This window comes from Stigmatopora argus, chromosome 1 (genome assembly GCF_051989625.1).
Source record: "Stigmatopora argus isolate UIUO_Sarg chromosome 1, RoL_Sarg_1.0, whole genome shotgun sequence".
NCBI lineage: Eukaryota > Metazoa > Chordata > Actinopteri > Syngnathiformes > Syngnathidae > Stigmatopora > Stigmatopora argus.
In genome coordinates this window covers 7851378-8095382 of record NC_135387.1, presented here as the reverse complement: position 1 = coordinate 8095382, position 244005 = coordinate 7851378, and the positions used below count along the sequence as shown (strand labels likewise).

The 244005-nt window shown below is 39.4% G+C and overlaps 9 protein-coding genes, 1 long non-coding RNA gene and 1 other non-coding gene across 19 annotated transcripts; 5 read left to right on the top strand and 6 right to left on the bottom strand.

Annotated features, from left to right (window-relative positions):
• Window positions 1–2022: 2022 nt before the first annotated feature.
• Window positions 2023–11116, bottom strand: nol9 (nucleolar protein 9). The gene is made up of 13 exons (XM_077621980.1): window positions 10482–11116; window positions 9880–10349; window positions 9602–9812; window positions 7781–7911; window positions 7281–7416; window positions 5964–6060; window positions 5790–5887; window positions 4833–5000; window positions 4505–4763; window positions 4317–4431; window positions 4036–4210; window positions 3062–3195; window positions 2023–2291 (listed from the first exon to the last, which is right to left on the bottom strand). The coding sequence occupies exons 2-13, from the start codon at window positions 10321–10323 to the stop codon at window positions 2172–2174; spliced, it is 2088 nt and encodes a 695-aa protein (XP_077478106.1). The 5' UTR covers window positions 10324–10349; window positions 10482–11116; the 3' UTR covers window positions 2023–2171.
• On the top strand, window positions 10943–20273 carry zbtb48 (zinc finger and BTB domain containing 48). 2 transcript variants are annotated; one of them, XM_077622200.1, is made up of 11 exons: window positions 10943–11128; window positions 12982–13633; window positions 13960–14210; window positions 14285–14390; window positions 16831–16926; window positions 17000–17086; window positions 17547–17701; window positions 18512–18624; window positions 18698–18862; window positions 18936–19024; window positions 19972–20273. In XM_077622200.1, exons 2-11 carry the CDS (start codon window positions 12986–12988, stop codon window positions 20188–20190), a joined length of 1929 nt encoding a protein of 642 aa, XP_077478326.1. In that variant the 5' UTR covers window positions 10943–11128; window positions 12982–12985; the 3' UTR covers window positions 20191–20273. The 2 variants fall into 2 exon arrangements, with proteins under 2 accessions (XP_077478326.1, XP_077478238.1); XM_077622112.1 differs by having other exon boundaries at window positions 10944–11128; window positions 18488–18624.
• A 427-nt stretch (window positions 20274–20700) lies between these two features.
• klhl21 (kelch-like family member 21) lies at window positions 20701–31143 on the bottom strand. Its single transcript, XM_077622326.1, has 5 exons — window positions 30942–31143; window positions 24255–25320; window positions 22791–23193; window positions 22607–22679; window positions 20701–22460 (listed from the first exon to the last, which is right to left on the bottom strand). Exons 2-5 carry the CDS (start codon window positions 25279–25281, stop codon window positions 22140–22142), a joined length of 1824 nt encoding a protein of 607 aa, XP_077478452.1. The 5' UTR covers window positions 25282–25320; window positions 30942–31143; the 3' UTR covers window positions 20701–22139.
• A 413-nt stretch (window positions 31144–31556) lies between these two features.
• On the top strand, window positions 31557–31629 carry trnar-ucg (transfer RNA arginine (anticodon UCG)). Its single transcript has one exon. It is a non-coding gene; the product is annotated as a tRNA-Arg (tRNA).
• A 2317-nt stretch (window positions 31630–33946) lies between these two features.
• LOC144082887 (uncharacterized) lies at window positions 33947–44408 on the bottom strand. Of its 3 annotated transcripts, none has more exons than XR_013303582.1 (3): window positions 44277–44408; window positions 35265–35429; window positions 33947–34246 (listed from the first exon to the last, which is right to left on the bottom strand). It is a non-coding gene; the product is annotated as an uncharacterized LOC144082887 (long non-coding RNA). The 3 variants fall into 3 exon arrangements; XR_013303486.1 differs by lacking the exon at window positions 44277–44408 and adding an exon at window positions 39753–39823; XR_013303533.1 differs by lacking the exon at window positions 44277–44408 and adding an exon at window positions 38116–38379.
• A 2773-nt stretch (window positions 44409–47181) lies between these two features.
• Window positions 47182–99746, top strand: syt6a (synaptotagmin VIa). Of its 3 annotated transcripts, none has more exons than XM_077591768.1 (7): window positions 47182–47372; window positions 86302–86707; window positions 89314–89875; window positions 92125–92245; window positions 92791–92962; window positions 93643–93793; window positions 94391–99746. In XM_077591768.1, the coding sequence occupies exons 1-7, from the start codon at window positions 47216–47218 to the stop codon at window positions 94460–94462; spliced, it is 1641 nt and encodes a 546-aa protein (XP_077447894.1). In that variant the 5' UTR covers window positions 47182–47215; the 3' UTR covers window positions 94463–99746. The 3 variants fall into 3 exon arrangements, with proteins under 3 accessions (XP_077447894.1, XP_077447978.1, XP_077448066.1); XM_077591852.1 differs by lacking the exon at window positions 47182–47372 and adding an exon at window positions 70776–70921; XM_077591940.1 differs by lacking the exon at window positions 47182–47372 and adding an exon at window positions 70929–71270.
• A 2567-nt stretch (window positions 99747–102313) lies between these two features.
• On the bottom strand, window positions 102314–109960 carry olfml3a (olfactomedin-like 3a). Its single transcript, XM_077596105.1, has 3 exons — window positions 109738–109960; window positions 108727–109030; window positions 102314–104577 (listed from the first exon to the last, which is right to left on the bottom strand). Exons 1-3 carry the CDS (start codon window positions 109846–109848, stop codon window positions 103799–103801), a joined length of 1194 nt encoding a protein of 397 aa, XP_077452231.1. The 5' UTR covers window positions 109849–109960; the 3' UTR covers window positions 102314–103798.
• Window positions 109961–125074: 15114 nt separating this feature from the next.
• On the bottom strand, window positions 125075–150055 carry c1qtnf12 (C1q and TNF related 12). Its single transcript, XM_077598225.1, has 8 exons — window positions 148827–150055; window positions 136001–136105; window positions 133764–133875; window positions 133515–133702; window positions 128785–128893; window positions 128355–128448; window positions 127329–127407; window positions 125075–125774 (listed from the first exon to the last, which is right to left on the bottom strand). The coding sequence occupies exons 1-8, from the start codon at window positions 149001–149003 to the stop codon at window positions 125676–125678; spliced, it is 963 nt and encodes a 320-aa protein (XP_077454351.1). The 5' UTR covers window positions 149004–150055; the 3' UTR covers window positions 125075–125675.
• A 958-nt stretch (window positions 150056–151013) lies between these two features.
• Window positions 151014–158130, top strand: sdf4 (stromal cell derived factor 4). The gene is made up of 7 exons (XM_077598213.1): window positions 151014–151359; window positions 151758–152074; window positions 153776–153912; window positions 154766–154879; window positions 154953–155111; window positions 155896–156071; window positions 157410–158130. Exons 2-7 carry the CDS (start codon window positions 151764–151766, stop codon window positions 157584–157586), a joined length of 1074 nt encoding a protein of 357 aa, XP_077454339.1. The 5' UTR covers window positions 151014–151359; window positions 151758–151763; the 3' UTR covers window positions 157587–158130.
• An 11815-nt stretch (window positions 158131–169945) lies between these two features.
• On the bottom strand, window positions 169946–188819 carry LOC144090374 (cryptochrome-1-like). Its single transcript, XM_077621866.1, has 15 exons — window positions 188651–188819; window positions 185617–185780; window positions 181509–181617; window positions 181275–181417; window positions 180901–181085; window positions 178204–178292; window positions 176493–176633; window positions 175982–176293; window positions 175663–175814; window positions 174535–174737; window positions 173672–173803; window positions 173483–173593; window positions 172854–172934; window positions 172109–172230; window positions 169946–171297 (listed from the first exon to the last, which is right to left on the bottom strand). Exons 2-15 carry the CDS (start codon window positions 185772–185774, stop codon window positions 171289–171291), a joined length of 1947 nt encoding a protein of 648 aa, XP_077477992.1. The 5' UTR covers window positions 185775–185780; window positions 188651–188819; the 3' UTR covers window positions 169946–171288.
• Window positions 188820–190363: 1544 nt separating this feature from the next.
• tmem81 (transmembrane protein 81) lies at window positions 190364–224136 on the top strand. 4 transcript variants are annotated; one of them, XR_013302191.1, is made up of 7 exons: window positions 193880–194127; window positions 194759–195139; window positions 196136–196251; window positions 196335–196513; window positions 196741–196904; window positions 201508–201562; window positions 201865–202189. XR_013302191.1 is itself a non-coding variant. In XM_077608341.1 (6 exons), exons 2-6 carry the CDS (start codon window positions 194093–194095, stop codon window positions 196867–196869), a joined length of 840 nt encoding a protein of 279 aa, XP_077464467.1. In that variant the 5' UTR covers window positions 190364–190459; window positions 194046–194092; the 3' UTR covers window positions 196870–197051. The 4 variants fall into 4 exon arrangements, 3 of the variants coding, with proteins under 3 accessions (XP_077464467.1, XP_077464469.1, XP_077464468.1); XM_077608341.1 differs by lacking the exons at window positions 201508–201562; window positions 201865–202189 and adding an exon at window positions 190364–190459 and having other exon boundaries at window positions 194046–194127; window positions 196741–197051; XM_077608343.1 differs by lacking the exons at window positions 201508–201562; window positions 201865–202189 and adding an exon at window positions 224023–224136.
• The last annotated feature ends 19869 nt before the right edge of the window (window positions 224137–244005 follow it).

Here is a 244005-nt window from a genome sequence, read left to right as displayed (position 1 = left end):
TATTTTGTGATTATTTATCTATTTATAATTATTTTAGTGATTGTTTATTTATAATTATTATTTTGTGATTATTTATTTATTTATCATTATTTTTAGTGGGCGACCCAGTGGAGAGAGTGGTTAGCGCGTCAGCCTCACGGCTCTGGGGTCCTGGGTTCAAATCCAGGTCGGTCCACCAGTGTGGAGTTTGCATGTTCTCCCTGGGCCTGCGTGGGTTTCCTCCAGGTACTCTGGTTTCCTCCCACAATCCAAAAAAAGATGATTGGTAGGCTGATTAGACACGCTAAATTGCCCCTAGGTATGGGTGTGAGTGTGCATGGTTGTTTGTCTCCTTGTGCCCTGCGATCGGCTGGCCACCATTTCAGGGTGTCCCCCGCCTCTGGCGAGGAGTCAGCTGGGATAGGCTCCAGTACCCTCCGGACCCTGATGAGAAAAAAAGCGATTCAGAAAATGAGATGAGATTATTTTTAGTGATTATTTATTCATTCATTTTCTGAACCGCTTGATCCTCACAAAGATCGCGAGGGGTGCTGGATCCTTTCCCAGCTAACTTCGGGCCAGGGGACACCCTGAATCAGTGGACAGCCGATCACAGGCCACGAGGAGACAGACAACCATTCGTGCACACACTCTCATACCTAGGGGCAATTTAGAGTGTCCAATCAGCCTACCATCCATGTATGTTTTTGGAATGTGAGAGGAAACCGGAGAACCCAGAGAAAACCCATGCAGGCCTGGGAAGAACATATTTCTTTATCATAATTATTTATTGATTATTTATTTGTGCACTTCATGTTGAAGCTTTGAATCTCATTATACTTCTATAATGACAATAAAAGCATTAAATTCAATTCAATATTCATTTTAAAAGAAATATATGGATACGGTATGAATATACGAATTGAAACTAGGTCCATCAGACTAGCAGATGTGCAATATGCACCCTGCATGATTCTGCAAACGACGTGAGGATTCATTGCCTGGCATTTAAACCCTTCCAACTAAAGATTAGTGTGGCTCTTGACAAAATGCCAATGGGCAATAAAACTGAGAGGGTCAACTTGATGGTAATGAGTGCCAAAAGTTCATCTCTGTACTGTTTCACACCAATGGACATTTTGTGATTCTTCAGAAGATGCAAAGGACCTTAACAATGAAGTACTATCAACCTGACTGCTTAAACATATGAGGTATTATCATTCAAGACAAATACAATACGTCACCCAGTGACTCATTGGACAAGCTGCAAGTTATTTGCATCTACAGTTGCCAAAAACTGTAAGTGAAACATGTAATACAACCTTGCTCATCACAACAATGGATGAGGTCAACTCTGCAGCAATGACAAGGCACATTTGGCCCAAACAGTTCCTTGACTAAGATGTAACTAGGTGGGCATTTCATTTTTTTTAAAGTTTAGTATTTATATTTGCCAATATCTCATTATATAATTTAGTTTAAAATTTGTCACCACCCATCATTAACCAGACTAGGTAGAATAGTTTTTTACAAGTACATATACTCATTGTACTTTTACAACTTAGTAACAGTAGTTGAGTCTATCAGCGTTTATATGCTGTCGTAGGCAAAAGCTCAGTTAAAACAGCTAGACTTTTTAATCAAGGGAAATGCTTGGTGCTGAAACTATATGAATTGGGAATGTCATCCAGCATTTTATTTTGCCTCGTAGCCCAAAACTGATCAGCCTGCAGCCTTCTCTGATGTTCTGACACACCGTGGCAGGATTGTGGGTTTGACTGACATTACATTTGTCCCAAAATGTGTGAGCTGTCATTTTCTGTTTAAACATCATTTTCTCCATTGTCATAATTCTAAGAAATTGATTGGCATAGAATAATGGAAATACACTATGACACAGACAAATATGTATATTTTTTGGAAAGGGTTTGTAAGTGCACACCCTTCATTAGATTTGAGCTTTAAATATATTAAGCCAAACTTCCAGAAATAGTCATATTTCTCTTTGCAATGTTTGTCCGAGCCATAATGAAAAAACAAATCTGATTTTTTTTTTTTTAATGTTGCGACATAAATCAATGCTGCAAGCATTGGGATGCCAGCAGTACAAAACAATCAACCATTCTGAGACATCTCTCAAAGAGTCCACATCAGACTTGATGTAAAAAAAAAAAGTGCAAGTCTGAAACACGTCAATGTGTCCCTGCTTGTCCTTGTCTCTGCAGACCCTTGAAGATTCGCAGCTTTCCAGCACCGGTTAGGTCGAAGCTGTAGTCTGACGTGACGTAAGGCAGCTCGTCCTGCAAATTGTTCTGTTGAATAAAAACTGGTGTTATTGGCATGTAGATAGCATTATGGCAAAAAATATGAAAGATTCATGCATAGAAATTGCGATATTATAGATATTGCAGTTTCGAAATTACTAAACTACAATATTTCATGTGCGCTTGACCAGTCCAATATCTGTGGTGCAAATAAGTCCACAAATGTTTGCCCCATTTATCAGTATTCACATTTTATGCTTAAATAAGATATTTAGAAAAAGAGCACTTAATTTATAAAGATGACAACAAAGTAAAGAGATTAAATTTATTCATTCATTATCTTAACTGCTTATCCTCACAAAGGTCAAGGGGGTGCTGAAGCCTATCCCACCTAACTACAGGCACCAGGTGGGGGACACACTAATTTGGTGGCCAGCCAATCAATCGGAGGGCACAAGGAGACGGACAACCTTTCATGCTCACACTCATACTTTGGGGCAATTTAGAGTGCCCAACCAGCCTACACTGCATGTTTTTGGGATGTGGGAGGAAACTGGAGTACCCGCAGAAAACCCATGGAAGCCCAGGGAGAACATCGAAACTCCACACAGTGAGTCAGAGGTTTATGGCAGCAAGTATGACAAATTAATTCCGGTACTAATTTTAAAATTTAATACAAATCAAAATCGCAGTACCTGCCAGAAAAATCGCAATTAGATTTCTTCCTAAAACGGTTCAGCCCTAGCAGAAAGTAAGAAATTTCACTTGGAAGCCAAATATTCCATACTGTACGTGAGTGATAGTAGCAAACATCTGACCTGTGATGTCAAGATGCAGGAGGGCAACGACACAGCTCCAAGAAGAAGACAGTTGACCTTGCGCAGGACTGTGGGATCCAATGGCGTCAACACAAAATAGAGGCCTCGTGCCATGTCGATCCCTCGTAGCACACCTGCGAGATTCAGAATGAACGCCAGAGAACGTTGAGAAATTGATTGCTTAATGGCATTGACGATAAGAACAATCAGAAAAGTGTAGACCTCCACCAATGCTGAAGAAATATAGACAGTCGTAAACAAAGACAGTGATATTAAACCAACGTTCATACAAACAACACATGTCAGTGAGCAAAAGAATCGGACAGTACTGGATTTGGTCACAGGATCAGACATGTCCACCGAGTGGAAGTAGTTACTTAAGAAATTAATGGGAGTAACACATGCGCAAAGAGAGCATTTATTGAAGAGGTACCAGCAGGGCTCACCTTAATACAAAAAATATGATTTTTCGTATACTGCAGAGATGCCAAACGTCAAAAATGTTGAAAAGGAAGTAAGCAGGCTACTTAACTTTCAAAATAATTAAACGTTTTGACAACGTGCAAAATGTAAAACTTATTTAGAACATGACGTTGTGTTTAGAAATTAATTGTCATGCTAAGTTAAAATTGTGAGCCAAAAACGAAAAATGTAATTTTTTTCATGTAAATTGCTGGGGGAAAAAACAAGATTTTTAGGGGGTGGTTTTGATACAAAATGCGTATTTAGCAGTTTGGTAAACTACAGAAGATTCGTAGTATTTGACCGCTCTGTTACTGGTTTCCTCATGTTTGCATTATTTTCACTCGGCGAAAAAATATAGGCATCGGAAATACATCCCTAGTATGTACATATGCAACATACCTGATCAACAAGTATAAATAAAATGAATACGGGTGTATTTATGTATTTGTTCATGTATTTTATACATGAACCGTGAACACTACTATATTAATACAAGGATTAGCTCGTACCCAATCCCACACAGGGGCAGATTGGGGCCCGGGACAGCAGGACAGGACCTCCTTTACTGGTTACCTTCTCTGCCAAGACACAGAGTCCCACCAAGCTGGAGTTGGCAGCATAGAACATGTGACTGGGCGCTATGTCAAAATGGACAGCACCCAACGCCACATCTGTGTAGGGCACCTGCAGGGAGACACTTTTCGTGAGTACTAAAATCTTAACTAATCAATGAGTTGAATTATTTCAGTTTTACTAATGACAAGAAGTTAATCACTGCGAGTCTCCGTACCTGGTACGGTGTGAGAGAGTGAAGCGGTCTAACAGGTCCTGGGTCAGTCGACTGCAGCTGACCAAGGTAGGCCATTAGTGACAGGTCTCGTTGCTCATTGGAACGTTGGTGTTTCCTGTCTCACATAACAAATCCACACGTCAGGCGCCATTGTCGAAGCACTGCAACATTTGAAGACAGGTGCTTACGACGCTCCCTGGCAGCCCGCCCCTTCAAAGTCGGAGTTAACAATCATGTGAACGTAGCCACGGTCCGGGCTGCGTTCTACGTCTGTGAACTCGTCCAGTGCTGTCTGAGCGGGCGGGTGTGTGTGGAAGCCCTGGGCGGTCCTCAGAAACTCAGGAGTAAGGGCGGGGCATTGTGCAGTGCCATCACCGTGAGTTAATTGGATTACATGCGAGACCGGGAAGAAGCGAAGCATGTCCACTAGCAGCTGCAGTCCAAAACCTAGACGCCGTTCCCACCAAACACTTGTTAACATTTACTTCTTTTATAATTAAATAGATTTTGACTGACCTTTAATCCAGCCCATGGTGTTGATGATTATGGGTGTCTCTCTGCTTTTCGAGTGGCTGCGCCACAAGGACTTGAGACTTTCCATGTAGCGGCTTAGGTCAGAATCGCATGAAGCATTGCCGTAGTACACCATGTGGTCGGGGTCACGCTGATGTGTGAACGGGGGGCCTGACAATAGACAAGGCCTCAACCATTAAGTGGCTGCTGGGCTCGTGAACAAAAATTGCACTCATAACAGGCGTTACTTTGAAATAGTATTAATCAAATACAAGTAAAAGTAATACAAAAAAAGACTCAAGAAACGTCAAGTACTAAGTAAATACTTATGTCTGATTTATTTTTTTAAATAATGTAACCAGACAGATGAAAACAAAGGATGTGAAAATTTTATAAATAATGAACCTATAAAAACATAACCCTTTAAGATCTTAAGCCTTTTTTTGACTGTTTTTATTCTTAATTTTTTTTAGGTTGTGTCTGTAGACCATGTAAAAATGGTTTTACATACCCGAAGTATCTTGGTATTTTTGTTTCTTAACACAACGTAATCTTAATTGTTATTGGTAAAACATAACCTATTAAAATAGCATACCGTGCTAACAAAGACAACAAAATAATCCAATTCCAACCGGAAAAATATACACTACAATACACATACTATACGTACCGTCCCAGGAGCATGAGTGCCCTCTAGTGTGGTAGCGTGGTAAAACCACACTTAGAAGAACATTGTTCCCAAAGGTTACTCAAGTAACTGAGTAAATAAATGTACCTCATTGTTACCAGCCTCAGTCCATGTACTTTTTTAAATTGAGCAGTAAGCGTAATATCATATACACAAAGTTAAATCGGGATACAACTTGATACAGGGAATATTGCTTTTAAAGCAACATTTTACTCACAGGACATTGAGAAATTAATGGTATAATTTCTGAGGTGAAAGACAATGAAACTTACCGAGCAGAGGTTCTTTGACAGTCACCAAAGACAAGCAACCTGCTGGGGTGAACTCAGTTTGACCGAGGTCCGCTTCCAAATAGTCCACACTTGTAGTGCTACGTACATATATACACATTGACATACAGGTGAGTGTTTTCAGTATCATCCGAGGATAATGACGATAGCGCTTACTGATTTAGTAGAGTATTGATGGCCATGCGGATGTATGTGGATTTGCCAATGTTTTTGGGTCCGTACACAAGGACGACAGCACAAGCCTCCATGTCTCCTGCAAGAGACACAGGGAAACTAGTCAAGCTTTAACAGAAGAACCAATGTCAGAGCCCCTTGAGCCTACTCAGGGTAAATCGTGGCTGACAGAGTGACATAGATGGCAGCAATACCACCCAAGATGTCATTTTGGGGCACTTTTTTACTCATCACAACATTATGGCACTAACTACTAACAGGGAGCACAGAGAAAAACCAGAGTGAAAATTCAATGCAGCTTGTCAGAAATAATTTTCTGACTAGCGATGTAGCGGCCGCATATTTTTGCATGTGAGCCGAGTCAGAGTCACCAGATTTTGTGTATATGTCAATACAGAGGCCTAATAAAACACCTCAGAAATGAATAGAGGTGGAAAAACTAGGACATCCAAATGTCTTCTCCCCCCATTTTGATCAAAGCCATCCAACATTGAGGCCATATAAGAGGGAACGAGAACATTTTTTTTGCAAATTACTTTGCGGACAAATTACATTTAAATATTTGCTTCTCTTAAATCAACTTTATTTAAAAAAAAGTCCATTGTGATAAATTGAGCTATATGGATTGTGATTTTCTTCACTTTTATGCTCTTTGTTCTGCACTAGTTTTTACTAAATATATAGTATAAAATGTGCTGTATATGTATTTTATAGGCAGCCCAGCGGGCGAGTGGTTAGCGCATTGGCCTGACAGTTCTGAGATCAAGGGTTCGATCCCAGGTCGGTTCTCACTGCATGGATTGCATGTTCTCCCCGGGCTTGCGTGGATTTTCTCGAAGTACTCTGGTTAACTCCCACATCCCAAAAAGATGCGTGGTAGGCTGGTTGAACACTCTACAACGCCACTAGGTATGAGGATAAGTGCGAATGGTTGTCTGTCTCCTCATATCCTGCTATTGGCTAGCCACCGATTCAGCGCATCCACCGCCGGGCTAGTTAGCTGGGATAAGCTCAAGCACCCCCCGCGACACTTGTGATAAGCAGTCCGAAAAGAATGTATACTGGAATATTTGAATTCATTGAATAAATAATGCAATGTGATGAACTGGATTGGATTTCCCATCACATGATCGAGACATCTTTAATTCGGACTATATATTTTCTCATAAGGTTTTAGAGAGCAACAAATCAATAATATTGTGGATCCTTTGATTCATATTCAATACAGTTATTTCCAATATACAGTTGGAGCTACAAAAAAAGTCCAGACTAAATCTAGGCTAGAATTAGGGTTTTTACCTCTGCAGGCACTGACCACTGCGTTAAGGGACTCCCGGCAGCTCGCCGACACCGTCAGGCCCTTGATGTCGCTCATAAGAGGAATTATCCCCAGGCCGTTAAGTGGCGTGTCCAGGATGGCAGCCATTAGTTCTTCCTGTTAACATGAGCCAAAAGGACAGCTAAAGTTGTTAGGAGCAGACTTGGGTTAATTTACATATTGTCACTGTTAGGCATTTAAGAATTTTGTAGCTGATTTTTTGGAGAGGGCACTTTCAAATTCTGTTTTCAAGTGTGATAAAACGTTATTAACATCACCTCTTACAACTTACAAAAAAGAAATTGACTATGTACAGACAGTGTGCATTTGGTACAGTCAAAGACAAAGCTGGGCACGAGGAACCACTCAGTATTTACTACACTACACGCAAGTTTTTGTATGGATGTTATTTTACATTCAACCAGGGTTCAACCTCAATTGCAAAGAAAACACGGACACAACAAGTTGGCAGTCATCTTACCGCAGTGGGGTCAAACAGGATGCTAAGATCAGTGAAGCTCGATAGGAAACGTGTCAATGGCGTCTCCATGGGCTCCAGAAGTATGATGGTGGAGTTGGAAACAACCTTTTTCAGTAGCTTTTTTTGTGATGCTGGAAAGACAGCCAAGGACGAGAATAAAATTACACAGTTGCAATGATGCCCGGAATGCTAACATCTTTGCTTTGGTTTCAAAAGTCAAAATAGACTAACATTTATTAAGTTGTAGTGCTAAAAGTGTTTTTTTTTTCCACTTGAACAGTTTGGAATTTTAAAATGTTATTTTAAACATTTCCAGCATGATGATGTCAATATTACCATGGAAATGATTATTTCCTACTCAAAAATGTAGTTAACCATTGGGTAAAATGGTTATAATACACATGAATTACATATTGACTTAATATTATTATTATTGTTGTGTTTTGTTCTATGTGACGTGCAAGCAGGCATTTTGGTATACAGTGGTACCTCGACATACGAGTGCCCCGACATAAGAGCCATTTGAGATACGAGTAAAATTATGAGCAAATACTTATCTTGAGATACGAGACAAATTTTGATATACGAACAGACAGCGGACACGAGAGGCTGCTCACAAGAACATCATGGGCACTGTCATTCTGGTCGCAACTCCCTCGTGTAATGTCTCTACGAGCACTGGGCGGAGCGTTGCATTTTTTCAGTGTTTTTTTTCCCCGTTAGTCAGTGCGAATGGCGTATATACTACTTCTCGTTGGCAAGCGATAGTGCGTTATCGTATTGTGAGGACATTTGTGTGCATCATTTTGGGAATATTTTGAAGGGAAGAAAGACAAAAGCAAACAATCCTCAAAATGGTTGCATCTGATAGGCAGGGTGGAGGCGGGGCAAATAGAGCCAACCCGGGAGAAGGTATCAAAATTTAAAACAAAATTAGAATTAAGTTTAGTGTTAAATTAGATTAAACTTATTTTGAGTGTGTCTGCATCGTAATCCAAGTTCATTTAAATTTGTTTATGTTATGTTACGAGCGCGTTGCAGTGCAAAAAGTCCCCCCCCCCCTCTGTCCGTCTCTCTCTCTCCCCTCCGCGAAATCTGTCTAATTTTAGTACTATTAAACCACTTTGTTAGTTTGTTAATAGATGGCGAAATAGAACAAATAAAATTGTTTATCCAATCCAATATCCTGTTTTTGGTGTTTTTTCAGAGGGTTGGAACGAAAATAATTTGTTTTTAGTTCATGTCTATGGGAAACTTTTGTTTGAGTTACAAGAAAATCGACATACGAGCTCAGTCCCGCAACGCATTAAGCTCGTATGTCGAGGTACCACTGTATCAGTAACCACATAACATTAGCCATACAGATAGCTTTGGTTCCATCATTGGTTGCCATTTAAGGCAAAAGACGTCCAAACCATTTGAACTGGGAGGGGTGATAGTGATCATGCAATAGCTGACAGCCCTCCAATCACATTGGATTGAATGTCTGTCGACGATAAATGTAGTAAAACCATGATCAGCCAACCATACGAGTCTAAATGGATTTGATGAAATATGCACCACTTTCAAATATGTGCCTACTTTATTATAAGTGGTTACGTATGATATGGCTATATGATCTGACTTCATACAGAGTATCAAAATCACAACATATGTGAGGTGAAGAAGATTAAAATAAAAATATGTGAGGTTAACTGAGCTGTCAATAGCTGGTCACTTCTACCAACCAATGTTGCGTGCTGGCGCAATGCAAGTATATGCTTAACGCTTAATTGATTACAATTTGAGAACGCAGCAATGGCAATTTCTCTATTAAGTTACCTAGTGGAAGGTAATTGCAAAGGATGTCTGCAGCCTCTTTTCTGTGGTCTCGGCTGTCATCGGGACGCTCTGTGGCTGTGATGGTCAGAGGACAAATTGAGGCAGGCGAGAAGAGAGGGTAAGACTGTTGGCCCTCCTCGATGGTGAAGCCCATGACTTCTACCCGCCCATACAAGCAGGTGACAAAACACTTGCCACGGAAACACAGAGCCTGGAGGAAAAAAAGGAGAATGGTGATAATTGAAATGGACTTGATGTTAAAATGTCCTGAAGCCCACCTGTCCTTTTTGCATGATGAGCACCGCGTGCTTCTTCTGATCGTCCCTTTCGGCGCACTGATGAAGGGAATTTCCATCCAGTCGGCGTATACGTCCATCCTCACTGGCAACTTGCATCTTTAGCCCGTTCACTTGGACTGATTGGGAGTACTCCTTCCAGTCCTGAAACTCGTCAGGATCCAAGCCCGTGTCTCCATTTGTGAAGGACTTAGTCTGCGTAACAGTCTTCCCAGACACAGGTTTTGCCTTCTTCTTCTTCAGTCTCTTGACGGTGGGCTTCTTCTTCATGCACTCCTGGTGCTCCTTGATCATGCTTACCATGACAGGATTGGACTCGAGGTCCGAGGGGAGGACAGGAGGAGGTCTGCACCTTTTACGCCGCACATCTTTCCACTTTTGAGAAGCGGCGCTGCCTTTTGAAAGGCTGCTTTTCTTAGCCTTCATTATGCCAATGTTACTCGACTATATAGCTGGTGAATAAGTACAGATGCAAGATTAAGACAATTATTTATTCTTAGGCAAATGCAAGCACGCTGATATAAATCACAAAAAGCACATCACGGTTCAGCGTTTTCCAACCAATGAGATTAAGACAAATTTACCTTCAAACAGGAATCACAGCCGAAGTGAAATTAGCGGGGCGAGCTAATTTTGCATCACAAGATAATGTTCATCGCCTGACACAAAGGGAACTATATAGTTTTCAAAAAGAAAATCTACAAACATAGAGGTTGCCCAAAACCCTCAACGACTACTAAACCACATCAAATGTTTAGTTACGAGTAAAGTAGTGGTTAGCCAGTAGGCTAACATGTGCAGCAGTGAGGCACAACAGCGTCGACCGAATCACAGTGGCCAACAATAAACTTTCGCGGAGTGAAATTATTTAAAGGACGTGTTTCCTAAAACCAAGTGAGACTAGCATTATTGCGGCATAATAAATAAATACAATTGAGATACAAACGATAACTTTGTTGATTTTGTAAATACTATTCAAAATGTACTGAAAAATGCAGATTGAAATGTACCAGTCTATATATACTGATGGGCAACGAAACTTGGCAGGTCTATTCCGGAGTGCGAAACGTCATATCCTTTTTAGGGGCCTACAAAAAGCAAAATAATTCGAAACGGAGCTAGTTTTATGACTTTGCGCACTACATACTATACGCAGTAGGCGAAAAACACCTGAGGTGCGGTTCTTTTGCCGGAAATTTGCATTCAACCGAAAAAGTTCGCCGTTCCTGTGGTAAGTTAAAAGCTCCAGTCGCTTACCAGTCATGCTAAGGGAGCGTCTTGAAAAATACATGCAAGGACGCAAACGTCGAGGTGCTAAGGGTTTGCAGTGCACTATAACATTTACTAGTAAAGCGGGGATGTTTTTCCGTGATAGGTTAAATGTAATTCAGTTACGAGAGATAGTAAAAAACGATAGGAAGCTCGTTACTCTTTTTTTTACCACGCAGTATTTAACAAGAATCACATAATATTTATGATATTCAAATATTTCCTGTAGATTTGGATGAATTGTAATTATTATTATGTTTATGCTATATACAAGGGAGTTCTAGATTCTGATAAATTGTAATTATTATGTGTATGCTATCCAAATGTCTCCTCCTGATTCTGATTATTATTATGTTATTAAAGTAGTAATTCATTTACGACACAGGTGTCAAAATGGCCGCATCATTTTGTGCGATCCGAAAAAGTAAATCATGAGTGCCGACTTTCTGTTTTAGGATCAAATTCAAATGAAGATTATAGATGTAGTATATTATATTTCCTGATTTCCCCCTTTTTAAATTAATAATTTCAATTTTTAAATCCATTTTTTTTCTTTTTGTGTTTTTAGTTCAAAAAGCATTTTGGAAAATCTAAAAATAAATATATAAAATATTTTCTGTTTTTCCACTTTATTGAACATAGTTTAAGAATATTTAGTTTCCTTTTGAAATGAGAAACAAATGATTAAAATACGTTTTCCCTTACTAAAAAAAAGATCAAATAAACATTGTTTTGGATCTATTAAAAAACTGAATATTAAGGGATTTTGATCTAGTTCTTTTAATCCGATTTAAAAAAATAAATAAATATAAATATTATCTAAAATGGTCCGGGCCACATGAAATCGAGTTGACGTTAATGCGGCCCGTGAACTACCCTGAGTTTGACACCCTTGATTTACGTGGATAAATAATTGGTTAAATGATTATTAATAAGGAATTGAAGTAAATGTATGTCTTGAATCATGCTGTTACTCTTATTATATAAATACTTAATAAATTATAATAATATATAAACGAAATGAGCATTATAATATTTACATGCATACAAATAATTACGCCCATGAATAGAACTAACAACGACATTCGTTGACCACTTGAAAATTAAATTACAAATCGGTTTGGTGTAACTTGCTCAGCTTATGTATTTATTCATTCATCATTCATCTTCCATACCTCCCATCCTCAAAAGGGTTGCTGTCGTCTAACCCAACTGTCTTCAGGTGAAAGGCAGACTATACCCTAGACTGGTCACCTGTCAGGCGCAGAGACACAAACATCCACTCATACTTGCACTGAGTGAGAATCGAACCCAGACTGCCTGTACGAAAGTCAGGCAGAAGAACCACTGCACCATCGTGGAGCCCAGGGGTAGGGAACCTATGGCTCTGGAGCCACATGTGGCTCTTTTGATGGGTGCATATGGCTCTGATTTAAAACATGGAAACCGGTGGTGAGAGAAAAGAGTCCCGAACGCACCAATAGGAACGTCACGTCGACACTGTGGCATAGATTTTTTTTTCATTAGTCTTCTGCATTCATTCTCTCATTGATACTTATTGAACTCATTGACATTCATTGATTAGCAACAGCTTAACATTGTTGAAAATAGGAATTGTTTATGGCTCTCTCTTTCAAAAAGGTTCCTGACCCCTGCCTTATGCATTTAGTTAAGTAATTATCTGACTATCAACAAAGTTAGCCCCTATAAATTCATTCACTGCCATTGACAGCAAGAGGCGTCCAACCCACTTAAACTGAGAGGAAGAATACTGTTTTTCACAAAAATTCCTGGTGTTTTTTTATTCTGTTTCAGTGAAATGCGTATAGCTGACCACGCACGGCGTGTCCTGTCCACATTAAACCAACAGAGAGCAGCAGGGAGCTTCTGTGACACCCTGCTGAAAGTGACCGATGGGGTGGTCTACACAGCCCATCGCGGTGTCCTAGCCTGCTTCAGTCAAATCTTCCAGGGGGGCTGTAAAGAAGCCACCTCACCTAGCATGGAGGTCTGCCTTCAAGATTGTTCCAGTGAAGGTGTCAAGCTCCTGCTGGACTTTGTTTACACAGGAGAACTGAAGCTTAATCCGGATGTTTTGGACAAAGTGCAGAATGCAGCGTCCAGTTTGTGTGTCCCTGAAGCACTCGCAATGTGTCAGCGCTTCAAAGACGAGCCCGTGGCTGGGGTGTCTTATCTCAAACGAAAAAGAGGAAGACCAAGAAAGACAAAGTCTGAGATCCCCAGCTCACCAAAAAATCTGGCACCATCTAAAGAGCCGTTAGTTTCAGAGGGCGTCGTTGACAGCGTCAAGGTCACTACCACTAGATTAGGTCGAGTGGTCAAAGGGCCTAGACAGATTATCTGCGACGAGGCTCGTCTCAGTGAGGGAGCCTCGCTTTCTTTTTCAGACCAAGAAAGTGCTAATGGTGAGGATCTGGATAATGAACACCCAACTGGTCAAGTTCAGGTACATAACAAGAAAATTATGTTGGAAGAGTGATGATTTTAGGGCTAAAACATGACAGAGTTGTCTTAATCTTTGGAGAATTCATTGCAAACAAACGGTCGTTAAAAAATATCACTATGCTTGAGGAATACGTTTTTTTGGACTAAATTCTGAAAGGTTGTGTTTTGTATTGTTTTTACAATTACACGGCCGTCTGGGTCAAATATTCATGTGTATTTCAAATATACAATTCAACATCAGTTTTTGAACAAACTAAATTCAGAAAAAAAGAGTTAGCCACATAAAAATCCAAAACATAAAAATATACTTCTTTTGACCACTTGCAGATTGACAAACTGGCAAGCAACATCGACAATGAAGGACCAAATCCGCCCATCCACAACTCTGATGAGGATTACGCCCCACCCTTTAAATCCAATCCCAAAGGTGCGTCTGTGCCAAGAGCTCGTCGCCATCAGCGTAGCACACATGAAAGCGGGGATGGCGAAGCGGCGCAGGTAGAATCGGAAAATTCAGTGCGCTGTCCCATCTGTCACAAAGTCTTCAAGAGCAAATATTACCTTAAAGTGCACAACAGGTTGGTGCCATTCCTCAAATTTCATTGCCCTATTGAGAGAATTTCTTGTCTAATTTTATTTGTCTGCTTCAAAGACGACATACTGGCGAGAAACCGTTTGGTTGCCATAAATGCGGAAAGCACTACTTCAGAAAAGAGAATCTTTTAATCCACGAATTTAGGCACTGCGCTGCTACACAGGTAAGGACAACTCCTCAGCATTGGGGAATTCCTGGAAAAAAATGTTTTTATTGATCTCTTCTCATCTCATTTTCTGAACCGCTTCATCCTCATTAGGGTCATGGGGGGTGCTGGAGCCTATCCCAGCTGACTCCGGGACACCCTGAATTGGTGGCTAGCCAATTGCAGCGCACAAGGAGACAAACAACCACACTCATACCTAGGGGCAACTCTAGTGTGTCCAATCAGCCTACCATGCATGTTTTTGGAATGTGGGAGGAAACCGGAGTACCCGGAGGAAACCCTCGCAGACCCGGGGAAAACATGCAAACTCCACACAGGTGGACGTGACATGGATTTGAACCCAGGACCCCAGAGCTGTGAGGCCGACACGCTAACCACTCGTTCCACCGGGCCGCCCCGTTTGTATTTATTGACAGAAAAATGAAGTTCTATGATTTTTCAATTTGTTAACTCATAGGTTCCATTGACGGGGCTAGATGTCCAATCCGTTTTGACTGGTAGAAGATGGCAGTGAATGATTGCTGTGAGCCTTCCTAGTCAAAATTGATTAGACATCTTGGTCATCAATATCACTGAAACAGGGGCGTCTTAGTATAAATGAATTTTCTATTGTTTTTCAATGGCAGGCAATAAGATAATATTCTTTCCATGGGATGCACATGATAATGTATTGTCTGTTATATATTAATTGCTAATTACACTCGGGTAAAGTTGTGGTCAAAAGTTTACATATACTTTTGAAGAACATAATGTCATGGCTCTCTTGAGTTTCCAGTTATTTCTACAACTCTGATTTTTCTCTGATAGAGTGATTGGAACAGATACTTCTTTGTCACAAAAAACATTCATGAAGTTTGGTTCTTTTATGACTTTATTATGGGTTAACAGAAAAAGTGATCAAATCTGCTGGGTCAAAAATATACATACAGCAACACGAATTAGCAATTTTGGTGACTTAGAAAGTTGTGTCAGTGAAATGAGCTTCATAGCATGGCCTCTTAACTTCTTGTGAGTGATTATCAGTGACTACAGCTGGTGACTTCTCTGAGGCCATTTAAATAGGGATCATTGGATGCAAACGCTACAATGGGAAAGTCAAAGGAGCTCAGGATGGATCTGAAAGAGCGAATCCTTGACTTGAACAAGTCAAGAAAGTCACTTGGAGCCATTTCAAAGCAGCTGCAGGTCAGAAGAGCAACAGTGCAAACAATTGTTTGTAAGTATTAAGTGCATGGCACTGTTTTGTCACTGCTACGATCAGGAAGAAAACGCAAGCATCACTTGCTGCTTAGAGAAAATTGGTCAGGAGGGTGAAGATTCAACCGAAAATCACCATAAAGCAGATCTGCCAAGAATTAGAAGCTGTTGGAACACAGGTGTCAGTGTCCACAGTCAAGCGTGTTTTGCATCTCCATGGACTGAGAAGCTGCCGTGCAAGAAGGAAGCCCTTGCTCCAAAAGCGGCACCTTAAGGCTCGACTGAAGTTTGCTGCTGATTACATGGACAAAGATAAGACCTTTTGGAGGAAAGTTCTGTGGCCAGACGAAACAAAAATCGAGCTGTCTGGCCACAATGCCCAGCAATATGTTTGGAGGAGAAAAGGTGCGGCCTTTAACCCCAAGTACACCATGCCTACCGTCAAGCACGGTGGTAATAATATCATGCTGTGGGGCTGTTTTGCTGCCAATGGAACTGGTGCTTTACAGAGGGTAAATGGGATAATGAAGAAGGAGGATTAGATTCAAATTCTTCAAGATAACCTAAAGTCATCAGCCCGAAGATTGGGCCTTGGGCGCAGTTGGGTGTTCCAACAGGACAATGACCCCAAACACACATCAAAAGTGGTAATGGAATGGCTAAATCAGGCTAGAATTAAGGTTTTCGAATGGCCTTCCCAAAGTCCTGACTTAAACCCCATTGAGAACTTGTGGACAATGCTGAAGAAACAAGTCCATGTCAGAAAGCCATCAAATTTAACTGAACTGCACCAATTCTGTCAAGAGGAGTGGTCAAAGATTCAACCAGAAGCTTGCCAGAAGCTTGTGGATGGCTACCATAAGCGCCTTATTGAAGTGAAAATGGCCAAGGGACATGTTACCAAATATTAGCGCTGCTGTATGTATATTTTTGACCCAGCAGATTTGATCACTTTTTTTCTGTTAACCCATAATAAAGTCATAAAAGAACATCCCACATTCCAAAAACATGCATGGTAGGCTGATTGGACACTTTAAATTGGCCCTAGGTATGGGTGTAAGGGTGCATAGTTGTCCGTCTCCTTGTGCCCTGCGATCGGCCTCATGAGGATAAAGTGGTTCAGAAAATGAGATGAGATGAATATGCAAGCATGTTGGAGTTCATTTTAAAGATTATGCTGCCTAAGGTAGTAGTCAGCAATGTATGTCTATGTTTGAGCATTCAGTGATTTTCATTTCAGACATTCACGTGTCAGACATGTTCAGCGTCATTTAAAGGGAGACAGGAGTTGCGTGCGCACGTCGCCGAATCACATGCCGAGGAGTTGCCCTACAAGGTAGCGCCAATGTTAAAGTGAATAAGAATCATGACAAGATTGCTGACCCTTGTTATCGTTTTCCCCCCCACAGTGTAAAGAATGTGCTGAACAATTCATGTACAAAAAACACCTCATGTGTCACATGATGAAGGTCCATGCTCATCCCAAACCACATGCTGTGAGTTGGTTGTTAGTTTCAGGGTTAAACTCGGTGTGACATTATAGACATCAAATCCATGTGATTGCATTTATATGCACAGCATGGATTTAAATGGTTAGTGCAAATCTAGCACTATTCAAATTTGCACCAATGGATGGCCACCTAGTGATGTAGTGGTTCGTTTGCCTGATTCGGTGCGGCCAAGCGTGTGCTTGATTCCCACTGCTGGCGGTATAATTGTGAGTGCGAATGATCGTCTGTCTCTCTATGTGCCCTACGGCTGACTGGTGACCAGTTCATGGTGTGCTCTGCCTATCGCCCAAAGTCAGCTGGGATAGGCTCCGGCAACCCCTGCAACCCTTACGAGGATACGTTGTACGAAAGATGAATGAATGCACCAATAGAAACAACAAACCCCCACTTGAGTTGTAACTGAAGTGTGTTCATGATGGAAAAAAATAGGACCTATCTTTATCAGTGTACACAGTGTCCCAAAACCTTCTGGACCCGTCGTGAGCTACAAGTGCACGAAGCTTCCAAACACCTTGGGGAAAAGCCTTTCGTGTGTGAGGAGTGTGGCCACCGAGCGTCCACTCGCAACGGCTTGCATATGCACATCAAGGCTATTCACAGGTAGGTAACATCTAATTTTGTCCCCCCCGAATTGTCTATATGTAATGCTAGCCCACATTGAGGACTCGATATACCACAGTTGACTTGATTGAAAACTAGTTGTTTTAGTTGAGATTAAGTAAAGAATACTATGTTTAATGTTTTCGAAGGAGATAGCCGCCTATTGCCAGCCATTTTTGAAAGACTAGCCAACACCTTGATCATGTACATCCCAGCGGAATGTTATTTATTTAAGTAAGGAGACAGAATTATAACTTCCGATGCATAATTATGGAGAAAACATGAATCAAAGCAAAAATGTCTTGCAAAATGACGAAATAGCCGTTGTCAGAAAATATTTTAAGTCTTTTAGATTGTCCCGGCTACTCATCATGCATTGACTACTCACTATAGTAGGTGGCTTTTAGAGAAATGAGGTTCAATGGACCCAGGAAAGGAAGTGGGCTTCGTCCGAGTCTTAGATGGAGAAAGGAGAATGACAGCGACACTTTGAAATTGTGTTTAATCGCTTTCAGTGAAATGAATCTAAACGTGTAAATAATTTAGTATTAAACTGATCAAAGGGCCTTGAATTGAACCAAAAGTGTCAAACTCTCTAATATTGACACATTTTATATGGTCCAATGAAGTGAAACTGGTGATTTACACACTTATAAACTAGGCAAAACCCTCTTACATGCCTACCCGTTAAGAAAAGTGTTAGTATTCCATTTGATGAATTCATACATCTAAGGCAGTGAAGTGCTTGTCTTCCCTTGATCAATAAGCTATCTGTCTTTCTTATAGAAACGAGCGCCCCTTTATTTGCAGCATCTGCGGCCACGCATTCTCTCAGAAAAACAACCTCAACATGCATCTACGTGTACATAGCGGCGAAAGACCCTACCAGTGTCACCTATGTGGCAAAACCTTCCGTACGCAAGGTAATTGCTGTCTGATTGAGTCTAAAATATGAATCTTTGCAACAACAAGACCTGATTCCCTTCCCAATGGTAGGGAGCCTCGAAAAACACAACCGGACACACACGGGCGAGCGCCCCTTCCCCTGCGATCAATGTGAGCAGCGCTTCACCGAGAAGGGCGCACTCCTCCGACACAAAGCCTGCAAGCATGAGGAGGGTCACCCCCACTGTTGCGATGTATGTAACAAGACATTTAAAGGTAAGAATGCTGCCCACGCGCCAGTCGGCGGGAAGCACAAGAAAATCTGAGATCTGACTGCACCCTTCGTTAGCCAAAGAACAACTCCGAGTGCATCTTCGTCGTCATAAGGGAATGAGGAAGTTTGAGTGTGCTGACTGTGGCTACAAGTTTACCCGGCAGGTATGTTAAATGTATTTTGCCAAAAGAGCAAGACATTAGCATCTTAGGTCACGTGTCAAACTCACCGTCTGCCATAACATATAGTCGTGTGATTCAATTTCATGTTTCTTGGTCAAATAAAACTTCTGTCCTCTTCAATTAAGGACTACAAAAGTTAAAGAATACAGTGGTACCTCTACTTATGAATGTCCCTAGATGCGAAATATTCAGGTTACGAAAGGCTTCAATGGGGAAATGTTATCTCTAGATACGAAAGTAATTCATGTTACAAAACGCAGTCTGAAAAATTCAAACATCCTCTTGTAGCAAAATGTATTTTATTTTGAAATTGTCGTGATAGCATTGCTCTCCCATTGGGTGTCTCCCAACACTCTACTAACCTCCCATTGGCTAGAAGGGAGCTGCACCTCCATTATGCCAGACCTGAGGTTAGCGGCACTGTAGGCGAACCTCAGAGCTGGCCCAAGCGGGGTAGCGACCATAGGTAGAGTGCAAGCTCATCCGTCCGACCAAAAGCCCTCTATATGGGCACTTTTTCATCTTTCTCTGGGACAATGGCTAATCAGGTGAAGCTGCCGTTATCAAAGTGTTCATGAGTCTTGCTATCTCCAAGCTTGACGAAGAATGCTTTGCACATTTTAGGAAAATCATGAAGGGTGGTGAAAGGCAATTGTCGTCGCATCAATGCTATTTGTAAACGTAAGATTGTTGTGTTAACATGCAGTAATTTTTGCAAAAATGTTGATTTTTGATGGGACCATATTGATAAAATATTGGGAGTCAAGTATCGCTAAATATCACCATATCGATATATTGTCACGCCGTTAGTTAAAAGTAACATTGTAGCAAACCAATCAATACACTGAATCAAAATGTACTTTCACAAATACAATTTAGGTGTAATTGAAGTTCACACTAAAATTACAGCTGTGTGTTTCCTATCCCAGGCACACCTGCGTCGCCATGCTCAGATCCACAAAAGGATGGAGAACTATAACCCGCGACAGAGGAAACTGAGAAGCCTGGTTGTGGAGGAGCAAAAGGGAAGTCCAAGTGAATTGGAAGCCATCAAATCGGCAGAGGACTCACTGGTTGACTCTCAAGATGTAATCTCTGAGCCCCTTACCATCAAAGACAGCTCCATTGTTGCAGTGCTGATTGAGTAGAGCACAAACACAGCTCGGGGTGGTAGCTAGTAAATCAGAAGTCCGATTTTGACAAAAAATTGAATGAAACAAAATGAAATCAGGATGAATCATGATGCCTTTTTCCTTTAGAATTTTCTTGGCAAAACATTACATGCTTATTACACTTTTCTTTTATTGCCTTCGTATTCCTGTTTTAAGCCACCCAATGGTGCAGTGGTTGTTTCGTCTGACTTGGGTGCAGTCAGTCTGGGTTCGATTCCCACTCGGTGGTGGTGTGATTGTGAGCGTGAGTTGTTGTCTGTGTGGCCTACGGCTGACTGGCGACCAGTCTAGGGTGTAGTCTACCTTCCGCTCGAAGTCAGCTGGGACAGGCTCGAGCAACCCCGCAACCCTTACGAGGCTGCGTGGCACTGAAGATGAATGTTCCTGTTTTATTGGCGAGTCTTCACACACATAGGATCTCAATTCAAAACATTCATTTGTCTCTGTGGAGCAATTTTATAGTTAAAAAAAAAACATGATTTTCAATTTCAAACACTTTGATTCATTTATTAAATATTAATTGAAATATAAAATCTCATGCATTTTCTTTGGAAAATAACAAATCCATAATTAACAAGCGGCTAACCAAGATGACACGCTTAAACCTGCATTCACGTGGATCAACGCAAACCATAAACAGCACATGGGCTGACAGATTTAAATTCACGTCTACTGAGTTGAATTGCAATGTAACAACAGCAAGGTGAGGATTTAACCAAGATTCGGTGACAATTCCAGTTTGGACCACCAACAAGGCACATTCGTTAATAGAAGTACAATTTGCCATGACTGACGTCATATTAACAAGATGAGATTTAATAAAACTTGCCTCTGCCTTTTGCAACCAATTAAAAGCACTACATTTTGCCTCCTTTAGTTAAAGATGCACTAATACAACAGTAAAACTGTTATTATGCACATTGCTAATACATACATCAACATATTAAAAGTCAATTTGCCATTAAAAGCAATTTTTAAAAGGCAGGGATGTGCCATGCATATTATTAAGAGGTGACTAACTTTCTTTCATTGGTGGTGTGTCACTTAACCACTGGGCCGTTTACATTTATGCTCAGTATCAACAGATTGCACGTCTGGATATAAACATTATAGCATGCCTCAATATTAAAGCTGGCGGATGATCATACTTTATCCTCAACAAATACAAACCATTTGCAACGGGCAGTACTTCAGTAAAAGCTGTCATTATTGTGTAAAGATGTGGGCCATGTGGAATTTGTAACAGTTTGTCTCTACATCTACAAATGCAACTTAAAATTAAAATGCAAATTGAAAGCTATGTCGAACAAGTTAAGTTTAACTGTTTTTTTTTCTTAAAATCATAGATTGTAAGTGTCCAAGCCAAAGTGGAAAAGGAACATCCTTATTGTTTATGCAAACCTGAAATACAGAGTATTTTGGAGTAATATGAATGGGAAAGAATTCCAACTCCCAACAAAAGTCGATAAATTATAACATTAATCATCAGCCTTTGTATTATATTGCATCGGCGATACGTTGAAAAAGATCCATATAGTTTTTATGTCTAACATAACCTTATTGGAATTGGGTTTTGTAAATCAGGTTCTGAGCCTGGTTAGGATAGTCACTTGATTGTTCCAGATGCTCAATCAATTACAAGTAACATAGACTACATTGGAATGGTTTGTTGTTTCGTCCTAGAATTCGCCAATGAAATCACAAATCAAATTCATCATTTGGCCTTAGTTCCAGGTAGAATCTTGACAAAAAGTGCATGCATGTGATATTTTCCTCATGCATTCATGCATCTAGATGACAAGTTTTCAGACATCCTCAGATCCTTTTCCAATTCCTTCGACCTTCGTCAGCAGGAGCTTTCATGTTTCAGCATTGTAGTGAGGCGAAGACATTAAATGACAGCACAGAGCTGGGTGAATCCTAATTCAGTGGGCCGCATTCATGTCCTGGATGCTGTTATTCAGGTTGTGAATGGGCTGGTGACGCTGGTGTCGGTGCAGGTGGATAGCGTTGGCATCCGGGACACCGATGGGCTCAAAGACATTAGACACCAGTGGCATGAACTGTCGGAAAATGCTGACGCTGCCATGCCAGAATGTGGGCTGAGGCAGCCGGCCCGTGACAGACCAAGTGCGAGTGGCCGGGTCGTACGCTTCCACAACGTCTGACAGCTCAAATGTACTATCATAACCACCGGATACAAAGAGTTTTCCGCCTAGCACCGCCACACTGCCTCCTACGTGTACCTGAATGGGAAAACAAACAAAACAAACCAAAAAAAGGCATATCAGGACACGATCGCGAAACTTTGGTCATTTCATTTAAAAGCTTTTGGGGGGGGAAATATGATTCAATTCAAATTGAGTATATGAGATCCTAGTTCTACCATTACCTGATTCATTTGACTAATCTTATCCCACTCATTCTTCTGAGGGTTGTAAACGTCGACCTCAGCCGAGTCATCCCTACAAGGATCACATAGGTTAAATGCAGTCCACAGAAACAAGTAACAATGCCAGAGCCACAAAAAAAGGCAGAAGAAACATGTTCTCATATGATGAGTGTTCCTTCCTTACCTAACAAAGAACATGAGCCCATTGAGTGTCACCATTTTCGGGGTATAAGACCATGTCAACTGCCCACAGTTAACCATGGACCAACATTCGCTGTCTGGGTCGTAACTCTGAATGGCCATTGTGTCCTCTTCAGCGAGACAGCCGATGGCGTAGAGGAGGTTGTTGCATGTAGTGGTGGAGCAGTTATCCATGGCGTGCAGCATAGGTGGTAAGGACTCCCAGCAGTCCAGCGTGTGGTCGTAGCGCTCAGTGCTGTCAGGCGCCACCACGTATAACTGACCCTTCAACACACATGAGCTGTGGTACTCGCGCGCATTCAGCATGGGTGACACCTCCGTCCATTCGTTGACACTAGATTTGTAGCGCCAAACGCTATCGTAGAGGCGAGATCCATCAGAGCCACCTACAGGAGGACATAGGAACCAATGCAACAGGTTATTCTGAAGAGTTACAACTATACATTTTGCTTTCTATCACAATCTCCCTGATCTTGGCCGTAAATATGCCACCAAAACACTTCGATGGTAATTCTACGGACTGCTAGAACAAGGCAAAATATTTTCTTGTTAGTGAAATGCTATGGCTGGTAATGATGAAGTCTTGGCAGCACAATGTGTTTGGCAGTTTATTTTAAGCAAATGGAAATTTACACCTGGCCATTGCTATTTTTTCCTCTTATAAAATGGCTAATGCACTCCACTCAGTTGACTAATTTTCCACACCAATGACAAAAGAGTGCTTATTAAAAGAACCCACTCTCATTTATGGTTTTACATTTTCACATTAATTTGAAAAGCCACAACAAATTAAAAGGTAAAATACAACAATGATCTTTCTAAATCAGCTTGGTGACTGCCTGTCATTTTGTTTTTAGCATTTTAGTTAATATTGTGTAGCGAAGTACAAATGAGTTTTGGGCATTTTATATAGACAAAAGGATTAACTATTGCAGCTCTTACACTTAAGCGGCAGTCAGTAATATTTATTCATTAAAAGACAAGTTTCTCAAAGTTTTGACCGAGGGATGTCAAACTCATCTTCGGCTATGTCTCCCAACTGAGGCTCCCATTATTAATTGGCCAACTGAACAAAATGATAAACAACACAATCCCTTATTACCACTACCACCACTATTACTACCAATACTACTACTACTACTACTGTGCCTTATGTGAAACAAATTTTAGGATGGGTCATTCATTGAAACACCTTATACTATGGAAAATACGATATTCATTTTTTTCCCAATTAAAACAAAAACAAACAACACTATCCATAAATGTTCTCATTTTTATTTATTGTTTAATTTAAAACGAAAAAAACTAATCATTTTCTTTTCTTTTATTTGCATTAACTTTCAGGTTTTTTAAAAATAGCATTTTTACAAAAAAAAAGTCAATTAAAAAACCTCTCCCTATTTATTTATTTCCAAACAGTTAAAAAAAAGACTTAGACTAGACTTACCAGTGACATACATATCATTCCCGAGAGCAGCGATGCTGTAGCCACCTCCGAGGTGGTCCGGAAACTCGGCCAGGTAGCGCCACTGGCCCGTCTGCGGGTTGAAACAGTCCACAGTGACCAGCTCATCGCAGTCCTGGTCGCAACCTCCAACAACTACAAGAATCTCGGCCAGGCCGGTGGAAGGTCGTGGGCGCATGCGACTGCAGGGTCTGTCGTGGCGGTCGTACTCGCAGGACTGGAAGCTACGGGCCTCGTTCACCATGCGGAGGCAGGTGGGCGAAAGGTATACCAGGGGGTCGCTCTCAACGTGAGCCAAGAGGAAGAACCTCCTGACGAATGGGAGTCGGACCTGCTGTAGTAGCTCAGGCCAGTAGAGCAGTCTACGCTGGAGGTCAGACTTCACCCAACGCACTGCAATCTGATAAACTGTCTCCTCTTTGTCCACGCAGAGCTCGTCATCAGACACAAACTCAAGAAGCCGCTTCCAAGGCAACCGTTCAAAGTCGGTCCCTTTAGCAAGATCCATCAAGTTTTTCAAGATGAAGCGGCGAGCGCTAGCCGCCAGGTCTCGACAAGCGTAAGCCTCCGCAAAGTCTTGGATTTCTAAGCAGTTAGAAACATCCAGACGCTGTTCTAGAAAAGCACAGCAAGCCTCTTTGACGGACGGGAACTGAAACAAATCTGCCGTTTTCAGAAGAAGATCCACGTTGTCTTGCGTGACCGTCACACGTCCTGTATAGCAGAAGTCTACGAGTAGTCCCAAAAGCTCACCCGAAACCTCGTGCAAAACCACACGGTCCATGATACTCTCCCGGAGTTTGCCGGCGAACATAGCCCGGAAGTAAGTGCTCGCGGCGGCCAACACGGTGCGGTGGCAGTGGAACTCGCGGCCTTCTGCGCATAAAGTCACATCAAAAAATTTCCGCTCTGCACGGAGTTCATGGATTCCCCGTAGCAGGTTGAAGGCATGGGCTGTGTCAAAAAACGGCAAGGTGGACGTTTGCGTCTGTAAAACGGGATTCTCCATCTCCTCTCCAATGAATGTGCTCAGGAAGCCTTTTTACATCTGAAAAGAAAGCCACAGTAGCGCTGTAATTAGACTGGATAAACTACAAGTTGTCATAAAGCTCATTGAAATGAACACACGTCAAATAGTGTTCAAAGTAATGCCAAAAGTTATTTTTTTTAACCCAAGAGTCGTTCACTACAGAGTAGAAAAACCTAGAACATTCGACCGCCTAGCTTGATATGAATACTACTTGCTTCCAAAACACAGGCGTCTCATTTGCGTGCAGAGGCTATAAATACACTAGGAGTGCCCATTACCAATGTTAAGGGGGGTGGTCCACATGGGGCCTTGAGGAAAACAGCTAGCTTGTGTTGACGTAGACCCTTGGGACTGAAAACGACACCCCCCTCATCGCATGTGGTTTGGAGCATAAGTTTGCGCAACACTGATTTTTAACACGACAACGTCCAGTTATATAATATTCTTGTTGTAGCTTGGAGTAATATTATTTATGAAGTCATTCAGACAGCTGCAATAACATTTAATATACAAGGATGATAACCATACATTCGGCTCTCTACTTTAGAGCTTTTATATTTTCATCTTGGTTTGCGTTTGAATGTTTGTTGCTTTGCTGCTCAAATAATTCACGTGGTCATCTCAGGGGGGTTATTTGGACTTTGGTTTAAAATGTTTAACTCACTTACTTAACAAAACTTATGGTTTGGTACTAAGACAAAACAACAAACATCAAGTCGGCACCGAGTACAGAACAGCAAAGTATTTGTCCCTCTTTTGATTTGTTTTCAGCATTTTCATCACGCACAAAGGCAAGTCTTTCACATAGTTGGGGAAGAATTTTAGCCCATCCTTTTTTTCAGACTTGTTTCAAACTCTGTCAAATAGGATGATTTTTTTAGCATGTACCCCGAGTTTGACTTGGCCACTCCCAAACCTTAGTATTATTTTTAAGCCATTCAAAAGTAGACTTGGTGGTGTTTCAGATCGCTGTCCTGCTGGATGATCCAAAAGTGATTGAATTTGAGGGCACAAACTGAGGGCCAGACATTGCTTTCTGGTAGACAGGTTCACTGTTCCATCAATCAGAGCAAGTTGTCCTGGTCCTGAGGCAGCAAATAGCCCTAGGCCATCACACGACCATCAGCAGGCTTTCTTATTGACATGTTCGTTTTATCAAATTGTGTGATGTCAAATCTAACAGGCTTCACACCTGGCAAAGAATAACATTTTTGACACAAGTACCCAATATATGCAATTTTTGCCTTGTGTCTTTCTTATGATAGAGTGATGAACTTCACTGCATCCAGAGGTCTGCAGTTTTTTATGCTACATTCTTTTGTGACCTCTTGGGTGAAGCACCATTGTTATCATTGCACTCTGTATTTATCAGCAGTGGTTTTTACCTGGGAACTCGTCAATATATGCCATTTTTGCCTTGTGTCTTTCTTATAATAGAGCAGTGTTTCCCAACCAGTGTGCCACGGCGTACTATTATGAGATTTAAGTCGTTTTTCTGTTTTTACGGTACGTGAACTGGAAGTTGTTTGGTTTCAGGGGCATCAACTTTTGCCGACGTAAAGTCTCTGAGCACATGACTTATGCGTAATATTGGGAGAAAAAGTCACAAATTAAAATCAAATTTAAAAACGTTGCATTAATTATTTTAACATCAGTCGAACTGAAAGCTGTTCGGGGTCTGCGGACATCAACTTTGATGACGTTAGATCGGTGTAAAAAAAAAATGATTTGGGAATAATTTGAGTGGGATTATTTAATTCCTGATAATAAAACTTTTAATGAGAACGACTTTATAATGTTAATATAGGTGACATAGTTTTCAATTAATATAAATAATAAATACTAATAAAACATTTTAAAAAATTAAATCCTAAAATATAAATACTAAATAAAAAAGAAAGACACTAAAAATAATATAAAGAAGATTTTCAGCTAGTGGTGTGCCTTGAGATTTTTTCAATGCAAAAAGTTTGCCATAGCTCAAAAAAGGTTGGGAAACACTAATAGAGTGATAAACTTCACAGCGTCCGCTGGGTTGATCGCAATAAATAGCGTGTCAGCAAGAAATGAAACCAGTCAAGTGGTCAGGTTCATACAAAATTTTGAATTTAGCCCATAAACAACGTGCACTGACTGATTGCCCCCCCCCATTCATTTTAGAGAAAATTTTAGACTTTTAAAGGCTCCCTATTGGTGTGATATTCCGGAAGTTCCATTTTCGTTGTCAGATAACAGACATGTCTCCAAAAAACTATGGTCTTGGTTCTTGTGGGCCCTTTGAAAACAATACATGGGCTGGCTTTGTTTCTTTTTGAGTAATGCCCGCCCACATGGCTGCAGCACTTGATTTACTATGGATAATGGCACATGCCTACTAGCTTCAGCAAGCACCTTCAAAAGGTCTCTTTGCTTTTGTTTCCCTGGTTGCTATGCCCGTTTCAGATCAAAGAATATTCATCTCTTGGACACAGAACCCTCCTATGGTGGATTGACATGAATCAGGAACCTCGATCAGCCCAGGGTAATATCTATAGCATTTGACCTGTGACCTAAAATTGCAAATTTATGTATCGTATTCTACACCAGATAATGAACAATACAAAAAAATGTTCCATAAATGAGTATCTGTATTCTATTCACAACTTCAACATTAGGAAGATTCCATTTTCATTACATCTGATGAGGAGATTAGAATTCTAAAGCTCAACAAATTGTTATGCAGGGAGATTCAGTATTGTTCTTCCGGGGAACAATTGTTCATCAAATTTGAACCACTGAGTAGTCCAGGCATGCAGCTAGAAAATGAACTAGTACTTGACTTTCAGACAGTAGGGTCACACTTCTAATATTCTCTACAAGGATCATACATCTTTTTTTAAACACACGTGAAGCATCATGAATCACACAAGCAAAAAAAATCCTTGTTAACATTTAGGGATCATTTCTTCTAAAATAAGAAAGGATCTGATTGCAGATATTTGCTTTGAGGTCATTTAGACGCTGCTTATCTCGAGCCAATACCTAACACGTTCCAACCAGGACTTTGACAATAGAGCCAGCACAATACACTCTGCCAAAGATTAAAAAGGATATTTGAAAGGGCAATCCAGACATGGATTCAAGTTCAATCCAATCTACATTGCAAAAACAAATCTCAGAACATGTCAAAACTGTTATGGACCTGGGAAATGTTTTCTTGGTGAAGCCTCTTCCTACCACCTATTTTGCCCATCAGAAAGACAATAGGGCAAAAGTATGGGGAGACATGGTCAGTACTGTTGCAAGAAAGTGTTTCCTCTTTGCACCATTCAAGGAATACCTTCTACAAGATTTTTGAATGTTTGAGGGAACTTTAGTTCATTTCTATACTACACCATTTGGAAATACTGTCGACACTTTCTGTTTCTATTATTTTCTGAAAATAGATTGTGACAGAAATTATACTACATTTTCAGTCAGTGACATCAGTATAACAGCAGTAGTTAGGAAACTCAGAGAGCTATAAATAGAAATCCTGACACCCAGTTTGATGGTTGTCACAAATCCAGGATATTATTTACCTTTTGGAAAGTTCACGTAGAGTGAGTTGAACCTCTCGGAAGTTATACAATTTATTTTGGGAAACACATGATCCAGGTTACATGACTCACATGTTAGTATGATTAATTTTGTTGGATGTTTCTATTCCTCATCCTTCCCGGCAATGTATGAGGTCATGTAAAAACGTTTTAATCTGAATATGCAATTAAGTGAGTCCAGACCTTGCCTGTAATTAGCTGGTCTGCCCTACATATTTTGGGACATACTAACAGACTGTGTGTTAGCCCAGAAGCTAAAATCTGTTTGTGATATTTCTTTGGGTTTCATTCCGCCAAATCCGCATTGGCCTCCCCCCATAGTCAGTGTGGTTATTATGCATTGCTGTTTCTCTGTGGTCTGTAACATTCCTTTGTCGTGTGTTGTTAGTGGTAAAGTAAGTTGACTTGTTCCCAAGTAGGATAGCATCTAATTTTTCATTCAAAGAGATGCAGGTAGCTGCTTCATATTTTGATTTTAAATGACATATTACCATACTCTGAGTATTGTTAGTTTAAGAGTCAGAAAGTTGCCAATCAAGTAGTTTTAGTTGAAGTTCTTTGAGGATTTATGCTTTGACAATATAAGATCTACATGCATCGATGAATGTGAAGGACATAAGCCGTAATTCAGAGGACCTTAACAAAAAAGGATGTCAGATGTAGGTGTCACTTAGGCAGTGGCGACTGGCCATACATGCAAAAACTGCAATGAGTTTCCAACTATCACAGTGGAGGAATGTAGTTCCTGAGCCTTCAGAGCCCAGTTTGACCAGCCCATAAAAAGCCAAGCCCACATTCAGCCCTTCACTTACTAAAGATGAGCACCATGTCACTTGGATTTCTGTAAAATAGTGTATCACAAACAAACTGCACTCTAAATTTTATCTATCCATGATCACGACATCCCTATGAACTGGTATTTTTCATTGATTCTATTTGAAATTTTAGTTTTCATCTTAACGCTGCCACTATCAAATATTTTTGCACTTAATTATTGTACTGATTAATTGAATATAGACTTGGACAACCATTCACACGCAGACTCACACGTAGGGGCAATTTAGGGTGTCCAATCAGCCTACCATGCATGTCTTTAGAATGTGGGAGGAAACCAGAGTACCCGAAGAAAACCCACACAGGCCCAGGGAGAACATGCAAACTCCACACAGGTGGCCCGACCTGGATTTGAACACCCACTGTGAGGCCGACACGCTAACCACTCAGCCGCTGGGCTGCTTGAATGTTGAAAGGCTAAAATAGGTGTTGTGTGGAAGTTTAAATCAAACATTCCCTCTAATCTGAAGGATAAATCGATAATTTTTTACAGCCCAATTTCATTTTTTTCATGAATATAAGTACATATTCAGATTATTAGATATTTACAAAATGTCTTAATTTGATCAAGATAAGTAGAAAATATTTGGATTTTTTTCAGTCTGTGCTTATTTTAAGCATAGTTCTAATTACCAAGTATCTATGCCTCTTACATTCTTGTCATTCCTCCTTGTGCAGGAACTACTTGCAGTTAGTCAAATCCGCGTGCATCCTCCCTTGTAATCGTACAACCATACATGTCCATTCCAGTGAGGAGCACGTTGTGGGTTTGAAGCTCAAATTGCTGATGAAATTCCTACTTAGACCAAAACTTTGCCCCATTATGCACATCAGTAGAACCAGAATTACTGTAGTAAAACTTGACTTCCGATTTAATTATATTCAAAAGGCAGGCTTAGAAATTTAAATGATCGTAATTTTTGGATCATTTGGGGAACAGGGATCGTGATTAAACGCAGTTTCGCTGGTTAGCCAACAGCTATACAACTCATTGCATGTTATTTCCTGACAGGCGGTCTATGACGCTAAGGCGTCTGTGATGCTAATGGAAAAAAACGGTATACATATTTCAGGCTATTGTTAAAAGTTGAACGCAGTTGAATTGAATTAGTATTGCGAGTTGCGTATATATTAAAGCCGTCACGAGTCTGTCCTACAAAAAAGGTTGCGGTCATGCTTACTGTGTATGTCGATTAGGATAAACAACGAATTGAAGGGCCAACTTACCCGTGTTTGTACTTGCCCTGGCTTTATATTTTGAAGGACTTGCGGATAAAAGCCCTTTAGAAATCAAATGACGATAAAACTTTGATGTCGCAGATGCGTTCGGCCTCTTTCGGCGCCATGATAGTGTGAAGTGCCACACGATGCATTCAGGTGCAGCGGGAAAAAAAACTACTTCTACTACGCTGAGGCAGTAGTATTTTTATATTTTTATGTTTTCCCGTGCTCCTTTTCTAGAATGTTTCCAATGATTGGAGCTGAAAAGTCCAACATTTTCGCCACCAAAAATAGAAAAAATGCTATTTAACTTTAAAAGTCGATCCACAAACATACCACTACCCGAGAGAGGTACTGTAATATAGGTAGCAATTTGCTACCTATATGTTAAAGTAGAGTAGGGGTAACAAACTTCGGTCCTCAAGGGAACCTGTCTCCCTATTCCTCCTTCCTTTTCTTCACCTGAATCACATAATCGGGATTGTTCAGGCGTTTGCAGGGCTTAATGATGAGTCTGATGCATGCGTTTTAGAGGGAGCATGGAAAATACGTCCTCTGGAATATCCAGTGACTGTGAGAAGGTATTGCTTTAAATAAAACGATGACTGCAGGTTTTCATATGGCCGCGTGGCCTAATGGATAAGGCGTCTGACTTCGGATCAGAAGATTGAGGGTTCGAGTCCCTTCGTGGTCATTTTTTGGAGGCAAATATGGAAATTACACATTGAATGAGTTTGGTCCTCCTATTTCTTTACTAGCCTGTCACTACAGGAAACGAGTAACTGGTTAATAACGAATTATGAAAAAATAATAATTTCTAAAGAATGCAATTCAATGTGTGCCGTGCACTCTCTTACCAGGAAATTAAGGGAGCCTAGAATTGTGTGCTTCAGAAAAAACTGTTCTTCCACCTTTTTCTTCCTTTAGAATAGAATGTTTGTTAAAAGTAAAATCACCAGGGCAGGGAACTGAAGCCACAACCTCTGGGTTGGGGAACAACTACCCTACCACTCTAAATTCCTTATAAAAGCACATAACAGTCAATAATTTCAAAATCCCTGTCAAATTAACATGATTGATAATGATGATGATGATGATGATGATGATGAAGAAGAAGAAGAAGAAGAAGATAAAGATAATAATGATGACAACGACGATGATGATGATGATGATGATGATGATGATGATAATGATGATGATGAATACAATTATTGATTTAAAAAGGGGAAAATCAAGACATGATATACCTATAAGATCTATAATGTTCATTTAAATTTGATCCTAAAACAGAAAGTCTGCACCTATGGTTTATTTTCTCGGGCCGCACAAAATGATGCGGCGACCCAGATTTGTCCCCCAGGCCACCACTTTGACACTGGTGATCTAATCCATGGGTCTGCTGACAACAAAGCAAATGTACAGTAGGGTTTATTATCTTAAAGTACCTCAATTTGACACGGTAGTTACACTGAAAACGAGTGCAGACGTGTTGTTATGATGCTGTGTTTACACAGTCACCATGTGAATTATTTATATGACAGACCACAGCTGTGAATGTCAATATATCTCCCCAGATACTGAGATAGAACAAAACCCTGACCAAGATCAATCGATGGAGAGACAGACGCAGTGTGGAAAAAGTGAGAACGTTTTGATGACAGTTTTGCTGATGAAGCTGGAATAAGTTATAAAATTTCCAACAGAACAATGAAAAAGTTGGCATTTGGAGAAAAACTTTGATGAGAAATGGAATCAAAACCATGGCATATTTCCAATTTGCTGTCATATCATGGCAATGTATTGAGATTTCTACAATCTGAGACCATGCCCTGTGATCGGCTGACCACCAATTCAGGGTGTCCCCAGCCTCTGGCCCGAAGTCAAGTGGGATAGGCTCCAGCACCCCCTGCGACACTAGCGAGGATAAAGTGGTTCAGAAAATGAAATGAGATGAGATGAGGTTTGCATTTTGTGTTCCACTTATCCACGCATGGGACGCAGGGTTTAGGGGGTTTGATGTTTGGACTGAAATTCCCCCAATAATCACCATGAAGTAACCTAAAAGCTAATTGAAGGTGACTGGTTATTGCCATAAATGAATAAATTGTGACTCAAAATCAACAAGAAGCTATGCAACCAAGAAATTCTGAAGGAAGTGACCCCAAATCAATGGGAATTTATACACCCACATTTACACAATTACAACAAAAATCACATTTTCTTAGGTGAAATTTCTTATCAAATGAAACCCCGAAAAAATAAATAAATCAGTATTTCTCCTCAAGACACTGAGTTTTAAAAGTTTCAAGTTTGATCATTAGCTGCCTGAGCGTGTACGGCACATGTGTCAAAGTGGCGGCATGGGGGCCGAATCTGGCCCGCCGCATCATTTTGTGTGGCCCGGGAAAGTAAATCATGAGTGCCGACTTTCTGTTTTAGGATCAAATTAAAATGAAGAGTATAGATGTATATAAAATTTCCTGATTTTGCCCCTTTTAAATCAGTAATTGAATTTTTTAAATCAAAATTTTCTGTGTTTTTAGTTCAAAAATCATTTTGTAAAATCTAAAAATATATAAAAAAGCTAAAATAAACATTGTTTTAGATCTATAAAAACTGAATATTCTGGTAATTTAATCCAGTTCTTTTAATCCATTTATAAAAAAATCTAAATATTATATCTAAAATGATCCGGCCCACGTGAAATCAAGTTGAGGTTAAAGCGGCCCGTGAACCAACCTGAGTCTGACACCCCTGGTGTATGGGTTCACTCGCCTAAATTTGGTGTAGTGAGGCTCGGGCTTGTGGCGGTATGATTGTGAGTGTGAATAGTCGTCTATCTCTCTGTGTACTATGGCTAACCAGTCTAATGCGTAGTCTGCCTTTCACCTGAAGTCAGCTGTGATAGGCTCCAGGAAACACTGCAACCTTTACGAGGATGCACAGTACGGTAGATAAATAATGAATTTTTTTGTGTGTGTTTCCTATTACAAAATATGAATACAAAAACGTGAAGGTTGACCAGAGTCTCAGAACCATTTTTTATTTATTTTTTGAGCTTCTACTGTTGGTAAGAACACATGGTTGGGCACATTTATGTAACCTGGCCTCATTTATGTGGGGCATCGTAACAACCTACTTATGTAGTGTGGTGAAATAACATGAAAGGTCAAGATGTGCCTTGACTAATTGAATTCCAAATGCATTGTCGTGAGGTCGGCTTTTCCTTACGGCGACAGCTTTCAAGAGAGGCATTCTTGGCTCGCTGAGTGAGTGGGTGCATTATTTGTTGAAGAGCTAAACAGCAGGTTCTGTCAAACAATATCAAACAAAACATCTTTATTTTACTATCCTTGAGTGGGAAGAGGCTCATGAAATAGGGCACATGCTTATTTGGTGAGGCCTTGCTTTGAAAAAGCAGAAAGAACACTATTTTGGGGGCGTGGGGTGGGGGGTATTCATTTGTTGGTTCATTTGCATTCATTGTTATTCATGCTTTCAGATGGTTTCATTATTATTTTTACATGCAGGGTTATTTATGAGATACACAATGCACCTGAGGGCAGATTTATTCAGCCTGTGCAGCTGTACTTGAGAGAGGTTGTGTCTGTGGAAGTGGTGTTTACTAAAGAGTGGCTGCTCAGTAAATAGATTTGAGGGAATATTGAACAAATTATTAACATTCTAAAAATTTATGCTGCACAGATATTAGTTACATTTATTTGCATTAACTGAATAAGTTAATAATAGATTAATCGCAAGGATGAATTAATTGCAAAACCAAACATGTCGTCTGTTCAGCGCTTGGCCAGTTAATGGATTCAACAGGACTTGACATGAGGCCGTCAGTTTGCCTCCAAACAAATGTCGCAATGTTAGTCATGGTTGTCACAAACTTGTTGTGCTCATTCTTGATGGCCCCATGTGGGCGGGACAAGACTGACACAGTGCAACAAATTGAGACAAAACTATAGAGCATGTTTAATATTGACTTGTAGTTTTTTTGGCTTTACTATGTCAGCTTTAAATCTGGATGTAAAATATGTCAGATCAATTCTGACTGGAGCATATCTGAACTAGAGTATGAATCCGGAGTAGATTTTTATGCTTCCACAGAAAAATTCCCATTTCATTCAAATCCCAGGCATAAATCAAAGGATGAATCTTTTCCTGTGCCACTCCTGAAGAATGACTTCCAATCCCATCCTGCTTCCTGTAATAATGACTCTCACCCCCCATCCCACACCCTTAAATCCTTAAATCAATGGATTGCTCTATTAGAATTACAAGGTTTTATGCAGCCACTTCGTATTGTATAGGTTCACTCGCCTGACTTTGGTGCAGGCAGGCATGGGCTCGATTCCCGCTGGTGGTGGTATGAATGGGAGTGCAGATGGTCGTTTGTCTCTCTGTGTTCCCTACGACTGACTGGCGACCAATCTAGGGTGTAGACTGCCTTTGGCCCATTGGCAACTGGGTCAGGCTCCTGCATCCCTTTTGAGGATTGGCGGTAAGGAAGATGAATGATGATGATGTTTTATGCAGTTAAAATCAAATGACCACCATATACAGTCCAATTATCAAATGTTGAATACACATACTGTATGTTGTCATAATGTATTTCAAATAAAGGCCCAACTATTTTGTTAAAAGAGAAAAGCTGATTAATACAAGTAGCCCTTTGGAATGGATGGCAGTAAAACAAAACTAGAACATTCATTGGTCACAACATGGCTATTTTGGGTTAAAACACCTAAACATTATTCAAAGATAATGCATTTTTAATAAGAACTAGTGCAAAGAAATTGATTATATAACAAAATAACTTGGTATATTGCTTTTTTTTTTACACATGCATGGAGCAGTGACACTATCATGTTCTGCACTCGTGAAATTTTCCAACATCTGGTTTGGCCCATGAAAACACAACTTCAAAAATGGACGTCCTCTATGTTGTTTTACATACATAGTAGCTGCCTGCTCCCATTGATTCTTATTACCGCAGCATATAATAACATTGTTACTCCCCTTCTGTGGGATCTTGTATTCATAGATTAAGGGATATAAAAATAGCTCTTCGATAAACTGCTTACTTAATACACAGGCTTCTTAAAATGAAAATACAACATTTGTAGTGGTGCCCTTTGCATCATTTGGAGCCCATTGTGCAGAACCTTCTCTGCTTACAATCTAAAATAGGGATGTCAAACATACACCCTGAGGGCTGGAAGGGGCTCGCTAGGGGTCCGATCTGGCCAGCAGCTTTGTAGCTCATTCATGCTGTACATACAGAATCATATGCTTTTAATTTTTCAACAGGGGTGCCATAAACCCAGAATTTTGTGAGTTGTGTGATTGAATGCATGCACTACTGTACGTAATTTATCCGCAGTTACATTCCTTCGCTCCCTGCAGTAAAACACCACAGTTGGCAGTTAAGGAGTTAACAAGGAGCCTTAAAATGCCCAATTTCAACAGGAAGTAACTTGGAACAGCTGAAAACTTAGCAGACAGCGACTAATGAACAGGAAGCCCGAAAATTCCCTAAAAAACAATAGGAAATGATCCAAAATTGACAGGAAGTGACCTTTAACTACCCTAAAAGGGGAAGGGAGTGACGCAAAATTATCTCATTGCCTGCCATTGACATTGATAGATGTCCAATACCCTTAAACAGATGGTGGATGATCATCTTTTAGGGCCATTGATGGTGCTAGATGTCCAACCATTTTGACTGGGAGGGGCAAATTAACGTTTGTTCATTCGCCCCTCCCAATCAGAATGGATTGGACGACCAGCGCCGTCAATGGAGGCCAGTAAGTTAACTTTTTTTGCCCAAAATAAACTGGTTCGCCCCACATGAGATCTAGTTGGCCTGAATGCGGCACACTAACCAAACTGAATTTGACACCCCCAATCTAAAATAGACTAAAGTCTGCAATTTCATTGTTTATAATTTTTAACACAAGATATGAACCTGGCGGCCCGGTGGAGCGAGTGGTTAGCACGTTGGCCTCACAGCTCTGGGGTCCAGGGTTCAAATCCAGGTCACGTCCACCTGTGTGGAGTTTACTTGTTCTCACCGGGCCTGCGTGGGTTTCCTCCGGGTACTCCAGTTTCCTCCCACATTCCAAAAACATGCATGGTAGGCTGATGGTACATGCTAAAATTGCCCCTAGGTATGAGTGTGGTTGTTTTTCTCCTTGTGCGCTGCGATTGGCTGGCCACCAATTCAGGGTGTCCCCCGCCTCTGGCCCGGAGTCAGCTGGAATAGGCTCCAGCACCCCCCGCGACCCTAATGAGGATAAAGCGGTTCAGAAAATGAGATGAGATCAGATGAGTATGAACCTGATGTAGATTTTAACATTTTGGCTTGGATCAATAGCGCACTGATGCTGACAAATTACAATCAGATAGGGGATTAGTTTAGACCTGTGATTGAGAAGGAAAACTCATTGATTGCTCCTTTGAACTCAGCAAGCTAGCCTGAGTCTCATAACGCCAACAGGTCGATACGATTCTTCTTGGATGTCAAGTTCAGAAGTTGAAAGATGAGAAATATAAAAAAAATAATGCAACCAGTAAACCGTGCGCAATGTGTTGAGAGGAAGGGCTGAAGGGTTTAAAATAAGGCCGCTGATGGCCGTTTGATGCGTACAGAAAATGACTTACACTTGTTATACTTGTCAGCACAATCTAACACTTAGTTGAGATGTTCGAGCAAGGTGTAAAACAGAACTAGTATATGCAGTTGACATTTAAAGCAACACCAAGGAATAATCTGATGTGTAAAAAGCAGTGTCAAAATCAGCAGGATGTCATCGACTTGCCTTTTAGACTTTGTCAGTTTTTTATTGATGGACCAGCAGGTAGGCCAGAACGGACACTTCATGCTAAGAAAAAAAAGCTTTTAACTGATTCATTGTCAACTTTTTTTCATTGAATAAAAATCTCAAAGAAAAATGTGCGAGGCAATAATATGGACTAAATCATGAATGTGGTCACTCACGCTCAATCAAGTCAGCAAAAAAAGATGTGTAAGTGATATTGAGCTATGTGCACAGTGAACTTTGTTTTGCTGACTCCACCACTGAGGTGGAGCGTTCATACCAATAATCCTGCCACCATTAAAATGCTAGCCGGATGAAAAGATGATGAAGAAAAAGCTTATTTTCCTCACATTCCTCTTTCCTCGCTTGCATCAGTGGGCACAGAGGAGGTGACACATGGACAGAAGAGTGTTCCCACTCCAATCGCCGGAGAGACACTAAATCCGCAGAGAGCTGCGGCGCCCCTCAAGTCTAGAGCCGATTTGCAGCCCATTCTTCCTAAAGGCGCTTAGATTTCTGTGGGCGTCCTGTCACAGCCATTTGGCATTGGTGCTATCAAGGTGACAGACTGCTGAGAGAACGCTGGATTATTTCAGAAACATAGCCATGTCAACTCTGGCTGCAACACAACATAACGCTGAAGATCTTGTAATCCACCTCACACTGTATTTATAGGGAGTTTTCAACTGCCACACTAAGTAATACTCCCACATGCATTACAGTGTATGAGCCACTGTCTCCATGAATGAAGATATTTTCATTCTAAATTTGCTTGCCAAACTATGAACTCTGTTATATACAAAGAAGTCGAGCACATTGATATGGATGCACTTAGGTAATTGACAGAAACTAAATTGAACTGTAGTAGCAGTTAAAATGGATTGGATTTCTAACCCGGTTTATGGCACTGAAGAATGAGCATTCACAACCAGTTCTCCCAGTTTAAATGATTCTGATGTCTATAATGGCATGCAACGATTTCAATACATTAAAATAAAATTAAAAAATAGCATTAGTGCTATCACGGCCAATGCCTTTGTGTGTTGGTAATATATTTATCTATCCGGTGGAAAAAAGATTATTGATAAAAAACATGATTAGGCCAGATTTTGAGACCAAGTTTTAAAATTGTTGCCTCATTTAATGTCTGTGATGTTTACTTAGATTTTTTTCATGACCACGGAGTCACTTTCAATTGTTAAGACTCACACTGGGGCAATCCCATCTGGCATTAACTGATTACCAATCATAAAACTATTGCATCACATAAGACAACCAATTAAATTCGTAAAGAGAGTATGCAATTGAAAGGAGGAAAATAAAAGGGGGTCAGGAGGGTAATTTCAAAATCCTGTTGGATTAATTTGCTGATAATAATGCTACATTCATTCAGCCATCTTCCATACTTCTTATACTCATAAGGGTTGCAGGGGGTGCTGGATCATATCCCAGCCACTCAGGAGCGGGACACCCTGAATTGGTTGGCAGCCAATTGCAGGGTACATTGAACCTGCTGCACCACTGGGAATGCTGCTACAATAAATATTAATTTCTCAACATACTTTAATGATAAAAGCCTGACAGTTGAGTAGTATTAGACCAATATTTCATTTTGCTTGTATGAAAATTTCAAACCTTTGTGTAAATCTTCTACCAATTTGAAATAAGATTGCCACGATTTTTCCTGTCATGATACATTTGACTAGACAGTGAAATTGAATAAGATTTGATTCTCCGGGGTTTTTAATGAAAACAAAAAGTAACAATCCACGAAGACTATAAAATAAAATGTAAACATAAATATAAAGCTCTCTCTTACTGTAGTATTAGTGCAAGCAATATTAAACCTTACCCTATTGTAGCTATTCCTGATGTATATTCACATTAGCCATTTAACACTGAGCTGGGATAAATCCAAGTAAGATATCAGTTTTAATCAGTTTTTGAGGGCTGCAACCATGAAAAAAATGTTATAAACTGTACATACTGTAGATCACGAGTGGCCAAGTCCGGTCCTTGAGAGCCCCTATCCAGTCTGTTTTCCATGTCTCCCTCCACCAACACACCTGAATCAAATCATCGGGATCAGTATGATGCTTCTGGACAGCTTGCTGATGAGTTGATCATTTGATTCAGGTGTGTTAGAGGAGGGAGATATGGAAAACAGACTGGGTAGGGCCCAGTGGCGGGCCGTCAGGGCCTTCAAAGCCTTCTCTGCTGGCCTAAGAAATATCTGAATCATATTATATTTTGTCCATCAATACTTATTATTCCAAATGGTCTGGTCTTTTCCCCCTGGTTGCACTGCTTTCAGATGTGTGTTTTCATATTGAAGCATTTAACCAATCACATTTCAGCCATTATCTGTTGCCAAATCTGCCTCAAAGCCTTCACAATCAGTTCTGCGGGCCCTGCTGCATTAAGCAAGACTGTTGCTTTTAACCAATCAGATTTCGAGTTGGCAACGACCACAATGGTTTTTCATAGGCGTTGGCATTTTGCTGGCTGGGACACGTCATTGCTTTTATTGGCTTGCTACAGAGAGTAGGCGGGCCAAAGCCATAGTGAGGCAGCCAGAGATCGCAAACTCCACCCACAATGGCCGACAGAGCAAAACAAATGGATTTTGTTGCAGATTTGCTCACAAAGCTATTTTCCAGACGGACTTTTCCAGAAAAAATGGACATCATTAAGAAAGGGCGGTCAACTTCGAAGCTAGCAAGCCTGTCACAGCCGGGAAAAGGGTGTGTGCGCCACTTTCAGTGCGCTAACTTAGCTGCACAAGTAAATATATTGTTGTGTTGATTTAAAGCCATTTTCAAGACGGACTCTGCCGGAAATATGACAGGACAGGCTCAACTTTCATCATTAGCTTCGATGGCGATAGAAAAGAAGGAAGAAAGAAAGGAGGATGGATATTGTGTACAGTTAAAAATGATTTTTGGTGAGTGTAATATGGCTATATTCCTAAATAATATTTCAATTGTGGGCCCGGTTCTGATATCTGAAAAGCTCCAGTGTTTGTATTTAATCACTAAATGCTGCTAGGAAGTGGATTTTACCCCAGTTTACCCAGTTTAATTTTTGCCGTTTCGCCATTGACGTCCATCGCTGTCTTTTCCCAGGAAAAATCACCTCCGTGGCCTGGTTGTAATGTCTCAAAAGCTCCAGTATTTGTATTCAATCAATAAATGCTGCTAGGAAGTGGATTTTACCTCATTTTAGTGCATTTTTTTGCTGTTTCACGTATGGACGTATATGGATGTATCGCCGTTCATCACTGTCTTTTTACCGGGGAAATGATACTCTGATGTCTAAAAAGCTCCAGTATTTGTATTGAATCAATAAATGCTGTTTTCGGCTGGATTTTACCCAATTTTCGGGCAATGTTTGCCCGTATGCCATTGACGTTCATCGCTGTCTTTTCCCGGGAAAAATCACCCCCCTGGCCTGGTTGTAATGTCTCAAAAGCTCCAGTATTTGTATTCAATCAATACATGCTGCTAGGAAGTGGATTTTACCTCATTTTAGTGCATTTTTTTTGCTGTTTCACGTATGGACGTATATGGACGTATCGACGTTCATCGCTGTCTTTTCACGGTAAAATCACCCCCCTGGCCTTGTTTTAATGTCTGAAAAGCTCCAGTATTTGTATTTAATCATGAAATGCTGCTCGGAAGTGGATTTTACCCCATTTTTGTGCATTGATTTATTGATTGTTTTCTATGTGTCGCAGCTGTAGCTGCGGTAGAGGTTTTATAGCCATAAAATAGTTTTTGAGGGTTGGATTGATACGTTGAAGGAGCTACCAGAAAATGCACGGACCGCCACTGGTAGGGGCTCTCGAGGACCGGACTTGGTCAGCCCTGCTGTCGATGCATGAATTTAAGAATTTCAGGTAAGTGTAAGCGCACCTGTCTCCTTGGATTTTCAGCAAATTTGTGTGCCTGCATATTTCTTTTTTGTACAGCACATTTATGTGGCATGATATGTCTTGTGAAATCAGGTCAGTAGAACCAGTGACCTCTTTCTTCTATTATCTTCAAAGGGAATTATTTTCACATTTGTCGTCACTATAATGCCTTTAGACCTCACAGAAGACCATGCAGATTATATATGGGCATTGAGAAGTAGCCCTTGTGCAACATTCTTCGCTGTATCCGTGTATTATTTCAGCATTTCATTTGTTGATCGCCACGTCAAACCTTTGGTGTATGCACCTGAAGACAGTGACTAACAAGCTGAGGGGTGAATTACAATAGAAAGACGGCAAAGCTCCAGAGACTGGGCTGGCCCATGGGAGCCAGCAAGGAAGTCATGAAGATGGGATTAGCATAGAGCGTATCTTTGAGTGACCGAACCTTTGTCCGGCAACATCTGCCTCTCAAAGATTTGCCTTGCACCACGTCGATTTGCACATCAAAACAAGGTATTGGTTGAAAGCCTGCACCTGCTTCAAAATGCACAAGCATTCACGTTTATGTCTCTTCTCCAGGATGAATCCCAAATGGCAGCAGGGAAACGTCTCTTAAACGCGTTATTAGTTATCGTGGCTATCCAGTTAAGCTCTCTCAGCAGTTGTCTTTATGATCTCATTAATTTGCCATTAGCATACGGAAGCTAGTTTCCCTTCAAGTGCTTGTCGAGCTGCAGCACTTTCAATTATTTAGCGCTAGCTGGGCACATCTACGAGGGATTGTTTTTGTGTTTTTGTGTCATGAATTATTAAAGCCGATAAGAGGCCTGTTGAATCTCAGCAGTTTAATCAATGTTTTAACCTAATTAACAAAGAAATGGGACATGCCAATTGTTCTTTTTTTTTTTTTTTAAATAAGAGGCAGAGGATAATCCACTGTTGAAAAAAAAAACCCAACAAAATGATATAACATTTTGGGCAACACTGATCCTTCTACAGAACCCAGTGAGTGAGTGGAGTGAATGTGTTTGGCAAATTTTCCAAGAGAAACAAGAACAACAATCAAATTCTCCTATAATAATTACTAGACAAAATCACAGGCAAACTAGAGAATAATTACCGCTGATTTTCCGTGATGTTTCCAAAACCAGTATTAAGAGTGACAAAGTGAGATATTTGTTTTTCATGTATTACAGTTGAAATATGCATTGTAAGCATCCCATGCCATTGGTTTAAATGCAGGTGCTAATTTATAGTATCACCTTTAGAGCATCTTTACATTACATTTAATATTATTCACCTTTACTGTATAATATTTACATTATATTTAATACTATCTACCTCTCATCTTCCATATTTATGTTCTATTTAATGATATATGTACTATTTATTTCTTAACTTCATTATTGAGTGAAATCATTTTATGTAATGTTTTGGTCAATTTCATGTACTTTTTTAAAGAATAGTATTATTCAGGGCTTTGTGGGTCCTTTTTTGACAAAATATTGATGAATCTAAAGTATTGAAAATAGTTTTGCATCATAGTTTCATGTACGTTCTGTTTGTACATTGAATTTCATCTATAATATACCTGTCTTCAGTGGTACCTCCACCTATGAATGTTTCTACCTATGAAATACTATTCATGTTACGAAAAGCCTTGATGGGAAACATTTAGTTTTAAGCCCAACCAAAAGCCACTTTTTAAGGTTACCTTTTCTATCCGGGACCATGGTGGAGCACCTCCGGCTGACAGTTATTTGCTGATGTGTGTCATCACAGAGTTTTTTAAAAGTTTTTCTGAGTCTGCCTAACATAATTTAAAGATGTGTCTTTACGTCCGTGCGTACGTATGCTTACTCAGCTGCCAAACATTCTACCTCACCTATGCACACGCTATTCCACCCAATTGGAAAATGTCTTTCCAATTCTTATTCATTTTAATGGCTCTTGTAAATAATTTTCACATCTTTTAAATCTTTATTTTGCATACATAGATTTACATACATATTTCATACAAAATTGGTGTACTTTCATCGTTTTTAAAGGTCTTAGGTGGGAGTATTAAAGATTGTGGAATTTATTATGTTAATTGCTTCTACTAACAAAAAACCCAAGTTACGAAACGAATTCTGGAACCAATTAATTTCCTAAGTAGAGGTAGTACTGGATTTAAACATTTTAGCTCAATGCCTAGTAATGACTTTAAGGGTTCATATATGATGAGAATAAACAGTACAAATGGCATCTATGCATAAATGTATACATGTGACCATTTATCCAGTATGCTACATTCCTAGTGATGTTGCATGTAAACTTGAATTGCATTTTATTTGTCTAGTGATATAATTTAAGCGCTTGGGGGCGTGTGGCAATTCGAAGCCTAGTAGATTAGTAGGATTCGAACTGTGGGCGTAGGTTAGGTTCTCAGTCAATTTGCAAGTTACTTTACAGACTAGATCTAGTTGGCATATACAATGTCCAGTAGCGAGTGTATTTTTTTTATAGCAACACAAATTCCAAGTTCCACTCTCACCATCAATTTAGCAATATTTAGAAGTGAAAAAGCAAAGAAAGTGTATTCAAGAGTCTTACCTCAAAGGCCACAGCTGGAATCAGGACAAAACTCATCTGGAAGCCAGTTAACCAGAACACCTCTAGCCCTGATCTATTTTCCTTAACCAGGCGATATTATTGCATTGTTTGGCCACCAGTGGCGGTTATGAACTAAAATGAAGTTGGTGTCAGGTGCAGCAGATGCAAAGGAGCAGTTGCCTCATTTAAAAAGCTTTAGTTGAAAACAATTTTTATTTGCCTGCTAATCAGGTTCGCCCACATGGAGCAGATACAATCTTCAGAACAGGAAGCACAGCAGACCCCGGTTCCAGCCTTTAAGGGAGACAGTTTGACAAGGGGAAGCCTAAGATAAGCTCTTAATGATCCATCCTTGGACAATAGCCCCTACACCGCCCTACAAATGTAGACAGCGTCATCTTTTGGCCCTGCTTTAATTAAGTTAAAGACTGGACTCAACCAGAAGCTGGTTAAACTCAACCTAATCCAATTTGATTCGATTTAATTCATCGCATGGTTCATTAAATTACTTTGATTAAAGGTTATGTTTAGAACATATATTAAGCGCGGCCCAGTGGAGCGAGTGGTTAGCGTGTCGGCCTCACAGCTCTGGGGTCCTGGGTTCAAATCCAGGTCATATCCATCTGTGTGGAGTTTGCATGTTCTCCCCAGGCCTGCGTGGGTTTCCTCCGGGTTCTCCGGTTTCCTCCCAGATTCCAAAAACATGCATGGTAGGCTGATTGGACACTCTAAATTGTCCGTCTCCTTGTGTCCTGCAATTGGCTTGCCACCGATTCAGGGTGTCCCCCGCCTCTGGCCCGGAGTAAGCTGGGATCGGCTCCAGCACCCCCCGCGACCCTAATGAGGATAAAGCGGTATAGAAAATGAGATGAGATGAGATGTATTGAGCAAAAAGAGAAGAGTTCAAATACATTCCATTGGAATGCGTTGACAGTCACATCAATCAATTTTAAATCTACTACGTATATTGAATTCGATAGATTATACCTCATTGAGCCACAACACGTACTCCTTTTTTGTAAAATAATTTGATGAGATTCCAATATTTAACTAGGGTGCAAAAACTTGTGATACTGGGACTTTAAGTGAGATTTCTCAGCTAAAACAGAAAGTGTTTTGATTTAAAAAAAAGCAAAGCATCTTTACATTGTGGCAAGAGATACTGTTAAAAATATGAAACATATTTCCATAGTATTGTGTTGGATTGCATTTGCATTCTAGGTTGTAAACACCACACAGTTTCAATGAAGGCAATATGTGGGACTTTTTCGCCGTCACAGGTGCTTTACCTCGGGAGACACTTGCTCCATGAGACTGTGTGACCTGAGGGAGCTGTTGTGACCGTCGACTTGAGAAAAATAAGCCCTGTGGTCATTAGGGCTGTGTTAAGATGCTATGTTTGCATCAAGTGGGTTACATCTTTAAAATCACACAGATCGGAGTCAAGCACAGTTATGGGGCACGGTTCAGGTGTTGAATGGTGGGGGTAACATTTTATATTATTTTTTTGTACAGTTGAGGCAGTGCAGTACTGTATTTGTTCTGTCACCTGGGCCACTGTGGTTCATTAATTCTACAAATGTGGTTTTGTGTACACACCAGATACAAATTTTCTGCGTTCTGTGACATACACGAATACTTTGTGAGTGTCCTTCCGTATATTTACTTTAGTAGATCAGTAGATGGACTCAAATTGACTATTTTTTTTCTGTTGACTATTTACTCTAAAAAGAAAAAAAGCAGTACATCTCATAAATGACCTCCATGTAAAAAAAACCATGCATTGTAGGGTAGTTGAACACTCTAAATCAGTTTTTCCCCAACCTTTTTTGAGCTGTTTCACAATTTGAATCTTGTAATAGTACGATCTATAATTTAACGTTCATCATATTTTGATTTTAACCTTGTACTAGTTCAATTTTAATCTCATTATATTTCCTATTAATTTCTCTCTCTCTGAGTTTTACATTGTATGATTTCTTGCAATTTCCTGCGGTATAGCTGACCGTTGCTCACGGCACACCGATGTGCCGTGGCACAGTGGTTAGGATGCACTGTTCTAAATTCCCCCTAAATATGAATGCGAGCGTGAATGGTTGACCGACCAGTCAGGTCGGCTGGCTATAGTTGGCTGAGATAGACTCCTGTAAGGACAAGTGGTACAGAAAATGAATGAATGAATATTAACATCTGGAAAATGAAATTCTGTCTCTATTTTCAATTACTAAACAACTAGACTAGCGTATTCTATCCCTTTCAAAACCCACTTTTACTGATTTTTACACACCAATGAAATGATAGAATCCTGAAAAAGACTCACACAAATCCAGATCTATTAAAATTGAATTTAAAAAATGTAACGATCCCACCGTCTTTCCTAAAAAACGATAATGTCACAAGAGTACAAAGAGCCAGCAGAGCACGTATGCTTCAATAGAAACAAGAGTATGTAGATGAGGTTTCATCATTCATTCATAAGTTAATAGATAATACATTTAAAGTTGATCATAAGCAGCGAGAACAGGAGATTGTACAATACAGTTCAAACCGGAGGCTGAAGCACCACAACACGGCACCCATGACCCATAAAAGGAGATACACGGTCTCAGAATAGACGCATCTTGGACTCCATTCACATATGTTCTACAGAATGGTAAATATCTTACATTACGATCCTGTTTATGACCAAAGTCGTACTAGATGTTCGAAAACCAGGACCACTTTTTTTTTTTTACTTAGCCAAATCAAACAGGCAATTTTTAGAGTTTGCATTTCTCCAATCAGGACTTGAGCTTCACATATGACTAGTTGCTTCCACCTTCCAGATGCAAGGCTCCACTGCATGTGTTTGCGTGCGCGCGCGTTTGCAGAATGCGCATGCCTCGGTGCCCTCTGATGAGCGCACTCCAACCAAGGCTGACGATGCAGCTGGGAGCAGCATGAGTTCGGAGCGAGCGGAGTATGACATGGTGTGTCAGAGAGCCGTGACCCTTATTGTCGACCTCTGCCTGCACAACAGCACGCTGTTGGAGCAGGACACGTGTCAGGACTTCCTCTTCCTGTTGTCCAGCCACAGCGCCAAGCACACAACTCAAGGTATGAAGCAACTGTACAAACTAAATTTGTCTTGTTTTGTCATTTTCTCAGTGTATTATAGAAAGGAACAGTTATTGGTTTTGCTTAGGTTCTGTGTGTCTTTTTTGGAAGAAGTTTTTTTTAAACAACTTTCCCTATTTTATCTTGTTTGCAAGTTGTCCTTATGGCAGTGTGAGGTTCAAAATTTGATAATTATACATCAGTTTGATTGAATTGTAGTTTGTGTTTTTGTTAGTCCATGCCACTTGCCTAAATTCAGTTTGAATAGACCAGCACACCTGTAACCCTAAACAAGAGCAATAAAATAGGGATGGATTGAAAAGGCAACAATGCTATTTTAAATGTGTAATATTTATCACATTGAGAGGCTGTTGGTGCACCCATAAACTTGTAAGGTAATATGAGTTGAAATTCCATCCATCCATCCAATTTCAACACCGGTTATCCTCGCTGAGTCCAGGCAAAAGCCAGACTACACCCTAAACTGGTTGGTCATAGGGCACAGAGACAGACAATCATTCGCACTCACAAGAAGAGCGCTGCTGAGTGGGAATCGATCGTACACTGCTGGTGCGGAAGACAGGGAAATTTACCACTACAGCATCAATGATGTAAAAAAACGCTTTTAGAATATCGTTATAATGCGGTGGAACCGCTATAGTTGAACATAAGGTTCATACATCAAAGTGTTGTTACAACAAAACTGATAACCAGTATAGATGACGTTTTCATTAACCTTCCAAATAAAAGTTATTTAATTTTAATAAATGTTAACCATTGTCCAACAGCTAACAGGCAAGTAAGTCCATTACAACTTTCAATACAAATGATTGAATCCATGGCATTTACTTTACACACTGCATGTTACCACACCCCTTAATTATTTTCCTCCAATCTCTTCCGCCTGACTTCGGTGCGGACAGAGGCGCCCTCAATTCCCGCTGGTGGTGGTATGTTTGTGAGTATGTATGGTTGTTTGTCTCTCTCTGTGTCCCCTATGACTGATTGGCGACCAGTCTTGGGTGTAGTCTGCCTTTCGCCCAAAGTCAGCTGGGTTAGGCTCCAGCAACCCCCACAACTCTTTCGAGGATGCATGGTATTGAAGATGAATGAATGAACGAGTGTTGATCAAAATCTATTATTTGGCATTCCAAAGTAATTTGACAAACAAAATCGATTTTCAATGTTTTTGTTTAATTGGGGGTGTTGTGGTTAAACTTAAATGGCTCTTCTGTAGTGGTAGCAAGCATCTTCTCTTACCAACAACTTGCATGCACCCAAAATTGACCACTTTTCGCAAAAACGGAGTCTACAATGTTAACTAGGTAATGGTGCGTGTGGAGAAAAGAATACACACTGAGGGTTCATTAAAATCCATGCAAACTCAAGAGTCCCGTGACTGAAACACTCGCCCCATTGGTTATAGAATTTGAACGTACCCAAAGTGGCAGCCTCATCATGACGCTCTGGGCAGCGGAGTGAATTGAAATGAAAATGTGTGTGTGTTTTAATTTGAAACTTGTTTGAGAAAAGAAAACCCATAAATTTGAAGGAGGTGATCAACAGATGTCCGCAAGGGAAATGTGTGATTAGTTTGTAGTCGGTGTGTGAAATCGTAAAGTCAGTTGCTGTTAGGCAGTGCAATCCAAGATTCTTTACTGCTTTATTGGGGCGTCTTTTCGGGACTGCTGCATGCCTCGCAGTTCTTGGTGATCTCTGCTGTCACCCTACATCATTCTCAGCTCTGAGGTTTTATTGTACAATACGATGCCACTGGGTATCCACTATGCCAAGCTGCTTTTTCAAGTAATGGCATCTACTGATATAAAGCATTTCTGCTATATGGATCTTTGACATGACATACATGTGGAGGGGGTGAGGCTGTATACAATTGCTTTTGAGTTGGGTTCAAACGTTGTTCTCATGTCTTGTTGTGTCATCTTGATATTATTTCAAGCGATTATATCTTTATTATGATATTATAATGTAAGGAACCTTCCAATTTCCATCTATTTATTACCCAGGTCAAGAGGAGTGTCAAAAATAGTTTATTTTCATCTTGGTGGAAGGCTTTGGCTGAGAAGTATGGTTGGAGTCATCACCTATTATTATTCTCCCTTCACTTAATTCTAGTTCAGCATGATTTTGGCTTGCCGAAGGCAAATGTTGCCCAATGCACATCTTAATCTAATTTGGTGACGAGTCATGTGCTTGTGAGCTGCCGATTAGTCTCGTCCCTGCTAGGCATGAAGCCCACTTGAATGTCAAATCTTATTTGGCTCATAAGGCCACTCTTGAGCGCTGGAATCTTGCTTCTTGGCTGTATGTTCATGTTTTTGACATAGATGCATGTTGAGTAGTCACGTCCTGTCTCATCCAGTCTAGCTCAGCTCTATTTGAACGGTTCTCAACATAGTTTTCAATAATCAATGTCATGTTGAGGGATCAATGTATGTAGTCTGATTGTTGTCGCGGTCTGTGGCTCAAGTGCATCGCCAAGTATCTTTAAGTTATTTATATTATATATATTTTGAGTCTTTTCCCTCAATCTAGTTTTAAGAAGTACATGATTTATGTGAGATTAAATAGTATGGGAAATAGATGAATGAAAGAATTTCTGAAAATGCATCTGTGAGGGATTCAAGTGGATTCATTGGTCTATGTTTGCCACCTTTTAAAAGGGAAATGGTTTCAATGGTGACATTTGTGTGAACGTGCACATGGTCTCTTCTATTTATCTATTTTAAACACATTAGTGTTCAACAATAAGAAAATCTGTTTATTGAATATTTGAGGGCAAATAAAATATCCTAATTAATCACCAATTAGTTCCGTTCTGATTATTATATTCACTCTTTCACATGCCCTGACAGCAACCTTTAGCCGTTGGCAAGAACTGAGCCACTGCTAAACTGAAATATTTATATTTACACAAGAGAGCGGATGATGTCCACAAATCCTTAATCAAGCCTGTGGAGCTCATGAATGGGAAAAGGATGGAGTATAAATCCCGCCTGCACCACACACACACTCACACACACAGACTCAGGCAAACACACCGCGACGCAAACACAGAACTATATTTAAAATTCCCCTTCCATTATAACCTGTGTGGGCTTGAATTGAGCAGCTTCATCTTTGATCACATTATTCCTGCTTTGAGGTTTATTGAGCAGGACCTTGTTTGGAAAAAGACATTTGCATTAGCTGCCATTCAGCACTGCATTACGTATTGCACCGTCAATACGCAATAAAACAGACTGAGGTGCCATAAGGCCTAATTTTGGCATTTTGTTGCCCTGAGTTTAGACCTAAACTCATTGGCTGTCACTGATGGGGATTGATGAAAATGAACTAATATTGAACTCTAAATATTAACTACTATTACATTCACCACATAGTAACTGTGCCATTTTTATCACTTACACTAACTACGGAAACTAAGGAGACATATCAAACTGTTGGAGTTATTGTGTTTAACGATTTATCTTGATCATGTTATGTCATGCATTTAAAGTTGTTACATTTCGTTTGGCATTGAGCCGCCATTTTGGCTGACCTGAGACCAGGCATTTGGGCTTTAGAGTGTTATCTATGCAAATTATTTTTCCATTGTCATGTAACTTGATTAAAAGAAAATGCCAGAGTGGAAATCAGATTTATTTACACCTAACTTGTCTAATATAAGTTAACACTTTTCTACTATGTCCCGATGACATATTTTTACATTTGAATCACCTCATTATGAGGATCTGCCAATACTGCTTTCTGGCAATTTATTAAAGGAGTTTAGGGTAATCTGGGAGGGTGCAAGCGCATACATTTTGTTGGTTTCATTTGGTTTTATCACCATGAAAGCCATGTAAAAAGATTACTGCAGCGGTGGGTAAAACTTTGGTTGGGTTTGTGTTATACTGATCACATTTTGTTGCTTCTGAGCACTGAGTACTGATCCTCAGCAATCCATTGATGAAGATATATGCCCAAAGCATTTAAAGTCTGAGGGTGACAGCAAATGTGCATTAACTGCCACCCTCCCACTTCAAATGGATTGGACGTCTACTCGAGTTAAAATTCAAATTCACTGGAGAAGGATGAAAAGAGCCAAATGATTGGATGTCTATCACCATCGATAGTAGATATTGAGTCAATGAGGAAAAAGCACATCCATAATGTATCATATTTCCATTCTTCAGACTCTTGCATAATATGTAATCTTACGGTAAGCTTCCCGCGAAAGCTAACATAACATTCTTCTACTGGCAATGTTTTTGTTTCGCTTGAAAATGTGTACATTCATTCATTTTCCATACCGCATGGAGATAGACAACCATTCACGCTCATACTCATACCTAGGGGCAATTTTAGAATGTTCAACCAGCCTACATGATTTTGGGATGTGTAAGGAAACCGGACTACCCGGAGAAAACCAACACAGGCTCAGGGAGAACATGCAAACTCCACACAGTAAGATCGCAACCTACCGGAATTGAACCTTCCACCTCAGAACTGTGAGGTGAACGTGTCAACCACTTGTTCACCCTGTGTAGACATTAGTCATTTTATGCTCAACACTTAAAAAAGTACATCTTCAGAATGCATAATATTCTATACTTCACATACATATATGCAGGATTTTAATTTAATTTAATTGATACACACATTGCGCCTTGAGAGGTTAGCGCGTCGGCCTCACAGCTCTGGGGTCCTGGGTTCAAAACCATGTCGGTCCACCTGTGTGGAGTTTTCATGTTTTCCCCGGGCCTGTGTGGGTTTTCTCCCGGTACTCCGGTTTCAACCCACATTCCAAAAACATTTATGGTAGGCTGATTGGACACTCTAAATTTCCCCTTGGTATGAGTGTGAGAGTGAATGGTTGTCCGTCTCCTCGTGGCCTGCAATTGGCCGGCCACCGATTCAGGGTGTCCCCGCCTCTGGCCAAAATCAGCTGGGATAGGCTCTAGCACCCCCCACGACACTAGTGAGGATAGTGGTTCAGAAAATGAATGAATGACAATAATACACATCGGAGCCAGAGCCCCTTGTGGGATCTTGTGGGAATAAGCATATTTTTATTCATGTGAGTGTGCTTAAGACAAAAGTCCAAAGGTGTCTTGAATACTAAGGAAGCACTTGTGTGAACAGCTTTGCAAATGTTCACCTCTTGGACTCGCTTTGCTCATTTTTAGGTTCTCCTCACGCTTGTCTTTAGCATTCAGGCGTGACTCGGATGTCCTGAAGGTGACCATTTTTTTGCCTTTTTATTTGTTGCCTGAAATATCGAGGATGGAATCAGTTGCTATGAATAACTCTAGTTCTATGCTATGAATAAAAAATGTTCTCTTGACTCCACATATAGTATCTGCTACACACGCGAGTACAGCACTCACATATTGATGAATTTTTTATGTTACAAGATCAGTAATACAGTGTAAATATGAAATCTAGAGAAATATTTTCAACTGAAGTATTGAACATGTTACAGCTCTGTAATGTGGAGGAGTAGAATTTGATTTCAGGGGCAATTTTGTTTGTGCTTGTGAACTTCATTTTCAGAATCATCAGGTTAAGGCAGCGCTAGAAGATAATGGCGGCCACTCAAAATGTTTTGGCTCCAATTGAGACATTTTCACACATCAGTGTGCGATCAGTGTAGAGATTAATGGCAGTGTTGATTTAGTTTAGATTAAAAAATTGTAAAAAGCTCCATTCTCGGTAGAGAAACTTCAGAGTATGAAGTGATATATAATATTTAAAAATGAGAGGTGTATTCATTTTTCTTGTGGAGTGTTATTAACAATTTGGCTGTACAAACCTAGTCAGCGCAATGGGCCCTGCTGGAAACTGGTCAGAATGTTTTTATTGAGGACTCCTCAGGCTTGAATTGTTTACAGCTGAAGGGAAATAACGGGGAAATGCAACAGAGCGTGAGATGACATTTTTCGGTTCCTGAGTGCATCACGGCAGCAAAACAGTACATAGGTTTTGAGTCCCTAATGGTTGATGTTGAACAAGGTTTCAATCACAAAGGTATGTATGCTCTTTTTTTATATCCTCAAATAGCGGGCTCCATGAAAAAAGGGTGTAGTTTTGATCCTGTTGGCTGAGACTTCCTTACTACAACACACAGAGCTTGCACAGCAGACATGACATCTGTTAGGATGACATTTGAAGTTCAGTTTAGAGTGCAGTTGTATGTCACAGAGAGCATTCCGTAGTAAACGTTACAAAAACCCTTCAAAACTGGTTTTATCCTACGCCTGTCAAACTCCACCCAGCCGTGAGTAAAACAAAAAAGAAAAACGAAAACTCATAAATCCTCTAAAAACAATGCTATATTATATCAGAGATGTGTTATGATAACCGTGTCATCCAAATTGTGAAACTTCATGCCAAGTATCAAACGAAAGTACTGCTCGAAAACAGAGTAAAATAAGGAGTTAGACATTTATTAAAAATAAAAAAATTGACAACACACACTTTAAATCATTTTTTTCCATGCACACATTCATTGTGTCTAGTTTTAAAAAGCATGAAGTTGATTGTAAATACTTACGCAATTGTAAAAATATATTAGTATTTATGTGTACATGTGGCCCAGTGGTTAGCGCATTGGCCTCACATTTCTGTGCTCGATAGTTTCATCCCAGGTCAGTCCTCACTTTGTGGAGTTTGCTTATGTTGTTTTATTTACTCATAATTACTCATACTTTTAATTTGCTTGCGATAGCAATTATGCTAAATGTGAACCCTGGCTACAATTCCACCACAGGCGTATACAAGCAATATGATTGGAATGACAGTTGTTGTTTTGTTTACACTGAAGCGATTCATATGCTTTACTTTTCATGTCATCTTTTTGATGTGGAGCGGCTTCTGCAGCCTGTAGAGAATGGAAAATGGAACATTTTCCTTGCCACACGCCATTTCAATTTGCCTTTGGCCTTTGCCTCTCAATGTGGAGGGTGAACCATGAGAGGGCAGTGTCAAAGAAATGTTCAAATATTTCAAAAAAAATGAGCCAAAACATAAAAAAGATTGAAACAAGTTGTGGAAGACTTTGTGATATTGCCAAATATTGTATCATTGTGCAAAGAATTTTTGCTGTAACATCATCAACTTGGTGATTTCCATTCCTATTTATTACTATTTAACAACAAATGACAAATTAAAAGGACACTTTATTTATAATACATTTTCCACCATTGTTTTAATAAATGGCTTGAATCATATCCTGTGAACATTTTGTGTAATATAAATTAATTCCATAAAAATGCTTGCAATTCAGGAATCCACAGAAAATCAAACCTAAACAAGAGGACAATCTTCAGCAAATTTTGATACCGTGTAATAAGATGCTAGTTCATTAAACTGGAAAAGCATCTCTATGTGAACATGCATCAGTCAAAATGACTCATTGATTTGGTGTAAAATATAAATGTGATGAGAACACAAGTGTGAAGTGTCAGGTCCTTACAGCTTTGAGATAATGAGGAGAGGGTTCAGTGGGTAAAAACTTTATTTGCTAATTAGACAATGGAGTAGCACAAATCGGTTTGCAATTCCACAGACCACAGAGGCACGCACTGTAACAACTTGAAAGATCATGGTCTCATCTGTGCCATTGTATGTTCCACTAGGAGCTAATCAAAGACTAAAAGCAAAGAGAGCAGCACTTAGATAAGGATTTGGAAAAGAGGCTTCACTTCTGTAGGTAAGGTATGGTGACATACAACCATTGGCACTGATTTTCACACCACTCATCGGTGTTGTGAAAATGAGGGCCAATTGTTGTATGTCACCATACTTTATGTGCCCATTTATTGAATCCAAACCAATCGCCAACAGGCCGCAGACTGCAGTGGGTTCAGGATTTCATTCCGAGATGACACTTTTTTTAACTCATCTTTAGCATCACAAAGGTGTCAGTTGTTTGCAGTGAGGTGCATGTTTTAGCGGAAAAAAACTCTTTGGTTCAACTGCCTGTGCTGTATCTCATCTCATCTCATTTGCTGAACCGCTTTATCCTCATTAGGGTCGCAGGGGGTGCTGGAGCCTATCCCAGCCGACTCCGAGCCAGAGGCGGGGGACACCCTGAATTGGTGGCCATCCAATCGCAGGGCACAAGAAGACGGATAACCATGCACACTCACACCCATACCTAGGGGCAATTTAGAGTGTCCAATAAGCCTACCATGTGTCAGGAGCAGCCCGGCTCCTATCCCGACGCTCGTTTGTTCCTCCTGCCTTGCCGTTATGTTCGAGCAGCTGCGCGTAATTCATGATTACTTCCTGATGTGTGTATTTAAACACCAGTGAGTTGGTATTCATTGTCGGATCATCTGCATACATCCCGGCGAAGGTACCTGCGTAATTCCTGTGCAGATTCCATGGCCATGCAGCCACACTACCATTCTCCTCGATGTCACTTGTCTCCATGTTCCGGTTTGGTTTCGTTTTGGATTCACAAGTCCTTGTTGTTTTGTAAGGCCCTTCAGAGTTATTAAAAGTTGTTGTTATGAGCACAAATTGCCTCTTCCCCACCTGCTTCCCCGCGACTGGGTCCTAATCCCTCCGACGGCGCCACAACATCTCGGCGCGATCGTGACACCATGCATGTTTTTGGAATGTAGGGACAAACCGGAGTACCCGGAGGAAACCCACGCAGGCCCGGGGAGAACATGCAAACTCCACACAGGTGGACCGACCTCGATTTGAACCCAGGACCCTAGAACTGTGAGGACGACGCCCTAACGACTAGCTCCACCTTAGTGACTTAGTACCTGCGTGCTGCTTTCTATCAAACGAAGTTCTTCTTGGAGTCATGTGGTGTCTAAGGTGTCGACAAAATCTGTTTAGTAATGTGTCCATTTACATTCACACATACAATACAAAATAATATAACAATAGTTATCGCTGTAAAATATATAAATGTAACTTTTTTTAAGAGCGCATAAGGCAAGATGCTTTTTCAAACTGCAACATTTTGGAAAAGAGGTGCCCGTGGCCACTGCTTCTCATTTCCTAGAATCTTCAGCTGCTTCCTATAGTTTTCAGTTATCTTACCATTAACAGTCGCCCGAGGAAATACAACCCATAAGATTCACAAACAGGAGCGTAGATGTAGGGAGGCAAAATTGAATGAGAACCTCATAACAACAGACCGGAGGGATAAATATAGTGCAAACTCATGTAGAATCACGTGGTCGTGTTCCACAAAAACACACAAAGGTAATCCCATCCTCCCTAGCCGTTTGACATTTGGCCCTCTGAATAAAAAGACGTCACCTGAGATGACAAAAACTGATACCATGGCCTTGAATATTGTCTGGTGCAAAGTACTGCCTGATACCCTTCAACATCTTAAAAATCATCCTCATAGTTCTTCCTCACAAAATGTCACTGCTTGAAAAGTCTAATATATATATATATACCAGTGGCGGGCTGTCAGGGCCTTCAAGGCCTTCTCTGCTGGCCTAAGAAATATCTGAATCATATTATATTTTGTCCATCAATACTTATTATTCCAAATGGTCTGTTAGCTTCCTTTCATTGCTTTTCCCCCTGGTTGCACTGCTTCCAGATGTGTGTTTTCATATTGAAGCATTTAACCAATCACATTTCAGCCATTATTTGTTGCCAGATCAGATCTGCCTCAAAGCCTTCACAATCAGTTCTTGCGGGCTCTGCTGCATTAAACTAGACTGTTGCTTTTAACCAATCAGATTTCGAGTTGGCAACCCCACAATGATTTTTCATAGGCGTTAGCATTTTGCTGGCTGGCACATGTCATTGCTTTCACAAACTATGATTGGCTAGTAGGCGGACCAAAGCATTACCCGAGGCAGCCGAGATCGCAAACTCCACCCACAATGGCCGACAGAAGCAAAAACAAATGGATTCTGTTTGCTCACAAAGCTATTTTCCAGACGGACTTTTCCAGAAAAAAATGGACATCATCAAGAAAGGGCGGTCAACTCCGAAGCTAGCAAGCCTGTTACAGCCGGGAAAATGGTGTGTGCGGGACTTTCAGTGCACTAACTTAGCTGCACCACCAAATAGAATATTGTTGTGTTAATTTAAAGCCATTTTCAAAACGGACTATGCCGGAAATATGACAGGACAGGCTCGACTTTCATCATTAGCTTTGATGGTGATAAGAAAGAAGGAAGAAAGAAAGGAGGATGGATATTGTGTAAAAAGAATTTTTGGTGAGTAAAATATGGCTATATTCCTAAATAATATTTCAATTATGGGCCAAGTTCTGATTTCTGAAAAGCTCCAGTGTTTGTATTTAAGCTCCAGTGTTTGTATTTAATCACAAAATGCTGCTAGGAAGTGGATTTTACCCCAGTTTAATTTTTGGCTTTTCACCATTGACGTCCATCGCTGTCTTTTCCCGGGAAAAATCACCCCTCTGGCCTGGTTGTAATGTCTCAAAAGCTCCAGTATTTGTATTCAATCAATAAATGATGCTAGGAAGTGGATTTTACCTAATTTTAGTGCATTTTTTGTCATTTCACGTATGGACGTATCGACGTTCATCGCTGTCTTTTTACCGGGGAAATGATACTCCGGGCCCGGTTCTGATGTCTAAAAAGCTCCAGTATTTGTATTTAATCAATAAATGCTGTTTGCAGCTGGATTTTACCCCATTTTCGGGCAATGTTTGCCCGTACGCCATTGACGTTCATCGCTGTCTTTTCCCGGGAAAATCACCCCCCGGCCTGGTTTTAATGTCTGAAAAGCTCCAGTATTTGTATTTAATCATGAAATGCTGCTAGGAAGTGGATTTTACCCCATTTTTGTGCATTAATTTATTGATTATTTTTTTATGTGTCGCAACTGTAGCTGCAGTAGAGGTTTTATAGCCATAAAATAGTTTTTGAGGGTTGGATTGATACGTTGAAGGTTCTACCAGAAAATGCACCGCCCGCCACTGATATATACACACAAACACACATAAAGTACGTATATAATAAAATGAGTGTTAACTGCCAGCTATTGAGTACCCCCCTCCATGAGTTTGACTTCTACATTGTCTATGACGTGTTTTATCCTATTTAAAAATTCAGGATGAGTCGCTGATGTAGGAACAAAACAACTCTATTTCCCATTACTCATAAAGAAAGAAATTGTACAAATGAAGGTTGACCTTTAACGAGAATGTGTACCAGTGAGTCCATCATGTCAACGTGAACTAGAAAACATGAATAGATGGAATTGCTAGATGAATTGCAAAACAGGCTATCTTATCGAACACCAATTAATCCAACCCTGCATTAATTGCCCTCACCCCAAAACGCAACACCTTAAATCTTGTTAAATTGTACCGCTCTATAAGCAACAATACCTATTAATTTTGTAGACAACAAGTGTTAAAATCAGTTTGCTCACTCGGCCAGGGGGCCTGTATACATTATTCAACTAGAGTCGTACACAATTTAATTTACATATCTCATTTATCTCTCCCATACAGTCATAAATATTCCGCTATTGATAGTCCAAGCAAATACAGATTACTTGATCTTAATTAGTTCCATGGGATTTTGCTTCATAAATAACAAAGACAACAGCGAAGTAGACAAATTGCCATCCACTTCTAAAGGTTTCATCCAGTGCTCTAATTTCTCTATTTGTGGATAATGGCTCTCAGTGTTTTGTTGGAGTCCTTAAAGTTTAGACATGCGATCTCTTACCAGACTGATTAGATATTATTTAGTCTATTACTCAATTAATTATCTATGCTTTAATTGGCCTTGATTGCAGTATATTGTTACATCTTTTTGAGATCCTTTGGTGAACTTTATTTTATCAGAGAGTTTCAATTTTAGCTATTTCTGAATTGAACACTCTGGGAGATAAAGCTTGGGTTTAAATTGCTCTTCACAATGGAGATTGACCCAGTGTACTGCCGAACTGGTTTTAAAGGGTATACCAATGTTTAAGAGTGGCCATCAAAAGATCTGATATCAATGGTGTGAATGAATGGGCTGATTTGAAAAGGATTGTGCAATCTAGAATGTATACAAATTTAGGTCAGTTAGACCATGTCTGTTTCATGGAATAGGAAGGAATGTTATAATACTTTTTTTGCATCCGATACTGATGCTGATACTTTACCACTACCATGCTGTTTGAACAAAAAATAGTCCACAAAATTGTAATGTTTATTCAGTGAATTACATTGGAAATTATACGAAACTGGCACCAAGTTTTGGCAGTCAACTCCACATGCAAGCATACTGTAAGACTTCTGCTGCAGCTCCTCCTTCTCCAGTTTTAAGGCAGTTTGAAATGAAATCTTGTTGAAATCTTGAGTATAAATGGGATTTATGTTGAGTTCTTTGTTAGTATCACAATACTGATCCCAGCATTTTAGTGCCATAACAAGGCACCTTATAATATTACCGATATTGGTACAGTGCTGCCCTCAAGTAAAGAAATTAATTAGAAATTGCTCAAAATCCTTCTATTTATTATCTTGCTTTTCATCACCCTCTAAAATATGGAAAAAAAGTTTTTCTCAGAGCGAGAACACCCATGGATTTATTAGTGAATTGGACCCAGTGGGTTCGATACTTTACTTAGTAAAGTTTTGATACTGCCTGGTTAATAACTTTGCTCAGTGGCCGAAAAGATAGCTTACCTCCGTAAAGTAAAGGTGACACAAACTTCTTATGTTAAAACAGACATTTGGCCAAAATAAAAAATAAATCTATTTATTCATTCATTTTCTGAACCGCTTCTCCTCACAAGGGTTGCAGGGGGTGCTGGAGCCTATCCCAGCTGACTTCAGGCACGAGATGGGGGACATCTTGAATTGGTGGCCAGCCCATCACAGAGCACGGGGAGACGGACAACCATCCACTCTCACACTCATACCTACGGCCAATTTAGAGCGTTCAACTAGCCTACCATGCATGTTTTTGGAATGTGGGAGCAAACCGGAGTACCCGGAGAAAACTCACGCAGGCCAGGGGAGAACATGCAAACTCCACAGAGATGGACCGATCTGGATTTGAACCCAGGAATCCAGAACTGTGAGGCCGACACACTAACCACACATCCCCCGGGCCGTCATAAGAAATCTATTCAGCTAGAAAAATGACGTAGAAATGTTTGACTTGCTGTATTCTTTTCAGTCACAAATAATTAGGAGGTGGACTGGAACTGGAGTTTGACACTTCTTTCCTACTCATACTATTAATCACTGATTTTATAATTAACCTTGGCGTATGGAGAGTTGTGCCCTCTCAGTGCTCTTGTTCTACAATTTTTTTAAAATACATTTCCTATTTAAAGTGTCTTTGTAATTTATCTCCCTCTGTGATTGGTGCCAAGGATGTTAGCACGTATAAGATGTGTCAAGATTGTCAGGAGAGAGCCGCACTAATTTACATGTTATCCGTGGTAAACTGGGGCATTCACGTACGCAAATCTCAATATGTAAATAAGTTTTACAGCCGGTAATTCATCCACTGCGACATCATTGCCCCGGTCTTTGACAAGCAAATCCCAGCCAAGCGTGTAATTATGAACAGGAGTGGCTACTTTGGTAGTTGAGGCAGCGGCACGTCCCGGCAGAGTGGTTACAAATCTCCTGTCATCGATGTCAGTGGTGGGGCATGGTCACTAATGCTTTCTAATGCTTCCACCGTGTAGTGTTGATACATTATTTATTGATTTATTGAATTCTTCAAATGTTCATAATGAAAATCGAATATACATGTTTCTTCCCACTGCAAACCATGAACAAATGTGAGGCCAAAGGTTGTGCTCGTCAATATTTTGTTCATAGGTGAAGTACCATTTTTGGTCACTAATCTGACACAGGGCTCCTTTAAGACATCCGTTTGTGGACACTTGGTTTATAAAAGTGTATATAAATAAAAAAAATCTTATTTAATTGCTTGTTGGGTCTCTGGAGTACCTGCCTGCCAATCAAGTGAAAATTAAACAAACAAAAGTACAGCATTTTTCAGAGCCCTGCAGCGACTAGTGAAAATCCCCCCTGACAACGGTTATAATCACCCATATATATGTCATGAGGTGGTGGTGGCACTACATTAGGCTTCTCAACTCGCTTCAACTAAGGTACTAAGCACCAGGACGCCACATGAATGTGCTAAGGCAACATACACACAATATATATATATATTTATTTATTTTTTAGAAAACTAAAAAACGCATTTCAACAAAAATCTGCGAAAGCCGCATGAGTTACGAATGAATGGTGAATGTTGCCGACCTATTTCACCAGTGTTTAAGAATGAGGATCATTTATATAATGCATGTAAGTTTGTAGTGCTACCTCCACAAGTTAACATTTTTTTTAAATATTCATACAAGCATTTGGCCGTTTTTTTTCATTTATGTTGAAAACAGCATAAGCAGAAGATTTGGCATCGTTTATAGGGATGATCATGGACAAGTATTAGATGCTTTAAAGTGGCTTTAACTGTGTGTCAAAGTCCTTTATGGCAATCACCCGAATGCATGAACCGAACTTTTTGAATCAGATTTTTTTGACACCTTTGGCAGCCCCGGGCAATTGCCTATGTTTGATTAATAGTAAGTCTGCCCCAAAAATTTAAATATAATTTTTATTTGAACTTCCTGTTTTATGATTGCACAAAAAATCAAAATGGAACCACTTTGTTTTACTACGGAATATTTTCATTATGTTATTTGAAGGAGTGTGGCACATTTATCTAAATTTCCCTAACATTCCTGGGATCTAATAGAATAATATTCCTTGAAGCAAGGAGCAGAAGACACAACAACATGGACTGAAAAATGCTCTTTTTCCACATTATTTCTTTGTTTAGCTGACTCAGGTCATTCCTTCTCTATATTTTCCAGGTCAGCTCCAAGTCTACTGTATTTTAAATGACCTCCTGTCAATACTTGAAGAGAATCTGATTTGTATTCGTGTGGTAAAAGTCCACGGAGATTGCTATTCCACAGCATGGGCCCATTTTCTCTCTGAACAGAATTTCATAATTCCTCCGCAGGCTGCAGGTTACTTCCATAGTGAGTACAGCCTTGTCTTGATTTGACATTCATTTGAAAGATGAATGCTACTGCATTACTCCCCAGTGAGAACTATTTCAATATGGGTACACTTGAGGCTATTACTTTCCACACAGTTCTCCAAAAAGGTTTTGGCCAGTAATTATTTTGATATTGTAATAATATTTCTTGATTTGAGAGGAATGCAATGCCTATCACTGCACAGGTATTAAATAAAAATCTGGTCTGAATTTTTAAAATTCAGCACATTACATATAAAACTTTCAACAATTTTGTGATGACTGTTTTAATGTGTGTATGTTATACAGTATTTCATAAAAGTTATGGAATCATAGAAGTGATTTTGCAGCATATTTCTTGCCATGCCAAAATTGTGGTTTTAGGGTTGTATGTTTTACTAGCGGCAGCATGGCCCATAATGTGTATAATTACATGAAAACAAGAAAAAGAAACATGTCAATGTCACCAAAAAATCAATTAGTAAAAATGTTTGGTATTTAGTATTTTAGAAGAAAATGCGTTGGTGTGCAAATCTACCACTGGATAATTTCAAATAGGTGTTAGTTTTAATGTGACCCTTGTGAGGATAAGCGGTACGGAAAATGAATGAATAAATGAATTTCAAAGTTGCTTTCACAAACAAGTAAGTAGCATTTTGCATTAATTGTTACCCAAGTAACAAGTACAGCTGCTAACACCATTGCACCCACATACCACTGCAAGGTTTCTTGGTCTGTTTCAGTAGATTGTGCCTTCTTGGTTCTTTGCAGACATTTTATTTCTCTTTTAGAGTCCCACAGAAAAAGATTGAGCGTGCCTGCTGCCTAATGACTACTAATCCTTTCATGACAGAAAGCCATAGTTGCTCAGGTTACGCTTCCAGAAGGATTAGTTTACGTTATTTATCCATCCTGAGAGGTTAATTATGGCTGCCGGCTCCTGCCTCCTTGGACCCATTCGCAGGAATAATGCTCTATTTGAGGGCTCTCTTGCTCAAACACTTGGCCACTATCTAGTAGTATATCTACTATCTCAACCATGAAACATGAATCCTGTTCCAGAGTAAATCTGTTACCAACGTTCAATCTTACTCTGTCTCCTTAGCATTTTTGACTCTTTATAGGACACTGATGGAAATACTGACTTTTGTGCTCAGGGGTCACCATTGCGAAATCTAGAAACCTAGAATCGCTATTAAAGGGGAACAGTCTTTCACATTACGCATGCATACAAATAGAATGTACTAACGAATAGCATAACATATAATAGTTATGAACAAGCTTTTTCCCTACGCCGCCAACATAACCTGATATTTTGCATTAGTGGGATTTCACTGTTAAAATTGACATGTCAAAATACTTGGTATAAAAACTAAAATATTGTAAAGAAGGGTTGCAGGGGGTGCTGGAGCCTATTCCAGCTGACTTTGGGCTAGAGGCGCGGGACACCCTGAATCAGTGGCCAGCCAATCGCAGGGCACGAGAAGACGGAACATTCACGCTCATACCTAGGGTCAATTTAGAGTGTCCAATCAGCCTACCATGCATGTTTTTTTTAGAATGTGCGAGGTACCGGAGTACCTGGAGAAAACCCACACAGGCCCGAGAAGAACATGGAAACTCTACAGAGGTGGACCGATCTGGATTTGAACCCAGGACCTCAGAGTTGTGAGGTCGATGCTCTAACGGTCTAACCACTCAAGCCGCCGGGCCGCCGAGAACTACTCTTTAAAAAAAAGATCTTCTGGAGCAACGAGACCTAATGAATCCCCTTATGTAGTGATTCATTTTAAAGGAAGTTGGGACATGGCTGAGAGAGAATTGAGAGTTAGGATGCAAACTGAAGCATCTAACATCATGCATGACCAATCAGACGCCAGCCTCGTCATATTGAAAAGTGGTCAAAGGTGATAATGTATGTAATTGGACCGAGTTGGTGTGAAGCCTTGAGAGTTCTAATACCCACACATCCTGGAGAAAATGCTTTGTCTTAGCTGGTTTACCACGGTGGTACTCTATTTATATTTCTAATTGCTATGGCAGGCGGCCCGGTGGCGCGAGTGGTTAGCACGCCAGCCTCACAGCTTTCGGGTCCTGGGTTCAAATCCAGATCATATGCATGGTAGTCTGATTGGACACTCTAAATTGCCCCTAGGTATGGGTGTGAGTGTGCAAGGTTGTCCCTCTCCTTGTGCCCTCCGATCGGGTGGTCACCGATTCAGGGTGTCCCCCGCCTCTGGCCCGAAGTCAGCTGGGATAGGCTCCAGTACCCTAGTGAGGATAAAGCGTTTCAGGAAATGAACTGAGATAATTGCTATGGCTGCTCATGAGACCGCCCCCAAGGCCATTTTCGAGTCATGAGTCACTGCTTGCTTTTGCCAATGCTTATAAAGTATGAGGGGAGTCGAGAAAAAAGGTGAAGAAACATGTTTTCACGCCTCTACTGGGCTCAACAATGGTAGAATTAAAAGGTAGAAAATGTAGCTGGGGTTCTTAATGTGAGTTGACAAAGTTTAAAAAGTAGCAGGTCTTACTCTTACCAATGAAGAGATGGCAAGGGGGCATTATGGAAGTTTTCCATACTACAGGGACAATGACAATATCAGATGTAATAACATGGTTGACTACCCTGCAGCTTGTTAAACTCAGGCTACATCCACCCAATGGTGTCACTATTCTACATGATGTCCAATTTGTTTATTAAGGCACTTTATTCCTCTTCGCATTTAAGTGACAAATAACTATTTGAAGCATCATTGTTGCCACTGCAATTGTGAAAAGTAAATACATAACAGTACTCAATGAAGGGCAGACAACCAAGGCTTGATTTTTAACAGAAAAGTGAAATGAGTGTTTGTGTTTTCATGTTAGCTTGAGCTATTACCCAATTTCATGGAAGATGTAAAAAGATGATACATGTATTTAAAAAAAAAAACCAAACATATTTTTCACATTTATGGTGCAGGGACTAAATCGTTAAATGAAGAAAACATGTACCGTCAATTGTTTCATCTATCCTTCCCACCTTTTTTGCACTCCATTACAGACTGCTTGGCAGGGTTAGGGTTAATTGCATGGCAGGTAATGAAAAACAACTATTGACAGTCATGTTCAATCGATTTAGAGTCAGGGATATTTTTTAGAATATCGGAGAATGCGGGCATGGGCATTTTGCATTGTTGTATTTGTTAGTTTGTTTATTGGTTATAAAGCAGAAAGGTTTTAATTCATGGAGAGTGACAAAAATACAGGAAATACAAAATGTACAGTGTTGTTCAAAATAGGATATCCTCATGTTGCCACAAGCGAGCACAAGCCATTGTCTTTTTTCCCCATGTGGCAGAAATCCGACATAAAACTTATGCCTAATCAAACATGCAATTCAAATGTATGGAACTATAGTTTTGTCATTATGAAATATGGTATTTCATGACATGTATTTGAGGTTGTTAGACAGTGTTAAGGTGTGCTTTAAGTGTTATAGAGGAGTTCAAGGTAGAGGTGAGACTACATCAGGGATCCGCTCTGAGCCCCTCTTTGTTCGCTATAGTGATGAACTGGCTGACAGGAAGCCAGGAATGTTCATGGACTATCGTGTTTGCAGATGTCATTGTGAACTGTTGTGAGAAAGGTGTCAGGTGTGATTAAAGAGTTTCTGCTCAAATGAAAGGAAAACTATGGTGAAACCAGCAATGTTGTTTGGTCTAGAGAGAGTGTCACTGAGGAAAGGGCAGAAGGAAGAGGTGGAGGTAGCAGAGATGGAGTTGCTGAGGTTCTCTTTGGATCAGGAATGAGTCCTTTATACGGACAGCACATATCCTAGGATTTGGAGATCAAATCAGAGTGGCCAGAATAAGATGGTTCAGACATCCAGATGAGAGGAAGTGACTATATTGGAGAAGAAGCATAAGCCTTCAACTGCCATACAGAACGCCTAAAGGAAGACAGGGGAGGAACTTTATAAATCTGTTGAGGGAGCAGATCAGGGTAGTTGGTTTGAGAAAAAAAGGATTCAAAAGGTGGGATTAGATGGATCCAACTGCTTCACTGTGGTGACCCCTGAAGGGGAAAGCTGAAAGAAAAATAAGTTTAAGTTGTGTTATCAACCTCTAAAACTCTATCTTCACTTCATTTTTTTACACCGAGAACGGTAGATATTAAAGCCGCGCGTAATTCTACAAAGTACTTAAATCCATAACGTAAAAAGATTTCAAATGAGAAACCTATATGGTTAAAAACTGAATGTCACAGGGTAGCTAAAGTGTGATGGAGCCATTTCCCTTTAGGAGGCTTGCTATCTTGACCCCCATTATTTTTCGCTAGTCACGGATCTCCTTCAACTGACTCTCATTTTATGCAAGTCCATATCTAGGAGCCTGCTGTAGCAAAGCCTTCAATCTTTCTTTGTGTTTCCACTCAAAACATCCTCAAGCCGACACAGGAGGCGTGAATTCCCACGCCTATCATGAATTTAGAGCTAACGCAGTGGGATTTACGCTATTTCAGAGAAGATTTAATTCCGGAATTTCCCTTATTGGCATGAGTACTATAGATGCTTTATTTGTTATTCACTTAAGAAACAGCTATTATTATCTAGAACTTAGTTCCCAAAAGCAACTCACGTGGATCCTTTGGCTTGGAGAGCTGCAAGTCTTCAAGGCTGTTTGATAAAACGATTCAGTCGTGACTGCCTCATGATATACAAGCCAACTCAAAATCAAGCAGGATAAACGGGACCATAGAGAGCAACATCATGTCTCTTTGAGAAGAACTCACTGACTGTGCAACAAACAAGTTGTAAACAAACCAATGGTATTTGGGCAATGCTTTTAAAAAAACATGCTCACTTACATAAAAGCCAACTGCCATACTAACTCACTTACTTAAACGTAGTCCAACAAACCTGTTATAGCACTTTCAAGACACCAATGCATGCATTACCAAAAGAACAGTTAACAAGTTAAGAGACCACTCAAATCTAAACACTTAAAGAAAAATAAGAGGTCTTCAAAATCAACAACACTTTAGTTGGTTTGCCTATCAATCAAGATTTGGTATTTGTTGATCATTTTTGTAACTACTTGTAAGGGTATTATAGTCAAGTTAGTAGTAGAGACAAACAAGCAGAACCAAAAAGAGACATCAGCCCTATCATTCATGCAAGTTAACGTGAGATGGAGTGCAGTTGTATAATTTACTGTCGGTGTTTAGACAAAAAGGGAATAAAATTTGGTTTTACATTGACAGGGGCGATCTTTGCTTGATGTGACACAATCATCTTAAAAGAAGCTGACTTTTAACAATATGTAGTATATTCACATTTGTAAATTGGACCTGAAGATTAAAATGTGGCCTTTAATTCCTTTTTCGTGCACCTTGTCTGACTTTGAAATTTTAACAATATGTAGTATTCACATTTGTGAATTGGACCTGAAGATCCAAATGTAGCCTTTAATTCCTTTTTCGTGCACCTTGTCTGACTTTGAAATTTTAATAATACCACCTGCTACCTACTAGAAAGTCTTGACACTCACAGCTCATAGTTGATGTGTTCACCCATGCACTCGTCAGCACTTGAGCTGCTCCATTGCCTGTCAACGGTGATCCAGCTGCTGTCAGGCTACTGATTGCCTGAAAGGTTATTGTTGTACATGGTTTCACTAACGACATTATTATGTGATAAGATTTGATTCCGGATGGATAATATGCACTCTAAAATTCACAGTACAGATTTGGCGTTTCAATTATGTAACTCAACATATCGCAAAAGTAACATTTTCCGTTGAGGCCTTTCTTTTGGGACATCCATCACTCAAATCATGTGGCCAGTTTGAGAGTTAATAAATCTTTCTGTGCTTTTGTTCTCGTTTTTCAAATGCTTGGCAAGGTTCTTGAAGTTTGACCCTACCTCTCCATGAAGCAATATATCTCAGCACTACTAAATTTCCTTCAACTATCCTCAGTAATATACTGGTCACACTGCACTTTCTAGCTCTGCCCAAATCATTTAGTGCTGCAATAGAGCATTGTGCAAAAGTCATATGGTAATTACTAAACTGAATCAGTTCCATTACTTGGAAAGAGTAACAAAGATGTCAAATTTGGGTCCTTGATATTTGATTGTCTGAGTGCTTTGTTCAGAAAGCTGTCATTATTCTATAATGAACAAGTCTGTGAACGGATACTTCAATTGCATATGATGAATGCTTCATCAGTGTGAAAATAATATATTAATTTATCTGCCGGAACAGAAAGGAAGACATTTTTTGGCCATGTGTTGAGAAATTGCGGTTAAAAAAAGAAAAGGTTTCTCCACTTTTACTTCTAAAGCTGGCACAGTTTATTTAGATGTTGCAGAAATCTTCCTATCTCCTGCTTCATTCCCCACACAGTTGCGAACAACAGCACAAGATAATGGATGCTTAATTTAGGGCAAATATCTCATCCAGAAGAATGGCCTTTTTTATTGTGAATTATCATGGCTTCTGATTTAGCTGTGCTGATTCTCATCCTAAACATAACTGGCTGTGAACTGCTCCATTGGAGTTGTAGCTCACGTCTTGATGAAGCCAAATGAAGCATATCATCTGTAAAAAACTGAAATGAAATACTGTGGTGAACAAACTAGATCAGGCCATGAGTGCACCAACATTTGTTTTATTCAAATTATGTGAACACTTTTTTTGTGAAGCCCATGTACTGTTCCTGTAAATACTCATCCAGTCATTTATTTTCTGAACCACTTTATCCTCACTATGGTCACGGGGGTGCTGGAGCCTATCCCAGCTGACTTCGGGCCAGAGGCGGGGGACACCCTGAATTCGTAGCCAGCCGATTGCAGGGTACGAGGAGACTGACAACCGTTCATGCTCACACTCATACCTAGGAGCAATTTAGAGTGTCCAATTAGCCCATCATGCATGTTTTTGTAATGTGGGAGGAAACCGGAGTAACTGGAGAAGACCCATGCAGGGCCAGGGAGAACATGCAAACTCCACACAGTTGGACTGACCTGGATTTGAAACCAGGACCCCAGAGCTATGAGGCTGACGTGCTAACCACTCGCTCCACTGGGCCGCCCCCTGTAAATACTGTATATATTGTTTATGTTCTCCTCATTATAAATAACAACTGTGTTTATTTCGTTTTTCCCAAGATGATTTCCCAATTCTTTCTTTTGATCTTAGTTGTATTCATTTATTATAAATGAATAAAAATTGGGATATAATGGTAAGGATAATTTACCGTATGTTCTCGCATATCAGCCGCCTCCGCGTATAAGCCATACCTTTAAAATTGCCTTAAATGTGTTGAATTTTAGAATTCTTAAAATCAATTCCTACAAATAAATAAAACATAATTAATATAGCACCACGCCTGACTGGCGACCTGTATAGGGTATAGTCTGCTTTTTGCCTAAAGTCAAGTGGGATAGGCTCCAGCGGCACCAACAACCCTTACGAGGATGCGCAGTATGGAAGATGAATGAATGAATAATTATTATAGTCAAGATTTAATAAATTTAAATAATTCCTTAATTTTTTTTCCCAACATTGTCTTTCATCAGCCTAAATTAACTAGCAAGCAAACAATTGAAATTAATACAACTGGTGTCACGTTTACAGAATAGCTGCTACTTTCCCTCATCAAACACACCATCTGGATCACCTTGTTGAATGCTCAACAATCCCGCATTCCTTAAACAACTAGTCCGACGTTTTCTAAGCATTCAATTTGTATTTATTTAGTCATAGCTTCTGCAGTGGGAGTCGATGGCCACGTGCAACTCAGGAAGTGATGCTAATCTAGGTGGAGGGAAGAGAGGCAAAGGGAAAACAGAGTTGGTTGGGGGGAATCACCCCTCCTATCCTCTCGCTCTCTCCCTTTCTCTCTTGAAGATGATTGTGCTGCAATATGTCGCATGACCGCCGCCACGACTGCAGACGAGGCTCATAGTTAATCATTATAATAAGGCAAACCAAACCAAGTCAGATTGGAATTTTTTAAAGTAAAAATAGTCACCATAAAAAGGCTCCTTTGATTACCTTCTAGCCAGGTTTTATTCAACGTCAAACCTTGAAACATCTCTCAGGTTGCGTTGGGCCATTCAAACACCTGCTTTAACATTTATGAGGGGGGCTCCACCATACCCGTACCCACACGATTGATTATCATACTGCTCAAACTTATACAGGTTTGCTGCATTCTTATTAGCTCTTTTCCTCTATCCAACACTGCATGCTCAGGCTCAATAGTCTAGTCTGACCTGCCAGCCCCCAAACCCCACCCAAGCCCCTTTTACACCGCAGCATCACGCTACCATAGAAACCAAAAGGAGCATCTCGGGTGGTGCATGCAAGGCGCTCACTATGTGCGGTCAGGAGAGGGAGAGCAACAGCAAAAGATAGAGCTACCAGAGAGGTGGCGTTATTGGTTGGGGGGAAGTGAGAAGAAGCAGAGGGAGGGAGAAGTGAGCGGCTTCGGCTAACCGTAGAGGAAAAGTGACTTTCACGGGTGAGTACGGCATGGACTGTAGTGGATTGTCTTTCTTTTGTCTTTCTTGTGGGGGTTGCTGCTGGGATACTCTGAAGAAATGGATAGCAGGAGTTATGTTGTGGTGGCTTTTTAGTTTTCTCAGCATTTTACTTTGACGTCTTTTGCAGGGTCACAAATTCAAAGCTGAAGCGCCTTGTTAATATTTGGAGAGGCTTTTCATTGCACTTGCCTCTTCTCTGTCTGATCATTTCTTTGGGGTTCCACAGGTTTTTTTTCAATTATGGAACTCATGTAAAGCCTGAGGTGAGGACACCTACTCTGCTGCATAGCGCAAAAAACGGTCAAGTCAGGCTTTCGAATTCAGTGTGTGAGCATCCTTTTTGTCACTTTCCAGCTCTCCTCGTTCTCTCGCGTTTCTTCAGCGCTCATTGTCCTGACACTTTGATGGAGGGCTAGAGCCGTGGGGCTAATAGGGAGGAGATCAGCCTTAGCTAGAGGGAAAAGTGTAATTGTGACAGCAGTTGACACCTTTGAGATGCTTGTTGTTCGATAACGAGCCAAGCTGTGAAGACAGAATGCAAAAAATGAAAAGAAAAGATTGCAACTTGTTAATGTCCCTGGTAATTATTGACACTCTTTGTATTTCACTGTATCCCCTAGAAGCAACACCAGACACTAAGATGTGGAGTTTAATTTGTTTTGGTTAGATAAAGTATTTTTGGCATTTCGTTGAAAACACAGACATATAAGAGGCGGCACGGTAACAAAGCTGTTGCACGTCTGCCTCAGACTTCTCAGTTCTGACCTTCCTGTGTAGAATTTGCATGCTCTCCCATGGCCCGTGTGGGTTTTCATCCCAAAATCATGCATGATTGGCCAGCTGAAAACTGTAAAATGCCCATAGGTATTATTATGGGAGACGTAATACCCGTTTGTCCGTGTGGGAGGAAACCGGAGAACCTGGAGGAAACCTACGCAGGCCGCGGAGAAGATGCAAACTCCACACAGGTGGACGAGACTTGGATTTGAACCCAGGACCCCAGAGCTGTGAGGCTGACGCGCTAACCACTCAGACCACCGGGCTGCCCTCCATTTCGACATATTCCTCAAAATCAGTGGTGCTCAAACTTTTTTGCTCAAATATCTACTTTGAGCCAACTTTACGCGATCGACCCTTTTTTTCCGGGCCAATGACAAAGCTCAGCAGTTACTATGTCTGCTGATGCCAGTAAAAACCCAAAGTAGTGTAGGCGATAGCGGTGTTTCCCAGCTGTAGTCCCATATCAAATTTGATTTATTTTGACGCTTTGGCTTGATTGAATTGAACTGCTGAATTGCTTCTCATATCATATCTGTACATTTTGCTTGATTGATTTGAAGTGCTGAACTTCTTATATATATTAGGTGGTTAGCGCGTCGGCCTCACAGCTCTGGGGTCCTGGGTTCAAATCGAGGTCGGTCCACCTGTGTGGAGTTTGCATGTTCTCCCCGGGCCTGCGTGGGTTTCCTCCGGGTACTCCGGTTTGTTCCTACGTTCCAAAAAGATGCATGGTAGGCTGAATGGGCACTCTAACTTGCCCCTAGGTATGGGTGTGAGTGTGCATGGTTATCCGTCTCCTTGTGCCCTGCAATTGGCTGGCCAATCAGGGTGTCCCCCACCTCTGGCCCGGAGTCAGCTGGGATAGGCTCCAGCACACACCCCGCGACCCTAATGAGGATAAAGTGGTTCAGAAAATGAGATGATATATATATATAGTTTACAGAGAAAAAGTTAGATTTGGATACAGCTCCTTAATACATAATAAGATGTGTTTGCATCCCTATAAAAAACTGTAAAAATAACTGGTAGTTTACCATTGTTATGTTATTATTAAGAGAGTTGTCTTATTTAAGAAAATGTGTATTTTGTTGTATTTTAGTGCTGTATTTAGCTTTATAGTTTACTCCAGCTGGAATGTAATGAACCGCTACAAAACAATCAAGATTTTATTCTTTTTGAGGGACCGTTCAAAGTCTGCCAGTGTTCAATTGGCATCTGCATATCCATATGGTCAATTAGATATGACACAGCTGATCTCCAAGATCTAAAAGCTTTATCCCTATTTGCACTCAATTTAAAGTTACCAATTCTAATGGTAACAATAACAATATATTAGAAAATTGTTGCATCTAAAAAGTTCGAGCTCTTCCATTTTGAGCATCGTTCATCTACCTCCGCGAAGGTCTACCTTTCATTATAATCATTTATTTTATAAGTACTTTCCTTTCACCTTTGCCTTCTTGCTTTGCATTCCATTGTGACCCACAAATGACAATTTCCTGTCAATGGAGTATTGTGTTCCATTTTTTCTGTTCTCAGTATGTTAGGATGGCTACTATTTAGTTGTAATTCAGCGTATCACAACACTGAGGGTCAAGTGGCTTAGTGAAAATGACTTGAAAGAAATCCATCCTTTCATAAGTATTTAGTTTCAGGTTTGATAAGTGCATGTGACTGTGCACGTGTGCTTCAGTGTTCACAGGGTAGCGTGTGAGGAGGACGGCTACGGGGGCCGCCGGATTACTTTGTGTGCGGTTTCAGGGATTTTTTGCATCTCTCATGTGACACCTTTTATGACGTATTGTTTAAATGTCACTCACTGAGGCTGGACTGTAAAATGCGCCTGCACACATGGGACTATTGTGAATACCTCTGTAATAAATAGGGGAAAATGGGGGCCTGCAGGATTGGTGAGATAATACTCAACCCTTGCCTCCTGAGTTCCTCCAGGCGCAGCGTGTTTCAGTGGGATACAAAATTGGAGTGAATTCTGAGAGCCCTTTGGCCCCGATCAATACAGTGTTAGAGGAAACAATATTGGCCTTGTAAATGAGGGGAGGCACTTTACTGACGATGATCTCACTTGTTACAGGAAGCTCGTGTTCAATGGATCAAATAAAACCTGGGTTCATCTGTGACTAAAACACAACAACATATTACAAATTGTTGCATAAAATTCATTAATCTGACACATCGAAGCCGTTCGATGAAGGCTCAGGCGCTGCTTCTGACTACAACCTCCAGATTTCATCTATAAAGAGATCAAAACAGCCAAAGGCTACTCTGCCTCAGTGTTTTTCCAGGATGAACAGAAAACTATGATAAAACATACAAACCATTAGGTTGATATCTTTCTACAATAGACAGGAAACTCATTAGGAAAGGTTGCGCCAGTACTCCAGTCAAATCATAAAGGGAATGACCAGTAATTTCTGCCTTTAAATCATACAAATATGATTAATTCATCTGTTTCTGAGTCAAGCTGTTGTGGCTTTTATGAACTAGACAGGTGATGTTTTCATTGGTGAAATATGGTCAGGTGAGACAAGAACAGTAACAATAGAAATTCGCGCGATGTACTGTATTACCAATACGAGATATGGTCACTTGTGCTGGTGGAGGAATTCAAGATCGAAAATTGAAATTTTTTACACCGATCTCGGTGTTCATATTTAAGCAAACATAACTTGTTCCTGTTGGAAACTGACTAGTTTGGCAGATTTTGAACAGTTCCTCCAAAAGAGTCCAATGTTTATGTTCTTTTAACAGTTTAACAAATGAGTTAAATTGCTATTTTAAAGTACAGGTAACAAAGAAAATTACACATTTTGTGTACTCAAATACTAAACACATTTTTCGAGCAATGCGCTACCTCAATAGTAATATAAGATGGTAGGCAGCATTGTATAAAAACTAGCAGTGAAAAGAAAACTACATTAAAAAATATGAATAGAATGCGCCTGGAAAGAAAAACCTTGTGATCTTGTTTTGGGCTAGATCGGCAACACGTTAACTGTCAAAATCCTAATTGACAGTGAGAGATTTTAAATAAATTTGACCTTCTACGTCTGTTAATGCAAATTGACAGCGAGAAATGTCATATGCATTTGAGCTAAAACAACTAATATTGAATAATCACCTTTCAGTGCTCTCCATTCAAAAGGGTCTACCACTGTCAATGCCAGTCTATGAGGTGAAAGCAATTATTATTAGTAATAGGAAGGTTCTAAATCTGTTTCTTTAGTTTCAGTGTAAAGTGATAATAATATGCCAACATGCTCAATAATAATCATTTCATTTTTAGAGCAGATACAGTGGTATCTCTACTTATGAAAATAATTGGTTCCATAACTTTTTTCGTAATTGGGATTTATATTATTCTATTTGTAAATTCTCAAATTAATTCATTCCATGGTCATCACAAAAAAAACCCAAAAAACAATGTTTCAATTTTGTATGGAAAATCTGAGAAACACACAAAATAATAATTAAAAAAAAATTCAATGATAAGAACATGATATAATTAATGTATTAAAATGAATTACAAGCTGTTTTCTATTTGTGCCAGTACATAAATAAGTGTAAGGGGGAAGCTAACATTAGCACACGAACACATGCACATAAACTCACATCTTAACAACTTCAAATTATGAATTGTAAACAACTTAGCATTAAATAGAACTTGCAATATCAATCATGGATGGATAAAATGGCCCGCTTTTTCGTTTCATTTGCACCATTCATTTTAAATTTTAAAGTTGAGTTGTTGTTGCGATACAGCCAATGGTAGACAGCCAATGGGAGTCCAGCGGAGTGTAGGGAGATTGTCAAGCGGGACACCGCAAATATTTAAAAATAAAATAATGGCTACACAAAATGTATTGATGTATTCGGGGATATATTGAAACATAAATGTGCATATTAAAGGGTTTCGTAACCTGAACATTTCGGTTGTAGAAGCATTTGAAAGAAAATTTACCAATGTATAGTTTTTCTAACCTTGTCAATGGCAGGCAATGTGTTAATGTCTGGCTCATAATTTTCTCTTTAAAACTAGTGGCTTACCATCCATGAATTTTATTGCATGTCATTGGTTTTATGTAAAAATTATAACATGCTTAACTCTGATAAAAATGTAAAAGCATTATTATTTTACTCCGGGTAATGTATGACACTTGTACTTTATCTTGTTGAGCGGCTGGTGGCACTAATGTGCGTGATAAACAATTCGTTTTCTTTCCTCATTAGGATCTTGTGTTAGCTGAAGCCAACACTTGACTTTGGCAAGTAACACTGCCAGACCTCCCAGTAATATTGAAGTCAATATCAGCCAATGAGCTTTGGAATTGATGGTTATGTATTATCTCTAAACGAGCAAGGTATATGATTAGGTTCGGCAAGTGGCCAGTAAATATGTCCCAGCTATAATCGTCGACTATGACGGTCGTCTTTCTTCTACAGCTCTATGTCGGGGCTCTGAGCGTGTGAGCACACACGGCCCAAATGCCAGCCCACGCGTGATCCAATAGGGTTACAATGATGGATGCATCATTTCTTCATGCTGACTTGTTGTTTCCTGCCACCGTTCTGAGCCTGGGGGGCCGAAGGTCGGGTCAAAGCGTGTGAGAAATACGATGCAGTAGATTGTTTTCCTCAGTTCAAAGTGAGATTTTGATATGTTTTTCAAGTGGAATTGATTAATAAGGCAAACATCTTGAAGTCATTGCTCTTTTTACCCTTTTGGAATGATTGCTTCTTAGCTATACTAGTAGTGTGAATAGGTCGATGATAACCGTTAATGTAATGGTCAGTAGAATGATGTCTGTGGTAATTTAAAAATGAAAATGAGGAAAGTAAAACAAATTAAGTACTAGCTTTTCCGTGAAATTGGGTTTCCTAGCAAAGCCAAGACATTAAGTAGATTCCTTCAATAAGCATCACTCAAATGTCCGCAGTCCACTCAACAGGCTCTCTAGCCTTTGGATTAAATTGTCCCAATAATGCAACACTTTAACAAGCAGCCTGGCTCGGCTCGTGTTTGTAATGGATGTAGCGAACCCATTTAAAATCGTCTGATGATGAAAATGAGTAGAAATGAAAATGGGTGGGAGACATGTCCCCCCCCCGATTGCTGCCTGTTGGTTTTTTTCTTGTGATGCTGCTGCAAATGAAAACATCCATGCAGCAAGCACAGGGTGCATCAATAAAATCTATCTTTATTATTATGGGACGGCGTTATGCTGAATTGCTCTGGTTCTATTGGTCCGAGGTGTTTATAAATGGACTATAATATTGCGAGTCACTCGTGTCATAAACCTTGAGCAAACTGTAATAACTCATTATATGAAAACAGCTTGTCCTCGGCAAATCCTCAGCTCACATTAGACTACATATTACTATCCTTTTTTGTGGCACTTTACACATTCCATATGGTTTTATTTTTTTTAATCTCATCATTATGTGTCCTAAACTATAAAGGAACTTATAGTACATTTTTAATCTCATCATTATGCCAACACTTACTGTAAAGGAATTTATAGATACAACTGAATATTTTTTCCAAAACATTCCGTACAAGATGGGAGATAATTGTCTTGCTGAGTGATTTCAGGACTCAAATCCAATGTTCAGAGTTCTTTTTACCCACCGATCGCTGCATTAGGGAATATGCATTAAAGCTCTGTCTGACAATGCCTGGAATGAACCATTCTGATATGACTACTCATTGAAATTGGTCACATTTCATCTCCGTGGTCAGTAAATTTAGTAGAGTTCAAATTAACATTATTCTCTCATGAGGGCCAGAGAGTTCTTAGTGTGCAAGATGTGTTGACACTTTAATAAAATAATAAGCTATCATAGGAAAGAATGGTAAGTCATCCAATAAACTCACGTGACATCTTATAGTAGTGCCTTGTGACACTTTAAATTATTAATTATACATCAAATTAAGGCTGCCCGGCGGATGAGTGGTTAGCGCGTCGGCCTCACAGTTCTGGGATAGAGGGTTCGATCCCAAGTGGGTCCTCATTGTGTGGTGTTTGCATGTTCTCCCCGGGCTTGCGGCGGTTTTCTCTGGATTCTCCGGTTTCCTCCCACATTCCAAAATCATGCATGGTAGGCTGATTGGATACATTGGATAAATTGCCCCTAGGTATGCGTGTAAGCGTGAATGGTTTTCCGTCTCCTTGTGCCCTGCGATTGGCTGGCCACCAATTCAGGGTTTCCCCCACCTCGTGCCCGAAGTCAACTGGGATAGGCTCCAGGACCCCCCGCGGCCCTTATGAGGATAAGCGTTTCAGAAAATGAATGATGGAATGAATATTAAATTGATGTTTGATTTAATTTGTATACCTTGCTACTAAGGGGCAGAATGTAACATTCATAAAGGGATCATAGAAAAAGACACAATAAAATAAAATAAATATTAGTAATTGTCCGCAAACTATAATGCACATATGGCTGGGAATATTGTTATGACTTCTGTCTATACGTGTTGCTGCCCCATTTGGGTTACAAAAAATATTCTTCTGCTTAATTAACGATACCTTAACTCATGTCGAGATTTTTTTCACATCACTTCAAAATCTCTAGTTATTTGATAGTGTCTTTGATAGTGTTGTTATGGATTGTGTGTTCGCTGTGTGCTAGTGGAAGCTGGAGAAAGAATAAAAAATGCTGTACAATTTTTCTTTTAATATTAAAACAGTGTTTCACATGCTCCTTTAGCTTTAGTATTTTAAGAAAATGTAATCTGTACATAAAATATATATCAGATAGTTTTTTAAATTTATTTTGAAGGTTAACACTGCAGTTTAAATGTATCTTTCATATCAAGTATGAATAATGTAGAGCGGACTTGGTGTATTGTTGAATCATCGTGTCATGTCATTACAATGTAATGCTGCATTGATCTTACACTGATACTTTTTGTTCAACAGCTAAAATTAAAAATCAAGGACTCATAATATTGATAAAAATAATGACTTCCATGGCTAGTCTCTGATGGTGCAGGATATGTGTATGTGATAGACTGCTAGCCATTGTGTCTGCTGTGTAGTGTTCCCTTTTAATGTTGGCAGCTGAGATAGACAATACCAGGGACACAAAACAAGATCAATTAATGTGAAGTTTATGGAATGATCTTTCATTGACAAACGGGATACGTACTGTATTTTCTTTTTTAAGGATCGTAACGTTTCCCCAAATCACTCAATTGAGATAAGTTCAAAAGACACTTCATGTGCAAATAAGCAAGACATTTTAAAGACATTTTAAGATCAAACAGCCTTGCCCTAAATACTGTAAGTGTAATACCAAAAACTGTAGTTGAAAATTTCAATTGTCTTGACCAAATGCTATTGTTAATGAATAAAAATGTTCTATATACAGTTGATAATTCTAATCCAAACAGGGTCAGTTGAAGATGATTAGAATTGGCCTACTTTGTGAGATTTCAGCAGCAGAAACACTGACTGCCTGCCATTTAAACATCAAAATATTGTTTCAATATTTGCTTTGTGCAAGCAGAGGCAGAACCGTAAGCCGTGTGGCAGAGATAGCAGCTCGCGGTCAACATGCAGGTATAATTGTCCGATTTCCCCTATGCCTCAAATGGCCATTGAAGGTTGAATGTTTCCTTTATAAAAATTCTAACATCAAAATTCCTACAGCAGAAATTTGAAACTTAATCACCAATCAAATGCTTGAAATCATAAAAGGTTAACTTTTGAACAATTTTACATGCCCAAACTAAAGTAAATAAAAATAATGATAAAAAAGTATAATTTTAAAATATCCAAATCAATGCTAATTTTAAAATGTTAAAATAATACAACGGTACAGCTGAATTTTGATTGCAAAAGATCGCCAGCATACTGACACTGCAATGATTTGTCAATTTTTGAAGGTATATTCTTCATCTCACATTCTTCACACCTCTAACTGTGACAGCTCCTTCTTTAGAGATAGATTTTCTCAACAAAATCCATAAAATATTCAAAACACAGATACAGAGTAGTTGTTACACTCGCACAATTGTCAAATTAAGCCGTACATAATGCATGATTCAAGTTTTTATAACCTGAAAATTGTCACCAAACTGAGTGCACTGACTTTTTATGAATCACATCACATGAATCCAATTCATGTCCGATGAGTTTGTCGTAATTGATTGGTCCATTGAGCAATTCAAATTTTGCTTTTATGGCTGAAATGTAATCTGTTATCACTATTCAATTAATCATTAATCTCCTTGTTCTTTTTTTATTTTCTTTAAATCTGGGTGAAATATGAAGTCATTTTTTCAAAAGATTCTACGAAAAACAGATTCACATCCAGATTGTAAATGCTGAAGTCATGTTTTGGAGTACACTGATTTTAACATGTACTGTAATTCAATCATTCCGCAGCTGTGAACAAGTAGTAGTGTTTTAAGTAGGGCAAAGTTATAAAACGCCCACATGAGCAATTTTTACTTTGTCGCCTGGGTGTCATGTCTTCCTTCTTTTCTTCTTCACCCCTTCTGTGGTTTCACACCAGCTTATTCGCTGGCTCTTACACCTCGCAAGTGCTGGAGCTTTATGGTTTCATTTCGGATTAAGGGATTTTGTGAAAAAGACACCACAGAATAAGCACTCCAAAAATGGCTGAGGTACCCACATCAAGATTAGTGGGAATTTGTTCCGCCTTCGGGGATACCAGGCAGAAAGATAAGCTTCCAGTTCATGTTGATGAAACAGGCAATTACAAATAAATTGCACACTACAAAAACCCGTTGTGGGCTGGTTTTGGCTTTTATCCATTAGTGTCATGTTAGTATATCAATCATCTCCTGAGCCCAATGAGTTCCCTCAACAGCAGCATTTGATTAACTTTACTTCATTGTTAAAAGACAAATACATTCCCCTTAAGGGAGTAGGAAGAGGGATTACACATGGTTTTTGAAAGGTCAGAGTGTGTGCTAAACAATAATAGCCCTTTGCACAGATGAGTAGTTGTAGCACATTCATCACAATTGAACCACGTCTTCCAGGGAGTACACCGTGTTTGATATTTTTTTTGTCACCTCCCAGTGAGACATGCCATTGTTTAGTCTTCATTACAGATAACTACACTCACAAATTTGGGACAGTTGTAAAGTGTGATCAAATTGGTTCATGTCTGTAGTTTTTATGTTCTCTCCACACATGCCTGGACTTTCTCAATGCAGAGCCTCAATGCTCTGGGGTTCTGGGTTCAAATCCAGGTCGGTCTACCTGTGTGGAGTTTGCATGTTCTCTCCGGGCCTGCATGGGTTTCTCCAGGTACTCCGGTTTCCTCCCACATTCCAAAAACATGCATGGTAGGCTGATTGGACGCTCTAAATTGCCCCTAGGTATGAGTGTGAGCGTGAATGGTTGTACGTCTCCTTGTGCCCTGCGATCGGCTGGCCACCGATTCAGGGTGTCCCCCGCCTCTAGCCCGAACTCAGCTGGGATAGGCTCCAGTACCCCCCGCGACACTAATGAGGCGGGGGACACCCTGAATCGGGTGGCCAGCCGACGGCAGGACACACGGAGAAGGACAACCATGCACAATCACACCCACCATACCTAGGGGCAATTTTGAGTGTCCAATCAGCCTACCATGCGTGTTTGCGGAATGTGGGAGGAAACCGGAGAGCCCGAAGTAAACCCACGCACATGTAAACTCCACACAGGTGGACCTACCTGGACTTGAACCCACGACCCCAGAGCTGTGATGCCGACACGCTAACCACTTGCCCCACCGGGCCGCCCTAATAGATACATTTTAACATTCTTAATTTGTATACTTTTCCTACTTTGATCCAAAATTATAATATTTTTATTGGCCAAGTTTGAGTTAAACACACAAGACTCCTGTCACTAGCTTTAAAACAAACAAGCAACTATAAAAAAAGTCAATTTGGAACCCTACACACAAATACCAAGAGTCATTTAGCTCTGTAAGGATAAAATTAGTACTGAACTATGACAACTGGGACCAAAACCGCTGCTACTCTTGACCTGAAAATTAAATGGTGTGCCATACCACGCCCATATATTGCCTCACAAAGACACAAAACAAATCAGTAGAATGTTTTTTGTTCTAAAAGATGGCCTAGTTGTCATAGAAACAATTTCATTAGAGGAGAAAACACTTGGCTGGCTGTCTCTCTCACCTGAGAAGTCAGATGGTGCCCCATACAACACCCATATGACAGCTTATAAAGACACACAAATAATTCTTATTAGTAGAATTTATTTATTTGTAATCAAAGTTGATTAGTGGATTTCTGAAATATAACCTGATTAATGAGAGAAAACATTTGGGTGTCTGCCTTAGTCCAAATGCGTACACCTTCACAAACACCTGTCATCATCAACCGTTAACTGAGTGTTATTTTAATGTAATGCTTTGAATGGCAGTATTCAGCGTTTCTGCAAGTCATCCAACCAAGAGGTGAAACACCTTTTGAACATTGTAGCTTACTTTCCTGGCCTTTACTGCATGGCCTAAAGGAGCGTTGCGGCCTGATTAATTTGGCTTTGGCAATATCGATTCTGAGTAGTGTTTCTCAGCATGAAGGAACGCAGTGATCGACTGTGGGACAGCTTTAGTCCACTCTTGCAGAGGTGTGGGTGTAATCATTAAAACTGCAGCTAAAAAAGATGGAGGTCACTCGATTCTCACGCTGTCAGGAAGCTTGTGTCCGGAGGGAATAATGCGCTATGCTCCATTAGCAATGTGTCTGAAGAAGACCAATAGCTTTTTTATCTTTAAAAAAAAAAAAAAAATTATCAACCCTATTTCTGTTTGCGGTCATGCCTGTCTATGTCTTACTATATAGCGAGATTGTTAGCACACTGGTCTTACTCTGCAGCATTGACGTTTATTAGCTGCTTTTCAGCTTGGCTGCTTCTATTTCTGTAGCCATTATTGTAAACGCTCCTCTCACTTCTATGCCTGATTGACAAGCATGGAAGTTTGGTGGTGTGCTATTCCCTCATTAACCTTTATACACTGAACATATCAGAGGCAGCCATCATAGAAGCTACCAAGAAAAGTTTAGTTGTGGAACAACAAATTCCATCATGTCATCTGCAAAATACAGGACATTAGATAATGTTAAACACAGAAACAATAGAGATCATTTGAAGATTCATTATAGACCAGCAGTCTGCATTGCCGTCTTTAAATGAACCAGAATTGGCTTTATTCTCAGGTTTAATACCAAACTGTATATAAAATACTCGTGAGAATTTAGAGTTAAATTTATTATAATGCACGTGATACCTTGCACTCGGTTCGATACGCTTGCCAATCAAAGCTCAGTGGTGCACATGCTATACTGAGCACTCATCTTTTTTGTGTTCACAGGCAACCTCATCACATCTCATTTTCTGAACCGCTTTATCCTCATTTGGGTCGCTGGGGGGTGCTGGAGCCTATCCCAGCTGAGTCCGATACCCTCGGTGGCCAGCCGATCAAAGGGCACAAGGAGACGGACAACCATTCACACTCACACTCACACTTAGGGGCAATGTAGAGTGTCCAATCAGCCTACCGTGCATGTTTTTGGAATGTACGGTAGGTATTTTTAATGTGCAATTGTCTCATGATTTTAATGGACCACAAAACCACAATGATGTTCCCAGAGTGATTTCATATCACTTTGATGGTTTTAAGATGCAGTCACAAGGGCACATACTGAGTTCATGATTTCTTTGAACCCTCATATTCCTGTGTTTCAGTTTTTTCCACTGCTTACACTTAAAATATGTAGCCACCATTTAAAAAAAAGTTTTTTTGCGGTTTTGTGAGGTTGACACCGTGAATTGGAATCTGTTTGAAGCAAACCAAGTCTTGTGAGACTTCAGCAAGAAAGTTAACAGTGAGGTACATGTGTTTCTTCCTGAGTTTCTGCGGAGTACAAGGTCAGCTCGGGTTTGCCATGATGACGGTCCATCACCGTCAGCCACATTCCAGTTGGCAGCAGACTTTCAGCTTGCAGCGAAGCTTCTATAAAATTTCACACGGTGTCTGCTGGTTGCTACAGCTGCAGAATGCTGTGACCAAAATTCCCCGAAAGCAGAAATGTTAGGTTAGGCTAGGTTAGGTTAGCTTGGGGCCACCTAAGTAAATTTTAGGATGAAAAACAATCTGAGAAGTGGTAAAACATCCGTTAATATCATTCATTCATTTTTTCATTCATTCATTCTCTGTACCGCTTATCCTCACAAGGGTCGCGGGGAGGTGTTGGAGCCTATCTCAGCTGAATTTGGGCATCTGAGATCAAATCCTTGACCCCAGAACTGTGAGGCCAACACGTTAACCACAAGACACACGTAACCACCCCCCCCACCCCTATTAATATCAGTGAAACAATTTGTTTCATTCATTTAAACCTTGATATTTGATACATTTTGACACTGTGTGCATTCAAAGATTCAACAGCCACCCGAAGTGTACATTTTGTAGATTTAAACCACAAGCAAGCAATCAGCTTTTCTCTATTAACAAAAGCGAAAACTGATCTGGGATGAACTTGTGACATGCTAGAGTGTTTGATTTATTAACGATTGCATGTAAAGAAGCTATGACGAGTTTGGATTGAACTAACAACAACATCTCGCTGTTCTGATTATTTCCCCCTGTGTGTCAAGGTATGCTGTTTGTTGTAAAGGTTGTTTGAGTTTGGGGTTTGTAATATACACTGTTTAGCGTGTGAGAAAAGAGATAATGGTTATTAATGTTTATTTACTTTTGAATTACGGGCGTGAATGTGAGAGTCTCGGGGCACGCACATGGAATAGCATTTAGCACGCTACCTTCGGCCACCATTATCGTTGACAGTGTCTATAACGGTCATAGAAAGGATGTTATATTGTTGATATTGCATTGTTTGCCCTGTTGAATAATAGTAGGACTACTGGAAGTTGTAATGGGAATAGATATGACAAGTTATGACCGTGTGTTGAACGAGTGTGTGTGTGCATTGGGTTTTGGGTTCTAAAGTGTTGCTAATATATATTTATATATATATAGGTGTAATTGTACATTATGTTTTGGGTTCTAACGTGTTGATAATGTATATATATGGGTTTAATTGTATGTTATGGGTTTTCGTGTTGAATCATTACAGTAAAAGTTTGGATTGAACTAACAACAACATCTCGCTGTTCTGATTATTTCCCCCTGTGTGTCAAGATCGAATGCAGGGTGTAACAAACTCATTTTGCCTGCAGGGTTTATTTGTCTTCAGCAGAGGAAGATTTAGCTCAGTAAACATTCTGTAAAAAAAACAAAAAAAAACTAATTCAATATGCCCTAAAGTGGCTTTCTCCTATCAGAGCACTATTACATGGAGACTAGAGAATTCTGAGAGGGGCGCTCAGCTGTGGCAGATAAATTAAAGTTAACACATTGTGTGGTAAAGAACCATGCTGCAAAATGTGGGGATTTCAGGCTTACGCGTGGTTTGCTTGCTTTTCCCTGAGGCTCGCCGCGTCTTCCTTGTAAGTGTACCCGGCCCACGTCCAAGTTTTTGTGTGTGACTGCAAGCACATTTAAACTAAACTGGTGTGACCAGGCTACTTTGTCTATTGAAGATTTTGACATGCCATTTTTCATCCCATTCTAAAGGCCTTGGGTATTCTAAATGGTTTATTTAATACAGTGCTTCTACCGTTGACAGCAATAAGGGGTCTAATTCATTTTGGGATGATTGGCAGCAAATGATTGCTCCCAACTACCCCAGTCAAAATGGACTCGACGTCTATCACCTTCATCGGCGCTGAAATATGAGCATCCGCTGCCAGTCATCCCTAATTATATAAATTGTACATACGTACATCATCAATTGCCCTGCAATCAGGCCGAAGGCAGCTGGGAAAGGCCCCGCGGCCCTTTTGAGGACTAAGCGGTTCAGAAAATGAATGAATGAGTCCTCATCAATGGCAGGTAAAGTGTTAAAATATGTTAGCGTAGTCAGGCAAAAAAGGCAGGCATTCAGAGTGTTAATTTGATCAATCATTTGTGTATCATGTGATGATGACCAATTGTTTTACTCATACTGCACTTTAAAATACGATAATAATATAGTATAATATAATACTAAAATACTATAATACTGCAAAACATACTGCAGACTCACTCATACTGCACACCCTAATAGTTTTATGCGCCCTGTGATTGGTCAGCAACCAATCCAGAGTCCCTCTCACCAAAATTCCAGCAGACCGTCATGTGGATGCAAGTGACTAAGAAAGTCAATTGACCTTTGGCATGACCTGTTTTTTGCAACCTGGTTTGGAACCCAGAGACAATCTGCTTTTTTTTAAATTGTTCATTCCACAATAAATTAACAATGCATTTTTATTGTTATTATTATTATTTTCCTTTTTATCAAAGGGAAGCAAATATAATAGAATATGTATGAATTTCAGTGATTTGGAGACACTTGTTTATGTTAAAAAATATTAACCAAATGCTATTTCTCTCTTTGTACTCTCACCCTCATCATTGCCATCTGTTCATCCATATTGTGTTACCGGACCCCACGGCTCGCCACCAGACGCTACTTTTGGCCTCCTGCTCGGTGTGTTTGTGCTCTGTGGCTTAATTCTGTTGGGCCTCCTGTCCTTCGGCTATTGGAAGCGGTGCGGTCCGCCTCGGCGGAGCAAAGCCAGCTTCCTCGCCCCGTCCCCCAGCCCAGAGCACATCCCATCTCAGCTGCCTCGCCTGCTGCCATTGCCGTCACCCACAAGTCCGCAGCAGCCGCAGCCGAAGCCGGCGGTTACCATGGCAACTGAAAAAGTGAAGGACCCCATCGGCCCGATGGGGTTCCTGGAGGCTGCGGTGAAGATAAGCCATACATCTCCTGACATCCCCACCGATGTTCAACTCTCCATGAGGGAGCACTTCCTGCGCCGCACGCAGCGCATGCAGAGGCAAACCACTGAGCCTGCTTCCTCCACTCGGTAAGTCATTACATGTGTGTCTTAGGCTGTGATACATAACTGCTTAAATGTATATTTATTACAAGTTTGTACTTTCTACAGTGCAGACTTAGTTTGTGTTTTCATTCAATGACAATGACCTGACAAAGAGTGAATTAAGTCATTGAGAAAGCCGGGGGTGACACGGGATGCCAAAGGGAAGCTGATTGGTCAGATATGAAATGAGGCGGTAACAACAGGTGATATGAATCAGATGAACAAGGACAAGAAACACAGGAAACAACACAGTGAAACAGTGGATTGGTGCTGAGGCTACGTCATGAGTGGGTGAATGAGGAAATACTGTCAAATGAACACATTTACCATCATAAAGTATATAATAGATATATGCTTCAGGTTCTAATGGATCAAAATACAATGTATATTTCATTCATTCATTTTCTGAACTACTTATCCTCACAAGGGTCACTGGGCATGCTCGAGCCTATCCCAGCTAACTACAGGCACCAAGCAGGGGACACCCTGAATGAGTGGCCAGCCAATCGCAGGGCACAAGGAGACAAAGGACAACCGAATAGTTGGAACGCTCACACTCATATCTAGGGGCAATCTAGAGTGTTCAACCAGCCTACATGCATGTTTTTGGGAGGAAACCGTAGTACCCAGAGAAAACTCACCCAAGCCCACGGAGAACAGGCAGACTCCACACAGTAAGGACCGACTTGGGATCGGACCCTCAACCCCAGAACTGTGGGACCAACGCGCTAACCACCCGGCTGATAAAACCTTGATGAGCACAACCTTATATTCTTAATATAGGCGACATTTTTAAATTAGAGTTTTAAATTTGAAGATTTTCAGATGGTGACGAGCCTTAAGATTTTTTCAATCCAATAAGTGTGCCACAGCTCCAAAAAGGTTGGGAAACACTGAAGAAGACATTCCTTCTCCTCATTGCTCCACCTTACCTCCTGCTAACCACAGACTGCGATGTTGACAAAACAAAAAAATATTTCCTAGAATGCCCGGAAGCCTATTACGCGCAAACGGTGTGTGATTTCAGAAGTGGTCTAAACCATGGTGGAGTCACTTCCCCCGAGAGAACCTCTCCTGCGAGGTCTCAGACCAGCTGTTCGCTGGTTTTTATTCACACAATGCCAGAAGGTCCACACCGCTAACTATTTTGGTTTAGTCCGAATTCAACAGAGCATGTCTGATTACGCCCTGAAAAATCCTGCACTTGTTTCTTATTAACAAGCCTGGTATAATATGTTGTAAACTCAAAAACACTAATATTTGGTGGTTTGGAGTCCAGCCCTTCCCCACTGTCGGGAAGCTGACCTTTCTAAAGGTTTAAATTGAATTTGTTAAATTGTATCATAATTTTTAGATAATCCTAGATTATTTTAAGAGACCCGTGTGTAGTTTTCAGACTGTTATGTAACAAATTGAAACATTGAAATAAAGATAATCATTTGTGACGACTTCATTGGGAGCATTCCAATGTGGAGACAAAATGCTACTGAGCGTTTGCATGTTTTCAGCATGTTGAGAGGCCCCCGCCTCATCTTCCAACGGGAATCTTTTAGTCCTTACATTAAAGCGGGAGTACACTATCCATGGGACATTAAGCTTTGACATGTTCAAGTTGCTCTAGGGGTGCAATCATTGCCACCACCCGCTCAACTTTCACCTCAATGACTTTATTACTTTAAAAACATGATTTAAGAGAAACTTTTATGCCAAGATCGATAAAACAAACAAACAAATCAATTGATGAATCTATTAAGAGTTGGACAAAAACCCTTTCTTGCCCCTTTATTAGTTTGAGTCTGAGTTAGGCTACTGAAAGAGACAAACAACCATGAAAATATTTTTCTCATATCACACATGACTTACTGCCTAACAAGTTGGTCATCAGCCTGCAAAACAAAAAATTAAAACCAATTGAAACCATTTATAAGCAAGCTTTGAAAGTAATGGACAAAAAGCCAAAAACGCACCACCACTTGATATTAAAGAAACACAAACGCCTGAACTGGAACAATACTGTTAAATATGCAGATGCCACCTTAGTTTACAAAATCTTCCAGCACAAAGCTCCTCCTCCACTGCAAGATTTTTTCCCCAAAAATTCCAACACATCAACAAGGGCTGGCTCTAGAGGTGACTGTGTAGTTACCTTCAAAAAACCTTCTCTGTCCACGCTGCACATACCTGGAACTCAATACCAATTAACATACAGGAACTCCCGTCTTTAAACCTCTTTGCCAATCATCTTAAAGCCTGGCTGTTAGACAAACAAAATTGCCATCACAATGCTGTCTAAAATTGTGCTACGTGTGTGTATATGTGTGTGTGTGTGTTTCTGTGTGTGTGTGTCTAGTATGTATCATTCGTTCGTCAGCCTACACAAGGGACTAAAGATGCAAATTAGCCCAGGGCTACAATCTTACATATTTACATATATATGTTCATTAGCATGAAGATAAATGTGTTCATTAATATGTGCTGTCCCTTATCAAATCAATCAATCAATAATTTATCACTAAATGTTATCTCCCCTCAAATCTTTTGTCAATTTCCATAATTTGTTCCAACAACCTGTGTCCCTTGTTTATCTGCAGGCACAATTCCTTCAAAAGGCACCTTCCCCGACAGATGCAGGTAGGCAGCTTAGACTTGGGAAATGACTATATGTTGGACAAAGAAGACAAGTCCACAAGCATAGGTCGCATTCAGCCAGAGCTCTACCAGCAGAAAACTTTGGACTCCGAGGACTCCTCCAAGAACGGCAGCAGCAAAAACTGTGGTAGGATTAATTTCTCTTTGAAGTATGACTACGACAATGAGGCCCTGCTCGTCAACATCATCAGGGCGGTCGAGCTCCCCGCCAAGGACTTGTGCGGCACGTCCGACCCTTACGTCAAGATCTACCTGCTGCCCGACCGCAAGAAGTTCCAGACACGAGTCCATCGGAAGACCCTCAACCCCACCTTTAGCGAGAGCTTCCACTTCCCCGTGCCTTACGACGAACTGGCCGTCAGGAAGCTCCACATGAGCGTATTTGACTTTGATAGATTTTCAAGACACGACATGATTGGGGAGGTGGTGATGGACAACCTGTTTGAGACGTCGGACCTGTCACGGGAAACAAATATATGGAGAGACATCGATTATGCCACCAGCGTAAGAATAAGCCGTCTTCTTTGAATACATAGTTTGAGGTCTTGTCATAAAGTGACTACCCGTAAACACAACACACATAGTTTATACGCATAAACTTCTTCAGTGTGTGACATCTGCAACTTCCTTCACGACCCATTAGTGTCACTTTATGCTTTTACAACACTTGATGTCTGCGCTTTCACATCATAACACAACTTTCACACCTTTCAAAGTGAATCCTTCACCACAACACAGGGAGACACTGGATTACATCCATGACAGTACGTGAATGCGCACCTACTTTCGGGTTGGCTTGAAAACGGAGTTAAAAGCAGCCAATTTTAGCAAATAATTCGTATGTGGTAAATGTAGATACCTACTCCACAAATAAAGGAAAAATGGGGGCCAAAATGCTGAAAAATATACATCTACCATTCACTGAATTGCATTCCATTTTTGTTTGTTATTGTTTAAAAAATAGTATTTAAAGACTGTGCTTTTATTTGCGTCCTCTTCTTCTTTATCTTCTTCCGCTTATCCCAGGTTGGGGCACGGGCTGCTTTTATTTTATTTTTACGTTTAAGTAGTGTTAAAAATTGCCTTAAATCACCAGAATTTCAAAATTATATAATATAATATACAATAAATAATGTATAATATAAAATAATATATAATATAATAAAATATAATATATAAAATACATAATAATTATATATAATAAAAATACAATATATATAATTATTATGTATTTTATATATTATATTATATATTATTTTTATATTATACATTATTTATAATATATAAAATACATAATAATTATATATAAAATATTTAAAAATATATATATATATTATTATATATAATTATTATGTATTTTATATATTATATTTTATTAGATTATTTATTACTTTTATATTATACATTATTTATAATATAATAATAATAAAATATCTAAAATACCTAATTATTTATATATATATATATATATATATATATATATATATATATATATATATATATATATATATATATATATATATATATATATATATATGAGAATATTTTCTTTTCAGCCAGGCTTTGCAGGTTTTCTGAGGGGAAAATTATAACTGCTCTTCTTTTTACCATGTTTGGGCCTGATTGTGTGCTACCCCAGATTTTCTTACGCTATATTGTGAGCATGTTTAGATTAGTATCTGGCATAAGAATCTAGGACAATTATCCCATCAGATTTTAATGCTTAGATAATCCTGCAGTTTAAAGCCAAGTACGTCTTTAAAATTGGATTCATTTGATTTTTTATTTGGCTGCATTTACATTTTGTGCAGTCACGTAATTTTAGGCTGCGATTGTTGCACATCCTCTTCATAAAGAGTGGCAGAACCTCTTCGTGAATGTGGGTGTTGAATAGAGGCATCATTTGCATGCTTTAGTACAAGTGATTTACTGGAAACTTGTTATGATGGATAATTTTAGTTTTTTCACCAACTAAGGCAGACTGCATCTTGGGCATCTCAGGTGGAAATACCATTCGATTCTGTAGGGTTGACAAATATGCCCTGTGGCCAGGTTTTATCCCAGTTTATCCCTACCTAAGTGAAAAAGTCCAAATGGGACGCTCCCAGGAGGGAATGTATTGACATGTAGTCCGCTAGGACTCAGCAATGTTTCTGGCCAAATCCTGTCTGGGATGCTATTATGGATCCCTTTGGGAAAACTAGGCGGCAGTAGACCAATGTTTAAATGCAGCCTTGCACAAAGAACTTTCTGCTTTCATCTCAGTAAAATACTTCATTTCCTTCAACTGCAAGACACAATTTTCAACAATTAAGCCTAATTTACCAAATGAACCACTTTAGCATTTGATGAAAATCCCGACAGCTCAGTGGTTAGCACATTGGCCTCACAGTTCTGGGGTCAGGGACTTCAAAACCAGGTCCGTCCTACTATACGGAGTTTGCATGTTCTCCCCAGGCTAGAGTGGATTTTCTCCGGGTTCTCCGGTTTCCTTCCACATCCCAAAAACACGCAGGGTAGGCGGGTAGAACACAGTGCGCCTAGGTATGAGTGTGAATGGGAATGGTTGTCCATCTCCTGTGATTGGCCGACCAGTAATTCAAGGTGTTTCCCGCCGTGCCCGTAGCACCCCCGCAACTCTTGTTAAGAGAACGAATTAATATATTATATATATATATATATATATTTTTTTTTTATTTCTGCCTTGGACATTTTCATCCGCTCAGCACGAGTGTGTGTGCGTGTGTTCTCAGGAGAGTGTCGACCTCGGGGAGATCATGTTCTCACTCTGTTACCTGCCAACTGCTGGAAGACTTACACTGACTGTCATCAAGTGCAGGAACCTCAAAGCCATGGACATCACTGGATACTCAGGTGGGCGTGTGTCTCTGTGTGTGTATATTGTTGTGTCGGAATAAATGAACACACAAAGTGTCAGGCAAACTGTCTCTTTGATTATTCTAGCAATTATTCACAAGCAAGTCATGTAATAGCAACCCATTGTCAGGAAGTCACTGAAGATAGTCCTTTTTCTCTAATTAAAGCCTGCTATCCAATGTTTGCCTGTAGTAATAATATCACTTTTGAAATGTGACATTTATGCTGCTTTAAATGCCAGGCCGCAGCCTTAATTGGTATTTATTGTGACATTTTTGTCCATCTGATGTTAAATTACATCCAACTAAGAATTTCAACGTGGACCACAATTTGAGTTTTGCATGTTTGACTCTGATTTTGACTCATCTTTCTCCGTGATACAAGTACGCCACTCTAAATTGCCCCTAGCACCCCCCGCAATCCCCGCGAGGAACAGCGCTTCAGAAAATGAATGAATAGAAGTACAGCACTGTATTTCACCAAGTCATTTTATCATAGACAATGTTTTTCTCATGACTTTTCAAACTCTTACTTCTACTCAGATCCTTATGTCAAAGTTTCACTGATATGTGATGGGCGACGTCTGAAAAAAAAGAAGACCAGCATCAAAAAGAACACTCTTAATCCCACCTACAACGAGGCCATCATCTTTGACATTCCACCAGACAGCATGGACAACGTCAGCCTGCACATCTCTGTCATGGATTACGATTTGTACGTAAGAAAAGCAGGCTACAAGCACAATGTTTTAAAATCTTCAGTTATTATTATTAGTTTGTTTTTTAACCTCATATAGACATGTAGTCCACATTCATGAACATCACATTTTTCATTAATCTAGGCCACAATGTTAATATTTGGTATACAAGTGTGGCCTAGTAAATCCAAAATAGACTAGGTCTAAAATATATAAATAGTCATTCATTTTTATATATCTGTTCTGAAAAATAAATTCATATATTCATAAAACATTAGTACATAAAAGGAGAATGACTAAAAATGAAATGTATTAAAATTGAAATACGGCTCGCTCCCAATAACAGTTTAAAGTTGTTGTTTTTTCTTCATAGTATTTAACGGATTACCTCCAATTGAAAAGGATAGGTGTCCAATTCACTTATACTGGTAGAACTGACTCTGAATGGCCATCTTCAGCATCTCCTGGTCGAAATGGACTGGATGTCTAGTGCCCTCAATGGCAGCCGATGAGTTAAATGACTACCCCATTAGGTTTTATAGGGGTTGTTATTTAGGATTGTCCATGTTGACCATTTTTTAAGTAAATTGGAGAGGAATTGACTCCCGATTGTGTGACGCCACTCTAATGTGTGATGACCTCACAACAATAGATAAGCTGTCGTTTTACATTCAGTCATACTGCACATGCCCTGCAGGGTCGGTCACAATGAGGTCATTGGCGTAATGCGGCTGGGATGCAATGCAGAGGGTTTGGGAAGAGACCACTGGAATGAAATGTTGGCTTACCCTAGAAAGCCCATTGCCCACTGGCACCCTTTACTCGAGTCCAAGAAATCTGAGAAGGAGGTGAGTGTATGTCTGATGGTATTTTGGGTGGTGTACCTTTTTTGTTTTATTAACATAAAATTCCATAATCATCTATAAATATGAATCTATTTGATTTACGGTACTTTCAAGGGATACATTCTGGGGATATGACTCTTATTTTTTTTAATTGCCTTGGCCAAAGCTCAGGCGTGCAGACCAAATAGTGTAATTCATTAAATGGTTACTCGCTCTCATCATACAGATTATATATTCTCGTTAACAAATGCCTCTCAGATCAATAGTGGGCACTTTTAATCAATCCAAGTTAATGAGTACTTCATTATCCATAGTTAAATACTGTCAATTTCTGAGTTTTTGTCCACTTTTTAACCCTTCAGTTTATACTTTTATTGATTTTTTACTGGCTAATGAACTTTGTTGTCAATATTTGAATGCTGCTTAGATATGAACGCACTTTTATATCAAATTCGGTACATGTGGCTTATAGTCAGTACGCCTAATAGTCCAAAATGTAAATTTTACTATCACTTTTCCATATCCACTTGAGTACCAATTTTACTTGTGCACTCTAACTATTACCAAGATCCACTCATTGCATCCGTGTGTTTGTCACAGTGGAAAGCCAGGGCTGCTAGCTTTGACAGCCAGGGGTCCTGCCCTTCCCCGCGCCCACCAGCAACACCCTGAACAACACCACCTGAGACCCCTGCTACCCCCTGCAGCCTAGGTGGAGGGGCAGTGGAAGTTTGTTCCTGCCTCCTGCTGGTCCACTTCCTGTCTGTCTGATTATCAAGGAGAAACCCTGCTGCCTCTGTTCCACTCCAAGCCCCCGTCTCCCTTCCCTCAGTTGACCCGCAGACTCCACCTTCCGCCAGCGTGGTCTGAATGAACAGATCAAGGAGCACATTAGGTCAGGCCATATTTTGGGATGTTTCAATCTCCAGGGGCAGGTTTATCAACGGCGCACCTCCTTGGTTGGATTTGTCTGCAAACTGTGATGCTAAAATAGTGGTGATCAAAAGACGTTTCTCCGAGTAAAGTGGGATGTCTTAGAGGTGTGTCACTTTTAAAAACGTTTGGGTGCTGCATTTGTTTACAGCAAGTCAAAATTGAGGTGTAGCTTTATAAAGTTGAGTTTCAAGTTGCAGCAGTTGTAACCCTTTTTAAAGCAACACTAAAAAGGAATATGTATTTAACGTTGGATACAAAACCAGAAAATAGCAGCAACAGCTATTAATAGGCGCTATTTGCTCAAATAGTGGCTGATTTGCTAAAATGTTGTCAAACTCAAAGCCTGTAAGCCAAATCTGGGACATTTGGATTTGGAAAAAAAGACCAACATCACTTAAATTTTCATTAAATCACATGATGGTAACAGTAATTAACACTCGAATGCTGTGTATACATAATTTGTTATTTGGTTCCTCCATAATTAATATTAGTACTGTAAATTTTGGGCTATAAGCCGCTGCTTTATTTTTCTGTTTGTTTGAACCCTGAGACTTTTAAAAAGGTCTGGCTTAGTTATAAACTTTTTTCTAACCAAATGAGCTCCATGTTCAGCTTCAAAAATAATATCAATAAAAAAGTATTATAGTAATATTTAATTTCACTCCATGGCCCATTGCGTATTGATGACTTTGCACTCGTGTGTTCCTACAAAAAAAATCCCCAGGTATATTTTAGCATTCCAAAAAAATCGTATGTGAGAGAGAGCAAACTTTTTCCATGTTAATAGCAACCTGTTCTCAAGAAAACATATTTCGTGCCGCTACTGAAGAGGTTTTTGTTCGGCTAGAAGAACACAAAAAAATAGAAACAAAATGTGAGCTGGTCTAACCAAAAACATAAACTTCTTCTCCTTTACAATGCATTTTAAATGGAACAAAATAAAACAAATTTTTGATTAAATAAAAAAAAAAAAAACTTACATGGAAGAAACGACCAAACAAAGGTTGGTGACACGAAAGGTAGCTGATTGGAAGACACATAAGAAGCAGGCAACAACAAGTGAAATTAACAGGCAATCAAAAGGACAAGATACACTAAGACCTTCTTCAGAATGGAAGCCACAATTGGATTTTTAGCCTCTGCAGATTGAAGCTGGATAGCTGGTCTGAAAAGACACAAAACACAGAAATGAGATTTTTGTGAGATCACTAATTGAAACCACATAGTTGCATATATGATATGGGCAAGGTTTTGAGTGTCCGTGATTTCACTCTATGCTGGATTGGATTGGATTGGATAACTTTATTCATCCCGTATTCGGGAAATTTCGTTGTCACAGTAGCAAGAGGGTGAGGATGCAGAAATAGGAAAGGCATTTTAGACATAAATAGATAGGTAATAAGTAAGTTAATACTTACGTTGCTCGAGCAACTTGTCACAAGGGTCAATAGTGTGGCCCAATCTGAACAAGCCTAGATCCGATTTGGACATTTGCTTAAAATTGTGTAAAGTCAGCCCTAAAGATTTGAGGAGGAATCTGATATGTCAACAGTCTGAATGTAGCCTTACTGGTTTCACACTGTTCCCTAAAGAGCCAAGTGGGTGCCAGTTTTCCTTCCCACCAATCAACTCTCCTACAAGTGGAATCAGTTGATTTCAGTCAGGTGCTGTTTGTGTCAGCAGAAAATTGATTGGTTAAACTGTCTGCGCTCGATTTTCTGGAAGAAAATCCAGGACCCTCTTGGCCTTTTGTTGATTCGGTTTGACACCCCTTCACAAGACATCAAACATTAGATGAACAAAAACACTAAACAAACTCAAACCCACAAACATTTCAGTTGATCTATGGATATAATTACCCATGTCGGCTGCTGACAAACCTTGCCGGCCACTTTATCAAATTTCTTAAAAAATCTAGGGTTTTGATAGAACAATAGGGCTAAATCCGATGCTATGTACCGGTACAAAAGAATGATTTAAATTTTCAAAGGATGGATTTTCAATGTCTTCTACGGATAATGTTTCTTAGCTGTTTTCAAAAAGCACTCACAAGACTGATGGTTCTGTAGGTTCTTTCTGACACTTGATGCTACGACAGAACAGTTTGAGGCAAACCAAGGGTGTTTTGACAAATTGAAAGAGGGCATAGCTACAATGTTATGCAACAAATTTGCTTTCACTGACAGCCGTCAGTGGTGAGTAAATCACATTCAATGTGAAGTAATAAAAAAAAGCCGCTGCAAACGTAAAGATGAAGGTAAAGTAGATTTTATTTTTTCTTCTTCGTAACTGTGGTGGCTTTATGGTTTCAGACTTATAAACCTGAGTGGAACTACCTCTGAAGGCTGGTGCATATGAAAAAGAAATATATTTTTGATCTATTGACTGTTACATTTTACCATCCTTCATTGTAAATTTCAAATTGAAGACATGCGGATTATAGGCGGGTGGTTAAATTATGGTAAATATTGTTTGAAAAAACATTAATATAAAGTCTGCCTCGTGGTGTAGAGGTTCACTTGCCTGACTGCGGTGCGGGCCGGCGTGGTCTCGATTCCTGCTGGTGGCGGTATGATTGACAGTGTGGATGGTCGTTTGTCTCTCTGTGTGCCCTGCTACTAACTGGCAACCAGTCTAGGATGTAGTCTGCCTTTCGCCCGAAGACAGTTGGGTTAGGCTCCAGCAACCCCTGCAACCCCTTCGAGGATGTGCAGTGAGATGCCCTGGATTAATATAAATATTGGTTAAACATCTCCCACAATGTGAAAGGCCGCTACCTGCGAAAGCAGGGGTCGGGAACCTTTTTGACCAAGAGAGTCATAAACAATTCATATTTTTAAATGTAATTCCTTGAGAGCCATACCCAGAATTTAAAAGTAAAAATAAATACGAGCATTTCCTGTGATTTAAACACTTAAAGTATCCAAATTCCTTTAATAGCATTGTTACGCTGTTGCTAATCATTGAGTAGATGCAGAACATGCAAGAAATTCTATCTATCATTTATTCATTCATTTTCTGAACCGCTTTATCCTCATTATGGTCGCGGGGGGAGGTGGGGCCTATCCCAGCTGACTTCGGGCCATAGGCGCGGGACACCCTAAATCGGTGGCCAGCCAATCGCAGGGCACGGAGACGGATAACCATTAACGCTCACACTCATACCTGGGGGCAATTTAGAGTGTCCAATCAGCCTACCATGGTAATGTCGCGAAAACATGTGCCAACGTGTCGCTCACATTGGTCAATGTAGCGGCACTAGAGGGAGTTTCGCCACCACTTTGATGTGCCAACGCGAGGCTTTTATTCGTGCGGGACTCAGCTCTTTCACCATCAGGTGTTCCACATTTTAGCTTACAGGTCAGCAGAGAGCCATATGCACTCATCAAAGGAAAAATGTCTGGCTCGCGAGCCACAGGTTCCTGACCCCTTCGTTAAAGGGTGAACAAAAATTCCTGGCCACTATTTGTGTAAATGCGTAAATTTATAGTTTCTAACTAACATTTCCATTGCTTCCTTGGCCTCCTTTCACTGTGGAGGGTTTAATTATGTGCATATATTTGCGTACAGTGACAGTTTTTAGTGATTTTTGGCTGATTTCAAACCATTAAAGATCTGAAGCGAGTTGTAACTTAGCAGATGGGGAAAAAAGACTCCCTCAATGTTTACCAAGTCATAAAATATTTGTTGGTTCTCTGGTGGAAAATGTTATGATGTTACCAAGATACTGTTACAGTTCAGTTGAATCCCCTCATTCAATCTGTTGGACCTATTGTGTTTCAAACTGACAGTTGATTTAGAAAAATGTTTTAATGTGAAAAAAATGGTTGTATTGTTTTGTAGATGGAGTAAATGTTTTGTACAAAAAAAGAAAATCTCCTTACAGGTTGTGTGAGTTAAAACAAATGTTATTGTTGTATTATTTAATGTAAAAGTCAGTCATACATCATATATTTTATTTAGATTGTGGTTTACTACATGTGTAAGCATATCACTAAACTTTAAACTAATTTAAGAGGAAGTAGTGCAACCTTTATTTCAAAAAAAAAATATTTGCAAAAAAGTGTCCCACCGGGGGTGCTGGAGCCTATCCCAGCTGACTTCGGGCTGGAGGCAACAGACACCCTGAATTGGTGGCCCGCCGATCACAGGGCACATGGAGACGGACAACCATTGACACTCACACTCATACCTAGGGGCAATTTAGAGTGTCCAACTAGCCTACCATGCATGTTTTAGGAATGTGAGATGAAACCAGAGAAACCGGAAAACGCAATGCAAACTCCACACAAGAGGACCAACTTGGGTTCAAACCCAGGACCCCAGAATTGTGAGGCCAACACACTAACCACTCATCCGCCAAGGCTGCCACAGTTAAACCAGGAAACCTTAAACTTTCACAATACTATTGGACGAAACTGAAACACATCTTAAACTGAATGAAGGCTAAATGTGACATCACGGGCTGACCGATTAGATGATTTTCTAACAATGCAACATAAGAGTTAAGTTGAAAAACTTCATGGTGCAATACAATTACGGCACATAACATTGGTTGATTAAAATAAGCGCATGATTGGGTATGAAAATGTAAATGTAATTTTAAAAAACCACTGACAGCCAGGCTGCTTGATGGTGTAGTGGTTCACTCACCTGACTTCGGTGTGGGCAGGCGCAGGCTCGATTCCCAATGGTGGCGGTATGAATGTGAGTGCAAATGGTCGTTTGCTCTTCTGTGTGTAAGGCTGACTGGCGACCAGTCTAGGGTGCATTCTGCCTTTCGCCTGAAATCAGATGGGATAGGCTACGGAAATCCCTGCAAGCCTTACAAGGATCCCCGCTACGGAAAATGAATGAATGAAATGAAATTCAGTCTACGTTTGGTTTAAAAAATTGTCTTTAGTGCCGCTAGTTGACTAAAGAAATCACTACAGGGAGGAACAAAAAAATGAAATTGATACACCTTTCAAATAAACAAAATAAATTGCAACATTCTTTTCTCATGTGAAAAGTGATTTGGCCTCAATTGAGTCAAAGTCCATGACATCGGATCAAGATTTGGGTTCAAAACAGGTCCATGCAAGACTTCTCTTCCTTAAAAAAACATCAGCTTAAGACATTTTGCTCTATGTTGAAGAAAAGTAACCGGCAAGGTAAAAGATGACACAGTAAAACAGGCTTTACTATGCATGCAACAGTTTGTTTTGAACAACTTCAAAGCTTCAGGATATACTGTGCACAGATGTTTCTGCCATAATCTGTTTTAGACATTTACTTCTTGCCTGCCTTCAAACAAATTCATAAGGTTTTCTTGACATGTTAGGTTTTCCTTTCCCCATAGTACAGTATATGCATCGTTGTAAACCACCACGATGTATCGGATATCTTCTTTTTTTCCCAGGGATTTAAATTCAACCTGTCTTGTTTGTAGAATGTGCTGAATTTGCAATCCGTGCAATTCATTTGCTTAAACAGTTAAGTTGTAAAACAGGATGTTAAAAGGAATGCCAAAAAATACTCCAGCTCAGTGTTCCCTCTAAGCTGCGCGCGTGCGCAATTGCGCACTACTCTCGTCTTCTCTGCGCAGCAGCAATCATATGGCGCGCAGTAAAAAAAAAAAAATCGTTTTTTTTTTTTTTTTTTTTTTTTTTTTTTTTTAATTTTTTTTTTTTTTTTTTTTTTACCCCTTTCCCCATGATGGCGCCGTTTAAGCGGCAGCCAGTGGCAGTAGCTCTGTCCACTTATGTTTTTCGTGTTTTACAGCATGTTTTACATGAAAAATTAGAGGGAACATTGACATGCACCTGCTTGTGGCAGGTGTGATACTGGTGTGCCCATAGCGAGCAATGATGATGTCGTGACCGGATGATTTGCCTAAAGACGATTCGCCGACGGACGTTTGACAGACGGACAGGTCGCCGAATGGACGTTCCGCCGAACGTTCATTCGGCGACCTGCCCGTCTGTCAAACGTCCGTCGGCGAAACGTCTTTAGGCGAATCATCCGAGTACCGATGATGTCGCTCACACTGGTACTCGGTGCGCTCAGGAAGGTTGACCTTCTGCTCAGACCAACGAAAAATTAGAGGGAACATTGCTCCAGCTTGCTAAATCTGCGTACCTACATTTGACTTCTTGCTGATACACATGGCATTTTGTAGCCTTCAACACATGACATTTTGTAGCCTTCAACACAAGACATTTCAGTTATGTAATGTATCCAAACGCAACAGAGGCACTACTATGTAAAAGGGGTAAATGGTAAATATCAGCTACGTTCCTCGCTTCCGGCAGCCCGGCGCCTGGGTGGTTAGCGCGTCGCCTCACAGCTCTGGGCTACTGGGTTCAAATCCAGGTCGGGCAACCTGTGTGGAGTTTGCCTGCTTGGGTTTCCTCCGGGTACTCCGCTTTCCTCCCACACTCCAAAAACATGCATGGTAGGCCGATTGGACACTCTAAATTGCCCTTAGGTATGGGTGTGAGTGTGCATGGTTGTCCGTCTCCTTGTTTTCTGCGTTCGTCTGGCCACCGATTCAGGGTGTACCCCACCTCTGGCCCGGAGTCAGCTGGGATAGGATCCAGCACCCCCCGCGACTCTAATAAGGATAAAGCGTTTCAGAAAATGAATGAATCTTCCACGCTACCATGTGTGTTAGGTTTTTAAAGATATCCTCTAATTGTTTCTAATTATTTACACATTGCTGCCTGGTGGATAAGTGGTTAGTGTGTCGGCCTCACAGCTCTGGGGTCCTGCGTTCGATCCCAGTCCTCCTGTGTACTCCGGTTTATCCCACATTCAAAAAACATGCATAGTATGCTGGTTGAACAATCTAAATTGCCCCCAGGTATGAGTGTGAGCGTGAATGGTTGTCCATCTCCTCGTTCCCTGCGATTGGGTGGTGTCCCCTGCCTGGTGCCTGAAGTCAGCTGGGATTAGCTCCAGCACCCTCCGCGACCCTTGTGAGGATAAGTGGTCCAGAAAATGAATGAATGAACATTTACACAGTATGTCTAATTGAAACAAAGTCAGGCTTACACAATAAGGTGAACTTATGTACTACGTAACCATTAACTCTTTTGAATTACATAATTTTCCATGTCATAACTTTATCATAACTGAGACAAGAGAAAGCATTTTGTTTCATCTTGTTTGATATCATGAATACAATATGATCCACTAAAAACTGTTAACAAAAAGTGCATTCTTTTTACCATGGTTGACATTCAACTTCTTTTACTAAAAAAAATCCAATAGTCACCAACATGAAGCACTTAATGATTTATTAGCTGTACACTAGCATTTTCATGCTAAGAACTGTCAAATATGGAGAAAAAAAAACGTAACTACTGTGCCATAAGACTAAAATACACTATAATTCACTCTCTCCTTTCACGATAGGAATTTTTTTGCAGAAGAATAGAGAAAAAAGTGCTATAACTATTTTCATACACGAATTGTTTTTTCTGCATATTTGTAAAAAGTTTTTATTATATTTCAATAGGACAAGGTTTCATATATACGGCCAACATTTTGCACCCCCCATTTGATATCGAATTGTACAGTTAGTTTTGCCCACACATTTTTTTCGGACAGGCAGTGAAAAAACTATCTAAATAATTTCCAAGGATCCATTTTGCAATTGTTTAAAATGAATAAATACAAAAATCCACACATTTACAAAAAGGGCCATAAGTAATTACAAAATATAAACAAGTCTAAGTAAAATAATCCATGTACATTTTGCCCTGCCAAGGGCTGGAAGCAATGATAAAATATATGAATTCCTCTGTTTTAATAGCTCCCACAAAACATACAAAAAGAGTATGTGTGGTGGTGGGGCTTAATGAAATGGATGTCCACTGCAGTAACCACTGTTCCTGGAAGGGTTAAGTTTTTTGTCATGTACTGTTTTTTTAAATCAGCGTCTCCAAACTGTTTTTGAGCTGTGGCACACTTTTTGCATTGCAAAAATCTCAAGGCACACCACCATCTGAAAATCTCGTGATTTAAATCTCTCTCAGCTGTCTTCACATTATAAAGTTATTCTCATAACATGTTTTATCTACAGGAATTAAAGAAACACCCTAAAATAATTTTAATATGTAATTTATCAGGTCGCCAAAAGTTGAAGTCAGTGAATCCCGAACAATATCCGGTTTGCGTTACTTTAAATATAATAAACAAAACAACTTATTCTTGTAGTATTACATTTTGAATCTTGTAATAATAGATTATGGGGTTATTGTTTGCTATACTTCAATTTTGACCTCATAATATTTCAATATTTATCTTGGAATATTACAATGGATGACTTCTTGGAAGGTAATTTCCCGCGGCACACCAATCTGCTGCATCACAGCAGTTGGGAAACACTATTATAAATGACTCCTTCACACTTGCAGTCACGGTTGTTTGATGTTGGTATTGTGAATTTACTTTACTTCATGTTGCCACCTCTCGCAAATGATTTCTTTTGAGTTGTAATGATATCGTGATTTTTTTCCCCAAAGAATATTTGGGATTTTTGACCATTTTGAAATGTTATTGATAAAATTAACACGTAAGGAATACTTGTTCACTCTTGTAATAATGGACATTACATCATTCCTGAGTTGTCACTGTCAAACACTGTTGTTTTCCTTCCACGAGTTGTGATGTTTGGTTTCTGTGACATGATTTGCCTTTTTTATTAAAGGATTTATGCAAACCGGGCGGTTGTTTGTTTTTGTGGGATAAGGAGATCAATCTAACAAGCCAATGCGAACATTAGTCGAGAATGGCAAATGCAGGTTTATACTACAACAAGGGCACTCAATTTTTTTTGCAAATTAATTTGCATTTCAGTGTTGTGCTGCATTGATAGTATATTAATAATAATCAATGAAAATGTTTTGAATACAATTTTTAAATAACGCGGTGCAGTAGATAAAAGTACATATTTTTTGATTAAGTATGTGTGTAATTGTTGAAAAACAAGCAATTGTATGTTCTTTTTGTCACCAAAAAAAAGTCCAATCCGTTTCAACTGGGATGTCTGACAGTGATCATATATTACAAAACATCTCTAAAGTGTCAAACCAGCAATTTCCTTTTGGTAGTCAGTCTGTAAAGGATTTGGTAGCCATCATCCCAGCTGTAGATCTGTTTCTCGTCAGGGTTATACTTTAGACTAGCATGTGACCCATACCGTCGGGGGAAATAGAAAAGTGGCGCTTCCTCACTCACCACCTTGTCATTGACATCGAACACACACTGAAGCCGGGAACGGCTGGCAAGCTGAGTATTGTAGACAACGTAGACAATGCCGCAGACAACAAAGGCCGCCTCTGCGTTCTCCCTTGGGCAGCGAGTGTCCCAGATTTGCTCGATATCCAGTGAGACGGGATCCATTTTTGCCAGGTTGATGTTCGGTTCATTCTCATCGCCGGCATAAAGAAGCCACAGGCCTTGGTTGTCCACCGCGAGGTCTGCTACCGTCTCTGGGTTGAGGCTGTAAACAGCAGCTTGGCTCTCTACAGGAAGAATGGCTACGTCCGTCAGCTCACCACGAAGGAGATCATATCTGACAATATGCATGTCTTCTCCCTGCTGGATGTAATACAGAAACCCATTGAAAAGTGCAACACCAGCCCCTCTCCAGTCGGACGGCAACTTGATTGGATGACCGAGGGCAACCCTTGAAGAGCTTGCAAACTCCTTGACAGACTGGAATTGGTAGATCGTGTCTCCCATTGTCCCATTAAACACGTACACTTTGGATGACCGGGGGTCTCGGAGCCACACGCCTTTTGAATCGCCCGCTTGCTTCAGGATTTTCACAGATCGGATAGAAGAGACGATTTCCAAACAGTCTGCACAGAATAAGAGTCAATGTGGGATAAATGATTAAACAATGCTAGTTTAGTTGTACAGTGAACTCTTGCTTATTTTTGTAGGGAAATATATTCTTGATTAGTGATTGGATTTCCTCCTGATGGTGGGCTTGTTCACTTTGTTTTTCGTGTTGTTAATTACACTAACTATAGTTGCTCCACTTTGTTATTTGTGGACAAATCGGAATGATGGTATGTTCTAGAGATATATGCACATTATGCTTCAAGTCTGAGTTTTAAGTAGAATACGTTTTGTAGGAGTTTTTCGTATTTCTTTTTATTATACATTTGCCTGCAACAAAGTATAAGCTTGGCCTTGCAATGAAAGAATGCTTTGCTCGCTTTCACTTATGCACACATTATTATTATCATAAACCCGCTGGAAATTCGTAGCTGGACAAAAGTGCCGGGAGAAGAAGTAACGCTTCTGACCAACCATTCCATCGTGGGATAAGATGGAAGAGCTGTCGGCGCTTACCAGCAACGGACTCGAGGAGTTCTGCCCTGCTGCTGTTTTCTTCAGCTCCAGACTACTGAGGAACTGTGCGGATAAGCGTGGAAGAGCTACTCTGCATATTCTCTACCTCGGTCACAGTCTGCAGAAGTTCACCATCTTGTGGAAGACTTCCTGAGTGTGGTTCCAGTTTTTGTCCAACTTTACAACGTCTTTTGAGTCTGTATCCGTTTTAGCTACCGCAACCAAGATGGTGCCGTTCAATTGGCAGCCGGCGGCGGTAGCTCCGTCCACTCTTGCTCGTTTTGTGTTTTTGCTGCTTTTCTGTCTTAATGATCGGATTTGGTGATTCTTAATGATCTGATTTGGTGATTCTTAATGATCTGATTTGGTGATTCTTAATGATCCCATTTATTTTGATTTTCTCTGTACTTTGTGCTTTTGCTTTGTTGTTCTGTCTAATCACGCTCTTGCTACTGTCACAATGAAATTTCCCGAATACGGGATGAATAAAGTTATCCAATCCAATCCAATCCATACTTGCTTGGAATGAAGTATACAAGCTTAGCTCCTGAAAGCCTTGTTTAGACTCAATAAAGAGGTATCGGAATGCCTTGGAGTATTCACGCTTAAGTCAAGGCTGACTCAAGGACCCGCAGTGAAGAGGCTTCCTGACACTTTGGTCCTCATCTGTTTTGACTTTTAATACCTTTACTAATAACATTGAATCTGATGTTATGAACCTGATTTTACTTTCACGAATGTGTTGGTACACAATTAAATAATTGAATGAACACGATCTGTCAAACGCTTGTCATCTTAGCAACCAAGGGGGAACAGAGCTTTTGCGAACGGTCAATTGAGGCTATATTTTGTGATGACAAAAATATTGACTAATGAATCAATCATGACTAAAAAGTATTGTAGGTGTCAGTAATACAATGTTCTCAATGTGACAAAAACATTGTGAATGTTTGAGAATTTAGCCATAACTCGCCCTTGGTATCCTCATGAAGTCAGCAAATTTATGGTGAAAAGTCTAATTCAAAAGTCCTGAGGGGTGGGGGGTGGGGTCTGTGGGGCGATGGATTTCGACGAGCAGATCATAAAAGCGATATTAGATAAAAGAGGCTCCACAGACATGACCAGCAGCTAAATTAAAAAGTAGGCTCTCCAACAAAAACTACTCCTTCCAAGGCAGCTCCTTACAAAGAAAACCAGTTCATTTTAAGGTCATGTCACAATGGACGCAATGTCTCTAATGAGCTCTGTTCCTGTTTGCTTCTAATAGAGTGTGCAAAACCTCATTCTAAACTGTAGATCTGAAACCAAGCCTTAAAATTTTGCTGCATTTCATGTGTTATTGGCTTTATAGAGGCATTCACTAAATTGTTCATTTTGCATAAATAGTTCCTCACAATGTTTCTGATCTGACATCATCACCTGGGAACAATTAAGACATCGTTTATATTTCACTTCATGTTCCAGTGAAATGAATACTAATGCGATTCAATTAATCAACATGTTTTATCGGTCCTCTAAACAACTCCACTGAGTCTTGGAATCAGGAGTCATAAACACAAATGTTCACTATTCGAAAATGTCTTCTTATTTTTCCTTTGAAATGATCACCCAAAACTGGCTCATTTAAGACTAATGAAGCAGAATTTGGTCTTCATAATGTACCTAAAAATGACTCCTTTATTGTGACAAATATTATCCAACTATTGATAATAAAAGGGGTTGTTAGGTCAGATTAATTCATATTGTGGGCCATATGCTTGCACCTTTGAGTCATTGGTCAAACCTTAAATACTTTATTAATCCCACAATAAGAAAACCTTTTCCTTATAACTAACCCCAAAACACCTAGTAAAAATGACATACAGGTCAAGGATACTGCCAGCATTCTTCTCCACTGTTGCCTCAATTCATTAGATAGAAATGTTGAAAAGGGAAAAAAAAACTGCCCCACAAAGGTCCTTGTTTACATTGTTATCTCTCGCTCGCTCAAGAGCTCTCACACATGTCTAGGTAGCCAGCTGGGTAGATACTAACCAGGGGGTCGGCAACCCAAAATGTTGAAAGAGCTATATTGGACAACAAATGGGGCTGCAATTTTTTTTTTAAGTCTAATAATGAAAGCAACACATGCAGTACTTATATATACTATTAATTTACCATAAAAAATGACAAAGTTGGCTACAAATACATAATAAGCATCTACAATTTAATGATTATTTTCCCTGCAGTGCATTTTGTAGGGAACAACGCACCACATGACTGTTCTGTACAATGCCGCCTCAAGTTTTACTCCATTACAATATTAATGGATTTTGTTTCATTGCTTTGATGAAATTAAAGAAATGCAAAAAAGAAATTTGATTTTGATCTCATTTTTATTTTAAGGATTCGACAAAACGGGCGGCACGGTGGAGAGAGTGGTTAGCGTGTCGGCCTCACAGCTCTGAGGTCTGGGGTTCAAATCCAGGTCATGTCCATCTGTATGGAGTTTGCATGTTCTCCCCGGGCCTGTGTGGGTTTCCTCCGGGTACACTGGTTTCCTCCCACATTCCCAAAACATGCATGGTAGGCTGATTGGACACTCTAAATTGCCCCTAGGTATGGGTGTGAGTGTGTATGTTTTGGCGATCAGCTGGCCACCGATTCAATAGTCCTCTCCCCCATTCTCCATTTTTAAACATTTGTTAAAAAGCTCCAGGGAGCCACTAGGGCAGTGAAGAGCCGAACGAGGGTCCGGTAACCTAGGGTTGCCGACCCCTGTGCTAACCGTTTAGCCAGCTTCCTGTGTAAATTGTTCAGTGAGAGTCAAAGCTTGCTATTTTGGGCTTTTATCAAAGAGATTAGCAAAAGTGCAAAAATACAGCGTAAAGTTGGAAATTGGAGTAAAACGTTGGACACTTGTTTCTTTGTGAGTTGATCATTTCATAGGAGAGCCCTCCCTGCACATCTGCATGCAAAGCAATAAATGATGTGCATCATTTTGATGTGTTTTTGATATGTCGAGTGCGGTTACATGGTGGTTGGCACATAGTGTGAGGAATAAAAATAGAGTAGTACCTCTTCTTACTAAATTAATTTGTTCCAGAAGTGGTTTCGTAATATGGATTTTTCAAAAGTAGAAACACATTTTACAATCAATTATAGCACAATTTGTTCCCTCTTCTTTACAACTACCACCTAAAGTCTTGAAAAAAAGTTACAATTTTATCAATTTTGTAGGAAAGATGTATGCAAATGTTTTTATGTATGCAAAAAAGGGATAAGGACATAATTTATAAGGCCATTAAAGTGAAGAAATCCAGAGACATGCTGCCACATTGGGGTGGAATTGCAAGTGGCAGCTGAGTATACATATGTACACACGCTCCTAACCACACAATTTATCAACTTAAAATTATGTTACGCACACTCAGAAAAACTCAAGACCAATGAGGGTCAAAGGCACAACTCACCCAGGCTTTTGTAACCTGAATATTTTGCATTTAGAAGCATTTGTAAGTAGAGGTACCACTGTGCAGTGTAGGCAAAATTTTCATGTAAACTTTGCAGAGATCATTCTATGACCAACTTTTCAATTGAAATGGGACAATTCTTCTTCTTCCCTTTTAAATACTGTCTACAAATTGGTGTATTCAAAGCAGGGAACTCACCAGTCACTCTGGAGGGCAACTCCTTCCAGTCCTCGTCTTCATCTCGGCTCTCCTCCTGGCTCCACACTCCTTGCTCTACTACTCGGTCCGCCTGTTTCGCACAAGCCCGTGGAGACATCTGACTTCCCACCACGTCCATGTTTCTCTCCACCCTCTCCAACCGGATCGCCGCTGCTTCTAAATCCACGGAGAGATCGCTGTGCGCCAGCTTTAGACCCTCCATCGTCTTATTGGTCTGTTTATATAAATGTTGTAGCTCCACTTGGTATTGGCGTGATTGTTCTTGCCACAGATGCATGTGGTCCTAGGAATTATTGACATGCGGAGACGTGTGTTACTGTGTAGCTCGGGAAAGCAATTTATATCATTCATGTTTGTGGCTGAATACGTTTGTCCTAGTAAGGACACTTGGCATGATTGCTACATAGCATTTCCTACAATTTTTTTGTTTGTTTTGACTCAAGGGAAATTGTTATTTATTAAGAACTGGGTTCAGGATAAACAGTCACTCAGTCGAACAGATCAATCCACTGATAGGATGAGTGGCTCAGGGATCAGGATTAATCCGCTTTTCATTTTTATGATTATTTCACGGTGAAAACAGTTTTAAAATATCCAATTACGTATTGCCACTGTTATGAATGGAAAAAAAACTAACCAGGACAGGCATCATTCAAAGAAAAATTACACATTCAGCCCAATAATTTCCACACGGAAAGCAAACCTAATAAAATAATCTTCTTGCTAGGTATTACCCCACTCTGCTAAATCAGATGCATTGTCTGGCTATTGCAGAGAAGCTTCCAGATGAGACTCAGGAGGAGAAGTGGAAGGTGTATTGCTTTGTTTCATTTTGACACGACCAGCTACTGACTTGCAAGCCTGTCATTTTCTTCATTTTTTTTGACTAAGCATTAATTCATGGTCATTATATGTCATTTGCTGCTGTGTAAACATAAAATAAATGTGGCATGCAGGCAATGATAAGTAACTGGTATTGGATTCGATTACCTCAATAGCCAACAATCTGTTCTCCAGATAGTCCATCAGGGCCTGGTAATACAACTGAGCTCCACACAGCACCCAGGTTGCAGAAAATAACAGGATGAATACAGGCTTCATTGTTTTCTGATTGCTCCCGTGTGACCGTTTTCACTCTTAGGGGTTCACAACTTCCTTACATGCACTCAATGTCCACCAAGTAAGTATGGGGTGAGGAGATTTTCCACATCCTTGTGCTCTTTCTTTCTCTTTGCTGGAATGTTTTCTCTGAGGGAGGAGCCTGCTTCAGGAAGCCCTCTCGTCACCTCCAAGATTGAACAGAGACACTGTTTCCAGCGTTTGCATCCTCAATGTGTCAACAGTATTCATTTCTATGCAGTCATTTTTCTTCTTTTGATTTTTAATTCTATGACTATATGATTGAAAACCCATTTGTAAATTATTTCTTTTCCAATAACTGATTATTTGATTCAGGTGTGGTAGAGGAGGGAGATAAGGAAAAGAGACTGAATAGGGGCTCTCGAGGACTGGACTTGGCCACCCCTGATGTAAATGAAAGTATTTATTATATTTTTCTTTTTAATATTTTTTCGGTAGACAATTTACTGACTTAATGGGCTGCCAAAGCAAATCATAACTATAATTTTGCCTGCGTTGGACATCCTGGCTCTATAGCATGGGTCACCAACTCCGGTCCTCGAAGGTACCGGTCTATTTTCTGTATTTCCCTTGTCCAAAAAACCTGACTCAAATAATCAGGATCATTATCAGGTGTTAGGGTTATTATTGTTACATTATTATATATTTTCTAGCAATGAAGAACACTTTGCTTTACTTAGCTTATTAACATTAGAAAAGTTATTATAGTAAATCTGCTTGCAACGGAGTAAATGCTTTGCTCCTTAGTTAGACCAAACAACAGGAAGTTCGAATCCTCTTGGACTGCTGGAATGTGGAGAAGAACCTTCGGCTCTACATGATCTTCATTTGTTTTGAGAGCTAAGACGTCTATTGTAACTAGGGTCCTTGACTGTTGACGTCTCACTCCTGTTTCCCACCCCTCCCTTAAGAGCTGAGACGTCCATTGTAACTAGGGTCCTTGAAGCTAATAAACAGGGAAAAGATGCGTGTGACGCCAGAACGAACCTGGGCAGAGACCTGAAAGGTTCGATTCTCTCTTGCAAGAAAACACAGAAGATTGTCTTGTCTCTTTATTTGTGCGTGCATTTGGGAATGCTTATTGGTGAACCTTACACAGGCTTCTGAACAGCTTGCATATAAGTTTGATTCAGGTGATTTGGAGGAGGGAGACTTGAAAGTCAGACTGGATAGGTACCCTTGAGGACTGGAGTTTTGACCCCTGCTCCATAGGCTTTAGGTTTGATATTGACTTGACCATTCCTCCTTGGTAAACTCTACGTTTTATGTGTTTTCTTGAAGGGACAAAGAATATTCCAATATACTAGAATTGAAGAGATCTCACAACACAAATATTTAGATTTCCACACTGCTGTTCACGTTTCATGTTTGTCACCTAAATTCATATTTAAACCCTCTTATTAACTGACAATCACCGCATCTTGTTACTAGCTATGGAACCTTAACACTATGTACAATGTGACTTATGAAGTAGTCATTTAAGTCAGTTGGTTCCCAGCTACCAAAGATGATAATCACATCTACGAAACCATTTAAGACTAAATCTGATGACGACTCCTTTTTGATTGCTGGGCTCAACCCCTGTTCAAAAGACCACTAAACAGAGCGGGCGTTGTCATAGCAACAAAGGTACCTCTCCCTCGAACCTGCAGAGACTTTGATTTATTGTGGTGCTCCGGTGGCAGCAGAAGGTGCGCGCATGGCATTCTCATGCAAAATTGCAAATGGCCTTTAAATAATCCATGCACGGACATGCTCTTGATGTGGGAATTATATTCGTTCTGAGTGAGTGTTTGCAAAATATTGCAATCAAATATTGCTTGACGACTTGCAGAAATAGATGTTACTCTCGTACCTTTTATTTGGCCCATTTACATCATAAAACAAGTTTTAAATCAGCTTTAAAAATACTATATGAATGTTCCTTCACCACATAAAAACAAGAACAAAACAAGAAAAAAACCCATTGTGATGTGTTGTCACTGCAAAACCACTAACACAAAATTAATATGCAAGCATATACAACTGGTGGGGTCAGTGTTGTCTGAGTTTGTTGACTATGTTGACTTGAGCTTTGTGAGAGAAGCAGCCGGCGAGTTCAAGTGACTATTGCACCCTGCAAAACCAAGCTGAAAAGCAACACAAGAAAAGGGTAATCCCTAAAAAAAAATGGTAATTTAACTTTTTAGTTAATGATGACTGGGAAAATGTGCAATCTGAATACAAGTGAAAATATCACTACTATTTGTTTAGAAAAGGTTTCCTCTAATATACAATTTAAAAAAACGTCAAACATCGAATGTGATCCATATGAGATCAGATCTAACCCAATACATGAGTATGCAGTTGGGCCCTGTGACCAGTTTGGGCCCCGAGTGCAATATGGACTCAGATCAATGGAACGATGCCGTGTTGCACGTTGTTTCACAGTTTAGCCACCAGATGGAGGCAACATACCAGAGTGTCTAAGTCCTCTCTCCTCTTAAAGGAAAACATTCTTGAAGCAAAAATGCAACGCTTTGCCCAATCATAATATGATAACTATTGTTTTACAAAACACACGCCTAAGCTCATGTACACGGTCTCTAAGTATTAAAAGGACACTTTCTTCTCGTAGTGACATAAATTAAAGTTGTTAAGTCATAGTAAATATTTGTTTGGAAAAAAAACAAATAAAAAAAAACAAGTAAAGCAGTATTGTGTGTAGCCTGTCGTGTTACGTCACTGAGCAGACTTTCATTAAGAACTGTTGATAAAGGCAAACATTGCAGTACAATATTTTTTTTGTCTGCATTAGCTGACATGCCAATATTCCTAGAAAACTATTCAACCTTACCACCCATGATGAATGCATTTACAGTTTCCATTTTCAAGCCTTTGACACTATATTGTCATTTACTTTCAGATGACACAGCATCTGGTGGTCTTTTGTAGCTTGCTCAAGGACACTTTGATGTCACCGGGGTGAGAAATAAAACCAACAAATCTACTCTACCTCTAAAAGCATGCTGCCCCACCCATTTCGATTGGTCATTTTCAAAAATTGAAAATAATCATTGGATTAAATGTTCAAACCATACATTATGTTAGAATGAAAACCCAACTCTAGATAAAATTAAGGAGTTGAGGAGCACAATTGAATTGTAACGAATTTAATAGGCTAAATTTTCCATTGCCAACATTTTTAGGACGTAAACAGTCAAGCCGGATGCTACAAAACTTCATTATATTTCTTGCCTTACCTTTTGGGGGGATATTCGATTTCCTTGTTATCTCCATCACACTCCATCATTTCTGACTGGAAAATATGTTTCCATGTTGTCTTTCTCTACGTATGGTAAATAAGATTAAGCCCATGCTTTTGTCTAAGGTGGACAAAGACGTGACATGTACATTTTTTTGGAATGAAAGGCTTGTTCTGTATTGGAGACACTTACGGTATTGACATTCACCTGTATTAACAGGGCCAATTACGTTTCTTACTCAGCCAGAAAGCCTCTGAGCATCAGGGCTCACGCAGGTCAAGTGACTTGGCGCCTTCGGTGTATTAAAAACATTTAGGAAAGACTAACAGCTTTATGATCTTCATGTTCTCTCAGTCTGAATACTCATGTGAGCTGGCACTGAGCTGCAGCTTTGATGACCTTTTCCAACCACACTGTGAGAAAGCACGTTTTGGGCCACTTAAGATGTTTAGCAGAAGAACATTTGGAGGAGACCACTAATCTTAAAAGTAGATGGTTTTTTTGTGTAATTTTAAGTGATTAAATGAGAGACGTAAAATGAGCAAAAACTTAGAAGACTTGGACTCTGGGTTCAGACAACAAACAAACAATGAACAGAAAAACACACAGAAGGCTGCTTTTTTTTTTTTGAAAAGTGTCAATATTGCACCAAGTGGTAATAAGACATTTGGACAATGGATTAGGTAGATAAATTTAATTAAGCAAAGTAAACAACAAAATGACTTGGACACTCAAGACTTTAATAGCTGAACCTGGGTTTGAACCTTTGATTTCAGAACTCTGAGGTGAATACCTGTTATCCACATGCCTTAACTAAAGCTATTCAGGTTTTCAACCCATGGTCATGCTACCAAAGAAGGGTTTCAAACCTGGGTTAATGTTTCAATGAAGGCTTAAAGAGCCAATTTGTATTTGCAGTCCAATTATTCATTACAGGGCTCCAATATTTCAACAGACAATTTTTTGGAAATTGTTACATTTCCAAAATACTACTACTACTATTCCCCCTACTAATTCTACTACCACTACTACTACCAGTACTACTACCAGGACTACTACCAGGACTACTACCACCACTACTACCAGTACTACTACCACTACTACTACCACTACTACTACCAGTACTACTACCGCTACTACTACCACTACTACTACTAGTACTACTACCACTACTACTACCACTACTACTACCAGTACTACTACCGCTACTACTACCACTACTACTACTAGTACTACTACCACTACTACTACCACTACTACTACCACTACTACTACCTCTACTACTACCACTACTACTACCACTACTACTACCACTACTATTAATAGTACTACTACCACTACTACTACCACTACTATTAATAGTACTACTACCACTACTACTACCACTACTACTACTTGTACTACTACCACTACTACTACTACCACTACTACTACTAGTACTACTATTTATTTCTTATAATTCGCCATATATTGACAAAGTAATAAATAACGAGTGGTTTGATAGTAATAAAATGTGTTTAATAGAAGTAAAATTAGACGCATTTCGCGGAGGGGAAGGGAACGACATACACACGGAGGCGGGGGGGGGGGGGGCTGTTCGGGGGGCTTTATCCACGGCAACAATGCACTCGTAAACGAACAAACAAATTTAAATTAACTTGGATAACTATATACAGACACTCAACATTTAATGTAACTTCAAACAAAACTAAATTCTAAATTTGTTGTAATCTTTTTTACCTTACGTAGTTCTACGGGTTGACATCACCTGGCCGCTCCGCCGAAGTCTTCAAAACGAACGCATCAAGAGTTGTTTGTTTTTGTCTACCCTTCAAAATATTTCGATAATGTCGCATACACATGTCATCACAATAGGATAACGCACGACCACTTGCCAACGAGAAATAGTCTTTAAAGAACGATCGCTTCGATAGTTGAGCTTACCCACGTATTGATTGTGGGTAATGAAGTTTTATTCTGAGCAAGGTTGCCATTGCCTATGGGTGTTGTGTGCACTAGTATACTTCATTACCCAGAAAGCCCTCTTTTTGTCCGCGCGTTGTGCGTTTCCTGGTCGTATGAGAAACTCGTCTGAATTAATCGTTCCGTGCTCGTAGATATTGCTATACACGAAAGATATGGAAAAAAGACCTGGCTTGGTTGCATCACGAAATTTTGATCGCATGACGGGCGAATTATTCGATCGAAATTTCCCTCGTAAGACGAGAATTTTGTATGACGAGCGGTCGTATGACGAGGTACCACTGTAGTAATAAAGATAATAATAATAATAATACCACTACCACTCCCACCACTACTACGACTACGACTACAACTACAACTACGACTACTACGACTACAACGACGACGACTACGACTACGACTACGATGACGACAACGACGACGACGTCAACGACAACGACAACGACAACGACAACGACAACGACAACGACAACGACAACGACTACGACTACGACTACGACTACGACGACTACGACGACTACGACGACTACGACGACTACGACGACTACGACGACTACGACTACGACTACTACTACTACCAGTTTCATATGGAGCTAATCATTCCCATAACAAAGGGCTCCTATTTCATATATGGGCTACTTTGCAAAACAAATTAATAAAGTCTACAAATTTTGTGTGCTCAACCATTGCCCAAGTCCAACATGATGTAACGGCTTCCTTGTTGATTTATCTGAGATTTTATGGGAGAGACATGATAATTACAGCGGGTGACTTGCATTCATACTTTTACTCATCTAGACATGGAGCTCTCCGCTAAATATGTCATCACTTTGTTAAAGAAATATGCAGAGTTTACATTGCGAGCCAGTGTTTAGTGCCAATCAATGCTGAGGCGCAAATCCAACTTGACGAACTCAGGCAATTAACACTAGTGGAATGTTAGCGATTCCCAACTGTGAGCACATTTTAGAAAGGGTCTCACAGGTGGCCCTCCTCTGCACCTACACATTTACTGTATGTTCACTTCATATTTCTGGCAGGCGCCACGCTGCAGGCATGTCTCTGAAATGAGTCATGCTGGGAAACAAACGCGATGCCAAGGGGGGGCGTCGGCCCTAGCGCCGTAACGCTCGGTGTGACGCAGGGAGCGTGAGGCGACACGTTTGCTATGGTCGAGCACATGGCTTAGGATCAAGTACTTTGTGGGATAACCGCATGTACCCAGAAGTCAGATAAACGTCAATTTGACAAATACGTCTTTTTCAATGCCATAAATGTTGTTTGAAAATTTGCAGAATTTCCTCAAGAAAACTTGAAAAACCAGTTCGTAGAGAAAGCGGCAGCCTATCATGTTTTATTAAAATAATTTAATACATAAAAAATCTAAATGTAAAGTTAATCGGAATTAAGACGTTATAAGTATTGCATTAGTGAAGGCTATACATCAATAATACATAAATGAAGAGTCTTAGAAAAAGGAACCGTCTTGGAAGGCTGTTTTAACAAAAAGAAAAATACTTTGCAATTCAGTACAATGGGTCAAGTTTTGTTCACATGTTGATCATATGTACTCTAGAAGATATCATTGTGCTTAGTTTAAAATATCTCTATTTTTAAGCTTTTCACTTGTTTTGTAGCACTGTTTGAGCTTGCTGTGCATACATGTGGGTGTGTGCACGTGTGTGCAGAAGGAAAGCCTGGTGGCCCGCCATGCTTATAAAGCATTTTATGGGGGTAAATAGTTCACAACGTTTCACTGATAATTATTATTGTTTTCAAAAATGCTTAGTTTTTTCTTGACATATTCACTATCAGCAAAGGAATATGTACAGTGTCATAGGTTTATTTGTGGTTATTGACAAGCATGTATAAGTGGATAATAAAGTCAAATATATTTTTAATTTATATGTATATGAATCCCGTGATCCTTGTAAGGATAAGCGGTGTGGAAAATGATTGAATGATTGCATATTTGTATACATATATCACCATTCATCATTATAATAATATATCTCTGTGGTCCTTGTAAGGATACGTGGAAAAAAAAGGAATGAATAATAATATATCATTATTAATATTTTTATAAAAACACTGGTTGTGGCCCCAAATAACACTCTAAAGTAGATTTATCTGTTTTTTAAATTGTAGCATTTAATTTATTCCCTGCCACTGACAAAAATACATAGACATCCAATACTGGGAGGATTGGCTTAGAATGGTCGTCTTTCAATATCATTGATTTAATGATCGAGGGTTGGCCGCAATTATTTCCTCCCTGCCTCTCTTAGTCAAAATGGATTGGGGTTCTCTCGCCATCATTGGCAGCCAATGAGTTACATTAATGCCATTTACAGGTTTAATTAAAAAACAGACATGAACAGAAATAGGTGTCCAATCCATTCGGACTTCTTTGGATAGTTTGACAAACTCATCTTGTGGAGACACATGAGAACTGTAACTAATACTAAAAAAATGCCTCATATTCACGATTTGCTCTTTTCATGCAATCATTTCATCATGTGACTGTTCTATTCCCGTTTACAGTCCAGATTTGTCAGACAATAAAATACTGTGTAATTCTTTTGAAGCATTCTGGTGTGTATGTCGCCTTTGATACCATGCCAAGGCCGTCAGAGCTATTAATAACATGTGTTTGTTCATGAACCACAGCGTTGTGTCCAAGATAAAGCAGGGATTTGAGCGGAGAGGCCAACCTGGGAGAAAAGGGAGAAAGAAAAGGAAGTGTCAGGATAAGAGAGAGCGAAGGCGTTCCTAGACAGACTGTCTGGCTGCAGTGGGGTCTCCAAGCACTCGGCGTCATGTGATTCGAGGGTCAAAGGTTATCCCCAAAGATGATTATCAGGCTGAGCATTGTCTCCTTTGCAAAAGAAATGATGTTTTTTTTTACATCCTGCACCTGATATTTTGGCTTAGTAGTATATTCAGTATCAAAGACAACCTGTTATTGTACGACTCTTGTATTTTATTCATTATTATTTTTCAGTTGTCTTTTTTATCAACCTATATCCATTTGAAATGGTATTATTTTCATTAATTTTCTTTTTTTAATGAATGAATGATTTTTTAAAATTGATTTATTTACACGGCTGTCATGACTAAAGATGCTCCGAGTTCATTAAAGCAACGCCCACATTTTCAATACACCAAAATGTGAGTTTTTATTCCCAAGAGTCCACTGTTGCTTCACTCGTATGCCTTCTACCTCCTCCCCCCAATCCTCTTTCTTGATAAACTGGAGAAAAGATAATGGGGGATAGTTGCCCTTATTAATTTTAATAGTGCAATTTTAGTTGTTATCATGGAGAGGACTGATCTATCCCACACTTGATGCCTGACTTTTTGTCTCTCTGTGTCTTTTGCTCAAATACTCCTGGGAACGATCAGAAATGACATTTTATATATATATATATATATATATATATATATATATATATATATATATATATAAAATGTCACTTATATATACATATATATATGTATATATAAACAGTACAGTTAACCTCTAAAAAATATATGTATATATATGTATATATATGTATATATATATATATATATATATATATATATATATATATATATATATATATATATATATATATATATATATATATATATATATACATATAAAGATGCTCCGAGTTCATTAAAGCAACGCCCACATTTTCAATACACCAAAATGTGAGTTTTTATTCCCAAGAGTCCACTGTTTATATATATATATATATATATATATATATATATATATATATATATATATATATATATATAGGATACGCTCCAGCACCTCCTGCAATCCTGGTGAGGATAAGCAGTACAGAAAATGAATGAATAATTAAAATCAAACATCTTAAAAGTTTAATTACCTAAAACGAATAAAAACAGGTGCCACTTGCAGGCATGCAATTGGTGGCGGTATGGTTGGGAGTGCGAATGGTTGTATCTCTCTTCATGTGCCGTACGGCTGAGAGGCGTCAAGTCTCGGGTCTGGTATGCCTTTCGCCCGAAGTCAGATGGAATAAGCTCCAGTAACCCTTGCGAGGATGCGCGGTACGGATGTTGAATGAATGAATAAAATCATAACAATACAGAGTTACAAGGCATGCAATGACTGTGTATATATTTTTCTCTTTTTTAATGTTATGGTATTTAACTTATTGCTTTTTCATAACCATGATAACGATACGATAAGTCCAATTCATATTACAAGGGGGAACTGGCTGGGAATGTTTCAGTTCCCATACCTGTCAATCTCTGCCGATAACTGCCCTTATAATTGATTATGATTCCCCTTACAAACCCCCCAAAAAACTTACAATCACCGTACGAGTACGGTGTTTGTAAGGTTTTTTGGGGGTTTGTAAGGGGAATCATAATCATTTATAAGGGCAGTTATCGGCAGAGGTTGACAGGTATGAGTTCCATTTTATGACACTGAACGTCCAATATATTTTCACACAGAGGTCTGGCAGCAATAAATTGCTTCCAACCTTTTTACTGGACTGTCTTGAGCTATCAACGTATACCAATGAGTTAAAAAGGGGTAAGTAATTCCTCATGTACTGTTATTGTTCAGGTAGTAGTAATTCAATTTATTGATTAAATGGAGTTGACATTGAACTTTTCAGTTGAAAAAACACAAATTTGCAACAGAAATATCTTAATTATTCTGAATCATTATTTCATAACGATACATCATTATAGGATCATTTACTAATCATCTAATCAGATTGGAGAGAACCACTAATGGAGATTTTGATATGGTATGTGGGTATTCATTCATCTTTCATACCGCCCATTCTTGAAAGGGTTGGGGGTGCTGGAGCCTAACCCAGCTGTCTTGGGACAAAAGTCAGCTACACCCTAGACTGGTCACCAGTCAATCATAGGGCACACAGAGAGACAAATGACCATCCGCACTGCCAATCATACCGTCACCAGCGGGAATCAATCCCGTGCCTGCTTGCACCAAAGTCAGGCGAGTGAACTGCTACATCTCGAGGCGGCCCGGTATGTGGGTATTGTTATGATATACTGCACATGTACGAACATTTCATAAGGAATCCCAATTTCAGGATTTCTATGAGAAAATAATGAAGGCTGATGAAAATAAATAGCACCGAGTGTGCAATTGTCTTTAATTTGACAACAATTTAAGGCAGACATTCCAAGGGCTCTTATGATTTTGTTTTGGAGCCTGCTGAGCCATTAACACGATACCAATCTGACCAATGGCTCCAGTCCGGGCCCCCCGCGGGCTCCTGAATGGAACCATCGGGACAAACAATCAATACCAGTGACAGATCCCCGTCAGAGTAAGTGTAATTACTGCATTGTGAAGGATAGAGTGTCATTCAAACACACCCACTGAATGTTTGTGTGTAGATGTTCGTCTGGTCGAGTACTTGGATGAACAATGAAAACCGTAACATCCCGACAAAGGTAATTTTAAGCATCATCATCAGAGCTTTGCCTTGAATTTTTGTCTATGTTTGTGTGCTTTAAACATTTAGCTGTCAGCAAATCGTGTTGGACGTTAGAGGTTTCGCTGAGTGACTCACGTTGCTGTCCGTTTTTTTTTCTCCATCCCCTCAACCTGGAGGAAGAAAACGGTTTCATAGCAACAGGTTTGTTTAGTCCCAGGTCTGTATCAGCAGGAATCAGACGGCCAAAGCTGTGTTTGTCCTTCGTAACCAACAGCAGCAGCCAAAAAATCTGAGGCACGCTAAAGACATAATATACAGGAGCCTAGCATGTTTTATGCGCAGTCTGAGTGTCTGATCCTCTCCACAGGTCACCATGTTTGGAAGTGCTGACAAATCCAGAAGGAAGACAGGATCCGCAGAGTGCAGCCCAGTGCTTGGCCTTCTTCCAAAATTCCCCATCCTCTTCACATTTGGGCTTACAGTATGCATTCCCATCCAAACTTTGTCTTGATAGTTTGCGTTTGGAGCAAAGTGAAGTAGTATTTTCAAAAATAAGACTGTTTCTACTAGGAAAGTTAATTGAAATGTAAAGTTAATTTTTTTTAAATACATCATTGAGATCAAATGAAAATTTCACATTGGAATTAGTCACATTTTTAACCTTGAAAAACTTTTTCTTCAATACGTATGTTCTAAATTATAATTCAAATTCTCACTGTTACCTCACAATGTCTCAGTGGATTGTGGACATTTTAAGGGCCCAACTAACTAACCAACCTCAGAGGGTACATCACTGAATACAATAGATTGGACTTTACTGAGCTACAACCCATAGTGATTTTCTTTATAAAATAAACCAAAAAACTGCCAAACACAATTTTAATCCCATTTTGCTGTCTGCCAGGAATCCAGAGACAGTTACTATTAACATTCCCCAATATTATAAAGCTCTTTGAGCAACATTTATGTGTGGGGGAAATGCGATAAAATCATATGGGAACACAGAGAACACTGGTTTAAATTCTTGATTGCCCTAAGCTGTTTTTCCTCATTTATCGTGGTCCATCGTGTTGGGAGTTAAAAAAAAGAAAAGAAAAAAGATTAAAACCCCAAAAGATCATACAGGTCATACAACAGTAAGAGCCAAATTCTGAGCAAAAATATCAATCTACATGTAAACTACAATGGCTTTTGCCTTAGAGGGCAATACTGAAACATGAGAAAGACATTACAAAATCTCGTCCTGTTATGTATTAATGTAAACTCATCTCGATCTAGCTTACTTTAATGTAATAAATCTGACCATTTATATTCATCACTGTCTAAATTGCATAAAATCCATCAATATCGGGGATACTTATCCTCCTCTAAAGTTGCTCAAGAAGCCAGGTTTGAGTATACTTATCAAACATTCAGCACATAGATAGTTTAAACATAAATAAGAGACCAAGTAGTATCAGTTTATCGAAGAAAATATGAAAGTGACCATAATTTAACTTGCAGGCTTTCTCCCAAACAGGTATACAAATATATCAATGATCTAATTTCCCTTTCTGCATAGTTTAGTGAATATTTTGGTGGCTGGGCTTTCACTTGTATTGCAGTTTCCTACCTTTAAAGCAGCTTTATGTGAGATTTGCACTTCAATTATACATTAAATGGCCATAGCATTTTTAAATAGACATTAAAGAAATGTGTTTTTAGGAAATAGTTTTAACATGGCCCTTGTGAGGATAAAGCAGTCCAGAAAACGAAGGGAAAAAAAATCGTCCTGCAAAATTCAGAAATAACTTTGGAGATGCATTTGATCAATGGCGACAACTGGAAAAAAATTGACGACAGACACAAAAGTTGCAAGATTTCTCCTTGAAAAGAGATGAACTTTTGAGATATCCTTCTTACTTTCCTGTGTGGTTAATTTACAACAGGAATATGACCATATGTCATGTTTGTGTAACATTTGGTAGCATTTGGATCCATTGACTAAGGCAAATAGTATCTTCACATATGCACATTTATCCATAATTGAAATAAATATAGAAATAAAATGAGCTATTTGTACGCAATTCATTACCAAATAAAATATTGTCAATCATAGCCTTACTGTAACAAGAAAAAAAATCAATCCCCAAAAATTAAATATTAATGTTGATGTCATCTTTTTTTCTGTGGGATTTATTGTCCCGCTACAGGGGTGCCTATTACATAGATCACGATCTACCAAACTCACAAGAGCACCAAGAAACTATCGGTAGATCTCCAAGGTACTATAGGTAGATCGCACAACAATAACATTTCGATCCCTCCCCTCTGTCAGTTTCCTTAGGTAGGCTCTTTTGAATTTGGCACGTCCACAGTAAGCTTTAGCATGAATCGAGAGTGGATTTTTATCCCCGTTCCATGCCGGTCTTATAGATGTTGATAGTCCAATGCGAAGTATATCGATATATATATATATATATATATATATATATATATATATATATATATATATATATATATATATATATATATATATATATATATATATATACGTATATATATATATATATATATATATATATATATATATATATATATATATATACGTATATATATATATATATATATATATATATATATATATATATATATATATATATATATATACGTATATATATATATATATATATATATATAGGCCTTCTCTGCTGGCCTAAGAAATATCTGAATCATATATTATATTTTGTCCATCAATACTCATTAAATTCGTTCGTAAGTAGGGGGAGCGTCTGTATACATACATACACAGATGTACATCAGTAACACACTTATTTATTCATTCATTAATTTATTCATTTATTTATGTATTTTATTTATTTATTAACTTATTTATTAACTATCTAGTTATGTCTAAAATGTCTTTTCCTGTGTCTGTATTCTCACCCTCTTGCTACTCTGACAGTAAAATTTCCTGAATACGGGATGAATAAAATTATCTAATCTAATCTAACATAAATGCTGCGCTTTGTCAGTGGCCTGTAAAAAAACAGGTAGCTCGTGGAAGTTTAACTCATTGTAAAGTAGATCTTGGAGGAAAAAAGTTTGAACGCCCCTGCGCTACGTGTTGTCTCCATGACACCTCCGTCTTGAGTCTTCCTGAGGTGTGAGACGTGTGCTCGACGCCTTCAACCGCCAGGTTGTCGAGGTGGAGGAATGTGCTAATCAAAGCCCCGTTACGGCTGCAAACGCACACGCATGCACTCGCGCAAACACCTCACAGATTGACAATGAAGCCCATTCATGCTTAGAGACTCTGGAGGGAAGCACGAGCAAGAGTGTCTCTCAGTACTTGGACACATGTAATCGCCATCACTCAGCCTGTCTGATGCTGATAATGGCACGATGGGAAATTCCTGTCAGAGTGCTTTCGCAAGCCCTTTTTACTTGGCAAGCTCTGTGTTCCACTGAGAAGCAGTCAAATGCGTCATGGCATGCACACAGAGCTGTCATTAAACACAATTTGGAAAAAAAATAAAAACTCAAAACATCAAGACAATTAAAACTCACAAGGGAGTGGGTGTGTGTGTGCGCCTAAATTTTGTTCTCTGGCGTCTGGGCAGGGGCTTGTCTGTCAGTTGAACATGTTGATGGACAGTCTCCACCCACTTCTTTATTTTTAGTGCACTTTAAAGCTACATGAAACTGAAGAGGAGTAAAAACATGCAAAGTGAGTCTCGCCTGAGCTGGCAGTACGTTCCTGCGGTTGCTACTTCAGTCCAAAATCTGTGCATTTGGCATCTCAGCAGAGCTTCCATGAGTGGCTGATTGCTAACATGCACTTATTATTATTGTTATTATTTTACAGCATTATGACTGCAGCAATGCCAGACTACAAATCCTGTTTTATTTTATTTTTTAAGAGGGGAACATAAAAACATTAAAAATTACTTAGCATGGCTTATGTATTATACTAATGCAATGTTATTCACAGACACTGAAGGCTTCACTAAGACCTTGAGATGTTTGGACCCCAAACCATGTGTGCCTCCTGTTTCAGATTTCCATAGACAATTTATCAGCTGTTATGCCTGGTTTGTGCTCTGCTCACTATGGGTCGTTACAGACAGTATAAGGAAAGCTTTATAGGCTTCTAATCCATCTCAAGTCAGCTGGAGATGTCAAATCAAAATCAAGTGCTAAGGAGTTCTGATCAGAACCAAGTCAAAGAGTGGGAGTTACACCAATGCAGCATCAGATTTACTGCGTATTTGGGGTCATTGATAGGTAACTTTCTGTTGATTTTATGGTTCCACATCATTTCACATACATTTCTGAGCATATTTGGTTAACTTCCAGTTATGGTTATGCTTTTCATTTTGATCGCATTCTGCAGAATTAGGGGTCCTTCCATGAAAAATAAACTCTGGTCATGGGCCCCAATAATACTTGTAGTTTTTTTCTTTTTCAAGTCATAGTATCTACATAAGATCTCCGTTAAGGCTTCAAAATCACAATAAGGTCACACATTTCACAATAGTGTAAAAAGATATAATTTTATTGCTGTAGCAATCTAAAAGTCAAATAGCATAAGCTTGATACATTCTCTCAAACATAAATATAATTAAGTACAATTCTAACCAATTTTATGAAAGTATGATAAATTACAAATGTATGGCAGGAAAACAGAACAGTTGTCGTTACACATCATCCAATCATGCAATTGTGGCAGATCAAATAAACATTACTGAAAGATAGAACTGTGTTACCATGTGACAACCACAAGCTAAATAACATAGCTGTGTTGTCAGTATTGCTCCCAGTAAAAAATAATAATATCCTTGTTTGTCTTTCTGTTTTCTGGAGACAATGATCTTAAGGCACAGTGTAGGTCATTGCAGAAAGCTGTAGGTGGATTTTTTTGCATGACAATAACATGTTGCATGTTCAGGTCATTGTACTGCTGAATCAGCACAAAACTGTACCAAGGAGTGGGAAGTGAAATAGAAAACAAATCTCTCTTAAGTTCCACCCCTCCAACCCTCATTTGAGCCAATGGCGCCGGGTCAAAAAAATTAGCCGGACCTCGCTCTGAACGCCACTGCGCCCGACGATGGGAGCCCGCTGCTATGTGGTATTACACGCCGAGAAGCACGCCCATGAAGTCGGAGCCATTCTGTATCGTGACAGAGGCACTGGCGGCGTTATCCACAAAGATGGAAGTGTACTGGCCAGCCTGCAATGGGACAAAAAAGCACCTCACATAAATCTATATGTACAGTGAACCCAGTTTATCACAGGCATACCAGACTCATCTGCAGTAGGCAAAAAAACACAATTTCATGATAGTTTCACCCTTCATATATGATATAAACACATTTAAAATGCTTGAATAGAGTAAATTCGCCTCTAAACACAATTATCAAATCACAAATACAGTTATTTAATGGAATGGAATGGATTAAAAACAAAACAAAACTTGTGTATATTAGTAGGGGCCATGACCACGTTTGGTTTGATTATTTTAATTTGATTAATATTGTTTTTAAAACATTTTATAATGTATAATGTCATTTATTCAATCAAAATGGAATTAAATAATAATGATTATTAATAATAAAAATAATAATACCAGGTTCCCACACACATGGACATCAGGTTCTGGGTCATTTAGACCACCCTTATATACCAATATAAAAATGTTAATATTCTTTCCAACATGACCCAAAATGTTGTGCTATTATTTTTGTTTTATTTTAACTACCAAAACCTGTCTTCTTGCCCTAGAAAGAGTTCAAGTGGTGAGGCCTCGTGGGATTGTGTGAAGGTGAGTAGCCAAACTGGGTTTACACGGAGCTCGAATTACAATATATATGAATACAAGCCAAACTGAATAAAACCACTCCACTTAAACAACTCTTTCAGAATAACAAGCTGAATCCGAATGAATTTTAATTCCGAATAACAGGGGTAGCACATTCCATTTTCTTAACCAATAAGAAGTAAAATCATTTTATTGTATAGGTTGATTCAGAAAGAATTACACATTAAAAATAAAGTGCCTAAATAGAGCATGCAACTGTATTATTTTTAAGATTTTACTTAAAGATAAGATAAGATTTTACTTCTTATAGTACAAACTGTAAAATATCCTAACATCATTGCACGCAGAGACAACAGAAAGACAGAAAAAAGAACTATTCTAAACAGTACAGTAAAGTTCATCGAAGCTGGATTTGAACAAAATGTCGAACCAATAAGAAACCACTGTATCACATCTGTAAAACAGACGGTCCAGATTTGAATAATCACGTCCCGTGTAAACAGTTCCCTTGCTAGCCGTAATTGGGACAATTTTAATTGGAATAAGGACAAAATCTGCCTGTAAACCGGGCTATAGATTACTATAATACTCCCTCACAAATGTCATGTACTGTTGTTTAAATATAGTGTTCTTTGTATTGTATTGTTCACAAAATCCAAACAGGAAATAGGGCTCATGAACACACTACTGAAACAAGCTTATATATGGCTATGAATAAGGAGAAAATAAATATTTTTGGGATGCTTTGATCACTTTTTAATTGTGATCACAATTGTTCTTCCTGTACACGGTGAAAAGATGTGCCGCTATCAGGTGACATGCAAGTGCACACTTGCTAAACTGTAGATGTATTAGGTAAGTAGGCAGTAGTTTACATGGAAGGTTGTGACAGAGTACTTTTAACCAAATGGCTCTAGAGTTATTTAGAAAACACATTATATATCAGATAACTTGAAAATGACTCACCTGAAGCTCCAGGAGACCCTGAACACTCACACTAAATATCCGACTGTTACTTTCCAAGCCCACGATCATTTCCAACGAACTGTAAAACAATAATATTTGAAGAACTATAATATTGGCAAAATGATAAACATCAATGTCAAATTTCTTTATTGATACACAGAGAGTTGGGAGCTTTCTCATAATTTTCACAAAACCTTTGAGTAATAAGAACAGACATTTTGCTCTTAAGATGCTCCATGTTGTTTTGCAAGAATGTTTCCATACAAATTGAAAAGTCCCAGCCGCTCTGACTTTCCAAATTCAAGTCTAATGCTTGCAAGAACTGAAATGAGACTGTAACAAAGTCAAATAAAACAAATAGGCAAGTTAAGAATGTGAGCACTGTAGTGCTAGTCAGATTTATTTCTTCCTGAATAAGCTCTTTCATACGGTGACGGTCGCGAGCCATATTGTTAAAGTGCGCTTAGATTTCATAAAGTTGCCTCACTCTCCAGTGTGTTGTTGGAAATGATTATTTGTATTATTTTATAATGAATCGGTACGGTGGGCCGAGTGGTTAGCACGTCTGCTTATCAGTTCTGAGATCGAGGGTTTAATCTCCGGTGAGTTTTGACCTTTTTGCGTAGAGTTTTTATGTCTCCCCTGTTTTCTCATGGTATTCCTGTTTCTGGCCATTTCCCCAAAACTTGCAGGGTAGGCTGTGTAGACACTCAAAATTGTCCCTAAGTATGAGTGTGTGCGCAAATGGTTGCGCCTCTCTGTGTGCCCTACAATTGACTAGCAATCAACTTAAAGTGTCCGCTGCCTACTGCCCAATGTTGGCTAGGCTAGGCTCCAGCACCCTCGTGACTCTTGTGAGGATAAGTGGAACCGGAAATGAATCAAAGAATAAATACCATCATGATTTGTTATTGGGACATGGGACATTTTGTTATAAAATAAAATAGGTTGACCAGTATCCTAGTAAAAAATAAAACGTGTTCAGCATCAGAGGTTGCACCAAATTAGCTAATGCATAATACTTACGTGTATCTGTGGCAAAGTGACTCAATGCAGATCAGTACACGGATATTGTCCCTTGCTTTCAGCTGGCTCTTGCTTCTTTTTACTTCACTGTGATCTGCAAAAAGTCAATGTATTCTGTTAAATCTAACGTGACACTACTCAATTTAGTATGTTTTACCTTATTAGGGCCTTTCACGGCTATGGTGAATTGCAATATAACAAATAGCATTAGTTGCTTAGCCTTGATGATTTCCAATAACCTAATAGGTGAATTGTCCAGAAAGCCCAATGTTACATCTGGTGAATTTAGTGCAATACCAGTTGAAAAGCATAGTATTTTTTTAAAAGTATGAAACAAGATTAATGCAATGAGGTTGAAAATTGATGTTATAGAGAGGCATGAGTGGCCACTGACCAGACGGTTTTGAGTGGCACATGCATTTTGATTTACCAATGTGGACATTAGCAGAGAACTGGTAGATCCCTGTGATGGGTGCAGTGAATCTGCCAGTAGACTGGTCCATGCCTGCCCCTCTCAGGAAGGCTCCCTTGGCTGGCGGCTGCAAACAATATCAGATTTTCTGAATAACAGTCTTTTCATTAAGTATTGCATCATGATAAAATTTTGTAAGTGAATGCACACTTGAGGAAGTGTTACACCTCCTAGTTCATTTGATTAAAGGAGCAATATGTAAGATTGGTGGCCAAAAACCAGGATCTTAACATTGAAGTGCATAACAGCTTCCATTTGAGTCGCCAAATAAGTGTTTTGCAATGGAGAAGGAAGTTGCGTTATCATACCAATGTTGCATTTTGGCACGTGTAGTCTACAATTTACCTGTATTACATAACCTAAAGTTAAAAGAATACACAGTGCAGTCTTCAAATATAAGGGTTTCAAATTGCACCAAGTATGAACAGATCGGATGGACTGATTGAAATCGATATGAGAATTGTGCAACGTAAAAATCGTAGAACCTTTTTTTCAACACTTAGTTAACAGCAACAAAGACGATTTTAGTATTCCTCCATTTAACTTCAGTTACCAACTAACATTGGTACATGCGTAAAGATGCTATCTTTGCCTTGGTCAATGGACAACCACGTAGCACGGAAATACTAACTTTGTTCATATTGCTATTGTGAATTTACCATACAAGAATGTAATGTGGGAAAACTCAAAAATACATCCCCTGTTGAGCAGGAGTTGTGCAACTTTGGAATCTGTTGTCAGTTTTTCCTTTCTCTTTAGTTATCTCCATTGATGTCCAAGGTATATCTTTGTTTTGTTTCTGAATTTGTCAAGACTCATTTGACATTAAACGTAACATTTTTTCTCTATGGTAGGTGTTATTGTTAATTATGCCTGTGACATTGGTAGTAACATTAGTTTACATAGCCTACAGAATAGTGGCAACCCAAACGAAAGAAAAAAAAATCTAATAATTGGCTGGTTTGTGGAGGATGGGATATCCGATGTAAACATAAAAATAAAACAATAACAACTTTACGCCTTGACAATAGACTTTTAAAATTGGAAATTGGCTTAACCATTGAGAACAATGTTATAAGTACTTCGAAAACATTTTTTTTTATTTGTATTGAAATAGTTGGGCCATTGAATGAATAATTGGAGTGCAAATCTCACATACAAATCTTTACTTGAAGCCCACCAGTAACTATACAATAATATTCACAAGCATACATTCTATTAGTTTTAGTTTATTAAATGGCTTTTGATTCTAAATCTCAGAAAACAGCTTGACTCTGGTCACATTAGAGCAACCATCCGGCCAAGGGACACATCTAAGAAAGGGTAGCACAATATGTGAAAGACTAACTCAATAAACCAGATTTGATGGTAATTCATGGAAGTGCTCAGAAGGTAAAAAAAAAAACTGGCATTGGATGCATGTAAAAACAAGGATGTTTATACCAGAATTATGAAAAATTGTGCTTGGAGCGCTCCAAAAGCTGTCACTCTCAGAGTTTGTCAAATAATTTATAAAATTGGTCAGGTTTCTCGATCCCCCTGGCTTGGCATCTTTTCACTTGGTAAATAGTCCATGCCAAGCATAAGAAATTACATGAGAACAAAAACACCTCTCAAGAATGAATGAACTTGGAAGAGAACTTTGGTGAATGTGCAAAAAATGAAAGGTCCTTTTTCTTTGTGGACAAATTCAATGAAAAGCGGCGGTCCCACCATCGTAATACATTCTAAAACCATTTCAAAATTACGAACTCATCACTCTGTTTCCACTACATTGCTTCACAATTGTTATGTAGTTAAAGATAAATTAAATTGAAACATCTTTGATTCTGTTTCCAGTGGGATTTGGGCCTCATTTGAGCTACTTTAGACAATGTTTGATCGATCACCATCAAACCAGAGGAAACCAAATATTCCCTTAAAAGAACTACAGAGTTACATCCTTGTGTTTTACAATCCTCTGTCTATAAAGGTTATGCTTTGCCAGTCTCGTCAACAGGCTTCTTCCACTACAGCATACAGTTTCTTACAGGGTCTATTTCTGTCAGCTTCAAACTTTACTCCAAGTTACACACAGAGTGCCTTTTGTGAACCATCCAGAGGGTGATGTGTGGAACTGGATGGATATTTTTGACTGGTAGGTTTTTGGGTGGAACTTCAGGTTCTACCGGTGCCAATTACTACTAAAGTGGTAATTTCTCACACAAACTAAGCCAAACACTACACTTTGGCCATAAAAAGTTTACCAGTGAGAAGCAAATAGGTAAAAAAAAGACAAGAAGAGTTTGCAACTGATTTAAAAGGTTTAGGGATTAATATTTAATGTATGTAATGTATTTATTTTTTCACATTTTTGACGAGACTTTTGTTGTAAAAGTATCTGACCTTGGCAAATATCTGCCTACCATATAGTGTAAACATAATGAGCAGTAAAAATGTATTTTTAGTTTGTCTTATTTTTAAATTGCCTTCTCACCAAGGGAAATGTCTCTGTTATTGCAATCATCTTTAAAATACCTCATAAGATCCTCATAAGTGGTATATTATGAATTTCTCTACGCCAAGTTTCATTAAAACGAGTTCAACAGGTGGTTCGTTAGTACGACATCATTTTAAGCCAATATTTTCCTTGATATTTCTTGTGTATGTGTGTGTACTATAAAAAAAGACTTACGTAAAGACATACTGAGCATACACGGTAAAACGACAGTTGCAGAACTTGAATTTTGTAGTTAATCTAAGTATAAATTGAAATTGTGTTTAGTAGTTTGAACTCAAAATCTTAAGAAAACTTGACTTAACTTTAAGTATAGTGCCTTGCAGAAGTATTCGCGAAACCAAAATCGAATGTTTTGGCCACAATGCAAGACGATATGTTTGGCATAAAAGCAGCACAGCTTATCACCCTGAATGCACCATCCCCGCTGTCAAACATGGTGGTGACAGCCTCATGGTCTGGGCCTGCTTTTCTTCAACAGGGACAGGGAAAATGGTTAAATTGATGGGAAGATGAATGGAGCCAAATACAGGACCATTCTCGAAGAAAACCTGTTAAGAGTCTGCAAAAGACCTGAGACTCAGACATATATTTATCTTCCAACAGAAAAATGATCCAAAACATAAAGCTGCCAATATAAAATATATTACTACAACATTTATAGTCCAAATGGATTTTGAGTTTTGATCTCAGGCCAACACAATGGCTGTGGAACACGAAAATTATAAACACCCGTGTTGAAGGCATTGAGAGAGAGGAATTTAAGTATGAACCACAAACGTGATAATGTAATTTTAAAAAAAAAATCCAAGATTGCGCCGTCACGCGGCAGCCAGTGGCAGTAGCTCTGCCTACTCTTATTTGTTTTTCGTGTTTTACAGCCTTTCTATCTTTTTTTAAAATACATTTTAATATTTCTTAATACATTCCTTTTTACTTTACTTTGTACTTTATACTTTTTACTTTAATGTTTTTACAACTTTCTTTGTTCTGTTAGCCTGGCTTCTTTCTGCTACTTCTTTTTTGGAACCATTCAGCCATGCCTATGCTGTCATACACATGGGACTAGCTGTTACAATACGCAGCAGAAGGAGCAACACCTCAATGCCGCTGGAAATTCAGAGCTGGACAAAAGCGACGCTTTAGACCAACCATTCCATCATGGGATAAGATGGAAGAGCTGTCGGCGCTTACCAGGCCGGAAACGGAGTCGAGGGGTTCTACTCTGCTACTGTTGATTCTTCAGCTTCAGACTACTGAGGAACTGTGCAGATAAGCTTGGAAGAGTGACTCTGCATATTCTATTCCTCGGTCACAGTCTGCAGAAGTTCCCCATCTTGTGGAAGACTTCCTGTGTGTGGTTTCAGCTTTATCCAACTCTACAACGTCTTTTTCTTGAGTCTCTATCCGTTTTTGCTACCGCAACCAAGATGGCGCCGCTCAATTGGCAGCCGGTGGCGGTAGCTAAGTCCGCTCTTGCGAGTTTTGTGTGTTTGCTGCTTTTCTCTCTTCATGATTTGATTTGGTGATGCTTAATGATCCCATAAACTTTGATTTGCTTTGTACTTTGTGCTTTTGCTTTGTTCTTCTGCGGCCTTTGCGACTGTATTGTCTAACTTGTAATTATGTGTAACTATGCCTTTCCTGTATCTGCATTCTCACCCTCTTGCTACTGTCACAATGAAATTTCCTGACTACCGGATGAATAAAGTTATCCAATCCAATCCAATCCAATTAATATAGACTTGATAAAATTAGTTAGGAATACTCAAAATAACAGTCTTCTTGAGCTCACAAATTTGAGTTACGTCTAATTACAATCTTAGGTTAGCATGACTAATTGGAATGATGATACGCAGATACACACACCTCCCAGGATATTCTGACATTGTACAAAAACTGGCTGGAAGTACTTCAACAATAGGCAAAGAGCCATTTTAAGGTAGACTGTCAATCACAGGGTTTGTGTTGGCATTCATGCTCATATTCACACCTTTGAGTTTTGAAGTGACACATGCATTTTGGAATGTCAGAAAATGGTAGGAGCCCCTGGAGAAAGTGCCTTGCTATCCATGTTACATGGTGCTTCTTACATTTGAAAAAAAATCATAATAATATTAATTCCTATGTGGAAATAAATGGCTTGAGACATGTAGGAAGCAGAGCACAGTTGTGAACTTTGGCAACATACTGTTTGAAAATTCTGGAGCTCCACCAGAGTCTTCTTGTCAACAACAACAGGTCCCTTGAGTTTGCAGTGGAAAGCCTCCTCTATCCGCCGGTAGGACGTCATGCCCTCTTGCAACGTGAGGAGAGCCATGGGAAGCTGGCTAGAAGTGGGTTGTTGATCCACTGCCATGGCCCGTCTCTCTGTAGCCTCTGTTTGAAACACAAAATTATCTCATCCCTTAAGTGCTGAGCAAGCAATATGCTTCCATACCTTTGATCATCTCTTTGAATTCTTGGAGAAGAACTTCCTGGGTGACCTCAGCTCCAGGTGAGCCAGGTGGTCCCTGTGGGCCAGGGGGACCTGGAGGACCAGGTGGGCCTGGCTAGAGAAGGATAAATGTTAGCAAGTAAGCAACCAAAGTCACAGATGCCATTAGGGCAGAGTAAATATGTGTCTTTTGTGTAGAGGTAGAATTGTGCTGAGAAAAACTAGAAGAATTCCACAGGTAAAAAAGTAAAGGACATCTTTCCTCTTGACATGGGGCTTTTTATTACAACAAGAAGACTTCTGTCTTCTTTCCATTCTGGAAGTCCATGCATCCACAAATCAACATATTTCACTGTGTGGTTTGGTTCATCAATTTATAAATGAATAAAATATTAATACAAAACTACAGTATTAACTTAAAATGAATGGAAATATATCCACTCTGGATATGGGCCCTAAGAACTTTTTTTCTTTTCATAGTATTTGCCTACCACTGACAATGATACAGTTGTGGTCAAAAGTTTACATACAGTTGTGAAAAACATAATGTCATGGCTCTCTTGAGTTTCAAGTTATTTCTACAACTCTGATTTTTCTCTGATAGAGTGATTGAAACAGATACTTCTTTGTCACAAAAACATTCATGAAGTTTGGTTCTTTTATGACTTTATTATGGGTGAACAGAAAAAAGTGATCAAATCTGCTGGGTCAAAAATATACATACAGCAGCGCTAATATTTGGTAACATGTCCCTTGGCCATTTTCACTTCAATTAGGCGCTTTTGGTAGCCATCCACAGGATTCTGGCAAGATTTCTGACATGGACTTGTTTCTTCAGCATTGTCCACAAGTTCTAAACGGGGTTTAAGTCACGACTTTGGGAAGGCCATTTGAAAACCTTAATTCTAGCCTGATTTAGCCAATCCATTACCACTTTTTATGTGTGTTTGGGGTCATTGTCCTGTTGGAACAACCAACTGCGCCCAAGACCCAATCTTCTGGCTGATGACTTTAGGTTATCTTGAAGAATTTGAAGGTAATCCTCCTTCTTCATTATCCCATTTATTCTCTGTAAAGCACCAGTTCCATTGTTAGCAAAACAGCCCCACAGCATGATACTATTACCACCGTGCTTGACGTAGGCATGGTGTACTTGGGGTTAAAGGCCTCACCTTTTCTCCTCCAAACATATTGCTGGACATTGTGGCCAAACAGCTCGATTTTTGTTTCATCTGGCCACAGAACTTTCCTCCAGAAGGTCTTATCTTTGTCCATGTGATCAGCAGCAAACTTCAGTCAAGCCTTAAGGTGCCGCTTTTGGAGCAAGGGCTTCCTTCTTGCACGGCAGCCTCTCAGTCCATGGAGATGCATGTGTTGCAGCAGCTTCTAATTCTTGGCAGATCTGCTTTTTGGTGATTCTCGGTTGAATTTTCACCCTCTTGACCAATTTTCTCTCAGCAGCAGGTAATAGCTTGCGTTTTCTTCCTGATCGTGGCAGTGACAAAACAGTGCCATGCACTTTATACTTACAAACACTTGTGCACTGTTGCTCTTGGGACCTGCAGCTGCTTTGAAATGGCTCCAAGTGACTTTCCTGACTTGTTCAAGTCAAGGATTCGCTTTTTCAGATCCATGCTGAGCTCCTTTGACTTTCCCATTGTAGCGTTTGTGGGTGTTTGCATCCAATGAGCCCTATTTAAATGGCCTCAGAGAAGTCACCAGCTGTAGTCACTCATAATCACTCACAAGAAGTTAAGAGGCCATGCTATGAAGCTCATTTCACTGACACAACTTTCTAAGTCACCAAAATTGCTAATTCGTGTTGCTGTATGTATATTTTTGACCCAGCAGATTTGATCACTTTTTCTGTTAACCCATAATAAAATCATAAAAGAACCAAACTTCATAAATGTTTTTGTGACAAAGATGTATCTGTTCCAATCACTCTATCAGAGAAAAATCAGAGTTGTAGAAATAACTGGAAACTCAAGATAGCCATGACATTATGTTCTTCACAAGTGTATGTAAACTTTTGACCACAACTGTACGTTCATATAAACTGGGAGGATTATCTCTGAATGCTAATGTATCAATGCCATTGACTCTTAGAGATCCAAGCCATTTTAACTGATCCATGTCAAAATGGACTGACTGTCTAGCTACAACAATGAAAGCCAACAAGGTAAATACGTGCCCTATGTTAAATACTACAACAATCTCAACAAGTTCACTGGTTTTACCAAAGGTCTTTTCCGTTTGCGACACTTTGCAGGGAAGTTGCCAACTGGGCGTTTGACAAAGTCCATCCATGATCCCAATGGATCCACTCGTTGGTTATCAGAAACCTGTAAAAAGAAGGTAAAATTGCCTTGAATTTGAAAAAAAAAGTGAAGTCGAATTATTTTGTGGTTATAATAAAAGCTATTACAAAATAAAAAAAGATCGAATTTGCCATTTACTATGTAAGACTGAGGGAAATGAAAGTTCATGTTTGTCAAAATTTCCAAGTCTGATGAAATATAAATCTAATTTCTCAGAGAGAGCAGGTTTGATACATAACCTGCTGAAATTCAGCTCTTGATTTGGCTTATTAGATTTTTTTCTTTTTCTCAAAAAGACAAATTGCTTTGGATCAACACTAATCTTCAAAGGCAGTATTGAAAATCAAGAGCTGCAAAGTGTGGACCAAGAGTTCACGTTGCAAATTGCTTTTGGAAATCAGAGAAGTCATATCCTTCAGAGCAAAAAAGAAAAGCACCAACCAGAAGACATGCAATTCCTATTTCAGCAATACTCGCCCAAGCTACAATCCGTGCCTTAAAAAAGCGTGACCTCATCAGTAGGGATATGGGTAGGAAACCGGCCTATTGGCATTGCAGACCTGTCTCCTATTGACGCTGCATGGCTCCTCCAAAAGTGCAAAATGCAAACATGGAACGGTTGTGAAAATAAAATTGTATATTGCCAGGATTTCACCAACAAAGCTCCAGTCATTAGTGCATTCCAGAGGTGCTCAGACTATTTCAGCACACGCGCTTGTAAAGAAATGACCAGTCAAAACGGTCTACTATATATTTAATGAGAAATATATCGAGGATTCTTGTAACTTATGTTGATGTATAGTATGTCACATGACCACATATGTACAATTCAACTTTAATTGTATGGCTTCAATTCATGACAATGTCACCCTAGGGAGGTTAACAGACAAGCCAAATTCATAATAGCCCAGCTAAGGACTCCAACAGACTGGATCAAATCTTATTCTCATGCGATCTACCAACAGTACCTTTGCAATCAACTCATAGATTGCGATCAACATATTGAGCACTCCTCATGTATATACCATATTTATTCGAGTATAACGCGCAAACTTTTGTACCAAAAAACTGAAACAAAGTTATACACAAATCTCAGTGAAACACTGAGTTCCGCCAGTGACGTAAAACCTGTCTTTGTCCGCTAGATGGGACGCGAGAGCCCGTTCTATTGGCCGTAAGCTCACGCTTTAAAAAAAAAATAGAACTCAAGAAGAATGGAATCAATTGTTTGGTGAATTTGATGATGAAGAATCAGACTTTGAAATGTTTTAAATATTATGGGGATGAATTAGAATTTAGGGATTTAAAATGGTAAATTCCATTTGAGAATTGTGTTTATACTGGTAGTTTGTTTTACCAGGTTTCCATACCATATGTTGTGATTAAATGTTTTGTCATGGCGACAGGTGTTCAGCATTTGCCAGTTACCAATACCTGTGCAATCCTTGGTGTGAGCTGAGAAAAAGTGAAAAAAAAAAAAATACCAATTTTTAGTCACAAATTATGGGTGCGCGTTATGCACGTGTGTGCGTTATACTCGAATAAATACGGTACTAGTTTGTGAACACTTACTCAGTGGAAAGGTAATGTAGAAATGTGGCAAACACAATCCAATACTGTAATCCAAATGTTGTCCCTCCAAACATTTCACTCAGGTCAGGTGCCATGTCAGAACCCATTTGGCCAAACAGGCTTAGACAAATGTAAACAAAGTGAATGATTTCTAAACACGTTCCTCAAGCAAGCTGGTGAGAAATGATTTTGCACCCCTTGTATGTGTAGACTGTCAACACATTTATAATAACATAACATACATGACATAGCATTGCAATAATTGCATTACTGTATACCCATACTCCATATGATTTTAACGTTGTTAGTCTCCTTTTAAAAGAGTGTCCTTATCTAAAACAACTCACTTATAATAAGTTGCTCTTGGGCCTCCATTAGCCAAAGATTATATGTTCCAAGATATCTGGACATAATATCGTCATGCATTACACTGTGCATTTTGATTTATGTCAAAGGAGAGCCGAAATGAATTCCAATCGCATCAATCTTAAGCGGCCTTTCACCAAATGTCAAAAGCTCGCAGTCGAGATAGATGAGGAGATAAAAACAAGCCATGAAAGGTGAGTCCTCTGAAATGGAATTTGTTTAGGTTTGGCAGTGGGTTGCAGATCACTTATCTGCAAAACCAACACTACATTTTTTTCCCACTGTAAGACCTGCCTCTTGTTCCACTGCAATAAAAAAGTGGCGTCTTGTTTGCCTTCTCAAAGTGCTGGAACCAAAACATTTCCCCTCGAATATTTGGAGTTTCTCTTCTGTCTGAAAGCAGACTAAATAAACAAGTTAACATGCTGGATTTTCTTCTGTTTTGTTGTGCTTCTGAGGCTAGGAAACATACAAAAGCCAAAATGAGAATTTATGAGATTACTTTTCAGGCTTTCAATACAATTTCCAACAAAACTGAGCCCCTTAGTAAATTCCTACATAAGGTTTTAAGAAAAAAGTATAAATTGGAAGCCAAAAAAAACTAGAAGGCACAGCAAGTGTTAAAATTCTACTTTTTAACTTATTATTTCTACTTAAATTTGTGTATTCATGCATGGTATTAATACGTGTGGCCTACGGCTGGCTGACTGGCGACCAGTCTAGGGTGTAGTCTGCCTTTCGCCCGAAGTCAGCTGGGTTAGGCTCCAGCAACCCCTTCGAGGATGGGTGGTATGGAAGATGAATGAATGAATGATATTAATATGTGATATATTTGATCATTAAAGTTAAATGCTTTGAGTTAGATTGAAAAAAATAATAATATTAGATTTCAACTGAACACACCCACATGCCCTCTACTGACAGACTTGGAACTTAAATGCTGATAGGTCCGGATTCATTAATCCAATTAAACAAAAAATTGGGCTCTGAGGGTCGATGCGTATACACCGTTGAGACATAGTAACCACCCAAAATGTAATTCTCATCCATCCAAGAATAACGGAGGAGTAGCTAGTTTAACTATTTTGTTGTTGTTGTTTTTTGTTAATGGATGTTCTTTTTCTTCAACAACATTAATAATAAAAAGGCAGTGAGACCTTGAGCCCTCTTTTCAGGCCGCCTGAAAAAAATATATATATTAGATCCTTTTTTTTTCATTCATTCATTTTCTGAACTGCTTTGTCCTCACTAGGGTTGTGGGGGGTGCTGGAGCCAATCCCATCTGACTTCGGGCCAGAGGCAGGGGACACCCTGAACTGGTGGCCAGCCAATTGCAGGGCACGGGGAAACAGACAACCATTCACTCCCACACTCATACCTAGGGGCAATATAGAGTGTCCAATCAGCCTACCATGCATGTCTTTGAAATGTGGGAGGAAACTGGAGTACCCGAAGAAACCCACACAGGCCTGTGGAGAACATGCAACTCCACACAGGTGGACTGACCAATATACATAAATCATCCAAGAAATATATTTTGTGAAACTACAAGCATTCTAGTACTTGATTTATATTTGCTATTAAGTTTTTTTTAACTAAATGACTTATATAGTTAGTGTACAGTCAGTCTGATTAGTTCAGGTTATTCAGGTATTTCAACCCTCAATTTGGGCGAGAAATTCCAATTTAAAAGTAAGCAAAAGCTTCAAATTCATCGTTTCTTAAGTCTTGAGCAGCTATTTGCATCATTGTTGCACTGGTTTATTTGACATTAAAAAAAGAAAAACGCAGCATATTATTAACAGGAATTCACTCTGAGCTCATTATCTTCTTTAAAACACACACATAAGCATACACAATTCATTCAACGCTCCAACAATTCCAACCTATGCAAGGGAAAACATCGTAATGGAAGTTGGTATTAATCATTCTGTAAGATGGTGATTCAAGTATCTATACAGAAATAATTGTCAAGTTAGGTGCTTAAATGAAAGCAATTACATTAGCTGTTGCTATTCACACTTGAGCACACAATAAATCCCTGGTGGGTTAAGTTTTAATATTGAATTACAAGTGTGTGCAGGAGTGCGTGTGTTTGTGTGTGTGTGTGTGTGTCTGTGTGCGGGTATCTTAGGACATTAATTTTGCTCAATTGCAACCATTAGAAAAGTCCAATGAATTTTGACTTAGAGAGAGAGGATCAAAGGTGAGCAATTGTTAGTGTCATGCAATAAGTTAAACACAATTATTATTATTATTTTTAATCAACTTTATAGTGTTATTGCCGCCCGTATGCTGCTTCAGAAACACAATTTCAAACATGTAGAAACATTAAGAATTGTTGCATGTTACAGTTAAACTAACAGAGAAATTACCACCAAGTTTTGGAAGTGCATCAAAGCACGTATCGGAAAGAAAATCATTGTCATCTGTATGTCGAACCTCCCGCATGTAACTTAAGGCATATTCACAGATGCACAGTTTGGTCTGAAAGGTTTGTGGCGCGGACCATTTTGTCTGCTGCGAATACAAACCAGCGAATTCTGGTGTGGAGGAAAGATCTGGTCTAAGACCTCGCTGGAGAGGTGATCTCGGTTGGCATCCAAACAAACTGGGGGGTGTTTCGCTTTATGTGGGACAATGACTGCACAGTGGTGTGAACCAGTTCATAAATCACACACCTTTTTGCATGAAACAGGCTTCCGTAGCCAAAAGCATTATGGGAAATGTGTGGTTAGCATCACACCTCTGTGATTTCTTACATGTTATACAGTGTTACTACACCCAGACAGTTTTCTCCAATGATTAAATTATGTCTCATGGGACTCTTGCAAGAATTGCCTTGTGAGAAGGAACTGTCCAGACCAAAAAGCAAAACGGTGAATTTTCCAGGTGTGACTACACTCTTGTGGAGTATTCCCACTTACATTGTTTGGTCTGGACTATACCCAAAAAGTTCTTGTAACTCATCTTCAGGTATCCTTCCGTCTGGTATCAATACAAACCAGCCTGTCCGAGAACTCGCCAGAGAGGCGGTCTCAGTTTACATCCCCACCTTGGTGCAAAGGAGTTCTGAAATCACACACTATTTCGGACGTAACAGGCTTCTGTAGCTACAGACATGATATATGTGAAATGTAAGATGATGGAATAGAAATTGAAAAAAAAATGAATAGAAATTAAATTGGTGGTTAAAGGTGGGTTTGGTGAGCAGTATTCTATCATGTTGACCACGATAGGATGAGTCTAACAACTGTTATTGTGTATTTCTTGGATTATTCAAATCCTAAATGGTAGGAAGGAGGAACAACAATTCGCTACATGCTGTTCTAACTGTATGTTGATCGGTTTGATGTTTTCAAGTGGGGACGGGATGGGCTTGGGTACCAGACTGACAGCTGAAAAAGAACACAGGGGACCTTCTTTGATCACTACCAACGCATAGGCGTCTGGAAGTGGCCTCATCTGTCAACAACCCAAACTGAGAGAGAATGCCATGTTGTCTGCCAGAAGATGAGATTTCTCAAACGACAAACTGGTATTAAACATTGAAAATGAGCTGTGTAAAGCACGAATACAACCAAAGCAACAACCAGCTGCTGTGGTGTTGAATTTATAACCCTTCTCCATCAATAGTCATATTACCTAAAATGACGCACATTTTAAAGTCACAATTTATGGAGGGTCAAAATTCAGAAAACTCTCAGTGATAAAACATACACAAATGGTCATCTCAAACTCCATAGGAAGTGCTGGCTATATTTTCCATGAATTTCACATGTACTTGTACACAACTTGGTGCACCAAAGCAGAAAGCAGTGTTTTGTTGTTGATAAAAAAAAAGAAAAGAAAGAAAGAAACTATTGCGAAGGCATGGTTAAGGCTGGGTAGACAGGATGATGAAGAGCCTAGTAATCCTCTTGTTATTTTCCATGCCTATGCTGCTCCCTGTGCAGTCATCCATGCATGGCTGGATGGGGATCACAGTGCTCCCATCACAAACTGAGAGGCAGGGATCCCAAGAGGATAAGAGCATCCTGCTAACCTGATTTTCTCCAATTTTCTGACAGTAGGCATATTTACCTTCGAGACATATCCTGTTGTGAATGTTTGTCAGTATTGGTTTTGTCCAAAGAAAAACAATTGCAGTAGAAATGATGAAGTCAAATGCTCCTGGAGTCACACAAATTGAAATTCAACCCATATTTTTGGGGTAAAATTTACATCAGACTTCACACAGATATTCAACACTATGCTCATCTATAAAAGCTCCACCCACAAATGGCTGCTTTTGTAACTTTTTTTTGCAACGGTTATTAACCAGTGTCAGCGATGAGTATTAGGAAAAGAATTTGAGAGGACTGTACAAAGAAAGTTACTTGAACCATGCAGACTCAAATTCAAAACAGTAACACTCAGTGATGGGATCAGTGTAAAAACTACAATCAGTAGGTTTTGAACAAGAGTGTGTCGGGTTGATCCAAAATGTCACAAAGACGTCACCCAGGATGAGAGAGAGGAAACAAACCTCACCTTAGGCTAAATCCAGCCATTAATCGACACACTGTGTGTGTGATGATTGACTTGACTCATCAATTACAGGCATTGTGGATTGTTTGGAGCTCTCAACAATGACAGATGGCTCTCATCTTTTGTTTAGACAGCAATGAGCATTACATTCTCTTCAAGAGTTTAAATAGGGACAGGGAATACGGTTCATGTGAGATTTTTTTTTAAAATGTATAACAAGTCCCCCTCACACTATTCGGACTATTGTACTTTCAAATGGAATTGCCCAATGCTAGCAGCCCACACACATTGGTCTGAATGCGTTCCCACTTGGCATGAGGGGAAAAATTGTAAATATGAAGTGTAAATATTAAGCTCGTTTGATGACACACATTCCATGCCAGGATGCCTCTAGCAGACAAGTTGTTTTTCTTGCCATGTGTCGAACGATAAACTTACTGAATAGGTAGTCTGAGTTGTTCAGGGCACACTTTGCTGAAGGAAAGTGTGTCCAGAGCAGCATTGCTGGTTAAGATAAACTAGTTTTATTTTTTATTTTTTTAGCCAAAGCATGCAAAAAGTAGATGTTATCAGCAGTCTATGAACTTCATTAGTGTAAAACTGACTCTTTAGGGGCGGTGTTTGTGAATACAATATTGTAAAAAATAATTTTGAAAACCAGCCCAGTGGTTAGCATGTCGACCTCACAGTTCATGGGTCAAGGGTTCGATCCCAGGTCGGTCCTCACTGTGTGGAGTTTGCTTGTGCAGGTTTTCTCTGGGTTCTCCAGTTTCATCCCACATCCAAAAAAACATGCAGGGTAGGATGGTTGAAGACTCTAAATTGTCTGTAAGTATGAGTGTGGACGTAAATGGATGTATGTCTACTTGTGCCCTGCGATTGGCTGGCTACCGTATTCAGGGGGTCCTCCACTTGGTGCCTGAAGTCGGCTGGGATAGGCTTCAGCAAACTGAATAAATCAATGAATCTTGAAAAGTTTACAAATAGGTGAGTGTTTGGGCATTTGTAATCGAGGAGTTAAGTTGGTTATGGTTTTTAGCATTTAAACAACAGTGTTGCTTTCGAACCATCCACTTGGATACCTAATTTAAGTTAATGTGTCACGCAATACATGTTTTAATGACTAGGTTTATTCTAATTGTAGTAGATGTTAATGGAGAGAGACAAAGGAGGATTTGAAGAGGAGCTAATCCTAAACTAGGTGTTCTCTTTCAGTATACATCGGGGTTTAGTGACTACCGTACACAGCATGTTGTCCTATTTTCCAGGGCCACACAGTTACACCCCCCCCCCCCCCCCCCCCCATTGGATGGCCCAGACACAGTGGAGTCAGACTGGGTCTTTGAATGACAGAATCAATTGACTGGGAGGAACACTGCAACGGTTCTTAAAATATCCTCCCACCTAACGTTCCTAAGAATTACTACATCATGGCACAGGGCCTACTATGGTTGACTCCGGTTCGGGAAGGTGGGCGTTGGGAAAAGGAATTAGTGAAAACAACAAGACACCCCCGCACCCTTTGGGATGAGACAGAGGAGTGGAACCGGAGCGGGTCATAATCTTCCGCAGACTTAAAGGTTGACACAAGGTCATTCTTCATTGGTTCTGCTTTCACGGAGCGGCCCAAACCAAATAAACAGCAGCACACCACAACTGCCTACATGGTGTTTCATAAATACAACTGAGGACTCCTTCCTTGTTTCCATGGAAGAAAGATTCCAAAAGTAGGGCTGAAGGGAAAGATGGCCGGCAGGCTACATAAGCGTTGTGTGCTAATATCATGGGTGGGCTGAAAGCAACTTACGGCGTGTGCTAAACCTTCACAAAAAATAATGACCACCAACACACAACTCTTGCACATTCATGGCTAAGCTGCCCTTGAGCAAGGCACCCAACTACCCCAAATGCTGCCCCAGATGTTGAAAAGCTGAATGCCTGTAGTCTACTTAAAATGTGGAGGTTAAAACATTCATTCATTCATCTTCCATACCGCTCATCGTTGAAAGGGATGCGGGAGTTGCTGGAGCCTAACCCGGCTGACTTCGGGCGAATGGCTGACTTCACCCTAGACTGGTTGCCAGTCAGCCGTAGGGCAAACAGAGACAAATGACCATTCACACTCGCAATCATAATGCCACCACCGGGAATCATGCCTGCGCTTGCCCACACCGAAGTCAGGCAAGTGAACCTCTATATCACGAGGCGGCAGGTTAAATCACTTAAATCATAAATGTACTTATTAAGTGCAATCTAATTTAAAAACAGCAATTGACTTGGCACTGTTTGAACATGCACTAACAATGATGATTAAAATGTGGAAAACTGGCGTCATTTTTAATAAGGGGATATTTTTTATTTCATTATTTCATTCCTTTTTTTGTACACACAATCTCAACCAACTATGGGCAGTAGGTGGAGGACACCCTAAATTGGTTTCCAGCCAATTGCAGATGTAGCAGATGATCAAAGGGTTGTGAACTGATATCATGTTTAATAAGGGGTCATTTTTATTCTAAAATGGGAAACCATCTGAAAGTAGCTACTTTAAAATTCCTACTAGCTGAATGATAAAGACAAAATACCTTTTGCTATTTCAACTTGTGACTAAATAAAAAGATGCTATTGATGATACGGTGCATGAATATACATTTTTCATGTTTTTGGAGTGTAAGTGTGTGGGCATGTATAAATTAGCTTGGGCATTACCAAATAACATCACAAACCAATGCCAAGTCAATTGTAGTAATGCATATTTCAAATTTGCTTATGCATGATAAATCCATTTAGATTATTTTCCCCCTAAAAATATCTATGTAAACAATTCAATTAAAATATTTTGTTCAGCTGACTACGTGTGATGTGTAAAAAGGCCGGGACTCCCTTTTTCTAGGCGCACATAGAACACACCATAATTGGAATTCATGTCAGCGCAAAGCTCGCCACTCATGTTTTGGAATTTGGAAGCTGGGCAAACTGGTGTGCAGAGAGTTTAGAGCACAGCAGAACCAGTTTAACCTTTGGTACAAAATAGAACTCTATCTAACGCAATTGTGGTCCTGGCAACAGACACACGAGAACAGTGACATTATGTATTATCATTATTATTATGTATTATTGAGGCAAGATGGCGGCGCAAATGCATGCAGTGTCAAACTCTCTCCCCATGTCACACATGGACACGAGCTATAAGGTTAGAAGGTTGTTTTCAAGTGCAGACATCTGGCCTCTCCACTCTAGCCAGGTTCTGACAATATCTGCCTGTTAGGTCCTTATACACTTCTTCTAGTGTTGTGCCGTCAGGGCCTTCAAGGCATTCTCTGCTGGCCTAAGAAATATCTGAATCACAGACTGATGTTAATTATATTTTGTCCATGAATACTTATTAAATAATTCCAAATTGTCTGGTAGCTTCTTTTCATTGCTTTTCCCCCTGGTTGCACTGCTTCCAGATGTGTGTTTTCATATTGAAGCATTTAACCAATCACATTTCAGCCATTATTTGTTGCCAGGGACAGAAATCTGCCTCAAGGCCTTCATAATCAGTTCTGTGGGCTCTGCTGCATTAAACAAGCGTCGATAAGACTCTTGCTTTAACCAATCAGAATTTGATTTGGTGACACCAAGGCCTTCTCGCAGGGGTAGGGATACATCATTGCCTTCTCGCAGGCGTAGGGATACGTCATTGCCTTCTCGCAGGCATAGGGATACGTCATTGCCTTCTCGCAGGCGTAGCGATACGTCATTGCTTTCACCAACTATGATTGGCTAGTGATAGAGTGGACTAGCCAGAGCTACCAAACTGTATCTGGAGCGAGCTGCAGAAGAAAATATATTGTTGTGTTGATTTAATAGCGGTTTTGTCAACCCGCAAAGGCTGAAGGAGGAGAAGAAATTGATTTGTTTGCAGATTTACTGTCAAAGCCATTTTCAAGACGGACTTTTCAAGAAAAAAAAAGCTGGACATCATTAAGAAAGGTCGGACAACTACAAAGCAAGCAAGCCTGTCACAACCGGGAACAAACATTTTCAGCACTAAATCGAATAAAAACGTATGCCAGAAATACGACAGGACAGGCTCGACTTTCAGCATTAGCTTTGATGGCGATAGAAAAGAAGGAGGAAAGAAAGGAGGATGGATATTGTAAGGATTTTTGGTGAGTAAAAAATGGCTATATTCCTAAATAATATTTCAATTGTATGAGGTTATTATTGACGATTTTTATGTCACAGCTGTAGCTGCAGTAGAGGTTTTATAGCCATAAAATCGTTTTTGAGGGTTGGATTGATTCCGATAGCTGAAGGCGTCACTAGGAAATTCCCGGACCGCCACTGACTTCTTCATACCAAGCGTACATCAACCTTCTCATTGGAACAAATCCGTTTCTTCATTGGTGAAGCCTATGATGAACAGATAAGTGCGACACCCTCAAGGGATACGTAAAAAAAATGTTAATCAGTACGGAAAAAAAGCCTGGTTTGATGCATTTACCTGCTAAGCACAACACAGAGCAAATCTAGACTTGTGCCGAACATGAAAATAGAGCCCAAATTATTTTCTTTTCTTTCTTTGATCTACACATGCCAATCAGATCACAATTGTAAAGAACATTATTCCTTCAGTCGGTCAATTCAGTCAAACACATATCAAAATGAAGATGAACTAATCCACTGCTGTTTCGGTCCATATTTACGTTATAGCCTAGGTCAGGGGTGTCCAAATTATTCCGCAAAGGGCCACAGTGGGTGCAGGTTTTAGTTCCAACTGATCCAGCACAGATCAACAAGGTTTCTTCTGAAACCAGCAGAACCTGGTGGCATTCAACTAATTAAACTTTTAAGACACCAGATTGGTGAAAAAGTATCCTCTTCTTCGGTTGAAATGAAAACCTGCACCCACTGCGGCCCTTGAGGACCGGTTTGGACGCCAATAACCTTGGTCATCAAAAATCGCTGTCGCAATGTCCACCATTGGTGGTCTTTGCACAAAACCGGCAGCTGTGGAGTCCCTGGATCCAGACAATTGTGGGAGGATTTCAGTTACCATCTCAGTTGACATATCAATGCTGATATTTGATTCTGGGGTAAAAAGATAACTTTCACTGTCTATCAAGTGAGAATGGTTGTGAGGCTCGTGGACTGATAGTTGAAGCCAAATATTCCAAGACACCGAATTATTAGCTAAATACATTACAGATGCAGTAGGTCTCTAATGCACAACAAGCAAGACGATGTGAAGATTTAAAGAAATTGTTCAACTCATTGTGCTACAGGATCTAGCCCTTGGCCCTTTGTGTTTCCGACCAGCTGGTGAAACACGGGTTTGATCGTTTTCAAGGCATCAGTATCAGAATTTGAGTTTTTGGGGAATCCCTATGCAAGTGTCTGGCACTGTTCCACCTGTGACAGCCAGCAGATGTCACTGGGCTGGGATGATTTTGGCAACATGCTATCACACAATTGAGAGGAAATCCTGTCTGCATTGTTCTGAATCCAGAATATTTAATACTGTGATATAGCAACCAGTGACCCCTGTAAAACAACAACAATAACATACCTGTCAACCTCTGCCGATAACTGCCCTTATAAATGATTATGATTCCCCTTACAAACCCCCCCAAAACCTTACAAACACCGTACGACTCGTACGGTGTTTGTAAGGTTTTTGGGGGGTTTGTAAGGGGAATCATAATCATTTATAAGGGCAGTTATCGGCAGAGGTTGACAGGTATGCAATAAGGGGTCTCCTTTAGGATAAAATTCCAATATTTTTGATGAGATCGATGACATCGGCTGAAATTGGAAACCAAAATGTAACAGATAGCTGATCATGATGGTGTACCATAACCACTGCCCAATTCCAAAAATGTCCACCTTTGGTCTATAACTAGACTCATTTTCAGCGGTAAAGGAGTAGTAGTCGGAGCAGCAGAATAAAAAGAAGGAGCAGTGTGTAATTCTCATCTAATATTGAAAACTGCATACAATCTGAATTGTCACAATAGTTGATGAAGGACATTCATAGTAAACTTCACACTAATTGATGCTGTGATCAGCCGTTTTGCGGTACACATTCCTGGCATACCCATGGAAGTCATCCATTAAGAATTTCACACATTTTGATGCGGCCTGCTGAGTTTTGACCTTAGAGGTCACACCTGTCCCCTACAACCATTGAATCTGGACTGCAACAGGGTGAGAAACCTGTTCCTGCCACTTATCTGTTGATAAAAAAGCAACAGTACTAAAGCACAATTGTAAAGGTCTTAGTTGCTACCTTTGGAATTCCAGACTCCTCTTCACTGTTTGACAGAGTGGCGTTGTAAGTCTCTGTATGTTGAAGTGGCGTTTCTTTTGGCTTCTTCCGCTCCTTTTTGGCTTCCACTCCATCAAGGATGCAGTAAGTCCAACACACTGCAAGCACCACAACCAGGGGAGCTGTCCCAAACCACATTTCCACAAAATTGGACCTAATGGAGACCGAATACTCTTGAGGAAAGACCTATTCAAAAATATTCACCAGCCCCGGCGTCCCGATGATGAAAATGAGTCAAAAGGAGTGCTTGGAGTTCCAAGAGACAGTTACACTGACGACTGCAGCTAAGTCCCCCTGGCCCCCTCACCCCACCTTGGCCACTTGGTGCCGGCTTACTCAACTATTAAATGTTTCAAGCAGAATGCTCCGAGGGAATGACACATGGGCTCAGATCTGACAGCAAATAAACCCATTAGTGAGATTTTTCACGCTTTCTGCTCTGTTGGGGGGTGAGCTGAAAGATGGGAGTTAAGAGGGCAAAGGGGTGTACCAGAAGAAGAAGGAGCAAAGAGGAGGGGGTATCCAGAACTTGAGGGGTTTCAGCGGCTGCTTCTTCTCACTCTCTCACTGTGCAGTGGATCCAGCAAAGGGATGCGGTGATGGCTAAAAGTTGAAGGTCAGCCAAAGTTGGGCGTTTGTCATAAAGATGTTGTTGCCCTCTCATGGGACAGTTGGACACAATCGTAGGTGATCCAGTCATCCAAATCTCTACCCCGTGGTTTCTCAGGAATATTCCTTTGCTCGATCACGAGTCGAAACTCTTTACAACCCCATGACATTCAGGTCCTGGGACAGTTCATTGAAGGTCACTCCTCCTAGCAAACCCACATCTGTTTGACATCAGACGGCAGAAACGAGTTTTGTTGTTGGTCTCTGTGTATCCAGGTTCTCCCCTGTTCACTTTCTGAGCATTAGGAAGGAGCACAGTGGCATTTAAATCATGAGCCGTACTCCCACCCCTCTCCTTCTTGAATGTTGGCAAGCACACTAGCTTGTCTTGGTCTGTTATATCTCACCTGAAGCACAAAGGCTTCTGTGGCAACAACTTGTTTATGCATGAGAGGTGTGTTCATTCGTGTGGATATCCCTAAATGCTGACATTGCCTAGAGCAGATTCTTCTAAATCTTATCATCAATAAATCTTCTGAAAATGGGTGGGGTTGAGTTAAATGAAAATTACAAAACTGTAAGAGGACGCATTTGATAATGACTGAAATTAAAAACGACTCTCATGTATTCTCATTATGTACCTCTGACGTCCTATGTGAAGCTTCTAACCTTAGGCGTACGCAATATTATATATTTTAGCATTCTGCCACCCAGCGGCAGCAGTTTGAAGTACACATACTTAAGACAAAGCCTTGTAATGCTGCTTCTCATCTCATTTTCTGAACCGCTTTATCCTCATTAGGGTCGCGGGGGGTGCTGGGCCCTATCCCAGCTGACTCCGGGCCAGAGTCACCCTACCCTGAATCGGTAGCCAGCCGATCGCAGGGCACAAGGAGACAGACAACCATGCACACTCACACTCATACCTAGGGGCAAAATAGAGCGTTCAATCAGCCAGCCTACCATGCATGTTTTTGGAATGTGGGAGGAAACCGCAGTACCCGGGGGAAACCCACGCAGGCCCAGGGAGAACATGCTAACTCCACATAGGTGACCGTGACCTGGATTTAAACCCAGGACCCCAGAACTGTGAGACCGACGCACTAACCACTCACCCAACCATATATATATATATATATATATATATATATATATATATATATATATATATATATATATATATATATATATATATATATATATATATATATATATATATATATATATATATAAATAACTATATATATATATATATATATATATATACACACACACATTTATATATATATATATATATATATATATATGTATATATATATATATATATATATATATATATATAGATATATAGATATATAGATATATAGATATATATAGTTATTTATATATATATATAGTTATTTATATATATATATTATTTATATTATATATATATATATATATATATATATATATATATATATATATATAAATGTGTGTGTGTGTGTTTGTGTGTATTTATATTTTTTTTTCCCTCGAGCCTAATGCAGTTAAATTGTACCTTAATGTGAAAGTCCAACTTCCTGTCTGTATTTTCTTTGTAGCTCTATTTGGCTTGACACAACAAGCATAATTGCAGCCACTCTGACGTGTTTCTTACTTCGACCAGTTAAGAACTTTCTAGACGATTGTTTTTTGTCACTGTTGTTACCGAATGCGCCGATCTGATTTTAGATGTACACGACAGTGAGTTTGAAAGCCACGTCTACAGTTTGTCAAGATCACCTTGACGTAGTCGTAGTCCCGCTTTGGTGTTAGCTGCTCGGCACTAGTTTGAGTACCCGCTAGCCTGTGACTTTCCTACGACGTCGTTGACAGAGTAGCCGTTTACAAAGGTTTTTCACTGGTAAGTATGGTTATATTGAAATATACCTTACCGCAGAATAAACCACTGGGGTTTAGCATTGACCTACTGGGCGTTAAGTTGACAGCGTTTTGGAAGCGTCTGTCATGTTGGCAGCTTCCTCTGGACACGCAGTCGCTTCCTCCCTAATAAAAAAATAAATACTCTTTGAATTCAGAACAACTTGAACCATTGATCCGACTTAAAGAAATGCAGCTGGCAAAAAATGAGAATAACCAACGAAAAAGATACATTGGATTATGACTCATTGCCTGCCACTGACAGCAATTTACGTTTCATTCATACTGGGTGAAGTGCAACTACTGCACTACTGCAGGAATATGGAATATACTCATTTGTAAAGATCTTATTTTCATTCTGATGTAATGCTTTCTTCTCAGGCAATAATGGGAGTATTTGCAAATCTTGGTTGTCCAAATCTCCTTGCACTGTCACTATTGTTGTGGACATTGGTGCTAGGAATCCATGTAAATGCTCGGCCAGCCAATGTACCCGCTCCAAAAGACAAGCCTGCAACCAACAAGGAAGAGAATGAGATTCTTCCACCGGGACACCTTAACGGCGTGAAGATGGAACTAGATGGCCACCTCAACAAGGACTTCCACCAAGAGGTGTTCTTAGGTAAAGATATGGAGGAGTTTGAAGAGGATTCTGAGCCAAGGCGGAACAGAAAGAAGCTTATTGACATTTTCTCCAAGTATGTAATAACGCAACTACCATATTTTCCTCACATATACACTGTATTTGTCGTTAAAAAATGGCTTATATGCGCCTAAATTAGACTTGACATACACGAAACTGCAAGGTGACAAGGACGAAACGCCATAATGCAAGATAAATTTATTTTGACGTCTATAAATGAAATTCAAGAAAAAAATGAACTTGTCTTGCATGAAACGTGAAAAAACTCACTTGTACCTGCCATTGTTCGCTCAGGGCGGCGCCATCTTACCTTGAGATGATAGACTAGACCGCTACGGACACACTTCCTGGTTGTACTGCTGACATGACTTCCTTTTTGAATTTGTCTACGTGCAGGCAACAGGAATGTGCAATCCAGCGGACTATCCTTTAGATTCATACAGTACAGTAATACCTTGACATACGAGTGCCCCGACTTATGAGGGATTTGAGATATGAGTAAAATTCCGAGCAAATATTTACCTTGAGATACAAGACAAATTTTGAGATACAAGCATCCGAGGACAGCCAAGTGGCCAGGCCGCGAGAGGCTGGTTATGATTTCAGCGCACTGTCTCTCTCGCCGCATCTCCCTCGTGCAAAGATCTCTACGAGCTCTGGGGGGAGCGTTGCATTTTTTCCGTGTTTTATTTGCGTTAGTCAGTGGAGAATTAAGGAAAACACTGGTTCCAAAGCGAGCGGGTGCAATGAAGGGCAGTGCGAAGAAAAGGCGTATGATGACAATCGATATTAAGCACGAAATAATCGAAAAACATGAGTAGTGTACGTGTGACTGAGCTGGCTCGCCAATACGTATGGAGGAGCAGGAAGTTGGCCTCGAAAGCCGCGGTAGAATACATTAACCTCTTTGCCTTGGTTATTGCACAATAAGGTTTAAGTTTAGTGTAACGTAAGAAAACTTTTTAAGTGTGTATTTTTAGGAATCTAAGTTAATTTTAGTTAATTTTAAAGTTTATGTTACGTTACGAGCGTATCCGTCAAGTCTCTCTCTTTCTCCCATCCGCAAACTCCCCGTTGTATTGAATAATGTCTCATTTTATTATTAATCATCATAACCACTAGTTATTTGCTACTCTGTCAGTAGATGGTGAATTACAACCAATAAAAATGTTTTTCCATTGTAATATCCTGTTTTTTTCTGAGGGTGGGAACGATTTAATTTGTATTTAGTTCTATTTCTACCGTTTATTTGAGATAGGAGTAAATCGACATGAGAGCTTGGTACCGGAACGCATTAAGCTCGTATCTCAAAGTATGAATGTATATCAGAAATGCCACGTGCGATCATTTTCCCTCTAAAGTAACACATTTGTATTCCCTATCAAAACCATGAATTTTGAGGTGAAAATTGTGAATCAGGGGCGTCTTATACGAGAGAAATTGTAAAAATCTACGATTTTAAGGCAAATTTAAGGGTCAGGTTTATATGCGGGGGTGGCTAATGTGCGAGAAAACACAGTAATTTTGCAACATGTGGGGTCTAATGGCGCGTGCACTCCAGCAATGTCGGAGATGTGTTTTCAAGCCTATACAGGGCTATCTATCTGAGACCGGGCATCTACATACATGCACGTTACATTTTGGTTCATGAAGGCAAAATCACTCATTTGTGGGTTCAAAGGGGAGTAAAATTTTCATCTCTCAAAATCTAAAAATCACATTGAAATTTTCTTTTTTTATATACCTCTTTCCACAGAGTGGATTTCAACAATGATCAAAGTGTAAGCGCCAAGGAGATGCAGCGCTGGATTATGGAGAAGACGGAGGAACATTTTCAAGAGGCCATGAGAGAGAACAAGAACAGCTTCCATGCTGTCGATCCAGATGGTGACGGTAAGTGTGTGTGAACATTCTGTATGGATACACAATTTAATTTGGACAATTTCAACATTAAAAGAAGAAAGCAATGTTGCCAAAACAGAAATGAACTACTTTTTTTTATTTTTTTCCACCATATTACATGGATTAGTTTTATCAGATTATTTCTCGCGGCACAAGCAAGGCATTTCAAAATATAGCTAAATTGGTGTGCAAAAATAATTCTTGTCAATTAGCGCAATACTTTAACGCTTTAAATGTGATTATGAATATTAAAAATGTTTTTAAAAAAAGTACACAATGCATTTTTCATTGCATTTTGTTTTGCAAGCAACTTTATCACCATTTGCCAAGTTTCTGGTGCACCGATTATGCCGCATTACACAAACAAAAAGGAAAATTACACATACGGAAGATTGAAAGCCGAAATATATTTTGTTTTCCAAATGTGCCTGGTAACTTAATGCTAAGGTACAATATATGATGCCAATCAAGCCTTAATGAAAATTACCATTGATTTTACTCTCAAAAAATATTAACCAATATAAACATGACCACATTTCTTGAAAGACCTATAACAACATTCACAGGCATATGCTTCTTGTATGTCTTTTCAAATTTGGCAAGGAATATTTTCTGTTTTTATTTTTAATTGTTTTGTATGTAAATCTGTTCGTAATTGTGACCGTGTAATTTGATTCAGTCAGTCAATAAGATCTATTTGCATATTTAAATAGTGTTATAATTAGGTGAATTAATTAGGAATGGACTAATGGCATTGCAAAATCAAAATGTGATGAATCAATTGCAAAGTTGCGACTTACATACTTTTTGAATACTAGTTTCCCTCCTAATTTACAATTTTCAGGTCATGTGACTTGGGATGAATACAGAATCAAGTTTCTTGCCAGCAAAGGTTTTGATGAAAAAGAACTTGCAGAGAAAATCAAGAAAACGGAAGATATTAAACTGGACGATGAAAGTAAGTAGAGAACTATAGAGAATATTTAAAACCTTATTTCAACGTTTTGTTGTTTTTATGCTGCCATTTGCAGCTCAAGAAGTTCTGGAGAGCTTGAAGGACCGCTGGTTTCAGGCTGACAACCCACCAGCTGACCACCTACTCAACGAGCAGGAGTTCCTGTCATTCTTGCACCCAGAGCACAGCAGAGGCATGCTGAAATACATGGTCAAGGAGATCATGCGTGACTTAGGTGCTGACCCACTTTCACTTGTATTCCATAAAAAACACAGAAATTTGACTTTTTACTTTCACTCATTCATTGCCATGGATGTTGACAGATATCAAATTCATTTTTACTAGGATGGGTGGCATTCAATTATCATATTTTAGTACCATCGTCGGCTCTAGTCATCCAATCCGTTTCGACTGGGAGGGAAGCTGGCAGTGAATGGTCGCTGCTCCCCCCTCCCAGTCAAAATGGATTGGACGTCCATCATTGTCACTAGCAAACAATGAGTTAATTTATGAAACGGCACTAACATCATTAGAGCAATAGAAACATTTGTGTTTCCTTAGTTTTAGATTGGCTAAATCATCTAAAAATAAATAAATGAATAAATACTTAATTGTTGTTGCTCTTTGCCAAAAAAGTAAATCTAGAAATTACATTACCAGTATTTTAAAAAACATACTTGTTTTGAAATTTTGCTGAGTTTTCTTATTTTTCCATTAGAAAAGATAACTATTATTAAGGCAAATCCCGAATAAAATTTGGGGTGAAAAGATTGGAGATTTCTTTTTAAGGCCATCACCCAGTCCTAAATTTCAGTGTTGCAAATGTTTAGCGCGTCGGCCTCATTGTTCTGAGATCGAGGGTTTGATCCCAGGACCAGACCTTTGGGTGTTTGTTTGCAGCATGAGAGAGACTGATGAGAGGCAAGCAACCCAGGGTAGTCTGGGCACATAATTTTGGGATAGTGCATTGCATCAATGACACATTTTCCTTTTCAGTTAATTTTGTGCTTGTGCCGCAGACCAGGATGGCGACCACAAGCTGACCTTGTCAGAGTTCATCTCCCTGCCTATGGGTACCGTGATGAACCAGGAGGGTCAGGACATCGATGACGATTGGGTACGAGAACGCAGGAAGGAGTTCCTGGAAGTCCTCGATGGCGACCATGACGGCATTGTCACCATGGAAGAACTGGAGGTGCTTTATCACTCTAAATGCTCTCTTGCCATTTGCTTCGTCTTTCAACCAAGCACCATGCATTTCAGTATTTCCCCCCCCTTATAATAATTGGTACACACTGTCAATGATTCTCAGAGGTACTGCTTTAAAAATCCCCAAATATACACACATCATTCCAGAATTAGTGGCAATTGTACATCCAACCTTAAAATTCTCTATAATCCACATACAAAATAAAATTAAGAGACAAGAGTGCTTCAGAATATTTAAAAGTAAAAAATAAGTCAACCACGAAAACGCACGGAGCTTTTCTTAACATACATTTATCATCATGGTAGAAAAATCGCATGACTCACATGATATCCTGTACTTGATTTTAAACAGTTTTCTAAAAGAATGGGTAACGCCAATTGATGTCCTCCTATTGTTTATAAATGTATGATAGTCTTGATTCATGCAACTTATATATTGAACTTGTTATTTAGCTTTTTTACTTTTATTATTTGTTTTCTATATTGGATGTTTTACTATCTTTTACACTTATAGGGAGAAGCTCCAATGACATTCCGCAACTGGTTGTGAAATGAAAATAAAGCATATTCAGATCTGATTCCCCTAATCAGTAGAAACAGCTTGCTTCTTACCCCCGAAAAAAGCTAACATTAGTATGGATTTGCAACCCCTTCTAAAGTTTTATTGGAAAGGAGATGATGCAGTTCCATACAAACATATTATAATTGTGGGATGTTGAATCCAAATCTAACTTTAGTATTTTTCTGTAAGATCTACAGATTTGTACATGTGTAAAGGTAATGCAAAGTGATATTTTTAACAAAGTGGCTATATATGCGTATTAAAAACAGGGCCAAAGTAACTACGGATAGCAAAATATCTGCAATGCCTTGTTTAAGACAGCTGCCGACACAGGAAATCAACAATAGGGAAAATGTGACAAACTGCTCCAATACATGAAAATCAATCCACTATGACAAGCTAATGCTGACAATTCACAAAAGAACTGAAGAGGTAAACTGATATCGGATAAAAATATCTGCATAAAATACCACTCCTATAAGAATTTCAACATTGCCGTAGCATGAAAATTAGAACGCGTATAAAAGAAATATGGCAATTTGAAATCTGCCACCATGAATATCACCATAGAATAAATTAGAAAAAAAGACCAATATTATTGAGGAATGTCCATAAAATCAACTTATTTTATAGTTTATTTTTCAAGAATTTGAATGGCCAAATGCCCTGACTCAACTTTGGGAAAATGAAAACTAAGAAAATGAGAGAATGCAAAAAAAATCCAGGTTAAGCCTAAACTTGTGGCATTTTCCCATGTGGCAGGAGTACATGGATCCAATGAACGAGCACAACGCTCTGAACGAAGCCAAACAGATGATCGCTGTGGCCGACGAGAACCAGAACCACAGTCTGGAACTGGACGAGATTCTCAAGTACAGTGAGTACTTCACTGGCAGCAAACTGATGGACTATGCCAAAAACGTTCACGAGGAGTTTTAAAGCGATCACATGCCATCCGCCGCAGTCGTCTGGACAACATTTCAGGCAATTCGGCTCTCATGAATGTGTCGCACTGTGTTCAAAGTTGATAATTGTGCTAATGCAGTGTGTGTATATGAAATGTATCCCTGGGGGTGATTGAAAAGGCACCTTATGAGTGTGTATAGTGTAAATATATTAAATTTGACTTGCATGAAGCAGATCTCCCTTGCGCTTTAAAGTTTTTATAGTAGTTTCTAAAGCAAGACAAGTAATGTAACAGATGAATAATATATGATGACAAAAGCTCAGGTGTTGAACATTTTCTTTGGTTTGTTTGGATCATCTGATGGCTTTTTCTTCCCAAGTTTACAGATGAGCAGTGTTGTACCACATGCTGAATGACCTCATTTACAATTTTCAAGTGTGTGTGTAGTATGAGGAACGGCATCAGAAGAAGTTTTTATTCCTGTTGTTTTGGAATGTTGCTCAGTAACATGTAAAATACAAACAACTAAATGACAACTATAGCAAATGCACTGCAGAATAAAGATTTCCTACCATTTTTTTTCTCTAGTTTTTTCATGTGTAAAAAATCGTTTTCACCAAACTCAAAACAGTTGTACTACACTGTACACATTATATAGCATATACAGAAAGAAAAATCTTGAAAAGGAACTAGTGATCGACCAATATGTTTTTTTAGTATCAAGAATTGTACATGCTCAATAAATGGCATTTTATATATGTCTTAATGCTAAAACTATTGTTCCCTTTTCTCACCATACAGAAATACAATAATAATAATAATCGGACATAGGCCATGTCGTCATTACCACAACACAAAAAGCCTACTTGTCATCACACGCAGAAACTGCGTGTGACGAAATTGATGGTGCTTCTCCATAAGCTACGTTTAATCGGCAAAAGACCTAAATAAGTGTAAGTTACGGACTTGTAATTTGACATTCCGCTGTTGTGGATACAGGTCGCTTACCTCTCGATTACCGCACACTGTCTGCCACTTACCTTCCTTCAAGTCAGCTAGTAGGAGGCAGATCACCAACCAAACATCTATTCATATGCCGCAGAAGGGAATGTGTGTATGTTAGCGCGAGTTTAGATGTCTGATGGATGTGGGGAAAAAACTGTCCTTAAGCCTATTTGTCCGAGCTTTGTGGGACCTATAGCGTCTGCCAGAGGGCAGCAGCTGGAACAGATTGTGACCAGGGTGGTAAGGGTCCCCTATGATGTGCTTGGCTCTGCTGAGGTAACGCGGGCTGGCAATGTCTTCAAGTGAGGGCAGAGAGCAGCCGACAATCCTCTGGGCAGTGTTAATCACTTTCTGCATGGCCTTTTTGTCTGCCGCCGTGCTTCCAGCGTACCACACTGTGATGCCGTACGCCAGGATGCTCTCTACAGTGGTTCTATAGAAGGTTCTCAGAAGATTGGAGCCCAAGTTGTTCTTCCTGAGCACCCTGAGGAAATGGAGTCGTGTCTGAGCCTTCTTCACCACTGCCGTGGTGTTTGTAGACCATGAGAGCTTGTCCGTGACGTGGACCCCCAGGAATTTAAAGGACTGGACCCTGTCTACACATACTCCATTTATGAGGAGTGGGGCCAGATCTGTGCCGTGTTTGCGAAAGTCCAAGATTATTTCTTTAGTTTTCGTGGTGTTCAGTGTGAGATTGTTCACCGAGCACCACAAAGACAAATTGTTGACCTCATCTCTGTAAGCCGACTCATCCCCTCCTGAGATGAGTCCGACCACAGTGGTGTCGTCAGCGAATTTGATGATGGCGTTAGACTGGTGGGTGGGCTACAGTTTTATTTTCAGTATTTACTGATGTCATTACTCTCATGCAAGGGAGGCTGAGTCACATCATAACATATTCCTGTGTCATAGAGTTAAAAATGTACACTGGTAGAATGATGACCAACCTCAGAGGTTGTAAATTTGGAACAGTTGAGTAATCTGTCAATTTCGAAACAAGTGGGACAAGTCACAAGAAAAATGCTGTCCAACTTATCGGTGGACCAGGAGATTCTCCTGCCGATGCTGTCGAAACATTTCGAGAACATTTCACCAGCCCAGTGGCGCATATTGTCTCAAGGCCATTTTGACTCCAGAGCAGGGACCACACTGGCGGAAATGTGCACAGAGATGAGTCAAAAACTCTGTAGTGATGCCTCGAAATTCATCATGCCAATGTTTCTGCAGCGCATCGGTGACACAGATGCTAATCGTTTGGCTCCCGTCCCTCAGAGCACAACGAAGAGCGCTCTTAAAATCCCGTTAATACAGTGCGACAATGCCACCAAGTTGGATTCACTGTTAGCAGATGAGTTTTCCAAAAGGTTAAATAGTACTTTGAACGCTGAACAGTTAACGACGCTCACACACCTCCCTGCCACTTCTACCAATCTCAATGGGCTTTACCAGATGGCTCGTCTTTCTGGCAGTGCATTGTTGACCTATCTCGATCATGTCGAGGCAAGAAAAGGGGGGTTCGGAGCGTGCTGGCGTCAACCATCAGTCCAAAAGGGCCACGGTGACCAGCTGACTCAGATTGAGGAAGTTCTGAATCTGACATCATCCTGCGCTCTAAAGTCAAATATGAGTCTTGATGACACAACTGAAGCAGTAATTGAAATGTTACACAAATGTTTAGCATCCAAGGACATGGAACCTGTAAGTTCCCAACCTGAAATCCCTCCAACAATTTGTGGTGATGTTCACAATCCTTCAGAAATGGACAGTAGTAACAGCAAGAGCTCAGTGAGGTTTGATCAGAGGTGGATTCAGAAGACAGTGATGCGTTTTTTTTCCTCTCGCATAGAAGAAAGCGCACGCAAAAAGAGATTTGTTGAGTTCTCGAGAAGAAGATTTCGCAAAATGATGGCCGATGTGGTCAGTCCAGATTTGTGGAAAGACTCAGAGTACCTGGTCACTTTCCAGGGCAGCACTGATTCTGCATTTGATCCTAAATTGTCGCGCCCAGGTTCCGACGTGGCTCCTTTGAATTTTGAGGTAATCCAGGACGATGTTGAGGATTTGTACAACTGTTTTGCTAAAGCAGCAAAAAAAGCCACAAAACTCCATGAAAACCTCAATGAAGAAATGACCAAGTTTTCCAAAAAGCTGAGGTATAAAATTTTTAATCACGTGAAGGTGAACGAGAAATGTTGTCCCTCTGAATTTGTAAACAAGCAAAAACCTGGGCAGAGAAAACAGAAAAAACACCACCTGGATGTATTATATAACTTTGTAGAAGATTCTATTGGCATGTTCTTGCAGCAGATACTCCTTTGGATGGAGCTGGAGTCCAGAAAGGACATCACCAATGCACCATGTGCTACCTCAAATGTCATTGACATGTTCAAGTCCTCAATTGACAACCAAGGCCAAGACAAATCCTGTTTACATCATGGCACCCGACCAAAGCAAGGGGCCTCAGTGTCTGCAGACCACCAAAATATAATTCAGTCTAACACCGGATCGGTTGCCATTACGACAACACTACGGGAGAAGCTGGCAATGAGCCTTGTAAACATGCTTATCATGACTCTGGTGAAAGAGTTCCCAAAGAAAGTCAGGAAATCAATGGAACAACACGAAGTGCAGTCGATCATCAGTAAAGTCTACAGGGAAGTTTTGAAGGGGACTGATTTGGATTCGCTGATTTCTATGGACATGGTCCTCTATAATAAATTCATCAAGATGGTGATCAAGGGCCTTTTCCATCAGTACCAATCCAAGAAGAAGCTATTAGAAACGTTTATGTCAAATTCCGATTTGTTTCGGGATGCTGTGTTGAAACATATCACATACAACCTGAAATGTAACAAAGTTGACTCCGGTAGGACCAAAATCTAAACATTTTTTTTATTTAAGTTTCATTCAACAATGTTGGTCCTTAACTATTTATAAGGGTAGTGAATATTTTTTGTAGTATAATAATAAAAAAAGACAAAAACCCATAAAGATCTTGTGTCCACATTGGTTGGCCTACCATCTTGTCATTTTAACATTTGGTATAAAAGTGATTCAAAATGTAGTAATGTCCACACTGGGTCTCAATTATAATCCTTTTTTTTAATTGTTAGACACTAGTACATGATATATTCATGAATCAATAAAATTGAAAATGGAAACAAATCATAAAAGCAAATAATGCAAATAAATTAGTATGTAAAAAGTAAACTTTGGCTATGGTAGCACTTCAAAGTACTTTCTTAGTTTTTGACTTTACCTGCCATCGACAACAACAGACAACCAATTCAGGGACAACTGAGTGAATGCTCATCTTGTAATTCTACAGATCCATGGAGTTAAATGACTGCCCTATTGATAGTTTATTCCTGCATTACAAAATGTAGTCCTATGAAAATATAACCTTTAATGCTGAAATCCAAAGAGGAGTCATATATGAAAATTGAATATGTGTGAAATGTTTTGTGTGACCCTCTGTGTAGTAGAACTGGGATAAGAAATCAAGACTGACAATTGGAAATGCATGCTGGATGAAATTTCAATTGTTGGTATAAAAAAAAATGGATTTTTGGACAAAAAGGGGAAAAATCTAAAATGGGAATTTCTTTGAAGCTGAAATACTATGTATAATGTGCCTTTGGAAATGAATGGTATGGGTTAAAATTGTGGTTTGTTTTGGCGAAATAAGAAATAAACATTTGTAAAGACGTTGTCATGTGAATGAGCTGTACACAGCGTGTTTAACTCATTCACTCCCATTGACAGCGATACATTTCAAAACAATTTGGACTGGGATGGCCAGCCTTGAATGATGACCTTTCAGTTCCATTGACAACGATAGAAGTCCAATTCCTTTGGACTGGGAGGGGCTGGCAGCGAGAGAATGTTTGGACATCTTTCGCCTTCAAAAGGCAGCTAATGAGTTAATTCTGTGATCATGCAAAATCTAATGGTTAAAAAACATTTCACGTAGACTCAGTTACCAACATGAATTCTTTATTTGATTTGCTTTGTCAAACAGTAGATTTAAAAGTAACACATTCATAAGCTAAATCTTTTCCATCCATCTTTGCATCATTGCATTGTTTAGGAACTCCACAGATTCAATGAATGTTTTTCTTCCAGTTTACTCTCTGCACTATTGCTGAACATTCTCCGAAATAGATTTTTCGGGTCACACCTTATTCCACACAAGTGAATAACTAACAATTTGATCCATGTATTACTATGTAGTGCTCGCTGAAGAAGTTATTTTTTAGGTGTGCATTGGATTGGATTGGATAACTTTATTCATCCCGTATTTGGGAAATTTCGTTGTCACAGTAGCAAGAGGGTGAGGATGTAGAAATAGGAAAGGCATTTTAGACATAAGTAGATAGGTAATAAGTAAGTTAATTAATAAATAAATACATGAATAAATATATAAATAAATAAGAGTGTTGCTGAAATATATATATATATATATATATATATATACATATACATGTACATACACATATATGTACATACACATATATACATACATACACATACATATATAAGCACATATATACATACATACACATAGATGTACATGCATGCATACGGTAGATCTTAACACCATTTTTTTGTTAAAGAGCCTGACAGCTGATGGGAGGAAGGATCTGCGGAAGCGCTCCTTCCTGCAATGAGGGTGCCGCAGTCTATTGCTAAAAGAGCTTTGGAGGGACTCCACAGACTCAGGGGGTGGGAGGTGCTGTTCATGTGCTGATCTTCAAAGTTTCAGATAGATTACAGTACAGTTGCTTACTGGCAGTCCACCATGATACAATGAATACAATTTTATTGCATACCCAAGTACAATTCAGAAGCATATTGTTATGTAAGGCTCAGTATAAAGGTTAACTGTTCACTTCAAAGTGATACTACAGTAATGAAGACTTTTCAAGTCCTTGGAGGTAGTTTGGAATTTCATTAAAATCCACGTTAAGCATGCCCATTATTTTTCCTTCCTGGAAACAATTGCAGCATAATGGTAACATCATCATGGCATTGGTTACAATGCGCAAATACTTGGTTCAATTGAAATTGATGCCTGAATGAATGTGTACATTTTCATCCACTCATTTATCTTAGTGTTGCTTCATCTACACGTTTGATTTTACTTGTTCTTTGGCTGATTTTAATCCGCCTGCATGAAGTTATTAGATGCCACCTGACGAAATTATGACTTTAGGCTACAGGTGTCAAAATGGGGGCCAGGGGGGCAGGCCCAGCTCACCACATATTTTTTTGCAGCCCGAGAAAGTAAATCATGTGTGTTGACTTCATGAAATAAAATTCAAATAAAAATGATAGCTTTAGAGAGAACATTTACTGGTTCTCCCTGTAAAGACATAAATACACACTTTTTTCAGTCTGTTTCTAGGTAGAAAAATATAGAGATTTAAAAAATATATATATTTTATATATTTCCAGTTTTTCATTTTTAACATAAATAGAATATACATTTTACTGTCTTTCCTTCATGAAAAACTAGTCATTAAAAGGTAGACAAAAGGAAATGTTTGCTCTTTTTAAAGAAAAAACATATTTTTCCTGTTTTAATCTTTCTAAAAAATAAAAAAAGTGTAGAAAAATAAATGTAAAAAAGGGAAAAAATGTGTACTCTTCCCTTTTTTCAGAAAAACTGTCGATTCATTAGTCGATTAGTTATGGCAGCCTAGTTGGCAAACGTAACGACCCTCCGAATACTATCAAAAATGTTATTTCCCCCATTAAACCTTTTGTTTCCATAGTGTTTTTTTAAATAGTACCCCCTTCCTATGAAGACAAAACTATAACAGCGTTGTTGCTTTAATCTTCATTTCCACGCAACTGTGCAGTTTAGTTAGTTTGACAAAATGTTCTAATGTTACTTGCATATCCAAAGCAAAGTGTAGTATGGACCTGCATAAGTTATGTACTGCACAAAATGAGACAGAATAATGATTTGCAAATTGAAATTTCTAACATTTGCGAGCAAGTGACAGAAAATTGAATTCCTCTCCATTGTTTTGCAGTGTAGTTGCTAAACATTGCCTCTTCCGCCCCTTCCCATTCCACATGCGCACTGTTAAAGATTGAGTGGAGACAAGCTAAAGTAAGCTGAACCGCAATGGTTGGTAGAAAAAAGGATGAGGAAGCGTTCAACTAGAGTACAACGAGAATGACAGGCTCACCCCACGTGTGACAGTCATGCTTGTGGGGTGGTAACACAAGTGCACCCCACGGCTACCTGGTAAGGACACCGGCACAAGAATTGTTGGCTGATTCTCTTGTAGACCAAGATCTCGATGTAGATGGGTTTTGACACCATGTGCGCCACGGTGCAATTCTTGCAAACAGCATATTGTATGTTCGCGGGCTCTCTGCCTTTAGCATTGTTAATCCTGCAATGAAATGGAACCTTATGATGACAGCATTAAGATATAACGGTTATGAAAATTAAAACTATGAAGGAGCAGTCATTTCTCCTTTTTAATTTCAAATTATCAACATGGTCATCAAAATTTAATGTTGTGGTACTTATAGGGCTCGCCTTATAAGCGGGTAGATTATATATATATATATATATTATATATATATATATATATATATATATATATATATATATATATATATATATATATATATATATATATATATATATATATATAATATACATATATATATAAATGGATAAGGTGTACTCGTTTATAAGGCACATTAGCGCATCATGAAACTGCATTTATTTGCTCTTTTATCTTTAAACATCCACCTCATAGTCTGAAAAATATGGTAGTAATTCTATTTATTATGATTACTGTTCGGCCTTAATTTAGGTCAAAAGTTGGAAGCAATACTTTTTTGTCTGGTTCGCTGTACTTTGACAATGATTTTTACTATTACTACATACATCATTACCTCCATCAGTAGGTTGAAATTATACAATATATTCAGAACCTTATGTCTGGTTGTCCATGTGTGTGTTCAAGATAACCTAGTGTGAATGAAGGGTGTATTATAAAACTACCAGGATATGTTTGTAATATGTTTGAAATGGAGGAGGTCAAAGGTCACAGAGGCGTCAAAAGGAATTTTGTGATAACTGATCAGATTCCCCTATTACTCTTCAAATTCACAGAGGTCAGAAATATATCAATGCTTTGAATTTGGTTCCTCATGCAGAAGAAGTTAGTGAAAAAATCTATTTCAGAAAGGATGAAAGGAAAAAAAAAGACATTTAAGTTTCTTTTAACAGCTTCCTGAAGGAATAGAAAATTCTTTTTATCGTGTATATCCCAGCAGATATAGTCTTGTTTAAAAGAGAATTTACTTTTTCAAAAATGTAATCGTGGAGAAAAATGTAAATTATCAACAATATTTTTGAGGAAGTGGCAACTGGACGTAGAGGACAGAGATATATCATTTCCGTAGCAACATAGCGTTGCTCAAAAGAGTAAATAGGTGATTTTTTTGCATACTTGATCTGGGGGATAGGGGGGGGGGGCATTTTCTGTTTGACTAATTTAAAAGTAAAAATTGTCAAAACTGCTCCAGCTAAACTGCAAGGCTAATGAGAACAGATACCATACAAAAAATGAATGCGTAAAACAAATTAACATCCTGAGAGATTTCTTTTTTGTTAATGTCTTTAGAAAATGTCTTTAGGAACTTAGTAGGCTTAACATTCATCTAGTGAACATTGGAGGATAATTTACCTCAGTTCCCAGGGAGCGACTGAAGAGTCTCCCAAATCAGACACGTGTTTGATGCGTGTGTGCTGATAGTTTTGTTTTGGAATAATTTTGCATCCATGTGAGCAAGGATTTTTGACGCTCGCTGTACGGATTAAAACCAGAAACATCTGGGAACACTGGAAAAGGAAACAGAAAAGCACAAGAATTGCATCAACATGAACTTGAATTAGCGTGGAGCACTGCAGTTGTCCAAATTTATACAAAGGCACAACACTGGAGATGAGCTGATGCTGATGTTGTCCTATTCTAAAATGTACATATTTTATTCGGCTGTTCACTAATCTCGCTAGCTGTGTTAATGAACATTTCATAATAGCACGTTTGACTAAAAACAAATTAGTCAGCTAACCAACAGTGACTGTGAGCTGATAGTGTTTACTTTCTTGAAATATTTGCCTATGTTCCCCACAAAGACCAAAGTATGCTGTTATATATATATATATATATATATATATATATATATATATATATATATATATATATATATATATATATATATATATATATATATATATATATATATTGAAGAGAGAAGAGATCAAATGAGGTTAACATAACATCACCGAAACAATGCCTCGATTTTAACATTGCTTATAGATTGAAAAGAGGCATAGTTACTAGAGATGAATGAAGCAGCAGCTTTTCAAACAACCCTCTGTACTCACCAGTATTGCCCTGGCATTCATGGTGATGTTGTAGTTGGAATTGTAGATGCTCAAAAAGCAAGAGTCGTTGAGATGTGTCGGCTAAAATGTTTGCAGGAAAGGCAGCTCACTTTTTATACTTGCACACTGCCATTCCTGTGACATCGGCGTGCATTTGCATAATGTTTCTGACCACAGATGAGTTGCTGAGCTCCCATAATCCAAAGCAAGGTTGAAAACATAAATTAAGTTCTCTATTTTTTTTCCATACATTGATTCTGCTGAGGAATATCTTTGCTTTAGCAAAAATCTGGGAATCAAGTCCAAAACCAGTCTCAGTTTTCTCCTCTAACAGGTTCATTTTTTTTTATTTTATTCAGACCTTACCTACTTTACTTACTATGTTGCAGAACTATATCTTTTTGTGATATGAAGTGATTTACAAATAAAATCTATTGTTACATGTATGTATACATGTCCATCTGTGTATGTATGTATATTTATACATATATATTATTTATTACCTATCTATTTATGTCTAAAATGTCTTTTCCTGTCTGCATTCTCACCCTCTTGCTACTGTGACAATAAAATATTCCCAAATACGGGATGAATAAAGTTATCTAATCCAATCTAATCTAATCTACAATGATGCTGTTATACCACATGTACACAATGTTTAATTTGTATCTTTGAATTTCTGTAATTATCATTCACACAAAAAGTATCAAAATGCACGTCGTCTTTTGATGATTCAGATACTTCATCTGAGTCAGCCATAGCAACGCTGATGTTTGGAAGCACTAGTGTCGAAGCCTGATTTCCATGTCTATGTGAATGTTGGGGCTTCCATATACTAATGAGGGAGTCACCAGTCTTCAGGGATTTACAACCAGCAGAAAACAGGAAGTCTGAGCTCCACAGGGAAACACTACCATTGACAAGGAGAGATTTACAATTACGTAATTTAAACTGGTTGGACCGTCATGTTTTTATTTGCTCTCTCCCTGGCAAAATAGATTAGACGTCTAACGCTGTTGGTTGATAACAGTTAAAATAATGATAAAAACAATAGTAATACAGGATGGGGATTCTGGCCTTCATACATCTCTACAGCTGATCTTACTCTGGCCAAATATAGTCCATACACTCGTGTTTGTTTCATTACAGGTAAGCAGTTATTAGTATGTACTAACTGTTTCAGTATTTTTTGTTGATGCAGGGCATCGTTTTTGAAACAGTAAAAAAAATGCTGTTTAAGAAACAAGCTTGCTGATGTCTACAATTTTTGAGACATGTTTGGATTGTAGCTGTATGATAGCCCGTGTTCGGTCGTTTGGTCGCCGTGTTTTGGTCGCCGTCTTTTGGTCGCCGGGCTTTTGGTCGCCGGACTTTTGGTCGCGGTCTTTTGGTCGCCCAGACCCAAACAACGGGCGACCAAAAGACCGGCGACAAAACAAGGTAAAACAACACGGTCTACGCATCAATAAAAGCCAACAATGGCCCTGAGCAGTTTCACTGAGTGGACGTGTGAGTGTATAAGAGTTTGTATGTACATGAGTTGTCCCCTTAGGAAGGGACGTCTTAACAAGTTCTCCAACAAAACACAATAAAAGTACGGGAAATTTTGAGCTTTTCTTTAGCCTAATAATTAATAGGGCATTAAGTATGACTAAATAATATATCGCAGTTTGTATTTAGGGAATTTGAGCAACGATTTAAATGGTAATGATCAATAACCTTCCGGGCGACCAAACGACCGAGTACGATGATAGCCATTCTGCTACTTATTATAAATTTCGCTATACGGGCAACTTTCTAGTCCCCATTTTCACCCACCTAAGATCATATATAACGTGGCTGAGACCAACTGAGTATAGTCAAGCAAAATAATTATAAATTGAAACCCTTTACTAAAGAGGAGAAAAAACCCAGGTTGGTTTACTAGTCTTGGATTTCAAGACAGTTTTCTCACAACCTTAATCCCCAACATGGCAACCCAGCAATATTGCAGTCGTAAAATGTTCTAAAAGAGAGCTGAATTGATTATAGAATAATAATCAATTTGGCACAGTGAAAGAGTGGTTGGCACACATGCCTCAGTGAGAAGTTTATGTTTTCCCCGTGCAGGTTTTCTCCAGGTATCCCACATGCCAAAAACATGCATACACTAGGCTAGTTGAACACTCTAAATTGTCCTTAGTTATGAGCATGATTGGTTGTTCTGTCTCCTTGTGGGGGAAGGCCGTTGACTGAATGGTTAGTGTGTCAGCCTCACAGTTCTAGGGTCGATGGTTCAATCCCAGGTGGTTCCTCGTTGTGTGGAGTTTGCATGTTCTCCCGGGCTTGCGTGCATATCCTAAAAACACGCAGGATAGGCTGGAACACTCTAAATTGCCCCTAGTTATGAGTGTGCTGCGATTGGCTGGCCGATTCACGATTCAGTGTCCCCCGCCTGGTGCGCAGTTAGCTGAGATAGGCCTCCAGCATCCCCCGCAACCCATGTGAGAAATCACAGCAAAAGCTGCCATGGTGAAACATTTTTTTTAATTTGCTGTCATGATAGCAATCAATCACAAACGACTCTGTTCACATCACGAGGCCAGACAGAGACCAAGCGCTAGTTTACAGAAACATCTGAATGAATTGGGAGGAATATTACATTACATCCTAGCTCATTTCAGGCAAGACACTTGAGGCTATAGGTGAAATGAAATAGCTGTTTGTATTATTCCTACGCTTTTTTGTTTTGTAGTTGTAGCCAACAGGGTTACAAAACAAAACAAAAAAAGAGATTTCTTTATCTGTGATCAACGCTACAAAAACTTTAAAATTCTCAAGAGAACACAAAATTATGATACATGTACACCAATGCCCCCCCCCAAAGAAAGAAAAAAAGAAAAAAATATCTCGAAGAGACACTACATGTGCTGCCCCAATCTGCACATTCAAGTTAAAAGCATTAAACAAATAGGAGCCAAATGGGGTTTGCATATCCAATGTAAATAGTTTAATCACAAATATACAAGAAAACGGGGTCACAATGTATTCCATTGGGAATCCAACTCCAATTCTTCACAATCCTATGTTTGGAGCATAATCAGGCTTCAATAATAAGAACAGTTCAGAGGAGAGAACTGAAACAAACACAACCTTAACAATTTTTGCCTGTGCTGGGATCTGGACACTGTTCAGGCATTTGATCTGTGACTCCTCCAAAAATGCATTCTCATTAGAGGCGCTGTCTTATGAGTACAATGCAGATTGGGGCACCGAAGTAGAACTTTTGAAACGTCCCGTTGAATGGTCATGAAGTGAGTTGCGTGAAGAATGAACATCAGCTTGCTTTCCATGAAGAGTGCCATGTACATCCTTTGCTTTTTTTCCTAATCACAGCAGAAGATTTTCCAACGTATTCACCGAGTGGCCAATTGCATCGGGCCACCATTGACGCTAATTGTCACACAATCTCCTTGTGCTACTGTGACGTTCTACTTCAGGAGGTTGGATTTGGTTTTGAGGAATGTTGGTTTCAAACACAATTTTTTATTTTATTTTTGGTTTTTCTTTTATATGAAACAGTAGAAAACGACATGAAGGGATCTTGGAAAAGCTTCAACCCATCTTGGCGAGTGAGGGACTGTCATTTTGTGTTCTCGCTCATGGCAAAGAGGCTCAAGCGTCAATGTCTTGGTCTTCAGAGCATTTTCACGTCGCCAGGGGAAGCACCGGGGTGAGAATGTGACACGCCAATTGAACGGTTGCGCTCACTAGAAAACATCGGCAGGAGTAGCAACAGGTGGCCACTTTCTGTAAACGGTTTCAACTAGCTTAACGGCACCTTAACATCTTTTGAAGATCACCCATGGAGGCTTTCTTTGTAACCTGATGTTTCTGGTATCTGCCAAACTAACCCAATTAACATTAAAAACACAGCTGCTTTCGTTCTAAATAAAAAATCTCTAAGCGTGGGTAACACTGCAACGTGTTAATTCAATGCTTAGTTCTCATTGTTTACGGAGGTGCTACCGGACGAAATATGTTTGCAGGGGTGAAATAACATTAACTATTTTATATACAATGTCTTTTTCCGCATAAATGATATTTTTCTGGGAAAATTTGAACATGTCTTATCAAAAATAAATAATTTAAGTGCGACTAAAAAGCTTTTATTTTGTTGGTGTTAGAATTACAATCTATTGTGGACGCCTGTTTATGGGTTGCCAGATTTTCTCGGAAAATTTCATTTTCACCTCTGTGACTCCCCTGGGACGATCAGGCTGACAATATTTGCTGCAGATGGACTGAATTGTGGGTAACGTCCTTTAATGGGCCTGCAAGATAAAAATGGGACAAGAACAGATTAGAAAGAAGAGTAAAGCATGAATGCATGGATCAATGTAACCTGTTAAACTTAAATTTACTTAGTTTAATAAATTGCTGCTTTTGTAGCTATGGACGACAATGGTACCTCTACTTACGAATGCTTCTACACACGAAATTTTCAGGTTACGGAACCCTGTAATATGCACATTACTGTTCCCATAAACGAAAACAAGATCCAAGTTACAAAATCCCCCAAAATGTCAATACTTTACATGTATCCGTTACTTTATTTTAAAATTGAAGTAAGAGTGTTACAAACAATCCAAGTTACGAAACAAGTTCTGGAACCAACAATTTTCATAACTAGAGGTACGTATCTGTAGTATTTTGTTCAAAGTAAGGAAAATTATATTTATTGACATTAAAATGATATCTTGGCAAAATTGAATAAACTTTTAATTTTTTATATTTTCAAAGTTTCCTGAAGCCTTCGACAAGGTTTTAGGTATTAAAATTAGCTCATGGTAACAAGTTCACAAATGAAATGAGTTATTCCTGTTTTCCTTCACTACTGGTTTCCACCAGAAATGCATCACCACCACCATTTTGCATATTTAGTGATCTTTCATTGTGAGCAGAGCAACAGCGGATTTGTATCCCTGTTTGTGTCCTGAACGAGTACGCGAGGCATAAATATTGGTTGGCACAGCAACAAACATGCCCATTTACAAATACACTGAGTTTTGAAGTTTATTTTTTATTTTTTTAATGACATATTTAACTTGTGTGTTGTGTCAGGGCTGCGCTAAACCAGATTACCTCTGCACTCTGCCTTTGCATTTTGTGCCCTGAGCAAGACGATGAGTCTTCTTCCCCCGAAGCATCACGTTCCGACTCCCGCTCACGTTTTCCTGTGATGCCAGCTCTCGTGTGTGCAGGTCCTGAATGTACAAATTGGAGAGAGAAAAAATAAAAAACCTATTAGACCTATTAGAATATTTTATATATATATATATATATATATATATGAAAATTTCGTAAGTAGAGGTGTACTTTATATGTAAATTCTCTAATTCGTTCCACGGTCCTCACACAACTACGAACTAAACCCTTTAAAATTGGTCAAGTGTCCCAATTTTGTATGAAAGATGTGAGGAAACACAAAAATGAGAGAAAATTATAAGGAAATGATTTATTAATGTCTTAAAATAAATAAAGCATGTGAAAATGTGCCCTGCGCCACTGAAATATCTCCCTCCGCGGCCGTTATAGATGCAATAACCGTGTTTGTCCGTCAGGGCCAAAAGCCCTTCACTTTGTAGTACATTTTAGACTTTACACTTTAGACTTTATACGAAATTATAACAAAAAAATCCAAAACTACTATAACCTTAGTTGTGGGAGGAAACCGGACTACCTAGGGAAAAACCCACGCAAGCCCAGGGAGAATATGCAAACTCCACACAGTGAGGACCGACCTGGGATTGAACCCTCAACCCCAGGGATTGAACCCTCGACCCCAGAACATCCTTTTGGTCACTTCCTTCATCATGAGCCACCTTACCTGGGTGTTGAGGCACAGCAAACTTGTGGTACAGTCGGCTGTTGGTGATGGCTGTGTTGTTTTCTGGCACTGTTTGGTAACCTGCAAGACAACGACTAAATGTTACCAATCTTACTTGCTCATTAGCACTTGAGTCAGCAATTTAGTTGTCTTTTAAAATAAAATTCCTCAAAGCCAATAGTAATCTTTTAGCATAATTGACCTTAGTTTGAAAGACGGCTGCTCAAGAATACAAATATGCAAATCAGGAATCTTTTCGAATCATTATAACGGCGAAAATAATGTTTTAAAACAGAAAATGACACACTGCTATGTGTAGCCATTGTTTTTCATAGGCGGATATTTCATTGGCTAAAAGACTTCTGGCATTTAAAAATGGAATATTAGCTTTTACCGTCATTTTTCTACGTTATTACACAACAAAGAAGTTGAAATTATTTTTTTCTCTCCAAATCCTTAATGATTATTTCTGCTGAGATGCAATCAATAAAAAAAAGATTACAACTCTTCATCAGGACCCTGCTGTTACAGACAAACAGCTCTTTTCATCTTTTTGAAGGGACTTCCCAATCATTTATTCTCAAGACTTTCGTTAATAAACCAGAATCTTAGCTTGTCATATGACGCACCGTGCTGCGACATCACTGGCAGCAGTCGCTGCCTTGACTGTTCCTCTCTGTCAAAGTTGAGGGGAATGCTCCCGCTGCCGTTGCCCGTGGCGATGGAGCCGCCCGTACTCACTGAAATGACAGAGTAAAGGTAGATTGAAACAGGTGGTAGCATAGGAGGCTATGTCATAGATGGGTTTGTGCAATTACTGTGAGGGGTGCTATTGTTGCTGCTGCCACTGTTGTTGTTATTGTTGGTCCCCGGCTGCTGTTCTCCAGGTGAGTAGGCCATCATTCCTCCGCTTCCATTGCCATTAGTGGATGGAACCGATGCCAGCAAGCCTTGTAAATAAGTTGACATTAAATGGCTATAATAAAATTATGCAGGTGTTTCGCAACTTTTTTTTGAGCTGCGGGACACAATCACAAGGCACACCGCCAGTTGAGGATCTTCTAATTTAAAACTGTCACTGTCACCCATATTTACAATATAAAATCATTCTCATCAAAGTTTTATCAACAGAGAGAAACACAAAAAGTATTTAAATATCAAATTTTTAACACCGCCTTAACATTGCGAAAAGTTGAAGTCCGCTGAGACCGACCTATTTCTGGTTCACATGATGTAAAAATAATTAATGTGCCGATTTTATTCTCGTGATTTTATGACTTTTTTCTGCCAAGATTACAGCAATCATACCGGCTTTACGTTGCTAAAGTTGGTGCCCATGAAATCAAAGAACTTCCGGTTCACGTTACATTAAAAAAAAGCAACAAAACGACTTGAATCTTGTAATATTATGATTTTAATCTAGTAATATTACAATATGGACTCATTTTTTGTCACATTTAAATTTTAATCTCATAATATAACTATTTTTTCTCTCTAAATATTACAATGTATGACATCTTGGCAGGTAATTTCCCGTGGCACACTTTACCCTCGCTCACGACACACCAGTGTGCCACGGCACAGTTGTTAGGAAACACTGGATTATGCGACTCAACCGAAGTGGAAAATCCCAAAAATAAGCTTTGTTTTAATCATAATTAATATTGTTATGTGTCCTTACCCAGTCCTCGGTATCGGCTCAGCTGCTGGTAGATCTGCTTCATCCTCTCAATGTTGAGCCGACTGGCCTCAGCGTGGTGCACCATTGGTTTTGGGTAGTGGACACCGATGATGCACTTGGCGGCCACTTGCACAGACTGGGGCGCGTTCCACGGGTCATAGATATACTTAGCAGGGAAAGCTCTGAGTATAGGTAAGTAACGTCTGCAAGCACAGGGAAAGATTTGAAATGCAGGAGTGTGTAAAGAGGATGTGTTAAGGGGGCTGCCACAAGCCATTGTTCATTTTTATATAAATGAATATTTTTGGATGATGAATATTAGGAAACTATCATTGATTTCCAACACAAAAGCTAATGTTGCTAGATATCGTATTTTGATTCATTTGAGAGGAAATCAGTCTGCTTTTACCGAAAACTAAAATAATTCACTCTTCATATGGTCAAAGAAAATAATTCTTTAAAAAAATCTGTAAATGATTAATTAATTAATGTTATAGTAGGTTATTTGTCGCTTAATTGTGGCAGCCCTAATGCATTTGTTATTATCAAGCGGTATCAGTGGTATTCAATTATCTTAATTTAAAAGATTACAATTGCGTTGATATACTAATAAATCATTTTATTTATTTACGCACTTCGCAAACAGAGTTTTATGCAATGCACAAAAATTGAATTCATTTTCCCCTAAAGATAAAGGGATTTATATTTTCAACATTGCTTTTCAATATTATTTTGCATATGTAGCTCAACTAAATACATACATGAAATTAATCCATGCATTCTAAAAAAACTATCAATCTGTTCATTTGAGTATTACGCCATTTCCTTAATCGATGAAAGTGTAATATGGGCGGTGGCATGGTGGAAGGTAGTAACATATTTACGTAACAGCTTTTCTTTTCCAGGTGCTTCTCATTATCACAAAATTCCTGAATCTCAGTCTGAGCCTAAAACGAGCCCTAGCATTTTGCCAGTAGAGACTGAGACAAGACCTTGAAAAGGGGGTTTCGAGATTGTTCTTATTTGCTGCAACACTAGTAAGGAATTGGCCATCCTGATAAATTTGGAAATGAATCCAATCTCTCTTGTTCGTTCACAGTAACGGCCTGTACCAAGAGAGGTACCCACCTGATGAAGTCCCCGTTGGGATCAGTGCGGCGGCCAAAGCCAACAGGGCAGTAGCAGTGGAAAAACTGCTGGAAAAACGAACTGCAAGACAGCCACATCCAACTACCCGCATTAACGCTCCAGTCGGCATCAAGAAGCAGCTCCTCAAAGACCTGTGACACCACAAACCAATGAGACTGAATGAATGAACTGTGTACAATATTGACAAGGTAGCAATATGGAACTAAAATAATTGTATAACCTGTGCTTCATTTGCTGTGAGTGGCCTACCATGGGTTAATGAAGCTACAGATGGTGTCTTGCATCCAATTGTACTAACCTTCATTCCTTCTTCCCAGCTGATCCACAAGTCACCTCTGGTGAGGAAACATGCCACAGCGTGGCGAGCCAGGTGATGGATCCAACCTTCCTGCCTCAGTTGAGTCATGATGGCATCTATCCAAGGGAAGCCAGTTTTGGCTTCTGCCCACTTGGCAAGCGCTTCAGGATTTTTGTCCCATGGGATTCGAACACAGATGGGGTTCCCCTCCATTTTGTCAAAACGTGGGTTGGTAGTGGCTGCTGTGTAGAAGAACTCACGCCACAGTAACTGTCCATAAAGTGACAGCGGAGGTGAACTGTTTTTTTTCACCTGAGACAAAAAAACAAACAAACAAACATTAAAGGACATGGCCTAAAACATAAAAACATTAAGTAATGTGATCCTTCTTCACTGGCTTCAACATTCAAAAAACATGGCAGCCCTAATTAGAACACACAATGTCCTTATTTTGTATGCAATTTTTTGCTCAGCTATTACAAAACAATCCTAATGTGTGATGATTGCCCACCTTGCGGTACAGATCAGTGAGTTTGAAGTAGAAAAGGCGACAGGAGAGACAGCCGAAGCGCAGGTAAGGGCTGAGGCCTGTTGGGCTGGCCAGCAACGAGTTGGCGTTCATCCTCGGACGTTCAAAGTTTGCCACCCATGCCTGGATGGTACACAAGGAAACCAAGGGAGGGGAGGTGCAAGGGATCCCACAGCAACCAACAGTAAGGCTATGTCACATGTACATAGGTATCTCTTTAAAACTTTTCCCCACTTTTATATTTGGGAAAAAAGTATCGTTGAAATTTGAGGACAACATAAAACCAACCAGAAAAGCTAAACACAATACTGGAAGACTACTTTAGTCAAGCCTAAGAAAAAGTGTGTTGTCACTAGAGCTGGGCGATAAAACGATAACGATAATTATAGTGATTTTTTTTTGTCAACGATAATATTAAAAACTTGATAAAAATTAGATAATTTTAAACTACAATTATACCACCTGACCACATCGGAGAATGGGGGCGCTGTTGCGAAATGAACACTAGTTCCAGACCAACGCTCAGGAGAAAAGGTAATGACGAGGAAATGTGTTTTTAGCATGTTAACAATAGAGGCTAACACTGAGCATGAACGCAAAAGGACAATAACATGGCCAAAATAAGCGATTATGAGATGCAGTACAACACCGAGCCAACGCACTAAAAGATTCAAGTGAATTCTCCCTGGCGTTTTGTTTTTTTTTCTGTGCAAAGAGAAGCCTTATTGAAAATGAAGTTTCAAATTTGAAACAAAAAAGATGTGATAGTTATCGTGATGATTATCGATAGACTGATAATGTTTTTCTTATCATGATAACGATTTTTGTCATATTGCCCAGCTCTAACTGTCACCATTGAAACAAAAAAATTAGTTGGGGGTCGTTTAACATGACACAAAAATAAAAAGAGAATCAGTTCACAACATGAAATTATCATTAAAAATGCTTTACAAGAAATCCCCCCAACAAAATTCAGTTCCCTTACACAATATTTGGGACAAAAATGCCTTAAATAAGGAAGAAGAAAAAAATCTAATACCCGTGTTACATGGCCTTACACTGCATTCCAGAAAGAGAGAATTATGAATTACCCTGTACATCCTGTCTGGGAAAGTGCAGTGAACCAATAATTTAAGTAAGAGTACCTAATGAAGGTTACAGTAGGTTGAATTAAAATGGTGTATGAATATAAAATCTCTCTTGTAAATAATTAGCTCAGATCTTCACTACATCATTGTTACTTATTTATGGCATTTAGAAGGTCGACAATTTGTATAAGATGTGACAAAATTAACATTTTGTGCTGTATATGGTGGTATTAAAACGAATGTGGCATAGGTAGTCATCACTGCACACTGATGGCATGCAAAATAAATTTGTGATATATTTGGTAATGCCTTTAAAGATCAACTATTCTCAATGGACATTTCTGTGGTAATGTATTACTACATTCTATTAGTAAGACGCTATTTGTCTAAATGTTGAGACTGCTAAACATATTTGGAAAAAAATATAGCTGTGGGCATATGTATTGATTACATGTGCCTTGACCAGCTTGACAACAAACAAGTGAAAAGGTCCAAATAAGACACCTACAGTAATTCCCAGTTTTCAGGAATGCAGTGATAAAGTCTGTATGGCTACATGGGGAAGTTGTCTTATCACAAATACAAAAAAAAGAAACAACACTCACTTTTCTTTCTAAATGACGCTCTATTCTGGTCAGGGCTTCAGTCTCTCCGCCTGGCCACACGGCAGTTGGCAGGCCTTCGGTGTCAAAGCCTGAACACATGCATACAATTTATTCAGCAAGTTAATAGCAATTAAAAAGGCAAATTGTGAAAGTGATATTTAACACAGTACATCTTTGAGGTTTGAAACAGTTTGATTACCTCTAAAATACTACACAGTAAGTACCAGAAATATTTGAAGACACAATCACTTAACTCTTTCAGTGCCATTGACGATCATAGATGTCCAATCATGCTGCTTTTTAAAAAATCTTGCAGAGAGCTCTAAGATGTTTACAACTAGCTTTCTTGTAAAATTTGGTCGGTGCAGTTTGCTTTCAGGCAGGTTTTATCTGATATTTACGGCACCTTAAAATAGGAGGTCACTTTTTATTAATCCTGTATAGTACCACTTAATACTTTGCACACCGTTTCTTATTTATTAGAAAAAATGTCTGAATTTGTGTCTGGTAGTTTAACGATAGATGAACGCGAGTACAAGCCCATCTGCATCCTCCAAGTAGAAGCAGCCTGTAGCTCCTAAGTGTGAATGTGGTCTCCCAGACGCAAACACTGCTAACATTTAAGGCTAATTCAAGAGACAAACAGCTTGACCTCTGCTCAGGAAGCATTAGAAACTTTAAATACTGTATTCAGATCTTATATATAGCATGAAAGGCTGGTCCAGGTGGCAGCAGCAGATGGCTGCAAGCAAGTCTTGGCTATTAATTGAACCAAAACCATCTGTGAATGGAAAGCAGACATCTGGATAGAAGCTCAGAGGAAGATGAACTGCCACACAATTAATCCAATACTCGGATTAAGACCTGCAGTATCCTAAAATACTAGAAAACGCTTAACCCTATTTTTGTGAACACCACAAATCTAGATCAGCTCATGGCTGTGGCAAGCAAAATGTGTTATTTAGAGCAGCTTTTGGTATTTCGGACACCTACGGCCATACACCTTGCAGAACACTGCAGTCTCTTTTGCTCAATTAAGGAGGCTTCTTCACATTTTCTTTACGATTGGCACATCTTTCATCCTCTGCTAGCCTTGCAGGCAAAACGGTCCTGGCTGATTCATTCATTCATCAGGCAATACCCTCTGAAACATCAAGTGTCTGATCAATGTCACGGCCATCTAATGACCAAGTTAATCAGAAGAAAAAGACAGGAGCTAAAGACAAAACCGGGAAGCAACTGTCTTCAATCCAGTGCAAAGTGGTTCTTGTAGATAGACCAATTTCTGAAGTTTTGTCTGAAATACACCTAATTCCTCCCCAAAAAGAAGAGTAAAGAATGTCACGTAAAAGCTTTTTTTGACTGGAAAGATGTTCTTGCTCATCCGTGAATCAATACGTCAAACTGTGGGTTAAAGCAGCGAGCCATTCAGCCAGGCGAGAGACTAGGAGGCCACTATCTGGATGAGTACTTTGGCAGAATTCTACAGGTTCTTGTAGATAGGTCAGTTTTGTCCACAATATAGTTAATTTTCAATAGACAATCCTTGGGAGAGACACAAAGAACGCCACTAAAGGTTTTTTGACGAGAAACAATGCTTTTGCAAGTGTAAAGAGAAGAGCCATCGTCCAACCATCAACTGTATATTTTTGGAAGGTTCCTTCCATAAAACAGGATTTTGTCCAAACTTATCTGTAATATATTCGTAGTGGATATATGAAACAATCAATTTTCCGTGCCAGGTTAATCCTCAACCTAATGGTTCAAGAAACTGTTTTTCTTACTCAAAAGTTCACATGCACCTATTTTGAAGAAATGCAAACATAATGCATGGGCCGATTATGCAAAGTTGCCAAGTCCAAGTTCCTTTACTTGTCCTCTTCCAATTACTATGATAATGAATGATGCTAATGTTATTTAAAATATTAAGGAATATAAAAGCTTGTGTAATGTTAAAAGTAATGTTTAAATGTAATTACCTATTATAATATATTAATACTATTAATTAATTTAATTTAAATTTAATTTGTTTAATTGCAATGTTTAAAGTTAGATCAGTCGTACCTCTACTTACAAAATTAATTGGTTCCAGAATTTGCAGAATCCGCACGGCTGAAATAGTTCCCTCCGCGGCCGTTATACTGGGAGACGTAATACCTGTGTTTCTCCGCCAGTTGGCGGCAAGAGCCCGCTCTAACTAGCCTGAAAGCCGTCCACTTTGTAGCACATTTTAAACATTTATGTGTGCCCTGTGTGTGTGTGAAAATATGTGCCGCGTTGCATTTGTACGTTTTTTAATCGCTTAATATATCATTAATAAGGGGAGCATTTAGCCGAGGTGGACAGGTATGTAACAGAGAATTTTGAAACATGGATAGTGGTTGTTGTGAGACAGCCAATTGAATTGAATTAGAGCGATGAAATGAGACCCCAGTAGAGGGTAGCGATGCTCTAAAGTGAGAATCAATGCATCCGCGACAATATTTTCAAAATAAATTAACGGATAAGGAAATGCGTTTACTATTGGGGATTTCGTAACTTGGATCTTTTTCGTATTTCGAGTCACTCATTTACATATAAAAAAAAATTTGTAACCTGAAAATTTCATACCTAGAGGCATTCGTAAGTAGAGGTATGACTGTATTTCAATATTTGTGACCAAAAGGGTGACAACTGCATTTTTGTTGTTTTTCTCACCAAGCTCTTCCAGCGATGGAACTCCATACTTGTCTCCGTGGTCGTCCAAGACAGGCGTTATGCAGTTGGCCATCAGGCTTTCCGATAGTGTCTCCACAGGCATTTCAGGAGGATCGAGTCGGCTGATCAGTGTCTGGAATCGCTTGTAGGTAAGAGGCGGTTGACCACCATTCAGTTCTATAATGCTGGTGGGTAAGAGAAAATGCCTAATGAGAAGCTGCAGACTTAAATTAAGAGTTGTTTTTGAGCAGATATCTCTTTTGGTCTTGATAACACCAGAGAGCAGTGTTACCAATGGCAAAGGCAGATGCATCTTAATTTCATAATGCTAAAAAGACATTCCCAACATTCTTTGTGTCAGATTTTTAACATACTTGTCCAAGTCATAGAGTGTGTGGGAGATCTTGACTATGACCTCCACTCCTGCTTCCATTGCCAGCTTTTTGATGGCGGCATCTCTCTCCTTCCCAAAAGGCTCAGAGTCATATTCGAACGTCAACCGAGAGATCTTCCATTCCTGACGCAGAAACAGTAAACACATCCATGATTACAGCTATCTGAATGAAACTACAAAGCCTCCAAGATGTACAATTATTAGAGGGGCAGACCTTAAAGAGCCGTGGGAACACATTGGCCGGTTGGCCCCTAATGACGAAAAGGCGGGAATTGAGCTTCCGAAGGTTGGCATCCAGGTCCTCCAAACACTGGAGAAGAAACCTGTTGGATACAGAAAAAAAATAATTGGTTCATCTTAAAAGCCTCAACATGTAGAAGAGCTACTCTCGCAGTATTTGACTTGAGGGGTTTGCTCACAGAACCAATTCCCTAGGTATGCTCAAACTCTTTCTTGCCACTGTAAGTCAATGTTCTTCTAGGTCATTTGCATTTCGAAGGATGCAGGGTTGTCACAGATGCACGTGGCTGTGTGTGTTTCACTCACTGACGTCAAAGGCAAACTCAAAACATGGAAGGATCCTGAAGGGAACTTGTGCTTGGACTGTGTGTTGCCCATGGAGGAATCTGTATCTACGTTAACATGTTCGGTACATGTGTATTATTCATAACTTTTTCCTGAAGTGTCAATTCCATTATAGATCGCAAAACTGATTCTCTTGTTAAATGGCACAAATGATATGATCAATATTTAAATCTCAAATAAGCATTTTTTACCAACTTATTGAGATTGGATTTTTTTGTAGACAGAAAATAGTTTCACATTTAGAAAAAAACTCCTTCGCACGTGACTAAAAAGGTTTGACTTACATATCAAAAGACCTCAGCAAAACCAGTCTAGACTGTGTCTGATCTCCATTAGGATCAAGCAGGGGCTAGATCACGTGTCAAACCGATTCCGCCGAGGGCCGCATTGGGTCCTGGTCTTTGTTCCAACCGATCAAGTGCCGACATTTTAACCAATCAGGTGTCTTCTAAAATAAGTAGCACCTGACTTTAATTAACTGATTACACTTGCAAAAGGTATCATCTTGTTGAGTTGGAATGAAAAGCTGCACCCACTACGGCCCATTGAGGACCGGTTTGACACCCCTGGGCTAGACCTCGGGTTGGTTCATGGGCCACATTAACGTCAACTTGATTTCATGCGGGCTGGACCATTTCAGATATAATATTTAGATTTTTTTTAATAAATGGATTAAAAGAACTGGATTAAAAGCCCTGAATATTCAGTTTTTATAGATCTAAAACAATGTTTATTTTAACTTTTTTTATTTATATATTTTTAGATTTTACAAAATGATTTTTGAACTAAAAACAGAAAAAAAAAGATTTAAAAATTACAATTATTGATTTAAAAGGGGGAAAATACTATACTCTTCATTTTAATTTGATCCTAAAACAGAAAGTCGGCACTCATGATTTAATTTCCCTGGCCACACAAAATGATGCGGCGGCCCAGATTTGGCCCCCGGGCCGCGACTTTGACACATGAGGGCTAGACAAATCACTTCTGTCCATATCCAAAAGACAGTACATGTGTAGACACAGGAAAATCAATCTAGCTCCTTATCAATTTAGAGAGAGGCAGAAAAGTTGCACATTTAAAGAAGGGTATTGTTAATCTCCTTACTGCAATGGAGAAAAGATGACCCTAAGCAGATATGTTAAAGGTCCACCAGTAGAAACAATCTAAGACAAGGGTGTCGAACATACAACAGATCAATGAAACTGCTGATATCTTTTTACATGGCTACAAAGGCACATTTCCAAGATGGCAGTCAGATTAGTTTTTGAGTTTGTAACAGAAACAGCAGATCTGAATATATTTTGCTGGAGTCATTTTCATTCATTAGTTAAGGTGCAAAACACAATTCTGAGAGGCAACACTTACAGCTGAAAGCATGACACTAGTCGATATTTGGCAATCACTTATAAGGAGTCGCGTTCAAGATCCGTAGATCGTAAATCTGAGATTTCTGCAGAAAACAAGAAGCACCTGAGTGCAATCCACTGATTGTACTTGTAGGATACCAGATTGGTGAAAAGGTGTCCTCTTTATGGGTTGGAATGAAAACCCGCACCCACTGCGGCCCTTTCTGGAATAGTTTGCCCACCCCTGCTCTGTGGTGTGCCCACCGAGCTACTTCCTGTTACTGTTCGCTTTTTAGTATGTGCCTGTGTGCGCTTGTTGGCCGCGTCATCAAACCGCAGACCTTATATAACTGTTCTGTCCTACATCTGTTGGTGCATATTAACTAAATTTCCTTCAAACCACAACACAATTCCTTAACCTAGTAACCTCATTCTTGGTTCAGGCATGCACACCCGTTATCTTCTCTGTATGTCATTGTTTGTATTTAAATTGCTTTAATAAGTGGGGAGAGAAATTTGATTCCGTATTCCTTACAGTGGTGGTGGGATTTTAAATATGTCAGTTGTAGTTGTATGGTTAATTTTTATCTTAGTTGAATCCTCTCAACTTAAGATAATATCATATTTCCCTCAAACCGTGTCAACAGTTACACACGACCTAATTAAAAATATCACCTACTAAAAAGGAATCAATCGCCGATGACTAAGATCATCATTCCATTTATTTGCATCTTTCAATTGACAGGAGACACTTGGAAGACATTATGTTCACTAATGAACTTGAATTTCCAACGCAACACGGGAGTTGCCTCAAGCTAGAATTTTTGTGATTTGGAGGTGTTTCAAAGGCAATTACTGACTTTTAAAAAGCAGCAAAATTGAATGCTATTTTTTAAATGTATGGGCAGCCTAATTTTGCTTGCTCTGTGTGCCCTATGGCTGGCTGGCAACCAGTCTAGGGTGTTGTCTGCCTTTCGCCTGAAGTGGGATAGGCTACGGCAACCCCTGCAACCCTTATGAGGATGCGCTGTATAGAAAATGAATGGATGAAGCATTTTAATGGCAGCCCAGTGGTTTGCGAGTCGGCCTCATAGTTCTGGGGTCGAGGGCACGATCCCTCACTGTGTAGAGTTTGCACGTCCTCCCCGGGCTCGTGTGGGTTTTCTCTAGGGACTCTGGTTTCCTCCCACATCCCAAAAACATGCATGGTAGGCTGGTTGAACACTCCAACTTGCCTCTAGGTGCAAGTGTGAGCATGAATGGTTTTCCGTGTCCTCGTGACCTGCGATTGGCCGGCCACTGATTCAGGTCCCAGGTGCCCCTAGGTGGCTGCTAACGTGATTTTTTTTAAACATGCTGAATGCATATTTTTATTTTATTTTATTAAACTAGTTGTGTTTCTACTGCAGTTTCTCTGTACTGCTACACAACACTAATAAAACAAGCAATTTTCCCAGTATGGATAAGAGCTCATCTCATCTCATTTTCTGAATTGCTTTATCCTTACTAGGGTGCTGGAGCCAATCCCAGCTGTCTCCAGGCCAGAGGCGGGGGACACCCCGAACCGGTGGCCAGCCGATCGTAGGCCACAAGGAGACGGACAACTATGCGCACTCACACCCGTACCTAAAGGCAATTTAGAGTGTCCAATCAGCCTACCATGCAGGTCTTTGGAATGTGGGAGAAAACCGGAGTACCTGGAAGAAACCCACGCAGGCCCGGGGAGAACATGCAAACTCCACACAGGTGGACCAACCTGGACTTGAACCCAGGACCCCAGAAGTGATAATAAAAGAAAGAACCAAGTGTTAGTTTAAACAAAGTGAATGCTATCCACTTGAGCTGAATATTGTTCATTAAAGTTCAACGAAACAATTAAAACTCAATACAAATTATCCCCTTTTAACCTCACTGCTCATCACCCAAAAAATGTAAACATCCTCAAAAAAACATCTAATTTTCTGAACCAGTTTATCCTCATTAGGTTCACGGGGGGTCCTGGAGCCTATCACAGCTGACTCCAGGCCAGAGGCGGGGGACACCCTGAATCGGTGGCCAGCCGATCGCCGGGCACAAGGAGACGGACAACCATACACACTCACACCCATACCTGAGGGGAATTTAGAGCATCCAATCAGCCTACCATGCATGTCTTTGGAATGTGGGAGGAAACCCATGCAGGCCCGGGGAGAACATGCAAACTCCACACAGATGGACATGACCTGGATTTGAATCCAGGACCCCAGAACTGTGAGACCAAAGCGCTAACCACTCGCGCCACCTGGCCACCCCTCAGCTCTGTTGGAGCTATTGCCTTTCAGTTTTTTTTTTCCAATAGTGTAATGATTATGTGTAAAAATGCATTAATGCAACAGAATAATGATTTACCTCCACCTGTTGACACCGACATTGGATGAACCTGCAAACCAAGGATCCAAGAAGTAAACACAGCGCACGGTGCCCGCCCCCTGGACAGCCTCCCTGAGAGCTGGGTTGTCATGTAGACGAAGTCCCTTCCGGAACCAGTGGATGGAATTGGGAGCCATGTTAATCTTAGAAATGAATGAGACAAAGATAACTTACTGTAGTTTCCCAATAACTGCAACATATGAAAAACATACAGTATTTAGCGAGAAAGTTGACCCCTGTGTGCAGGACAGACTGAAAAATTCTACCAGTCAAGTATGAGAATGTATGAGAAATTAAATTCCTCATTTCTCTGCAGCCTTGACAGCCTCTATTCTAGACCAGGGGTCCCCAAACCGGTCCTCAAGGGCCGGTGTGGATGCAGGTTTTTGTTCCAACCGGTCTAGCATAAACAGTTTGACCAATGAGATTTCAGTAGAAAACAAGAAGCACCTGACTGCAATCCACTGATTGCACTTGTAGGACACCAGATTGGTGAAAAGGTGTCCTCTTTATGGGTTGGAATGTAAACCCGCACCCACTGCGGCCCTTTGTGGAATAGTTTGGAGACCACTGTTCTAGACAAACGTTATGCTAAGTGACTGAAGTACAAGTTTGTCTTTTAGTTTAGAGGTCAATGAGGAAAAGGAACATCTATGTCCAAATCTCCTCTATCGTCAAATTCATTAAATAGAAGTTTCATCCTCAGTAACAATCTTATCTAAATATGTCTCTTGCCATGGATACACCTGTATATAACTGATATAACTAGAGTTCCCTTTTCCCCCTAACATTTTTCCCTCTCAAGCTCTGAAAACAAATGCGTAAATCAGACAAGGAGGCAATTGTATTGATTTAGCCTCTGAATCGTAAGAAAACAAACTAACCACAAGTATGAAAACACATAACAAGACTGTTATATGCAGTGTGTACTTCTAACAATTTGTTGGTGGCAACAATTTGACCCTAGAGCAGTGTGTTGGATGATTTTCTTGGTCTGCACATTACTTTTACTGTTAACTGTTCATGTCGTTAGGAAACAGCAAGAGTATACTATAACTGAATTGCAATTGGACTCATTTTCGGTGGAACACATCCGCAGTGGCAGATAGATTGTTTGAGGCCTAAACACTCAACTTCGTTGATCTTCATTTCTGACATGGATAAAAATGAATTTCTTTATTTCCAAAAGTCTATTGCCTTTTAATAGCAGCCCAGCTTCCATTTGGGTGTATGCAGATGTTTTTCTGTCCAATCAGAGTTCAACTTCTAAGAATTGCCGTGTAAATGAATCTGCCCAATCCTAGCTCATGCCAGGCAAAGCATAATAATGACTTTACTAAGACTAAGAATGATATTGTAACTTTCTCAACCTATCTAGTTGAAGTAAATAGTCTTTTTAGAGCTGCTCCTCTCATTGGCTGAGCTAAAAATACGCAGTCGATATTGAGTTACGTGGAAGGATGTCAGAGATGATTAAAAATTCATTTTCAAGGTGGATTTTACTAGAGAAACTATGTTTTACAACATGTTGGTTAATAGCAATATTAGCTGGCTTGTTTCCATCTGGAGAATGATTTAGTTGCCACTTCTGCATATACCAGCAAAAGTAAAATACCACTAATTATCCACCACAACTACAAAGACCAAAGGTTGATGGCCCTCATCTATTCATCTATAATTATAAGTATATCTAGTATGGTGTGTACATCTTCTCTTTTGCTGTTTTCATACTTCTTTTTTTAGATAAATATTAATTATGAGCTACTTTTATTTGTTATTTACATAGTAAAAGAAAATGACACTGTGTCTTGCTTTAATGACATTTGTATGGTATTTATCTTCAAATATACAAAATTCCTAAGTCACATGTAATCATATTGCATTTTTGAATACCCTGATATCCACCAGAAATGGGAAAAAAGGGATATTGTGATATTATCAATTTATAACTATCGGTCAGTGGTGAAAACGCATTAAGTTTATACATTAAAAAAGCAATCACTTTCTTTGTCATATTGTCAATTTTAACATTACAGCTCATCTCACGCTGACTAACAAGTGGCATACTCTTTGTTTTCCAGGGTAAATTTTTAGTCATAAATCGTGTCACCCATCCAATAACATAAACCGTGTGACATGGGCAGCTTGTTTGGGCAGGAAAAGGCAAGCTGCTGACGCCAACAACCCGTTTGCCCAAAATGAACAAGATTTCACACATTGGATGACGTTCAGAATTTTAATGACTTTGATGTTTTGATGATCTAATAATGACTTTTAATGAGGTTGAACACTGTCTTTAATAAGGCACAGGTCAACAACCTATCCCTTTTATTATTGACACATTAGCTGCTATTCTAGACACCTCATCCATTTTGACTGAGGGGATTGGCAGCGAATGATTACTGCTAGGCTTTTCACAGTCAATCTTGGTTTACACTATCAATAGCATTCAAAACCAGTCCTAGTTTTGATCAATTTAATATATCTGTTGTTGTCAATGGCAATGAGTGAAATACTATGAAATCATATCATATTATATATACACATTATAATTGAGTTTGAGACCACTCAACATCATACATAATTTACATTTTGATTGAGCAATAATGTACAAGAGACAGTATGTTGATTGACCATCAAGCATATGCATGTAGAAAAACAATTTTCTGAAGTACTGTACTGTCTGTACATCGTGTACCTGTGCACTGTTCAGATCTAAATCCGCAGTTAACTTCCCACAGATGAAAACTAGGTCAACTGAGCATTGCAACCTGCCACAAACTTAAATCAATCAATCGATAACTGAGGATGCATAGACAGGAACGCCAGAAGGTCCTTTATTAAAATATAAAGACTACAAACAAACAAAAAGCACAGCTTGACACTTATATTTAACACATAGAAACCGGGTCAGGGAAGCGCTCCTTATGCAACCAGTGGCGCTGTTTATCAAGTAGAAGGTGCTATAACCCACTTGAATAAAGTACTATCGCCCCCAAAACCTCTGTCTTACCTTTAGTTGGCACCCCGGATTTGATAATTAAGTCCAACCCAAAGAAGGGAGCATTCTTCGCCCCTGTATTTTAAAATTTCCTCTACCAGTTGAGTGCGTGAAAGCTTGTCCTGTACCTCGATTGTCCAAAACGATTTGCGGATTGCCTGGTTTCATAACAGGTGGTCTCACTGCGCATGCGCCGACTCCGTCTAGCCTCCTTTCGCGCGGCATTCACAGCCCTCGTGACCCCCTCGGACCTTTGGGCATTTTTGTCCTCAGTAAACAAATGTCCGACAAGGCAGTACAAATATGGCAGTAATATTGCTTACAAAATGCACAACATCAACTAGCATGAATGACATCTAGCATGAATGACATCTTTCAGGGTTCATTATGAAAATTTTAAATGCCTACTTGTAAATGAAAACACGGAGCAAATAATATTTAAAAACATTATACATATTGACATAATATACGCCAGAATAATACATTTTAAGTTTATTATATTTTACTTTGTTAAATTGTAATCAAATTAACCTAATCTATATTCTAAAGTGGCTTTTAGTCTCTGCGATTTTCTAATATTCGATTTCCTTGAATGCAGCAAAACAAGCGCTTCCTCAACGTGAACACCGCAATGCTTCAATTTCTTCCTTCCCATTGGTCAAAGTGCCCGCCTTCGTCACCTGCTTGGTCACGTTTTAGCGGCATGGAAATCCGGAAATCTACATGACAGGAGGTCATCCGTCACTTTTTGTAGCGCAAATAACGGAGCGCCCAGCCTTTTATCATGTCGAAGTCATTGCGTTCAACTAAACTAAATAATTCGCAAACAATTACCAAGGAGGGTTTATCCCCTTAAAATTTATGAGATTTTAAATATATTTCAGTTGTGTTTTTGCTTTCAAGTATAGATGAAATGAATGGATAAAACAATCAACTTTAATAAAAAATAATTTAAAATAAATAAATTTAATTTTATGTATGATGCAAATTAGCAGATTTCTGTGATGAGGAACGTCACTATTTCGAGGCATCAAGTGTTTAAGAAATATCTAGTGTTGGTGGAATGCATTAATATTTGGAAATGAGAGTCATATTTTTTAGTATATTCCTATTACTGTACTTCGTTTTTGTATTGTATTATTGCACTGTATTTTATTACCAAATCTGTGTCAAATGTAGTTGTACTGTATAAGTAAAGTACTTAAAAATTCTACAGATCCCTTTTTTCTGATTAAAATTATTTACGGCGGCCCGGTGAAGCAAGTGGTTAGTGCGTCGGCCTCACAGCTCTGGGGTCTTGGGTTCAAATCCAGGTCATGTCCATCCGTGTGGAGTTTGCAAGTTCTTCCTGGGCCTGCGTGGGTTTCCTCCAGGTACTCTGCTTTCCTCCCACATTCCAAAAACATGCATGGTAGGCTGATTGGACACTCTAAATTGCCCCTAGGTTTGGGTGTGAGTGTGCATGGTTGTCCGTCTCCTTGCGCCCTGCGATCGGGTGGCCACCGATTCAGGTTGTCCCCCGCCCCTGGCCCGAAGACAGCTGGGATTGGCTCCAGCACCACCCGCGACCCTAATAAGGATAAAGCGATTCAGAAAAGGAGATGAGATGAGAAAATAAATTACACAAATCAGTTACCCAGAACAAATCGTTTAACTGCGGTGGTTTGTGTTGTTATTTTATTTCATTCAACAACAGGTCTCAGGTGTCAGAATTGCAAGTGTCAGGCTTTCTTAGACAGTGTCGTGGCTTACGTCTTCCCTTGGCTGCTTGGACACTGACGTCTCATCTCGAGGTCTTCTGCTGGTTTGACGCAAAATCAGGTTTGTTTTTCAAGCCAATCTGTTACAGTGAAAAACATAACAACGCCAAATGAATATTGTGCATACAAGGATCCAGCCTCCTATTCTTTTTCTGATCACTGAAAGAGTGGTTTGATATGGTTATGTCTATTTGCGTCTCAAAATGCCAACTTATTACTTTGTGTGACTGACCATGAAAGGAAGGGTTTATTTGTTATCAACCTAGGAAGAACATTTGGAAAAGACCATAAGCATGGTTTCTTCCAAACAAGCAAGGAAACAGTGAGCCCAAAAAAAATAAAAAATAAATATTTACAATAATACCTTGACATACGAGTGCCCCAACATACGAGATTTTTGAGATACGGGTAAAATTCCGAGCAAATGTTTGCCTTGAGATACAAGACAAATTGGGGTCCTGGTTTCAAATCCAGGTCATGTCCACCTATGTAGAGTTTGCATGTTCTCCCTGGGCCTGCGTGGGTTTTCTCCGGGTACTCTGGTTACCTCCCACATTCCAAAGACATGCACGGTAGGCTGATTGGACACACTAAATATGATTGACACTAGGTATGATTGTGAACGTGAATGATTGTTTGTCTCCTTGTGCCCTGCGATTGGCTGGCCACCAATTCAGTGTGTCCCCCGCCTCTGGCCTGAAGTCAACTGGGATGGGCTCCAGCACCCCCTGTGACCCTAGCGAGGATAAAGCGGTTCAGAAAATAAGATGAGAGAGTGATGCTCCTGTTAGGATAGACAGGAAACAATCCATGAATGGACCAATAAAATCCAACCAATGTCCAAATAAATAAAATTTTAATTTACCATGGCAAGAATGAGGATGTTGCCGTGATTCTCTTTAAAACGTGTTTTCATTTTGACAATTTTTTTAGCGAGGGTTGTGCCACCTGCGGATCCATGTGCCTCCATCTGGTTCACACATTTGCGAGCATGTTGGAGATTGTTTGCCCGAAATGGATTATAGGCGGAGGTGTGTTGGCCACTACAAGAACATGCTTCATGCCATGTTCTAGCACTTTTTTCCCCGTCACAAACAGACGCATGCCCTACTTCCACATAGCATGTTTTCTTTGGCACCCTGAAATGTTCCCTCTAATTTTTCGTTGGTCTGGGCAGAACGACAACCTCCCTGAGCGCACTGAGTACCAGTGTGAGCAACATCATCGGTACTCAGATGATTCGCCTAAAGACGTTTCGCCGACGGACGTTTGACAGACGGGCAGGTCGCCGAATGGACGTTCCGCCGAATGGAGGTTTCGCCGAAACGGGATTCGCGCGCTCGCCCCGCCCCCGGATCGTGTGTGTACAAGTTTTTCAACCTCGGCCCGCGGGCCATATACGGCCCGTTAGGATTTTTAATCCAGCCCGCCGCCGGCGTTGTCCAAATTATAGTAAAAATCAATGTTAGTCTACCATCAATGGCAGCCCGGGAATAAGCACTCTTGGGCGGGCAGATGTAGCAGAAGAGCCGTAAAATGACAGCAATCGGGTCAAATCCATCCTAAAACAGTATTTAATGATTAAATACAAATACTGGACATTAGAACCGAGCCCAGGGAAGTGAATTCCTTGGTAAAATGTCGCGATGATGTCGCGATGGAGGCAAAAAAACGTCTATATACGTCCATTCGCCAAACGGCTCAAAATGCTCTCAAATTCGGTCAAATCCAGCCGAAAACAGCGTTTAATGATTAAATACAAATACTGGAGCTCTTTGGACATTAGAACCGAGCCCAGGGAAGTGAATTCCTCGGTAAAATGATGTCGCGATGGAGGCAAAAAAACGTCCATATACGTCCATTCACCAAACGGCTCAAAATGCTCTCAAATTCAATTTAATCATTAAACTAACAAATACTAGTATTTGTATTTAATCATTAAACGCTGTTTGAACGAACGTTCATTCGGCGACCTGTCCGTCTGTCAAACGTCCGTCGGCAAAACCTCTTTAGGCGAATCATCCGGTCACGACATCATCATTGCTCGCTATGGGCACACCAGTATCACACCTGCCACAAGCAGGTGCATGTCAATGTTCCCTCTAATTTTTAATGTAAAACATGCTGTAAAACACGAAAAACATAAGAGTGGACAGAGGTACTGCCACTGGCTGCCGCTTAAACGGCGCCATCATGGGGAAAGGGGTAAAAAAAAAAATACTGCGCGCCATATGATTGCTGCTGCGCAGAGAAGACGAGAGTAGTGCGCAATTGCGCACACGCGCAACTTAGAGGGAACATTGGCACCCTGACTGTCGGATCTGCTCTGACACCTTGAAAGAAACATTTCTAACAGGCTTTGCATACACAAATATTTTGGGTTTGGTTAAGATATTTGTTATCGGTTGTTTTCAAGTGTGCTGCATTGCATCGTAATTTTCAAAAACAGATTGAAGATGATTGAAGAAATGATGTCATAAACAAATGGGTATAAATGTACGAAATTGGTCATAATGACAAATGTGTAACATATGTCATCTATTGGCCCCAATATAGTGAACATAAAGGTGACTAAGAATGTACCACCATGACCTAGTTCTTTATTCTAATTATAAAATAAGATAGCATCATTATTGTCATGTTTCTGTGAACTTTGTCATCCATTCTCAGAGATTATGTTGTGTCTGCTGAGGTGACAAAAAATACATCATGAAGATGGAGAATTTATTGCACTCAGGTTTCAGTTTCTTTTCTTTAACATAAAACTGAAATGTATGATACTAATGGAATTATTCGCATATACCTATATTATCATAACATTTTTACAAATTTAGTCTTCTGAATTACTGAAATAGAGATCTTCATTACAGAGTTCTTATTTACTCTATATCAATTATTATATCTTCATTAATCATTTTTCATCATCAACATCACCTACCTGAGTTCAAATATTTATGACATCATGACATTACTATAAAAACCAAACAAATTTTAGTCCAGATTGATTAATATTTTAATAATTAATCAAATTATATGCCCTTTGTGTTCAATATTTCCTGTTGAAGTAAAGGTAAGATATGAGTAAGGTTTTTTCCTGACATCTGATGGAATGATGGCAAACTGCAAGTCAATGAATTACAGTAGTACTACTTTATACTAGAGTAAATTAAATATAATTAAATCAATTCAATAAAGTGGTGCTGACCATAGCCAAGATACAATTTTAACTAAAAGTCTATTAACCATATTTGAATAATTCTAATTCAACCCATTAAAAATGTCCTCAGATTTAAACAATTTGAATCCCCTTAAATTAGATTCATACTCGTATTAAAAATAAAATCCAATCCATTTCTCTAGTGCATCAGGAATGTTTTTAAAGGGTTACATCACTGAGGCCACATCACTACCTACATCATTAATCCTTTTCCCTCCTATAAGTAGCATTATTACCACTGGGTGTCATGGGCAGTAATGGAAAATAACAAAGTATTCAAGTAGATTTTTTTCTGATATTTGTACTTTACGACATACCTGAACGACCGCACAATTCAAATCCAATTATGTTGATACATTCTACTTCTTACTCAGTCCAAACTATCTCAGTACCCTTTTTGCTTTTTTGAAATCCTGTAAATGGCGTCAAGACGTGAGGAAGAATAAAGAGAAGACTAGTCATGAGATCGTGGGGAGGATGAATAAAAAAACTGGAAAAAGAGCCACATGTAGGTATGTGCACCAATAAAAAACATCCTGTAATTGATCCAGGGAAGCAATTCATCAATGACAAATTTCAAACTCAATGCCAGATCTGATCTGACACAGCATTTTTAAAAAATAAATGAATAAAATTTGACTTCATAACATTGATTTCTCATGAAATAGAATTTCTGTAGTCCTCAGTGAACTATCAAGTACTATAAAAAATGAACATTTAAGGTTATAATTTAAATAAAAAATGATTTTAAGATTTAAAAATATTTACTATGTTCCTCAATTATTGACAAAAAAGGAAAATAAATATAATAGAAAATACTTAACTAGTAACTAAATAAATAAACAACTTTCAAAAAGGAGGATACTTACTATATCTTTCTATATATTAGAAAACAAGTGCTCAAAGGATCGCTACTATTTCAGCAAATAATTATTGTTTTTCTGTTTTGCCATGCATGTTCATAGTTCAAATTAATTGAACTTTTGTGCATTAAAATTCTCACTTTTAACAACAATATTGTACCAGTATTACTATGCACAAGCATCTGTACTTTTACTTGTGTGTATGTAGTTGGAGTACTTTTGCAACTTGTGATTGTGACATGGGCATTTGTCAGCAAAGTTGGTGTGCTTTCGATTACAGGACACTGCTCACGATAAGGGATCAAATGCTGTTTGTCCTTTTTATCCTCATCCACTTCCAGTTAAGCTCCGCCACCATGATTCAGGTGGAGGTGGTCACCAAGAGCACAGAGTGTAGTGTCACTTGTGGCCTGGGTGTCAAATTGCAAACAGTTTGCAAGGTGAAAAACAGCCAGAAGGCCTTGGAGGAAAGTGAAACCAGTTCCACAGGAAACGCTGCTGCAGAGTCAAATTTGGAGATGGAAGATTGCCATGATGTAAAAGTCAGTTGTCAAGAGTCGTGGCAGTGTGGACTCACAACTTTCACCAGGACAACAGGAGAGAGACTGGAGATCGACTGTCTGTTGGAGACCCCAAAACTAGTGAAGAAACTTGCGTGGAGGTGAGCAGTAACTCCCAAAACAAGTGTCATGAGGGATGATATGGTATTGTACAAGAAAGCTTTCAGTTTGCCAAAAATGTCATTACAGTAATCCCTCAAATTTCGCGAATAATGTAGACCAGACATGGCCGCGATAATCAAAAAATCACCATTGTCTGTTAGAAACAATGATGTCAAAACATAGGCTTTGTTCTTGTTTTTTTAAAGCATGAGGATGGTCGAAATGTAACCGTCAATTAGCCATCCAGGGAGCTCAATTTTTGGATAATTGCAAAGAGGTCAGCTCCCTGCCCGGACTTACATGGAATCTCAACTTCCACGTTGCTCTGCCTCGACGTCCTGCCATCCTAACCGGCCAGATCCTCTATTTTCAATAGCGTCCACCGTAACATCGCTTCGGGCCCACATTTCTAAAAAAAAATAAAAAAAATCCTCCATCGCTAATGCTCTCTGCTGTCAAATTCGCCGAGCAAGTTATTTTTTTCAAATAAGCGCTACGACATAACGTCGCATTGGGCTCGCATTTCTGATAAAAATCCACCCTTACAGTGGCCCCCAGCCGCTCAGAAAGCTCTATTTTCAGATAAAAATGATGGCCATCGCCTCCTGCCCGCCATTTTTTTCTCCAGTGCTCAGTCCTCTGAACTTGTTTTTTTTCCTGAAAAAAATCTGCGCTGTAGTGAAGCCGCAAAAGTTGAAGCTGCGAAGTGAAGGATCACAGTACACAAGTACAATCTAGTCAAGATCCTATATACTCAGCTAAATAATATAATCACACTTTCTATTATTTCTCAAGGTTAATGCAACAATCCCCTTAATAATTGTCAGCAAACATTATGTTCAGTCACAGGTCTCATATAGTGACCAGGATGCAAGTTTCCAATTTTTTTCTTAATAAAGCCAGAGTGCGGAGGGTTTTCAAAGAGCCACATTTCAATTATTTGGAAGATTTAGGTAAATCATGTCACGTCGCATATTATATTTTTCTCACCTTAGGGTGTCATGGCGCCGAGCCCCAGGTGTGATCAGCACTGATGATTCACTCTTCACCACCTGGGAAGCTCCAGGTCTGGACTTGGCCATTTTGGATCCAATTGAGGAAAAGCACGCAGGTGAGAGCATGATGTCACTACCACTGAAACCGCTTGTGATAACATCAGAACATGCCGGTAATTTTTAATTTTGTATACAACAGGAACTTACCGCTGTGATGTGCATGATGCTGATTTCAAGAGTGTGAAAACTGAATACTGGGGGGTGCGAGTGCTGCCGAAAGGGGTGCTGAATCTTGATTATGAACATGCCAAAAGTGCGTGGGGGTCACTTTGGAACCGGATGAACCCCTATGAGACCCAAATTATCTGGCTTTACATTGTAAGGTTCACTTTAGCAATAATGATTTCAGAATTCAAAATTAACAGTGGGCAAGTTCCCAGCATGCCGTAAAGCAAGTCAACAGTAGTATAAGCAGAAATGGATGAAAATATTTTAACGCAGACTTAAGAGAACGATATCACAATTTCAACTGATATTTTTATTGATCTTATATTTCTATTGAGATGTTTAATCAGATTCTCCATGTTTTTGTGTGATTTGAACAGATTCTGACCTTTCTAATCGTTGTCGACATGGCAGCTGTGGGCTATTTGGTGTTAAGCATATGGAAAAACAGAGGATCATATGAGATCCGCGAGGAAGGAAACTGCCCTGAAACCATGTCACGGCTTTGACCAGCTACCAGTTAACCGGTGACAAAGTACTCAATGTATGTCAAAAACGTTTACATGGTATATAAAAACAAAAAGTATTTGGAAAAAGGGGGCATTAAGGATTAAAATTACACACATTTTAAATTAAGCAGGACACATTTATTTTCTAGGGCGCCCCGGTGAACGAGTGGTTAGCACGTCAGCCCCACAGTTCTCAGATCCTGGTTTCGAACCCATGTCTGGGATGGGGAGTTTGCATGTTTGCCCTGGGCTTGCGTGTGTTTTCTCTGGGTACTCTGCTTTCCTCCCCCATCCCCAAAACGTGCATGGTAGACTGGTTGAACACTACATTGCCAATAGGAGTGGGAATAGTTGTCTGTCTGTCTTGGCTAAACACCAATTCAGGGTGTCCCCCGCCTGGTGCCCGAAGTCAGCTGGAATAGGCTCCAGCACCCCTCGACACCCTTGTGAGGATAAGCGGTTATAAAAAAGAATGACGTTGTTGCGCTAGATTATGTCTCCGATGTCTCTCCCTTTATTAAAGTATACCTATTAATAAACCTATCAGAAGTCATGACGTAATATTTTTTTAAATTATAAATAAACTTCTGATAATTATTGTGTTTTGCAGATATATTACTCTAATATGCAAATAATAAATTCAGGTTTGAGTCAATTCATTAAAACAGAAAATACCTTAAAATTAAATCTGCAGGATTGAAGCTATATTTTCTAGTATTCTTATGACTACCTTGCACACCTTCTTTGTAGCCTACGATGTGCAACTATGGTTTCAGATTTGCCCAACATCGGACAATTTGAACCAATTTCTTAATTGAATAATCTGCGATTTCAAGCAAAAACAAATTTTAATTTTGCTGGAAGAAAAACCTGGTCTGAAGAATCTCATCACATGAATACTCACCAAAATATGTCATCATCAGTGCATTAATACATTACCTAAATATGGCTCCTGCCCTTTCACGTCATTGTTATTGCAGCTGAAGAATTTTTGCACTCTAAATGCAGCAAAATGAATCTTATGTTCTTCATAAACAGACACTAGAGGGCAGTGTTCGGTCACATTTAGTCAGCCCCCAGGAAATACGTGTACTGCATTATTTAGGCTTATACAATAGGTGAAAGGGGCGGCCTGGTGTAAGAGAGGTTATTGCGTCAAGGGTTCGATCCCAGGTGATACTCCGGTTTACTCCCATGTCCTAAAAAAATGTATGGCAGGCTATTTGATCACTCTAAATTCCACCCAGGTATGAATGTGAGCATGAATGATTGTCTGTCTCCTTGTGGCCTGCGATTGGTTGGGCACCGATTCCGGGTGTCCCCCACCTGGTGACGGATGGGTTAGGCTCCGGCACCCCCGGGGAAGCGGTTCAGAAAATAAATGAATGAATTTGTTAAAGGTAGAAATTAGTCAAATCCGAGTTGGCGAAAGATTGGTTTATTATGAAAGCAGTTCCTCCAACATCACACACATTATGTGCTGTACATCATGATGAGTACCAAACTCCTGATACAACAGTACGCTATTAAGGTAAACATGATTAGTAAATTAATGAGGAGCAGAGACAACAAGGCATGTCAAGACTCCTGGGATATAAGATAATGGCAATTATCATGAAATTTCTACTCTAATTCATTTCTTGATGAAACGCAGAGTAAGATGTCGTTTCCATTTGTGAGCTTGACAAGACAGCCGTGTTTGCCCTGCCTCATGTAATATTTGGCATGGTAGCACACATGAGACTTCATACAAGCCAGACCACTGTGATGTGACATCAATGTCGACAGAGATTGACAACTACCCCAATGCAATAAGCAAGACATTTTACACGTTTCATCTATGAGTTGGATTTCAGCCTGAAAACGGAAGCGGAATGCTTAAGTAACGCATTGAGCTGGCAATTACATGACACATAAACACTGATTCATTCATTTTCACTCCTGCTTATTCTCATATGGGTCGTGGAGGGTGCTGCTGCAGCCTATCCCAGCCAACTGGAGAAAACCCACACAGACACAGGGAGTAGGTACATGAAAACTACAGTGGTACCTCTAGTTACTAAATTAATTGGTTCAACTACTTGTTTCATAACTTGGATTTTTTTTCCCATAAGTAAAGCAGTGTTTTACATTGAATTATTACAATCGATTCCACAATCTTTAATGCTCACCACAATAAACCCTGATGATAAAAGTATACCAATTTTGTATTCAATGTGTATGCAAATGTATGTATGCAAAAACAGATAAAACAATATAAGAAAACTATTTATTAAGCCATTAAAATGATGCCACAACACCGAACCAAACAATAACAAATCGAAGGCACGTCAATGCAAACATGCAAACGCTCAAGGGGTTGGTCTAACTCAGGGGTTGGCAAAACAGTCCTTGAGGGCCGCTCTGGGTGCAGGTTTTTATTCCAATCGATCCAACATAGACAGTTTAACCAATGAGGTTCCTGCCAAAACAAGAAACACCTGACTCCAAACCACTGATTGCACTTCTAAGGTACCAGATTGGTGGAAAGGTTCTGTTTAAAGGTTGGAACAAAAACCCACACCCACTGCTGCCATTTATGGAATAGTTTGCCACCCCTGGTCTAACTCGCATCTCAAACTCTCTCCCCTTTGCTTGCTCGCTCGCTCACGTACTCTCTCTCGCTCTCTCTATCGTCACTCAAATTGGTACCATGTGGCCACGTGAAGTTCCTTGTGGTGCATTCGCCAGTGAAAGGGCTGATGGGTTTGAATGCCACCGTGAAAGTAAATTTAATTGAATGCCTTTGTTGTCATTACACAAGTATAATGAGATTTAAGGCTTCACCACGAAGTGCACAAATAAATAACCCAAAAATAAGTAATAAATAAATAAGTAGTCAACATAATAAGTAGCCAACATAAATAAGTAGTCAACATAGATAAGTAGTCAACATAAATAAGTAGTCAACATAGATAAGTAGTCACATGAATATGTAGTCACATAAATAATTAGTCAGGTACAAAAAGTAACTAAAGTGGTTATCAGTCTATGGAGTTTTAGTGCAAGTACAAGACAAGAAATTAGTCTAGATTAGGTCCTCCTAGGTGCAGAACTCAACTTCAGTGTGGTGACGGCTCTTCGGAAGAAACTGTCCTTGACTCTGTTTGTTTCTTCAGAAGAAACTGTCCTTGACTCTGTTTGTTTCTTCGGAAGAAACTGTCCTTGACTGTTTGTTTCTTTGGAAGAAACTGTCCTTGAGTCTGTTTGTTTCGGCTGTTATTGTCCAGTAGCACCTGCTAGGGGGCAGCAGGTTGGAGAGGTGGAAGCCGGGATGTGTTTTGTCTTTTATGATGCTTGTTGCCCTTCATAGGTACCGGGATTTGTAGATTACAGACTGAGGAGGTAGGGGGCAGTTGATGATCTTTTAGGCGGTGTTGATCACCCTCTTCAGTCTTTTCCTGTCTGCTTCTGTGCAGCTTGGGTGCCACACTGACACAACATAGGTCAGCATGCCCCTCAATGGCTGACTGGTAGAAGGTCACCAGCAGGTTGGTGTTTAGTTGCTCCTTCCTGTGTGCTCTCAGGAAATGTAGCCTCTGCTGCGCCTTCTTGACGAGTGTGGTGGTGTTTGCTGCCTAAGTGAGCTATCTGGTGTGGGTGTTGCTGAAATAAGGAGGGTAGCTAATGATAAGTGAAGTCTACGGTATGCTTTGCAACATTTCCTTGATATATTTATATGCTTTGCTTCTTTTGATGTTTTGAATCTTGGACAGTCTATTGTGATTTGGAACAATAATTTACATATAAAAAAATCGTAAGTTGAGGCACTCGTAGGTGGAGGTACCACTGTGTCTCTCAACACCTTTATCATTTTTAAAGTTTTAGGGGGTAGTATTCAAAATCATGGAACAGATTATGCAAATATGCCTCTACTTACAAAAAATCCAAGTTATAGAAAAACTTGCAGAACCAATTGATTTCAGAGGTAGAGGTACCACTGTATATATGCTTTAAAGACTGAGCTGCAGCCAGCAATTATGTTTAATCTCATCTCATTTTCACGTTTTCTGAACCGCTTTATCCTCATTAGGGTCACGGGGGATGCTGGAGCCAATCCCAGCTGTCTCCAGGCCAGAGGCGGGGGACACCCTGAAAAGGTGGCCAGCCAATCGCAGGGCACAAGGAGACGGAAAACCATGCACACTCACACCTATACCTAGGGGCAATTTAGAGTGTCCAATCAGCCTACCATGCATGTTTTTGGAATGTGGGAGGAAACCGGAGTACCCGGAGGAAACCCACGCAGGCCCAGGAAGAACATGCAAACTCCACACTGGTGGACCGACCTGGATTTGAACCCAGGACCCCAGAGCTGGGAGGCCGACGTGCTGACCACTCGCTCCACCGGGTCTATGTTTAATCATGAAGATTTAAAAAAAAGTTAGAAGCCAGTGGAAAACATGCTGCTGCTAAACTCAATGCACAAACCCACACAATGCTGATAAACGATGAATGACCTTTTCCAAAAGTGCTGCTCCATAATTGGACGTGGTCACAGGGGGGTGTCAGTGTATGCGTCTGAGGGTCCTGCAGTTATGACAGAGCACATTAAATGAATTCCATTTGAGGTGTGACATTTTCATGTGGTCGTGACAGGTGAGAGCGCATTTGTGGTCTGGCAAGCTGCTTGTGACGTGAATGATTCCGACAGGTAACTCGTTTTCTCACTGTGGCTTTCACTGCGACCCAGAAAGTATCTTTAGGTACTCTTACCAACATCTTCCTACTCTATACGCCTAAAGTCATGAAATGATAATGGATCCTAGGAAAATTTGATTAGCTCGCTCTTTGGCCCAAATCCCTATACTGGATTATAGTAAAATTTACCTTGCTGACTGAACCCAAGTATCATTATCAAATCATTAAAAACTAAGAACAAAAACCTCACTATCAAATGTGAACCAATGTTAGACTTCTTTCATCACACCTTTTTTCTTCTTCTTTTTTTTACAGAACAGAATACATAAAAGGGCATCAAGACCTGGTGGTATATTTGCATAATTCATCTGAATAGCATGTGCCCTTTGTCCCCTTAATTATTATCTACATGTAGTCTTCACAAGCACACTTGACACGAGCAAAATTCACTAGATTTACCACTATTATTCTAATTAGATACTCAACCCATTGACTTTGATTTGCTTTGTACTTTGTGCTTTTTTCTTTTGCTTTGTTGGTCTGCGGCCTTTGACTGTACTGTCTAACTTATAACTATGCCTTTTCTTGCTACTGTCACAATGAAATTTCCCGAATACGGGATGAATAAAGTTATCCAATCCAATCCAATCCAATCCAATCACAAACACACTTATCAAGTATGTTACGTTTCAGGTAAAACATCTGTCTTACAGTAGTCGTGTATTTCAAAGCTTCCCTTTCCGCCAAAAAATGTAAAACCACCTCAATGAGAAAAAATACTTAGAGGAGTAGTGGCATGTTGCACCAAAATAAAAAAAAGTGCAAATAAAATTTTAAATTTAATTGTGTGTGTAAAATATTCATTTAATTGTGCAAGTAAAGTTTTGTTAGATACTATAATTACAAACTGGGAATATAAATCCTTTATTTATGTCTGGCTTGTTATGCCTTGTAATGAATAGCAGCACTATGCACAAAGATGACTATTAACTTCAGCACATGAAGTGTCACCATGACAACAAGGACGGTACCCTCCTGAAAACATGCCAAGCAGCACACAAATAATTTTGAAGATGTTTTTTGCCAGGTGAAACAGCATTGCTCTTTTGAAGGAGTTGGATTTTTGGAGTGTGGTTAAAACCTCCACTAGACTATTGAGATGACTGCATGAAGCTGTTCATCAATAGAGGCTAGAGACTTGGAGTGAGGCACATCTGCATAATAGTAGTACCTATTATTGAAAACACTGGTGAGAGTCATACGTGACTTGTAACAGAACACACTGTAATTATAACCCACAGGACTCCACAGCAAACCACTACACACAAAAAATAAACTAATCACATACAGTATATATATTTTTTCAACGATCACAAGCATATTTAATACAACAATAGCAAAAAAACTTTAATATGTTCTACCATATGCCATGGTAAAACCCATTATAACTTCTTAGTATTGTTCTTTCTATTATGTTTTCCTGCTGGGTGTTGATTTAACCACAAACCCTTCCTTATTATGACAAAAATGTGACAATTTTGCAATAATTATTTGCCTAGTGTATTGTATGTGTTTTTGAATTTGTCATTGACTAATTTGTGTCAATGCTATATGCTATATATATTACTGTACATGTGATTTTTCTCCCCCAGACAATTGAAGCAAGATATACTATACCCTTTCAATTGTGTGTATCTTACATCTTTCATTCAATATTGATACACTTTGATCATATTTTAAGGGTTAAGTTGGTTGTATATTGAAGACCTTGGAACAAATTTGAGAATTTACATGTAAAATGTGTCTTGACTTACAACAAATCTAAATTACAAAACCACTTCTGGAAGGTATTTATTTTGTAAATAGAAGTACCACTTTATATATCAATAATCGGCACTACCAACCTGCTCTCCGGGGTATTGCATTTAGGGGCTAATGTTTTAGGCATCTGCTCGAAACATGGTCGATTTGTCATATGTATATAGTTTTAGTCCTTTTAACAATGCTTCTGATGGGTCCTTTTGTAAACGGACCTTCAAATGCAATTTTAGGATTCAAACCTCTAAGTGAGTTTCTGCGGTGATAGTTTATTCTTAATCCTGTCAAAGATGAATATAAAAATACATGTTTTAAGTTAGGATATTCAGTCAATTCGAGTGTTTTTAATGTATTTCTTAATTATTGTTTTCATTTTTTCACTATTATGTTGAAGTGAAGTCCAGACTCAAGTTAGTTAAAATTTGACAGCTCCTCCTTCTGTGAGTCATGTAATCCACTTGGGGCATTCCTAGCTTCTAATTAACCAGAATCACTGGTGACAGCTGTAATTAATCCCTCGCTCATCACTGGATTGCTTGGCCAAAGTGTCACATTGGAAACACGATGGCGAGAAGAGCTGGAGACACACAAAGGCGGCTCTTTTTAATATTCATTACAATAGGCCTCCAGTGGTGATGAGCCTGATCACCCCTGGGATGAAGCGTGCATATTGATCAAAGGATAACAACGTGCTTGTATTTGGCGTTCATTCTGATGATCTTTCACCTCATACAGATAGTTGTCAATTTTGATTGGCATAATGTCTTTTAGATGCTAATTTACCTTGGCAAAGGTGGCAAATGGCAACTCTTGACATCGTAGATCAGGGGTCTCAAACTTGCGGCCCGCGGGCCAACTGCGGCCCGCGGGACGATAATTTGCGGCCCCCGTCTTAATATGAAAGATCGATTTTTTTTTTTTTTTTTTTTTTTTTTTTTTTTTTTTTTTTTTTTTTTTTACCCCTTTCCCCATGATGGCGCCGTTTAAGTGGCAGCCAGTGGCAGTAGCTCTGTCCACTCATGTTTTTCTTGTTTTACAGCATGTTTTACATGAAAAATTAGAGGGAACATTGACATGCACCTGCTTGTGGCAGGTGTGATACTGGTGTGCCGATAGCGAGCAATGATGATGTCGTGACCGGATGAGTCGCCTAAAGACGTTTCGCCGACGGACGTTTCGCCGACGGACGTTTGACAGACGGACAGGTCGTACTAGTATTTGTTAGTTTAATGATTAAATACAAATACTAGTATTTGTATTTAATCATTAAACGCTGTTTTCAGCTGGATTTGACCGAATTTGAGAGCATTTTGAGCCGTTTGGCGAATGGACGTCTATAGACGTTTTTTTGCCTCCATCGCGATATCATCCAGTATTTGTATTTAATCATTAAATGCTGTTTTAGGATGGATTTGACCCGATTGCTGTCATTTTACGGCTCGGTTCTGCTACATCTGCCTGCCCAAGAGTGCTTATTCCCGGACTCCCATTGAAGGTAGACGAACATTGATTTTTACTATAATTTGGACAACACCGGCGGCGGGCCGGATTAAAAATCCTAACGGGCCGTATATGGCCCGCGGGCCGAGGTTGAAAAACTTGTACACACACTATCCGGCGGGGCGAGCGTTCGAATCCCGTTTCGGCGAAACCTCCGTTCGGCCGAATGAACGTTCGGTGGAACGTCCATTCGGCGACCTGCCCGTCTGTCAAACGTCCGTCGGCGAAACGTCTTTAGGCGAATCATCCGAGTACCGATAATGTTGCTCACACTGGTACTCAGTGCGCTCAGGGAGGTTGTCTTTCTGCTCAGACCAACAAAAAATTAGAGGGAACTTTGGTTCGGAGCTGAATGAACCAATCACGGTGAGGTATACGGCTCTGGGGGGCGGGACATCGGCCGGGCTGTCCAGTGCCTCGCTCACTCACTCATTCATTCCTCCAATCAGCTGGGCGGAGGAGAAGCCGTGAGGCCGATCACTCCGCTCGGCGCGCACACTCCTCCGCTGCTCTCAGCATAGAACTGAATGAGGCGCTATGATCCGTGATCCAGCCTGTGTCAGTGTCTGTAGCCATCTCCGCGATTGAAACGGAGAGCGAAAGTGCACATGCGCCACAAACCCGCGCGACTGAATGTGAAAGATCAACCCGAGACTCATTCCAAGTGGAAAAACATATTACAGAGCCCCAGAGATGTCTCTTTCAAAGCCTGCCGTGAAGAGAAAGGTCGGTGATGAGCACAGACAGTTTCAAGAAAAGTGGGGAGTGCAATATTTCTTTGTTGAACACAGGGGCACCCCGACGTGTCTCATTTACACTGAAAAAGTTGCGGTGCACAAGGAATACAATTTGAAACGTAATTGTACTATGAGACATGCTGAGGAGTACGAAAAATACCAGGGAGATGAGAGAGCCAACCAGGTTGCCAGTCTTAAAACACGTCTTCTGAGGCAACAGGATCTCTTCAAGAAGGCTACCAAAGACAGTAATGCAGCAGTCAAAGCTAGCTACGCCGTTTGTGAGTTGATTGATCCTGTGCTAAGTGATCCCAAATGGCTCATGGACTTGGCTTTTCTTGTTGATATCACACATGAGCTTAATGTACTGAACAAGAAGCTACAAGGCCAGGGGCAACTTGTCAGTGCTGCCTATGACAACGTGAGAGCATTCTGCACTAAACTTGTGTTATGGAAAGCCCAGCTCTCTCAGGCAAACCTTTGCCATTTCCCAGCATGCAAGGCTCTCGTGGATGCAGGCACACCATTCAGTGGTGAGAAGTATGTTGAGGCCATTTCGAAGCTACAGGAGGAATTTGATCACAGATTTGCAGACTTCAAGACACACAAAGCCACATTTCAAATTTTTGCGGACCCCTTCTCCTTTGATGTGCAAGATGCCCCTCCTGAGCTTCAAATGGAGCTCATTGACCTGCAGTGCAACTCTGCACTCAAAGCCAAGTTCAGGGAGGTGAGTGGAGAAGCAGACAAGCTTGGGCAATTTTTGAGAGAGTTGACCCCCAGCTTCCCTGAACTTTCCCGAAGGTTCAAGCGGACCATGTGCCTTTTTGGGAGCACATACTTGTGTGAGAAGCTCTTCTCCACCTTGAACTTCAATAAGTCCAAGTACAGGTCCAGACTTACTGATGAGCATCTTCAAGCTCTACTGAGGGTCTCCACTGCTTCCTCCCTCAAGCCAAATGTGACTATGTGAGAAGAAGCGCTGCCAGGTCTCTAGCAGCAAGGAGTAGGCAAAAGAAGCCGTGTTCAGAATATTTCATGTTCAATGTTCCATTCAAGTTCAGAAAGTTAAAGGTTAAAGAGCTGTTAATACAGACATTTGAAACGGAATAAAAATAATTCATTTTCTCTACTTAGCCAGCCAGTGTATATCTACTGTATGCTCATTAGTATTATTTGGTTTTATATTACTGATTGATTTATTTTTTATTCATCTTTAAGTTAATTTATTTAATTCATTATTTTTTGTTAAAAAATAAAGATATTTGATAACGTTGGAAAGTTTTATCAGTGCTTTTCTTGTGGAAATCCTGATGCGGCCCAGTCTCACCCAGACTCGGCCTCTAGCGGCCCCCAGGTAAATTGAGTTCGAGACCCCTGTCGTAGATGCATGTTGCTTTTAAGGTTTTTATTCCATCTTTAGATGAATTTTGTGCTGCCTAATGTTGTAGTAATTCATCTGCCTTACTTTGGTGTGGGCAGGTGCGGGCTCGATTCCCGTTGGTGGTGGTATAATTGTGAGTTTCCTGTCGTCCTGTGTGCCCGACAGACTGACTGGCGACCATTCTAGTGTTTAGTCTGTCTTTCGCCCAAGGTCAGCTCGGACAGTCTCTAGCATCCCTTAAACCAGGGGTCTCAAACTTGCGGCCCGCGGGCCAACTGCGGCCCTCGGGACGATAATTTGCGGCCCCCGTCTTAATATGAAAGATCGATTTTTTTTTATTTTTTATTTTTTTTATTTTTTTTTTTTTATTATTTTATTTTTTTTTTATTTTTTTTTTACCCCTTTCCCCATGACGGCGCCGTTTAAGTGGCAGCCAGTGGCAGTAGCTCTGTCCACTCATGTTTTTCTTGTTTTACAGCATGTTTTACATGAAAAATTAGAGGGAACATTGACATGCACCTGCTTGTGGCAGGTGTGATACTGGTGTGCCGATAGCGAGCAATGATGATGTCGTGACCGGATGATTCGCCTAAAGACGTTTCGCCGACGGACGTTTGACAAACGGACAGGTCGTACTAGTATTTGTTAGTTTAATGATTAAATACAAATACTAGTATTTGTATTTAATCATTAAACGCTGTTTTCAGCTGGATTTGACCGAATTTGAGAGCATTTTGAGCCGTTTGGCGAATGGACGTCTATAGACGTTTTTTTGTCTCCATCGCGATATCATCCAGTATTTGTATTTAATCATTAAATGCTGTTTTAGGATGGATTTGACCCGATTGCTGTCATTTTACGGCTCGGTTCTGCTACATCTGCCTGCCCAAGAGTGCTTATTCCCGGACTGCCATGCCCGCCCAAGAGTGCTTATTCCCGGGCTGCCATTGATGGTAGACGAACATTGATTTTTACTATAATTTGGACAACACCGGCGGCGGGCCGGATTAAAAATCCTAACGGGCCGTATATGGCCCGCGGGCCGAGGTTGAAAAACTTGTACACACACGATCCGGCGGGGCGAGCGTTCGAATCCCGTTTCGGCGAAACCTCCGTTCGGCCGAATGAACGTTCGGTGGAACGTCCATTCGGCGACCTGCCCGTCTGTCAAACGTCCGTCGGCGAAACGTCTTTAGGCGAATCATCCGAGTACCGATGATGTCGCTCACACTGGTACTCAGTGCGCTCAGGGAGGTTGTCTTTCTGCTCAGACCAACAAAAAAATAGAGGGAACTTTGGTTCGGAGCTGAATGAACCAATCACGGTGAGGTATACGGCTCTGGAGGGCGGGACATCGGCCGGGCTGTCCAGTGCCTCGCTCGCTCACTCATTCATTTCTCCAATCAGCTGGGCGGAGGAGAAGCCGTGAGGCCGATCACTCCGCTCGGCGCGCACACTCCTCCGCTGCTCTCAGCATAGAACTTAATGAGGCGCTATGATCCGTGATCCAGCCTGTGTCAGTGTCTGTAGCCATCTCCGCGATTGAAACGGAGAGCGAAAGTGCACATGCGCCACAAATTCATCTTTAAGTTAATTTATTTAATTCATTATTTTTTGTTAAAAAATAAAGATATTTGATAACGTTGGAATGTTTTATCAGTGCTTTTCTTGTGGAAATCCTGATGCGGCCCAGTCTCACCCAGACTCGGCCTCTAGCGGCCCCCAGGTAAATTGAGTTCGAGACCCCTGCCTTAAACCCTTACGAGGATGCGTGTTATGGAAGATGAATGAATAGATTAATTTTCAACTCTGATGTAGTAATTACAATGAAGGAAGAGTTCACCCACTTTTGTGTACAATTACAACTTCTAGTAATATTTCATCATCGTCATTTGGAGTTGAAAAAGATGTTGTGTAAGTTAGAAGTTCAGTGCATAATATGCAAATATTTTTGGAAAACACTATATCCCCAAATATTTGTTCTCTTGCCTTCTCTCTGGGTACTGCAAGGACCAACACAGGCAGTACTTTTTATCGAACAAGCTGCTTCACAAACAATTTCTAAATATTCACAGCTAATGCCTAAAATTCATGCGGTGGGGGGCACCTTTTCTGGGCCCTACACTGCTGGTTTTTGAGTCCCTGGTGAGATGACACAAACTGTCTCTTAAAGTCATTTGCTTTGCAAAAAAGAAAATCAAGACTGAGTGAAGAAAGGAAAATAGTCAAAAATGTAGTCACATCTTTTACAACAAACGCTCAGACAGCATTACTGTCATGATCCCTCAAATAGCATATTTACATTGAAAACGGATAGTTGAATGTGTTAAGTGTGTGATATTACTTTATCGAACACCTCACATTTAAATTTTATTTATTTTTCTGATATGTACAAATGGCCATGTATAAGAACGAGTCTAAGTAAATAGCCGTTTTAGGCAGGAAAATACAAGTGTGCTAGGTTTAATCGAAAAAAACCACACTGACGAGGAATGGCTTTTTTTTTGGAGAGAAGCTTAAGCACTGGACCCAAGCTCCAGGATTGCTATCCAAGCACCAAGTTTCCCCACATTATTCAAGACTAAGAGATAAGGAAGGGGGCAAGGGAGCAAAATAACTTCAAAGACCCGGACCAGAAAGGCTGGTTTAGTAGAGATAATCCTATCCTATCTGATGACCAACAAAGAGAAAAAGTAGAAGAAGGAAGTAATAAATGTTAAAGGTGTCCACAACTATTCTAACAATGGGCAACCTACACGGGTATTACAGGAAGAACGTGTGGGTCCTAGTTAGAAAATTACTTGAGTGATATGGCCTGGTTGCATTGTGATTCTTGTCTTTTCAGGTGAGAAAATATTTCATTAAATACAACTAACATGTGAATATCTCCTATGGTAAAATTCCCAATTGGAGAATGCCTTGAATTATATGGCGTGGTGACTCTTGTCTTTTTAGTGAAAATTAATGACACACAAACTTCACTCTCTGAAGTATATTGATCTTTGCACGTGCTGCAAGTGCTATGTTAGTTTATACAAAATTCTACCACAAGAAACCTCTTTCAAGTGATAGACACAAATACCCCACTACCCCCCCCCCCCCCCCCACATCTAAACCAAATTAGCCAGATAGTGGGAGGCTGAGTGAAACCTGCGGTTAGCACATCTGCCTCACAGTCTAAAGCAATTGAGTCTTTTCATGTGCCAAAATGGTGCATGGTGGTCCATCGAACACTCAAAACTGTGAAAATTGTGTAAACGGGTTGCAGGTAACAAAAGAGATAAAAACCTGATAATAGATTGTCTCCATCTATTGTCAAGTCTGAAAATGTACAAAGCTACTTTTTATGTGACAGGAACACAATGTTATACTGAAGCTACAGACCATTTAAGTGTTCGAAAAAAATCTCTTAATTATTGCAACTCCAAAAAGCAGTTTTAGCCATTGCTTTGTACTATACTTTCCATTTGTTGATTTCTGCCACATGGAGTGCAGGAGTGTTGGGGATGCAGAATCTCCTTCACACCAAGTAGTGTTAGAGCAATGTAGAGCCCATTTACAAGACCAAATCAACAGAAAACACCCAGATTTGCATTCACACAACGGTGCTCTCCTTTCAAACAATGACAACAATATTCGTTGCAGTACTTAGCATTAAGAAACTAATTTCATTTATAATTTCACCTCAAATTGGTCACTTACTCAGGTGGATGGCATATCAGTTGACATTTGATGTTAACATAGGCTGCAGTCTTTTCCTGTCGTCTCGTTTGAGACAGTATATTGAACACTTTCAGCATTTGGATACCCTGTTCAACATGTATACAGTTGTGGTCAAAAGTTTACATACACTTGGCACCTGAAGCTCATTTCACTGACAACTTTCTAAGTCACCAAAATTGCTAATTCGTGTTGCTGTATGTATATTTTTGACCCTGCAGATTTGATCACTTTTTTCTGTTAACCCATAATAAAGTCATAAAAGAAACAAACTTCATGAATGTTTTTTGTGACAAAGAAGTATCTGTTCCAATCACTCTATCAGAGAAAAATCAGTGTTGTAGAAATACAGTGGTACCTCGAGATACGAGCTTAATCCGTTCCGTGACTGAGCTCGTATGACAAGTTACTTGTAACTCGAGGTAAAGTTTCCCATTGAAATGAATGGGAAACAAATTAATTCGTTCCAACTCTCTGAAAAAAAAACCAGAAACAGGATATTGGATTGAAAAAAAAGTTTTATTTCTTATAATTCGCCATATATTGACAAAGTAATAAATAACGAGTGGTTTAATAGAAATAAAGTGTTTAATCTAACTAAAATTGGGCAGATTTCGCCGAGGGGAGAGGGGCACAAAAGGGGCGGGGGGCTTCGTTTTTTTTCTTCCACACAACGCACTCGTAAACGGAACAAACACTCCACCCTCACGTTCGCTATCGATGGGCTGTTTGCTGTCGTACTATTCCCTTCAAAATATTCCGAAAATGATGCACACAAATGTCCTCACAATCGAATAACGCACGACCACTTGCCAACGAGCAGCAGTCTTTTATCAGCGATCGCGCCGCTGCTCATGTTGTTGTTGTTGTTGGGCCACCTCAGGCGCTTGAGGATTACCCTCAGCAGCGCTAGAGCTGTCACTGGAACGCGGATTAGTTCATCCAGGGGGTAGCCGGAGGTGTGGGGCAGTGCGAATATCTCCGGCTGGATGAAAAACGTAGGGCGCCACGTTCCTGGGTGGCAGCTCTGGGTGGTTTTGTTGGATTCGCATGGGAGCTTCGGGGGCGCTGGCTAGCGGCTCCTTTTAGCTTGTAGCATCTGTGTTCGCATCCCCTCGAACGGCGCCTAGTGCCATTGCCTGTCGGCGTTGTGCGCACGAGTATACTTCATTACCCAGAAAGCCCTCTTTTCACCGCGCATGCGCGTTGTGCGTTTCCTGGTCTGAATAGCTCATCCGGTGCTCGTAAATATTGTTATACACGAAAGATATGCCAAAAAAAATGCCATGGCAACCTGGCTTGGTCGCATCACGAAACTTTGACCGCATCACGGGCGAATTATTCGATCGAAATTTCCCCCGTAAGACGAGCATTCCGTATGACGAACGGTCGTATGACGAGGTACCACTGTAACTGGAAACTCAAGAGAGCCATGACATTATGTTCTTCACAAGTGTATGTAAACTTTTGACCAAAACTGTATATGTACATTGGCAACTCTTGTGCGCATCACTTCTTTAGTTTGACTTGAGTTTTGATTTATTTAATGAAGGGACAATACATATAAATGAACATATAAGTGTAAATATGTAAGATTATAGCCAAAGGCTACTTTCTATCTTTAGACCCTTGGGAAACAACAAGATATTTTAAAGTGTCTGCACTTTTATAATGACTAGAAGAGGAACTGCGCGAGTGGAAGTTTGTAGCTTTCTGAATTGTGGTCTCTGCAGAATCAATAATACACGTGTTGTGAGGGTAGTTTCTAAATGTGGGTGGCAAGTTCAAAGGATTCACAATTATGGTAGCCAGCAGATTGTGGGCTCAAACAGCTCACTCAAGGTGTCAGTCCAATAAGCGATTACTTTACTAGCTGATGTGCACAAATGGAAAGCGGTAAGCTGAATCTCCTGACACAAAGTTTAGTCTCAACTTCATTAGAGTCATCAAAGTTTGGGCCACTACAATAATAGAACATGACTTTTCTCCAAATGACAAGATTGTTGAAATCAAAGTGAAAAAAATGAAGACAAACCACAAATTCCATTAATATAGGGCACAATGACAACATATCCAGACCTAAGTTATTGGGGGAAAAAAAGGAAAAAAAAGATTACCTAAGCATTGAAACCAAAGTTCCGGCAGAGCAGGGGTCTCGAACTCAATTTACCTGGGGGCCGCTAGAGGCCGAGTCTGGGTGAGACTGGGCCGCATCAGGATTTCCACAAGAAAAGCACTGATAAAACATTCCAACGTTATCAAATATCTTTATTTTTTAACAAAAAATAATGAATTAAATAAATTAACTTAAAGATGAATTTGTGGCGCATGTGCACTTTCGCTCTCCGTTTCAATCGCGGAGATGGCTACAGACACTGACACAGGCTGGATCACGGATCATAGCGCCTCATTAAGTTCTATGCTGAGAGCAGCGGAGGAGTGTGCGCGCCGAGCGGAGTGATCGGCCTCACGGCTTCTCCTCCGCCCAGCTGATTGGAGAAATGAATGAGTGAGCGAGCGAGGCACTGGACAGCCCGGCCGATGTCCCGCCCTCCAGAGCCGTATACCTCACCGTGATTGGTTCATTCAGCTCCGAACCAAAGTTCCCTCTATTTTTTTGTTGGTCTGAGCAGAAAGACAACCTCCCTGAGCGCACTGAGTACCAGTGTGAGCGACATCATCGGTACTCGGATGATTCGCCTAAAGACGTTTCGCCGACGGACGTTTGACAGACGGGCAGGTCGCCGAATGGACGTTCCACCGAACGTTCATTCGGCCGAACGGAGGTTTCGCCGAAACGGGATTCGAACGCTCGCCCCGCCGGATCGTGTGTGTACAAGTTTTTCAACCTCGGCCCGCGGGCCATATACGGCCCGTTAGGATTTTTAATCCGGCCCGCCGCCGGTGTTGTCCAAATTATAGTAAAAATCAATGTTCGTCTACCATCAATGGCAGCCCGGGAATAAGCACTCTTGGGCGGGCATGGCAGTCCGGGAATAAGCACTCTTGGGCAGGCAGATGTAGCAGAACCGAGCCGTAAAATGACAGCAATCGGGTCAAATCCATCCTAAAACAGCATTTAATGATTAAATACAAATACTGGATGATATCGCGATGGAGACAAAAAAACGTCTATAGACGTCCATTCGCCAAACGGCTCAAAATGCTCTCAAATTCGGTCAAATCCAGCTGAAAACAGCGTTTAATGATTAAATACAAATACTAGTATTTGTATTTAATCATTAAACTAACAAATACTAGTACGACCTGTCCGTTTGTCAAACGTCCGTCGGCGAAACGTCTTTAGGCGAATCATCCGGTCACGACATCATCATTGCTCGCTATCGGCACACCAGTATCACACCTGCCACAAGCAGGTGCATGTCAATGTTCCCTCTAATTTTTCATGTAAAACATGCTGTAAAACAAGAAAAACATGAGTGGACAGAGCTACTGCCACTGGCTGCCACTTAAACGGCGCCGTCATGGGGAAAGGGGTAAAAAAAAAATAAAAAAAAAATAAAATAATAAAAAAATAAAAATAAAAAAAATAAAAAATAAAAAAAAATCGATCTTTCATATTAAGACGGGGGCCGCAAATTATCGTCCCGAGGGCCGCAGTTGGCCCGCGGGCCGCAAGTTTGAGACCCCTGCGGCAGAGGATGTTCTTCAGTAGGTTTCTTATCAACAAAGTTATAAAATCAAAACATACAATCTTTCCGGTGGATTCTTCAAGTTTAAACCAGCAGGCACGTCCTTGACTCATTGCCTGCTGTTCGTTGCGGAACATCAGAATCAGATCAGAACATTCCACTCCAACTACTATGTATTTTGACACCACCAATATTTTACACAACCACACACACAACACAAAAATCCCTGCAACTTGCCTCTGTAGTGCCTTTATGGAGATTCTGTGGGTTCCTCTGGTTTGATTTTCAAGTTCAACTTTGTCTACACACTGCTTACAATTCTTGTTGTTCTGTCTAAACCAGAAGTCTGTAGCAGACAAATGCTAAAATGGCGCCACACAAGTTTTAGTATTGAGACCCCTAATTGTAAAATAAGATATTTCGAACTCTTATAAAATAGACACAACAATGGTCGACGCAATTACATCAGCAAACAAACAAATGTGCCCCACGGCTGACTGGCGACCAGACTAGGGTGTAGTCTGCCTTTCGCCCAAGGTCATCTGGGTTAGGCTCCAGCAACGCCGGGAACACTTTTGAAGATGCAGGGCATGGAAGATGAATGAACAAACAAACAAATCAATCTTGTTTTATTTCTTTTAACTGACAAGCAATCACAAAAAAAAACTTAAAAGGTGGTACGTATGTTTTTTTTTACACCACACCGACTACCTATGTCACAATTTCTAACAATTTCAAAAGCTACCTGGACATTTCGTCGATGGACACTTCGTCGCCGGACGCTTCATCCCCGAACGCTTCGTCCCCGGACACTTCGTCCCCGGACGCTTCGTCGAACGGACGCTTTGTCGCCGGACAGTTTGCCTAACCTTAACCACTATCCCCTAATTCTAACCACTAACCTTAACCACTATCCCTTAGCCCGCAACGATTTAAAGAAAAATAAAGTTTATAAATAGAGTAAAGAAAAGTTTGACATCTGACTTGTTATGTCTCGTTGATTCTTTTTGGAGTCTTCCCAAAGGTGGAGCGCTCAACGTATGAACCGTTTCGTTTAGAAACGAGCACATTTAGTACTTGCACACGCCCAAATGTTAATGTTTGTGTTGTCGAGCGAGTTTTTGCTGTTTTGTTTTCTTTAATAAAGAAAAATAAAAACTCCCATCTGTGTTTAATAAAATCATTTTATTTAGTTCCTTTTATTTTGAAAACAATTGTTCGCGAGTCCGGCGACGAATTGTCCGTCGACGAAGCGTCCGGGGACGAAGCGTCCGGCGACAAAATGTCTGGTCACGTTTCAAAAAGGTAGACCAATAGCCTGCCTACTAACTCACTGCCACCATGACATGAAAACCAACCGGATAGTAATCTTCCTCTCCTTTGTCATGAAATAGCAGGGGGGGGGAAAGAAAGGCAAGCCATCAAAGGGTCCTCTGCAATTGATGTGGTTTGAAAGCCAATAAACATTGACCTTTTCCTACGTAATAACATGTTCTTTTTTTGCTCTTTGAATACTTGTTTGGCCAGTGTAGCAACACTCAGGATTTCAAAAAACTGAAATTAACCATTTCTATATTTATGTATGTCCTCCCCCAGCAATTCACCACCACTCAGAGAAAGCAATAAACATTTTGAAAGTTTCTTTTTCAAAATAAGACAAATCCATAGTATGCATAGTCTCATTGCAAACACATTTTCTTTTTACAACTTTATTTTCTATCTTTGCAAAATGTGTTTCTTTAGTATGCAGAAGCCATGTAGCAGCAAGGAAACAAATTATCTTTTCTACCTGAGATGGATTAATTATTTTTAACTGACTAGCTACAGGGTGATACAATGCTTAGCCCATTTATATCACAGTTCTGAGATCTAAAGGTTACAATCCTAGCCACCGGCTTTCCTGTGTTGAGTTTACATGTCCTCCCCGTGTCAGTGTAGGGTTTCTCCGGGTAACTTACTCACTATACCTGAAGTTAACTGGCATAGCCTCCATTACTCCCACAATCCTTATAAGGATAAGTGGAAAGGAAGATGAATGAACCATTTTAACTGATGAATCATTCAGTGTAATTTGCTTTCCCTTTTAAATGAATATCTTTGATCCCGATTACAACTGGCAACTGTCTAAGGTACATTCATACCGCAGGGCATGATGCCCAATTCAGAATTTTTTGTTACTCAGAATTTTTTTTTGTTCCTGTTAAAATTGTACAAACATAGGTATGTGTAACACGTGTTGTGAAAATAAATACGGTCCATTGAAGATTTTGTAGATTTAATGATACTGAAAGTCAACATTTTTTCAACCTTATAGCTTCTCATATGGTAACAAGCAGCAAAAAATGCATTGCTCATTACTGCATGTTGTTATTTTTATTTGTTTTATTTTTTTATATTTGTGACGTATTTCAATCGTTGATGACGTCTTGATCAGATGTGTGTGTGTGTGTGTGGGGGGGATGTTTATAGTGCAGAGGCATTGGATACATCTTTTTTATATCCACCTAAATGGTGATTGACCTATGATGTGAAATTCATTCCATTGGCCAATGAAGCAGCGGTGCCTACTGCAGTATAAATGTGTGTGGAAATTGAACAATGTGATGACATGTCAAGCCCTATGGTGGAGATAAAAGTGAAATAAAGGCCTCTCCATTTTCATTCCATTAAAAGCTAAAATATTTGTGGAAATGAAAATGGGGGTATTATGCTTTCTCTAATGGTTGTTTTGGGGGTAAATCAGACCAAATGAAAATTTTCAAAGTTTGTAACCACAGAGATATCCACTCACCATGTATTGCTTATCCTTACAAGGTTCGCAGCTCTGCTGGAGCCTATCCCACCTAACTATGGTAAAGAGATGGATTACATCCTGCACTGGTTGTCAGACAGTTACATAGATATAATAAGCATGAACACATAAACCCTTATGATTTTAAAAGCATTTCTAAGAAAGTATTTTACGGAGGATGAAAGATGATAAAAGACAGAAAACAGCGGGGCTCAGAAATGCTTAGGCATCTTTCGTAGCAAAATTAAAGAAACTGCCCTGTTAGATGCTACTGGGATTTTTCTTTTTTGAGATTAAATATACCTACAATAAAGCAAAAAAAGTTGTGACATATATATATATATATATATATATATATATATATATATATATATATATATAAAGTACTAAGACAAAAGTTGGCTGCTATGGCTATGTAATCATTAGTCATGTTATGTTCCGATTGCAAGGGTGCAATCTCTGCTGACCGTATTTGAAGGTCAATGATTTCAGAATGTCACAAAAAGGTTGTCTTCATTTGAAAGCTACAATATTTTAATTGTAGCCTTCCTTTCCGATGTCTGTCAGTGCTGAAAAATGCAACCATGTCAGGACCTAATAACCATACGGTATTTGCCAAAAACAAAATTTAATTGCAAACACTACCAACAATTTAATTGAATTGAATTGAAATGAATTGAATTGAATTAAATGCTTTTATTGTCATTTTACAAGTATACATAATGAGATTTAAAATAAAATACATAAATAAAAATAAAATAAAAAATATGAAAACTTTGAAAATAACATAAATAAAATATAGATTGTGGCATAATCCTAAAACGATGCAAACAATATATAGTGCAAGTTTTTAACCAGCACATTTTAAAAAGTTAGAAATGCCAGACTGAACAAGGATTGCCATAAATTCCCGAAATGTCTGGAAGTGTCGTAATTTTCTTTGAGCTACACTATAATGATGCATTTTAAATGAAAACTATGACATTTTGTAAGCTCTCTGGGTCAGCTATTGAAAGTAACACATGCTGGGATGTGCAACCAATTTATACTCCTACAAGAACACAAACATAAACAACCTAGATCGCTTGTATCCTAAATGATGCAATGATGCAAAATTTTGACCTTCAAAACCTCCTCTGATTGAATTTCCCAGTCACTCGTCATAAAGTTGAGAATATTCCGGTCACGTATTTATATCTGACTTGTTGAAATGGCAGCAATGATTGCTTGAATCGGGACCATAAACGGCACAATATCTCTGGATTTGTCTTTCTCCATTGGTATTTTGCAATCAGTACTCCGCTCCACCACTCACAGCAGGAAAGTGGTGAAGATTAGAAACAAAAAAAAATAGATTTTAGGACACCATGTCTACATGTACTGTATGTGAGGCATCTGAATTTCATGTGTTGTTCCGGAACCCCCAAGTACTACAATGTACATGTTTTTTCTTAATGTACCACGGAATGAGCGCACGGTAACCTTACACCGCCTATATGAGTAATAAATGCTGTATGCTTTATGGAGATATCAATATTAATAAGTAAATGGGTTTTTACATGCATACTGGTTTGTTACCTTCAAAGTACTCAAAGCACTTAAACAGTATAATTCCTCGCTAATGATCACACTCATTCATTCATTCATTTTCCGTTCATCCCCAAAAATTATTTCTTGCCTTTTCAGGCGTCTTGCTCAAGGACACTTTGACATGGCCAGGCCTTAGGATCAAACCAAGCATGGGGCTTGGAAGACAAAATTTGTATACATGTATAGCAGTGGTGTGCTGTCAGGGCCTTCAAGGCCTTCTCTGCTGGCCTAAGAAATATCTGAATCACAGACTGATGTTAATTATATTTTGTCCATGAATACTTATTAAATAATTCCAAATTGTCTGTTAACTTCCTTTCGTTGCTTTCCCCCTGCTTCCAGATGTGTGTTTTCATATTGAAGCATTTAACCGATCACATTTCAGCCATTATTTGTTGCCAGGGTCAAAAGACTGCCTCAAGGCCTTCACAATCAGTTCTGCAGGCTCTGCTGCATTAAACAAGCGTCGATAAGACTGTTGCTTTAACCAATCAGAATTCGATTTGGTGACACCAAGGCCTTCTCGCAGGCGTAGGGATACGTCATTGCCTTCTCGCAGTCGTAGGGATACGTCATCGCTTTCACCAACTATGATTGGCTAGTGATAGAGTGGATTAGCCAGACCTACCAAACTGTATCTGGAGCGAGCTGCACAAGCAAATATATTGTTGTGTTGATTTAATAGCGGTTTTGTCAACCCGCAATGGCTGAAGGAGGAGAAGAAATGGATTTGTTTGCAGATTTACTGTCAAAGCCATTTTAGAGACGAACTTTTCAAGAAAAAAAAGCTGGACATAATTAAGAAAGGTCGGACAACTCCAAAGCAAGCAAGCCTGTCACAACCGGGAACGAACATTTTCAGCACTAAATCGAATAAAAACGTATGCCAGAAATACGACAGGACAGGCTCGACTTTCAGCAATAGCTTCGATGGCGATAGAAAAGGAGGAAAGAAAGGAGGATGGATATTGTGTACAGGTAAAAGGGATTTTTGGTGAGTAAAATATGGCTATATTCCTAAATAATATTTCAATTGTATGAGGTTATTTTTGATGATTTTTTATGCGTCGCAGCTGTTGCTGCAGTAGAGGTTTTATAGCCATAAAATAGTTTTTGAGGGTTGAATTGATTCCGTCAGCGATAGAAAAGAAGGAGGAAAGAAAGGAGGATGGATATTGTGTACAGGTAAAAGGGATTTTTGGTGAGTAAAATATGGCTATATTCCTAGATAATATTTCAATTGTATGAGGTTATTATTGATGTTTTTTTTAATGTGTCGCAGCTGTAGCTGCAGTAGAGGTTTTATAGCCATAAAATAGTTTTTGAGGGTTGGATTGATTCCGTCAGCGATAGAAAAGGAGGATGGATATTGTGTACAGGTAAAAATAATTTTTGGTGAGTAAAATATGGCTATATTCCTAAATAATATTTCAATTGTATGAGGTTATTATTGATTATTTTTTTATGTGTCGCAGCTGTGGCTGCAGTGGAGGTTTTATAGCCATAACATAGTTTTTGAGGGTTGGATTGATTCCGTCAGCTGAAGGCGTCACTAGGAAATTCACGGACCGCCACTGATGTATAGTATAGATGTGAACATAGGTAGTAAATTGAGTCAACAGCAATGCATTATGTATGTTATGTGAAAATTATGCATGAATAATGAATCTAAATTGATATGTTTCTCATACTACACTATGCAGACTATAAAAATTCAATGTACAGATGTAAACAGAAAAAGCATTGAATAGACAATGTTGTATATGACTAGACACATACTGTATGGATCAATATAGACCATACATACTGTATCAGTTTAAATACAGTTAGAAATGAAAACTGCAAGGCAGTATGTAGTGGTTATAACTATAAATCACAAATTGAAGAGACTAATATAAGAGAATAGCAGTACAATTATCTTTATAGCCATGATGTACATAAATATATTATGACAAAATGCGCCTGAGGTGACTAAATTCCGAGACTGCTGCCAGAGAAGGATTATTTCAAAGGGGAGACATTTGTTGTCATGGATTTTCCTGACATCCCCATATTAGAACTGTGGCAGGGAAGGAAAGATAAAATGGCTGAACACAGAATTTTAAGTCGACTACTTTAATTTAAAGTTGTAATCCCTTATCTTGACATGGGCCACGGGGGGTGTTGGAGCCAATTCCACCTCACTATGGGCACCAGGTGGGGGACACCCGGATTTTCTGGCCAGCCAATCGCAGCCCACAAGGAGACAGACAACCATTCATGCTTACACTCACATCTAGGGGCATTTTAGAATGATCAACTAGCCTACAAGCCATTCTTTTAGCATGTGGGAGTAAATAAACAATTGAAATAAACCCTTCAGTGACCATGTTTTGAAGCCATTGGAAGTTAGGTCCATGCTAAATTCACTGAATTTATCATTTTCAAGTGTAGTAAACAATGAAATTGAACTATAACCCACAAACTTGATTATGCCAAGATGTTAATGTGACTTGGATAGTCAACTTAGCCTGTATAATTGAAGAATTAGATTTATTTAAATGATATGAATAATGATAACAAAAGAAATAAATACACACATGTATACATGTATTTCTTTTTATTTGTGTTGTTCATAATGACGACAGGGCCTATGTCCGATTATTATTATTATTATTATTATTATTATTATTATTATTATTATTATTATTATTATTATTATTATTATAACAGCTTTTTCGCCTCATTTCCATGTTTATTCTTTTTGTCATGTCAACCTTGTCCCAGTGGCACTTTCCTGGTATCTGACTCATTGATCAGTAAACTCGTTAATCCCGCAGCGCTCAAATGTAATCCTTTGGTGCAGGCGGCCAAGTGGCTTGAGCAGGTTTCACCTGATCGGCTCTTTTGGTAGACTTTAATTAAAACATCTGAGCACTCCGGCAGTGTACGATATGAATGTGAACGCTATGCTCAAGTGCTATCCTTTCTATAATTCTCTTTCATTTTGTACCCAGTCAGGTCCAGAAATATCAAAACATCCACACAAGTCATTTTTGGGTGGTTATCACCAACCCAGTTGATTTGGAATTCAACAAAAACAGGACGTGCACCTCAAACTTCCATTCATAGAACAAATGGAATATTAGTAAAGTTCCCATATGCTGTTCAATGATGTGTGAATTATATTGACAAAAGTGCTGACCTCCCCAGTTGTGCTGCATAAATACTGTCACTATGATAAAAAAAAAACAATTTGTCTGTGTCACAGACATTCATAACTGTGATTGCCGCAGGGATGCATGAATACATTTAATCTCGTACTTACGAGGAATAGCAGTCTCTATGTTGTTGGAGGTGTTTTCACCAATGGCTGTTCCCTGAAATGACAAGGACTTATTTGTTTACGACAACAAGACTGACTAAGAACATGACTGGTAGTAATGATTTTGTTTAATTGTGGTCAATATTTAATTAGATGTAGTAGGAAAAGTAGGAATCAAACTGCCATTAAAGGGTATTTTTTGTTCAGTGCTGTTGGCTTTGTGTTAGTAACACACATACGCTGTCACTTGTATTTGTGCTAATATACTGTGTTTAGTTGGGCCTATAAATTATGCATACATACATATGTATAAATATAAATGTGTTTTTTACCTCTGATTTGGCTTCACATACACACAAAAGTGCACACCAGACATCTGTATTTTCTTCTTCTTTTTTTTAAACACTCAAAACGGTACTGCCTTGCAGGCAAATATGTTCACACTTCATATATGCGACCCACGTTTACATTCAGAGACAGTGCCCTTGAACTCGGTTGCTTTTTTTTCTTGCTGCTTTAAAAGCCTAGATACTGCATTCAAGAACACAGACAAAGGACAATGTGAAGGACCGTTCTATTATCTTATGCATTCCACGTCCAAGACATGCTTTCAAGCATCTCTTACGTGTCAACATTAGGACTCGAACCTCAAATGAAAATGCTAACATTTCGGTATAAGTGCTTACCTACTCTACTACAGGAAGGCAAGGGTCGCCCTAAACTCAAGTTAGACAATAGTAAAAGGTGTGCCACTATTATGAATTTAGCATTAAAGCATACTTATGCAGTAGAAGAATAGAAGGCAAAATGTTTAGACCTGAATCAAATGATCAACTCATCAGCAAGCTGTCCAGAAGCCTGATAACAATCCTGATTATTTGATTCAGGACGGGAGGTAGCGGGAGACATGGAAAACAGACTGGATAGGGGCCATGTAGGGCCGAAGTTGGGCACCCTTGCTTTGGAGAATCACAACCAGACATGGGCATCAGGTTTTGGGGTATAGCTTACATTTGTGAGTAAGCAGAAGAACTTCTAAGTCGTGCTTAATCAAAAATGTATGTTATGCTATCCTAAAATTTAAACTGCGCCAGCTTAACATGTAATGATTTGGAATATGTACTTAATCTTAAAGGCCCATTTTCACACATTTTTACAACAATTTAATGAGTCTCCTGTCAAAGGGTATTCCAAAATAAATGATCAAGACCCACACAGATCCATAACTATTCAAATAGTACAAAAAAATAACGTTGTTTATGAAAGGTCATCACTTTCTTAAAAAAAAAACAAAGGCATCACAAGAGGACAAGCGATAGCAGAGGGTTTGTATCTCAATAGAATGCATGCAAGTACTTGGTGATACAAAAAAAATTCAATAAAACCAAAAGTGATTAAAAGCTTTTAAAAAAAATCATAGTACTTTGAACCTTTACGCATGCCATTCAAGTAACAATTTTTATTTAAAGAAAATATTTATACCCAGAATCAGTGGGCAGCCAATTGCAGGACACAAGGAGCCACACAACCTATCAAACTCACACTAGGGAGAGTTTATAGTCTTCAACAACCCTACCATGCATGCTTGGGACGTGGGAGGAAACCGGAGTACCCGGAAAAATCACATGTAGGGACGGGGAAAATATGCAAACTCCACAGAAGAAGGTCAGGGATTTAACCATCGATCTCAGACCTGCGAGGTGGACGTGCTAACCACTGGCACTGCGCCGCACATGTATATATATATATATATATATATATATATATATATATATATATATATATATATATATATATATATATATATATGTATATGTATATGTATATGTATATGTGTATATATATGTATATGTATATATATGTATATGTATATATATATATATATATATATATATATATATATGTAGATAAAACGGCTAATATAACTGTTCAAATAGATGATACATAAATTCTAAAATTTGGTCTTTCCTGTAAAGGAGCAGACTCTTCGACTGGTTGCTGTGACGACAATCTGGAGGCACTGATAAGTTACTGTAACTAAGATGGTTCATCCCCACCTCGGAAACATGGTCTGATTCTATCTTGCAGCTGGCGGGTGTACTCAAAAAGATTATTTGGGGATTATTTGTTGAATAATGTGGATTGATTACTTTTTTCTCCAGGCAATAAAAAATCAACTTTTACACTATGTTAGTCATGAAGTTGTATATATAGGTTTATCCAATTAAAATAAGATTTCACATACTGTGCAACAACAACAACAACAACAAAAAACATTTGTCTCAGCCTTTTGGTCATCATGTACCTTAATACGTAGTGTGTTAACGTCAAAGTAGTCACACTTTGCTGAAAAAGATGTACAGTACTCCTTCTGAGTGGGCTGAACATTACACCATGAATACTTGTGATGTCAGTTCGACAGTAAATCCTCGAGTGCTTAGTTACTATGTTCATATCAATTTTGATATTTTTAAAGATCTTTTCCTAGCAATTTTCCTTTCCTCATGCCAGCATCATCTGTGCCTATTTAAGTGTCACCTATTTTACATCAAAGCTGTTATCACACAAGCACAAGCAAAGTATTTTTTTCAATATTTGTATGTATCTTGAACGTAATAGCTTAGTCTTAATGTATGTGCTACTAGGCAAAGAGGTTAAAAAATCTGCTGCAGTGAATTTGATGTATTTCACCAGGTAAGTCCTTGTCGCTGAAGTATCCATTAAGTAAAAAAAATAATTTCACATTTTGAAACAGTCGGTTCAACTGGGATGGCCAGGTGGAAAAGTGGTTAGCGCATCAGCCTCAAAGTTCTGGGGTCAAGTGTTCAATCCAAGGTGGGTCCACACTATGTGGAGTTTGCATGTTCTCACCGGGCTTGCGTGGGTTTTCTCCAGGTACGCCGGTTTCATCTCACATCCAAAAACATGCACGGTAGGCCTGTTGAACACTCTAAATTGCCCCTAGTTATAAGTGAGAGAGCAAATGGTTGTTCGTCTCCTTGTCCCCTGCGATTGGCAGGCCACCAATTCAGGGTGTCCTCTGCCTGGTGCCCATAGTTAGCTGGGATGAGCTCCAGCACCCTCCGCGACCCTTGTGAGTATAAGCGGTTCGGAAAATGAACAAATGAATTAATGGTTCAACTGTTTCAATCAATTCCTCCATCGGGAATAAATAACTTTTTTTCTGGAGGATTTTAATTATTGAGGTTCTATTTTCATATTTGGTTATAGACTTTAAAAAATACAGACCTGTTATGGTTAAATGATTCAAATGTGTTTATTACTGCCCACTTTTTTAAAAGACAATCACAGCCTGCCAATCAACTTTGAAACCTTTGATTTAAGGTTCACAGAATATGCTGCTTCTTTTGACATGGAGACTTCTGAGACACACTACAGAATGAAAGATTAGAGACAGAAAAAAAGTTTATACACTTTTCCTTTAAAATTTATCGGCAGTACAATGGATGTTGGGGTGAAATAAAAACAGATGAACCAAATGATGTAATAGTTCTACATTTGCAGTAGACAGTCTTCATCATTTACTTACAACATAAAAATATAGTAAATGAAACATTTACAAAATGTACAAAAAGAAAAAAAGTGTGGTTTGTAATTCTGGGGGGAGTTGATCATTATTCATGCATCAATGGTTTGAGGAGGTTCTAAGTTATTTGTGTTGTTCACAAATAAAAAAATAAATATTAATGAATTACGTATTTGCGTGCCAAATGCCCTCACAATTATAATTGAAGCAAAAATGTGTTTTAAAAGTTCCCCACTCAGTCACACACAAGACAGACAAACAAAATAGAATAAATAAAATTATTGAGATTTAAGATATTCACCTCCCGAAGCTGCCTCACTTATAATAAGTTCTTTGGAAAACACATTATCTTTATTAGAGGTTCATAGCTAGAAAATAATAAGATGCTAAGACTGACCTCATTGTCTTGTCATTTGCATATTTCATTTATGCATTCTATAATTGCGAAGTTTCAAGAGAACACTCCTGGAGGTTCGCCAATTATATTGTATTTTTGTACTCTTTTAAGAATACGTTATCAATGTCCTTAATGACGTTGTGTGCATAGTGCACCCCTTGAGATGATTTAACATCTGCGATTATATTCTAATAAACCACCCGTAGGAACTCCACTACCGGTCACCTACCTCCATCCACCGATCTCAGCAATTTTCATTGAGTGAGCTCTTCAATTTGTCACCGACTAAATTGTTTAAGGGCACAGAACTTTGAATCTATGTACAGAATTACACAATGTTTGAGCAGCTGTCCATTTTCTGGGAAGTCCAAACTTCCTACCTTCCACTGAACAGTCTGCGGAGGACTGTTTTACGTCCACTTGTAAACATTCTTGTTGCAAGTTGTTCCTTCTTTCAGAGGTGAGAGTAGGAATGCAGATCAACAGCTAAATAGAGAGCTTGCTCAGCTCTTTCTTTAACACGGCAGTTAAATTCAGAGTCCGCATCACTGCAGGCGCTCTAGTCATCTGCCTGTAGTTCTTTATTCTTCCTTTACTCGGGAACAAGACCCCAAGATATTTAAACTTCTCCACTTGGGAAGGACCTCGTCCAGGACCTGCCCTCAGGACATGTTACATTTTTCTAAGATCCGTGGTCTCAAATCAGGAGGTAATGATTCTTATACCAACTGCTTCTACTTGGTTGCGAACCATTCCAGTGAGTGTGGAAAATTGAGGCCTGATGAAGCAGAAGAACTACTAAAGTCTGCAAAAAGCAGAGGACACCAAACCAGACCCCCTGAACCCATTGTATCTAGCTATATATCCTGTTCATAAAAGTTAGAAACAACAGTGACATAAGGGCAGCTTTGGTGGAGTGCAAGCATCGCTGGAAACAAATCTGCAGTTTCTGCCAGATATCCGGAAGAAACTTTGACACTGGTCATATGGAACTGGACTACCCGTATCAGGGATTCTGGTACCCCGAACTCCCCGAGCACCACCACAGTTCTCTTCCCGGGACAAGGTCAAGCAACTTCTCCAAGTCCACAAAACACATGTAGACTGATTGGGGCAAATGTCCATGACGACTGCAAGAACTCTGCTGAGAATATAGAGCTGACCGACTGTTCCACAGTCAGGACAAAAATCATACTGCTCTTCCTTAATCCGAAATTTGACTTCCCAATGGGCGCTTCTCTCCAGTACCCTGATTTCACCTTCTCAGGGAGGAAGAGGAGTGATTAGGCAATCCTGAGATGAATGAGTGATGAAAATAAAGCTCATTCATGCTATTCACATGGTGGAGTTGGCGATTCTTAATTTTGTCCCTCACCTTGGACCACGCCATGGGTGACCAATGTTCCCTCTAAGCTGCGCGCGTGCGCAATTGCGCACTACTCTCGTCTTCTCTGCGCACAGCAAATCATATGGAGCGCACAAAATAAAATCCCTTTTTTTTTTCAGCTGTGAGGCCGATGCGCGAACCACTCACAGCGAGCAATAATGATGTTGCTCACACCAGTACTCAGTGTGCTCAGGGAGGTTGTCTTTCTGCCCAGACAAACAAAAAATTAGAGGGAACATTGTGGGTGACCCTGCTACAAAGCACAAGGCAACCTTGCTCCTAGGATGGTTAGGACACACAAAGCCCTCCACCACGATAAATGGGGAAAACTATTATTTCACAAGGTTACATGACAGGCAAAAACATAGAAAAGCAGATAAAAACAATGTCAGCAAAAAGCAAAAAAAAACAAAACAGCAATATTCAAGAACAATCCAAGGTAGATAGGCAGAGTGCTAGGGGAGGTACGTAGACACCCCAAGGACAGAAGAAAAAACATTCTACACAGAAAAAAATGAGTAGAAGAAGCAGTCATAGAGGAGTATTTAGCCATTCACATATGGGGAAATCATTATTACACAGTGGGAAACAAGGAGAAACAATGGAAATCTTTTGGTAAAAAACAGGTTTAAAATGGAACAGGAACCAAACAAGTACAAAGTTTGTATGCAGTGGGATTAGGAACACCGGAATAATTTACGCAAAAAAATAAAAATACTTGCTTAGTTATTCACAAGTAGAGATGCGGCCCTTAAATGGCACTGCATCACGAATAAATTCTGCTCTGAAGGAAATCGCAGAAGGAGATGAGGAATAAATTGGTGAACACAATCAATCTAGTCATCCTCTGTTGAATCCGTGAAGGTGTTATAAACCATTGGAAAGATTTCTCAAAAGGATCCAGCAGCACAGGCGTTCTCCACCATAAAATTCAAAATTCATGATTAGTTGCGAAAAACAATCGAAAAAGTCGGTTTGGAGATTAAATATCTTATCTTTGTAGCATTCTTTCATTTTCTGAACCGCTTTATCATCACAAGGGTCGCACACGGTGTTGGAGCGTATCCCAGTTGACATTCGGGCTCGAGGCACGGCACACCCACCATTCACGCTCACACTCATACCTTGGGGCACTTTAGAGTGTCCAACCAGCCTACCGTGCATATCTTTGGAATGTGGGAGGAAACTGGAGTACCCAGAGGAAACCCACGCAGGACCGGGGAGAACATGCAAACTCCACACAGGTGGACCGACCTGGTCTTGAACCCAGGACCCCACAGCTTTGAGGCCGACGCGCTAACCACTCGCGCCAACGGGCCGCTCTAATTGTTTTATTTAAAGGCTAAATCATGGTTGACTAATAATATTACAGTTTTCATTAAAGGAAAATGTTTTTAATGAAGGCTGTGTTTTTGCAGAGTGGAAATTAAAGAAGGAAGTGAGGCTTGATTGATGTTAAGAATTGTTAAAAAACAACAACTGTGAACTTAAAGTTGAGGAAGAGTTGAGAAGTAACAACCTGAAATGAGATGAAACGATAGGATGACAGGCGAAGCCAAATGAGCACATTTCACGTGATGGTTTTAGCAGAAAACAAGATTTAAACATTATTTATATTGGATTTAAAAACATACATATTACTGGATGAACATGTCTTTTAAATATACCTTTCTAATTATCTCATGGCCCTGGCTCTGTCTTTTTTCATGCTAGGGGGGGTTTGAAATAAACAATTTTCAGTGGAAAATTGAAATAATTATTATTAATCATTAAGAATCATATTGAAAGACTGCCAGAGAATCATCTTAGATTCTCATGCTTCCACTACAGGACAAAACTATCTTGCTTTCTATCCATAGCGATAGGTTTAGGAAATTCGTGGAAAACACATTTAATACATTCAGCTCAGTAACTTGCAGAACACGTTCAACACGAGTTGTTACACTATGTTAAAGGATGAATTAGAAATATCTAGAAAATGTCCTATTGCGGCAATGCACAGGAAACCATTGGGAGCTTCATTCATTTTTATTCGTCCCATGCTTGCGCTGTGTCACACATGGTGTACGTTATAGCTACTGGCGAGTAATAAACTAATCAAATATGCCATTAAATGACAATTCAACCTCAATCTTTACAATGGGTAGGTTTTTCAGTCCCCACACTGTGAAAACTAAGTTATATTGTATTACAAGAATTTTAAAGGCCTGACAAAAAAAAAAACCAAAACATGTCTGATTGCGGTTGGAGGTCCTCCCAAGTTGCCCTGATCTCGTTACGAGGACATTGGAAGGACTTTGGGAGGCATTTCAGCGGCGCCTTGATTGCTCACACGAGACAAAAACATTCATGACAATTAATGGACCAAGCATTCCATTTCTCGTAAGAATCATTTAATAAACTCATGGTGTGCAAATCCATTCTTGAGAATGAGATTGAAACTGAAATTTTGAACTATCAACAGCAAAAATAGATTAAACCACTATTATTATTATTATTGGGTGCATTCTTTTAAATTTAAATGTTCTTTTGCTAACTAAAACAAAAATACATTGTAAATAAGATACGGTGATGTGTTTTAAAAATTGTTATCCTTCTGTATTTTTTCATGGTTTGCAAACTGTAACCTATGCAAAAAGAAACATCTCAGAAAATCTAGTTAAAACTGATAGAAAATTTTCAGGAAACCAGCAGGCAGGGCTTATGTCTAGCTTGTATAATAGAAAGGTCTTAAGCAAAGTTAATCCTATCATTAAATGTCATTATTGCCCTTAACTCATACTTATGACAATTTTTCCCCCTCGATTTTAGAGTGAGTGAACACTGCAAAACCTCACTTATTCCACGCCCTACAGCAGTACAGGCAATGTCTAGGTCAAGGACACCACTCTCTGGTCCACGGGATCCAGATGAATGCTGATGTTAAATTAATATGAATTAGTTGCAAAGCTGTTGAAAAGGTATTGTTTTCTCTCCCATGGAGCCCAAAGGCCATCACATCGTTGCCACGTAGCAGATGAAGCGAGTGTTTGCTGGATTCATAATGAGGAATGCAGACTCAGTCACATCATTATCCTCTGCAGGGAGAATCATGGCGCTGAGGCTTTTAAAGTGCTAATATTATGAAAAAGTGATTACCATGCAGCTCAGTGTTGGGGCTGTATGATGGAAAGGCTTTTATTTATTTATTTATTCTTTTGCATCACCTTCATTTTGGCTTCACATGTTTGACAAAAAGGGCTATGGCCTTAGTATGATAGCAGAGATACAACTAATCAAATTTTTCATTTTCTAATCACATGAATCTCATTTCCTGATGGAGCAGCTCCTGCTCACTCCAGTAAATCCATGCAGCTAGCCTCACAGATATCAAGAAGTGTCTTACTTCCAGATGAACACCAAGATTTGAGTTCAACCATGTGATGACAAAATGTCCATTTACTGTCAACAATTATAAAGCTCACTGATGCAGTTAATGTGATATAATCATCCAGAAACTCAACGATGCATACAGTATTGAAAATGGCAATGTGTAGATGGAGAGGTCTGATTACACAAGGATGGACAAAGGGAAGAAACGTCTGATAATGGGAAATATTAAAAAAATAATCTGGACCCCTGCGCTTTTACCCCTCCTAAATATTGTAATACTTTCTTACAAGTATGAAAATAAAATAAAAGCTATTTCACTGATCCAAAATCACGTGATAAAAATATTGCATAATATCTGCTCGCTTAATGCTAACACATAATGTGAAATAGCATAGATGTACTAGAAAATGGCATTTGTATTGTACTGATAGTTGTTAAAACAACTGATGCAAGACAAATAATGGTGCAATTGGACATGGAAACACAAAGCAAGATTCACATACCGATATTTTAATTCATTTTCCGCACCTCTTATCCTCACAAGGATCATGAAGGTGCTGGAGCTGGTCTGTGGTGGGCAGAGGAAGCCCATGCAGGCATGGGAACAACATACAAAAAGGTCGGAACCCACCGGGGATTGAACCCTCAATCTCAAAACTGTGAGGCAGACGTGCTAACCACTATTTTATCGTGCTTACATGCATATGTTTTTCATGCAAAAAAATCATCAACATTATAGGAACTTTTTACCTAATGCTGCAACTCTTTTCTTGTTCCATCAAAACTATATATGTATTATACTTTATGTTGTTTTTGTGTTGTATTGCATTAACTTTGGTGACAAAAATCGCCTAATTTCAAATAAAGCGACGACAAAGAGGCAAAAATGGTAGAATTCCTAAAATTGTTTTGAATGATTGCTGTATTTATTTGCAGTGACCACCACCCTTCATTTCAACAAGTAAATTTGAGATAAGAGGGGTTTGACTTAGAAACTTTGACTTCAAAGTTTCATTTATATGACACCACTGTGTACCATGTACACAGAGTACAATAGAGACCGGCAAGCCACTTTCACGGACATTCGTGTCCTCGCTCAGTGGAAACTCAATGCCCAACAATTCCCGAGTGCTGAATGCAACTAGTTTTCATTAGGTGTGACCATCTGCTGCTCTGTTTCAAATGAGCCACTGTGCTCACCCATTGCGCACCATCTACTGAAAAGTATTGTTAAACCCAAGGAAATTAGATGATCATGAACATTTGGCGATGTAAAGTCTGTGTGACAACAAAACTGCTTTTTGCATAATATTAAGAGAATGAAGTCATCTTAGGAGAAAAAAGTCATAACATTATAAGAATAAAATCAATACAGTTGTTTGGCATCCGCAGACTTGATTGGTGTGAAAAAATAAATGTTTAAATACTTTTTTGAGGGTTTCTTTGATACCTGTTGATAAGACTGTTGAGAATGCCTTTATATTGTAAATATAGTTGACAGAGTTTTATATTAGAAGATTTTCAACTGGTGGTGTGCCTTGAGATTTTTGCAATGCAAAAAGTGTGACACAGCTCAAAACTGGTTGGGAAACACTGATCTAATCACCTGCATGTACTGCATAGGTAAGTGCATTGGCAGAGAAAAATATGGTAGCTGGGAGACTAATTATCATTTTGCCTCCCAATAAGGATTTCTGCCCAAGTAGTTCTCTTAAAAGACTCACGTTTCAATTAGAATTTCCTAGAACATGTCCTAAAAGGCATTCCCCTTGAGTCCTCATTGTGTTTGTGTTTCCTCTTCTTGGTTTTGCCTTTGGCCTGATTGATTCCCAAATAGCCTTTGCCTGATCTGCAAATCTCTCTCATCCACTCATCAGAGCTCTGATAAAGAGAATCAATTTTACTTGCAACATGTGCTTTTGAGCTTTGCCACTTGTACAGCTATTTTTGTAGTTTGTGCTTCAATCCCAAAACAGTGTTATGAACTTCATATCACTATTGACTTTTCAGTTTCAGAGAGGGGAAAAAAGACAAAGCTAAGACTGATCTATTCAAGCAAGCACTGAGCTTTTGGTCTTCTTTTCTATCGCAATCGAAGCTAATGCTGAAAGTCGAGCCTGTCCTGTCGTATTTCTGGCATAGTCCGTCTTGAAAATGGCTTTAAAACAACACAACAATATATTTGCTTGCGCAGCTAGCTCCAGATACAGTTTGGTAGCTAATCATTGTTGGTGAAAGCGATGACGTATCCCTACACCTGCAACAATGCATTGTGGTGTTGCCAACTCGAAATCTGATTGGCTAAAGCAACAGTCTTATCGACGCTTGTTTAATGCAGCAGAGCCTGCAGAACTCATTGTGAAGGCCTTGAGGCAGATTTCTGACCCTGGCAACAAATAATGGCTATAATGTGATTGGTTAAATGATTCAATATGAAAACACACATCTGGAAGCAGTGCAACCAGAATGGAAATCAATGAAAGGAAGCTAACAGACAATTTGGAATTATTTAATAAGTATTGATGGACAAAATATAATGTATGATTCAGATATTTCTATATATATATATATATATATATATATATATATATATATATATATATATATATATATATATATATATATATATATATATATATATATATATATATATATATATATATATATATGCCTGGTCACTATCCTCGAAAGGGTTCATTCCAGTAAGAGACGGAGTAGAAGTGGTCACACAGCATATATTGTCTAATATGCTGCCATGTAGACGATTGGCCATGAGGCATATGGTAGGTGTAAAGTAAAAGACATTTATTGTAAAGAGTGGTGGTAAAAGTGGTGAGTTACTCAGTCGTGCAAGTGAAATAAAACCCTTGAATCAAACCTTAATCTAATAACCTACAATATACAGTTCGAGTCTTGGCATTAACAAGAGTTTCACTGCAAATAAATTCATTATTTTTCTTCAGCTCTACCATGACGCCAGTCAGACTGACGCATTCAAGAAAAAAACATATTTAAGTATTTCCATTTTCATCAGATTAAAGAACCACCCTCTATTCCTCAACATGGCCTCAAAACAGCTTCCACTTTTTAACTTTTCACACTTTCTGTCCAGTTGCTCTCCTCCTCCCCTTTCATGCTCTCTGTCAGCTTTCACTTTCTAAACAACCCCACTGCGTCCAAGGCAAATCTATTGCATTTGGACTGATCATGCACCAAGAACCTCACAGTGTATCCACTTTCACACTTTGTCTCCACTTCGCTATTTTAATGATTAACACAGCATGTTCCCTCGCCCAAGCAGCAACTCTTTTCCTGCTTCTGCCTGCCTGTTAACTATATTAGTTATGAAACCTGTGAACATAAAAATGTCTGACATAAAAATGGGGACAATGACATTTTTACGAAGCAATATTTCACCGTGAATGTACTGTAACTTCAAAACAAATATTTTAACGCGCTTTAATTTTTTGAATACGTATGATGCCAAGAATTCTGTCTACATCTTGGTTCTGTGGATCTCTGAAAGAAGCTTGTTTACTAATGAGGAGGCCTGGCAGCTGGCGTGATTTATTAAACAATATAACTGTTTTATGAATTACAGCTTGGCATCTCCTTATGGCCCTGGGGGCCAATAAAAGATGAGTGGGGGAGGGAGTGGTGAATATTGTTTAGCCTGAAGAATTTGAATTGGTAAATGTCAAAAAGCTGAAAATCATAATGGCTGCAATGAAACATGATTATCAAAGTACAGTAGACAGAACAATAATTTAAAAAACTGTATTGCACCATAGAATACTGTTAATGTGCTCTGTCAAACAGTAATCCACAGTACATGAATAAATAATATCTACATATAAGCAAACAGTGGAGTGTGCATGTTCCCCCCGGGCCTGTGTGGGTTTTCTACAGGTACTCTGGCTTCCTCCCGTATTCCAAAGACATGCATGGTAGGCTGATTGGACATTCTAAATTGCCCCTAGGTATGAGTGTGAGCGTGAATGATTGTACGTCTCCTTCTACCCTGCGATTGGCTGGCCCCCTATTCAGAGTGTCCCCCTCCTCTGGCCCGAAATCAGCTGGAATAGGCTCCAGCCCCCCCACGACCCTAGTGAGGATAAAGTGGTTCAGAAAATGAGATGAGATTGGATTCACTGAGCCACAATTCATTTTCCTTTTTTTGCAAAATAAATCCTCAAAATTGTAAAACTTGTTCAATCCAATTTTGCTGTAGGCCTTGAGGCCAGAGACAGTTACTTGAAAGTTATGTAGCCGAAGGTAGGCTTCGTTAAATGCCCTTATCTGATTAGTTTCATTTTTATGCGGCCAGTGTTTTATTTGTTGTTTATTTTCCTCAAGAAATTCCATTATTGGAAAAATGTTAATACTATGTGTTGTGTGAGGAAAATTGTTCCAACACGAACACTGCCAAAATATATGCCTCTATTTTGTTTGCTCAGTGGATTGAGCGCTAGTGGACCAGCTGGCAAGTAACACATCCTGTTGTTTTAATCAAAACTTTTTAAGAAAAACTGTTTTGAACAAGTGATATGTTTGGCAAGTGATGTGTTGCCAATGATAAGAGTTGTTAACAATGGTGGGGGAACTGAAACAACAAGGCTTTAGCAGAGTTAATAATTTTAGATGATGAATGATTACCTTTTCAATCGTTATCCTTGCTTGTAGATATTTACCATTCAGTAGGCCAGTGTTTCTCAACCTTTTATGAGCTGTGGGTCACTTTTTGTATTGAAAAAATCTCAAGGAACACCTAATTTAAAACTATGTCTTCTATATTAACAATAGCTGTTCTCACCAGAGTTTTATCAGCAGGAATCACATAAACCTCCAAAATTATTCCAAAATCAAATTTTTCACACTGACTTAATGTCATCAAAAGTTGATGTCTGCGGACCCTGAACAACTTTTGGTTTGAGTGATGCAAAATTAATAATGCAATGCTTTCAATCGCATAATTTTATTACTTTTCTCCAAATATTACTTAAATCTACTACTATTATGCAAAAAAAAGGTTGTGCTCAGACTTTACGTTGACAAAAGTTGATACTCTAGAAACCAAACAGTAATACCGTAATTACTCGAATATAACACGCATATTTTTGCTATATAATTAATTCCAATAGTTGGGGGTGCGTGTTATAATCAATAACTAAAATAAATTACAAATTTTCGATCGAAAAAAAGCATTGTCAAACTCACTTTGACGCACGGACATTGTGCAATTTCCAACTTTGAATTCAAAATACACGCATATTAAAGATCGTCAAGCCTCACAAACATCACAATCCTGCATTAATAAGCTGGAAAGTAGAATACTACATTGTAATGTAGTACGTACTTGTATTTAGAAATATGTCCAGCGGGGGGCAGTACATTCCCTTGTTACATGTGATAGTCTTTTCCATTGTGCATATCTTCAAATCATTTATTTATTCAATTTGTATGTTCCTTTTCTTGTTTGAGAATGACAATAGATATTTGAATTAAAACATGGTATTGTCAATTGAAATGTAGTCAATGTTCAAGGAAGTCTAAAAGGTATTGCAACATAACATGTCTACATGATATGTTTGTCCACTCTGTGTATCATCTATTGCCCTAAAATTCAAACGCATAACTCCACCAACTGCAAGACACTCGACACGCTCGTACCTGAAGATTTCTCTATCCGGTTTTGAACAAAACAATCGTGAAACGAAGAAAAAAAGGTAAGATTTCTGATTTTCGTCAGCGGGAAATTTTAGGTGTGCACTATATTCGAGTACTGCGTTTTTCCAGATTTTTTTGGCTCAAAATTACCTGCGTGTTATTTTCGAGTGCGCGTTATATTCGAGTAATTACGGTAGTTCCATTTTAATCTCATTACTATATTCATATTAATTTTCTCTGAATATTGCATTATATGACTTCTTGTTAATGGACCCCAAGATGCTTAGGTCGTGTTATAATGATTCTGCCCTCGGTTTGAACTTGTATGGTAATATCTCCCAGAATCATGTTCTTCATCAGGTTCATGTTCCAACTCATCATACAATAAAGACAACAAGTCTCGGCTCCGGTTTTCCGTGGAATCATGAATCTGTGTGAGTCTTGATAATTTATTTTTGGATACTCTTTGCCAAGATTTTATTATGTATTTACTGTGCAAAAAACTCATGATAATGGTACAATAACCCTGGGCTTTGGAAAAAACAAAAGTCCTTGAGCTGCCACGCTGCTCAAACATGGTAAAATGATCATTAAAATATTGAAAGCAATTCTGAAAAAAGGACTGGAAACCAATGGAATAAGACTGAAATTGGGGTGACACGATGTAATCTATTTTGGGTCAGTGAGAAGCCTCGCTGCTGCATTCCAAACAAACTAGAGGCAAGACTGAGATTTTTTATTGATACCAGAGAAGATTGAGCTGCAGTAGTCTCAACTGAGAAAATAAGTGCAAGAATCAATACATCATTGCCTATTTATTTGTTGGTGTATGTGCAAGAAAACCGCCCAAACAACTTTATTCATATAAGTATCAAAGTTGAAATCCAAAACAAAAAATGTCCCCGATATTTCTACCAGTGAGGGCTTAGTGTTTGGAATTGAAGTAAGGTTGGATGTAGACAGACTCTTTTTTTAAAAATAGAATATAATTTCAGATTTTCATCTATTGAGCTGAAGACAATTTTGTGGTATTCAGTAATTTATGTCAGGAAGCCATTCTCTTACCGACCGCAGTTGTCCTTTTTAGGGTCTCAGCGGAAGTGTTCCTTCCAGAGTGTGCCTCGTCTACATATTAGTGAAAGGACACATGATTTGGCTAAGGGGCAGCATATAGATAGAAAATTAAATTTGGCCTGATACCAAAGCCTTCATTACACAAAAGTCAGGTTTGACTTTTTTTCCAGTTTGCATTTGTGTCAGTACTGGAACATAGCATCATACATGGCAAGGACACTGTAGGACTAATAGAGTGGTAAAGCCTGTATAAAACTTCACATTCTGGGAGCCCCATCTGTGCCATTTCCTGCCAGAAGGCTTTTATCTAATTCAGACTATCAAGAATATCACTCAGTAACAGAGAATAAATCAAGCACCATCCAACACAAACACACACACCCACAAACCTGCCCAAAAAGCATCTAATTTTTGGTGTCAGTTAAATGCAGTGGTCCAAAAAACTTAGAGCACCTCTATGAATTTATATTAGTCTCATCCATAACTCATTGAGTGTCCGGATCAGCATCTTCAATTTAAAGTATCAAAAAATAAATAAATAAACAGAGTACCATGTTACCAGTGAAACAAAGTTTATTCATCTAATGGAAGACGCACAAGATGCATCAATACAAAATTATACAGATGCAAAGATTTCGGCATTCTGGCAGGAAAAACGAATCAATGGTTTTCTGTCTGTGTGCGCGCTACAACTGACTGATGATCAATTTTGGGTGTAGTCCACCATTGCCTTATCTTTTTCTAGCCTCTCAACTGAGGCGATACGTATATTTAAAAGATGTTTTTGGCGAGAAAAAAAGAACTAGATAACCTTTGATATGCACTAATCACGTTAGAATCTTGCTTTCATGCTTCGCATATGACATAGTGCCATCTCCGACCATAAAATGGAGATTTTTCATAGGACTTTGTCCGCTGCAAGCTTAGAAGTAAAAGTAAAGTGGATTTTATGTTATCTTTGTAAATATACCGATCTCAATTGTATTTTATTAAAATGAAGTATTTTTATTGTATCAAACTGCCTCAGAGAACAAAAAAGTGATATGATACATATGAGGAACTGCTTATTCCAATAAGTGTTGCAAAGTATGCTGGAGCCTATCTTAGCCAACTATGGGCACCAGGTGGGGGACACCCTGAATAGGTGGCCAGCCAATCAATCGCAGGGAAAATGGAGACGGACAACCATACACGTTCACACTCATATCTAGGGGAATTTTGAGTGTTCAACCAGCCTGCCATTCATGATTCAGTTATAATATCCAGACATCCTAATTCTTCTGGAAGTCATGGGAGTCTCTCCGTTATTTAGTATAGTGGCTCCCTGAAAAATATACTGCATGTGACTTGTGTCTATGTGAGGGAGTGGTCTTTTTTTTTTTGACAAATGAGAGCGTGAAGGCAAAACAATAACTGGGCACATGGTAGATTTTTGCAAGCTATCATCTAAAAAATTTTTTTAAAGTGCAATTTTATTAAAAATCGGTTTATTAATAAATATATGAATAAAGTTGAGGAAGTTGAGTGGCCTTAAGTGTGGGGGTTGTCTATAGGTTAAATAAACATCTCCCTGAAATTACTTTTTGAAACTTGGCATAGCTCAGTATCTGCATTGCTTATGTAGCCATCCTCACCCTGACAACAAAAATACAACATCAGGAGCCCTGTAGTCTTATAATGAACTACTTGGAATTAAAGTGACTGAATTGATTTTCCTAAATTCTCTCTTTAAAGTTGCCAAGTGCTGCTGCGTGCAGTCTTTCTTTGAAGATTATAACAGCTTGTGTAAGTACTGGAAAGCAAAAGGCTGAAAATCCCCCCATCCAAAGAGGCCCAAAGCAGAAATATATTGAGGTGGGACCATGAAATAGAGATGGAATCAATCTGAATGATCAATGCATTTGTCTCATGCAAACCTATATCATTTCTCAGCATTAATGTCATGAAACTCAGGAACTGTATGATTTTCTCATTTGGGCTTCGTCCCCAAACCTCACCACAAGAGTTTACATTGTATTATTGCAAAGTGACCAATAAGCTTTAGGTTTTGATGTCAATAAGATTCCCCTGTCAGGTACTAGATGTTCAACTGTTGGTTACTGTTCTAAGCGGATAGATGACTATAACAATAACACAATAATGACTCTTAGCAACTCTTTCAATGCCATAGTCAAAAATATATGTCCTATCATCAGTGCTGACTTTCATTATTAGACGTCCAAACCATTGGAACTGGAACGCCTGGCAGTGAATGAACTTTATTTTCAATGGATTAGACATTTAGCTGTCAATGCCAGCAATGAGTTACGGGACCAACAGTAAGAAGATAAAAATAAGTACACCCTCATGTCTGGAAGGCAAATACATCAACAGATGCTAGAATGAATCCCTAAAGATGCTCTGCAATGCAGACAAATGCACCTGTCTTTAGTTTCTGCTGTTTTTTTCAGCTTTGCATGCTCAACCGATTGCTTTCTCTGTACACTACGGGTCACTTTTAATCTTACCATCTGATGAATTCTGATGAGCAGATAATATTGCACAGAAATCACATGATAAGCAAATAAAACCTTTGCCAAGAAAGATGCCCAATGGCTTGGAAAAAAAGTATTTCAAACGGTCCTTCCAAAGTTTTTTTAATTAAACCTAATCAATCTAATAGAATATTTGTCTTTTTTCACTTTAGATGTTAGTTTTTAATGCCACCAGAAATTGAAACGCTGGATTAAGTTTTGTTTTTCTTCCTAAATGTCCTTTATGATTAACCGTTTGTGTTTAGAACCCTGAGAGAGTGGTGAAGATGTTCAAAAGTATGTGCGCTGCCCTTTAAAGGATGTTTCACAGAAGGAGACACACTTTGTTGACATTTCCTCACCACCTACTATGACACACTCACTCGTATGTCTAAAAACCGCATAGTTCTGAGTTTAGAAGTTCAGTGCAAACATGTCCCTGTTGTGGCTGTGTTAAGATCACTCCTCCTCATGCAACTAATTTACCAAATTCCAAACAATTTTATGTCCTTAGTTAAAGATTGTCAACAAAACAGGCCTAATTTATTTGCTTCGCCTATGTATTTTGCTTCAAACTTTGAATTTTGATGTTTAATCCATTTAAAATTACGATTTATATTTAGCACTTATTATTTAGAAATAAATACTGGAGTTGCTAAATGTTGCTGTAAATATGTAAAAAAAAATAACATACTGAAAATTCACACCATATTTGAAACACTGTGTGGCATTAAATATGAGAAAATGTTGCCGTCTTTTTAACCGAGCGCAGCTTCATAAATGGCCTCTCATATATACTACTTTGTTAGAGTTCGCATAAGGAAGCTTAGAACCCAAAGCAGATGACTTGATTCAAATCAAGGAGAAGTGTTACAACTTTTATTAAACACAAAAACACATGCAAACATGAAAAGGAAGTAATAAAGAGGGCCCGTTGAGGAGGATCTAAAAAATCCCAGCACACCTGAGGCTATAAACGGAGTCCCGCAAGAGAACGGTATAAGTCCAAATCGGAAATGAAACCAAGTCAATAAATACCAACAGAAGGCAGAGGATACAAAACTAAAATAGCAACAAAAAAAAATAAAAAGAGAAATGCAAATCCAGCAAAAAAGGGGCAAGCAGCAAAGGGCACTAAATTTCAAATCAGAAACAGCACTTAGCACGGCAAAATTGCGGCACCCTTCTCCCTGATCGCTTATTTTGAAACACTCTAGTGACAAGGGACAGGTGTGATGCAGATAACTCACTGCCCACTGCCACACACCTCTGGTATGTAATCCAAAACACATCCAGATCAGTAGCAGGAGTGACATTGTTTTGTATTAATATATCTACTTTTATATTATTTTCTCAGTTGTCTGTACAATGAAGCTTTTTCCCAGCCTGTAATTAGACACAATTGCAAATTATTTTGCACTCCTCATGCAAGCTCCACAAAGACAATTATAACTAAATCGGGATGACTAATTTTAGGCCAATGATGATGAATGTGTTTAAAAGATATTGTGAGGCTATTTCATTATACTGTGGTTTCAAAGGTCTTCTCGCTTGTGTTTGATAAAATGCAGTTCTCCCATTCAATGGGAATAAAAAAGTAAGAATTATACACTGTGTATGTGCACCTGTTTTTCTGTCTAACCGTCATCTAGGCCACTATGCAATATTCAAGTTGTCTCTCTATTGGGTCTGTAAAAACAGCTTCAGGAACAGGCACAACAGAGTGAGACCAATTTGAAGGAAATAAGTTTATTACCAGACTGCAGGATGGGGAGAGAGCTCCAACAGCTGTGAAGGCACAGTTTGTTGTCCTTGCAACTCTCTCCGAATGAACAGTGGGTGAGTCTTTATATAGGAAAACAGGGTAAAGTTTCTATGACAACGACCAAACTTTGGGCAAAGTCTGATTAATCAGTGTCAAGTCTCTATGACAACGACCAAACTTTGGGCAAAGTCTGATTAATCAGTGTCAAGTCTCTATGACAACGACCAAACTTTGGGCAAAGTCTGATTAATCAGTGTCAAGTCTCTATGACAATGATGTTTCTATACTTACAAAAACTGATACAACATGAACAAGCAATTGCAAAGTCATCTTATCTTACACTATCCCAATCATCCGCTAAATTAAATTCAGTCAAAAGTAGATATACTCTCCAAAATTTCATTACAGGACATGATAGTCAAAGCACAAATCAACAGCAAATAACCACAAGAGGCACATCTTTAATTTATATCAAGAAGGAGGCCAAGATTGAATTGACTGCAGTACTAGTTTCAGCGAGAATATGGAAGAGACACTTTTTGAACGTCCCAAAACTTGGGGAACCTCAAGAAAGTTGGTTTATGTAATGACTCGACCGTCATAAAGATTGAATGGGTTTGCCTGCTGCAAGCTCTGCACTGCTACCGCTTGTCTAAAAAAAGGCACCAGTGGCGTTGTGTTATTGGCAGAGAGGGCCGATAGCTCGAGGAGGCTGTTTATCTGAAAAGCACATGCGCAGTGAGTTCGTAGCCATAGCAGGGTTGGCAAATTTGGGCCAAACCTGGTGTGTTATATTTCAGATGTGATTGGGTTGGACACTATCTCTTTGACCTGGCAACCCTGAAGTTCAGCGGACAGTTTCATGATCTCCATGCTGGAGTGTTAATGGTTTCTCAGGTGCATAGGAATTTAAACGGAAATATTTATTTCTCTTGCAGACAACTAAGTGGCCAACAGCCGATTGGGGACTGCAGCTTTAAAGTCCCGCTATCACAGACGTTTACACACTTTAAATGATACAATCTTGTAAAAATATTTGGATACGTAGGTATCCATATAATACTGTAAGTAGAGTATAGCCACCTGATGGTGTAGAGGTTCTGATTTGAAGGGTTAATGGAGTTGAATTAAAACAAATGTATTTATATCACAAATAACAATTATACAAGTATCAGGTAAGTTGTTCGACATGTCAGCAAAGTTAAAAGGATCAGCAAAAGAATGAATCTCTGCCCACACTGCAGAAGACAAAGTTTATAATTTGTCCCAAGTCTACGCTCCACTTCTATAATCATCCTTCTCTCGAAATCCAGAAAGCAATTCTGTTCTCCAACCTACATAAAGTTGGGATACTTTGTCAAAGACAAGAAAAGAAATAGCTTATGTAGTCTGACAGTAAATAAAGGAAACCCACACAAAAGTGGCAAACATTCAGGATCTCATCCTATGAGTTTTGTTACGAGTCACCCTGGAGGACAGATGCCTGGAGAAATTAACATAACAGTGAATTTTTGCTCCATCAATAATGAATGACCCGAACTCTAGTGCACAGTAGAGAACATGTCTGAAATGCAGCAAGACAGTATCTTAAAAAAAAGTAAAGTAAAAGTCTGAAACAAGCTTTCTTCTCAAGGCTTGACAAACAACCACACAAGGATTACTCCCCCGTTTTCCCCCGTGTCTTTTGCCATGCTCTCCTTTGAATATTTCATGGCAGGGGACAGGAAAAGGTCAAAAACACAAAACATCCATACTAGAGCAGTAGAGTTCTTAAAAGGAACCTCTAGTTCAAAATATTGTTCGTTCACCATAGTGGTCACTCCTAAACCTAATCATATTTTGTACATATATATATATATATATATATATATATATATATATATATATATATATATATATATTATATATATATATATATATATATATATATATATATATATATATATATATATATATATATATATAATGAAAGAATGCTCTTTATTTTCTATTTTCTTAAGGAATAGTGGTGGAATCATGTGCACTGCCACAATGTATGTTTGTTTCATTTGATTTTGAATTTTAAGACTATTTGGTGGACTACAACAATCTTCAGAAAAAATGCAAAAGTAAAATTTTGCTGCTGCTTTAATTCAACATTTACACGGTCGTTTTGTGTGGGGAAATCTGCCTTGCACACGTTAATGCAAAAGTGCATGAATGCATGAAACCTGCAATTGACCAATGTAGTATGCATT

Coding starts and splice junctions, on each gene's coding strand:
- nol9 (XM_077621980.1), bottom strand. CDS start 10,323: ATGAAGGCTAAGAAAAGCAGCCTTTCAAAAGGCAGCGCCGCTTCTCAA. Junction 5,001..5,789: donor TGTCAAAGAACCTCTGCTCG/GTAAGTTTCATT, acceptor GTCTATTGTCAG/GCCCCCCGTTCACACATCAG. Junction 2,292..3,061: donor CCTGCATCTTGACATCACAG/GTCAGATGTTTG, acceptor TTTATTCAACAG/AACAATTTGCAGGACGAGCT.
- zbtb48 (XM_077622112.1), top strand. CDS start 12,986: ATGCGTATAGCTGACCACGCACGGCGTGTCCTGTCCACATTAAACCAA. Junction 14,391..16,830: donor GGCACTGCGCTGCTACACAG/GTAAGGACAACT, acceptor TTTTCATTTCAG/ACATTCACGTGTCAGACATG. Junction 17,087..17,546: donor CTCATCCCAAACCACATGCT/GTGAGTTGGTTG, acceptor TATCTTTATCAG/TGTACACAGTGTCCCAAAAC.
- klhl21 (XM_077622326.1), bottom strand. CDS start 25,281: ATGGAGAATCCCGTTTTACAGACGCAAACGTCCACCTTGCCGTTTTTT. Junction 22,680..22,790: donor GGGCTCATGTTCTTTGTTAG/GTAAGGAAGGAA, acceptor TGATCCTTGTAG/GGATGACTCGGCTGAGGTCG. Junction 22,461..22,606: donor AGATTAGTCAAATGAATCAG/GTAATGGTAGAA, acceptor TTTCCCATTCAG/GTACACGTAGGAGGCAGTGT.
- syt6a (XM_077591768.1), top strand. CDS start 47,216: ATGAGTTCGGAGCGAGCGGAGTATGACATGGTGTGTCAGAGAGCCGTG. Junction 86,708..89,313: donor GAGCCTGCTTCCTCCACTCG/GTAAGTCATTAC, acceptor GTTTATCTGCAG/GCACAATTCCTTCAAAAGGC. Junction 89,876..92,124: donor ACATCGATTATGCCACCAGC/GTAAGAATAAGC, acceptor GTGTGTTCTCAG/GAGAGTGTCGACCTCGGGGA.
- olfml3a (XM_077596105.1), bottom strand. CDS start 109,848: ATGAAGCCTGTATTCATCCTGTTATTTTCTGCAACCTGGGTGCTGTGT. Junction 109,031..109,737: donor ACAGATTGTTGGCTATTGAG/GTAATCGAATCC, acceptor AATAATTCCTAG/GACCACATGCATCTGTGGCA. Junction 104,578..108,726: donor GTTGCCCTCCAGAGTGACTG/GTGAGTTCCCTG, acceptor TATTCTGTGCAG/ACTGTTTGGAAATCGTCTCT.
- c1qtnf12 (XM_077598225.1), bottom strand. CDS start 149,003: ATGTGGTTTGGGACAGCTCCCCTGGTTGTGGTGCTTGCAGTGTGTTGG. Junction 133,703..133,763: donor ATTCAAAGAGATGATCAAAG/GTATGGAAGCAT, acceptor TGTTTCAAACAG/AGGCTACAGAGAGACGGGCC. Junction 128,449..128,784: donor CTCTGCTAATGTCCACATTG/GTAAATCAAAAT, acceptor GACTTTTTGCAG/ATCACAGTGAAGTAAAAAGA.
- sdf4 (XM_077598213.1), top strand. CDS start 151,764: ATGGGAGTATTTGCAAATCTTGGTTGTCCAAATCTCCTTGCACTGTCA. Junction 155,112..155,895: donor GGAGATCATGCGTGACTTAG/GTGCTGACCCAC, acceptor CTTGTGCCGCAG/ACCAGGATGGCGACCACAAG. Junction 156,072..157,409: donor TCACCATGGAAGAACTGGAG/GTGCTTTATCAC, acceptor CCCATGTGGCAG/GAGTACATGGATCCAATGAA.
- LOC144090374 (XM_077621866.1), bottom strand. CDS start 185,774: ATGGCTCCCAATTCCATCCACTGGTTCCGGAAGGGACTTCGTCTACAT. Junction 178,293..180,900: donor TCCATCGCTGGAAGAGCTTG/GTGAGAAAAACA, acceptor GCATGTGTTCAG/GCTTTGACACCGAAGGCCTG. Junction 175,815..175,981: donor GCTGGGAAGAAGGAATGAAG/GTTAGTACAATT, acceptor GTGGTGTCACAG/GTCTTTGAGGAGCTGCTTCT.
- tmem81 (XM_077608343.1), top strand. CDS start 194,093: ATGAATAAAAAAACTGGAAAAAGAGCCACATGTAG. Junction 196,252..196,334: donor AATTGAGGAAAAGCACGCAG/GTGAGAGCATGA, acceptor TGTATACAACAG/GAACTTACCGCTGTGATGTG. Junction 196,514..196,740: donor AAATTATCTGGCTTTACATT/GTAAGGTTCACT, acceptor TGATTTGAACAG/ATTCTGACCTTTCTAATCGT.